General features: G+C 47.6%; 2 protein-coding genes, 2 long non-coding RNA genes and 1 other non-coding gene across 14 annotated transcripts; 2 read left to right on the plus strand and 3 right to left on the minus strand.

The window, feature by feature from the left end:
* Window positions 1-7,577: 7,577 nt before the first annotated feature.
* On the minus strand, window positions 7,578-163,700 carry ATP9B (ATPase phospholipid transporting 9B (putative)). Of its 9 annotated transcripts, XM_069569208.1 has the most exons (30): window positions 163,429-163,595; window positions 148,610-148,783; window positions 139,499-139,596; window positions 138,032-138,182; window positions 131,891-132,004; window positions 130,977-131,085; window positions 120,428-120,486; window positions 115,142-115,193; window positions 102,388-102,482; window positions 94,472-94,552; window positions 89,035-89,110; window positions 82,018-82,094; window positions 52,745-52,905; window positions 41,555-41,697; window positions 33,213-33,325; window positions 30,209-30,454; window positions 22,275-22,436; window positions 21,613-21,705; window positions 20,207-20,290; window positions 19,953-20,123; window positions 17,446-17,544; window positions 15,608-15,697; window positions 14,150-14,294; window positions 13,933-13,997; window positions 13,183-13,338; window positions 12,856-12,920; window positions 11,348-11,456; window positions 11,028-11,085; window positions 10,218-10,421; window positions 7,578-8,105 (listed from the first exon to the last, which is right to left on the minus strand). In XM_069569208.1, the coding sequence occupies exons 6-30, from the start codon at window positions 131,059-131,061 to the stop codon at window positions 7,969-7,971; spliced, it is 2,826 nt and encodes a 941-aa protein (XP_069425309.1). In that variant the 5' UTR covers window positions 131,062-131,085; window positions 131,891-132,004; window positions 138,032-138,182; window positions 139,499-139,596; window positions 148,610-148,783; window positions 163,429-163,595; the 3' UTR covers window positions 7,578-7,968. The 9 variants fall into 9 exon arrangements, 7 of the variants coding, with proteins under 7 accessions (XP_069425309.1, XP_069425304.1, XP_069425303.1 ...); XR_011252450.1 differs by lacking the exon at window positions 139,499-139,596 and having other exon boundaries at window positions 11,028-11,064; window positions 13,809-13,997; window positions 163,429-163,700; XR_011252449.1 differs by lacking the exon at window positions 139,499-139,596 and having other exon boundaries at window positions 13,809-13,997; window positions 163,429-163,700.
* LOC138428448 (uncharacterized) lies at window positions 68,805-72,671 on the minus strand. Its single transcript, XR_011252451.1, has 2 exons — window positions 69,572-72,671; window positions 68,805-69,207 (listed from the first exon to the last, which is right to left on the minus strand). It is a non-coding gene; the product is annotated as an uncharacterized lncRNA (long non-coding RNA).
* On the plus strand, window positions 139,567-139,673 carry LOC138428569 (U6 spliceosomal RNA). The gene has a single exon (XR_011252507.1). It is a non-coding gene; the product is annotated as a U6 spliceosomal RNA (small nuclear RNA).
* A 28,423-nt stretch (window positions 163,701-192,123) lies between the features above and the next one.
* On the minus strand, window positions 192,124-211,566 carry SALL3 (spalt like transcription factor 3). Of its 2 annotated transcripts, XM_069568426.1 has the most exons (4): window positions 211,464-211,566; window positions 196,656-199,562; window positions 196,099-196,439; window positions 192,124-195,038 (listed from the first exon to the last, which is right to left on the minus strand). In XM_069568426.1, exons 1-4 carry the CDS (start codon window positions 211,543-211,545, stop codon window positions 194,607-194,609), a joined length of 3,762 nt encoding a protein of 1,253 aa, XP_069424527.1. In that variant the 5' UTR covers window positions 211,546-211,566; the 3' UTR covers window positions 192,124-194,606. The 2 variants fall into 2 exon arrangements, with proteins under 2 accessions (XP_069424527.1, XP_069424526.1); XM_069568425.1 differs by having other exon boundaries at window positions 196,099-199,562.
* Window positions 211,567-211,943: 377 nt separating this feature from the next.
* On the plus strand, window positions 211,944-215,277 carry LOC138428544 (uncharacterized). The gene is made up of 2 exons (XR_011252490.1): window positions 211,944-213,567; window positions 214,091-215,277. It is a non-coding gene; the product is annotated as an uncharacterized lncRNA (long non-coding RNA).
* Window positions 215,278-288,358: the final 73,081 nt, after the last annotated feature.

Consider the following 288,358-nt stretch of genomic DNA (forward strand, 5'->3'; position numbering starts at 1 on the left):
GTGAATGTTTTCTAAAGTAGCAAAATGAATTCTTTAGTGCTTTTTACCCCTTTTAACGTTATTTCTTTAGTGGATTTACCAGCGACATATTAACATCACAGTCAGCTTCAGATGCCTAGGAGCTTAATTTCAGTGACAAACATAACCACGCATCCTATGTGGGCTAATTCCTTTCCCCTCTTTTCACGGTAACGTGGTAACAAATGGTGATGCTGCAGGCCCGGCGGGGCTCTGGTGCTCCTTCACCACCTGCCTGCGTCCCCCCCTCCCAGCTTTGTTTCACCCACTTCCTCGGTTCTGGTGAAAATATTACACTTGTCTTACATTTCCACTAATTATAGGCCTCACATTACATTATATCTGTATTATTTTATACAATTGCTTTTTAAACCAGTTATTGGGATAAAGGAGGAAAATGTACATTTGTGCTGCTTCATGAAATGACGTGCTTGCCTTTAACAGCACTGCTTTTTCACGTGGCTTCAGTGTCTGCCTGGGGTCACGCCCTTTGCACCCGAAGAACTTCCTTTATTTCTTGTAAGGTGCGTCTGCTGGCAGCAAGCTCTCAGTGTTCGTTTATCTGGGAAAGCCTTCATTCCACCCTCGCCTTTGAAAGGTGGTTTTGCTGAGTGTCGGATTCTTGGTTTGCAGTGTTTTCCTCTGAGCACGCTGGTATGTTGCCCACTGCCTTCCAGCCTGCGGAAGTCTCCTTTGGGCTCAGTCCCCTGGGGCAGGGGAAGTGACCCTGGGGTTTTTGCCGTGTCTGCGATCCTCAGCGTTTTCACAGTGATGCAGGCCGAAGTCCTCTCTGTTGAAGGGGAGGACAGAGGCAGATTCCTGGGCCCACCTGAGACCCCGCCTGTGGGCTCCTCCCCTGGGAGGAGCGGCCTTCCCTCTGCCGCTTGTCTCTTTGCTGTGGACTCAGCCTCAGCCGGGACTCCAGGCCACACCGGAACCCCAGCTGGCCCTGGGGTCTGTCCTGCTCTGTGAGGCCCACAAGGGCCTGGCGGCCTCCGAGGTGGACACAGGAGTGTTGAGGATGCCTCGGGGAGCAGAGTTCTTGCGGTTCCCCTCCATCCTCTTGAGGGATCCCACACAGGCTCCTGCTGCCCTGGGCCCCTCCTGGCAGCCTCAGGCCAGGCCTGTGTTTCTGAGAGCTGAGGGCATGCAGAGGTGGTGGGCACTCCACACCCCCCATGTCTGGCTGTCTGGGCATCTGCTCTGGCCACTGACCTGGCCGGAGGGAACTAGGGTCCTCCTCTGGTTTCTGGAGAGCTTCAGGGTTTGCACCTGTGAGCTCACTGTGCCTTCGTTTTGCAGAATGGTAACAGGAACAGTCTTCTGATGGTAACTCTTAAATTCAGCAGCAGCCCAAGGCGAGCAGTTTTCCATCCGTCTTGGGCCGAGGTTGGCAGGGTGGGGGGTGGTTTGGGTCCCTTTCTTGCTCTAATTTGCTTCGCTTTTGCACACAGTGAGTTTTCGGGAGGGGTGGGCACAGGACCCTGGGCACAGGCCAGCGCCCCCTCCCCGGCACAGGGCTCCAGCCCAGCGTGGGAGGAGATGGAATCCGCCCATGGCTTGGGTCTGCTGAGCTTCCCAAACTATTTTTAAAGTGTTTTTGGTTCAATAAAGCTCTAAACAAGTTTTGCCAGGCACTTTTTCCATTAATTTTTAAAATAGAGTGAATTTCAAGGGAAATTTAATCCATGTGCTTCTGATTCATTTACACTTAACTCAGGGAGATGCTGCGTTGAACTGTTTGATGTTGAAGCAGAAGGCGGCTTTTTACAAGCCCGCTTGGCCTTTTTTCCTTCTTGGAAACAGGAAGTGGCATCTTGCCAATGTGTAAATGGATGGGAACCCTAAGGGAAGATGCTGTTTCAAGCCCACACCCTAGAGCCTGGGGCTGCAGCAGGGCTAGGCTGTGGGATCCCAGGAGCTGGCTGCAGGGCGGTGGGGGGCGGGGGGAGGGTGTTCCAGGCAGAGGCCATGGGCCTGACGCCTCTGCACACCCCCAGGCTCCCCTGCACTTGGGCCTCTGGTGCCCAGACAGCAAGAGACCCTGTGCTGTACTTGTCTGCTTACAACTCGTGTGGACACACGCAACACACACAACACACACAACACAGTGCACTGTCAACACATGAAGCACACACAACACAGGGCACTGTCAGCACACGCAACACGCATAACACAGGGCACTGTCAACACACACAACACACATAACTCAGTTCACTGTCAACACACGCAACACGCATAACACGGCACTGTCAACACACGCAACATGCATAACACAGGGCACTGTCAACACACGCAACACACAACACACAACACAGGGCACTGTCAACACACGCAACACACAACACAGGGCACTGTCAACACACGAAGCACACACAACACAGGGCACTGTCAACACACGAAGCACACACAACACAGGGCACTGTCAACACACGCAACACACAACACAGGGCACTGTCAACACACGAAGCACACACAACACAGGGCACTGTCAACACACGCAACACACAACACAGGGCACTGTCAACACACGCAACACACACAACACAGGGCACTGTCAACACACGCAACACACACAACACAGGGCACTGTCAACACACGCAACACACACAACACAGGGCACTGTCAACACACGCAACACACACAACACAGGGCACTGTCAACACACGCAACACGCATAACACGGCACTGTCAGCACACGCAACACACAACACAGGGCACTGTCAGCACACGCAACACACACAACACGCATAACACAGGGCACTGTCAGCACACGCAACACACAACACGGCACTGTCAACACACGCAACACGCATAACACAGGGCACTGTCAGCACACGCAACACACAACACAGGGCACTGTCAACACACGCAACACACACAACACAGGGCACTGTCAACACACACAACACGCATAACACAGAGCACTGTCAACACACGCAACACACATAACTCAGTTCACTGTCAACACACGCAACACGCATAACACAGTGCACTATGGAAACATAAGTGTGCGCTTCACTGGCGTCAAGTACGTGCACACGGTTGCCATTGTCTGTAGAGTGCTCTCATCTTCCCAAGCCAGCACACGGTCCCTGAGGACCACCAGCCCCACCCCACCCCCTACCCGCCATTTGTGAACCTGCATGCTAAGCTAAGCCCAGGCACCTTGTGTGGGTGGAATCACTCAGTATCTGTCCTTTTAGAACGGCTGTTTCACTCGGCAACGTGTCCTCGAGGTCCATCTGGTTGTCCCGGGCCAGCGCTCCTCCCTGTTGAGGCTGACTCAGAGCCCATCGTGGGCAGGGCCCTGCTTCCCTCCCTGCTCGTCCATGGAAGGGCGTTTGCGTTGAGTGCACCTCCCCACCGTCAGGAAGTTGCAGGCCTGAGCACGCGTGCAGATGCCCCTCGAGACCCTCCCCCTGGCCTCTGGGTGACTGGCCCCTTTGGGGGTCTCTGGCCCACGTGCTTCGAGTCGGGCTCCTCCAGGGACCCGCAGCTCATGCTTGCTCCGTCGATGGTGCTGCAGTGGCTGCTCTGGGCAGGTGCTACCAACGTCCCGGCGGCCGTGAGACCTTCCGGCCGGCGGCCAGAACTCGGTGGAGCTGGGAGGCAGAGGGGAGGCGATGGCAAGGCAGGGGACCCCAGGCTGGAGGCACTTCAGAGAGGACAAATGCCTGCCCTGGTGCAGAGAACCAAGGCCTCTGGGGCCCAAGGACAAAGGGCACAGCTGCATACCAGGCTGTTGAGGGGGACTTGGAAGGGACTCAAATGCCCTGGGTCTGTCATCCCCACTGGGAGCGGCTCTGTAGCTGGGCCTGCCCATCTCTGTCTGCCCCTCCTCACTGCTGCTCACTGTGGCCCTCATGCAGTGTCCTCCAGATCTGGCCACACAGGGCCCCAAGCTGCCAGGTGGTCCCTCCCGGGCAGTGTGATGGGGGACCCTGGGCATCCTGTGTCCTCGGGCCACAGCGGGCCGTCTGTAGCCAAGTGGCTCAACTGCCAGCCTGGTGGCTGTGGTTACCGAAATGCCTTCAGCCCCCCCACCCCCCACCAAACTCCCCAGCTGGGTGTCCACCCAGCGTCCATCTTCCCATTTCCTCCTGAGGACCTGGGTGGGCCCCCGGCTGAGGGCAGTGTGTCCTGCTGAGCATTAGGGTCATGTGGTGGGGTGTTGGGGTCTGCATCGCTGACCACACTGGGCATCCTTCCCCCATAGAGGCTGCTCAGCCTCCGAACGCCTCATCCAGATCTGACCAGCCTGAGCCCAGCCCCGTGGTCCTGAGGTCCCGGAGCCCCCTCATGCCCTCCCCCACCTGTCCGTCACCTGCCCCTCATGCAGGCATTCAGATGGGACAGGGTGGTAGCAGTCAGGATGTCCCAGCAATTGTGGGGGCGGAGCCCGCGGCCTGGCATGTGAGCCTGTGGGGGATGCCTGTGGTGGGCAGGAGGGTCTCAGCACCCAGGAGGCCCTGCTGGAGGAGGCAGCCACCTGCAGGGTCGTGGGGGCAGCCCCTCACGTCCTGGGAGGTCCCAGTGACAGGCTACTCTCCCAGAGGTGGTTAGTGGTGGCAGGGGGTGCAGGGCCAGATGCGGATCCCACAACCCCGCACCCAGCTCGGGCTCCAGGGGTGGGGGGACCTCAGGGCTTGTTGAGAACAGGTGAAGGGAGCAGTGGGAGGCTCCCTCCCCAGAGCCCCTGACACACCCCCAGGGTCCTTGGCATTGGCACTGTGACCCCTGAACTGAGCCAAGTCCATCCAGTCCGCTGGACGTGGGCACCGTACCCCCTGGCACTCCCAAAAGTGGGGCCAGAGCCTCTTCCAGGACCAGCCTGGCCCGGCGCTCTGGAGCCATGCTGGGGGCAAGCCCCTCTGCTCTGCTATTCTGGACATGGGGAGTTGCCCAGCTGGAGCGGGGGCCTCACGGGGCTCTGGGGCCAAGAGGCTGCATCCCAGCCAGTGAGGTGTCACCCCGGTAAGGGCAGTGGGCCTGAGGGTGCAGCTGCCTTCCGCTCCTGTTTGGTGAAAGCACAGTACCCCTCCTTCCTGGGCGAGACCCCAAAGTCAGCATCATAACTGCAGTCTTCAGACACTCAGATGGAACACTCTCCTTGCAGCAACAGTTAGGGCCACTTGGGACGAGGACACTGGGGCTGAGTGGACGCCCTGCCAGCTTGCCCATGTGGACGGCACCCCTGCAGTTGTGCCCAGAAGCTCTGGGAGGCTCCTGGGAGCGACTGTCTAAACTATGAGGCTCCCCCCGCTGCTCAGAAGTCTGGCTTCTCTCAGAGCTGGCTCTCCGGGGGCAGGTGACTGGGCCAGGTGCCGGGCAGGGGATGTGAAGACGCAGTCTGGACCAGACACCCGGCCCCATCATAGAATCAGAGTCGCTTTGGCTCAGCCGGCCGGTCTCTGCACCTTCAGGTTGCGAAGAGCCTGGGAGCCCTGAAGCGATGTTAGGTCACTTTGAACAAACAGCATCCAGGGTTCAGCGCAGCCGCCTGAGACCTTGGGACTTGGGCTCAGACCTGACAAGGCCATCCTAGAGGGCTCCACCTGGTGACACCCAGACACACAGGGGCCGCGGGGAGATGGCGGGGAGGGTGGAGCGCGTGGCCCGGCCGCAGGCGGGTGGGCGGGGGGTGGGGCCCGGCCCAGAACCGGGGGTGGACTGTGTCCTCGCTGTTGGGGGGTGCACCCTGGGGCCCAGCTCCACAGGCTGCGTCTCAGGCAGTGTGGGTCATGGGCCTGCCTGGGAGGACTCCTCCAGCTCTGCTGGCCCCGGGCGTGGGCTGCGTGACTGGGACAGGGGCCTGGGGACCACTGCCTGGGGACCCGAGGCCCTGCCCCCGCACCCCCAGCCCCCTCCGTGCTTCACCCCATCCTGCCTTTGCTTCACTCACTGCTCAGAGGTTGTGTCCGCCCTTGGCTCTCCCTTGAGCCCAGACCAGCCGCCCAGCTGATGGATGGACGCAGAGCTCCGAGGGGCCTGAGCAGGGCTGGATGGACAAGCCGTGTGGGCCCAGCCTCCCCTTGGGAGCTCTGGCCTCCTTGGAAGAAGCCACCACGGCCCGTGGCCCGCGGCCCCCAGCAGAGCATCCTGTGACCGGGGCCAGAGAGTCCCACCTGACCCGTCACCCCAGCTCAGAGCCTGCCAGGCCCATGGTGGCTGCTCGCCCAGTCGGCAGAAGGGACTGGGGGGTCGGGCAGGGACTTGGGGGCCCCTCCACACGCTGGCCTCCCTGAGCCAGGCGGGCCCCCGACCCTGAAGGCAGTGGGGCTGGGCTGTGGAAGGGGCTGGGGTCGGCCTTTCTCTGTGGCAGCCACAGAGCCCAGACCTGGGAACTGGCTTGGAGAAGAGCAGGGAGGGTCTCTGGCTTTACAATCACGTGGCTGTGAGACTCGGAAAGTTCTGCTTTTAGGAAAACGGTACATGACCTCGGTCCTCCTGGGCCCCCGAGTTCTGCCCACCCAGTCTCCTGGCCACCAGGCACAAGAGCAGGGGCCGCGGGCGGGGTCATCCCGGGAGATCAGGGGGTGTCGCCCGCACTTTACCATTAAGGGGGCCCCGGTCTCCGTCCAGAGTGGATGCCGCGTGGACACAGGCCCGTGCCTGAACGCTGCGAACGCGCGGAGAATCTAGCCCAGACCGCTGACTGACCCGAGCGCCCGGAAGTTGGGCCGCCGGCCTTGGCTGCATTCCTTAGTTTCTAGCGCCACCTGCTGGAGTCGCGCGGAATTACACCTGCTCTGCGCGCTCTGTTCATCTGGAGCCCAGCCAGGCCGCCGTCTGCAGGAGCCTGAGCAGGAACCGCCGGCTGAGAGGCTCTCGGATCACAGGGGCGTGGCCGCGCCCCGTCCTAGGGACGCAAACCAGGGCCACCTGCCTGTTGTGCGGGCCCTTCCCGGCAGCTTGGGATGAGGCCCCCCCCCCTCTTCCCCCGGGACAGAGGGACACCAGGAGGCGTTCGGACCGGGGGTCAGAGCAGGGTTTAGCGGAAGTCGGAGAGCCAGCACAGTGCTTGTGTGGACGGCCGGCTTCCCCGAGTCGAAATGACTCCAGCAACAAGGGCTTCCAGAACCTGCAGGGTGGACCTGCCCAGCAGCAGTTGGGGCAGCCTCCTCAGGACCCTAGGGTCTGCCTGTTTGGGGGCCACAGGACTGTTTGCTGAGTGAGGAGCTGGGTGTGTGAAGGGCTTCTGACTGACGGCCTTTCCTGTGGGGACGCGGCTGGGGACCAGAGTGAGCAGCCAGGGGTCACTCATCCTCCCTGGGATGCGCCCTGGGAAGTGGCCACCCAGACGGGACTCAGAGCACGGCCTAGAGGAGGAAGCGCTCTCCCACGGAAGCACCGTCGAGGGGCCCACAGACTGCCTGACTGCCAGGAGCCAGAAGCAGCAGCAGATGTGGACAAACACCAGGACGGGGACAGCTGAACTAACAGCAGAGCCTTGGACACACGTGTGTGGCTGCTGTGGGCATGGAGAGGCTGTGCGGGCGCCCGGGGCCGGGGTGCACCTGCGGGAGGCATGGGGAGGGTGTGGCAGACACGGCCTGGACAGAATAGAGGCTTTATTCTGGTGAAGAAGGGCGACTCTCTGCTATGAGATCAAAGAAAGAGCCTGAATGTTAGTTGGGAAGTTGCAAGATAGTAAATAAACTTTCATTTCAGTTCCCAGAACAGCAGAGAACGATGGTGTTTTCCAGTAACAGGGCTCATATTCATGGAAACTCAAGCTGGTGCTACATGTAAATTAAACTCTGAAAAACAACAGAAAGGGGAGGAAAGGAAATCCAGCCTGATGAGGACAAGGGGGTAAGTCCATGGTGCCTAGGCGGGATGTCCATGGCGCCTGGCTGGGTCACCTGGGCCCTTCTGGCCTCACAGCCTCTCAGCAGCTGCAGTGCTCCAGACATCACAGCCACCAGCTGAAGGTGCAGGGAGGGGCTAGGAGGAGAGCTTGGAGTAGCTGGGCGGGGACAGCTTCCGCTTCAAGTACTTCAGGACATAGAGAGGGAGGCAGCTGACCACTGTGATGGCTGACACTTTCCACACGAAGGTCACAGTCGTGATAAAGGCAACATCTGTGCGAGAGAAAGCCCAAACAGGTCTCAGGGTGCTGGGGTTGTGGCCCCCCTCCGCCTGCACCCAGGTTATCACAAATGTGGGCCTGGCAGAGCCTCGGGGTCCCTGTGAAGGCACCATTCTGCCTGTACCAGGGGAAGGGTTCCCAACAGGAGGCAGGAACCCCCCATGTTCAGGGGCAGATGGGTGCAATGCAGCCTGTGATGGGTTGGACCTTCTGGGCCCATCTGTAGTCAGCAGAACCATCTCGGCTAGCCTGCCCCCCACGGGTCTTGCTGACCCAGCAGACGTGCCGGGCTGACCTCCAGCCTGGTGGAGGTTAGGCTGGAGGTCAGGCTGACCTGACGCTGACGGGGAGAGCTGTGTGGGAACCTGGCCAGGCCGGTGGTCGCCTTCAGGACGCGACAACCCTGCAGGCTGTGGGCAAAGCTGCCGGAAGAACCATGGACGGCGTGGGGCCCGGGAAGCAGAGTCCCGGTCTGCGCAGGGCTCACGGCGCCTGGGCAGTGTGGGCACATCGTGAGGACCCGGCTCAAGCACAGCAAACTGGAGGCCCAGTGCCGCATGCGAGATGGCATGCATGCTCGGGCACGCATGGCACCAGCCGTGTCCCCTCTGACGAGTGCAGGACCTGGGCCCCGGGGGGCAGGAGGCGCCTCTGCAGGTGGATCAGGACACAGCATCCTGGGGGAAGGGCCGGCGGCAAACGCCTCCCAGACGGGGGATGGGGCTCTCCTCAGTCGGGCGTCTCCAGCAACAGCGTCCAGCTGCCCGTCTATACTCTAGCTTCGCCCGCTTAATAAAGCGCGGAAAGAATCAGCCAGCACCTGTTCCCTGGGAACCACAGCTCTGCCTGGAGCTCCGTCCGCAGTTTCAGGTTCTGCCCTGAGCGTCCTCCCCTCTGCCCTGCGTCCTGTCCTGTCCTCTGACCTCTGCCCCGCGTCCTGTCCTGTCCTCTGCCCCGCGTCCTGTCTTCTGTCCTCTGCCCTCTGCGCCGCGTCCTGTCCTCTGTCCTCTGCCCCGCGTTCTGTCCTCTGCCCCGCGTCCTGTCCTGTCCTCTGCCCTCTGAGCCGCGTCCTGTCCTCTGTCCTGTCCACGTCCTGTCCTCTGTTCTCTGCCCCGCGTTCTGTCCTCTGTCCTCTGCCCCGCGTCCTGTTCTCTGTCCTCTGCCCCGCGTCCTGTCCTGTCCTCTGCCCCGCGTCCTGTCCTGTCCTCTGCCCTCTGCGCCGCGTCCTGTCCTCTGTCCTCGTCCTGTCCTCTGTCCTCTGCCCCGCGTTCTGTCCTCTGTCCTCTGCCCCGCGTTCTGTCCTCTGTCCTCTGCCCCGCGTCCTGTCCTGTCCTCTGCCCTCTGCGCCGCGTCCTGTCTTCTGTCCTCTGCCCCGCGTTCTGTCCTCTGTCCCGCGTCCTGTCCTGTCCTCTGCCCTGCATCCTGTCCTCTGCCCTCTGCGCCACGTCCTGTCCTCTGTCCTCCGCCCCGCGTTCTGTCCTCTGTCCTCTGTCCACGTCCTGTCCTCTGTTCTCTGCCCCGCGTCCTGTCCTGTCCTCTGCCCCGCGTCCTGTCCTGTTCTCTGCCCCACGTCCTGTCCTCTGCCCTCTGCGCCGCGTCCTGTCCTCTGTCCTCCGCCCCGCGTTCTGTCCTCTGTCCTCTGTCCACGTCCTGTCCTCTGTTCTCTGCCCCGCGTCCTGTCCTGTCCTCTGCCCCGCGTCCTGTCCTCTGTTCTCTGTCCGCGTCCTGTCCTCTGCCCCGCATCCTGTCCTGTCCTCTGCCCCACGTCCTGTCCTCTGTCCTCTGCGCCGCGTCCTGTCCTCTGCATCCTGTCCTTCATGCACACAGAGGGAGTAGGGGGTGGGTGCACGGGCCCCGCACTTTGAGCCTCTTCCCTGCAGCCTCAGCACTTCCAGCAGGGAGAGGACCAAGGACAGCGTGCCCGTGGGGAGCCCGGCCCAGCTCTGGGCATCACTACAAGGAACTCCATCTCCCTGCAAAGTGAGCTGTGCGCTGTGAAGCGGTCTGCAATCCGCACTGAAGATCATGTCACAGAAGCAACAAGAAAATCATGTGAAAACCAGGAAGAGACAGTTATTCAGCAAACAAATGCACGGCAACTTACCAAAATACTCATTGAGGAAAGCGAGCGAAGCCACGTAGCAGCCGAGGCTGAGTAGCTGGGCCACGACCATGAGCCAGTGCCAGGTCCTGACGGTCAGCGCCACCATCAGCAGCTCCGTGAGCACCAGTGCCGTGAAGGAGATGGCCACGACATGCACGAACTCGGACTCGAAGAGCACCAGTGCCCCGAACATGAGGATGCCGCCTGGGAGAGAGCACAGCCTTCCGCTGGGGCTGCCGGCTCCGTCACCGAGAGGCTGCTGCTAATGACTTCAACCGTGCCAACAGTCACGGGCCTGCACGGCTGGGGGGCTGAGCGGTGCCACACAGACACTCTGGACGGGCAGCGGTGCAGGATCTGGGGAGGCCTGCCGCCTAGTTGGTGATCACACCCTGGTGCCCCCTACGGGGTCCGGCCACTGCCCACACGCTCCACGGCGCCTGTTTATCTGGGATGCCACAAAGGCAGCTGGCTCCTTCTAACTACAGGGTCCAGATCTCGTCAAGTCCTGCCACCACGCCAAGAAAGCAAGCCACTGTGTGCTGCTTTCAAAAGGGCTGATTACTTTTTTCAGAATTGTCATTTATTTGAAACCAGGTCGGTTTTTAGGTGACCTGGACCAGTAAGAAACGCCAGCCCACACTGTACTGGGAAGAGGCCAGCTGCTTGGGATTGACTCGCGAGATGAACAGAAGGCGATCTTCAACCGTTGACAAAACGTGGAGCCTGAGAACTTGAACCGGCAGGCAGAGTGCCGTTGCTAACAGAAGACAGGGCAGCTTCAGCCCAGGAGGAGAGGGTCCGTCTTACCTTGGTAAATGCTGATCAGAACCCAGACGAGGAAGGTCTTGAAGGATAAGGATCGCCCCTGGGGAGACAGGGGAGCAGCTCTGTCAATGGAGCAGCATGCACGTCTCCCCGTGGCCACGAGTGGGTAGCCTGTGAAGACTCCAGGCCCCCGGCCCACCCAGGTACGAACCCCAGCAGCTCCAGAGGGCAGGGGCCGGCCCCACCTAAGGAAGACACTGACCCGGGGCCAGGGCTCCCACGGAAAGAGGATGCGCCCTCCTCACAAGCACAGTCTTAGGCGGAGCACTGCAGCTCCCCCGCCTTGGCTCTAGGGGCCGCACCTTGGTGAGGTCCTTGTACAGCTCCGGGTACAGCATGGCCATCTCCGGCTTCACGTCCTGGTCCAGCACCAGCGAGAACACGGGGAACATGGTGTAGGCGGTTGCGTACCTGGAGGAGGGCAGGGGGGTTACCCCGGGGGCACACCTCTTCTACCAGGGGCCAAAGGCAAACTCTAAACTGAACGAAAACAAGTTGGCAACAGAGCAGAACCTGTCCTAAAGCACTGGAGCAATGCCTACAAGCCACGGTGCTCACAGGCAGTGGAATCCAAAGTTTCGGTTTTAATTACAGCTTTTTAATTAAAACTTTGAGACTGCTGCAGATGTCAGAACAGTTATCACAGAGAACCCAGACAGACCCCAAGGAGCCGTCAGCCAGCTCCCCCGAGTGGCTGCATCTCCAGAACTGCAGCCAGCCTCAGGCCGGGAGGCCACAGGGGGCCCGGGAGGCCACAGGGGGCCCGGGAGCCCGCCTGGAGTCTCCCTCAGCCCGCCGACCCCTGGTGCCTGCTCTCCATGTCACAACTGCTGCTGCCTGACGGCGACAGGCTGGCACCGCACAGCGGGCGCTGGCGTCCGGCCTCTCGCTCAGCTGGTCCCGGGGCCTGGCTCTGGGCAGGGCAGTCCCACAGCCCCTTCTCCGCAGTGCGTCTGTGCCAGCCCGTTTCCGGTTATTACTAACACAAATAAAGTGGCTAAAGACTGCACAGGGCTTTTTGCTCTGTAAAGGTAAGCTTGACTTATTTCTGACGGGGGTGCTGGCTGGGGCCAGAGGTCCAGGGGTGCAAGCAGCTGTGTGCTTCGTTTTAGCAGAAGTCGCCGAGCTCGCCACAGTGCCCAACCCACTACCTCAGGTCCGCTGCCTTGCAGCCCAAGCCTTCGTCCCTGGGCTGCAGGGACACAACTCAGTGGATCTCCTGAGTCAGCTGCTGGGCGTCGGGGCTTCGCAGGACCGTGCTAAATAGAGGAGGCGTCTTCCTATGGCGATGGGCACTCGGAGGTGAGGGCTATTGGGCCATAGGTTTGCTCTGTCTCTGGGCTGCTTTCCCACTGTGTGCTCCTGTCAGGAGCTGTGGAGACCCGGGAGCCCCCTTCTCGCCAACACCTAGCGAGGTCTGTGGTCTTAACTCAGCTGTGCTCCCCCAGGAGGCCTCCCGGTGGCTGTCCCAGGATGTCAGGCCCGTCCCAGGGCTGTCTGCCCTTCGTGTCTTTGCCGCTAACTTCACGTCCTGCTAAGAAGAACCGTGTCCGGCCGGGAGGGTACGGGCCCCAGGTAGGGGCAGCCCTGCTCGGATGCAGTGTGGCTTCCCCAGGAAAACAGCTTCTAAGCAGAACAGGTGACAGCGGGATCACCGGGGGACAGACGGAGAGGGGCCGCCTCCTGCGCTCCCGGGTGTGATCTTCCTGACTCTGGCCATGCGGGAAGTGCTCCGGCTATGGCCCTCCAGGTTCCCGGGGACCCATCCTCCCGACATGCGGCCGCTGCGTGTGCTGGACGGTCCACTTACCCGACCATGAGGAAGCCCTGGTACAGAGGGACCGAAGCGAAGTAGAAAACGGAGGAGAACACGGCCTGGAGAAAAAGAGCAGTGACACAGATGAGGCACCCGAGGAGCCATGGCCCACCGCCTTCCTGGCAGGCGGGGGCGTGGTGGGGGCGGAACAGGGTGGGGCTGGAGGCGGGGATGGTGGATTGGGGCGGGGCTGGGACTGGGGGTGGGACTGGGGGTGGGGATGGTGGATTGGGGCGGGGCTGGGGCAGGATTGGGGGCGGGGCTGGGACTTGGGGCGGGGATGGTGGATTGGGGTGGGGCTAGGGGCAGGGCCAGGCGTACCTGCATCGTGGAGATGATGAGGCCCCGGTGCATGACGAACTGGCCGAGCGCCGCCGAGCGCTTGTAGCTGCTGCGCCCGTGCACCATGAGCAGGCGGCCGACGTGCTTGAACCGCGTGATGGAGAAGTCAGCTGCCAGCGAGGCCTGCCGCCCCTCCTGCAAGGGCGGGTGGGGTGCTCAGGACCGGCCGAATCCACTGGGGAGCGACACGCTGCTGGGGACGGGCCTGGGGGGCGCGTCCGACCCACAGCTCCCCGGAGTGCAGAGCGGGCGGCACGGTGCGGGCCCCCTGCCCAAGGGAGCCCACTCTCGGCCGAGGAGCGGCCGCTGCCCCCAGGACCTAGGGAGGGTTCAGCTCCAGCACTGTGGGTGTCCCAGGATCTAAGCAGGGGCCTTGGGCGTCTGCAAGCCAGTCCTTGCAACCTGTTGCCTCAGCTGGAGCCGCCGACCCACGCCCCCACCACAAGCAGCGGCAGGTTCAGCTGTGACCAGACACCCGACTGTGGGCCCAGGAAGCAGAGGGGCCGGGATCCCGTGCATGCCCCACCTCTCTGGGTGTTTTCACATGAGCTCAGAGGACAGACTGGCCAGGGAACCGGGTCGTGGCAGGTTGTGACTGTCCCCACCTGGCCTTCAGGGAGCTGCTCCCGCAGGGCGGTGGGCCCCGCCTCGCCCCCTCCCTGCCATGTGCTGGAACCGCCCAGAGCAGGTGCGGGGCGGGGGCGGGGGCGGGGACAAGCCTGGCCGCACCTTCCCCTCGATGCCGATCCCGCAGTCTGCCGCCTGGATCATGCTCACGTCGTTCCCTCCGTCACCTGAGGCGGGGAACAGGGTGTGAGGGGACGCTCGCAGGGCCCGCCTCCCTCGCTGACAGCAAACAGGGGTCTGGGCCCCGGGTGTCATGCCAGTGGAGTCCAGCCAGTGGGGAGGCGCGGCGCGCGTCCTGCTGCATGATGGGGACGCTCACCGATGGCACAGGTGCGTCGGCCTGTGTGTTGCTGCAGCAGCTTGACGATGTGGGCCTTCTGGGTGGGCGAGCAGCGGCAGCAGACCACCGCCGGGCACTGGCAGGCCAGCTCCACGAACTCATGCTCGTAGTACTTCAGGCAGACCTGGAGGAGGAGCGGGGCCCGGGTTCACCACCACAGACAGAGAGGACGCACAGCCCCAGGGCCAGGGCTCCCGGGTGGCCTCTGGCCAGCCCGCCTCCTCGGCCTCTGGCCAGCCTGCCCCCTCGGCCCCGCTGGAAAGACCCTAGCCTCTGGCCACATGGAACGCTCTGACCCCAGCTCCCCATCTCGGCTGGGAAAGTAAAGGTCCCCCAAAGCTGCGTAAAGGCTGCACGGCCCCACAGCTGAGCTGGACACCCCGAGTCATGGCTGTGGCTCTGCTGTCCAGGCCCAGTGGTCCTGTGCGGTTCTGCGGGGGCTGCTGAGCAGATTCCGGAGGTGAACAGCCCAGCACCGTGGGTGGCAGGCTCTGGGACCACGGCTGCCAGCCCCTCGGAGAGCTGGAATCGCGGCACCATCCGCAGGCACAGAGGGCGTGGCCATCTCTGCTGCTCCCCTGGGGAAGTGTGGGTACTGCCCACGCCCTGACAGGCGGCCTCAGAGTCCCACTGACAAGGGCTGGGTCACAAGAGGACCCACCAGTCTGCCCAGACTCCTAGAAAACATCTGTGAGAATCACTGGCAAACTGCAGAACGCGTGGGTGTCTGGCGCCCACTTGTCTGGGTAACTGTGGCCGCCAGGCCCACGAGCAGAGTGAGCAGAGGGGACCGGACAGAGGGAATGGCCCAGACGTCCACGAGCTGCCCACCCCATGTGGGGGGTCTCCAGGAGCACAGGGTCTCCCGGGTCCCGGGGCACTGCTGGATGTCTGTGTGTGGATGAATTTAGATCACGACGTGGGTACCAGAGCCAGGACTCCACAGCAGTCACGCTGCTAACACGGAGCAAGCTCCGGGCGCCCAGAGAGGGACTGAGGGACTGAGGGAGCCGGCAGCAGAGCGGAGGCGAGAGTCGTGCGGGCCAGGCTCTCACCGCAGCACAGCGGCCGCTCCTCAGGGCCCACCCCTCACAGGGCTGCATGCGGCCTGCCGAGAGCAGGGACCCAGAAACAGTGCTGACGAGCAAGGCAGCCTGGCAGGTACACCTGCGGAAGCCCACAGGCAGCCAGCCAGCCAGACAGGTCTAGGGGCAGGACAAGCCTCACCTCCAGGGAGGAGGGCAGACAGACAGACAGGTCTAGGGGCAGGGCGCGGCCTCACCTCCAGGGAGGAGGGCAGACAGACAGACAGGTCTAGGGGCAGGGCGCGGCCTCACCTCCAGGGAGAAGGACAGACAGACAGGCCTAGGGGCAGGGCGCGCCTCACCTCCAGGGAGGGGGACAGAGTCTACACACAGGCCTGGGCCGGCGCCTCACCTCCAGGGCGTCCCCGGGAATGACCAGCGCACAGTCATGTTTCCTTCGGAACGCGTTCAGCTCCAGGTGGGCTTCTCCGCGGCTGGTCACCTCCACGAAAAGGGGGAAAGGCCCAGTTAGCACGACGGAGCTCCAGACACGGAAACGCTGTAACAAACTGTCTTCCCAATTTCTTCTGCAGTGCTGGCAGTAAACAGCTACTTATTTAATACCCTTGTTTCCCTATTTGTGGCAACTCAGAGCAGGAGACGCACCAGGAAGTGCACAAGTACTGCAACTGCAGTGAGATGAGGAGAGCGAAGAGGGCAGTCCCGCCCCGCCAGCGCTGGACGCCGTGAGCGCTCGGGAGCACACGCGGGTGAGAGCGCGTGGCAGCCCCCGCCCCCGCGAGCGCTGGATGCCCGTGAGCGCTCAGGAGCACACGCGGGTGAAAGAGCACGGCAGCCCCCGCCCCCGTGAGCGCTCAGGAGCACACGCGGGTGAAGAGCGCTCAGCAGCACAAGCGAGTGAGCACATGGCGGCCACGAATGGACAGTCTACAGGCTCAGGGTTGGGTGGTCCGGTGGGTCTGAGGGAGGCTGAGCAGGGGGTGGGGGACGGGAGGACCATCTACAGATGCCTCATTCATTAACAAGGTGAGTGAGCAAAACGCTTGCTTTGTGTTTCGGTCATGAGTTTCAACTTCTTGTAGTTCAGGCCAACCAAGTATCTGGAGGATTAAACGATGTAAAATCGAGCCATAATCTCAAAATATCATTAATTTTAGGATGCAAACATTTCAGAAGCCAAAACACCAGTTTTTGTCATTCTTTCTGTGGAGATTTTATGGGGCATAAAATAAATGATGTATTATAGGACTAAAAGTTTCATGTGTTTCAAATTAATCCCAGACTCATCTTTAAGTAGGTAGTTTTTATTGTGGAGATTTTATTTGTGGGGCTATAACACTGAAAAGTCAACAAAAAATGATCTGAAGTTTTATCAGAATCATTAATAATTTAATTGCAAATAGTAGTCTGCAGGGCCTAATTTGCGATTCTGATGCTTCGAGATAAACGACATTTACATGTAAATTATATTCAAATCACTATTTCTGTAGGTGCAAGCGCTTCATTTGGAAGACATACACACCATGTCTGCTCAGCCACCATCAATCAAGACCCAAGAAACTTTTATTTCTTGTTTGAATCAAATTTCATCATAACTAATAGATACAGTGAACACATTAATTTAGATCATTTCTATTAATTTCCTTTTATCTAATTAAGGGAGAACATTTAATCTGAGGATGGCAGTAGATTAAAACCATGTCTACTTTGCATTTGCAGCGTGTCTCACCAAAGCGGCCTCTGGACCACATATGATGTGTGTGACTAAGAGACAGACATTATTTCTTGGCTGTGCCACACACCTTGTGGGGTCTTAGTTTCCAGGCCAGGGGTTGAACCCAAGGCTTTGGCAGAGAAAGCACCAAGTCCTAACTACTGGACCACTAGGGAACTGTAATTTTTTAAATCACTACACACTTTTATAAATCAAATGGAAAGTGATGGCAGTATGTCTGTTTTAAAATAAATATTTAGTGTTAATAATTCTAATAGTACTACAGGAAAATACTCTTGAATGTATATCTTGTTTCACTCTATCAAAAGCACTCTATCTTTTGATCACATTAACATATGTAACTAATAGAAATCTGTTTTTAACATTTATAAATTGAGCAAGGAAATTATTTCTCTTTTTAAATAGGTATCTAGTAATTAATTTACATTCTCACAAAACCAGTAAATTTTAATTCAAAACATCTAAAGTTCAAAGGGATGTGGGCGCACACTTACCGGCCTGAACACATGCGTGCCCTGCGTTCGGGACACCAGGTGAGAACTCTTGGCGATGCAGGTGGCAGTCTCCAGCTTGTCGCCTGTCAGCATCCATGTCTAGGAGACAGTTCCGGTGTGTGAGCCCCAGCTGTCGCGCGCTCACCTGTCAAGTCTCTATCCTTGGGCAGACATCCGCACCTACAGCGTCACTATTCACAACAGCCAAAACGCGGAGTGAGGCAAGAGTCCACAGACGGACGGTGGAGAAGCCCAGTGTGGTCCCTCCACACAGGGCAGGCGGTTCCGACGCCTCCTACAATGGGGGCGAACCCCGAGGACACTGTGCTAAGTGGAACAAACCAGTTGCCAAGGGAAACACTGCCTGACTGTGCCTAAATGCGGTCCCTAGAGTCGGACTCAGAGAGACCAAGCGGACCAGCAGGTGCTGGGGCTGCGGGAGGGAGAGCTGGCAGCCCAGGGGGCAGTTTCAGCTTGAGACTGGCGTGTGAAGGCAGGTGGCGGCTGCACGGCAGTGTAAGTGTGCCTAGTGTCACCGCTCTGTGCACTGGAGACTGTAAAGATGGAATGGAAACATCTCAGATGATGTGCTAACGGAAACAGCAAGAGCAGAGTAACGTTCAGATGCCTTAGCTGGAGCTGGGGCAGGCGAAGGACTGGGGCGGGAGCCTCGTGGCCGAAGGACCACAGAGCTGAGGGTCTGCAGGGCTCAGGACCCGAGATTCCTGTGTGAGCTCTCAGTTGAAAGCTGGGGTTCAAGATGGGTAGACGGGCAGTAGTTAAGCCAGAAATTGTTTATGTCAAATAAGGCATGTTGAACAAGACCATGAAAAATAAAAAGATCTAGCCCATTTATTATTGCAGTTATTTAACTTTTGCTGCACCCTGTGGCTTGTGGTATCTCAGTTCCCCAACTAGGGGCTAAACGTGGGCCATGGAAGCCCAGAATCCTAACCACTAGGCGACCAAGGAGCTCCTGAGACCACTCTCACTTATAAATATCACACACATACATGTATCAGTGTGTAAATCTCCCTAGCCTGAAAAGCAAAAGCTTTATACATAACGGAACGGTTTACACCTACTTCCTGTAACATGGGTGGTTTCTATCATCTGAATTTTTCAGGTGCTTTCTGTATCATACATAAGCATGAATTTGGGGGCATAGGACACAAACTTACATGGTATACTGGCTCTCTGCTCAGTGGCTCCTTTCAGTGTCTGAGGATTTGTGTGTTTTTATTTCCGCTACACATTTAGATTGACTTCACTGAGCCTAGCTCTAAGATCATGACACCTCATTGTGCCAGGGTTGGAAACAAGCCACAGAACAAGAAGCCCCGCTCCCGACAGTCCGGTGACATGGCCCGCGAGCACCGTGGCTCAGGCTCAGAGGACTGGCCGGAACCGCGTCCTTCCACGGGGCGGGACGAAGGAGTCTGCGTCTGCAGGTGGGAAAAGGGGAGGAACCAGGGCAGAGCCTCACTGAGCCCTTCTCCAGCGCTCAGGGAGCAGCTGCTGCAGACACCCACACCTCTACAGGGGACGCGTGCGCTGCCCTGCTCGCCGACCACCCAGGAGGACACCCGAGAGCTGGACTGGGCGGAGCTCAGGAAAAAGCGCGGTGAACAGGCAGGCTGTCCGCTCTAATCCGTCTCGCGTCTCCACCCAACTTCCTGGCCAGACAGGCTGAGGTTGGCTCAGCGCTTGGAGTCCGAGCCGCTCTCCAATTTTGACTCCCACCTGGACAGCAGCTCAGACCTGCGCCCCTCCCTCAGTGGGTGGGCAATCTCCTGTGTTCCTCTGTGCTGTCACGGCGCCCTCATCCAGGTGTGCCAAGGGCATTGTTATCCGAAGCTGGCACGGCTTTGTGTCCTGACATTTCCCCCTAGTTTGCTCTCTGGTCCAGCAAGACACAAGTGTTTCTTTCCAGTAAAATTCTCAAAAGTGGAGGGCCTGTTCTGAGGCAGCACATTTCTTGCCCCCTGATAACTGCACTTCAGCTTCAGTGAGAGCACAGAAGGCAAGAAAACAAACTAAAACTTACACCCAAAGCCCTTGTCTCCCCGGACCCGAGGACAAGCTGCTGGGAAGCCAGCCGGTCTGTGCGTCAGCAGACAGCATCATGCAGTTCATGGGAAGCCCCCAAAGTGGGCACAGGCTGCGGTGCGGGCACCTTGGGCCGGGCCAGGCCAGGGGGCAACTGGCCTGCCTGGGGAGTGCCTGCAGGCTGGGGGCGGCGTGGAACCGCCCGAACCTCTAAGGATGGACGTCCAGCTGTGGACACAGAGGTTTCCAGATGTGCTGGTTTCTTCTTCGAGGGTCATGCAGAGACCTCTGCTTACAGACACTTCCACGCTCTGTCTTATTTGAGTTCCAAGGGACCACCCCCAGGGGACGGGGTACCTGGTCTCAGGGGATTACCCTTGGGGGACGGGGTACTGAGTTCCAGGGGACCACCTCTGGGGGTGGGGTACCTGGTTGGGGGGATCACTCCCGGGCCCTACCTTGATGCCAGCATTGCGCAGCATCTCTAGGGTGGGCCTCACGTCCGCCTGCAGCTGGTCCTCCACGCCCGTCAGGCACAGCAGCTCCATCTCCCGCTCCAGGCTCTCCACCACCGCGGCCACCTTGAGCGTCCGGTCGTGGAGGCTCAACTTGGCCTGGTTGTAGCGGCTCTGGGGATGACGGTGGTGCCGGGAGTCACGCCGGATGCCCTGCCCGCCCAGCGACAGTGGCCCCAGGGGAGCTGCCCGCTCACCTCGAAGTCCTGGTACTGCTCCTCCGTGAGCGCCCTCTTGGCCACCACGAGCGTGCGCAGGCCTTCGCGGGCCATGTTCCCACACTGGGAGAGCACAGGCAGGTCACAGGCTCGCCACGGGCTCGGCACCCCCCCGCGGTCACTACCACGGCCTTCCCCGGGAGTGGGCAGCAGAGGAGCATCGCAGAAGAAGCCGCCCCCAGCGCCTCCAGCGCGGTCCTCAGAGGAGGTGCTGGGGGGTAGGCCTCACGCCATCGCCCTTGCCACCGCTCGAGGGCCAAGTATTGGTGGTTTTGTTTTTCAAGTTTGGGGAAAAAGTTTATAACCAAAATTCCACTCGGGTGCTCCCGTGACACAGAACAGCCCCTGTAAACTCAGGCTCCAAGAACCTGTGGGCTTCTGAATAAACCAGAAGGCCCTCAGACAACGACGGTACTACACAAAGACGCAGGCGGGGGTGAAAGATGCGTCCACAGAAGAAACTACAATGTTGGAAATGAACGCATAAAGGATTTTTAATAAAGTTATCTTTGTGAAAAACAATCTGACATTATCTGTCTGTTGCAAGACATTTATTGATTTGACCTCCTAAAGCTAAATAAATTAAACAAGGATTTTATAATTAATTGCACATCATTATGACCAAAAGTAATTTTTATGGCATTTTACTAGGTCTTCAGGGAGTTTAATTTATTCATGTCCCTGATTAAATCCAGTGCCTGAAGGAGCTATTGATTCATATCGCCAATACCGTCATGGACGTGGGCTGTGGTCTCTGGACTGACAGACCAACTCCAGGCGTGCAGTGGGGGCGGGTCACACTGGACCCCGGCAACAACAGGCACGGTGGGGGTTCGTGCCCATGGGTCCAGGGGGTTAGTTCTCCTCTGAATCTAACTTCTTATTAACACATAAATGTGAACAACAAGTACAAGTCATACTTGTTTAGGGAGAATTTGATGAAAATATAGGATTGGTTACATCTAGGTCTTACTTTCCATGTTTAAAGTGAATCTTATGTATAAATTAGAATTAGATTAAAATTCTAACTTAAATCTTATAATAATTTAGGTTACAAAATAAGTATCAGGTTAAAATATAACTCCGGATATAAAGACAATATTATTTCAGGCTTTTAGTGACTGATTAGTGATGCTTTCTATTTCTTCACCAACATAAAACAGTCTTCATAAGGACCCGCCTGCACATGCCCACGAAACCCCGAACGCCAGCTGTTCACACAGCAAATGCGTGCTGTGTCGCCAGCTCCCCCACCTCTTCTGCTCCACGGGCTGACTGGTGTCCAGGAGAAACCGGGACCTCGGTTCATCCAGCGGCCCCAGTGAGTGCCCGAGGCTCACGCCCTGCGCTGTGTCAGGAGCCCGCAGACGCCAGCGAGCACATACCTCCTCCTCCAGCCAGTCGTTGTACTGCACGATGGAGGCCATGGCCACGTCGGCGCCCTTCATGTAGAACGTGATCTCTGCCGTGGACTCGTCCTGCAACGAGACACGCCTGCTGAGGCCAGGCTGCCCAGAGGGAACAGCCCGAGACAGCAGCCCCCGAGAGCGCCTCTCTCCGGGCGGGCTACTCAACCCCTCCGCAGGCCCGCGTCCTCCCTGGGCGCCCAGGCCGATCGCAGCCGAGGCCACGACGGCAGCTTGCGAGGTGCTGTGCTGAGGCTTCTGAAGTAAAACCTGTACACACACATGTGCCTGGGACTGCAAGGTAAATCCTCTCAAATTTTCACAGTTTGAATGAGCTTCTAGTTTAGCCAGCATCCAAGATGTATGTGTGGTATTTGCTACAAAAATTTGACAGCAACTTCACGGTCGTAAGTCAGTCTTCAGGTAAACTCTTCAGTGGTTACTACAGTGGAAAACAAAGCCGCTCGAGCTGATTGCAAAACTCACCAGTAACACCTTATACTCTCTCCGCCTTAGTCGCCACGACCGCTGGAGCACAAGTTATCAGTCTGAATTTTGGGACAAGCATAAAGCCCTGCAGGGAGCCTCAGCAGCCCTGCAGTGAGCAGAGCCGACCCTGGCCGGGGCAGGGGTGGGCGTACCCTGACGATGACCCCCATGCGCTTGCTCTCCGACGTGAAGGGGAAGGTCTGCAGGATGCAGAAGGTGAGGATCTGGCCGCTGGGGGTCCGCAGCTGCATGGACGTGAGGTCTCTGCTGACCAGCGTGAGGCCGACGCTCTCTGTCCACTGCACCAGGGCCACCTGCAGGGGACCAGCGAGGTGTGAGGCTCCCCGCGGGGGACAGGCGAGGTGTGAGGCCACCGCTCCTTGCGGCGGGGAGGGCGTCAGGCCAGCGTCAGCGAGCTCGCTGAGACGCCACCAGGAGGCAAGGCTGGCCCTGCTTGTTCTGAGGCCTTTCTAGGGGCCCTGCTTGTTCTGAGGCCTTTCTAGGGGCCCTGCTTGTTCTGAGGCCTTCCTAGGGGCCCTGCTTGCTCTGAGGCCTTCCTAGGGGCCCTGCTTGCTCTGAGGCCTTCCTAGGGGCCCTGCTTGCTCTGAGGCCTTTCTAGGGGCCCTGCTTGTTCTGAGGCCTTTCTAGGGGCCCCTGGCCGCGCCAGGGTCCAAGGGCATGTGAACATGTCGCAGTGAGTCCCTGTGGGGCTGGAATCAGAGCCACCTTCCCCGGATTTCCAACACGTTACTAGGATACTAGAGAAGGCCGGGCCCTAGGAAGATGCTACGAGGCTACAGGACTATAATTCAGAGCACCAGTGATGTTCCCCAAATCATAGCATTCAAAAGGGACACACGGGCATCAGCAGAGGCATGTCAAGGCGGGGGCAAGTCAGCTACCCCACCGCCCCACGCAGGCGAGGACGGAAAGTGAAACTCCGTACACGTTTCTACACAACCTCTTTGTATCTGCACGTGATCCAGACCCCGAGGTTCGCCTTCAGCATATGCAGTGAAAGGTTACCATTACATCCTGACCTATAAATTGTATCTTCCTGTGAACACCCTATCATCTCGTTGGGCCCGCTGCAGTCAAGATGCAAGTTTCTATATCTGGTGACTCACATCTGTTTATTATTTAGCTTATGCTTGGTTTCACAACCCCTTGGAGGTAGCATTTATCACAAAAAATCAGTTGGGCTTCTGCTACCTAGCCTAGCATCCGTGTAGCTGTTCTTAGTGAGCATTCTGTGGTTTAACTGTCTGTTGCCAACAAAAGGAAAAGTGTTCAGAATGTCAATGGTATAGACTCTTTAGAATAAACACTTTAGTTACTGTTCTGATGTCAGTTGCTTAGCGCTGGGCAGAACTCTCTCTGATAAAATAAAACTTAACATTTCTGAGCAGGTTGTAAACAAATAGCCAGAGGATGGACAGGAACGCACAGGACTCCTTGCCATGTGCTCAGCACCCCAGCCACCACTACCTGTGGGCACACGCACGGGGCCGTGGGGCCTGTGAGGGCAGAGGGTCTCCCCGGCTCTGAGCTTCGCCACCCTGCCTTGGCGTGCCTCGGGGCTGCAGTCAGCCTCGCAGAGTCCAGGCCGCGCGCTCTGTTCATCTGAAGTAAACTAGTGCTGTTCTTTTTAGACGGATTTGAGGAGTAACTTCATATCCAGAGGTGTGACATGTAGCAGTGAAAGGAAGGAAAATTTCTAAAGTACTGACAGTTTGACTGTATTTTCTTCCTAAAGATGATTATGCAATTAAAACACACATGCTGTTTGAGAGCATAATGTTTCCCAACTCAGAATGAAGGGCATGAGCCAAGGGTGGGGGAGGCTCTTCACATGACTCCGGCAGTCAGGAGGGGAGGCTCTGCCAGCCACGCCTGCCCCCCGGGGGCACCGCACAGACTGGGTGGCCGCGGTCCACTCAGACCCCTGGGGCAGAAATGACCGCCCGGTTACGGAGCTGGACAACAGTGAAGGGGTCTATGACAGCCTCGGGGCAGATGCTTGACGCCCGCTGTGTTCAGGTCGCCACCCCCAGTGACCAGCACCACAGACACCTCTTGAGCCGAGGAGCAGCAGCCTCTCCTTCAGGGCGGCTGAACAGTGGGACGCTCAACGGGGCACTGATGACAGGAGGGAACACGCGGAGCCCTGTCTGAGCGCTGGCTTGTGTGAGGCAGGCTTCTGGGTCCTGGAAGAGACGGGGGTGAAGAGCTCATCCAGCGCAATCTGGGCTTTGAGAGTAAAAACCCAGCTTTCAGCCTAGAAGTCACTAGTTCATGGTTAGCCACTTCTTCACAAGCAAAATGTCATCGCTCGAAAGAAGCGCCCAGGCTGCTCTATGGTTCCATACAGCCAGCGTTCGCATCTGTTTGTGGTGGCACAGGTGTTCAAATTTTTTGCTTCTGTTTAAACTGGGTGGTTGTTTTCTCACGATGAGTTTTTCGGGTTCTTTATCTGTACTGGTTACTGGTCATTTATCAGATATGTATTTTGCAAACACATCCTAGAAGTCTGTGGCTTGTCTTCGTTTTCATAACAATGTTTCTCAAAGAATACAGGATTTTTACCTCAAAGTCTAATTTAACAGTTTTTTCTTTTACAATTTGCACTGTTTGTGACCCACAAAATCATTGCCTAACTCAAACCGACAAAGATCTTCTTATACGTTGTCTTTTAGAAATTTTATACTTTTGGTTTTTCATTTAGGTCTATGACCAATCTGAGTTAATTTTTATAACAGTGAGACATATTGGTTCAGGCTCTGTTTTGCAAATGGCTGTTCAAATGTTCTGCACCCCATTTATTCTGATCATCTTTTCTGTAACGGATTTCCATGGCACCTTTATAAAAAATCAGCTGACAGTAACAGAAAGTCTTCGAATCCGTGTGTACATTTCTCACATACACTGTCCTCAAGTTTTCTTCACTGTCTTACTTTCCAGCATACAAATGCTGTACGTATTGTTAGATCTATCCTTAAACATGTCATAGTTTTCTGTGTGTGTGCTAGAAATGGTACATTAAAAAATTTCAATTTCTAATTGCTCATTGCTGGTATATACAAATAGGAGTAATTCTTGTATATGGATATCATAACATACAACTTTGGTAAACTCACTTATTAAGTCTTAGGAGAAAGTTAAACTTTCCGCAGAGCTTTTGGGATTTTCTATGAAGACAATCACATTATCTACTGAAAAAAGGGAGAGAGTTTTGTTTCTTCCTTTTTTCTGGCCTACAGAGGTTTCATGTAGTTCTCACACTCCATTCTGCTAATCTGTATTCTTCCTGAACATGGATATTAGAGGTTTTAAAAAGTCTGAGCATCTGGGCTGGTCTAGTATGCTCTTCTAAACCTTATGCCTACCTGTCTGTTACACACTCGTCACAGGCATAATTTTAGGTGTGTGTGCTTAGGTTGCAGTCACTGTTTTGTATTGTTTACTATTTTTGCCAAGTTTTTCCACTTTATTTAATTTTCAAAGGATCAGCCTTTGAATTTACTGCTTATCCAGTCATTGCTTTCATGCTCTCCTCTACCTTTGCTTTCTCCTACTTTCCTTGGCTCTGCCGTCTTCTCAACCGTCTCGGCTGGACACCAGCTTCACTTGCTCCCCTCCTTGCTGTCAGCGCAGTCCTGGTTTGACGTGCAAGGCTCGACCCAGCCTGTCTGCTGGCTGAGGTGGAGTCCCCACTGCCGACTGCTCCCACGAGGGGGGCCTGGGTGGAGCTGCTCGGGGTGCACGGCCACGGCCTTGGCTCCTCCTGGGCTGTCACCCTCACGTTGGGTCACACCACTGCTGTGTGGTGTTTCTAAGGGGACACTCGCAGAAAGAGAGCTGCCGGGTCAGGCAGGGGCCAGGTGCGTGGCCTCACAGAGAAGCGGTGCAGGGGTGGCTGGAGCAGCTGCTGCCCCTTCCTGCTCCCTCCGGATGTGGTCAGTGATGGAAGAGACCACGTAAGGATGACTGCTTCTAACTTGGCTTTTAAACATTTCTAACAATGTGATTATTGAAAATAATATGAAGGTCAAAATAATTAAAATGCAAGTGTGAAAAATGCGCATTTAAATGGGAGCTTGAGCTACACCTCATGCACAGGCCAGTGAGCAGCATGCCTGGGCGATCACTGTCACAGGCAATCTGTTCATGCCCTCGCACTTCTCCACGCTAGGCAGCCAGTGTGGGGCAGACTTTGTTGTTAATTTTCGCTGTAATTCCATTATTCAGGAAAATCTGTGCTGTCGTTCTTGAAAGATTAGGAGAAGTTTCCTTTACCATATTAGCATCTGCATAGCCACCAGCTCCACTCCAGGGACACCTTTCCTACCACACGCCGTATAAATCACAGTTTGATCACTGACACATCTTCATTTCCAGTTGCGGTACTGCCACCACTGCTATAATTTGATAGAATTATGAACAAAATGTGCGCGCTGACCACCGGGAACAGCTGCCAGTCGATACTCAGGGCAGGCTGTGCGGTTCGTGTTCTGTCCTGCTCCTGAGGGCCATGGAGGGGGACTCAGGCCACAGACGGGGAGCTGCTCCCCATAAACATGCTGACCCAACACCGTAGTTAGTCCTGCTTCAATAAGCACACACAAAAAAAGGGGTGTAAAGTTACAGCATGCAGCATACACTGGAGTAAATCAGAAGCAATGCTATTAGGGACAGTCATTCTTTTGTTTGTAAATAATCCACTCATGGTTTGTCATTAATTTCAGCTGATTCCTGCACAGACACGTCCACGTGAACAACACTAGCCATACCCTGAAATAATAGTTAAGACAGAACTTACAGAGGTGAAGGGGAAAATGTTACTAACAGCAGATTTGCAGGTTTAAGTCACTGAAAATCTCAGCCTATCGATCATTTTGAGCTGAGCTGACTGGAGTCTTGGGTTTGCATCGTGTTGGCCTTGCTCACTGAGGTGATGACCTGGTGCCTGAGGTGCTGCCCCTGAGCTGACTTGGTGGCGCCCGTTGGTGACACTGGCTTGATCTCAGCTTCTGCAGCTGCACTGGACACAGAGCTTACCAGGGCTGGGTTTTAACTTTGTCCAGGAATTTCTGGGAACATTTGTCTGCTAAGCTGGAGTTTGCTATGCTGAGGCTGTACTGGCAAAGTGACAGGCAAGTGAAACTTTCTACTCTCTTGGAGAAAATGAAATATTGATCACTTATCATAAGAAACAGCAACTGGAGCCTAAGCAGGCTGCAGGTCCTGAATACGAAATTACTCCTGCTCTGACAGCCCAGCCCCCGCTACACGTGACAGCTTCAAGCACGCTCGTCACTGTAAGTGTGCAGGGACCGTGCCTCGGACAGCCTCTCACGGCTTGAAGTCAACCCCCAGACGCCATTCCTGGAACAGGAGAAATGCATCTGTGCACATGCTTAGGTAAGTCAGAAGACGCTCTCTTTTCAGGAAAATGAACACGAAGAATTGCCGCAATATGAGAGACTCAGAAACCAGTACATTCTACTCAATAAGTCACACTTTCTGATGCTAAGATGACACAGGAGCCTAAGCAAATAGGGATTATAAGAGTGAGTATGGTGTTGACGTGAGTATACAAAGCCGGTTAAGTCTCCTAAATGATAAGGTTGCTTATTAACTGCACACATGCTGACAGGTCAAGGCTGAGGGCAAGGAGAGAACATCAACTAAGCCATTTCCCTGAAAAAAGCTCCAGGGTGCAATATTCTACCACTTTATTCAATAAAAAATGCTTTTAAAACAGTACTTTGGTGATTGGGAAACAATGCTATCATCTGTCAACCTAACTGCAGCAAAGTTCAATAAGGGAAATAATGAACCGTTTTGATGATTTTCCTTGGGCTTCAGGGACCTGCAAACACTGCGTCCACAAAGTGCTTTAAAAACTATGATGAAGTCAAGTCTTTTCATTTTCAGATTTGAAATATGGGCTAGGGATTTCTTAGAGGTTATTTACTGGCCTGCCATTTTAAATCATTGTCCAATTTCTAAAGTAGGAAGAAATTTTGAAATAAAAAATTTAAATATAAGGCTAGTAGTTTTAATTTAGTTTTGGAAATCTTTGAATCATTGAAATCTCTCTCTATTGTGAATTCCTAATTTAAAATTTAAAAAATGTTAACATAAAAGTCTAAAGATAAAAATTCTAAGTATTTTAAATAAAACTTTGTATTTATTTTTGGAAGGTAATAAGGTAAACATATAAGATTTTTAAAACTTCCAATAAAATTTTCCTTGGAAAACATCTGTGGTCTAAGTTTTCCATGCTCAGGACTAGGAAAAAATACGTTTCAATAAGTAATCACATGGAGCTCGAGAGGATTTCTAGAACACTAGAAAGTGTAACTCCTTTGCAAGAAAAAGAGGGGCAGCGTTGCCCTCCAACGTGTGTCTGCTCCAGGCCAACCCGAGGCCAGGCCAGCCTCCCGGACACCTGACTACCCACCTCTGCGGCCCAGGCCCCACGTCCACTGCGACCGCGAGTGACGTGTGTTCCAGGTGATACACACGCGGTTCCAAAGGCCGTACCGAGCTCTGGTGGAAAGGAGGTTTCTACACACCTGCTGGTCAATGTGGTCTATCAAGCAGAGCACGGGGGGGATGGACGGGACTGCGCTCCTGCCCGCTGCATCACTCACCAGGGATGTGGGGCCTGGAGGCTGTGCCCCAAGGGTGGATCCCACGGCCAGGCTGTGTCCCACGGCCTGGATCCATTCTGCACGAAGGCTCAGCTGCGCTGCGGGGCGTCCCCACGGCTGACCACAGCCCGGCTCACAGCTCACAGGTTCCCCAGCACTTACTGGGAAGACAGGCACTGAGCCTCACAGAAGGGAAAGGCTGAGCCATGGGGTAGGCTCCTGCTGGCCCTGCTGGGGAAGCCACACACACCGGTGGACGTGACAGCAGAGAAGCAGACTCACAGATTCAGATAACAGATGAGTGGCGACCAGTGGGGCGGGGGAGGTGGAGGGCAGGCCGGGGGGAGGAAGAGGCACAAACCGTCATGTACAAAACAGGCTACAACACGGGAAACACGGCCAACATTTTACAGTACCTATAAACGGAGTATAGCCTTTACAAATTGTGAACCACTGAGCTACCAGGCAAGTCTACCTTGTACACCTGTAACTCATACGGTCTATCAGCTATACTTCAGTTTAAGAAAAATGGAAATACCTCTGTAACGAGAGCTTCAAAAATAAATTTTAAAAAACCACAGCTGTGGTAGGAGCTCTGTCAATGCCCCAAGCTGCTGCTCCACTGGGGGTTCGCCATCGGGAAGTCAGGACAGGCTGTGGGCCCTGCGCTGCACACCCCGGCCTGCACCCTCTCAGAGCCTGGCAGTACCAGGGGAGGGACTAACTGGGGCGCGGGGCCTCAGCTGTGGTATGACCGACTGGATCTCCAGGGTGGAGAAGAGCTGGCCCCACCTGCGGAATAAACAGCATTCCTAGGGCTGAGCTTCCCAGGTGGCACCAGTGGTGAAGAACCTGGCTGCCAGCGCAGGAGACAGGAGAGACGCCTGTTGGTCCCTGGGTGGGGAAGATGCCCCAGAAGAGGAAACGGCAACCCACTCCAGTATTCTTGCCTGGGGATTCCCATGGGCAGAGGAGCCTGGTGGGCTACAGTCCACGGGCTGCAAAGAGTTGGACATGACTGAGTGACTGAGTGTGCACACACACACACATACTGTACCTAAATTCTAGCAAAATACCTGGAGATCTGACTTGCAAGCTTGGTGATTGCCTTGGAGAGAGATCACAGGAGGATGCAGCCTGCAGACCTCACGGTGTCAGCAGGCAACAGGTCCTGCTCCCCGCCTCCCTGTACCCAATCCCAGGGGGCTCTGGGATGAGAAAGCACCTGCCCACAAGGACGGGCTGAGGGCAGGGGTTAGGCCAGGAGGGCACTGGCCTGTGGCGAAAGCCCATTCTGAAAACCACAGACAAGCCCTCCTCACCCCACGAGAAGACGGAGCAAGCACTCCTGGTGGGGCCGGGAGGAGCCAGGGGAGGCGCTGTCTGCGCCTGCGGGCCTGCCTCGGACGCGGCCCTCGGTGACTGACCTCGTCAGGGCTAGAGGCCTGGTAGGTGCGGTTGTCATCGCTGAAGTCCTGGTCTGCCTCGGCAACCTCGGTCTCGCCAGCTGCGCCGCGGGCCTCATACACAGGCGTCACGTTGTGACACAGGGCGACAGCCTTCACAGCCTCGTGGACCCGGCTGCTCACGCTCCTCCTCACCTTGGGCGCAGACGACGCGGCTTTCCTCGGAGGGGTTGAAATGGTGCTGCTTCCGCCAGCCTGACACTGTGTCTGCAAACACGGACGTCGCAGGGTTAGAGGCAAGCGGGCGCATGCTGGAGTTACCCACACGCACGCCTGTCACGGACGGCCAGGCCGGGCTGGAGAGTGGCTGGGATGACAACCGCCTGCATGTGACCCACGGGGCAATGACGCACCTGGGGATCCCGGGGCCACAAGGTGCCTGGACATTTCCCGGTTGTCCAGTAACCGAAATGTTTGCTACAGTACTCAAAATTCGACCATCTCCTTTTAGTAGGTTCACTGCAGCCTGTCATGCATGTGCCCAGTCCTTAACAATTCCTGTTTATCCACCACTTCTAAGAGCAAAGTTAAGAACAGAAGACTCCCAAGTGCTTTCCTTTCTCCTTAAAAACTGTGTGCATAACTGGTCTGAAGTTAAGAGCAGGAAAAAGCATTTAGGATGGTTCCCTTAATACTACAGACTCATTGGCTTTGCATCAGTCTCTGAAGTTAACTGTCTGGTTTGCAGACAAGGAGTGTTGGATATAGTAATTGCCTCCTGACAGCCCTGGACACACCCCACCCACAACCCTGTTCACCTCCTCCTGGGTGGGGCTGTGGGAGGACCCCGACCCCAAGGCCCATCAGATGCTTCTCCACGGAACACAAGGGTAACTCCTGACACCCCTGGAAAGCCTCTCCGCTTTTGGGTGGCTGTGCAGAGCAGCTAAGCCATGCCCATCCGCCCGTCAATCACGGATCCGGCTAAGGAGGGGGTGGCCCCCTGCTCAGCTGGCGCCCCTTCCAGCCTGCGCCCCCCACCCATACCTGCATCCTGACCGCACACCCACACAGCCACCAAGCAGCCCTGCTCCTGCTGACTCAGGCTGAGTGCTTCACTCCACGCAAGTCCACTCAGGATCCCAGGTGTAAGTACGATCAGGCTGCACCAGACTCACGTTCCGTTACAGTGGACTTAAATTATTGTCATCTCATTAACACTAACAAGCAGAAGGGAAGGAAGAAATCCATTCACATAAAAACCTGGATAACCAGCCAATGAACATAGCTTTCACTAAAAAACGTTTGTAAGATTCTTCTTAGATGGGATACTATTTGCTGTGTCTATATGACATCTTTTCTGCTTTTAATTTTTTCTAGTAAAATAACATTTGGAGCTACTGAAGTCATATTCATGGATAATACAGGTTTTGTTTTTTTTTTAAGATATCACCTGGCACTATTTAACCTAGACACAGATCGCAAGACGGGAGATAGTAGTCCTCCATTAAAATTTTTTCATCTATTAATAAATACTCTAGGTTCCAAAATACTCTATTAAAATGAATGACATCCAAGTTGACTTTCTGTGTTCGTGCACAGATGAGTACTTCTGGGGGTGTCTGATCACACATATCACCCACACACACTCAGGTAAGGCTGTTTTCACTGATAGCAGCTCAAAAGTAAAGTGCATGCCAGATGGGTGCAGTTCACAGAAAAAAGAGATGGTTTTCACAAAACTGAATATAAGGCTGACAACATACTTTGTGTTCAGAAAAAGCAAGAGAGTTCCAGAAAAACATCTATTTCTGCTTTATTGACTATGCCAAAGCCTTTGACTGTGTTCATCACAATAAACTGTGGAAAATTCTGAGAGAGATGGGAATACCAGACCACCTGACCTGCCTCTTGAGAAACCTATATGCAGGTCAGGAAGCAAGAGTTAGAACTGGACATGGAACAACAGACAGGTTCCAAACAGGAAAAGGAGTACGCGAAGGCTGTACATTGTCACCCTGCTTATTTAACTTCTATGCAGAGTACATCACGAGAAACGCTGGACTGGAAGAAGCACAAGCTGGAATCAAGATTGCCAGGAGAAATTTCAATAACCTCAGATATGCAGATGACACCACCCTTATGGCTGAAAGTGAACAGGAACTAAAAAGCCTCTTGATGAAAGTGAAAGAGGAGAGTGAAAAAGTTGGCTTAAAGCTCAACATTCAGAAAACAAAGATCATGGCATCTGGCCCCATGACTTCACGGGAAATAGATGGGGAAACAGTGGAAACAGTGTCAGACTTTATATTTTTGGGCTCCAAAATCACTGCAGATGGTAACTGCAGCCATGAAATTAAAAGGCACTTACTCCTTGGAAGAAAAGTTATGACCAACCTAGATAGCATACTGAAAAGCAGAGACATTACTTTGCCAACAAAGGTCCATCTAGTCAAAGCTATGGTTTTTCCTGTGGTCATGGATGGATGAGAGAGTTGGACTATGAAGAAAGCTGAGCGCCAAAGAACTGATGCTTTTGAACTGTGGTGTTGGAGAAGACTCTTGAGAGTCCCTTGGACTGCAAGGAGATCCAACCAGTCCATCGTAAAGGAGATCAACCCTGGGTGTTCATTGGAAGGACTGATGTTGAAGCTGAAACTCCAATACTTTGGCCACCTCATGCGAAGAGTTGACTCACTGGAAAAGACTCTGATGCTAGAAGGGATTGGGGGCAGGAGAAGAAGGGGACAACAGAGGATGAGATGGCTGGATGGCATCACCGACTCGATGGACGTGAGTCTGAGTGAACTCCAGGAGTTGGTGATGGACAGGGAGGCCTGGCGTGCTGCGATTCATGGGGTCGCAAAGAGTCGGACACAACAGAGCGACTGAACTGATGCATACAGCCACGCCGAGGCGTCTCTGGGGAAGGTGCTGCATTGCAGCTTGGCATGTGACAGGCCCTGTTACCGCAGCAGCACTGGGCACACTGGCAGGAGACACCTGCAGGGCTGGGCCCGCTCACCTGTGCGTAGGCATTCACGAGGTGGTTCTGGATCTCATCCATTGTGTCCGTCCCATAAGACACGGTGCCCAGGTGCAGCCGCTTAAACACCATCTCGTTCTGGGTGAGGGTTCCTAGGACAGAAACAGCAGGACACCGTCAATGCAGGGAGCTCGCTGGCGGTTCAAGGCTGGGCCCCAATGCATCACACGCAGGGCTGGCTGTGCCCTGTACCCTGAGCATGCGCTCTGCCACACTAAGCATCACCAAGTGCCGTCCATACCACCCTCATTTGCTCCATTTCACTATGAGGACCGGTGCTCTTCCCGCAGCGTCAGGCTCCCTTTCAGTAATTCCCAGTGATGGGCTGGGGGCGGGGGGTTCTGGTTCTGCAGAGACAGTCCGGCTCTATCTCCCGGTTCAGATCTACTGTTGGTCCAAGGCAGATTTGCCCCTTGAGAGAGAGATGGGTGGAAAACTGGAAAAGTGACCCACAGCCAAGATCAGAACGTCGGTCCCTTTCACATGAATCTGTCGTGAACCACGAACTATTTTCCACCGAACAGAAACAACCTTCTCGAGACTGGACACCACATGAGTCGCAGAGAGAGGAGGAGAGGAGGCAGAGGCGCTTTCCCAGCTGCTCTCCAACCCGTGGGCCACCCTGTGTGCCCTCCTCACCCAGCCTGGGACCAACCACCAACCCAGGAAAACCACTTTCAGGAGGGTCCATGGTTTCGGCCTCCAATCAGAAAGATACACAACAGGCGCAGTGAAGTACCAGCATGGCAGAGGGGAGGCAGAGGGGAGGCCGTGTACTTCAGAAACTCAGTGAGCTCTCATTAAAAGTGGCACAGGAGGTCCCAACGTTACTCATGAGCCTGACAGGAGACTGCAGCCACTGTACGTGGATCACTTACTATGAAAACACACACACAAGCTGGACCTCAACATAAGAAGACACACACAAGCACGGGACCTCAATATGAAAACGCTCACACGAGCACGGACCTCAACATAAGAACACACACACAAGCACGGGACCTCAATATGAAAACGCTCACACAAGCATGGACCTCAACATAAGAACACACACACAAACACGGGACCTCAATATGAAAACGCTCACACAAGCATGGACCTCAACATAAGAACACACACACAAACACGGGACCTCAATATGAAAACGCTCACACGAGCACGGACCTCAATGTGCAAACACACACACAAGCACAGGACCTCAATGTAAGAACACACACACACACACACGGGACTTCAATATGAAAACGCTCACACGAGCACGGACCTCAACATAAGAACACACACACAAACACGGGACTTCAATATCAAAACGCTCACACACACAAGCATGTGACCTCAACATAAGAACACACACACAAACACGGGACCTCAATATCAAAACGCTCACACGAGCACGAACCTCAATGTGCAAACACACACACAGCACGTGATCTCCATATGAAAACACACACAAGCATGTAACCTCAATGTGAAAACGCTCACACGAGCACGGACCTCAATGTGAAAACACACACACGAGCACGGGACCTCAATGTGAAAACGCTCGCACGAGCACGGGACCTCAATGTGAAAACGCTCGCACGAGCACGGGACCTCAATGTGAAAACGCTCGCACGAGCACGGGACCTCAATGTGAAAACGCTCGCACGAGCACGGGACCTCAATGTGAAAACGCTCGCACGAGCACGGGACCTCAATGTGAAAACGCTCGCACGAGCACGGGACCTCAATGTGAAAACGCTCGCACGAGCACGGGACCTCAATGTGAAAACGCTCGCACGAGCACGGGACCTCAATGTGAAAACGCTCGCACGAGCACGGGACCTCAATGTGAAAACGCTCGCACGAGCGTGGGGCCTCAATGTGAAAACGCTCGCACGAGCACGGGGCCTCAATGTGAAAACGCTCGCACGAGCACGGGACCTCAATGTGAAAACGCTCGCACGAGCACGGGACCTCAATGTGAAAACGCTCGCACGAGCACGGGACCTCAACGTGAAAACGCTCGCACGAGCACGGGACCTCAATGTGAAAACGCTCGCACGAGCACGGGACCTCAATGTGAAAACGCTCGCACGAGCACGGGACCTCAATGTGAAAACGCTCGCACGAGCACGGGACCTCAATGTGAAAACGCTCGCACGAGCACGGGACCTCAATGTGAAAACGCTCGCACGAGCACGGGACCTCAATGTGAAAACGCTCGCACGAGCACGGGACCTCAATGTGAAAACGCTCGCACGAGCACGGGACCTCAATACGAAAACGCTCACACAGCACGGGACCTCAATGTGAACACACACACACAGCATATGACCTCAATGTGAAAGCGCTCACACACGCGCAGGACATCAATATGAAAACACACACACAGCACGGGACCTTAACGTGAAAACACGCACACAAGCATGGGACCTTAACGTGAAAACACGCACACAAGCACGGGACCTTTGCTTTTCCCGCTCCACAGAAGGACAGCCACACGGGGCGGGGGGCCGGTAAATGCCCTGTGAGCCCATCCCTGGACTGCAGGCTGGCTCGACGTCTGGGGATCCCTGCACTTGTGCTGAAGCTCCGAGGAGGGGTGCCCTCAGGCACTGACGCAGTTCTAAGTGTGAACATGACGGAGAGCCATGTGATCACAGCACACGCCGGACCCTCCTCATGGGTTCTCGCCCCCCGCCCCTGCCCCCGATAGGAGATTTACTTAAGAGACTGTTTTGACAAACACTCTCAGAAGAATGCATTACATTATATACACGTATATATATGCTGCGACCAGGCCTTCTCGAGTTGTGGTGAGGAGGCCTCTCTAATCACGGGCGCGGCCTTCTCGCGGTGGTGGCCTCTGCTGCTGTGGAGCACCAGCTCTAGGGCACACAGGCTCCCGCAGTCGCAGCTCACAGGCTCGGCCGCCTGGAGGCACGTGGATCCCCATGGACCAAGGATCAAACCAGCATCCCCTGCACTGGCAGGCGAATTCTTAACCAGTGGGCCAGGGAAGTCCCCCATCCCTGCTTTAAATGGAAGTAACTGGCATGGAGAAGTCAAAGCAACACTTGTGGTCAGGCTGTTAGTGAAACAGCGAGCGAGACAAGAACACGGACCCTCTGATAGCAGATCGCACGTCTGCCACCGCGGGGCGCTGCTGCAACCTGAGGCTTGACTGACAACCAGGTTCTGGTGCCAGTATCTGCGGAGCCACTCAGAAACACGCCGCCTCCTCCACAAGCGTGCCACGCTATGCATAAAAGAGCTCCTAAAGTAAGCACAGCCCGACAGGTGACGAGAGCAACAGCGAGTCCTCGGCCTCCGGCGCAGGCCGGGTGCAGACTGGGCCGTCCACCAGCCTCAGAGAGTGGCTGAGGGACGGGCCACAAGGTGACAGGGAAGCGGCTAAGTGGCGGGATTAAAATATCCATTCATGGACTTCCCTGCCTGCCCACTGCCTAGGAACCTGCCTGCCAGCGCGGAAGACACAGCGTGGATCCCCGGGCCGGGAAGGCTCCACAGGCAGTGGGGCAGCTAAACCCATGAGCCCCAACTACTGAAGGTGCATTCTAGTCTGGGAGCTGAAACTTCTGAAGCGCGCGTGCTCCAGAGCCCTGCTCTGCAACAAGAAGCCACTGCAATGAGAAGCCCCCAGACAGCAATGAGGACTCACGGCACCCAAAAATAAAACAAAAAAATAAATAGAATCAAAACCAACCAACCAACCAACCAAAAAACAGCGTTATATCTTATGGTGCAATAATGGAAACAAAACTTCTAAAGTGATAAGGCTAATTTACCAAACCATGTAAGCAGACATTTGACATTATTTAACGGGGAGTCACATTCTACGTGCAGCACACCAGGCCTTCCCGTGAGCCCTGAAGCACTGGCACCCTCCCTCACACCCGGTCACCCGCGTCGGTGAACAACCACACCAGCGAAGCTGTTCAGGCTGCTTCACTGAGGCCCCACTCGGGCTCACCCAGCAGGAGACACCGCCATGGTCCTCTGGGGTCAGGCCACCAGCACACACCCCGTGCACGTGTGCACACTGCTGGGCACATCTATGCTCTGGTGCCCTTGGAAACCAGGGAGACAGTGCTTCCACGGGCCGCCACCGCTTCCTACAAAGTTCCCTGTGAGTCGAGTCTCAGCAAGGCAGTGTGCTGGGCAACGGATGCTATGATTACAATGCATCCGAGAACCTGTTGTTTCAGAGGGTGTTTCAGGAATGGCTTTGTTCTACATGAAGACAAAAACTAACAAAGGAATTAATGTATTGCTTTAACAGGCTGCACCCAAGTCCAGTTTTAAAATTTATGAATCCTCAGCAGCATTGTTCTCAAACAATGGCATCTTGGGGGCGGCGGGGAGAGGGGACGTCCTCTCAGCAGGTTCGGGGCACACAGCCTGTCCTCCGGCTTCAGCATCATCTGCGCGCTGATCACACCACGCCTAGGATTTCTGGTCAGTGTCAGCACGCTCTGCATCCTGGCAGCTAACAGATGTCTACCCTTGTCGAGTGAATTACTTTATGTTTCACGCACCGGCGGCCTCAGATGCGTCACTATGGCAACGTCATTAATTTCAGATCTTACCGGAAACGTGCACTCCAATCAAACCTAATTACAGCACACGGCTTTCTTGTCCAGGAGGAGGAAACTGTAATGCAATTATTGGAATACTTCATTTTCTGTTCTGCTGCGGCAAATGAGAGACACCCTGATGGACGCTTCTTGTCAGAAAGCTTATTGATGAAGCGCAAACCCAATTTACAGCCGCACGAAGACCTACCTCACAGCTCCGCCAGCCCCATGAGGCTCCTGATAGCAGCTCACCCCCAACCCAGCCTCCGATGGGAGGGGTGCCCACACCCGGCTCATCCTGGGAGCCGTCCTGGGGCCTGAAAGGCAGGCCAGACCCAGGAACTCAAGAACACCGCCACACAGCAACATCAGGAGCTGAAGGCTTCCAGTTTAGAAGACGAAATGAATAATATTTTCTCTATTTTATACAATTATTCTGGGTTTTTTTTTATTCCCTAAAATCTCAGGAACCAAGATCATTTATCCAAAACCTAAAGAAGCCTTTAAAAGTAGCCTTTTAAAAGTAGCAGAGTGAACTGTGGGAGAAATGAGGCTTTGTTTTTATGACTCTGGGCAAAAACCACTTATCCTTACCCTGACTGTAACTCCAACTCAATAAAGAAAAACGGAGGAGCTACAGAATGCTAACTTTGTTATTGTTTTAAAATGCAAAACAACAGTTAGGCTTTGGAGGACAAATATCGTCACAAAACCTTGGCTTAATGACATCACACCGGCAGATACAGAGACTCGAGCTGACCACGTTCTGTCAGGCATGAACTTTGTACACTTCCGTGAAAGAGCAGGTCAGTGCCCCCCAGGGCGATCACGCACGATGGCCACACGAGGATTTCTGGTCCAGACAGCACCTGCTCCCCTGGGAAGAACGAGGTAAACTTGGCACTGGGGCAGGAGGTGACCACAGAGGCCCTGAGAGGGGGCAGGAGTGGTGGCTGGGGGTGGGGGGCCGGGCCTGAGGACGTGCCGAGCCCCCAGCCCTTCCCCGCCCCGTACACCTGGAGGGGCGCGCCCTGCGCGGGCCGTTGCTGCATGGGCCCCTGTAAGGACCTCCACGGCACCACTGTCCCGGCGAGGGCGCTCGCTCTTCACACGCACCGCTGGCTCTTGTGGCCAGAACTTTGCTAGGAACACCCGGCACGTGCTGGTAAGGATAAGGACGCATTAGAACCCTTGGCTGCTGCTGGCAGGAATGTAAAATGACGCAGGGCTGCCACGTCACCCAGCGCAGATGCTCCCCCAGGGAACGGGCGCTCCCCCAGGGAACGGGCGCTCCCCCAGGGAACGGGCGCTCCCCCAGGGAATGGGCGCTCCCCCAGGGAACGGACGCTTCCGAGGCACAAACGCTGGGCTGACCAGGCCAAGACCCGCCTGACAAGGTAGTCTGCTGCGGGCCGCTCCCACCAACTGCGACCAGACTTGGCGAGTCCTGTCTGTACATACACGTCAGACGTTTCATGAAGGTGGAATGACGCCCTCCTGCATTAGGATATCCTGCTCAGGAGAACAGGGCGGCCACACATTTAATTTGGTCTCGGTAAGGTCTTTCAATGTTTAAACACACATATCCACAGAGTCCTTACCCATTTTTTGCTAGAATTTATTTTTTAATTCTTTATACTTCTTGTTGCTATTCTAATTGGCATTTTTAGAATTAAGTGTCCTCATTGTTGCTGGTATAGAGAAATGCAGTTCAACGCTGATACCAAGTTTACACGTGTAAACTCACTAAGCTCTCTCACCACTCTAGAAGCTCCAGGGGGCTCTTCGGGTTTCAAGGTACACAGTCACGAACTCGCCCTCTCTGGCAACAGCCTGCCTGTCGGCACTGGGACGCTTGTCTCCTGGGGGTGGCTTGTGGTTCCCGACTGTGTTCACCAACAGCCGTCGAGCAGGGCGGTGCTCTCTGCAGACAGCAGCCGGGTGCCTCCCTACCCGTGCCTGCCGGCCGTGGACTGACCACCTCTCCAGGACTCAGCTGGTTCTGGAGACATTTCTGACACGTCTGTAACATTTCATAGGGGTCTGGGTTTGCTGTGTGCCTGCTTCTCCATCCAACAAGTTCCACCTGTTTTCCGGAAACAGCTCAATCTCTGGATCAGCTATGGGCAGTTTGCGCGTTTTCCAGTGTTGTTTGAGGCTAACTCTCTTAAGTTTTCTCCCATCAGCGCAGTGAGGCTGGGAAGGCACTTCCACCACCTACCTTCTTGACCCCGAGCTCCTCAGGTCGCTATTTCTGAGTTTTTTTTTTGATTCACGGAGTATCACCTTCCCGGTAGATTCCTCAGCATCCCACAGAGACAAGCCCTAATGAAGACCAAACACAATCCAACAACTCTTTCTGACTGAGCTGCCAGAAACCTGTAATCCCTGTGTGAAGGCTGGCTGCCACACACCACCGAGCCCTCACCGTCGGGACATGGGCAGCTCTTTGCCAGCTCTGCTCACTGCCTTCACGTGTGCCCGCAGGTTCCTCAAGTTTGTGGTTACATGGACCTCAGCGATTCTAAACGGAATCATTCTTCAGTCTATTCCACACGTAAGGGAGTGACTTTTATCCCCGTTGCTATTTTAACCTGTAGCCTGCCACTTCACTGATTTCTGTTTTCAGCCACTGACTTCCTTGATTATTATATTTGTAGATATTTGCTGCTGCTTTTGCTTGTGGATCTTGCTTCTAGTTCCTGGCTCCCAGCAGTAGCTGGAGTAATGTCAAAGCCTGGTACATGTTAGTCTTTCTTCTTCCTGACTACAGTGAGGATTTTTCTAATATTTTATTAAAAATAAGGTTGAATTGTAACTGACATGTATTTTCTTTGTTGCTCTTTTGTTGCTAAATTGTGTCCGACTCTTTCGCAATCCCATGGACTGTAGCCCACCAGGCTCCTTTGTCCAAGGGATTTTCCAGGCAAGAATACTGGAGTGGGTTGCCATTTCCTTCTCCAGGGGATCTTCCAGATCCAGGGATCAAACCTGTGTCTCCTGCAACGGCAGGGGGATTCTTTACCACTGCCAATGGTATGGTAAAATATGGGGAACCCATATTTTCTTTACCATTTATAGATTTTATTTCTAGTTGGCTAAGAATTACAAAGGAATCTACACCGTGAATCAGTCAATCAAGAAGGGATTTTAACCCTTAGATATGGTTCTTGTTATAGTTCTGGACTCAATCTGTCATTTATTTAGTATGTTATGAATTGACAAGAATTCTTTGATGAAAAAAATGAAATAAAGACAAAGCAAATTTGGAGCAGGGAACCCAATGGGGAAGAACCATTTGTAGAGAGGCTCTTTGGAGAATGTTACTGTTAAAACAAACATCAAATTCACAGATCTTATTAATCCTCATTTTCTTCTACCAGTTTGTAACTACCATTCTATAATAAACAAACCCTTTTAGCTCTTAAGAAGCTACCAGAAAGGTGTAACACGGGCAGTTAAATAGAACAAAATCACAAGTGTAAGGATGTGGAAGTTCAAAATACAGAAGTCAGTCTTTAAAAGTCTCTAAGAATCTCACATCTTGCTAATTCTGATGATCCTCTATGTCAGAGTCGGGAGACTGGCTGGAGGCCAGTTTCGCGGTCAGTCTGGGAAACGCTGTGAACTCAGCACTCTCACACATGTGCACACACACCCTACACATGCGTGGGCACAGGTAGGCCAGGGTCCCCCCACCCCCGCCCAGACGCCTCTAGGTGCGCGTGGGCAGAGCGGCACCTGTCTTGTCGGTCAGCAGGTACACCAGGCGCCCCAGCTCCTCCGGGATGGTGCTGGTCCGGACCACGGTGCCAGGAATGTGCTCGTCTTTCATGATCATCCACCCGTAGGCAGCCTTGCCCATGTCCAGGTTCACACGCAAACTGCCAGAGAAAACCCACTGCAGTCGTTAGTGACTCAACACTGCATGTCCAGCATGCTTTCCATAAAAATTTATTTACAGAGACATGCATTCTCTGTAATTTGAGGTGGAAGAGATAGATCATAGTGGATTTCAGACTTTAAGAGAAATGAATTTGTTGACACCTAAGTCGGCAGGCCCCTTCTCAGCCAGTCGCTCATCATTCACCCATCAGCCTGGTTTGCAATGCGGCTGGATGGACCTGGGAGAGGTGGACGGCAGCGTGGGTCCAGGCTCAAAGGGGCCAGCAATACGTGGGAGGAAATCGCCCCGAATCACTGAGCATCAGTATCTGAGAGGGGTCTTGACATCCACCCCCGTGATTCACAAGAACGAAGGAGAAGCTCCCCCATGTGGAGGCCGTGAAGGGGAGCAGGTTCTGGAGGAGGCTGGGCAAAGGCCCTCCGAGCACCAGCCCCTGAGCATCACGTTCATAAAAAAAGAGCAGAGCCACTGCATATGAAGGAAAAACACCTTCAACTAAGACGATAACACCATACAGGGAGGAAACAGAGCTTATGTTCACTCTGATTCACACTGGACATCTTGATCAAATGTCAGTCCAATAATTTTCATTTTTAATGCCAAAAGTTTCTAGAAGCTCAAATTTCAAACACCAAGTTGACAGAATAGTTATCATCACTTACTTTAACTTACTTTTTAGTTAGATATTTAACTTACTTTTTAGTTATGTTCTAATTTTATGGAACTTCAAAACACAGGCCTCTGTTCAACTGGTATTGGATTGGCCAGAAAGTTTCTTCTGTTTTTTCTGTAAAATGACTCTAGTAGCACAGCAGCACTTAGTTATCTCTAACTTCACTGACACAATTTTGTTAAGATTGTGACAGCTGTCACAGCATGCATTAAAAAAAAAAGAATAAAATTGCTGAATTTTTGTGTAGCCATTTTAATATTGAAGATGAAAAAAAGCAACATTTTTGGTATATTATGCTTTATTAGTTCAAGAAAAGAAAAAACACAACTGAAACACAAAAAAGCTTCGTGCAGTTTATGGAGAAATTGCTGTGACTGATCAAACATGTCACAAGTGGTTTGTGAAGTTTCGTGCTGGAGATTTCTCGCTGGACGATGCTCCACAGTTGGGTAGACCAGTGGAAGTTGATAGCAAACAAATCGAGACATTAATTGAGAATAATCAACATTATACCACATGGGACACAGCCAACATACTCAAAATCAAGTTTTCAAATCAAGTGTTGAAAACCATGTGTACCAGCTTGGTATGTTAATCATTTTGATATTTGGGTTCCACATATGTGAAGTGAAAAAAACCTTCTTGATCATATTTCCACATGTAATTCTTTACTGAAACGTAATGAAATGTTCTGTTTTTAAAACAAATTGTGACAGGAAATGAAAAGTGGATACTGTACAATAATGTGGAATGGAAGAGATTGTGGGGCAAGGGAAATGAACCACCACCAACCACACCAAAGGCCGGTCTTCATCCAAAGAAGGTGATGCTGTGTAAATGGTGGGATTGGAAGGGAGTCCTCTATTATGAACTCATTCTGGAAAACCAAACGATTAATTCCAACAAGTACTGCTCCCAATCAGACCAACTGAAAGCAGTGCTCGATGACAAGCCTGGGGAATTAGTCAGCAGAAAACACATCAGCTTCCATCATGATAACGCAAGGCCTCAAGCTTTTTTGTTGACAAGGAAAACTTACAGCTTGGCTGGGAAGTCCCGATTCATTCGCTGTATTTACCAGACACTGCACTTGCAGATTTCCATTGATTTCAGTCTTTACAAAATTCTCCTAGTGGAAAAAATTTCCATTTCACGGAGGACTAAAAATGCACCTGGAACAGTTCTTTGCTCACAAAGACAAAATGTTTTGGAATGATGGAATTATGAAGTTACTGAAAAATGGCAGAAGGTAGTGGAACAAAATGGAGAATACATTGTTCAATAAATTCTTGGTGAAAATGAAAAACATGTCTTTTACTTTTACTTAAAAACTGAAGGAACTTTTTGCCAACCCTATACTTTACAGTTACACTTTTTCTGAACAAAAACTATATATTAAGCCTACTATTTTGAGTATTATAATAATATATACCATATACATATTTAAGCTCGTTATATTACTAATTTAGCAACTGTGAAATTTTCTAAGACCTACTCCAAATAAGTGGGAAAACGGCTGCAGTTCTAGATGGTCGGTTGAATCAGAGGCAGTTATGACCTTTACTGCTAAATAATGTTGTTTCTATTCAGTCACTAAGTCCTGTCTGACTCTTTGCAACCCATGGACTGTAACCAGGCTCCTCTGTCCATGAGATTTCCCAGGCAAGAACACTGCAGTGGGTTGCCATGCCCTCCTCCAGTTACACATATAAGAAAATGGAATAAACTATCTTCACGAACTAGTGTGTTCAGGAGTGTCCCCGAGAGGAACATGCATAAGCCTGCTTCATGCTACAGTGAGAAAACACGAGGTTAATTTTAGAACATAGAGTCCATCTTAACGGTGGCACTTTCTTTCCCCATTTCTTCCTCACAGCCACAGAAGTGTCTGAGGGGGTAGCCTGGACCCTGCATAAGTGAGGTGCGCAGCGTGGACCGTGGCATACCAACCCTCCACCCTCACCCCACCGACATGGCCTGCTGCATTTAAACTTAATTTGTTACAATTAAACCTGCACATTTATCAGAACCAGGTGAGCCAGCTGCAGGGCACACCAGGCTCCTCAGGGAGTGAAGCTACCTGAGATAATTCACACATATTTCTCCAAAGAGAGGCTTATTTTTAGATCCTCATCTGAGCAAAAGAAAATAAAAGTCATTTAAATGACACGCTTTATCTAAAGTAATCAAAACTGTTTCCTGTAAATAGTCATTTAAAGGAAAAAAGCTCAGATACAATTTTTCTGATCCCTCCCTCCCCCAAATGTTTTATTCTATGATTCTCTAAAAGTTTCATGACACACCACAGATGGCAAGCGATGGTTCAACAATGTTTTCACCAGGTGATTCGCCCATGGCTCTCAGACTCAGGGCCAACCTGGACCAATGCACCTGCAGGTGTGATGGGGTCAGGCTCGTTTCCTGAGTAAGTCTGTAACCATGAATCTTGAACTTGTCTCAAGCTGTTTTAAGACAGGTAGTAACTACAAGTACACAGTTTAGAAGTAAGAGTATTTGTCTTGGAAAAACGTACTTCCATCTCTTATCTCAATGATTCCTATAGTTAGCTTTTCAAATACAATGGCAAAGAAACAAACAAAATCCAAATAAACCAAAAACAACCACCACCACATAGCACACAAACATACTATACCACGAACAAGAGCCAGAGGGGAAAACACAAGAGAAACACTGCGCAAGGCATGAAATGCGCACGTGCAACAGGCACGGACTGCAGCCTGGACGCACAGGGGAAACTGGGAAGGTATCTGTGTGGAACAGGCAAAAATAAAAATGAATAATAAATCAAATTTTAGAACTAAAATAATGCCAATAACTGAAATTTAGAAATTAGTTTAATATCTGATTAGATATAGCCAAAGATGAAATCAGTGGCTTGGAAGGCAGGTCATCAGGAACATTACTTATTAACAGAATAAACCAAGAAACAAAAAAAGGTGGAAAGTACAAAAGTAAAACAGGAGAAACAAAGGGTATGGGTGGATCTCTGCCCACCCAGAACAGGGCAAAGGCAGTATTTAGGGACAAACTGAGACTGTTCTTGGATGAGTGGAAGAAACCTATCTACAGATTCCGGAATAGACATCTATCTAGACACTGTGTCAGAGAGCAGGACGCCACCCACAAAGAGCAGGCCTGAAAGGCACTGGGAAGGTCCCAGAGGGGAAAGGCCGAGATGAAGAGCAGCAACAGCAGCCGCAGAAGCCAGAAGAGAGCGAGCTGAATGTGGCAACTCAGAGAGCTACACAGGTGAAACTGTCTTTCAAGAGGAGAAACCTGGGGTTCCCAACAGAGACCCTCACTAAACAAAAACTAAAGAATACATTTCTGACAGAAGGAAAATTATCCTACATGGAACTTCTGAAAGGTAAGAAGAATAAAACATTGATAAACCAAAATTAAGAGGGAATGTGTAAAACAGTAATATCATGCAGTTTAAGAATACCTACAATTAGGATAAATTACAAAAATGGATTAGGTCAGAAGGGGCAAATGGAGTTAAACATTTGTAAGATGACATGCAAAGGAAACCAATACCTTTAGACTCTGAGAAATTAAGAATGTTTTTCATTTCAAGGACACATACTAAAAAGAACAGAAATTCTTATAAAACCTACAAACTACTATAGAAAAGGTGGAATTGAAAAAAAAAATGGTAAGAAAGGAGAAAAAATACAGAATAGAAATATACATTAAAAGCACAATATAAAATAATAGATTTAAACTAAAAATACAACAGTATTACAATAATTGTGTATGCACTAGTCAAAAACTATGAGTAGATTAAAATTAAACTTTATGCTATTTACAAGAGACACATATAAATATAATTACACAGAAAAGTTGAAAGTACGAAGATGGAAAAAGACATGCCAAGCAAATTAAAGCCAGCTGGCATCACTATATTAACATAAAGCAAAGTAGAATTTAATGCAAAAAGCCTTAGCAGAGATAAAGAAAGTCACTTTATATTGAGAAAATGCATAATTCAGCAGAAATATGTAATGATTTAAACCTGGATACCATCAACAGTAAAGTCACAAAATATATAATACCAAAAATAGAATTCAAAGGAAAAATAGATGAATTCACAATACTGATGGGTGATTTTGACACCATCCTCAGTAACTGTTAGAAAAGGTTGAGAAAACAAGCAAAAGGTACAGAGAAACTTATGAACAAGTTGAACAATCCTGACCTAACACACTGTGAAGCACGGAGACCAACAATTCAGACTTCATGTTCTTTTCAAGTACACAGGGAATGTCCACAAAAACCAACTAAATACTGGGCCCCATAACTAGTCTCAAAATATTTCATAGATGTGCAATAATGAATGGCATGTTTTCTGGTAACAACACAATCAAGCCAACTATGAACAGAGACATATTTAGAAAAGTAGAATATGCTCATAAACTAAGAAATAACTTTGTAATAACCACGGGTCAAAGAAGAAATCACAGTGAAGATTAAACAATCTGTAGTTGACAATAACACAAATACTACATATGAAAACTTTTAGGATGCTGCCAAAGTAGTACTTGTATAGAAATGTATAGCCTCAACTGCATATATTCAAAAGGGTAAAAATATGAAAGCTAGTGAGTTAATCATCTATCTGAAGAAGAAGAATACAAACCAAAGAAGGTAGGAGGAAAGAAAGAAAGAAAGTCAACATTACTAAAATAGGAAAATATTACAGAGCCACAGGGAATCAATAGAGTCAAGAGTAGATTTTCGTAAAGACTACTGAAGTTGACGAAACCACTGGAAGACTAATCAAGAAAAAAAGAGAGAAGGGGCAGAAATAAGTACCAAAAATAAAGGTGATCAATACCACAGATCACACTTATAAGAAGAGATTATAGGAAAACATTATTAACACACTTTAATTAAAATTTTTGAATACTTAGGTATAGGTGACGTATTTCTTGAAAACCATACTTTCCAAAACTGACTCAAGAAGTTAAAAACTTGAAATAAAGTTTTCTGACTAGTTAAAGTTAACTACTTAAACTTTAAGTATTTAAGAAATATATATAAACCAGTAGAGAAATCAACTCTGTTAAACAACTTTCCACAACAAAAAGTTCAGGCTGACATGGCCTCCTCGATGTGTAAACGTCCAAGGAATAAATAATTACAATTTCAAACAAAAAATTTTGGGAAGACTCATTGATGTATTTTAAGAGAACAGCATAATCTTGACACTAAACACCAAAAGATGTGAGAGGGAGGTATAAGTTAATCTCACTCAGATAAACCAATGCAAAAACTTCACAAAAATGACAAGCAAATGGAATCCAGTAATACATGAAGGAGTATTATGCCATGGCCAAGTTGTGCTTTTCCCCCCAAATAACACAAAGCAGGTGTGACATCAGAGAGTCAGTTGGTATAATCTGGCATATGAATATCTGAAGAAGAAAAACTTAAGATGAAAAATCATCTCAAAAGATTTAGTAGCAACGTTTAAAAAATTAAATCAGTGATTTAAAGACAAGTTTTAACAAAATAGGAATAGAAACAACTTCTATTATATATTATAAAGAAGGGGTTCTGTAAAAACTTACAGCATCCTTATGATGAAATGTTGAAACCTCTGCCTTTCACATCGGGAACAAAGAAGGATGTGCAGTATCACTACAGCCACTTAACGTTAAGCTAGAAATTGTTGCTACAATGACAAGGCAAAGAAAGAAAGGGTGCAAAAGACCGAAAGGAAGCAAGCTATCACTGTCTACTGACTAGGTGATTATCTATAGAGAAAAATATAATAGATTTCACATTAATAATTAGAATCAATAAAATTTTACCAAAATGGATGGATTCAACCATTTTTATAGAAATCCATTTTATTTCTCTATACCAGCAACAAATATATAGGAAACAGTTCTTTCAAAAAATGGCATTTATAACAGCATTTGAAAAATGTCAAGTATCTAAAAACAGTTCTAACAAAAGTTATGCAAGATTTCAATGAAAGTGTTTAAAAAGTTTGAGATGTTAGAAAAGACCTAACGCAGGTAAGAGGTACTCCACAGTCATGGTTTGGAAGATTTAGTAGTGAATGTGAATGACCAAGGAGAGCCCGCATGTGCACGTGATCGTGTCTGACTCTCTGCGACCCCGTGGACCGTAGCCCGCCAGGCTTCTCTGTCCACGGGATTCTCCAGGCAAGAATACTGCAGTGGGAAGCTATTTCCTTCTCCAGGGAATCTTCCCAACCCAGGAATCAAATCCGTGTCTCCTGCACTAGCAGGTGAACTCCTTACCACTAGAGCCACCTGGGAAGCCCGACCAAGGAGAGCAAAGGCACTCAATGAACACATGGAGGACCTGCTTTTACCAAATATCCACTTATTATAAGGGCTTCCGAGCTAAGGCACTTTGTTACTTGGTCAGGAAAAGATAAAAAGACCAGAACAGGGAACCCAAAACAGACCTGTGCATATATGAATACTTAGCATGTGACAGAGAGGACCCTAGATCGTCGGGAAGAGGTGTTTTCTACAAAGGGTGCTAAGAGAACCGGTATGGAAAAATATGTGAAAATACTACTCTACACTATTAATCCCTGCCCCCCCACCCCCCAAATAGGAAACAACAAAAGCACTTCCAGTGGTCAAAGAGAAAACTAATAAACTTCTAGAAGTTAATACAGGAGGACAGCGTCACCATTCTGGAGTAGAGGAGGAATTCTTAAACACACACAGTGAAACGCAACAACAAAACAGAATTATAAGTTTGACAATGTAAAACTAACAATTTTATTTATAATTTAACCACTGGGTGAGTAAAAATTCAAGTTAAAGACTGAGAAAGATTATCAGCAGAACGGAGAACTGAAAAAGAACTAACATCCAGACATCATAAGTAACTACAAAGCAGTTGTAGTTAACTTCCCAGCAAAGCAGATTGCATAAGGTTTCAAGAGCTGAGAATAATTCCCTGTGCCTGGAAGCTCCAGCTCTGGACTCCCGGCTCCACAGCCTCTGCAGGACATATGCCAGCTCTGGCCTCAAAACTACCCTTTCTTTCCCCGCAAATGTAGCACACGCCTGCAGCCAGGCAGTTCTATCAGCCCATTTCCAGCCATGGAGAATTCCAGCCCATTTCTCCCACGCAGAATTTTGGGAGTCTGGCAGGCTTCTTATTTTGTTCTATCTCCGTCCCTTTCCGTCCAAGATGTCAGTGTTACTGCTGATACAACATTTTCAAAAACTCTGAGGGTCTCTCATGTGCGTCCTGGGGGGACCACACCATCAGACAAGAGCCCCTCCACAGGTCTTTGCTGGACAAGCCCATCTATTCTTTACTCCTGCTGAGATGGCTAAGTGGATCTTACAGTCACACATCTCCTCTCTTCAGCAAAAGGCTGTCCAGGCACACCCTAGGACTTCCCTCCGTGCATGCTTTCTACACACTGACTCTTCTAAGGTTGGCATCTTCTGCAGTCTGGAGAGACTGCAAATGTCCCAAGCCGTCAGTAACTGAATATCATTCTGAGGTCTAAGTAAGGTGGAAAGTACTCTTTCCCCCAAGCATTCTACCTGGAAAATGAAGCTGGCAGGTTAGCACAAACTTGTGATGTTGCAGGAAGGGCATCTGCCCTGTAAATAATTTGACAAAAATCTACGTATTTTCCTTCAGTAAAACTCCAGGAAAGTTAATCTCTAAATTCTGAAGCAAATGTTGTGCCTGTGTTAGCTAACGTTTTCAACACTCCCTTCTTGATGTGCTGACTGAGCAGAACTCTGGGCAGAGCACCGGGCGTCCCACCAAGCGGTCAGCTGGTAGCATGAATACGTGGGCATTTCCCTGGCAAGCCTTCCCACAGCCGCTGATTTGGCTGCTTGACTTAAAGAGTGAAAGAGAGGAAAATGGTCTCCGAGGCCACACAAACCCTCATCAACGTCAGTGTTTCCACAAAGACGCTGTACCCACAAGAGGCACTCCAGTGTTTCTGGGAAGGAGCACCGCTGTCACCTCATCAAATACCACCTTGCTTCTGCTGCCCACGTGAGCCTCCCTGGCTTGGCAGTGCTAAGACGCTTGCTTCTGATTACCCGCTAGACTGTGACGCAGCATTTTAGAGTATATCCAGAAGACACAGTGACTAGGAGCAGCAACGCGAGCTCCTGACCTGAGGGAACTTCACATGCACTGTGAAGAATTCTGATGGTTGGCTCTGTGCTACGAGAAAAACAAACGATTTAAGGAGCACACATTTATTTCTGGATTACAAAAGTAGAGGTAAGTCTCATACTATGTTCCTTGAAAGATGAAGGAACTTGTATCAGGTGACTCAGACAAACTTAATTCTGCAGAGAATTTCCATAAAACAGCTCTCTTTTCTTAAAACGGAAAAGACTTTTAGAGTGTTAGGTCAGTAGAAGAAAAGCACTTTATTTTCCAGAACTGGCACTTTGAAAAAGAAAAAAGACAATTTTAAGACTATTTTAAAGTCGATTCTTTGTTAAGCGCAGAAACATATTTAGTAAATACTAAAATGTATTGCTATTTATATTTTAATGGAAACTTTGCAATGAGAAAACAAATTTGGTTGAATCAAATGTTAAGCCCCTAAATCAGTGTCCTCTATACGTTTTACATTTTAATTTTACTGTTTCATCCCTTCTGCTAAACCTGTGTAGTTGCATTCTCACAGTATGAAAAATGAGGAGAAGTATCACGCTGAAGTGCATGTGAGCATCTCAGAGACAGACAGAGGTGCAGCCACACTTCTGTCCAGCAAGTCTCTCCAAGCTTGACTAAGCATGTTAATCTAAATATAAAACTGCTGATGGAAAAACTAGAAGAAGCCAGACTTGCACACAGCCTTGTACCTTTCTCATTTTGTAATCAGATTTTTTTTTTTGGCCCCACCAGTGGCATGCAGGGTCTTAGTTTCCCAGCAGGGACTGAACCCAAGCCTCAAACAGTGGAAGTATGGAGTCTTAACCACTGGACTGCCAGGGCAATTTCACATAAGCAGACTTTTTAAAAGGATATACAGACTTAGAAAGAGGATATGTGTGAATGCTAATATACTTATGTATAGGTAAGTATGAACATTCTTACTTATAAGTCTTTAAGTATATCCACATCTGAAAGGTCTTACAGAATTTATCATCAGCTACTCCAATACTCTTGCCTGGAAAATCCCATGGATGGAGAAGCCTGGTAGGCTGCAGTCAATGGGGTCGCTAAGAGTTGGGCACGACTGAGCGACTTCACTTTCACTTTTCACTTTCATGCACTGGAGAAGGAAATGGCAACCCACTCCAGTGTTCTTGCCTGGAGAATCCCAGGGACATGGGAGCCTGGTGGGCTGCCGTCTATGGGGTCGCACAGAGTCGGACACGACTGAAGTGACTTAGCAGCAGCAACAGAGATTATACATAATATTTCTTTCTTTCTCTTGTTATTGGGTATGATCTAATTTTTTACTATAAATATACAAAATTGAAATGTGAGAAAATGATCATTAGTTTTTGTTTAAAAATACTTATATATTAACTTTCATGACTATAATTAGTATTTCCTATTAATAGGATAAGGGGAAACATGTCAAGTCTCTTTACATTGTTAGTTTACTACAGAAAAGAAGAAAGAAATTAAACATACTCATATTAAAAAACTGCAATAAAATCTGAATATTGTTCAATGGTTTCTATCAAAGACGGAAGTGCCCCAAAGAAGGAAGAGCACTCTTAACTCAGCCTTTCTCGTCGTACAACAGAAATAGTCATGAAGGACACCACATAAAATTTCAGAACTGATAAAAGCAAAAGAAATGAAGAAAAACGAGATTAATGAAAACAAAGGAAAAACCCCTAAGAAATCCCAAGAAAAGATGTGTTTGCTCAAGAGAGATGGGAGGAGACGGCTGTTGGCAGCTGCAGGACAGTCTGGAGGGAGTGTGCCAACAGCTGAGATAGGCCATGCAGACCTAGAGACTCCGCCCCAGGAGGCCGGCTGTCCTGGGGCAGGGACCCCACTGGGGTTTGGGCAGCGGGTGCCTCACATCAGGGGGCAGGGCTCACACTGGCAGATTCTGGGCTCAGGCCTTCCAGCACTCAGAGCGCTGGGACCAAGGGTAACAGAGTGGACACCTCCGCCTTTTTCTCAACGGGGAGTTTCAGGCACACGCTCACTTCTCAGAGTCAGTGCCCACAGTGAAAGGGAGGCAGCCATGGTTAGAGTCAGTCCCGTATCTTCCCTCTTTAGTTCTAAGTGGACCATTTCTTTCACACTGAGAACAACACATTTAATAACATCATATTCACTGAAACCAGACACTGGTGTTCCTCATCCTTAAACTCACCTTATGGGAATGATGTAGGAGAAGAGAAGAAGAAAGCGGAAGAGACTGCGGTACCAGGGGCCTGCAAATCCCTGCAAGGTCACCATGACAACCGAGAGGGCAACCAAGGCCAGAAATAGTGCTTTGGTCAGCTGGTTGAGTTCAAGATCCAACAAACCAACCTGAAAGAAAATACAGAATTAGCACAGAGTCACAGTGTCTCTAATTTTACAAATCTAAATACATGGTAGGGATGACGGTCTTAAGTTTTCTTTTGTATTAGCCTTTATTACAATAAAACGCAAAGATGTATTCACTTTACGTTTTCTTGGGAAAACTAACGACATTTGCAGTTTTTCCCAAAAAGCGCTCTAGAGCTTTAGGGAGAACTTCTGGGAATGAGTCACGGCCCCCAGAAGGCTTCCAGGAAGAGGCTACTGAGGAAGCACAAGTCCTGAGGTCCTCTCTGGGCGACGAGGCTACGGCCACCGGGGGGCAGAAGGGGACGCACAGGCGCACAGCCGGCTCCCGCGAGAACACGGGTGCCCTTTCCTCTGCACAGGCCGGGCCAGAACAGGCTGGCTGGCTGTCACCCCCTCAGCCAAGAGCCTCTCTGAAAAGAACTTCTCTTGATTAAGAAGAAAAGCAACAGATGGAATAGTTAGCTTGCAACGACAACTGGTTAATTTGCAGAAGTCCTCCACTGGAGGTTCTTGCAGGAAGGTACACGACACTCAGAGTCCGTCTGTGGATTATTTCCCAGCTAAGCAAGATATGGGAAAATTATGTCAGTAAGAATTCATTCCTTTTTTTGTGTGTGATCTGTGCGGGATCTTGGAGGCAGAAAGGGCGAGACATCCAAACACTGCCCGTCCTACGAGCTAGGAGAACACAGCTCTTCTGAAGCATGCAACTTCACTTTCCAGCCCAGTAACCTCCACCCAGTCTTCCTCCTGGCCCAGTTTCATGGCTGAAAGACCACCGCGCAACGTGGCGTGGCGGGCAGGGAGGGGCGTGGGGGGCAGGGAGGGGCGTGGGGAGGGCAGCATAGGGCTTTGCAGAAAGGCTTTAGAGCCGCAGAGAGGAGAAGGGACACCACGCCACAGCTGAGCTGCCTCAGGATGCCAGTTTGAGTGCTGGCTGCGCCTCCTCGCTGTGCAGCTCTGGGTGAGATGGGTGTGTTTCCCGTCCGTGACTGGGCGACCAGGGGGAGGAGGCACTCAGCACAGGGAGCGTGGCCTCCAGGACAGAGCAAGACTACGGGCACGCTGCCACTGTCCTCACTACCAGGACTGCTCTCTCCACTGCTGAGAACCTGCTCCTGAGTCTCTGCTTACTAGCCGTGCGGCCCTGGAGAACGTCTCACACTCTCTAAGCCTCACTCTCCTCCATGGTAAACTGGCACTGCCCATCTCCTAACGGAGGTGCCGGGAGCCCAGACAGCCTGCCCCCTCAGGCCAGGGCCCAGCAGGTGTTAACAGAGCCGCTGACTCCTAAGTTTTATGACACTAGCAGATAACTGAATCCTATCAGGTTATCTGTCATCTGAGTTTCTCCTGTACCTGGTACAGATTTTGAAAAAGAGAAATAAAAAAGGAAACATGATTACCAAAACTACCAAGACAGTGGGACTTGGGAGTCTGATGATCAACTCAGGACAAATACCTTTATAAACACCTTAAATTTAAAACTTGAAGAATTACTAAGTTGCTTAATAACAGTTTACTTTGTAGTGCCTTTTCAAATATCACTTCTTTGGCCAGTAAAAGCCTAGCCTTTTCTACACCTCACATATTTAGTGTGTATCTTGTTTTGATGAATATTTGCCACAAACTCTCATGAGAATGTTAGAACTTGCAGTTAAAAATAAAGCACAAAACTCTGTCAGAAAACCCACTGAGTGTGGCAGTGAAGGAAATTCATTCATGATACAAGTAAGTTTAAATGTCTACTACACTTTTTGCTCAACTCTTAAGGTTATGAAAAATGAAGGTGGCACAGTGGTAAAAGAATCACTTGCCAACGCAGGAGATGCAAGAGATGAGGGGTCAGTCTCTGGGCTGGGAAGCTTCCCTGGAGAAGGGAATGGCAACCCACTTCAGTATGCTTGCCTGGAAGAGTCTATGGACAGAGGAGGCTGGCGGGCTACAGTCCGTGGGGTCACAGAGAGTCAGACACGACTGAGCACACATGCGTGCCAGGGTTATGGAAAATGAGCACACTACGAGATGCCACCTGAGGAGAAGCAGTCTAGCAGGGAATGTTACGTGTATTAAAAAGCAGAGACATTACTTTGCCAAAGGTCTGTATACTCAAAGCTATGGTTTTTCCAATAGTCATGTACGGATGTGAGAGTTGGACCATAAAGAAGGCTGAATGCCAAAGAATTGATGCTTTTGAACTGTGGTGTTGGAGAAGACTAATCATTCCTAAAGGGAATCAATCCTGAATGTTCGTTGGAAGGACTGATGCTGAAGCTCCAATACTTTGGCCACCTGATGCAAAGAGCTGACTCATTTGAAAAGACCCTGATGCTGGGAAAGAGTGAGGGCAGGAGGAGAAGGGGACGACAGAGGATGAGATGGCTGGATGGCATCCGTGACCCAACGGACATGAGTCTGAGCGAGCTCCAGGAGATGGAGGAGGACAGGGAAGCCTGGCTGCTGCAGTCCATGGGGTCACAGGTCAGACATGGCTGAGCAACTGGACAACAGTGGGAAAGATACGATGAACACGAGTAACATATCCTATAAGAGAGAAACCTTCTCTAACCAGGCTTATGGACAAAGTTACCTCTTAGAACTGACAATCAGCATCGCTGTTGGTTGACACCTTATAGCCTTTAAAGAGGCTGCACAAGCAACGGGAATGACAACAGGTACCCAGAAGCAACACGGCTCAAAGGGTGTTTAGCGCATGCACCCTACTTACACACCAGACCCAGACACTGCAGGTCCCCTGGGTGGCCTGGGAGCCACTGGGCCCTGGGGTAGGGGTGAGGGGTGAGGGTGGTCTGCAGACCCTACCCCTCCGAGCCAGCCCCCAGCAGGCCCCGGCCCTTACCAAGCCCCCACCCTGCAGACTCAGCCCCTCCACTGGCCCCTTCCACAATGCCCCGCTCCTCACTATGCCCCCCAACACCCCAACAGACCCAGGCCTGGGACATGTGGCTGCCTCTGGTCAAGCTATTTGGACTCAGATCTCCGGAAACTTTCCCTGGGTCCTGGCGATGCCTCACGTCCATGTGCCTGCGGCAGATGAGGCCCTTCCTGGGCCGCATGGGCTGGCCAGGTGTGCACCGCTCCCTGGGGCGGGGGGTGCCCTGCCTTCCTGGTGGTCACTTCCAGCACAGTGCCCTGGCAAGTGGGCAGTGGGGCCAGCTGGTCTAGGACGAGCCATGTGAACGGTGTTCTGGAAGCTTCTCTGGTAGCGTGGGGCTGGGCCTCCGTGAGAGTGGGCAGTGGGGACCTGGGTGCCTGATTTATCAACTCCATTTAAAAACCAGCACAACCAGGACAAGTACCTTGCAATCTCCACTACTTCAACTACTACATAGTTTATGCTTGAATTATTGAGAAAAATAGGGTTTTGGATTAAAATGAAGAAAAATTAAGCCAGGGAAGTAGAGCGCGTTTCAAAGCCCGGTTCTCCACAGTGACAAAGGCGGCCTGAGCTCCAGGCCTTGGGAGGGTCAGATGAAGTCATTACTCATGCAGTCAGGGAGAAAAGACTCAATTACCTCAACGTAAAGATGCTATCAACGAATGCAAAGTGCATATTTTACTCCATTCATCCAAATCCCATTAAAAAGTGAAAGGAATGATTTAATCTGGCCTTCCAGAGTTGGTCTTTTTTGGTAATAAAATAAAGAATCACTGTCTTGCAAAATGCATAACCACTACCTCACACTTTCCCCTGCGCTGCGGCAGTGAAGGAAGGTCTGTCAAGAGGCAGGAGGAAGCGGTCAGCGTGGGCACCACATTCCCTCTGAAACAATGCCCCATGTGGGACTGAAATGTTACTGGCGGCCACTGCACTCTGATGCACACTACATTTCAAGTGTCCATGCGCCTCCAGCGGAGGAGGACATGTGGTCAGCCACCTGACGTGCCTGTAAGGCGGACATGCTGTCTTCTCCAAACACTTCTAGCTGAAAGGACGGAGTAACAAGTTTAGCAGAGCACACACAGCCTCTCAGCAGTGGGCTGTTCCCTGCCGTCTTTCAGGAGCCTTTTCTCAACTACGACTCTTCTTCCTGGAACACAACTGCACCCACGCTACAGTATATATCAATAGTATGGTCTTATTGGAGACGGGGGGTCAATTCTAACAAAACACAGCAAGAAGAACAGAGGTATTTCAACTGTTTTTTAAAAGGTCATTTGCAATTAATTTTATACTCATTTTTCTAGAACACCCTTGAAAGTTTCTTCAACTTGTCTAAAATGCAATCTGGATTCAAAAACTATTCACCATGAAAGCTAATTAACGCTAAAGCTACAGATTCTATAAAGGTGGTAACTTGAGTTTTGATGTGAATCTCTTCCTTCTTTAAAAACTTTTAAAACACCTAAACAGGCCAGGTACCTTTTACTCCAATTTCAAAATCTTTTCACCCCTAACATATATTACTAATCAGCTGATGTAATTAGGACTGTACAAGAAAAGGTAAATTAAGTACACTAGGAAGTAACTTTCAACATTTTTGTAATTTCCTATATTAGTAAAGCAAATTTTCTTCCACTTGTCATAATATTTATTTTACTTGAAACAACTGTGATAACAAAATTAAATACGCTACTGGAAATTTTAATCTCCAAGGGAAAATCTGTGCATAATGTCTAAGACACCACAATGGCTCTGAGAAGGGGCTGCTCTGGGGTAATGAGCACAATAATTGCCTGTATAATCTAAGACGCCACTAATGGCAGCGATCACAAATCCACTTAGCTCCTCTTTAATTTATGTACCAAGTTTTAAACAGCTAATGGTTCTCAGTAAAATAATGGTTTATACTAACAATGAAGGGTAAATACGGTACCCTGCTTAATCAACGAAAGATCAGCCAGGTTTGTTGAGGCACCGGGGACGAATGAGACCCCACCTTATCTCAGCAACGCAGCGCCTCTCCAGCCCGTCTCAAAGTCCCCCCAAGTCCCCAAGAAATCAATGCAGAAGTCTCGTGTTATAAAAACTTAGTAGCAGAGAAAACAAAAGGCACTAATAAGCATCACCAACTGCTCTTCACGGGCTATTATCCTGGATTAACGTTATGTGAACATCCAAGCTCTGTACCCTTCCTTCTAAACTCACATTTCCTTACCTGCTACATGAAGGTATTCTAGAACAACAAAACAATGATGTGCAAGATGTCAAAAAGCCAACTGAGACTCTTGAAAAAAGCTAGATATCATTTTAATTTGTCCTGTATTTTTGCTGTAAACACATCTCAATTTGAAAAACAGAAAAGCCTCCAATCTACTAGCAAATAAAGACAACTCTACACAGGCCGAAGTACAACCTTCGATGACGAAGACGGCTTAGGGGAAACAGTGACACTGCCGTTGCTGTCTCCCTTTTAGCAGCTGAACTATGCCGGGATCAGCCCAGCAGTTCCACATCATTCAGAATCTGGGGTGTGACTGCAAAAGCTGACACAGGATCACTGCGTCAACCTCCTGAAATTACTATGAAAAGCACATATTTTTAAATATCTTAATACCAAATCAGTCCCATATTTTCTACTTATAGCAGAATCTTAAAAATAAAAAAAAAATAAGTACTTTTCAGTCATGTACTTCTGAAATTCTTATACTAAATGTAAACTTCTAAAGGTTATGGCAATAACTTTTTCCAGTTTGGAGTTTTTAAAGTATTTTTTAAATTATAAAGTGATGCCATATAGTCTTTTTTTCCCTTCTTCTCTAGTTTATTTATTCATTCATGTTTGGACTTAGTCCTAAGTTAGGCCTTAGTCACGTTAGGCCTTAGTCCTAAGTGTCTGCCCTGCATGCAGGCATCGCCTGCCCACAGACAACTCGGCTATTACCATTTACTGCCCCAGTGATCTGCGAAATAAGACGCGCTTCTTTTAGCTGTTCTAGTCTATTGGCTCAATAATCTGTGCTTTAAAAGCTCCCTAAATAAGTATCAGCACAATAATTCTTAATGTTATATCACCTTAATTTTTAAAAGTTAAAATCTATATTTACACGATACACATTTAAAAGTCTGTACTGAAAGAATATTTCATATTATACATTTTTGCCTACAAATAAATTTTGCCAGACTATTCTATGTTTAGCATATTAGGATTTTTTTTCCTTGCTTACCATATATTATCACACATTTCTTAATATTTAACATTCAAAAATAAAATGGGGTTGCTATATTTTTCATGTAAACAAAAAAAGCCGTAATGCAAAGCTCAGCTACTGAACCAGGAAGTATAGCGCTTTCCATATTACTGTGAGAAACTCAAAAGGAGGGGGGACCCAGCATGCGCCCTCCGGGAGCTGACACAACCTTGGTGCCGATCAGCTCAGTTTTCAGGGCAATGCATGCCATCAGACCAGTCTGCCAGCCAGACACAATAAACATGTTGTTAGGGGCAAAATTATTCCTAAAACCTACAAACAGATTACTTGCTGAGTTTGAAGGGGGCTTCATGAATGAAGAATGAGGCTGTCTCTTCAAACATTCAACCTTCCAGATCATTTGAGAAATTTCAATACTGGCTCGGGCATTTGCTATAAAACGTATCCACTCAACATTTCATAACCGTCAAAACTGCCAGAAAATGACACGTTATCTATGAACATGTGTACATACACATATACACACGTCAGATCTTTTTTTTCCAAAATTCTTTCTTATACATTCATGTAGGATAATTTGGTCAAGCCTGTTACTATCCGACAGCATCTGTTATAGCAGAGCCTTTATAAAAGCATAACCAGTATATTAAAAAGTCATCAGATTTAAAGCAATAGAGTGACTCTAAGTGGTAAAATGTTTTTAATAATTATTAAATTATTTCAAATAAGTTCAACTTGTGACACGTCAAAGCCATATTTAAAACCAAAAATGAGTAAATATAAATATGCAGAACAGTCTGGCAACTATTTGTAAATTTAATTTGTACTCTATGTACACAACCTACATTAAAATCTATAGCACTGAATATTTGAAACCAGTTTTCTAATGGGCTTATCTGGTCTTATCTTCCAACAGCCCACACAGCTCACTGAAAAGCCAGGGATGCAAGGTGACTGCACCTTGCGAGTCGCTGTCATCCGAACGCTGCCGAGTGTGATCCGCGCGTGCGGCCGCCATGTTTCCGGCTGCCGTTCGGCTACTTGCCGCTTGTACAGTAACATTTCCTTACTGGGAAGAGAAAGCGAAAGCCAAGGAGCACCATGTTGTGGCTTCCCCAGCAGAGGGCGCTCAAGTTTGATGCCTTTTTTCCCCCTGACTGCTGAAAGCTGCCTTTTCATGAAGCAGAACTTTGATCTTCAATCAGCCAATTCAGTAAACTTAATACGTTATCCTAGTTTTATTAATGAAAAAATTACCCTAAATATCTATGTTGCCATGAAGAATCAAAGACAGAATTTATAGACTTTAACATGATAAACTACATACAGGGGGAGATTTCCTAAATAAAAACTTCTAGAAAATAAAGAATCATATTTAAAGATATGACATCCAAAATACCGTAGGTAACCAGTACAACAATATAGTGCTAAGGCTTTTAGGAAAAAAAGATCTGGATCTACAAATTAAGTCAATAAAGTTGTAACAGCTTAAATTAGTGGTTTTGAGACCCTGCATATATTTACCTTATCTTTGTCTTAACAATGTAGTAAGCTATCAGTTTTAACTGGTTTTGCCAAGACCACCCACCAATTCAAACTAATTGCGCCAACAGCCTAAGTTATCCACTGACACCAGAAACTTCAACATTCAGCATTCATGTAAGTGAAATTTGAGGTCAGGCGTTTGATTTCAATTTAGTCTAATTAAATAAGCAGTTTATTCTGGTAATTTAATATTTACTTTAACAGATATTTTACAAATAGCATTAACCTACTCTTGAATTCTTACTATCTAAAAGCACAATACCCATGAGTTTAGGGATTAGTAACTGTTTTTTAAAAAAAAAAAGTCTGGAAAAATGCCAGTAAGAGCAGGTTTTGTGTGTGGTCACTGGTATGCTAAGGAACTTTGTTTTATTTTATATTTCTTCAAAGATTTTGAAAGTCCCCACACTCTTGGTAATCCTTTTTTCCCTTGAAACATGAAAAATAGATTTTCTTTCTAATAAAAACTCTAAATGGTCCTGATATTTTTAAAGAAAGGCTTTTATTAGGAATCTTAAAATTTTAATAGGCTCAGTAAGAAAGTGCTGTAAATCTGCTGAAATATGGGCAGTCATTACCTTTTGTTTTCTGGTGGATTTTTCATACTGAAGAGACGACAGTATTTACAGTTTTCCTCTGGGAGGTACGTGCATGTGTAGTTTTTTATTTTCTCCTACATGTAGCAAGTCCCTTATTTTAAGTATCATTGTGCATATGTGTGTGTTCTAGAAACATCCTTAAGATACACTCCGAAATATAATTTATAAAGTATATTACTGAATTAGAAAGTAATCTTCTCCTTTAAGCACATTAATAATATTGCTATTAACATCTGGGCTCTGGGACTGCTCACTGAGAGATGACTGAACACATCGCCAGAGCTTCTCACGCTGCCACACCAGGGTCCCCGGCACAGGGTCCTCCTGTGAGAGTGCCCTCTGAACTCTGCAAAGAGCTGAAACAAGTACTTCCTGGCACTCAGAAGGGACACTCCTGCTACTGGCTTGGAACTGTGGGACCACAGGCGATGGAGAAGGCTGGGATTTAGAAGACACATCAGATCAGAACATGGCTCTTCCCAAGAAAAGCAAGTGCCCGGCCGACCCCTGGTGGTCCCCCTTGAGCAGGAGGCATGGGGAACAAACAGCTGAGCAGTCAGATACCAGACCAACCCACTCCCTGGAGCTTGCCTGGGACACGGCCCGAACAGTTGTTTTTTTTTTTAAAGTGAATGAATTGGGGGGTGGAGGTGCGGAACACCCCCTACCTGCATAATTTTCCTAATAAAATTTTGGGAAAGGGAATGGTTAAATTTTATCAGTAAACAAGGTCATTAATTTACAGTGAAACTTTAACTTCCAGCCCTCAAGTTTTTTCGGAAGAGGTCATGATAAAGATGAGTTCCCACAACAGAGATTTGTTCAGTGATTCCAAATGTCACCATCTAAACTCTTCCTTTGGCAAACCAACAAGTAAAACATATTTTTACAGGTTTGTGCCAGGGAATGTATTAGGCATTAGTTAACAATTTTTATATATAATAGATTCCATGAAGTCTGGTTCCATTATGGACTACTTCCGTCCCATACATGGTAGTATAAAGTTGTTAATTCTAAGTTATAGTGTGTTAGAAAGCAAAAAAGATGATTAGCAGGAAAACCCTTAATGCCTGCGTGCTGTGTGTGGTAGAGCTGAGTTCAGCGTGTTTCACATCCGGTTCTCTGCGGGCGGCTTGGCGCAGTGAGAACCTACATCGCATCACATAGCCCGTGATCAGACAGTGTCACCTGCCCCTGCATCGCTGCTGGGGTTATTGTGTAAATGTGTGGGGATTTACGGACCACTTACGGTCTCCACCCCAATCTCCAGATATCTGGCACCCATCCTGACATAAAACCACTCAGTAGTGTTTTTAAATCAAGAGTCATTAGCTGACGTGACAAGATCTGTGTCTAAGATATTTACTGGAAACAAAGCTATGATCACTGTTTCACTGAACTCCTGAAATTCTCAGTGAAATGCATATCATCTCTTTGTGATTATGTTAAACATGGGTAAAGATACAGAAACCCCGGCCCTCAGGGCTGCTCTCAACCTGTCCCTGCTCTGACCCACCACGGTTAATAATGGGTAAACGTACTCACTTCATAAGGCAGTGCGGGATGCAGGCAGAGGATGGCGGGAAGGAGAAAGGATGAGGAAAGGTACTGCCCTGAGGAGCCTGGCAGGCTGCAGTCCATGGGGTTGCTAAGAGTTGGACACGACTGAACGACTTCACTTTCACTTTTCACTTTCATGCATTGGAGAAGGAAATGGCAACCCACTCCAGTGTTCTTGCCTGGAGAATCCCAGGGACCGGGAAGCCTGATGGGCTGCTGTCTATGGGGTCGCACAGAGTCGGACACGACTGAAGCGACTTAGCAGCAGCAGCAGCAACACCTGACACCTGACTTTGAATCAATGTCAAAATCCATGGTTCTCATGATGTGCATTCTTTTGAGGAAAATGGAATTTAGCAGATTTACTGAAAATTTTAAATGACTAACATCATATGCTTAAATAAACTTTTCATCTTCCTAATTACCCTTTTATTATTAACTGTCTATTTAAGAGGTTTATTACTAGTATCTCGGCAAAATGTAACATACTTTAAACCATCTAAAATTTTTGTGATACATCTTCAAAGACATTTTATGAACAATTTCATACTTAATGGCTTGTAAGCAATCCCAAGAGTTGGGAATTGTGTGAAAAGTTGCCCAGATTGACAGATAAAGTGAAAAGGTCTGTATTAATTTCCAAATAAAGAAATGCATGGCGTGGTATCGCACGATGATTATACTCTAAAGTACCAATTAGAACGCATCAGAAACCAGAGCAAGTTGACACTCTACAATAAAGCAAATAATTTCCAGTTGGAGGGACAGAAAATGTTAATATGCAATGTTCAAGACTACAAGAATCTTTGTAAAAGGAAGTAGCTAATAAGGTTTAATGATGCATGTCAGGAAGCCTCAGTATGTAGGGAAACACAGCTGGCTTCATTTTGTAAACTATTTGATATACACATCTTTCTAGTTCACGATTATCAGCTGTGCCAGTGCCATGGGGGACAGCTTAGCCTTCAGATCGGGGCATTCTTCTCGTTCTCTAAATTACAAGTAAAATACATTAATATAATATGGTGCTATAGGCGAGTGCTCCAAGCAAAGCTTATCTGCTTGAGGAACAGGATTAAAGGAGACTTCTGCAGAATGCTGTGGAAACGATCCCACCAGCCTAATCGGCTGCTGAGCGCCAGGGCCATGAAAACAAATCATAGCGCGACAACACACTTGGACTCAGAGAAACCATAACTTTCACAAGGCAGTCACCATCCTTCCCACCGCATGTATTAAATGCAAACCAGCTGAGAACTGCTCTTCCTGAGAACGCTCAGCCCAAACTGGGCTTTCTCCCCGGGGCACGCGGGCCCGAGCCAGGAGGCCCCGAGCCAGGAGGCCCCGCACCGCCCACGGCGAGCTGTGCTCACACCACCTCTGCAAGGGCCTGCCGTAGCAGGCGACAGGAGCGCTCTGCACCAGCAAACCTTCCAGGAGGAAGCCCTGTGTCAGGCGACTTCCACACTCGAAAGCTCTCAGACCCAAGTTTATTCAGCCACTGGAAGACAACTGCTAGGTCACAACTCTGATACCAAACGTGTCTATCACTTGGACCACCCTGATTTTAAACGTGAGTACATGTATTAGCTGTTAAAAACTTGCACCTAATGACGAAAGACGTTGCCCTAAACTAAAAGAGCTAGAGTTCTAGTAATTGGTCGTGAACAGTCTTACGGCAAAATACACCCCAGGTTCTCCCTTGGGGGCAGGCCATTCACAACCAGAGCCCCCAGGCACCTGGCTGATCACTGAGGCGAGGAGAACCCCAGGAGCACGGGACAGGCGGCACCATGAAAGGGCACCAGTGAGCTAGAAAAGGCCTTGGAAATCTCCAGGTGACGTGTCAAGCCTTCTCCCTGAAAAATAAAGGCTGGGGACTTTGTGGCAGGGCTGGAGCCAGGAGCCAGGAACAGCGAGATTTCAGAAAGACTTTGGCATCTTGACAGGGAAGGCACCATCACTGCCACGTCAGCCCCGGACTCACTTCTCTGTGTTCTATGTGAAAAAACATGCTTCAGACAAGCAAACAAAAGGCATAACCAATTTACTCTAATAAGATTAACTCCACACGAGTAACATAAAGCAGCTTCATTTTGGTTTCAGTTGTTTATAACATCACTTTCTGATTCCTTATGACCTTGGCAATCTCCAAGCCAACGGCCTTCACAGTTTGCCAGGTGCTTTTGCGCAGCTTCTGTTACTTGGCCCCAGTCCCGCCTGGTCAGCTTCTCGATCAGCGCGTGGAGCTGAGGTGTGTGGCCAAACGCGCAGCTCCTGGCCCCTGGCGACAGCTGAGCTTCCCTGGCTGGCTGATGTGGGCCAGAAATGATGATGTCTCCGCTCTCATCATCAGATCTGTGGCTGGAATGGCCATTACTACACAAACTTCCATCAGGTTCATGGAATGAAGACTGCTCAGATCTTATCAAAATGCTTTCTTTCACTGTTTTTATTTAGCAGTGGTGAAACTTCCTCAACTGGCATCAGCTACTGTACTTTGGGAAAAGAACGAGAGCCTAAACAAACTGATTAAACACCGCGGCCACGGGAGCAGAGAAAGCACCGCTTGGTGAGGCCCGCGTCTTTCTCTGGTGAAGCAGCTCAAAGGCAAAGCCCCTGGCCTGCGTGCTCCCTGCGGAGCCCGCTGCCTGGGGGGCTTTCTGCCGCGTGGCACGCAGGCTTTGCTGTGGACTCCTCTGCCCAGCAGCGGCCAGCCCAGCGGGCAGAGGCCTCGTCGGTCAGATACCAGGAGGACGACGAGGTAAGGTTCAAGACTGGATCTAATGACCTCAAAGCTGCTAAACAGAAAGCACACCTGGAATTTCAGAAAACGAGTGAGCAGCTGAGGAAACAACACATACAGCGCTGACGGGAGGCCAGCTCAGGAAACCCCGCCCACAGGCTCAGCCCGAGTCTGTGACTGCAGACTCCACACGGTCAGCGGGCCACCCGGACCACAGCCAGAACCAGCTCGGCGGGCCGGGCAGGAAGCCCCTGTCCTCCATGGCACGTCGGGAAAGCGCACCACTGACTCCAGCTGGGGTGGGGGATCCTGCTCATACCTGCGGGGCCCTGCCGTGGTCTGCGGCATCGTCTCCAGCGAGCGGGGCTGCGGGAGGGCAGAGGAGAGCGGACCCCATGCTCTAGACTTGGCCTGCTTGGATGTGTTCACTCCGGACTCAGAAGCGTCCAGCCAGGCCCCGCCACCCTTGGGCCACAGTCAGCAGGACCGTCCCTGCTTGCAGCCCAGGCCACATCCCTGCCTCGCCCCCAGCGTCCTGAGTGACGAGACCACCACCCCAGACCCTCAACCCCGCGTGGCGGGAAGCGTCCTGTGCCTTCACTTCCCCGGCTGGTGGGCCACAGCTAGAAGGCCCGAGCCCGGGGCTGAGGCTCTGGGGCACTCGCCCGCCCTAGTGCTCCCGGGCACCTGGTCTGTCATCCAGGCGAGAAAGCCCTCGGCCATTTCACTCTCTGCTCCCCTCCGGCTGCCCGGCTGCTGCCCCCGCATCGGTGCCCCACGCCTGCTGAGGACACACACCCGTGGGTGCTCTGTCCTGTTGTGTGTTCCCCTTCTTCATTCTTCCTTCATTTGGCTTCTCGGCCTGGAAGTTCCTCCGATGTATCCTCCCACTCACGGGTCCCGTCTGCGGCCATGTCTCCCGTCCCGGCTCCTGTAATCTCTCGTGGGCACTCTCGCTTTTGGCTACGCTGACCTCAACTTCCCGCAGTTTCTGCCTCCCCGCTGATGCTCCCGTGCCTGTCTGGGCATGCTGTCCACTCCCCTTCTCGGGGCCCTTAGCGTGCTGACCTGACTTCCTCCACGTTCCCCGTCTGGTAGCCGGGCCTGACGCTTGCCTTCTCAGACTGCCTGCCCTCCCCTTTAGTCTACGGCTTGTAATGTGTTCTCACAGTGTGACACACAGTAGCATCTGATAAAAACCGCCAGTGTTCCTGCCTAGAGAACCCCATGGATGGAAGAGCCTGGTGGGCTACAGTCCACGGGGTCGCAGAGAGTCAGCCAGGACCGAGTGACTTAGCATGCAGGCAATAAGCGCTGAGGTGACGAGCCTCAGCGAGAGGCTCTACGTCAGCCCGGGCAGGACCAGAATGTCGGATGCTGCTGCAGCCGTGGTGACTGAGGCGGCCAGCTCCTCCAGTGCCCCGAGCGAGCCCCTGCCAACTCTGGGCTCCTGAAGGGCGGCTTCTCAGAGTCCATGTCTTAGGGCTCTCTCAGCTGGAGCCCTGCGGGTATGGAGGTGCAGGGTAGGGAAAGAGCGACTCGCCCAGGTCACCTTCACGGGTGCGTCTCGATCCTACCCTACAGGGGACTGGGCGGATGAGGAGATGGGGGACAGGCAGTCCCGTCCATGACTGTGCCTGTCGCTCAGGACCTGTTCCTCAGTCTGCTGTGCCTCCCAGAGGAGGGAGGAGCCCCTCCGGGACCTTGGGCGCCACCCGCACTGCAGCCTCAGGGTGGTCGAGCCGCACTCGCCCCCCAGCACTCCGTCCACAGGCCGTGTGGCTTTCCCACGTGTGGGTGTCTCTGGGTCTGGGGGATGGGCAGCAATTCTCTGTCCACTCGGTCTTTCCTGCTGCAGGGCCTGGAGGGACAGCCTCTGAGGGTGACCCTGGAAGAGGCGACGGTTTCCAGTGGCCAGGCCCCGCGGCTTGGCTGGACACGGAGGCAGCGCCGAGGCGCGGGGCTGGCGGGGCGGGCCCGGCACAGGGGCAGCGCTCTGCGGACAGGAGCCTTGGGCACGTGGGGCCCTCCCACTGCTGCCCCTCACCTCCTCTGCATGGCCTCCGAGGGCCCAGACAGCAAAGCGCAGCTGGGGACTCGGGCCCCTGTTTCTCCACCGGAGCAGGACAGCCCTGTTGGATAGTCACACGGAAAGCTGAAGGTCTGCGGTGACCTCGTGTCCGGCAAGTCTGTCCGTGCTGTTTCTCTAGCATCTGCTCACTTCATGTCTCTGTCGTGTTTTGGAAATCCTCGCAATATTTCAAACTTTTTTATTGTTATCAGACTTGCTAAAGTGATCTGGGATCAGTGACCTCTGATGTTACTACTAAGACTCGCTGAAGGTGCAGATGGTCGGCGTTTCTTAGCAATAAAGTATTTCTAATGAAGGCATATACTTTGTTTTTTAGATATAATGCTACTAAACACTTACTAGACTACAGTGTAGTGTAAACCTAACTTTTATATGCACTGGGAAACCCCAAATTTGTGTGACTTTGCTGCAGTGGTCTGGACCTGAGCCCACAATATCTCAGGTATAGAAACTCAAACTCTTGAGCACCAGACTACTGTATTTTTTCTTTATGTTAGTATTTTAAAATACTCAGTTCTCTTGTGCCCCAATTAGATTTTTGAGCATCTCTGAAGTGCCCGGTGTCGTGTCTCCTTCCACAGGCTACATAGGCCTCGATGTTCAACAGTATGAAGTGGGTCCCATAGACCTAACAGGCTTTCCACCTCATCTTTTATACCAGCCGTGCTTGGAGCTATCAGAGCAACTGGCCTCTGTGTCTCTGCTGGGCCCGTGGGCCTGGCTCCAGACGTGGCTCCAGCATCAGCGGCATGGGAGACCCTTGGGGGATAAACCCTCGACTGCTTCTTCAGCCCCCAGCTCCTGCCGCTTCCCCCAAAATGCACAGCCAGTCACGCTGAGCCACTCCAGTCCAGGCTGCCAACCTGGGACACGGGGGTCTCCCTCCGCACAAGGCTGGCTCCCCTCAGTCAGGCATCCCTCACGAGCCAGAGGGTCAGTTTTCAGTGCTCCCCAAACCCCTATGAACATGAAGGCTATCAAGGTCAAGTGAGTTTCACACCGTCTGTTAATGCGTCTGCCACGTGGACAGAGGGCGACGGCTCCTGGAGGGAGGTGCGCCTGCATCTGCATCCTAACTGCTCCACACAAAGCCCCACATGGGGCAGGTCTGCGGGGGAGCAAGGGCAGCGCTGCAGTGGCGGGCATTCTGGAGAGAAGTGACCCACTGAGTGGCCGTGGAGCGCTTACACTCCATTTACTAGTAAGAAACACAACCTGCACGTAAACAGTAAACAGAAAGCAACAACTTTATATCAACAGTAACAGCAGCAACTAGCTGGACCAGCACACGACAACCAGAACTAACAGAGAAGTTCAGATCAGACAACAGGCAGAAGCAGGCTGGACCAGCAAGGGGAGAAACTGGCCTTCCTGGATGTTAAAAGGATGACCAAGCAACTCACATTTTAGTCTGAAAGCTAACAGTGTAGCACTAAGAAAATAACGGGCTTCCCTGGTGGCTCAGTGGCAAACAGCCCACTGCCGACACAGGAGATGTGGGAGATGTGGGTTCCACCACTGGCTCGGGAGGATCCCCTGGAGGATCTTGCATGGCAACGCGCTCCAGTCTTCTTGCCTGGAGAATCCCATGGACAGAGGAGCCTGGCGGGCTACACACCACGGGGCTGCAAGGAGTCAGACACGACTGAGCACGCATACACAACAAAATAACAAACAACACTTTTATATTCTTGAACTAATTATAATCGTTCCAGGGGAAAATATTTAAACTACTCTTCAGCCACTTTTAAATACTACACTTGAAATCTCTCCTGACGTTACCCTTACTTTGTAGAGGATGTGGACCATGAGCGTCCTGCTTTCTGTCCTTAATGCATTAACTCAGCGTTAAGAGAACGTGCAGTCACAACCTAGCATTCCACACATCCTTACAAGGACCGAACACAGGAACTGAATGAAATTGTGCAAATCATGTGATACTTTAAAAGAATTTACTTTTGTTTTGCTTAATTAGCAACCATAAATTACCTTTAAAATTGTCATGACCGTCATCCAGAAAGCCAAAGCTGAGAGTGTCACCTCCAGAGAGGACTGAGTGCTGCTCAAGGATGCGAGGAGGCTCAGCCCGACTCCCGTCTGCGATCTACAGCACATTCCTCAGCGCTGAGCTCACTGCTCACCAGGCCAAGGCACACACCCACCCCCTGAAATGAGGCACTGCAGCGTCTCCACGCTCATCTCAAGTACGGGGCGAAGGCAGCAACTCAGACTGAAATTAAAACCTTGGAAGCAGTCATTTTTTATATCACTTGGAATTAAAAACATATTAAATTGATCTATTATGAAAATTTTGTTCTCTATATTGTGTGTTTCAGACCATGTCTGTATCTTAAGGCTATGGAACAATTTTTGTAATTGTAATAAAAAAACAAATTATTGACTTTAACTTAAGAAAATTGTTGCTCAAATGACTAAATATTCATTTAGAACAAAACAAATCCTTCTCCGAAGTGTATGGTACACCAGTTGCTCATTTCCACAGGTTAATGAACTGTAGGTAGTGATGTTACACCTGTCATTTTTCCTGTGTCTCATTTTTATGCCTTTATTCGCAGCCCTGGGAGGGTTTCCACGCGGCACATAACATGGCGTCAGCTGTCAGCACTACTGCAGGAGTGAAGGGGCCTCCTCCTTTACACCAGCACTAACAGGCAAGTGAGCAGAAGCAGAGGGGTGACTTTGAGCTAGGAGACACACATCTGAGTTCTAGTCCTAGCTTCCTAAATGTGTCCATTAACTGTGAAATCACCTCACTTGCAACATTTGAAACAATTGTCCTTAATGCCAGCACAGCAAGTGCCATCTAAAGTAGCCGTTTATTAAGTGTTTACCTACTTGCGCAGTACGTGCATTTTCAAAGTTCTAGGAACAAACATTTTTGTTGTGCCACTGCATAAAACACACAAAGACTGTGTGTTAAAGGACTGCGAGAATTTTCAATCTGAGACCCTGCTTTGTGAAAGATCCCCAGTGTTCTCCCTACTTGCTCCAAGTGATAAATCCTCCCTTCTTAAACAAACAAAAAAAAATTTAAGTTCTTTTAGAGTGTTAGGTGCCACCTCTTCATAAATTCATAACTTTTAATGTAAACGATTCCTCTGCTTTATCTGTTTTGAAAGTATAAAATTTTGTAAACTAAATCAGCTTCAAAAACAGAATAATAAAAAAGGATTGCTTAGCTGCAGTTCTGTCTATAACGGGATTTCGCTGGCTTGCTCAGAAATGTCAACATTTCAAGGGAAGCAAAAGAGCTTCAGGTGCCCCAGCGGTACCTGCTCCTCTGCGGCCCCATCAGCATCTCATTACAGCTGCCTCTCTAGCCCTTCCTGGTCAGAGCAGGTATTTCCAGCACTCTTTCCTCCTCCAGAAATGAACTGACTTCACAAACATGCACTGAGTCTTCAGCACATGGACCCTGGTCTTTCAAGGTCTTGTAGCATAAATTCTAATGAGCCCACTCTCCAGTCTACAGAACAAACTAACCCATCCTCATTAACTAACCTGAACTAAGCCAGCTCACATAGTACCCAGCACTGCTAACTAACAGGATGAAGCTGGTCAGAAGAAGTGAAGCGCCCAACAGACTGTGAGCACCCCCATCGGGCCAGGTTCCTTTTGTGTCTCCTCTCCACTTAATGCTCTCAGCACAGCAGCATCGCGATGCAGCAGCGGACCTGGGAGGTAGGGGCACGCTGGGAGGGACGGACCTGGAAGGGCACTGCCGAGGCTGCCCCATCCAGAGGCCTTCCTAGGATGTCGCCACCAGACCAAAATTTAAAGTGTTAATGAGCAAGTACTTCAACTAGTATATTTTACTGAAGCTTTCTACAGAAGGTGCTGTTCACTGGTGGAGAGGACTAATTAACCTTCACTAGTACATTTTGGGCTTGTTACCCTATTGTCTCTTGAAAATATTACTAAGAAATACACTGGCACACCAATTACAATTTACATTGTAATTAATTTATCCTACTGATAAACTAACACTTATTACCTTGTGGTCATTTATCTCATAGAAGTTTTATATTCTAATTGGGTTCAAATAATAGGGCTTAAAAAATTTTCTTCTGACTTCAATGCCTCAAAAAAAATATTTGATTTTGATGGTATTAAGCAATGTGAAGTCAAGTGGGCCTTAGAAAGCATCACTACGAACAAAGCTGGTGGAGGTGATCAAATTCCAGTTGAGCTATTTCAAATCCTAAAAGATGATGCTGTGAAAGTGCTGCACTCAATATACCAGCAAATTTGGAAAACTCAGCAGTGGCCACAGGACTGGAAAAGGTCACTTTTCATTCCAATCCCAAAGAAAGGCAATGCCAAAGAATGCTCAAACTACCGCACAATTGCACTCATCTCACACGCTAGTATAGTAATGCTCAAAATTCTCCACGCCAGGCTTCAGCAATATGTTAACTGTGGATTTCCAGATGTTCAAGCTGGTTTTAGAAAAAGCAGAGGAACCAGAGATGAAATCGCCAACATCTGCTGGATCATGGAAAAAGCAAGATAGTTCCAGAAAAACATCTATTTCTGCTTTATTGAATACACCAAAGCCTTTGATTGTGTGGATCACAATAAACTGTGGAAAATTCTGAAAGAGATGGGAATACCAGACCACCTGACCTGCCTCTTGAGAAACCTATATGCAGGTCAGGAAGCAATAGTTAGAACTGGACATGGAACAACAGACTGGTTTCAAATAGGAAAAGGAGTACGTGAAGGCTGTATATTGTCACCCTGCTTATTTAACTTCTATGCAGAGTACATCATGAGAAATGCTGGGCTGGAAGAAGAACAAGCTGGAATCAAGATTGCCGGGAGAAATATCAATAACCTCAGATATGCAGATGACACCACCCTTATGGCTGAAAGTGAACAGGAACTAAAAAGCCTCTTGATGAAAGTGAAAGAGGACAGTGAAAAAGTTGGCTTAAAGCTCAACATTCAGAAAACGAAGATCATGGCATCTGGCCCCATCACTTCATGGGAAATAGATGGGGAAACAGTGGAAACAGTGTCAGACTTTATTCTTTTGGGCTCCAAAATCACTGCAGATGGTGACTGCAGCCATGACATTAAAAGACGCTTACTCCTTGGAAGAAAAGTTATGACCAACCTAGATAGCATATTGAAAAGCAGAGACATTACTTTGCCAACCATAGTCAAGGCTATGGTTTTTCCAGTAGTCATGTATGGATGTGAGAGTTGGACTGTGAAGAAAGCTGAGTGCTGAAGAATTGATGCTTTTAAACTGTGGTGTTGGAGAAGACTCTTGAGAATCCCTTGGACTGCAAGGAGATCCAACCAGTCCATTCTAAAGGAAATCAAGCCTGGGATTTCTTTGGAAGGAATGATGCTAAAGCTGAAACTCCAGTACTTTGGCCACCTCATGCGAAGAGCTGACTCACTGGAAAAGACTCTGATGCTGGGAGGGATTGGGGGCAGGAGGAGAAGGGGACGACAGAGGATGAGATGGCTGGATGGCATCACCGACTCAAAGGACATGAGTTTGAGTGAACTTCGGGAGATGGTTATGGACAGGGAGGCCTGGTGTGCTGCGATTCATGGGGTTGCAAAGAGTTGGACACGACTGAGCGACTGAACTGAACTGAAGCAGTTTAAGAAGCAGCCACACTTAGTGAAGTCAGAGAAAGACAAATATATTATATTGCTTATATGTGGAATCTAAAAAAATGGTACAAATGAATTTATTTACATAACAGAAACAGAGTCACAGGTGTAGAAAACAAACTTATGGTTACCAAGGGGGTAGTCAGGGGAGGGATAAATTAGGAAATTGGGACTGACATATACACACTACTATATATAAAATAGATAACTAAAAAGGACCTACTGTACACAGGGAACTCTTCTCAATACTCTGTGATGCTCTACATGGGAAAAGAATCTGAAAGTGTGATGTATGTATATATACAAGTGAGTCACTTTGCTGTACAGGGGGAACTAACACAACATTGTAAATCAACTCAATTTCAATAAAATAAAAAAAAATAAACAAACATAAAAAAACCCAAGCCTTTCAGAAATGTTTGATGTGAATAACTGTCCCTCAAAAAGAAATCTTAGCCACTTAGCAGCTTATTACAGTGGGAAAAGTCAAACTCACATGATATATTTTAAAGTTTTGCAAAAGGAAATTATTAGATGAAAATGCTAATTACGTAGGAGAAAAGAAAGCTATTTAATTTCATGTTAAATGTATCATATACATGCTCAGTTAATGCAGTTGTAAAAAAGAAAGTTGGGTACAGCTGCTACTCTAATGTTAACATACTGGAGTTTCTTTTAATAATGATATCCAGAATACATTTTTAGGCATATGAAAAGACAATTAAGTTGAAACCAGATGTGTTTCTGAGGAATACACTTATTTTTAAATTACTGGTTAGAAAACAGTAACTATGGAGGGGAAAACCATGAACCACTGCTAAGTACTGTGAGCGTTCAGTAATGGGTGGGCACCGTGCAAGAGGCTGAGACGGCAGCAGTACCAGGACGAGGCATGGAGCCTGAGGCTGCCTCCGGAGTGGGCACCAGACCAGAGTCGCCAGGGGCCATGGGTGGCAGCAGGCCAGGTGCTCCCACACACGCAGCCAGCGGGCATGGGGAGGGGCTGGGCTGGAACTCAGGCCTCCACGCCCCCGCTGGGGTCCTCACCCATGATGGCCCCACAGACAGGCACCCCGCACACCCTGCTGGGGGGCAGACAAGTCTTCCCCTGGCTAGCTTCTCTCAAGAAGCAGGAAGCACGGTGGGGGCAGAAGGGTCCTGCCCATCCCCCCTGCCTTCCCATACAGCAAGCAGACCAAGTGACTTCCCTTCTCTTCCAGCTGACCCCTGGCTTCGAATCTTCCCCAACCAAGTCTGCTTCTGAACCCACGCTGCTCATGACCTGTTTCTCTTCACGGTGACCATGAAGGGACCCCCTCTGCCTAACAACCTAGGGCACTACACCCCAGGTACCCACCACGGTCCCCGGGCGCCAGCCCTCCTGGGAAGGTGAAACGTACCATGAAAATCTGAAAACAATAGGAAAACCTCGTCTTCCTCTGCTGTCTTTGTTCACGACACAGTCATCCATCCACTCTGGTTCTATCCAGAAGGTTTCCAAGTTGCTCATTTTCCATCTCACTACATCTTTCGGACCATATTTTTCACCCACACTGAAAGGCCTTCATCAGAAATGCTCCTGGGAGTGAGTTTTGTGAGCTTATATAAATTAAGATGGAAATGTCATGATAAAGCAGTCATCACAAGTCCCACTTATTTCCAACAGTCTTCATGGCCCCAGGACAAGGGATCAGGGTTTCAAAATACAAAGGCACTTATGAAAACAGTTATTTGTTTCTTGAATAAATTGTACTTCTCTGTTAAGAAACCGATTCTAGGGAATTTAGTTCAGAAATGTTGTTGTTCAGTCACTCAGTCGTGTCCGACTTTGTGACCCCACGGACTGCAACACGCTAGGCTTCTCTGTTTTTCCGTATTTCCCGGAGTTTGCTCAAACTGACATCCACTGAGTTAATAATGCCATCCAACCATCTCATCCTCTGTCGCCGTCTTTTCCTCCTGCCCTCAATCTTTCCCAGCATCAAGGTCTTGACATACTAGCAATTACTACTTACTTTATATACAACAAATGACAAGTAAGACCTCATTCAGAAATTAATGTGAAAACTTGTCTTTTTAGTGGTACAAAGTATTTACTTTAAATAACAAATATGCTGTTTCCTATTCAGAACACCTGCCTTACAATCAAATTCATATTTAAAAGGAACCAGGGCCTGAATCCAAGTTTTCCGGTTGAGATGTTCGCTGTACACTCTGATAGAGCATTATGTCTCAGAGGTTATCATTAGGACTGCTTCTTCATTCAGCGTCTTGCCTCTGTATTGCTTTCCTGAAATTATAAGTTTATTTATATTCACACTGCTGATGAAGAAACACAACTTTTAATTGTGAGCAGCTGTAATATCCGAGTGAGCGGCTGAACAAGTGCAGCGAGGCGGTGTGTGCTGTCACAGCTCTGAGGGCCACACGGGGTCTTGTCTATGTGCCACTGAATTACTTTATTGGAGGTTTGTTTCTTGAGTTAATCTTCTCCTGATGAGGCTTTGAAACACTATGATTTGTTAATATTAATAACAGTTATCCAAAAAAAGCACTCCCGAAGCCTTTCTGTCTCTGTGGATTGACTGTAATACCATATTCCACAACATGTAGCTCTTTTGTGAACCACATGATCCCATTTTTAAACAAGTATTTAAATCCAAAAATATTTTATTACTCAAGAAGGCAACTATTAGAACAATTAAGGGGTGCGGTGATTGTATACAACCACAAGAAGAGAGTAATGTCTTTCTACTGTAAAATTTTAATATAAAACACAACTTTTAAAATATTAATAAACTGCTCTTTTAAAAATAAAAGAGCTAGTCTCAAAACAGTCTTTGATATTTCAACTTGCAAAGTACACCATGGCTGATCCTATTTGGGCTCTATTATCTCAAATGCCTTTACAACTATTCAGATAAAAGAGGCTCTAATTCACATAATGGCACATATCACCTGTCTGTCTGTCAATGAGACATTTGAAAGCATCTTTTTATTAGAAACACAAATCAATATGCCCAAGGGATTATAATAACTGCTGGAAGCAAGCTGTATTATCATTTCATCCTTGCTGTTCTTGCTCTGAGCAACTTATTATTATGAATGGCGTGAAAATGGCAACCTGTCACAATTGATTTTTCTTAACCTCCTGCAAGAATTTTTCCCTCATAAATGTAATCAAGTATCATCTTATTAAATATATCTCAAGCTAGGCTTTATAAAACAGTCCATTACTCTAACTGTATTCCTTATAATTTAAAATTTCATCAAATATTACTATAAAAGTAACTGCTTTATAATATAAGCTTTTGATTTGTTCAAAGTTTTAAAACAGAATTTTTGAATTTTGTGTGGACACCAATCCCTGCTTCTCATCTGCCTCAGTGAGCACTACAAGGGGAACATTCTGATTCCAAGAAGCTCTAAGAATTTTTTTTTAGAAATTTCCTCCACTCTAATTACATTTTAGGGTTTATTCTTAATCCTCACGTCTGAATAAAACATGCTGCATTTTAAACAGTATTTTAATAAGCTCCTGCAGTAAGGATAAAACAGTATTTCTGATTATAAAATTATCAAGTTGGATTTATAGAATGAATTTCAAGGCCATTCTAGAAGGATGAATTTAAGCAGGATGTCTGCAAGTCACGGAGCTCAGTTACAGCCAATAAATCTATGCAGGATCCTCATTTATGAGACTGTGGTGTCTACTTGGGACAGTGGCGTCCACTTGGGACAGTGGCTCTCTGTCTCTGGTGTGTGTCAGAGACCCCAGAGGTTTGGACTGGGGAAGCCTGGGGGTCGGGGGGACTTCAGTCAGATCAGTGCCTGGATGGGAAGCTGATGTCACCAACCCAGGGCCACTCAACCTAGGGGTGTGGGTCAGGGGCCAGAGTAAGGCAGGAGGCTGAGCCCTGAAAGGCGCCAGGCTCCCTGCTGTATAAAAGGACACCCTTGGGATAAAACCCCACGATATCTGCCGCCACAGAGCGATGAACCCGGTGGGCACCTTGTGAAACCTAGTTCAGGTCCATGAGTGACTGCATTCCTCCTCTCCTCCTTTGCTGTCTGAAGTTGTCTTTAAAAAAGCTGCTGGAGAACAAAACGGACAAAATGAAGACAAAAAGGAGAGTGGCTCCCACAAGGCTTTGGACACTAGCTGAGTATGTAACTTTTAAAGTATATTTTATGAAATAACCAGTACTAAACGGTCAAATGATCTAACACGCATCTAGGAGGATATTTTACACAGCACACAGGCTGGTCCACAAGAAGCCCAGCCTCAAAGGGGAAGTGATCCTCACACTCCGAGGACTGCAGAGAGCGCCTGGGGGTACGGCCAGAGGGCTCAGGGCTTCCCAAAGATGGACACCTGTGCCGTGTGCAGAAGCCTGGGAGGGCCTTGTGAGTGGACGTGGGTACTGAGAGTGATGATGTACAGGGCCACGGGGCACTGACCTCGCTGCCTGCTGGGGTCGGTGGGCAGTTACTGTCTGATATGGGAAGCTGTCACCCCTCTATTCCTCAGGTGCTCCCACCTGACAGCCTGGAACTGTGGACCAGACCATTCTCCACTTCTGCTTTGGGGCTCTTGACAATAAGCTTGAGAAGACCACATACTTGCTACTGGCTCCACCAGAACTCTAAGATGCAGCTGGGTCTCAGTAATTTAGGGGCCTGAATGGTTGAGCAATAATCTCAATGCTTTTAGTCTCAAACTCGTATCCTGTTCTGCATCAATTTCACTACATCAATTATCATCACTAACTTTCCCTAACAGTGCTGTAACTGTAGTGGTTTTCATCCTAGGAACTCACAGCAGTTAAAAATTCACATGACCCTTCTGGATTCATGATAATGGAAGTAGGAAACAAATGAAATATGGAGTAATGGGGTGGGGGGAGAGTGGGGAGATACTGGCAGATTAGCTGATGACTGTGAATCTTTATTTTGATTTTCATTGTTTTCTACTGAGGCACAGCTGATTCACCGTGCTGTGTTAGGCTAGGCCCTCAGCACGGCGATTCAGCTGTACAGCTATACATGCCGTCTTCTTCGGGCTCTTCCACAGCGCTGGAGGGGCTCCCTGTGCCGCACAGTAGGCCCCTGCTGGGGACATGCAGTGCTGTGTGTATGCTGATCCCAACCTCCTCTCTTATTTCTCAACCCCCTCATTCCCCTTTTGTAACCATAACTTTGTTTTCTGTGTCTGTGAGTGTAAATATTTTTCACAAAATCAAAGAAGCCAGGCCATATTTTAGATGGTAACTGTTCTCCATATTACAGTATATAATTTCTTGTTAAGAAATTATGTTTGTATATTTAAATTACTCATCAGATGCCTACAAAACTTATTCTTCCAAAACATATTTTTTCTCTGTGTAAACTAAGACTGTCTTTTCTTTTATTGGAAGCATCAATAGTCTTGTGATATTTTCTCACCAGAAACAAAATCAACACAATCTTTTCCCCACGGAGGCACTGGTCACCTTTCACTCCCACGGCTCCTCCGGTACTTCGGGCCTGGCCTAGAAGCCAGCCTGGTCTTCCCCGCTCCCCACCGGCCGAGCACTCCCGGCCGCCCCGCACCCAGACAGGTCTCTGCAGGACGTTCACGCCCCGCTCCTTCACCTGCTGGCCCTTCAGCTTCTCATCCCCAGGGCATCCACAGCACCAACCTGCCGCAGCCTGCCCAAGCTCCAGAAACGCCTTCCTCTCACTTCTCCTCTGCCTCAGCCCTTCATGACCGGCACCTGCAGGCTCTGTGAGGTTCCTCACTTCTCGTTCCAGCTCTGTGTGAAAGGCCTAGAAGCTCGCCGTAATCACACTGCGGGTGGGCAGCAGCGCGCGGCATTACACATCCCCAATTCTCCCTCTCCAAGGCTGGGGCAGGCCGCAGGGCCCCCGTCACTCCAGTGCTCGGGCTAAGAGAACACGGCTGCACTGCTGACTGGACAGACAGGACGCAGTGTACAACCTGCCATGCCAGCTTCTTATCCCCACAGTCACTGGGGTGTGTTTCCAGACAGGTCCACGAGGGGCTGCGCCGAGCAGAGCACCTGCCCACGCGTCAGATGTGTATATAAGCAGAGAGGAAACGTCTGGTGTGTGCCCTTCCACCTGACACTCCATCCCTCAATGTCCCCACAGACACTCACAGGGCAGCTCTCAGAGTGGACGGTTAGGAACAGTGTGGCTTCCCTGAAGAAGTCCGATGAAAGTCAAAGCGTTTTAAAGGTTAGTTTTTGTTTCCACTAGGTTTCTGTGAAATCCAGAAATGAGCTGGTTTAGGAAGCTACTGAGATGTAGTTTGCAGATAATAATGTCTTACAAATACTAAACATTTCTTTCTCCCCTTCTCTGTTTAAGATTCAAACATTACACATTCTTTTCATTCGACACACATCAACTCACCCTAAATAAATCACATCAGCTACTTTTTGCTCACTGTAGCATGCTTGTAACATTTTCCTGAATTTTATTCTTATAAATCTAGCATTTAACACTTAGAAAGATTTAATGACCGATGCACATTGAGAGATTTTATTTCTCTCCTAAGATGATTCCTTGATTTGTAAGACTGCTTCCATGTCAAGCTGGTGCTTCATCACCCAGAGTGTCTTTTGGGAGAAGCAGCCCCGCACGGACAAGGCAAGTCCCGCTCTGCGGCCCGCCAGCTCCGTCTGCTTGGGGGCCACTGTGCAGGCTCCTGACACCACATGCACAGCCTGTGAGCAGCTGGGAGCACTGCGAGGGCCTCCCACCAGAAGGACTGCAGCAAATGCTGGCCAAGCCCCAGGAAGGTGCGGCCACAGAAGGGACACGTCTGCTCCCTGTGTGAGGCCGACAAGTGTCCGAGCAAGGGTCCAAGTCCAATCCTGCAGAACCAAGACGCTTTTCCTAACCCAAGGACACTGAGAAGGCTGTCTAAAACCAGGAGGAGGAGGAGAGGAGGAGCAGAGGAGGAGGGGAAGGCAGACACAGGGCCTGACAGGGCAGGAGCTGTTGGGGGTGTGTCTTGACTGGCAGTGGGGCTTGGGCACTCATTTCGACTTAATATTTCACCTCATAGAAAGGCAATAAGGAGAGGCAACATCTATCGAGTGCCCGGAGGCAAAGAGCTGGTCAGTGGCAACACCCAGAGTCTAGCCCAGGCCTCCAGGGTCAGAGTTCCTAACTGCATCATAAACCCAGGAAAGGTCACTGGCACCCAAGGGAACAGCTTACTGAGCTAACACCGAAGGTGACCTGAGAAGAGAAGTGGCCGTGGGCAGGCAGGGAGAGTGACAGAGGCGAGCTGTGCTGAGGGCTGAGGGAGAGCTACAGAGCTGTAGCAAAGAGCCTCAAGACTTTAGAGCTAATATTTGCAACTAAATTTATCCTCAAATAGCATCATAAATGTGAAAGTACGATGATTGAGGAAAAAACCCTAGAAATCATACATGCATTATTAGACATCCCAGTTTCGCCTACTGAAGAGAAGAAAAACACCATACTTGCTGGAAAACACACATAACTATGTATGTGATGCTAACTCTTGTCATTAGTATAATAATTTATTTTTAAATAATTTAACTCTATTGCAGAATTACTGACATATATCTGATTTGCTCAAATTAAAGCAAAGTTTATAAAACTTGGTTTATATAAATTGATGAGATTTATTTCTCCCCATTATCAAAATCAGAATTTCTGCTAAAACAACAGTAGCACAGCCTTTTTCTTTGACTTCTGTAAATATGCACCAGGCAGACACCTGGAGCCCTAACAGACACAGAGACATGAGCCCCATCGACCTCACTGGTGACCCCTGCTCTCGGTCATCGCCGGAAAGCGGCTCTGCAAATGGCCCAACCATTCAGAGAATCAGGGATGCTCTGCTAGCCTCTGAAGGGTTAACTATTTTTTAAAATACTATTTGGCTGAAAAAATGAGGCACATCCTGTCCTAAAAGGTATCTTCGCAAAGAATGATTTCATTTCTATCGCTTGGTTATAAAATTTCCTACCGAAGACAAGCTCTTCTGTTAATTACTCACATAGCAGGCACGGCTCCATAAGAGGACTTTTTGTTCTACTCAGATACACACAAATTATATTTCAAAGAAAAATGAGTAAAATGCAGTAAGAAAGAGCTTCTCATTCAGCAGATATTAGCATATATTACGACTTGATACAAAACATGTTACTTAAATAATAACTACTGAGAATTCAACCAACTTTTTGTTATGATTTAACTTATATACACAATGACTACATAAATAACAATTTTAGGACTATAATAGGAATAAAATTTTAGGAATATAATCTAGCAGTCTTTAAAACTAAAATCTAGTTTTCAACATGCTTCTTCTGAAATGGAAATAACTTAAAATTACTTTAACAATACACTATCAAGTTAAATACCATAAAAAGATTAATACAGATTCATTTTAAGTGAACCATCAACATAAAAATAGAGTGCAAATTATAAAATAGATTAAGGAGAAATTAAAAGACCCATAATTAACTGTTAAATTATGGGCAAATTATATATATAACAATGAAAATTTAAGAGATATATAAAACTCTGATTAAGCAAAGAAAAATTGTTCTGAAAATTCTTCCAGATAAGCTTGCTGTTACACAGAGAACCCACATCCCAGATCACCAACACAGGAAGCCCTGCTCCTGTGACATGCATGAAGCTAACACGACCGAGCTGCCCGGAGCCGCCTGTCCTCTCCCAGGGAAAGCGGAGGCCGCTCATTAAAGCAGTCAGTGCTCCATCTAACCTACCTTGTTTTTTGGATTTGATGTGTTCATGACACTTCTCGTCTCTTTTCCAGTATAGATGACCACACCTATTACAGTACCTGCAAAACACAACAGTGGCCCTTACAGAGAAACTCAAACGGTAAGCACAGGGCTAACACCTCCGAGTTAATCATTTGACGGAAAATATTAATGTACCATTTGATTCTATACATATTTATCTAACAGCATATTTAATTTTGGTAGCGCAATAAAATCTAATCTCAACTTTAAAAACAGGCTTTGAAAAACTCAACTGACTTCTCGTGCAATGAAAACGCACTCTCTGTGGTGACAGCAGGAAGCGTGACAGCAGAAGTCGGTCGTTCGCGAATGCCCGCTAACACGGGGCTTAAGCACTGAGGTTACGCTGGGAAAGCCTACGTTAAGCTGGCCAAACATGCGACCACAAACTACACACCACCAGGTGAGCCTTTTCCGTTGAACAAGAGTCTGAGAGCACCTTTCCACTGTAAAGATTCAGGACAACCAGGTACAAGAAACTTTGTGGACATTTCGGCATACAGACAGTGAAAACAGTAAGAGAACTATTATAAAGACAGTATTTGCTTTTGGAATTTGTATGTCGCTTTTACTCACATCTCCTTAAAGTTTGGCTTTCTAATCATACATGTCAGAAAGAAAATGTTAACTGTGTGCTCTATCAAGCTTAAGATAAAAGAATGATAAAATGCCCCAAGAATGACCTATAGATTACAAAGGCTCAGATCAGAGGTACTCATTTCTGAAATATCAACTTAAAAACCATGGGGATGTCCCTGGCGCTCCGGTGGTTGAGAATCCACCTTGCAGTGCAGGGGACGCAGGTTTGGTCCCTGCTTGGGGAACTAAGATCTCACATGCTGCAGGGAAATCACAGGGCATGAGTGAAAGTCACTCAGTTGTGTCCGATTCTGTGACCCCACGGGCCATGGAATTCTCCAGGCCAGAATACCGGAGTGGATAGCCTTTCCCTTCTCCAGGGGATCTTCCCCAAAATGCAAGGAAGATCCTGTGGGCTGAAATTAAGGCCCGAGGCAGCCAAACAAAAAAGTGAAAATACCTAAACACAAAAACATGGAAGTCTGTTTTGTGAACTGCTGCTATGAGTAATTTATATTCCTAACTTTCACAAAATTTGAAGGTGAGAAATATAATTGAGGTGAGAAAGACAATGTCTATACTACTGACTGAAGTCAACCACTGCACAACTAACCATGCAATTATATGAGCCTCTGCTATCTCTTTACTGTGGCTTGTGGAATCTGCAGCACTGAGGCAGGACCTGTGGGGCAGATGCGGCCGTGGTGATCTCGGGTCCATGGGAGCAGGACAGCTGCTGTCACTCTCTCACCCCTCCACAGAACCCCGGAAAGGCAAAAGATGCCAGGTACCCGCTCAGCGTGACATCCCTCCGAGGTCACGTCTGCTCCTTCTTAGAAGTATGCCTTTGTTCCCTTTTTAACTGAAAGCCCCTGGTGAAGCTGGGAGGCTTGCATTGACTGTGGTCTTGAGCCCTGTGTGACTGTGGACTCCCACTCTGCCAATGGCGGACACAAAGAGTGACCAGTAAGACCTGCACGGAGTCAGGGCTCCACCACGGGCACATCAGGGGAGGAGTAGGGCCACAGGAGGTGAGGGGGAGCAATAACGCCCCTCAAGACCAAAGTCTGAATCACGAGCTGCAGGCTAGTACCTGTTCTCTGCCCCCAGTTCCTGCCTCTCGAACTCCATCCTGTTTTTCTGTCCGTGCTCTCCGGTCCAGTCTCTAGGGACACCTGAGGGGAAGGGGTTTCCCTGCTGTCTGACATCTGATACGAAACTGTCTCCAGAGCAAGAGTGTTGCAAACTATATGGTACAAGTTCTATTTTAAAATTTCTAAGTGGTCAAGAGGACTAGTTTTGTAAAATACTACATCAATAAATTATTGAGAAACAAAAATCTTTGAGACAATATATGTCCCAATTTTCTTAACATTAAATTACTCATTAAATTCTTATATAAGTTTTCAAATATTTACTCTCACTACTGTATTTATCAGTATCAGCCTGGACCCCACCTGGGCACACATACCAAGCAGTCCTGCTCTGGGGCTCGCCTGGACCCCGTCCGGACACACGGACTGCTCTGGGGCTCAGCCTGGACCTTGTTTGGGCACACACACCCAGCAGTCCTGCTCTGGGGCTCAGCCTGGACTGTTTGGGCACACACACCTAGTAGTTCTGCTCTGGGGCTCAGCCTGGACCCCGTCTGGCACACACACCCAGTGGTCCTGCTCTGGGGCTCAGCCTGGACCCCGTCTGGCACACACACCCAGTGGTCCTGCTCTGGGGCTCAGCCTGGACCCTGTTTGGGCACACACACCTAGTAGTTCTGCTCTGGGGCTCAGCCTGGACGCCATCTGGCACACACGCCCAGCGGCCCTGCTCTGGGGCTCAGCCTGGACGCCATCTGGCACACGCACCCAGCAGTCCTGCTCTGGGGCTCAGCCTGGACCCCGTCTGGCACACACACCCAGTGGTCCTGCTCTGGGGCTCAGCCTGGACCCCATCTGGGCACACACGCCCAGCGGCCCTGCTCTGGGGCTCAGCCTGGACTCTGGGCACACACACCCTGCAGTCCTGCTCTGGGGCCCAGCCTGGACCCCATCTGGCACATACACCCAGCGGTCCTGCTCTGGGACTCCCCCGGACCCCATCTGGGCACACACGCCCAGCAGTCCTGCTCTGGGGCTCAGCCTGGACCCCGTCTGGCACACATACCCAGCAGTCCAGCTCTGAGACTCCCCCAGATCCTGTCTGGGCAGACACACACAGCAGTCCTGCTCTGGGGCTCAGCTGGACCTCATCCGGGCACACATGCCCAGAGGTCCTGCTCTGGGGCTCAGCTGGACCCTGTCTGGCACACAGGCCCAGTGGTCCTGCTCTGAGACTGCCCTGGACCCTGTCTGGCACACAGGCCCAGTGGTCCTGCTCTGAGACTGCCCTGGACCCTGTCTGGCACACAGGCCCAGTGGTCCTGCTCTGAGACTGCCCTGGACCCTGTCTGGCACACAGGCCCAGTGGTCCTGCTCTGAGACTGCCCTGGACCCTGTCTGGCACACAGGCCCAGTGGTCCTGCTCTGAGACTGCCCTGGACCCTGTCTGGCACACACGCCCAGTGGTCCTGCTCTGAGACTGCCCTGGACCCTGTCTGGCACACACGCCCAGTGGTCCTGCTCTGAGACTGCCCTGGACCCTGTCTGGCACACACGCCCAGTGGCCCTGCTCTGAGACTGCCCTGGACCCTGTCTGGCACACACGCCCAGTGGTCCTGCTCTGGGGCTCAGCCTGGACCCCGTTTGGGCACACACACCCAGTGATCCTGCTCTGGGACTTCCCCTGAACCTGTCTGGCACACATGCCCAGCGGTCCAGCTCTGGGGCTCTCCCTGGACCCCGTCTGGCACACACGCCCAGCGGTCCGGCTCTGGGGCTCACCCTGAACCCCATCTGGCACACATACCCAGCAGTCCTGATCTGGGGCTCAGCTGGACCCTGTCTGGCACACAAACCCAGTGTTCCTGCTCTGGGACTCCCCCTGAACCCGTCTGGGCACACGTGCCCAGCGGTCCGGCTCTGGGGCTCTGCCTGGACCACGTCTGGCACACACACCCAGCAGTCCTGCTCTGGGGCTCAGCTGGACCCCGTCTAGCACACACGCCCCGCGGTCCTGCTCTTGAGGACTCGTTCTTGTTTCCAGGCTCAGCCACTTGTGATCGCATGCTGACATCCACCTGTCACTGAAACATGGTGGGTTCCTGGCTCTCTGAACCAACAAGGGGGAGGAACACGGCCCCCTGGGAAGCCCATTTGTCCCTCTCTGGTGCCCTCAGTCCTTGTGTTTGTCTGTCAACTTTAGTCCTTGTTCCTAAACGTTCAGTTCCTACAAGGAAGGAAGACCTGCGTTTACCCCACCAGGAAGCAACCTGAATTCAATTGACACTTTCTCTTTTTAAATTTTTATTGGGGTATAGATGATTTATAATGTTAGGGTTAGTTTCAAATGAACAGTAAAGTGAATCTGTTATATATATTGATAAATAAAACAAAATGATAATCAATAAAACTTATCTACTCTTTTCTAGATTCTTTTCCTGTACAAGCCATTACAGACTATTGAGTAGCATTCTCTGTGCTACACAGTAGGTCTTACTAGTCACCCATTTCATGTATAGTAGTGACACGTAACCTTTGAAGAGTAAGATTTTTAAAAATTCTCGTCTTTCCTTCTCAATTTGTAATCAAGTGAAAGAAGACAAGAGTTCCTATAATATTTCTGGAAGTCCAAAGTATTTTAAGCATACTTCAGTATATGGGAGTTAAGTAATATAAAATAAAAATTATTCACATTAATAAGGCTTTTAAATAGTTAAGCATGTGTTAAAAGATTTCAAATTCATGAAAAAAGTTTGCATTTTAAAAATTCCTAAATAGAAATTAAAATGAAATGTGCTTTATTTAAACTTTTGGAATGGACAGTTTTAAACAACCTAAACAGTCTCTAAGAAGAAAAACTACTCCAGCAACTGTATTCCGTACCTTGATAAGAAGGGTTACCTATGCAGTAGCTGCAGTAGTACGCACACACACATACCTAAGCGTGTGTCTGCAATGCACGGTTCACAACCGGGAGCTACACCACCTGCCAAGGTCACGCTGGGAGTGAGGTCAGGAGAGGAACGGTGTGCACAGGGAATTATCTGGGGCCCACAAGCCTGGTTCTTTGAGAAGTACACAAGTCACTAGGACTGTGGACCAGTGGGAACAGTCTAACAAACATGCAGGAACAAAGATGAAATGGATTTATAAACAAAGAGAATCTTCAAATATCTTTATGAGTAAACCCAATCTTGATCCTTTATAAGAATACATATCAACATAATGAAAAAAAAAAAAAGTACACAACACCTAGATGCAGGAAACGTAAAATCTGTGACCAGGTACCTAATTGTGGATGCTGCAGTGTTTCCCGTAGGCTACGACATGCTAAGTGCTGAAGATGAAGGCCTGGACTCCAAGCCTGGCCCAGCTGCACACAGCCTGGGGACGTGACCCTGCTGATAGTGGTGGCATCTGAGCACAGCCCTGAACCTGGGACTCAGGAGGCATCTCTGAGGTCTCTCATGGTGTGCAATCCTTACTTCCTCTGTCTTTTCACTAAAAATTCATCATGACACCAAAAAGTAATACCTGAAGAGTTGTCTGCTATCACACTTCCTCCTCTCTGTTCTAGAGGGACAGGTGTTCTTCTGTAGGAGCAGCCTGTCACCTGTGTGCATACACATGCGTTCAGACACACAGAGAATGCCCTGCTCCGCGTGCTGGGCACACAGGCCTGGACCACTGTCTTCAGCCTGCGGTGCCCTTGGCATGAGGCCTCCGCCTGGTGGTCAGTGCTGAGCGGTCAGGCTCCAGTCTCTCACTGCATCCTCTCCTTTGGGCGCATCCGTCTGTTTTTAAATCTAGTTCACGTGTACCTTTCGGAGAGAAGCCTTTCAGACCCTGACAGGTGAGCTTTTCACTTGTTTGTTTTCAGGGCACCCTGCACTCTTCTGAGACACTCAGCAAAGCTCAGGTGATCTGTCTCATTTTCTTTTTTTTCCTTTTGTTTCAGCTGCACCGTATAGATTGCAAGATCTTAGTTCCCCAACCAGGGATCGAACCTGGGCTCCAGAAGTGAAAGCACTGAGTCCTAACCACTGGTTGCTGCTGCTGCTGCTAAGTCGCTTCAGTCATGTCCGACTCTGTGCGACCCCATAGACGGCAGCCCATCAGGCTCCCCTGTCCCTGGGATTCTCCAGGCAAGAACACTGGAGTGGGTTGCCATTTCCTTCTCTAATGCATGAACGTGAAAAGTGAAAGTGAAGTCGCTCAGTCAAGTCCAACCCTTAGCGACCACATGGACTGCAGCCTACCAGGCTACTCCATCCATGGGATTTTCTAGGCAAGAGTACTGGAGTGGCTTGCCGTTGCCTTCTCCATCTAACCACTGGACTGCCAGGGAACTGCCTTTGTCTCATTTCCTTACTGTCTTTCTTGCCATGAGCTCCTGAGGACAGGATCTGTAAGGACTCTAGCACACACACTGGTCTGGAGCAGAGACCCCACACAAAGCCCCGGGCGTAGGGGGAGGCTGCACTGGCGATGGACAACAGGACAGACAGTCCTGCATCCTCCCTGCTAGCACCCTAAAGCTCCTGGCTGCCGCCTCCTGGTACCATCCACAGGGTCAACCACCTTCTGAAAGGGGGAGGCACTTAGAGTGTCACACCTCTCAGAGAAATCCACTTGATGAAATGCATATGTAAATGCCTGTTTGACAACTAGGAAAAATATCAGAGTGGGTTGCCATTTCCTCCTCCAGGGGTCAGGTCATTTCCCTGACCCAAGGAACTGAACCCACATCTCTTGCATCTCCTGCACTGGCAGGTGGATTTTCACTGCTGGCGTCACCGGGGAAGCCCTAAAAATATACCAACATACTCCGATTTCACGTGAAAGAACCTGCACCCTGGCCCTTAAAGGGCTGATCTGATCCACCTTGTCAGGCCCCTGTCTCATCTAACACTTCCTCCCCACAGACAACCCACCACATCGACCCCTTGTGTTCTGTTAGATGGATGAGCAGTGTAAGATCCCTCTAAACTCACCAGCTGCCCCCTGACCTCAGACTGGTTCTGCTGCACCACCTTCTTGAAGGCACAGTGACAAGTCATGAAACAGGTGTCAGAACTCTCTCCCCACAAAGGAGCAGCCTCCGTGTGGCTCAGTTTCTCCTCAAAGTGTGAGGACCACACAGGGGCCTGACTCTGGGCTCATCTGAGAGCAGACTGTCCGGCCAGGCCCATGAGGTCCCCCGGTGATGAAAGCACTGTGACACACACTTGTCTGGAGCCATTTAAACACACAAAGCGTCTCCTACACGTGCAAACTCAAGCTGAAACCACAACTCTTTTCTCACCTGATGCAACCACAGTGCTTGCCCACAATGTATTTTCTATGCTGAGACTTTCATGAACAGGTGGATCACTGTCTTCCTATTCGGGAGAGAGAAGAAAGAAAAATGCAAATTAGCAACTTTTTTATTATTCATACTTCAGATATCCACAGTGTTAAAACAAGTCCATCAGCTGCATTCAATTAACAAGCAGAGAAAAAGCAGTGAAAAAATAGGCAAAAAGACAGGAAATTTACACAGGCTTCTAAGATGACGGTGAAGCAGGAAGCACCAGGAATGATCCCCCACCTGGACAACAACCTCAGGGACAAAATCCATCTGATGCAACTAATTTGGAATCTGGAGCTGGTGAAGGGTGGCGAGTTCCAGAGGCCACACGTGTTTCTGGAGCTGCCTGTGGGAGCCAGGGTGGACAAAAGGACCCTGTGCTCCAGGAACCTGTGCGCTGATGCCGCATCGGGTGGCAGAGATGCAGCCAGTGAGGCAGGTGGCCACTGCTGCTACCACTCCCCACCCAGAGAAGTGATCTCCAGGGGGCTTCAAAGACCAGTGCTCTGTTAACCCCCACCATTTTTCTCTTTTTCCCCTTTTGGGAGCCAGGTATTAAAGACCAGGACATTCAAAAGCAACTGCATATATGGGAAAAAACCAGAAAACAATGGCACATACCCAAGAAAAGGCTCAGAAAAGACACAAGAAGATATCAAGTTCACGCCTCAGGCTGAGCTGACAATCAAACAACAACCAACAAAAGCAAACACAGAACCCCAGCAAGCCCTGATTTTAACTTCCGGGTTACCACACTATTATATTCAAATGCTTGTTGAATAGCAAAATGTAACAAGGCATAAAAGAAGCAGAAAAGCATGCGCCATTCAAAGGAAAAATATAAACCAACTATCCCTGAAAAAGACCCGATGGCAGATATACTAGACAAAGACTTTAAAAGAAAACTATTAAAGATGTTTAAAGACAAAGATGTGGAGAAAGTCAAGAAGACGAAGTATGAACAGAGCAGAAATGTGAATGAAGAGACAGAAAATCTGAACAGAGACCAAAAGAAATTCAAGAGCTGAAAAGTATGATGATCAAAATGAAAAATTCACTAAAGGGATTCAAGGCAGTCTGAGCAGACAGAAGGATCACAAGAGACATTATATATTAATTAAATGTTAAATAAGGCACAACGATATGACAATTAAAAACAATTATGTTCCTAATGGGGCTTTCCAGGTGGCGCAGTGGTAAAGAACCCGCCTGCCAGCGCAGGAGACTTAAGAGACAACGGATGTAACTAATTTGAATGCAGGTCCAATCCCTGGGTCGGGAAGATCCCCTGGAGAGGGCATGGCAACCCATTCCAGTATTCTTGCCTGGAGAATCCCATGGACAGAGGAACCTGCCTGGTTACAGTCCATGGGGTCGCAGAAAACTGGAAATGAATGAAGTGACTTAGTACACATACATGTTCCTAATGAAAGACAATTATGAAGCAACTGATAAAATTGAAGGCAGGACAACCCTGATATCAAAGCCAACCAAAGAGAATACCCAGAAAAGTAAACTACACATCAATATCTTCTCTGAACAATGATACAAAACTCCTACACAAAACATCAGAAAACCAAATTAAGCAGCATATTAAAGGATTATACTCCATGACCAAGTGAGATTTATTCCTGAAATACAAGGATGGTTCAACATGCAAATCAATCAAGAAAATATATCATAATAACAGAATGAAGGAAAAAATACCCCACAGGATCACCTCAACTGATGCAGAAAATGCATTTGCCAAAATTCAACACCCTTTCTTGACAGAAAACATTCAACAAACTAGGAACAGAAGGGAACTACCTGCTTATACTAAAAGCCACTATGAAAACCCCACTATGTGCATCGTATGAAACACTAAAACCTTTCCTGAGACCAGAATGCCCGCTTTCACCACAACCAACTGACATGATGCCCGAAGTTTCAGCCAGCCCAACTGTACGGAAAACAGAAGGTGCAATTTAGAAAGGAAGATGTAAAATTATCTGTTTGTTGATGTTATGATCATATGTGCAGAAAATCCTAGAGCTCACAAAAAAACTTCTAGTATCAACTTTTGAAAGAGAGGATGTGGCCTTTACACAGTAACTATTTCGTACTTCAATTTTTGACTGAACTGAAATGATCAACTTCTGATTCATTCACAGAGATAGTCTTAGAATCTTAACACTGATAAACACACACAGTCCACACGGTGCATCCTTTAACTGTAGGCTAGTGGAGGTGCTCTAGCCGTGGCACGGCAAAGTAAGTGCAGACTAGGACATACCCTGCCGACTGCTGATTCACACAGTTACCATTTAAGGCATAAGACAAATAGATAAGAATACTCTCCAATGTGAATTCTGAATTATTTTTACTGTATCTAGCAATTTCCATATTTAGTTTCCCTTCAGACTGTGAGCAATGTAACTACGGCACTGATTTTGATGTTGTGAACTCCTAGCATGGAACAGGCAGTCACATCTGTCCAGTAAGAGAACAAATCTAAGACGAAATAGACATGAACCTCTTCCTCTGGTTTCTAATCCTTGTGATGGAACTAATAATGAGGCAGCAGGAGAAGGCGATGGCACCCCACTCCAGCACTCTTGCCTGGAAAATCCCACGGATGGAGGAGCCTGGTGGGCTGCAGTCCATGGGGTGCCAAGAGTCGAACACGACTGAGCGACTTCCCTTTCACTTTTCCCTTTCATGCATTGGAGAAGGAAATGGCAACCCCCTCCAGTGTTCTTGCCTGGAGCATCCCAGGGACGGTGGAGCCTGGTGGGCTGCCGTCTATGGGGTCGCACAGAGTCGGACACGACTGAAGCGACTTAGCAGCAGCGGCATGCTGCTAAGCCACCTCATTTCTTTTAGTGACTCCTTAAGACCACCTGCCCATAGCCGGCCATCAACTGACCAAAAAGTACAAAGGGGCACAACTGTATTAGTTTCCAGCTCTCCCTATGGTCCCCCTGCTATGCAAAGTTAAAAACCATTGCTGAATGGGTATCTTTGAGTATAGTATTCCCACTGTGTGAAACTCCAAGACAGGCAAGGGCATAATAAAATGTAACACTGTTATAAAGCTTTCTGAACTGCAATTCTATACAATTTAGCTTTAAAATTTAAGTTGGTGCTCCCATTACTTTTCCAGAACTCTTTAATCACGTGAGTGCTTTTGTCAGTTTCTAACACAATTATGTGCTGAAGAATACACAGTGCCTATGGAGTTTGCTTTCAATTCTGTAACAACAATGATGGACTTAAAACATTAAACATTTTTCTAATATTGAGAAAATTACTGTAAAGGATAGTTCTTTACCAATCTCATACAGTACAGAAGACAGACTGGGATGATGGGAAAGAAATTATCTCTAAATAACTTTCTCTCTGGGTTTCCTTCCTCTTAATGTTACATAGTTTGAAAAGATAAAATTTGCCTTGAGGGGGAGAGTGCAAAATGTTATAATTTCAAGCTGTTTTCTCAATAGTGCACCCTACTTAACAAACAATAGGGATATGCTTTTTAAAAGGAGAGTATTTTGATCGAAAAAGACATGAACAACGGTAAGTGTGCTATGGTTTACAGAGGAAATTACAGTAGAAAATGCAGCATAAGAAGACTAAGTGGGAAGGTGAGGTTAAAGGACCACAGATGCTGTTAATACTTCAAGACTGGCTACAGTTTCCAACTCCAAAGTACAGAGAGAATAGCTATGCCTTTAACAATAAGCAAAATTAATGATATCGATAAGAATAACATGAATCACTTATACAACACAAAATGCCATATAGCACATAATTTATGTAACCCTGACATTGTTTCAAGGGAATGGACAGTAATCACAGCATGCATGTCTGCCTTACACTCTGCATGGGCAGTGACATACAGAATGTCCACTGCCACAGGACACCTTAATCAATCTTTGATTCTTATCAAATTACACAGGCTGAGTCTAAAGAAACATATTTTCTCCTTTGTATTGACACATTATACTATAAAAAAGGAATATAAGCAGATACCACTTTTTAAAATGTTCAGTTGTTATTTTGGTAAACTAAGCTCCAGTTACAAAACAAGTTACACTTAACATGGTTTTTTTCTTTCCTTTTTGAAAAATGCACACAAAAGCATAGATTTTTCCATCTGAAATAATCTAAAACTCACGTTTGAAATAATTATGAGTGAATAATGAGTGAAACAATAATAATAATAATGAGTGGAAAAAAAACTTTGGTAGGAACATCAAATGAAGGCAATGAACTGTACTGTTAAGAGCCTGCAGTAATTCACACAGGTTAACAAAAAGCCCAGATGCAATCAGGGTCTGGGCTCTGACACTATCCGTGCATTTGGACCTCTTCCCCACTCACAGGAAAATGCAGTCTTCAGAAGTCTCTCCCACATTTACACTGCACATATTAGCGACAGGTGATGCTGTCTGCTCTCACCATTGGCCTGGGCACTCTGGAGAGACTGTGAGGCCATGAATAAACTGCAGCTACTTTTATGGCAGCACTTGCAGAAATAAAGTCATATAGTCATGCCTGTCTCCTCCTCGTGTCTACATTCCCACTCTGCTCATTACCCGACACACAATATGCCCTTAGTAAGAAAGAAAGAAAGTAAAAGTGAAGTTGCTCAGTTGTGTCTGACTCACTGCGACCCCATGGACACCAGTCTCCTCCACCCATGGGATTTTCTAGGCAAGATTACTGGAGTGGGTTGCCATTTCATGCTTCCTCAAATAATCACAACTGTTCACCAACCCTTCTATGTGACCAAGAGTGAGACAAAGATGGTTGTACTACCAGAAATCTTTAAAAATAATTGCAGCAACTAAAAATAAACTACAATTGTAAATATTAAAATCCCTTAAGTATTATAAATCATTTGTAGCATCAGTATAAGGTGCTAAATCCAAAAGTTACCAAATCCTAACAATAACTGAGGGAAGAAGGGACTTTAAGCTATACCAAAACACCAGTGAAAAGAATGCAGAATGACATGCATGCATGTGCATAAGAAACCGGGTGTGCACTCACACACAACCATCCAACCAGTCAGTGAGAATCAAATGATGTGGATACCATCCTGTCCAAAACAATAACGGAAACAGCTGAACTACTTCATTTTACTGACTCATAATATTTTAAGGGAGAAGGATCTTATTAACAGTAAATGTGCTAAAAACAGAAAAACTGTACTTAGTGTATTTCAAAGAAATATCTGACACAGGAAAATTTAAGAACCTGAAATATTCTCTAGGTCTTCACTTTTTAGTTCAGAGCTTGTTTGAATTGATTCTTGATTTAATTACACTTTCAAAATAAAGGTTTGCTATAATGTTTTTAACGTACACAACGAATATACTTGCATCTAACAAAAGATTTAACTTACCCTCGTAAATGTGCCTTCAAAGCTATGAATATCCAGTTGTGGCTTCTGAGCATAAACATAAGCGTTGATAGAAAAAAGGTCCTAGAATACAGAATATCTGAATTAATTACATGATAACTAAACAAAACTACTTGGAAAGTTCTCAGTTACCAGCTAATATTTTTCATATATCATTTACCAAAAGAGGTGATTTTCTTATATGTTGTGTGCCAGTACTATGAATCATGATGCAAAAGAACCCAAAGAAACCACCACTTTTAAGCTCAAGAGCAGTGCAGGGATCTCTTGACTTTAAAGGATGACTGCTACCCCTCACGGCAGGTTGTGTCGGGAGCGGTCGGGAGCACCTAGCACTAACCCCATGGACCATGAGCTTGAGTGTGAGCTGACCGACTTCCCAAGACTCCTCCTGTACACACACCTCCTGCAGCAGTCTACTTACTGAAGCCACTGTCCCCAAAGGGGATGACCTGCCCTGGACCGTGCCTGAGATAAACAGGCAGGATGGAAGGGCTGGAGCTATGGAATGCTATCTGAAAAGTCTGAACATTCAGAACGCCTCCTGACCAGTTCCTGAACACGACTTGTCTTCCTGCGAAGCCAGCCCGTGCCTGTTCTCGGTGCTAACTACTCTGGGCCCTTTCATGGCAGCAACCAAGGCAGTGAGGCGCACATGCTGAGCCCTGGGGGTCCCCTGTGAGAAGCATCAAAACGGGGGGGATCTGGAGGATCCCTCAACACAGTCTGCCATTTTTGTAAGTTTGGCTTTTGTTTTCTATTTTGTTTTGCCTCATGGCTGCTAACACTCAGAAAACCGCAGATTTCCAGGCATGAAGAACAAAGGTCAGATCACAGATGCTGAAGCTCCACAGAGGAGGTGAAGCCCCAGAGGGCAGCTCCAGGAGGTGCCGCGAGCCCCACGCTCTCGGCCTGAGTCCCAATCCCCTCATGCAGGCAGGTTCCAGCTCAGCCAGAAGGAGCACAAGAGCCCCATGGCTCTCCACTGCAGGGAAGACGAGGTGGGGGTCTGATTTCAGTCAACACCAGTTCAAACCAAACCAAATAAGAAACCCAATACTCTTCAGAACATTATAGAATCCAGAGTCTCTACAAGGTATCATTATGTTGAAGACACAATCCTAATGTCCAGACACAAGAAGAAATGAGAATACAAGATCCACATTCAAGGAGAATCTAATCAATGAAGACTAATTCTGACATGACCAGACATTAGAATGAGACCAGATGAGAATTTCAAAGCAGTTATTAGGACATTCCAAATCTTTAAAGAAAAACATTCTCTTAAAGAAAAAACAAATAAGAAACCACAGCAGAGAAAAAGAAAACATATTCACAAAAAAGGACCAATTAGAAATTCTAGAATTGAAAAAACACAATTGAAATAAATTCACTCATTAGATAGGCTTAACGGAGAACAGAGTCGGTGAACCTGACGACAGGTCAAGAGGCAGCGACTCTGAAGAACACACAGGGACGAGACTGCGACAGTGAGCGTGGGTGCAGTGTCCCTGAGCACAGCAGGTGAGGTCCTGGATGAGTGCACATGAGAATGAGCGGGAAAAGCTTTCTGAGAAACAGAGGCCAAAACCATGCCAGACTGGCTGACAGCCACATGTGTGCAGACTGAGGAGGCTCAGCAAACCCCCTAAAAGGTGGTTATGCTATCACGGTAATTTTTTAAAAGTGACATTTTCATACAACAGAATATCTTTTGATACATGGAAATAAAGAACTGCCTAGCAACATCCCCCATGTTTCTGAATGCACAAGAGCACTGAGAGGAGTGCATTTCATCTCGTATATTAGACATCAAATGACTGAATAATGGCACAATAATGAGAATGTCATTTGAAGCTTTTCATGATAATTTAAAAATCATTCTGAAGTTTTCAATAATGTAGGAATGCCTCTGCTATTAGGTCAAGGGCAACATTTGTTCACATTACTTAAAGGTCATTAAAATACATCCTTAATCATAACATGTGGTTCATTACAAATAAAATTGCCTTTCGTTCAATAAAACTAATTAAATGTAAATGGTATTGTTTACTGCTATACGGATCTTTTGAAATAAATCAGCGAGTCATGATTTATTGAAAATTGCTGTGACCGTGCTTCCCACATGCTTCCGAGCCCTGCCCGCACGGCGGTGAGAAGCCAGACCTGCCATCCTAGGGTGGGATCAGCCAGCAACACCACTCTGACTCAGTTTCAATTCTCTGATCACATTAGGTGCTCTGGACACAATGGAACTGGAAAGCCTGTTCGTGGGGGTGTGCTCAGTTGTTCAGGAAGGGCTCTAACACAGGTCACCCATTCCTGGTGTCGCCACGGACACAACGCTCCACTGTCGATGCGACAAGCAGCAAATGGCACTGCACACTCCCAGAGCCTTTATGTCACACAGAAAGGTCAGACGAGCAGTGGTTATGGGTAGTGTAAGCTATCAGATGAAACACCAAACTGCTCTGCTATGTCCAAAATGAAATTAGAGCTTTCCTTCCTATGAAAAAAAGTCTATATCTAATATGCCAAATTATATGAAGTTACAGATTTAAATTGATGGTTGAATCACAAATTCAGCTATATTTATCAAAACTTAAAATACTTTCATTTTCCAGTTACCTCACTCAAATGCTTAACACACTATCAAAGTGTATCAACCATAAAATCTTAAAAGTAGCACTGTATGAACTGTACACTCTAGCCTTCTAAGCATTTTGTAATTCATACATCTGTCACTAATAAAAATGAAGAAAATATCCTTATAATCCTGACTGTGATAGAAAGTACAGGAATGTGATCACAGCCAAGGGAATATTCAAAAATACAGGCAACACAGTGGGATTCTAAACATTTTCTTAAGACATAACTTACAAGCAATAAATTATACATGCTTACAGTGTACAATTTTCTGCATCTTAATTCAAATACACACCTTGACACCAACAGGATCAACGTATGGACATTTCTGCCAGCGCTCTGCAGGCCCCTCTGCACACAGCCTCCGTCATGGCTAACCCATGCTCCTGGAATCTACGTAACACACACTACATTCTCCGTCACGGCTGGCCCATACTCCTGGAATCTACGTAACACACACTACATTCTCCGTCACGGCTGGCCCATGCTCCTGGAATCTACGTAACACACACTACATCCTTGCTTGTTTGGCTTTTCTTTCAGAAAAATTCTGACACAGTGCCTTAACACTGCCCTTCTTTTTTAACACTTTAGCAAATTAACTCTACCACCAATGTTCTGCTGCAACTGCTTCCAGGTGTCAAGCGCCTCCCAACTCCTGGAAGGCAATGCAGAGGCAGACACTCTGGGGTCGGCCCCCACCCCAAGCGTAACAGTAAACAGACATCCTCCAGTCACTGGGGCGTGTGGCATCTCCCCTCTGCAACCCTGGGGAGACTACTTGAGGATGTGTGCTGGGAACAGAAGGCAGGACACAGAGGAGGGAAAGGGCGGCTGAGAAGCAGCAGCAAGAAGCCTCCAGGGCTCAGCGGACAGGCTGAGGCCAATAGGCTTCACGGCTGTCTCGGGCGGCCTACCCCGTTAACAAGCAGTGAGAACTGAAAGCTGGGGGTCTTCAGTGACAGCGCAACAGCAGAGCCTTCTCTCGTCAACACCGGAGAAAAGGAAAAGCAAAGCCAACAGAAACGCTGGGGGTCTAAGTGAGGGTGCAGAGCGCGGAGAGGAGTGCGCAGAGAAGACTCCGGCCCAGCTGCAGGCTGCCGTGAAAAGAACCTGCTCAACCTCACTCAGAAAACTATCGTTCAGCCACACAGATTTAGCAACAGGACTGAACCTCCTTCCCTATGGTCTATGTGTAGAGAATATTTTAATAATTATAAGACAATAAATGCTAATGACCAGCCTCTCACTTTGAGACTACCACTGACAAACACTGACAGTGGTTAAAATGATAAACACGGGTGAAGAACAGCCTTCTGGGCACAACACAAAATCCACATTTGAAAAAGAAAACGTATAAATATTTACCTACATAGAATTTAAAACATTTACACATTAATATGGCAAAAGATATAAAGTGAAAAGTCAGGAAAGTCTGGGAGAACAGATGTGCAAAGGTCTGGAGAGTCTGCACACTCAGACACCGAAGTTGAGGCTTTAAAACAGAACCTCCCAGGGCAAGCTTAAAATTGTGCTAAAATAGTGAGCAAGTCAGCAAAGGGCCAGCAGTTGTTTTTGATTTCCTACTTAGAGTTCAACTCAAAACAAATGCTAGATGGACTGGAGGGTTCATGTGTAAAGCATAACTATTTTTAAAGTAACCATTTATAACCATGGAGTGGGAACAGTCTAAGCAAGAAATAAAGGCAGTGATTATTGATTTTTAAAATATTTTTATTGAAATATATGACATGTAACGTTGTGTAAATTTAAGATGTACAAGTCAGTTTGAAAGTCATTGTAATGATAATTAGCACTTCTATCACATTATATAAGTAACCATTTTAGAGACTACTTCTATTGTTGCTGCTGCTAAGTCGCTTCAGTCGTGTCCAACTCTGTGCGACCCCATAGACGGCAGCCCACCAGGCTCCGCCGTCTCTGGGATTCTCCAGGCAAGAACACTGGAGTGGGTTGCCATTTCCTTCTCCAATGCATGAAAGTGAAAAGTGAAAGTGAAGTCACTCAGTCGTTTCCGACACTCTGCGATCCCATGGACTGCAGCCTACCAGACTCCTCCGTCAGGTCACCTTATTTAAGGAAAGTAAACTTTTATATGGACAAAAGAAACTATAAACAAAAATATTTAAAACAGATTAAAACAGTGAAGAATGAAAAATGATTAGCCAACTACATATAAAAACCTCTTTAAAAACATACAACAGGAAAATGGGTAGACAACATGAACAGAAACTTACAAAAAAATACAATAAGTCTACTTCCTTAGGTAAGAAATCTTCAACCTCACAAAAAGATTAAAAGCATATTTAAATGGGATGCCACTCTTGCAGTCATCAGACTGGAAGAGGCTGACGGGTCACCTGACTAACGTACAGGAGATGAGCAGGTCTGTCACTGTCGTCTTCTAGAGAGCATTCTGGCGAAAGGATCAAATCCCTGCACTACGCCTACTTCTGCACTCTGTTATCGTCTATAAAATACCAAAAACATTAACTTTCACATTCACCAATACCAGGCTGGTCCCAGAGGTTACAATTTGCCAAATACCATGCAGCTAAAAAACTCCTTCAGACATGTATTTTCTAACATAGAAGAATAACCCCCAAACATACTGCTGAACGCCTATCCTAACAGGAAAAATGTGCACAGCTTCACTCACGTGTTTGTGAAGGAAGCTGTGTGGTTGAGAACAAGGGTATGAAGCGCCTTCCAGGACAGAAGAGACATGGCTGGGGTGTGCCCCGTCCTCCTGGCAGGTATGTTCCTGAAGTAAGCAAAGGCCCATTGCTCTGGACTTGTTAAAACTTTATGCTTGATGGACCACCTTTTAATTTTAAATATCATGGAGCTCAGTTAGCCCACAGACACATATTTCTCACTAAGAATTAATCAAACCTCTATAAGCTGTGTCACTGCAACTGGTGTGGGACTTGCCGTCCCACTGCAAGATGAACCAATCACGTGAGTCAGCTGTTTTCAGACACAGGACACAGTGTTCCTGGTAGAGTCGCAGGACTGGGACCCTGGGGAGACGAGAACGCAGCTGCAAGCCCAGGGAGGCCAGCCTCCTGCCCAGGGGAGGTGCTGCACCCGGTGCCAGGCTGCCGAGCGGGGGGGTAGAGCCCAGGGACCGGCGGGGGCTGGCAGGCACCGGCACAGAGGGAGTGGGAGGGAAGGATGGGCCACAGCTGGCCTGGTCCTGAGTCTGCTCCCCCGTCGGACTGAGGAGGACGAGGGAAGTGATGGCTAGCAGAGTGTGACCAGGAGCCTCCTGCCTAGCCTCAGGGACGACACAAAGCTGGGGAGAGACACAGTCTGAGTGGCCAGAGTTAGAAGTACCTCAGAACAGCCTGGGATGCCCAAGGTTACCCCAGGAGGCGCAGACCCTGGGGTCGGGTTACATTAGCATCATGATAAAGGGGATGCCAGGCCTCCCCAACAAAGCTTAAGAACAAGTCTTGGAAAGGTCAAGTTTATCCACAAGTTATGGAACTAAGAAAAGGAAGATCAGTAGGTTGCGAAGTAAGAGAAAAACATAGTATTTACATTATTCAGCACCCAATTAGAAGTTATCAGCAATGCAAGGAAGCAGGAAAGTGTGACCTGTAACAAGGAGAAAAATTCTTTAAAAAGAAACATATTCAGAAATAACAGAGACAATGGAATTAATAAACAAAAACTAAGTATCACAAACTGCTGAAAGAGTTAAATGAAACTATGAACACATTAGGAGAGAAGAGGACTTAAACAATAACAAAAACTGGTGACCACATGGAACGTGGTTCCAGAGATTAAAAAAATACAGTATTTGGAATAAAATAATTTGTTGCTGCTGCTGCTAAGTCGCTTCAATCATGTCCGACTCTGCGACCCCATAGACGGCAGCCCACCAGGCTCCTCCTGTCCCTGGGATTCTCCAGGCAAGAACACTGGAGTGGGTTGCCATTTCCTTCTCCAAGGTCTTTAACAGAAAACTAGACATTGGTGAATTTAAAAACCGAGCAACATGGCAATTCCCTGGGAAGTGAGCATCAGAAGCTCGACACGGGTAGGAATGTTGAGTCTAACACACTTGTCACCCGTGTCCCAGAGAGAGGAGTCTGGGTAGAAAGGGGGACGGAAAGAGAAGAAAACCATGAGCCCACAGACCCAAGAAACCCAACAAACTCTAAGGAAGGAAGGAATTTCAATGCAGGTACTACCGAAAGTATAGCTGATGGAAAGCACCTAAGGAATCAAAATCCTGCCAAGGCTGACATGTGTCACACAGATTTAGTTTCCCCAAAGTGCGATACATACAAGAATGAGGGAGTCCCCGGTGATTCACAGAATTAACTATGAACCATAAGCCGTCCCTACTTCCATCAAAGCCAGCCCATCTCAGGACAGTGAGCAAATCCAGAAGATTCAATCCCCTTCCCTGAAACAACTGCTTGGCTTCAAGGTCACTCTTAAGACAATCTCAGTCTTTCTTTACTCTCCAATGAATATCAGCAAATCATGTTAAGATAAAGCTGCTCTCATTCAAATAAACAGCACATACAACACAAAACAACACCGAACGGCCACAGCTGTGATTTTGCTTAAAGAAAAAAAAAGATGTGTAGCAGTTTCAGAGATCCTGAGCACATGTGAGATGGACTTTCAGAGACCATGGAACACGCTGAAATCCACAAGCACGGTGCCCTCTATCCTGTCCATCCCCAGGCAGCAGAGGCCCAGCCGGAAGTCTGCAGCTGTCTTTCTCCTCCTCACGAGCTGACAGACACAGGGACATTGTACCTCCTCCTCCCCAGGGAGGACTTTCCCCTCTCAGAGGGAAAAGCTGAAGTGGATGGGCTGGGTTCAGGGCTGGGGATGCCCCCCTGAATTATCCCAAAGCAGCATCTTAACGGCCTTCTGGGAATCAGTTAGTTACCAAAAACGGACTCATCTAACCCCCACCAGGAGTCTCGATTTCAAAGATTACTCAAATGACAGGATTAAAAATAGAAACAACAAGGAAAGGGAAAGAAAAGAAGGAAAACCTGAGCCAAGCTCAGAACATTCAAAACTACACCTCAAACAGGGTATGTGCTAAGATATCACAGAAATTATGTCGGCATAATTTTCGATGAGTTTAGTAGTGAAGTTATTCGTTACATTATCAATGAATTAATCAAGTTAGCTGGTACGTAAGTGCACAGGAATGACCATACAGTAACTGATGGAGTAACGACAGCAACGCTCACCCCCAGAGCAGGTAGCCTCTGTGTGCAGCTCACTGCCACTTTCAGCTTCCAGTCAGTTTCACCATCGAGTTGATCAGTTCGAATAAAACATGAACCTTGGAATAAGAGAAGAAAAATTCCTGAGTTATGGGTACCTTAAAGCCACAATTCATCGTACAGTGGTGATACACAAATGATATATCTAGAGATTCCCATTTTTCCCATGGAAAATCCTTGGAAGTCTACTTATTTGACTCACAAAATGAGTTTGCTGAAAAGACAGAGCTCTTTAACTGTTTATGTAATTATCTCCTGTTTGGTGTTCTTGACTATTAAGGTTTAGTATTAATTAGTGCTTTATTTTAGAAAGGTATGCTGCTGCTAAGTCGCTTCAGTCGTGTCCGACTCTGTGAGACCCCATAGACGGCAGCCCACCAGGCTCCCCTGCCCCTGGGATTCTCCAGGCAAGAACACTGGAGTGGGTTGCTATTTCCTTCTCCAATGCACGAAAGTGAAAAGTGAAAGTGAAGTCGCTCAGTCGTGTCTGACTCTTTGCAGTCCCACGGACTGCAGCCCACCAGGCTCCTCCATCCATGGGGTTTTCCAGGCAGGAGTACTGGAGTGGGGTGCCAGTGCCTTCTCCGTAGGAAGGTACAGCGGTGGCAAAGAAGCACAAGGAAAGATGCTCCACATCACAAAAGGGAAATGAAAGGGAAAACAACAAGGAGACACCACTCAGCACCTATCAGAACGGCCAGACTCTAGAACACTGACAGCACCAAGTGCTGGGGGACTCAGAGCAACATGAACTCTCTTTCATGGTTGCTGGGAATGCAAAATGGTGCAGCCACTTCAGAAGACAGTTTCACGTTTTTTCACAAAGCTAAACATAATTTTACCATACAATCCAGCAACTGCACTTCCTGACATTTATCCAAAAGAGCTGAGGAACTTATGTCCCACGATATCCTGCATGCAGATTTTATACCAGCTTTATTCACAACTGCCAAAACTTGGAAACAACCAAGACGTCCTTGGGTGAGTGAATGGATCACTGTGGTAAATGTGATAATGGAGAATAATTCAGCAATACAATAAAATGAGCTATCAAGTCATGAAAAGATATGGAGGAACTTCAAACTGTTTCTCAGTGAAAGAAACGAATCTCAAAAGGCTGCATACTATGTGATTCCAATTACATGACATTCTGGAAAAGAAAAAACTATGGAAACACTGAAAAGATCAGTGGTTCCCCAGGATGGAGTAGGGGCAGAGGCAAACAGCCAGAGCACAGAAGATTTTAGTCAGTGAAAATACTCTGTATGATACTATATACAATGATGGATGGGTGTCATTATATTTGCCAAAACCCACAGAATGTACTACACCAAGAGGGAATCTTAATGCAAATGATGGAAGCTTGGTGATGGTGATGTGCCAGTTTGAGTCTGCCAATTGTAACAAATGGCCCGTCTGGTGGGGATGCTGATAATGAGGGAAGCTACCCATGTGTGGGGGCAGGGAGTATACTGGAAACCTCTGCATCTCCTTCTCACTGTTCTGTGAACCTGAGAACAAAGTACAAAGTTTTTAAAAACCTTGAAGAAACATATTCAGATTACTATAGAAAATATAAACCAAAAATGTTACACATACGTTTGTTCTCTGCAGGATAGGAAAACTGCAAATAACTGAAGCTGGACTATAGTAATCTACATCTAAATTTATATTGGAACACCTGCAAAAATGGAGGTCATTTTTCACTGTACTTTTTTCATATTCACATTCCTGAGCCCCTCCTTCCCCTGTCTAGCAGTGCTTGCTCCTGTCCATCAGCTTTATGTGGAATTACACCATTGACCAGCACAGCTCAGCACAGTGCAGCTCTGGTGAACGGCTCACTGCATACATGCTCCTTTAACAGAGCTCAAGCCACGACAACTACTGGCTGACTACACACCCTCTCCACTTCAGTAGCTAATGTCATCAGTAAGTTACCTCATGGCCTTTTCCCTTTTATCTAGAGGAAGAGACTGCCATATGCCAGGTCAGCTTTCAATAGTGATCTCTACAGCAAAACAGAAGCATTAAATAAAAGGTTTGCATGCTATCTGGAAATAAATACCTCCTAACAGTGTCAGACTTTTATTTTGGGGGGCTCCAAAATCACTGCAGATGGTGACTGCAGCCATAAAATTAAAAGACGCTTACTCCTTGGAAGAAAAGTTATGACCAACATAGACAGCATATTCAAAAGCAGAGACATTACTTTGCCGACTAAGGTCCATCTAGTCAAGGCTATGGTTTTTCCTGCGGTTTTTCCTGTGGATGTGAGAGTTGGACTGTGAAGAAAGATGAACGCCCGAGAATTGATGCTTTTAACTGTCGTGTTGGAGAAGACCCTTGAGGGTCCCTTGGACTGCAAGGAGATCCAACCAGTCCATTCTGAAGGAGATCAGCCCTGGGATTTCTTTGGAAGGAATGATGCTAAAGCTGAAACTCCAGTACTTTGGCCACCTCATGCAAAGAGTTGACTCATTGGAAAAGACTCTGATGCTGGGAGGGATTGGGGGCAGGATGAGAAGGGGACAACAGAGGATGAGATGGCTGGATGGCATCACCGACTCGATGGACGTGAGTCTGAGTGAACTCTGGGAGTTGGTGATGGACAGGGAGGCCTGGCGTGCTGTGACTCATGGGGCAGCAAAGAGTCAGACACGACTGAGTGACTGAACTGAACTGAACTGACTCAACATCTTTCAAAAAATAAATGAAGACCTAATGAAGATTTTATAGGAAATGTCTAGGACTTGTTCAGTAAGAACTTAGGAAAGAAAGGCAGCACTGTCAACTTCTGAATTAACTCATGTGGCTTGGCCTTGCTTCACATTATTATACGCTGATACACCACACTGGTCTTAGGTGTGTACCAAACATCCACTGAACACCACCATACTGAAAGCATTATTCCAGGTACTACAGTTCCTACTGATCTTAATAAGGTTATGGTTTAATAATTAGATAGACAACCAAATGAAATTAAAGAAAAAAAATGTGCTGGGAGAAGCACAGAGTATGCATGCCACTGGCCATACAAGTAGCCCAGCCATAAAGTTCTAAAATAAAACTTAGTCATTTGGAGCGGCTTTTTAGAACGTTATACCGGAAATGGGGTGGAGGACTTCTGTGAGAGGCCAGAAGGGAGAAGGATTCAGCTGGAAAATGACTATGATATACACTCAAGGAAAAGAAGACCCACAGTAGCATGTATCAAGTGTTCAAGTCTTCTGGGCATGGGGGTCCTCTGGTCACCTAGTGATTAGGATGCTGGGCTCTCATTGCCACAGGCCCCATGTTCAATCCCTGGCTGGGGAACTAAGGTCCCACAAGATATGCAGTGCAACTCCCCCAAGCCCCCAAAAGTCTCCTTAGAAAATTTTGAACCTCAAGGGCCAAAGGGCCAGAATAAAAGATACCAACAGTGGGCCAGGGCAGGAAGGATGAGGCCTGGGACAAAGTAGCGGGCAGAGCAGTAAGGGACACTGGAGGGATTCAACACAAGCACACTTCTCTGGCCCGGCTCTCTCCGAGTAGGTCTTTCAAAGATTATGATGAGAAATCTGTATGCAGGTCAGGAAACAACAGTTAGAACTGGACATGGAACAACAGACTGGTTCCAAATAGGAAAAGGAGTATGTCAAGGCTGTATATTGTCACCCTGCTTATTTAACTTATATGCAGAGTACATCATGAGAAATGCTGGACTGGAAGAAGCACAAGCTGGAATCAAGATTGCTGGGAGAAATATCAATAACCTCAGATATGCAGAGGACACCACCCTTATGGCAGAAAGCGAAGAGGAACTAGAAAGCCTCTTGATGAAAGTGCAAGAGGAGAGTGAAAAAGTTGGCTTAAAGCTCAACATTCAGAAAACGAAGATCATGGCATCTGGTCCCATCACTTCATGGGAAGTAGATGGGGTAACAGTGGAAACAGTGTCAGACTTTATTTTTTTGGGCTCCAGAATCACTGCAGATGGCGACTGCAGCCATGAAATTAACAGATGCTTACTCCTTGGAAGAAAAGTGATGACCAACATAGATAGCATATTCAAAAGCAGAGACATTACTTTGCCGACTAAGGTCCGTCTAGTCAAGGCTATGGTTTTTCCTGTGGGCATGTATGGATGTGAGAGTTGGACTGTGAAGAAGGCTGAGCGCTGAAGAATTGATGCTTTTGAACTGTGGTGTTGGAGAAGACTCTTGAGAGTCCGTTGGACTGCAAGGAGATCCAACCAGTCCATTCTGAAGGAGATCAGCCCTGGGATTTCTTTGGAAGGAATGATGCTAAAGCTGAAACTCCAGTACTTTGGCCACCTCATGCGAAGAGTTGACTCATTGGAAAAGACTTTGATGCTGGGAGGGATTGGGGGCAGTAGAAGAAGGGGACGACCGAGGACGAGATGGCTGGATGGCATCACGGACTCGATGGACATGAGTCTGAGTGAACATGGGAGTTGGTGATGGACAGGGAGGCCTGGCATGCTGCGATTCATGGGGTCGCAAAGAGTTGGACACGACTGAGCGACTGAACTGAACTGAACTGAACATAAAACTCCAAATTAAGGAAGCAGTAGTTATGGAGTCTACATTTTCAGCTAGAAACTATTTTGGATTTGGCTCCTCAAAAAATGTAGAGTTATACACGTATTCATAATAGGGTGTCACTTCTCATCAAAAATGAAGGCTATTACTATTTACTGAGCACCTACTAGATAGTGAAGGACAGGGGAGCCTGGCATGCTGCAGTCCATGGGGTCGCAAAAAGAGTCAGATATGACTTCTGAGTCTGAACAACAACTAAGTGACAGTCCTGGCCCACATATAACATCTGATGTCCCAGAGAGAGGAGGCAGTCGACTGCCCCTGTGCAGGCTCAGAGGAGACGTGCCCCACAATCTTACCAGGAAGCACAGCTCCACGCCATCATCGGGTCCATGTGATTCCAGACCCCAGTGCCGTACACCAACACAGACCTCATCACAGCTCATTTATCTAACAGCTTGAACCACATTACACAAACCAGGAATTTAGTTTGGATGCTGGTTGTTTAGTCAATGGTTTATTTTTAAAGACCTGGCTGACAACTTTGTGAAATCTTGCTCCCCCGCAGTACCCTCCTCTGATATCCTTGCTCAGAGTATTTCCTGGCTTTCTAGGCTCTGCATAAACCTCTTACTGGTTTAAAAAAAAAATAGTGCCTGAATGTGCTTAGTCGGTCAGATTTTTCACCCTTTATCAGTGAATGTGTATGGCTCATGGGGAACTCTCGCAATTCAGGACAGTCCTACTTTGGCCCCACAGTTGGTCAGGGACCAGCAGCTTGGAGGTTCTCTGCCTGAGCCTGGGACCACAGCCCTGGACAGACACACTGATGTCTAGGCTGATGGGGGTGCATGTGATTCTGTTTTGAAGGTCAGCTTCGCAGGAACTGCCCTGGGAACAGGGCGGGGAATCTAGAGACTGTGCTCAGGCCCCAGGCCAGCATGGGTGAGCCTGTCTGTTTCCCAGAAGCCTTGCCAATCTGCCTCGAGTCCCACCCCCACTGCATGGAGTAGCCCAGTGTCTGCACACACAGACGGCTGGGGGGCTGTGTGGCCCCGGCTGGCTGACTCTCCCCCGGAGTCTGGCAGGGAAGTTTCTGGCAGGGCTGCTGTGTCCCTTGCTGGGGTGCATCACAGATTTGTTCTCTGAACTACTGGCCACCAAGCTCCCCAGTGTTTTCAGCACTGCCCTCATGCATGGACTTAAGCAAGATCTGTTCCCAATAAAGTGCACAGGGAAACAAATTTTGTTACGCATTATTTGCCAACAGATTTACGATAAGGAGAGTAACTGGTTACAGCTAAAAAGGAGTTCAAGGAAATCTGCAGTACATATTATTTTACACTTAAACTTTTTTCTCAAGATTGCTTTTTTCCTCTTAAATATATGCATGTTTGTATACATCTGTGTATGTACTTCATAAAGTACAAAAACAATTTAAAAGGGAGTGGATTCTAGATTCTGACACATACTTTGAGACGTCGATGCCAATGGCTCTGCACTAAAGGTTTGCTTTCTAACATATAAAATGAGACTAGAGACTCTCTAAAGCCTCTTAAATTTCCCATATTTTGTGTTTATATACCTTACCTAGATATCTGTAAACTTAACAAACACTAGAAACAATACACATGCTCTTCTTCAAAGTAAAAGGATATGCCTCATGTTAAATAATTACACTATTCTTAAAATTGTAGAGGAAACTGACATATCATTTATCTTCCAGTACAGTTAACAGGGACAGGGAGGCATGCTACATTCCATGGGGTCACAAAGAATTGGACACAACTGGGCAGCTGAACAAGTTAACATTTCTAGTCTCACAGTAACTGATATGATTTAAAGAGAGAAAATGAACTGTAGAAAAATCATAAATATGGCCAACTTGTCTTACACGAACTATGTCTAGTAATTTTTTAACAGCAAGCACAAGCTATAAACCGATGCCACTTAAGGCTCAGTAAAAATGAATTATTAAATTGGTCTGCTTATATCCTATTACTGACTTCTTATGAATACTTGATTTTATTTGGTATAATTGACAAGAGTTGACAGCAAAGGACAGGTTTAATGATAATCAAATGAAGATTAACTCATGTATGTGTCGCCTAGGACAGCTGGTGATAAAGTAATTGATGGGACCCTCAGAGACAGGGCACACGAATCTGTCATAAGTTTTAATAAGTTACCCTGTAATATTAGCAGCCTGCCTGCAACAGCTCACACATCCAATGGCTCTGAAAGAGACAGGCTACAGTATGTGCCCAACAAAAGAAAAATAGACATTGACTTTGCATATGTAATACCGGATCGTTTGCCATTAAACTTAATTTCTAAATCATTTATATAACTTAATGACTCTGTATGAAACTTTTAAGCTGGTGGTGAGATGAATAGTACCAGACAGAGCATGCAGAGGAGTACAGTGTCGTTTGTCTACCCCTCGCCCACTAACAAGTGACAGCTGAGCTCTTGCGGTATGTCCCAAACACTTAAACAATGATGTCATCACTTAGGAGACAAGGGAAAAAGATATTGGCATTTATAAGAGATTGATGAAAATTAGTTCTAAAGCATTAATTTCTCTTAATACCACTAGAAGAATTGTGTGCATTCAGGAGATATTTGATCTGAATTAAGAAACTGATGAAGCAATTGATTAATTGGAATTTAAGCCATCAGTCACCAGATCCATCAACAGCTTCATTTACATTCTAAACAATCAACTGACAGCCCGATAGAATACCCTGTATTAATACACAGTCAATATGATGCCACCAAGAGACTCGCTGAGCTGTATTGGCAAACGCCCAGTGGCTATTGTCCAAACTTGAACATGCTGCACAGATTTAAGACTTTTATATTGCCTAGGGTTAAAGATTCTTATTATAATAGACAATGTATTATCAGGGCTTCCTGAGCTAAAACTAAAAAATAATAAAATAATATTTATAGTGTTAGCAGATACACAAAAAACTCTGAATGTGTACTTTTAAAAATTACGCTTTAATTTAAAAACTTAAATAATTATGTAGTCACAGAAATTGAATTTCTAAAAATAAATCTTTAATCAAAGTAATATTATGACACAAATTTTACATAGCTAGAAGCTATGCAGTCATTTTATAAAGAGAAGAAAAATATCATGAAACAGGAATCTGACATGTTAATATCTCCATGTAAGTATTAGTAACTGTTTTAACAATTAAAACTTGACATAAAAAAATCCTAAACCTGAGACATATAACCATAGGTTAGAACAGATGACAGCATGATCTTAAACTTGGATCATTAATAATCTTCTAGGAATATCTAAAATAATAGAAAAATCAGCATACATGTATATTATGTACATTTTTTTCAGGAACAAAGTGATAATTCTTAAGAGTCTCTAAAAGATTTATGTCCTCCAAAATATTAAATATCATTACCCTACAGAGAGAAACTGTCCCTACAACATAGAATACAACGCAAAATCTGAGAAAAAGGAGACATTTTTAGAACATAATCAATTTGGATACAATTCTATTTATCTGAAGTCAGCACAATAGACTATATCATTTGTCTAATGTTCTATTTGTCTCACTATCTTACTATGTCATGCCATAACAATTATACAGTGGCTGAATTACAATTTCTAAAACTTTGGCAAAGAATTTGTATTCTAGCCTTCAGATTCTTGCTCTGAAAAATGGACTTTTCTAATAATCTTCCAGCTTTAAAGTGATGGATATTGTTCACATTTAATCTCCTAATGTAATCTGCATAATATATTCTTTTAAGTCAATTACCTATAGCCATTTTCACATTAAGTATAATATTCTTACAGATATATCTACCATAATCACTACAAAGGCAATAAAATATAAAAGCACCTCCCAAATACACACATTTTGTTATTCATTATACTGAATACATTTACAAACAAAGATAAGCAAATCATAAATAAGGAGAGATGGCAGTGTAAAAATCTCTGTAAACCCATTCCTCCATAACTTAATGAGAACATTAGCAAAAGGTGTCAAAAGCAATTTTTTTCAAAACTCTGGAAAATAATCAGACTTGTAACAATCCCAGGTGCGTTTATTCAAGAAATGGGGCTAAATCTCGTTCTAAGAGACCTAAGTGGTCTGATGTGTCCCTTTTCCAGTATTCTGCCCTCAAATCAAACTTCACAGAGCTGAGGAAACCAGTGGTCTGGTGGATACTGAGGAGAACAAATGAGGGCTGGGACTCCCCAAACTCCAAGCCCAGAAAGCTATCATCACCTGACTAGGTAGGGTTTGTCTGGCTTTGACCCAACCCACAGTTGAGTCACGGAGAATGGTTTCTCCTGGAATCTCTGTCAGAAGAAATCAGTGGCAACTGTTCACTATCGCAGCTTCCTTGCGTGGTAGCAAAGCTGCGGTAAACAACAAGCTGACCACAAAATTTAAAAGAAAAGCTGGAAAATCAGATGACAAGGGGTAAGAGCTCTACCATGTTCCCAAGAGTCTAGAAGGCCACCTGCCAGTGCAAGGATACACACATCCCCTTGAAAACCGGAAAGGCCCAAATTTCTAAGCCTGGTGGAACTTGAAGGTCTGTACAAGCAAGACATGAAGGCAAAGGCAGAGTTTTAACTGCCTGTCACAGCTCTGCAGGTGCTAAGGGAACACTATTCTATCCGTAAAAGATAAACCTTCCAACTCTACTAGTTAACAGTCTCTGTCATACAGAGTTCACTAGGTGACGGAGGGGGACAGGACTGTTACACACAGTCATTTAGGAACTTAAGCTGAGGGAAGCTCTGCCATCTTCAACAGGCAGCTCCCAAGGTGAGAGCAGTCATGGAGACACAGCCAGTGCAGGGAGAGCCGGGGCTGAAAGCGGAGCACGCAGCTTCCAGCCATCCCTCCCCTGCCACAGCTCAGGGCACGGCTCCGTCTAACTGGACAGGAAACGGGAAGAGACTGGAAGAGTAGTTCTCCAGCCTCTGTCCCACAGGAAAAAGAAACTGCCCATTAAACAGCACACAGTAAAGTGAATTTAGGTAAAGGGAACATTTCATGAAAAGATGGGCTCGATAAAGGACAGAAATGGTCTGGACCTAACAGAAGCAGAAGATATTAAGAAGAGGTGGCAAGAATTATACAAAAAAGATCTTCATGACCCAGATAACCACGATGGTGTGATCACTCACCTACAGCCAGACATCCTAAAGTGAGAAGTCAAGTGGGCCTTAGGAAGCATCACTACGAACAAAGCTAGAGGTGATGGAATTCCAGTTGAGCTATTCCAAATCCTAAAAGATGATGCTGTGAAAGTGCTGCACTCAATATGCCAGCAAATTTGGAAAACTCAGCAGTGGCCACAGGACTGGAAAAGGTCACTTTTCATTCCAATCCCAAAGAAAGGCAAAGCCAAAGAATGTTCAAACTACCACACAATTGCACTCATCTCACATGCCAGCAAAGTAATGCTCAAAATTCTCCAAGCCAGGCTTCAACAGTATGTGAACCGTGGACTTCTAGATGTTCAAGCTGGTTTTAGAAAAGGCAGAGGAACCAGAGATCAAATTGCCAACATCCACTGGATCATCGAAAAAGTAAGAGAGTTCCAGAAAAACATCTACTTCTACTTGACTGACTGCACCAAAGCCTTTGACTGTGTGGATCAAACAAACTATGGAAAATTCTTAAAGAGATGAGAATACCAGACTACCTGACCTGCCTCCTGAGAAATCTGCATGTGGGTCAGGAAGCAATGGTTACAACTAGAAATGGAACAGACTGGTTCCAAATCTGCAGAGGAGTACGCCAAGGCTGTATACTGTCACCCTGCTTATCTATGCAGAGTACATCACGAGAAATGCTGGGCAGGAAGAAGCACAAGGTGGAATCAAGATTGCCAGGAGAAATATCAATAACCTCAGGTATGTAGATGACACCACCCTTATGACAGAAAGTGAAGAACTAAAGAGCCTCTTAATGAAAGTGAAAGAGGAGAGTGAAAAAGTTGGCTTAAAACTCAACATTTAGAAAACTAAAATCATGGCATTCAGTCCCATCAATCCATGGCAAACAGATGGAGAAACAGGGGAAACAGTGAGAGACTTGGGGCTCCAAAATCACTGCAGATGGTGACTGCAGCCACAGAATTAAGACACTTGCTCCTTGGAAGAAAAGTTATGACCAACCTAGACAGCGTATTAAAAAGCAGAGACATTACTTTGCCAACACAGGTCCATCTAGTCAAAGCTATGGCTTTTCCAGTAGTCATGTATGGATGTGAGTGTTGGACTATAAAGAAAGCTGAGTGTCAAAGAATTGATGTTTTTGAACTGTGGCATTGGAGAAGACTCTTGAGAGTCCCTTGGACTGCAAGGAGATCCAACCAGTCAATCCTAGAGGTAATCAGTCCTGAATATTCATTTTAAAGACTGATGCTGAAGGTGAAACTTCAATACTCTGGCCACGTGATGGGAAGAACTGACTCACTGGAAAAAGATCCTGATGCTGGGAAAGATTGAAGGCAGGAGGAGAAGGGGACGACAGAGGATGAGATGGTTGGATGGCATCACTGACTTGGTGGACATGAATTTGAGTAAGCTCCAGGGGTTGGTGATGGACAGGGAAGCCTGGCGTGCTCCAGTCTGTAGGGTCGCAGAGAGTCAGACACGACTGAGCGATGAACTGAACTGTGAAGTGAAAGTCGCTCAGTTGTGTCTGACTCTTTGTGACCCAATGGACTGTACAGTCCATGGGATTCTCCAGCCCAGAACACTGGAGTGGGTAGCCTTTCCCTTCTCCAGGGGATCTTCCCAACCCAGGATCGAACTCAGGTCTCCTGCACTGCAGGCGGATTCTTTACCAGCTGAGCTACAAGGGAAGAACTGAACTGAACTGAACTGAAAGTAAATTTATATCTAGCCCTAGGTGGCTCTAGTGGTAACAAACCTGCCTGCCAATGGAGGAGACTTAAGAGATAGAGGTTGGATCTCTGGGTCGGGAAGATCCCCCTGGAGGAGGGCATGGCAACCCAGTCCAGTATTCTTGCCTGAAGAATTCCACGGACAGACAAGCCTGGCAGGTTATACTCCACGGGGTCGCACAGAGTCGGACAGGACTGAAGCAACTTAGCACACATGCCTCTTAGGATGTAAATAACCGTTAACTACAATTGGTGAAAAGAGAAAACATTTTCCTTGTTTATGATGACTTAAAATGTCCTTGAAAAAAAAATACTGTTTATAAACGGAGAAAAAACTAAACCAACAACTCTAAATTTTTAACCATGTCCTTTATAGAATTCATGCTACAAACAACAACACATATACTGAGTTTCCAGAACAAAAATAACATGCTGAGCTTCCTATAAAAATAATGTTCATTTATTCAACAAAGTCAGAAACATAAGGCAGAAGGAACTTTGGATATTACCTGACAAACCTCCCATCATTTTAGAGATGATTAAAGTGTATGACCACACGGATAGGTCATACAATTAGAAACTAGTCAAAGCAGACTAGAGTTTAAGCTTCCTGATTTCCAATTAACAGTTTTTCTCTCTGACCATAAGAAGCTTCCTTTTCACTACCGCTTTAGCAACTTCTTCTTCTTGTTCAAAGCTCAGGTCATATAGATACCATTTTTATGGTGAAGCTCACTTCAACTTACCCAGACAAATTGTCTGTTCCCTCCCATCACCCCCACATGTCTTTTAACATTTATATACAATCAGAGTATTGCTGTCAACATGTATACTTCTATAAATGAACAGATCATGAACTCTTTGAAGAGAGCAACTTGGTTTCACTCCCTTTTGTGTCCTAAGCAACAAGTAGTGCCTGGCACATGGTAAGTGCTAAATGAATGTTTGCTAAATGAGGAATAAAACTGTAAATGCAGGACAGCAATCAAAATTTGAGCAACATCATTAATTATTTAGATATCAAAATGGATTTGCATGAAAATATTCACTTGACAAACAGATTCTGATAGGATTATATTTTTTAAACCAACATACTATACAGTAAAATCATTGTTTTAAACATAGTTAAATGTGATTTAGAAATTAATGAATTCAATGTATTACCATTTGAAGAAAAATTCTTATGAGAATAACTTTATCTTTGAATATGAAAACTGCCAAAAACCAATCATCAGCAATGCAAATAAAAATAAAAATACCTGCTTTTTCTGACGTCCTAAGAAATACCATGTCCGATGGAATTCTTTGATTCTGCAGAGTAACATAAAATATTATCTGTATGTAAGTTTATAAATGAATACAATGCCATTTCAAAGGAGAAACAGCTGCTAAAAACAACTAAAATAATATTATAATTCAACTCTATGCTGAGACATTTATAATTTGTATAACAAAAATGAAAATTTAATTCATATTTTAGTTAGATCTCTAAGATTTCTTTCCCCACCAATAAATCATGTAAATGGCATTTAGTGATGATCTGAAACTAGTCCATTTCTGAACAATGTTAAACATTACCATTTCTGTGGCCTCTGCTGTACTTTGACTCATACATACAATATAGTATGTTTACTGCCTTATAAAAAAAATTACGCACTCTCTATCAGACTAAATGACGTGGAAAGGGAGGACAGTTCTTCCAACATCTAACACAAAACAAAGCATATCAGAAATGAACACTTAGCAGATATTGAATGAATGAATAAATGTACAGCTGAGCAGACTAAACCCTACAAATCTGAGGAGATACTCTTTTACAGGGCAAAAAAGGAGAAAAACCCAAAGTTCACTATTCATACATTTACTTAATCACTATTACTGATGATAACTGGTATTAATTAGTACTACTAATAATACTTAGCATTAGCATTAATTAGTTGGGAAAGCTGTACAAACTAAAGAAAAATATACTAAGCATACTTCATATAATTTCATGAATTATTTATATTTATTGAGACCTAAGTAAATATTTATATACAAACAGTAAAGAAATGAATTACTTGTCAGTCAGCAAGCAACAACAACAAATATAAATTGAGCTGTTACTGGTGAAAAAAGATATGCTGCAGAACAGTGCTTCTTATTTCTAACCTGAAATGATTTCTAACATTTCTTTAGGCCATTATTGAGAGCTAAGGGACCCGTAGGAGAAAGAGGAATGGAAATTAGAAAATGTTGGTAATAAAACCTCAACATATCAAAACATGTGGAACACAGCCAAAGTTAGAAAAATGGTAAGAGGAACGTATACATGATTAAACTGCAAACAGAAGAAAAGGGAGGCTAAAAACACACAGGGAACTGAGTATCTGCTTGAAAGCAGAAAAACAAAAAGCCAATAAATCCCGAAGAACATACAAAGATGCAAGCAAATATAAGAGCAAAATTAATGACACAGAAAAGGAAAACATTATTCTAGTAACAAACAGCAAGAAAGTACATTTAAAAAAAAATGCCCACTGTGGTAATAAGAAAAAACTAGCATTAGAATAAAACAGATGAAAGATGGGCAAGTTCTTTCAATAAAAAACTGTAAAAGATTTTACAAGCTATAAAACATTACTTAAAGAAATCAACTAAAGAAACAGAGCACACCACGCTCTCACATTATGGCATACAGTATTGCGAGTGTCCACAGACTGACCTAGACATTCAATACAAGCCCAATCGAGACCTTAACATGCTTTTTTGATGGGAACTGACAAGCATTTGGAGAAGGCGATGGCACCCCACTCCAGTACTCTTGCCTGGAAAATCCCATGGACGGAGGAGCCTGGTGGGCTGCAGTCCATGGGGTCGCTGAGAGTTGGACACGACTCAGTGACTTCACTTTCACTTTTCACTTTCATGCACTGGAGAAGGAAATGGTAACCGACTCCAGTGTTCTTGCCTGGAGAATCCCAGGGACGGCAGAGCCTGGTGGGCTGCCGTCTATCGGGTCGCAAAGAGTCGGACACGACTGAAGCGACTTAGCAGCAGCAGCAGACAAAACATTCCTAATATTGAGAGGGCAATGCAAATGCCAAGAATGACTAACAACATGGAAGGTTGAATGTATAACATAACAAAACTAAATATTAAAATAGAATAATTAAGACAAGATGATATTCCACAAAGATAGATGATTTTATAATGTACAGAATGCAGAAGTCAGTCCACACAAACATGTACACCAGATTTATGAGGAAGTTGGCACTGTGGACATCTTTTAAATAAATAGCTTTCTAGAAAAAACTAGATACCTATGGGCGATAAGAAAAGGTAATACCAGGTCTCTACTTCAATAGAAACAAAAAAACCTATTCCAAATGAATTATAAACGTCAAAATCAAAACAATAAAACCTAAAAGATAATACAGAAGAATACTTTCATAACTTTTTGGTAGAAAGATCGATTTCTTAAACAAGACTCCTTCCCCCCCAATACCACAAATTAAAAAAAACTTATTATAAATGAAAATAATAATAAGGTAGATTTCATTAAAACTAGAAATTTCTATTCCACAAAGCCTACTAGGAAGGAAAAGATATTTGCAAGATAAAACTAATAAAGGACTCCTATCTAGAATATCTGAAGGCCTGCAAACAGATAAGAAAGGATAACTCAGAAGAAAAATTGTAAGAGAATTTCACTGGCTCTTTACCACTGAACCACAAGGGAAGCTTCCAAAACAGAAATATCCAAAATCATATGAAAAGTGTTCACCTTTGACAGTTTACAGAAATGCACATTAAAACTACAACTTGCTACATATACAATTTGGAAATGTTAATTTTAAAAGGTTGGCAGTGCTAAGTGATGGCAAACATGAGGGATGGGAACTCTTCCTGCTGACCTCAGTATAATTTGATCCATCACTCTGCAAAACCATTTGGAGTAGGCACTCAGGTGAAACATCCACACGCCCCTAAAGCCAACAAGCCCACTCCTGAGTACATATGCAGCAGCAAAGTCCGCATGCGTGAGCCACAACACATGGTCACGGATGTCTCGCAGCTATCAATCCTAACAAGAAAACTTGGAAACAACCCAAGTATCCACCAGTGGTAGAATACTATGCAACAACAAAACGAATGAACTATAACTGCACACAACAAAATGAAGAATCTCACAATCAGCACTGGGTCAAAAATAAGCACGCACCCAAACACAGCTCCATCCTACTGAATTTTCCAGGCACCCTTGTTGAAAGCCAATTAACCACAAAATTAAGGCTTTATTTCTGGACTCTCAACGTTTAATTTATGCCAGTTCCATAGTGTCCTGATTACTGTTAACTTTTAAAAAGTTCTGAAATGGAGAAGTGTGAATACTCGAACAATTTCATTCATACGTTTAAAAACTGCTTAGGCTACTCTGAATCTTTGGTATTTCCATATGAATTTCAGAATCAGCTCATAAATTTCTGCAAAGAAGTCAGCTAGGATGTTGAGAGGACAGCACTGAATCTGTAGATCAGTTTGGGAGTATTCCCCATTTTAACAGTATGAATACTTCTAATCTATGAACATGGGAAGTCCTTCCATTTATCTAGATCTTCTTTACTGTGTTTTGACAATGTTTTGTAGCCTTCAAAGTTTTGGACCTCTTTTGTTACATTTATTTTTAACAATGATCTTATTTGTAAGTATTTTATTTCTTTGATGCTACTGCAAATGAAATTCTGTTCTTAATTTCAATTTTAGACCATTACCCTATATTCCTCTATACTGTTTTATGTTCTATGGGCATCAATAAATATATTAGAAACTCCAAAATAATTATTGGATACTTTTTATTTTTCCCTCCTCAGGACTCTGAGCAATACAGGAGTAGGGACCTGTGTCTTCTTAATATACCATGGTCCCTTTCGCTGGCACCTACACTCTCTCTTTCCCCCTCCAACTGGCAGGTCAGTGGTGAGCTACCCGGTGGAGAGGCCCATATGCCCAGGAACAGGGGTGGCTTCAGGCCAAAAGCTGGTAGAACTGAGGCCTCGAATCCAAAAAGGCAGCAAGTCCTGCCAACCAGCCCCGGAGTGAGACCGGCGTCAGGCCCGCCCCAGTGGAGCTTGGAGGTGACGGCCAGGAGGCTGACACCCTGACACTCCTTGACTGCAGCCCTGGGACAGACCCGCAGCCAGGAGGTGCAGCTAGGCTGTGCCCAGATTCCTGACCATACAAACTGTGAGGGAATAAATGTTGATTTTTTAAAAACAATTACATCAAAATGTATATGACTAACATATGGCTCAGCCATCTCTCTTGTCAGCAGTTAGCCCACAGAATCCTGCAAGAATATATGTACCAGGATGTTCACTATAGCACTCTTCAATAGCAGAAAAGAAACCCATCCAAAATCTAACAATGGATCAAAAGTTAGTAATTTATAGTATTCATATAACTGAATACTACATAAATATGTTGCAAATTGATGTTTAATTTTCTCCCATTCTATAAAATTAGACAAACACAGCCCACAACATTATCTGTGTACACATTACTGCAACCAGATGAAGACCACTTCAGTCTTGAGGAAGAGCCCTCTCACTAAACACCCCTGTGGGCGACACAGGCTAGGGGTGCCCTGGTGGGTTCCCAGGTGGACGTCAGCTGGTACCAAGGGCTCACACTCCTCTGTAATAGGCCTTATGAAAACTTGCCATATTTTTTAAAAAGTTGTTCAAGAGCCTTAAAAATAAAGACTAAGCCCTCACTAACTGTTACTCAGCAAGACTGTGCAGACAGAGATGCTTCGCCACACAGGCACACAGCCCAGGCAGCTGAACTCCAGTAGAGTGGTGGCTTGTCCACAGCCACCTCTGACCACTGTGGCTTCCTACAACACTGACCTAAACTTTTTCTTTCTAATCCTCTATATTTCCATTTCCCTTTTTTTTAAGCCATAGAATATCCAATAATTATGTCTAATACATCTGTCTGTAAAAGGAAGCTCTAGAGACTGAAACTGCTGTGCTCAGTTGCTTCAGTCGTGTCTGGCTCTTTGTGGCCCTATGGACCAGAGCCCACCAGGCTCCTCTGTCCATGGGATTTTCCAGGCAAGAAACTGGAGTGGGTTGCCATGCCCTTCTCCTGGGGATCTTCCTGACCCAGGGATCAAAGCCACACCTCTTATGTCTCCTGCACTGGCAGACAGGTTCTTCACCACTAGTGCCGCCTGGGAAGCCCCAGAAACTGAAACATATTTCATGATAAATAGGTTCTAACTAATATAATTCTTTGGTCAAAGATATAATTCTGACAATGAAACAATAAACAGTTAACACATCTTATTTCAGACAAAATATGACTACACACTAAAATGTATGTTAGCAAAAAAAAAAAAAACTATACAAAAGTCTAGATTTTTTCCTTCAGAATATCAATCTTACACAATAATGTTAAGATTTAAAATAACTGTCTCAAATAATTTCCTTCAGATGCAATCAGTCTAAATGTTAATAACTGGTATATACATGTCTAAAATATATTAAAAATGCATCAACCTTTTCCACTATGATGAGGTCTCCAACTTGTATGTCTGAACTCTTAACTTGCACTTTACCTTAAAAAAAAGAAGAAGTATAATCAACTCAATGAAATAATAGCACATCAGAGTTAAACTTTCAGTTGATAAATAATACTTCAGAAATAACTTTGGGAGGAAAAAATCACATTCTAGATATTTATTTATACTTATACCTTCAAAATAAATTTATTTCAGATGGACAGTCACTAAAAATTAATTTCTCTCAGTCAACTCCCAAATACAGTTAACTATCCCCCAATAAGAGATGTGTTGGAACATGGACAAGGACTCCATTTGGAAAGTTCTTCCCGTATCTGCCATTATTTCAGGTCGGAGTCAAGTTACGGATGATTGAAAGTATCACTAGACAAAATAATTTGATCACAAAGCTGAATAACATGGAGATGTGAAATCCTTACATTAATGCTGTGAATGGCACTGACTGGCACACAACTGACAGGAAAACAAAGAAAGGAAAATGTGCGGAAGATCACCCTCCCCTAGTAGCTCCAAAGACGCAGGTCAGGACTGAAAACTAAGGTTTAGAGCTTTACACAAAAAATGGTGTGAACGCTTATAAACTTTTATCTCTATAGTATCCGGTGCCACGTGACCATTTACAAAATCTAACACAGAGTCTACGTCACGTCAGCACCACAGAGAGGAGACGAGAAGCTGATGTGGACAAGGTGAGACGCCGCTGGACAGCTAACGAGCCCTGGTCCAGGCCCTGCTCCCTGTGATTCCCTCTCCCCTCTGTCTCCCTCCCTCTCCGGGTCTCCCTCCCTCTGTCCATCTTCCCTTTTAGGACCAGCAATAGCCATGTAGCTCTATTTTAATATTTTTGTCAAAACTGCTGTTTTGATATGAGAAAAGATCCACTTCTTTTACAGTCAGTTTATTCTGAAAGCTAAAAGAACAAGAGGTAAGTTCTTATTACATTTGTTCATATTATAAAAACTAATGTTACCAGTCATTACTTGACTTATAGACTAAATTCAGCTCATTATAAAGCCTTATTTCCTAAATATCTCTGAATGCAGCTGAGTTTCAACCACATCAGTTCCTAATTATTTGTTTTGAGGATATCAAAAAGCTTTGTAAATATTATATTTCTGCTGTTCCATTTTTTCACATTCCTCAATTATACAATAAATACATAAGGGCTGAGTTACTTTCCTAGAGGGAGGTGAAGCTACTTTTTATTACTATTATAAAATAACAATGTACTTCAGAATTACATGTGAAGCAATCTTAAGATATCGTCATAAGAGGTAAGTATCTGTTTATTAATAGCCAAAAAACTTTCCCTTTTTTTCAGCTGGTTCCTTCAAGCTTCATGTCTGTACTCCCACTGCTGTGTTTTCTATAGCTAAGCATCAGGCAGCAAAGACATACCACTGAGCTCATTCTTCCTGTGTACTGTTGCTGTTCAATTGCCAAGTCCTGTCTACCTCTTTGTGACCCCATGGACTACAGCACGCCAGGCTTCCCTGTCCTTTAACTCAACACAATTCCCATCTTATCATTTAATTTTATGCTGTGCTACTATCCAATCCACTTTCCCTTCCTCCTGCTTTTTTACATGATAATAGAACTAGATGAAAAATTAAGCGTTACGCTCATTCTCACCCCAAGCCCTCTGTTATTTGACAGTCACTTAGAAGATGACCGAATCTGCAGCGCGTGTGCTACTTCTCCACAGCTGACCTCACAGTCGCCTTCTGCTTTCCCCCACCTCGGCTCCCTCTGCTCCTGCTCTAGTCTGGCACTTTATCCTATGACTATGTGATGCCCATGCTGGTTCTCACAGGTTCTCTGCATTCGCTGTTCCTTTCAGCTGAAACCCATCCCTCCGCAGATCTCCTGACTTACACAGTAACACTACCCCATGAAGCCTCTAGAGCAGGTATAAGCAGCAGCAGGATTCTATACAGACTGCTACACATGTGCTTAAAATGCTACATCGCTATAAATCTTCAAACACCTGACAGTCTACCAAATTTCCGATCCTGTGCACTTCAAGGACATTTAGTTTGTTCTTCACAAACGCATATCCAAACTTAACCCATTTTAAAAGAAGACAAGGACTATATAACCATTCTACCCATCATCAGTTGAAATGGGTCAAATGTCAGAATGGGTTAAAGAGAACAGAACCATAAAAGCCACATCTAACCAGATACAGATATCAACAAATAACAATGAAAATGTATTCACTGCTTATTTCCCAACAAAACACATGCAACGTGGTAAGAGTGAGAGATAATGATGTAACTTTCTAAAAAGCACTTGCTCACAGATAAGGAGCCCCTGGAAGGCCACACAGCTGAGACGAAGAGCACCACAGCTGAGCAGATGACCACCCGCAGCACCAGCAGGCTGGCTGGCTGGTCCTCATTACTGGGGGGAATGGTACTCTCCCCCACCTTTCTTCACATCTTAAGTAGGAGCCTAATTTAACACAGATTATGAAGTGGGTAGCCGTCTCTGGGGTCACACAGAGTCGGATACGACTGAAGTGACTTAGAAGCAGCAGCTGGGATTAAAAGTGGGTAGCTGGGAAACAGTATATTAATTATGTTATGTTATATTATGTTATAAGGTTGGCCCAAAAGTTCATTCCATTTTTCATAAGATCTTATGGAAAAAACCAAATGAACATTTTGGCCAACCCAATATATTAAGAGAGACTTATAATTCAGAAGAAAACCCAAAATATTGTTGGGAAGAAATTTTAAAACACCTAAATAAAAGAATAGGTATATTTCATTCATGGATCAGAACACTTTAATACTATTAAAGGGCCAATTTGCCCCAAAATTTTACCTACAGATTCAATGCAATTAAAATCCTAGCAGGCTACTTTTTAATAGAAATTGACAAAGCAATTCTAAAAGTCACATGGAAATTCAAAGGATGCAGTTCAGCCAAAACAACTCTGAGAATGAAAACACAAAGCCGGAGGGCAGACACTGCTGTGCTCCAGAATTATTAATACTATGAAACAACAGTAATCCAGAGCACTGTTTTAGCATAAAGAGAAACAAACAGATCAACAGAGTGAAGAGAGAGTCCAGAAATAAACACATACATGGAAGACAACTGCTTATTGACTAAACTATAAGGCCATGAGGTGGGAAAGAGGTCACTTTCTTGAAAAATGGTGCCAGAAACACCACCACCCACACCTGGTACTGATACAAAAATTTACTCGAAATAGATATGTGATATACACAGCAAACTCTAAAACCGAAACCTTATAAAAGAAGAAACACTGGGGAAACGGAACAGAAAGCCTTTGTGAAAGTTCCTCAGGAACCTCACAGTGTTTCGTGTTTCTCAGAGAACACAAGAGAAAAATGAGACATGACAACACCTGGTGGAGGGTAGGAAGGAGAGGGAATGGGAGAGGCCTCCTGATGCGAGAGTGTACTGCGATGAAACACCCTTTACAACTGGTATGGATGTGGCCCAGAGATTTGGATGAATCAGTGGAACAGCACAGAAACTAGAGAAAAGGGCCAAAACAAATCGAATACATTTCTCAAAGATCTGAGGAAAATTAAGAACTCGTTTTAAAGTAACTTACTGACCATTTGAGGGGGAAAAACGGTAGATCCCTTCTTCACATAATACCTTAGTAAAATTCCAAGTCCAAAAAAATAAAAACACAGGAACATTGTAAGGAAATTAAGATGGCTGCTTACAGAACACTGGGATTGAACAGATTTTCTAAGATTAAAGTAAAAACCACAAAGATCAGAAGAGCTGCCTACAAAAAACTAAAAAGGTATCTACATGTTTAAAAAATGAAAAAAAATTAATCAAACAACATAAAACTATTTGCCACATCTGATGCGGTGGAAAACAGTCCTCCTGCCAGTACAGGAGATACAAGAGACCCAGGTCTAATCTCGGGGTAGGGGGACCCCCTGGAGGAGGAGATGGCAACCCACCCCAGCACTCTTCCCCGGCGAATCCCATGGCCAGAGGAGCCTGGCGGGCCATGGGCCAGAGGGCCGCCAAGAGTCAGACATAACTGAGTGTGCACACACAGAAATTCTAATAAGGTAGAGATGAGCACGGGAGCAAAGGAAGAATAGACTTTCATAAAAGAGAAGAGACAGTTAAGTTAAAAGAGAAATAGCAAGCAAAAACAGTGAGAGTGTCTCTCATCAAACTGGAAATTTAAAAAACTGGGGACCTGGGAGTCTAGTCACTAAAGAAAGCTGCAGAGCAAGCCAGACTCCAGAGGGAGCGGAGGATACTCCCCGCATCTACACACACACGCTGATCTGCATGAGAAGGCACTCTGTAGGTGCCAGTATTCTTTAAAGTTATGTCCCATAGTTTCCAGGCCCTAATCTCCAAACAAAGTAATAAAAACTGCTAAATGTTTAACATCATGAAGAAATGAATTCATACAGGTCCTCTCAGGGTGACCTAAGGAAAAATACCAGTTATGCAGGAAACGAGTACACACATCCACTCCTGCCCGTGTACCCAGTCCTGAAGATACATGTCTACCGTGACATAGCCAGAGAGCCAAACACAGAAGGTGATAAATCTGAAGTGCCTCTTGGTACCTGACACACAGTAGCTGACTGATAAATATCAGTGCAGAGTCAAAATGAAATAATGCATGCTGAGTATTCTTGAATGAATACTGGAATAATTATTTTCAAATGCAGAACACAGACAAGAAAAATGACTTAGTGAAAGTGATATAACGCATAGACAGTATGTAAAAGGCACAAAAGAGGGATTTTCAAATCTCTTGATTTTCAAGGAAAAATTATTACTGATAAATGGAGACAATTTCACTAGAAGATGAGAAAATTTCATTGAAACATTTCATAAAAATCTTTTTAGCATAAAAAATGTAAGAATGTTAACAAGTATGGGACAACACAGTATTGATACTGAGTCAAAGATGCCCAAAAATGTAGGCATAAAGAACATCTCTTTCTGAACTCTGCATAGGTAAGGTTCCTTTTTGGCAAGGAACCTGGATCACAAGAAACAAGTAAATATGCAAATTGTCTCTCTCATATTCACACACACAAACACAAGTGATTTACACAAGCCTCCAGTCATAATCTCTCCCTCTCCTAGGTTTGAAACATGTTAAACAACAAAATGCCAGAATGAATAAAAGAAATAACTAAGATATCCTGGGAAAAACAACCACCATAAGCTGTACGAAGGACCCAGCAGCAGCACAGAATTAATTCAAGTTCATTTCTAAACATCAAGTTCCACGCTAGCTTTAGGTTTTAAATCTGGGAAATGGCTGACATGACTTAGCCCTGCTGAGTTCTGGTGGCTGCTGAGAACACAGACAAATAAACGAAGACTTCTGGGTTGATCTCATCTGCTAGAAAACAGACTGCGTGCGTTCTGTGAAAAATGTTCATGACCGATCCATGTTTGAATTTCATGAGCTTATTGTGGTAGCTGACACACAGTGGGTACTTAGTAAACAAATGTGGAAATTAATTGTGAACTAGCCAACTGGATGAAGACAAGCAAGGTATACAATCTACAAACCACTCCTTAGCAACAGGAAAAAAAACAGCATTGATTCCAAGAATCCAAAAGCAGAATGGCCACACAATTCAAACTTCTTCATCGGGAATTTTTGCAAAAGCTGCCAAGAAGCAGGAAAGTCTACATTACTCTCTTCTGTGACTCTCCTCTGTTGCTACTCCCTAGGAGATAAAGCATAACACAAGCAGTCACAAACAGGGAGACAGGAAGGAAGGGGGAAGCAACAGGTATGGAAAATTCCCACCCAAGAAAAGCAGTTTATGAGGCAATGAAATAAAGAGCAAACTAAAAATCATTCAGTATTCACTGAGATCACATGCCACAGTCAAAATACTCTCTGCTTCCAAACACAGCACCTTCAAGATGTTAGCAAGTGGAAGTGGTTTTCCTTTTCAAAAGAAAAAATACAACACACTAAGTTTTCTCAGTGTATTTCTACAAGAATGTGCTTGAGAACCCCAAATAAGAACAATGCAAATGCTGTAAAATGCTACAACAGACTACAGTGAATCACAGAGGCAAGAGCCATCAATGCCATTCAAAGAACAGGCAACTGTGAAACACTAGAAGTTACGTAGGCAGCAAATATTCTCGATAAGAAAATATGTTTTAAACTATACTCAGCAATAAGCATAAACTCCATTTTTTTACATTCTAAATTTTACTCACCAATCATCTTTAGCAGAATAACCAATCACAAAGCAACATGCCACAGATGAAAAAACACTGGACTTGAGGTCAGCAGGTCCAGGTTCAAACAAACTCCACCCAGAAGGATGGCCACTCAGGGCAGACCATTCTGCACAAGCCCCAGGCTGCTCACTGTCACTGAGACAACGCCAGCCGCCTGGGGGTTGTCGTGTGAGTGAGTACAGGGGATTTTCTCTGACACACTCGGGCGTCAAGCAGCACCAGCTGTCGTGACTGTCACCCACGTGTGAAATGTCCACTGCTCAGGTCACAGGCAACAATGACCAATTTTTTAAAAAGGTAAATTTTCATTTGTATTTGAAATGAAACTAGTAAAACTGTTTTAGAGTATTTTGAGTTCAAATAATACAGAACTGTAAAATATACATACTTCCCGGGTGGCTCAGTTGGTAAAGAATCTGCCTGAAATGAGGGAGACCCGGATTTGATCCCTGGGTCGGGAAGATGCCCTGGAGAAGGGAATGGCAACCCACTCCAGTATTCTTGCCTGGAAAATCCCATGGACGGAGGAGCCTGACGGGCTATAGTCCATGGGGTCGCAAAGAGTCGGACATGACTAAGTGACTAAACCACACAAAAGATATATACCAGTCTGTCTTCCTCAACAGTTTATACTCAGTGCAAATGACACAAAAGCAGCCACTTTAGGGTAAATAATTCAGTGGCATTTAGTACATTCAAAGTATTCTACAACCAACTCTACCAAGTTCCACAAGGCGCTCGCCACCGCCAGAGAAGCCCTTGCCCACTGAGGACGGCAGCCCACCCCCGCTTCCCCGGCCACAGCAGCCACACCTGTGCTCTATTAACTTACCTGTTCTGTGAGCTTCAAGAGCGACATCGCCCAAGACGCGACCTCCGGTACCTGACTCTCTCACACAGCACAGCGTTTTCAGGGTGCATTCACGTTCTGTCATGTATCAGTATTTCATTAACTTTCATAGCTGAATAATATCCCAGGCCACGAAGAGACCATCAATCCCTCGCCCTTCATCCACTGACGGACAACCGACGTCCCCGCCTTCTGCCAACCCTATGTAGTGCCGTGACAAGCGGGGGTGTGTGTGCTTCTGCTTGAGCTCCTATCCTTAATTCTAAACCTATCTGGGCAGGTCTCCATTTCGCCTTCACTTCTGAGTGACAGCTTTACTAGATACAGAATTTCTGTTGACAGTTTTCCCTTCTCCAACTCCTTCTGCCCTCCAGCCTCTGATGAGAAGCCTGCAGCGTGCTCATCAGCGCCGAGGACCCTGTCTGGAGGAGCCGCCTCTCGAGCTGCTCGTGGCCCCGGGGCTTAGACCATGTGATGATGCTATGTCTCGGTGTGGGTCTCCATTCTGACCCTCCTGGGCGTTAGGGAACTTCTTCAGCGTGTAGATTTGTATATTTTGTCAGAACGGGGGTCAGTGGCCATATCCCTTCACATCTCCCCTCTCCTCAGCACACACTCCTCTGGGCGCCTCAGTACCGCTGACGCTGCCCCACAGGCCTCTCAGGACCTGCTCACTGCCCTTGCTTCTCCCCCTCTCCTCAGACTGTCAGGCTGGACCATTTTCAGTGACCGGAGGCTCAGGCTCACTGAGCCGTCTTCTGCCAGCTCAAGTCTGCTACTGAAAAGTCTCTGGTGAGTTTCTCTTTCATTTACTGTATTTTTCAGTACCAGAATTTCTTGCCTTTTTTTTAAAAATACTGACATACCTTTACAGATATGCTCTATCTGCCAACACACTGTTCTGGTATCTTTCAGCATCTGTCCACTATCTCCCTTAGCTTTAGAACATAACTGAGGTGGGTGAGGTTTATGTTTGTCTAGGAAGTCCAATGTCTGGGCTTCCTCAGAGACAGTTTTTGTTAATGTCTTCTGTGAAATGCATTCTCTGTAATTTTTTGTGGAAACCCAGGCATTTTGAGTATTATCATCTGATAACTCAGGAAGTGAAATATTTCCCCCTTTTGGGTTTGCTCTGCTGCTTAGTATATGCTGTAGCCATGTATATATCTGGTGACTTTTCTAAACTATTTTTATGAAGCATGTATTCTTCGTCACATGCGGTCTCTCAAGTCTTTTTTACTTTAGCTTATATTCAACCAGTGTTTGAAAGAGATCTCCTTGCATGTGAGGAAAAAGGAGGCGGTGGAGGGAGGAAGCGAAGGGAGCAAGGACAAAGACAGGAGCAGGCACAGCTGCTCACAGCCTCCACAGACCACGGTTCCGTGCGGGGGCCCTGGTTGCAGCTCCGCCTCAGCCTTCGCTTCTGCCTGCCCTGAGCCTGCATCCAGCCTTGAGCATGGCTTTCAAACTGCTCCCCACCACACACAAACCCCCAGGCCAACAGGAGCACTTCAGATTCCCTCCCGATTCTTCCTGCCTGGCTGTGACAGCTAGTGTGTGAGCCCGGCTGTGGTATCTCTGCCCAGCTGCTGCGGCTGGGACCCAGCCTAGACTATAAGTGACGCCTGCAGCTTTCCTGCCCAGAGTTGCAGGTTAGGTGAGAGACAGCCAAGCCAACTGGGTCAGTCCTTCAGGTAGCCCCCACACAGGTTAGACAGACAAAAACGATTCACCACAATAAGCTCTGCTCCGCACTTTTCAGAGTCAGCGTCCAGAGTCCCAAATTAGGATCTGGCTACTGCCATCTTCAAGGAGGGTGCCATGACGAGGACAGGTTGGAGCAAGGGCAGGTCAAAACACCAAGGAGCTTTCCTACTATTTTCAAGTGGCCTTTTCCTGGATTCAATAATCCCCTAGATGCTGTAAGGCTCTGACGTTTTTCAGAGTCCTGACAAGTTAGCTCTGCCAGGTCCTGATTGATCTGTGGAGCTGCCTACTCTTCATTTTGCTGACATCACTGCACTGTTCATTTGTGAATGACACAATCAGTGCACAGAAACAAATCTCTGCTCAGCCCAAATTTCACAATATAAAACAACAGAAAACACAAGCCAAGATCTACACTGTATTCTAAAACAGACGAACCAAAGACATACCTAATTTACCTGGCCATTCTGGGGAGTCTTTTCCCCAGAACTAAAGCTTACCTTCTTTTTTATACAACACACCTTTCCTCTACCATGCCAATATTTAAAGCATCAAAGCTTTTTAATAATTAAATTTTCAATTCAATTGAGAAAGCATAATATTTTCAACAAGTGACACTGGGACAACTTGGCATCCACATGCAAAAGGATGTGGAGTGACACCACATACAAATGGACATGGGTCACGCACCTGAGTGCAATGCTCCAACTATAAAACTCCTGAAAGAAAGTATGGGAGGAAGTCTTTGCAACTTTGGGTTGACAAACTATTTCTTAGATACAACCCCAAAATATAAGCAACAAAAGAAAAAACAAACAGATGAACTTGGGACTTAATGAAAATAAAAACTTTTGTGCATCAGGGAACACCGTCAAGAAAGAAAAAACACAACCCACAGAACAAGACAACATAGTTCCAAATCATATACATCCAACAAGGGACTAAAACCCACTCCACTCTGAACTCTGCTTCCAGACAGGCTCCGAGGTGCTATGAGTCTTCATGGAGTTTCTCTCTGGCACCTTTTCCTGTCCTCATCCTTATCATAACAGCTTCACACATTCCCTCCCTATCACACTGCCTTTTTTCTACAGTGGACTGAAAACCAAAGAAACAACTCTTAACACATAAACCAGACAAGGGCGCAAGCCCAGAGTGAAGGGTGTGGGGGAGCCAGCGCACACCGGCTTCCATTTTGGATATCGGCATCTGTTTCGGTGCTAGAGGCCCTATTCCCCAGGTATAATTAATTTCAGGCCCTGGCACCAGACGTCTGGTCCTGATGACTGTGTTTAAAACAAACTGCAAAGACAGACTTTAAATGAGACGATGCTATGCTTTACAATGTGTACACATAAGTCGGGTTTCATGTGTGTCTAGTACACACAAGCATTCTATACAAACTGTAACACAGCATATATGTAACTATATATAAACATACACATATACACACACCTGTATATGTACCTGTACATGCATGTGTTTAACGGTGTGCGTATACATTTATATTCATACATACATACATACATTCAAGCATCGAGAGAATAATAATCTATCCTGAAATCATATGCATTCATATTATTATAGGAAAATTAGGTAGGTAACATGTAATTGCATAATACTATTTTCAGTAACAAAACTAAGACGTTTTCTTGCATTTATGCTCAGTCTAGAATGATGATCACATGAACCAGTGGTAAACTGGATTAAGTGTCTTGCTCACCTCTTACTGTAAGCTTGCTGTACAGTTGTGAGTTCACTTCCTTGTCTCGCTGGAAACGCCGAAATTCATCAACTGCTTCTCTCATGATAGTAACAGCCAAGACAAACCCCTTTAAACAAAACAAAGTATTTGAGAAAATTGGACTTTAGCAAAAAAGGGAAAATTCTTTTACTATTTAGTTTTACATTTTTCCTTCAATTTATACTAGTTGTGAAGCATACAATAAATGAAAACAAAAAATGACAGAAAGTAACAAGCACTACAAAAGGAACACAGTAACGCAGTGTACCCAAAAGAACTTCTAAAACTCACATCTAAAATAGGTACTTCAAGTTAAACACGAGAAAACCACCTCCAGTGAGGAGAAAAGAGAGAAAACAGAGGCAGAAGTCACCTGTGTTTCCTCTGCACGGCCGTGTGGCCGGTTAGGACTGCAGGGTCAGCCTGAGGGCTCCCCACTGAGTGACCCATGCACACACAGACAGCGGCCCCATCCCACTCGGGAGGAAACCTGACAGCCCACCACCCCGTGGGCGCCTCCCACCACAGCCGCACGTCCATATGCTCCAGCAGCATCGTGCAACTGCTGTGCCCTCTGCCCAACACCTACTCCGCACACGGCGCCTGCTCTCTCCCAACACAGGAGGGAGCTGGGCTGGGACATGGAGCTGCCCCCCCCGGGGCCCGAGAGAACCCCCAGCCCCACCAGCCAAAGTGCTTTGTAATGTTTCCAGCCGACCTAGCTGGAGGGCTGCAGAGGACCCTAGAAACCCTTTAACAAAGTGCAGTGACACACAGCAACAATGCCACATTTCAAAAATCTGATCAATTTATCTTTTAATCACCCGAATTCTTAAAACTGTATTTTAAATACTTAATAATTTAACTTAATTTCAAAATCTTTTTCTTTTTACCAGAGGAGCCCAGTAGGTGTAGAGATACCCTATTTTCAGTGCTGGTACAAACTGTGAGCAGGATACTATCAGAAAATAGAGATTCAAGAAAAACTTGAATTGTTCATATAAAACCTAAAAAGAAAAAGAAAAAAAAATCAATATAATATCTTCAAGAAAAATGTTTCAGACCTTAATTAAAATCAGCATAATATCTAACTATTTCCACCAACACTGAGAATATACCGAGTCACAATAAACTTAATTTTGACAATGGCTTTCTAATAACTAAATCACAAAAAAGAGCTAAGATTACCTCAAATTATATTTAAAATAAACTGAAAAAAAGACAGATTTCAACTATGTTAAACCTTTTTGTTTTCTGTTTCCTTGTATGCAGTCTTCCACAAATCTCTACATGCATATCACCCAAGACACACAGGAAAACCTTCCCAATGTTAGTAAGTCATAAATTCAGAAAATCTTTTAGGAAAGTGGTGCAACCTTATATTTATGAAGTGGTAAACAGTCAAACATGACAGCCACATTTTTTGAATGTGAACATTAGGTACCTTCACAAAGATCCAGTGAATAAGCAAATCATTTATAGGGATAAGCAAATCATTCACAGACATAAAAAAACACTAATCTCTTGCATTTACTTCCCTCAAAGTATAAGAAATGAAAACATATAAAAATACATAAATTATAGACCAATTTTTATGAAGAAAACTACCTGTATATTTTTTATAGTCTCTTGGTAGTTGATCTTAAACAGTATTTTCAAATATAAACTAAATTAAAATCATCATTCAATAGCATCTTTTAGGAATGCAAATCCTGTATTTTCATTTTTGTTTCTTAATTCAAACAGAATAATCCTTAAGGAAATCTAAGATCTAGTATATTAACAGACTTCTACTCACAAATGCCTCACTTATTAGATTTAAATTGAAAATCAAAATGGAACAAAACTCGTGTTTAAAGATGGGAATACCTTAAATAGCACACTACAATTATAATGAAACTTACAAACTTGCAAATTATAAATCAAAATCTCCTTGGATGCCATTTTAAAATACAACTTGGAATGCATGGAAATTTTAACAAGGGCAGAGCAATGGGTTAAGTCCTTACTGTTGACTTAAAGAGGCTGGAATCACAGTTTTTATATAATGAAGCTGTATACATCATCACACAATTATGTGTGTGACTGAAAAATCAGTTACATTGATAACACGTTTGTATTTATAATCACATTCAATTGCTGTCTAAAATGTTTTGAATCATTTCATAAATTAATCTCAGCAGGAAAGAAAGCTCTCTTTTTCCTCAGTGATTTCTTTAAAATCTCAGTTAGCATAAATTATATCTATTAGCAATTCAGAAACTGCCATTCGTGCTAAAAATGGCATAGAATTCCTACTGTGCAATTACCAAATGTTTCTAAAATACTACATTTTAGATGAAAAGACTAATTTAAGAGATAATCTAAGGAAAAAGTCATTCCCACGGTAACAGTGGTACAGACACATCAACAGGTCTCTTCAGGACAGCCATCCTGAAGGCTGTGTGAACTCATTCAGATCAAAAACTAAGCTGCACTGCCCCCCTTGGACACTGCAATTAAGACTCTATTTCTATTGTCTGCTGAGTGAACTCAGAGGGCGTCAGAAAAATGTACAGTATTTAGCCAGTCTGGGAGTATTTAATAATTTAAACCTAAGGAGAAAACAGCAGCTTCATTCAATAAAGATGAGAATATTTATCTGCCTGGAAGACAGTTTACATTTTATTGTCCTGACAAAAGAGCAGTCTTTTAATTATGGAGGCATTAGTTTTGCGTGTTTTAATAAAGAAGCATATTAGACATCAAGCATCTGACAACTACTGGATGGATGGGGGCGGAGAGTGATACTAATCAATGCCCAATATAAAGTCAGCATGGTTAGTTAAATAAAAACATGAAAGCTAAAGCAGCCCTCATTTCACATAATTGAGTATTTTTTACAAAACAGTATAAGACCTAATACTTAAAACGTGTTAAAAACTTTGATAATGGAAAAATAATCAGCACTAGCTTTCTTTGCCTTTAGAAAGATAAATAAATCTATTAAAATAGGGAATGAGGCAAAAATAAATCAACTACTCTAAATACATATAATCTCAGCTTTATAATTTAAGACAAAAATATCACTGGCAACAACAAAAAGTAATAAATATTTAAATTTCAGAATTTAAAGTTAGCATAATACCTAATTAAAGATAACTACGGATATAATAATAAAACAAGGCCAGAAATGTATAATGTGAAGTAGAAAACAAATCTAAAAGTGCTTGTAGATATTCTGCTGCTCAGTCATGTTTGTGTAAAAAGTTATTTTACTTAGATTGTGACAGCCTTCAGTTCAGTTGTGTCTGATTCTTTCCGACACCATGGACTACAGCACACCGGGCCTCACCTGTCCATCACCAGCTCCCGGAGTTTAGTCAAACTCATGTCCACTGAGTCAGTGATGCCATCTAACCATTTCAGCCTCTGTCACCCCCTTCTCCTCTCCCCTTCAATCTTTCCCAGCAACAGGTTCTTTTCAAAAGAGTCAGTTCTTCACATCAGGTGGCCAAAGAATTGGATTTCAGCTTCACCATCAGTCCTTCCAATGAATATTCAGGGCTGATCTCCTTTAGGATGGACTAGTTGGATCTCCTTGCAGTCCAAGGGACTCTCAAGAGTCTTTTCCAACACCACAGTTCAAAAGCATAAATTCTTTGGCGCTCAGCTTTCTTTATAATCCAACTTTCATATCCATACATGACTGCTGGAAAAACCATAGCCTTGACGAGATGGACCCTTACTGGCAAAGTAATTTCTCTGCTTCTGAATATGCTGTCTAGGTTGGTCATAACTTTTCTTCCAAGGAGCAAGCATCTTTTAATTTCATGGCTGCAGTCACCATCTGCAGGGATTTTGGAGCCCAAAAAAATAAAGTCTGACACTGTTTCCACTGTTTCTCCATCTATTTCCTATGCCATGATCTTCGTTTTCTGAATGTTGAGCTTTAAGCCAACCTTTTCACTCTCCTCTTTTACTTTCATCAAGAGGCTTTTTAGTTCCTGTTTACTTTCTGCCATAAGGGTGGTGTCATCGGCATATCTGAGGTTCTTGATATTTCTCCCGGCAATCTTGATTCCACCTTGTGTTTCTTCCAGTACAGTGTTTCTCATGATGTACTCTGCATATAAGTTAAATAAGCAGGGTGACAATATACAGCCTTGACGTACTCCTTTTCCTATTTGGAACCAGTCTGTTGTTCCATGTCCAGTTTGAACTGTTGCTTCCTGGCCTGCATACAGGTTTCTCAAGAGGCAGGTCAGGTAGTCTGGGATTCCCATCTCTTTCAGAATTTTCCACAGCTTATTGTGATTCACACAGTCAAAGGCTTTGGCATAGTCAATAAAGCAGAAATAGATGTTTTTCTGGAACTCTCTTGCTTTCTCCACGATCCAGGGGATCTCTGGTTCCTCTGCCTTTTCTAAAACCAGCTTGAACATCAGGAAGTTCACGGTTCACGTATTGCTAAAGCCTGGCTTGGAGAATTTTGAGCACTACTTTGCTAGCGTGTGAGATGAGTGCAATTGCGCGGTAGTTTGAGCATTCTTTGGCATTGCCTTTCTTTGGGATTGGAATGAAAACTGCCCTTTTCCGGTCCTATGGCCACTGCTGAGTTTTCCAAATTCGCTGGCATAGACTGCAGCACTTTCACAGCATCACCTTTCAGGATTTGAAATAGCTCTACTGGAATTCCATCACCTCCACTAGCTTTGTTCTTAGTGATGCTTTCTCAGGCCAGCTTGATTTTACATTCCAACATGTCTGGCTCTAGATGAATGATCACACCATCCTGATTATCCAGGTCATGAAGATCCTTTTTGTACAGTTCTTCTGTGTATTCTTGCCATCTCTTCTTAATATCTTCTGCTTCTGTTAGGTCCATACCATTTCTGTCCTTTATCGAGACCATTTTGCATGAAATGTTCCCTTGGTATCTCTAATTTTCTTGAAGAGATCTCTAGTCTTTCCCATTCTGTTGTTTTCCTCTATTTCTTTACACTGATCACTGAAGAAGGCTTTCTTATCTCTTCTTGCTATTCTTTGGAACTCTGCATTCAGATGCTTATATCTTTCCTTTTCTCCTTGGCTTTTCACCTCTCTTCTTTTCACAGTTATTTGTAAGGCTTCCCCAGACAGCCATTTTGCTTTTTTGCATTTCTTTCCCATGGGGATGGTCTTGATCCCTGTCTCCTGTACAATGTCACGAACCTCATTCCATAGTTCATCAGGCACTCTATCTATCAGATCTAGGCCCTTAAATCTATTTCTCACTTCCACTGTATAATCATAAGGGATTTGATTCAGGTCATACCTGAATGGTCTAGCGGTTTTCCCTGCTTTCTTCAATTTAAGTCTGAATTTGGTAACAAGGAGTTTGTGGTCTGAGCCACAGTCAGCTCCTGGTCTTGTTTTTGACAACTGTATAGAGCTTCTCCATCTTTTGCTGCAGAGAATATAATCAATCTGATTTCGGTGTTGACCAACTTGTGATGTCCATGTGTAGTCTTCTCTTGTGTTGTTGGAAGAGGGTGTTTGCTATGACCAGTGCATTATCTTGGCAAAACTCTATTAGTTTTTGCCCTGCTTCATTCCACATTCCAAGGCCAAATTTGCCTATTACTCCAGGTGTTTCTTGACTTCTTACTTTTGCATTCCAGTCCCCTATAATGAAAAGGACATCTTTTTTGGGTGTTAGTTCTAAAAGGTCTTGTAGGTCTTCATAGAACCGTTCAACTTCAGCTTCTTCAGTGTTACTGGTTGGGACATAGACTTGGATAACTGTGATATTGAATGGTTTGCCTTGGAAACGAACAAAGATCACTCTGTCGTTTTTGAGATTGCATCCAAGTACTGCATTTCAGACTCTTCTGCTGCCCATGATGGCTACTCCATTTCTTCTGAGAGATTCCTGCCCACAGTAGTAGATATAATGGTCATCTGAGTTAAATTCACCCATTCCAGTCCATTTTAGTTTGCTGATTCCTAGAATGTCGATGTTCACTCTTGTCATCTCCTGTCTGACCACTTCTAATTTGCCTTGATTCATGGACCTGACATTCCAGCTTCCTATGCAATATTGCTCTTTACAGCATCGGACCTTGCTTCTATCACCAGTCACATCCACAGCTGGGTATTGTTTTTGCTTTGGCTCCATCCCTTCATTCTTTCTGGAGTTATTTCTCCACTGACCTCCAGTAGCATACTGGGCACCTACTGACCTGGGGAGTACCTCTTTTGGTATCCAATCATTTTGCCTTTTCATACTGTTCATGGGGTTCTCAAGGAAGAACACTGAAGTGGTTTGCCATTCCCTTCTCCAGTGGACCACATTCTGTCAGACCTCTCCACCATGACCACCCATCTTGGGTTGCCCCACGGGCATGGCTTAGTTTCATTGAGTTAGACAAGGCTGTGGTCCTAGTGTGATTAGATTGACTAGATTTCTGTGAGTATGGTTTCTGGAGAATGTTGGACCTCACTAAAAAGATACGCCACGTCCAAGGGCAAAGGAGAAGCCCCAGCAAGACGGCAGTAGGGGTGAAATCGCATTTAGAATCAAACCCCTTACCCCCCAGAGATGCTCAGAGGGCTCAAACAAACCTAGTGTGCAACAGGACCCAGAGACGCCAGAGACTTGAGCCAGAAATGTGCTTGAGTGACAGCCTTAGCAGGCTTTAAACATTATATACACTCAACATTTCCCTCCAAACAAATTCCCAGTCAAAATTTATGACTTATTTTCTGGTAATTTTGTTTAGCTTTATGTGATTATTTCTATAATGATACAAATGTGATGTTTATCTGGAACTGAAGGCAATAATCAGACTATAAATTTTCTTGAGCTGAACTCTACTATGTGGCTATTAATAACATATAAGAAAACAAAAAAAGAAGAAGAAAAGTATATGAATTATTTCACAATTATCTGAAATACCCATGGTTCAAAGGTCTCTGATTTGGATATGACAGAATTAATGAGAGAAAAAAAATGAGAACAAAGTTAGTAATCTCCAATATCTAGTGCATTTTCAAGAATTTAACAATCTTACCCCAGGTATAAACGTAAATATATTATATTTCTGATTTTTTATAGAATTTCTGGGATGCTTCTCTTCACACTTTTCCGGACATCCAAGCCACACCGTACGAGCTTTCAATTCTCTCTTTCTTTGACAAATATTTATCAGCCAATCACAGCAACTGCATGAAACAAAAGATACGTGTTGTGTATGCTTTTTTAAATGTTTTACAATTAATTCTAAATATCTAGAGCCAATATTGTTTCTGACACCAGACACCAACAGCTTATCTACTGTTAAGTAGTAAGGGCTTTCTTAAAATGGGTCAGCTATACTAATTTAAATTTGACATAAAAGTACTGAAAGAGCTTATCCAAGTGTGTGATGACTCCTGGAACCTCAGGGAGACTGCCTTCCCTGTTTAAGACCCTCTCACTGGCAAAATAAAACCACTAACATTCTGAAGCAGTCAATGCTGCATATACTGAGAAAAGAGTCACCATACGTTATTGGTAATTCTCAATACACCACTGGGTGATTCTGACAAAGGCTCTTAGACATCAATTAATTAAAACGTGACCATCCAGTACTTTTGCCTGGAAAAACCCATGGACAGAGGAGCCTGGTAGGCTGCAGTCCATGGGGTCTCTAAGGGTTGGACACAACTGAGTGACTTCACTTTCACTTTTTACTTTCATGCATTGGAGAAGGAAATGGCAACCCACTCCAGTGTTCTTGCCTGGAGAATCCCAGGGACGGGGGAGCCTGGTGGGCTGCCGTCTATGGGGTCGCACAGAGTCGGACACGACTGAAGCGACTTAGCAGCAGCAGCAGCATCCTCATTTTGTCTTAGGTAGTCACTTTTTTCCTCCTCTAAAAGATGACTTTTCTAGTAGCATGAATATAAAATTAAGACTTATGACTCAATGCAATATTCTGAAAGGATACCAACACTTAATGGACTATTCAAATGGCAGTAAAAGCTTGAGTATATTTTCACATAGTTACCTTCACCTATGAGGTACAGATTTTAATGCTAAATCTACCTTTGTTGCTCCAGTAGTGCCAGGGCTCCAGGGATACAAACTCGTCCTCTTCCTGGGACGCCCCTCGTCTACTCAACCATTATATTTGAGTAGAGAGTATGAAGCTTTATACGAGAGTGGGAGAACTCTCGGATAAAACTCATGGTGGGAGAACTTTTCTTAAAATACTTCAGAAAATGATGAAAAGGTATCAAATTCATCTTTAGTAAGCATAAAATAATCACGAATTTAAACTTCAATATTAACAATTCAGTTTAATTAAAATTTCCAAAATGTAGAGAGAGAGTCACAATGGTTTATTTAGGAAGGGAAGCTGAAGCCAAGAACAACAGAACCACCGAGCAGGAGGAGGAGGCAGGCGTGCCCTACTTCACTCTGACAAAGTCAAGGGACAATGCCAGTCTCCGGAGGTATGACAACGGAAGCAGAGTCACGCGCGTAACTGACTCACGTCACATTCGCAGCAGGCCTCCCTCTGCTCCAGTCGTTCAGAGGTCATTCTTTAAGCATCACTTCACCGTGCTCGCTTCAGCAGCACACGTGCTAGAACTGGAAGGACACAGAAAAGGCCAGCGTGGCCCCTGAGCAAGGACAGCATGCAGGTGCACGAGGTGCACCACATGTGAAAAAGAAATCACCATCAATCAGAGAACACTTAGACGTGCTCTATGAGGGAATACACTAGGTGTTTATTCCTCCTGAATATCCACCAGGTTCCTGGCTGGGCTCAGAAAACCTTAGGTCTGGAAGGAGGCACAGAGCTCAATGTTTCCCTGAGGGAGGCGGGCCTTGTGCCAGGAGCTCACCGTGGACCTTGTGACCTCACAGGTGACTTCAGAGAGGTTCCCTAACCCCTACTTTGTGACTATTAGTAGCAGAGTGTCATGAATAATTTAGTTACATGCTGGAAGTCTAGGAACCTTAGTTTTTTTAATACAGAATTATAGAGAAAAAATAAACTATTGAATATGTGTTTTTAGCCTCGTGTTTTTAGCTCTCCAACATTATAGTTCAGTACAGTCGTCCAGTCGTGTCCGACTCTTCATGACCCTGTAGACTGCAGCATGTCAGGCTTCCCTGCCCATCACCAACTCCCAGAGCTAGCTCAAACTCATGTTCATCGAGTCAGTAATGCCATCCAACCATCTTATCCAACCTTACAACACTGTCACAAAAACTTGCTGTCCAATAAAGCACCCATTCTCCACGTGTGGCTATTTTAGTGTGAATTACTTACTACTTAGTAAAATAAAATGTCCAGTTCCTCAGTCACACCACCCACATTTCAAGGATTCGACAGCACCAGAGATCAAGCATACTCCCAGCATCCCCGGGAAGCCGTAGAGCACAGCTGGTGGACACGGAACACACTGCGGGCAGCATGGCAGCTGGGACAACGGTGCTCGGCAGGTGTGCATGTCCGACACAGGAGAAACCCAGCAGGAATGCATTCAGACGGGAAGTTTCTTCTCAAACAGGTGACTATCTAATCTAATGGCCTAATGTACAAAAAGTCAGACAAGTTTTAAGATGAACAAAGGACAGCCAAGCTCAGTGTTTGAAAAAATAAATATAAAACTCAAAAATTTGGATTTTCCAGAGTTTATCCTGGTATCAACATGGTCTACCAGTAAAAGGCTCTATAAATGTAATACCATGGTCTTCACCACATGACACTGTAAACATCTACTAGAATAAAAACCTCAGTATCGACACCACTATCAGCAGCACATGAAATTAACATCCCAGTAACCTCCGAACTGTCGTATTCTATAAACTCTAAATTAAATACCAAAAACACATATTCAACAGTTTATTTTTTCTCAATAATCCTATATAGAAAAAACTAAGGATCCTAGACTTCCAAAATATAACTAGATTACTCATAACACTCTGCTACGAATAGTGAAAAAGTGGTGGTTAGGGAGTCACTATAAAGTCCAAGAGATGTCAAAAAGGAGATGGCAAGAGTGAACACCAACATATTAGGAATCAGCAAACCAAAACGGACTAGAATGGGTGAATTAAACATTATATCTACTACTGTGGGCAAGAATTCCTTAGAAGAAATGGAGTAGCCATCATAGTCAACAAAAGAGTCAGAAATGCAGTCCTTGGGTGCAATCTCAAAAGCAACAGAGTGATCTCTGTTCGTTTCCAAGGCAAACCACTCAATATCACGGTAATCCAAGTCTATGCCCTGAGCAGTAATGCTGAAGAAGCTGAAGCTGAACGATTCTATGAAGACCTACAAGACCTTCTAGAACTAACACCCCAAAAAGATGTCCTTTTCATTATAGGAGACTGAAATGCAAAAGTAGGAAATCAAGAAACACCTGGAATAACAGGCAAATTTGGCCTTGGAATACAAAATGAAGCAAGGTAAAGGCTAATAAAGTTTTACCAAGAGAACACACTGGTCATAGGAAACACCCTCTTGCAACAACACAAGAGAAGACTCTACACATGGACATCACCTGATGGTCAACACCGAAAACAGACTGATTATATTGTTTGCAGCCAAAGATGGAAAAGCTCTGTACAGTCAGCAAAATCAAGAATGGGAGCTGACTGTGGCTCAGATCATGAACTCCTTACTGCCAAATTCAGACTGAATTTGACGAAAGTGGGGGAAACCATTAGACCATTCAGGTATGACCTAAATCAAATCCCTTACAATTATACAGTGGAAGTAAGAAATAAATTCAAGGGATTAGATCTGACAGACCGAGTGCCTGATGAATTATGGACGGAGGTTCGTGACATTGTACAGGAGATGGGGATCAACACCATCCCCAAGAAAAAGAAATGCAAAAAAGCAAAATGGCTGTCTGAGGAGGCCTTACAAATAGCTGTGAAAAGAAGAGAAGCAAAAAGCAAAGGAGAAAAGGAAAGATATATCCATTTGATTGCAGAGTTCCAAAGAATAGCAAGGAGATAAGAAAGCCTTCCTCAGCGATCAGTGCAAAGAAATAGAGGAAAACAACAGAATGGGAAAGACTAGAGATTTTTCAAGAAAACTAGAGATATCAAGGGAACATTTCATGCAAAGATGGGCTCAATAAAGGACAGAAATGGTATGGACCTAACAGAAGCAGAAGATATTAAGAAGAGATGGCAAGAATACACAGAAGAACTGTACAAAAAAGACCTTCACAACCCACATAATCATGATGGTATGATCACTCACCTAGAGCCAGACATCTAGGAATGTGAAATCAAGCTGGCCTTAGGAAGCATCACTAAGAACAAAGCTAGTGGAGGTGACAGAATTCCAGTTGAGCTATTTCAAATCCTGAAAGATGATGCTGTGTAAGTGCTGCACTCAATATGCCAGCACATTTGGAAAACTCAGCAGTGGCCACAGGACCGGAAAAGGTCAGATTTCATTCCAATCCCAAAGAAAGGCAATCCCAAAGAACGTTCAAACTACCGCACAATTGCACTCATCTCACACGCTAGTAAAGTAATGCTCAAAATTCTCCAAGCCAGGCTTTAGCAATACGTGAACCATGAACTTCCAGATGTTCAAGCTGGTTTTAGCAAAGGCTGAGGAACCGAGATCAAATTGCCAACACCCGTTGGATCATGGAAAAAGCAAGAGAGTTCCAGAAAAACATCTATTTCTGCTTTACTGACTATGCCAAAGCCTTTGACTGTGTGGATCACAATCAACTGTGGAAAATTCTGAAAGAGATGGAAATCCCAGACCACCTAACCTGCCTCTTGAGAAACCTATATGCAGTCCAGGAAGCAACAGTTAGAACTGGACATGGGACAACAGACTGGTTCTAAATAGGAAAAGGAGTATGTCAGGGCTGTATATTGTCATCCTGATTATTTAACTTATATGCAGAGTACATCATGAGAAATGCTGGGCTGGATGAAGCACAAGCTGAAACCAAGATTGCCAGGAGAAATATTAATAACTTCAGATATGCAGATAACACCACTCTTATGGCAGAAAGCGAAGAAGAACTAAAGAGCCTCTTGAAAACTGAAAGAGGAGAGTGAAAAGGTTGGCTTAAAGCTCAACATTCAAAAAACTAAGATCATGGCATCTGGTCCCATCACTTCATGACAAATATATTTAACAGTGGAAACAGTGAGAGACTTTATATTCTGGGCTCCAAAATCACTGCAGATGGTGATTGCAGCCATGAAATTAAAAGAGACCTACTCCTTGGAAGAAAAGTTATGACCAACCTAGACAGTATATTAAAAAGCAGAGACATTACTTTGGCAACAAAGATCCGTCTAGTCAAGACTATGGTTTTTCAAATAGTCACATATGGGTGTGAGAGTTGGACTATAACGAAAGCTGAGTGCTGAAGAATTGATGCTTTTGAACTGTGGTGTTGGAGAAGACTCTTGAGAGTCCCTTGGACAGTAAGGAGATTCAACCAGTCCATCCTAGAGGAAATCAGTCCTGAATATTCATTGGAAGGACTGATGCTAAAGCTGAAACTCCAATATTTTGGCCACCTCATGCAAAGAACTGACTCTTCTGAAAAGACCCTAATACTGAGAAAGACTGAGAGTGGGAGGAGAAGGGGATGACAGAGGCTGAGATGGTTGGATGGCATCACTGACTCAATGGACATGAGTTTGAGTAAACTGCAGGAGCTGGTGATGGACAGGGAGGCCTGGTGTGCTGCAGTCCATAGGGTCACAAAGAGTCGGACGTGACTGAACTGAACTGATGAAGTCCAGTGGCGTCGCCAAGATTAAATAAGTGGACAAAAGCCTGGGGCACTACCAGAACTGCCACTGGATTATGCAGACAGAAGACAGCGAGAGAGACAGGTGCTACCAAGTAAAGAAAATACTTGTAATCAGAAAGTACATGTAAGTCTTAGGGAGTTGTAGAGCTAAGGCAGAAAGTAAACATGAGCAATATTTGAAGGCAAAGAAACAAGAGTAAAATACACTGATAAATACTGGTGAGTGAGAAGGAGCAGCAGAGAGCTGCCCCTGGAACAAGCCAGGAGCCTGCACCCAGAACAAGGGCAGGGGTCCAGAAGGCGGTTTCAATGACTCATCACTCTGAAGGCACTTTCCTATTTATATGCAAATTGAAAGTAATTTCAGTAATGCACAAAGTATCCTTTTTACTTAAAAACATTTTAGGATTAGTAACTTTTCACAGATGCCTCTACAATCAAAGTAGTACTCCAATATTAAATAAAGCATCTACATACCAAGATCCTGTCTTCTAAAATTTTAAGTGACCATAATTAGGCAACTTCCAATATTTAGAGCTTCCTGAATAAACAAATAAATATTCCATCCATCAAGTATCTTCAGTCACCAAGCCAGAAGCAACCAGGCGCTCGCGTTCTCCTGAAAGTTCTGCATTTTCCCACGCTCTGCACTCCAAATGTGCTGCAGGTTAACTGAGAGGGTAGAGGCCACTGAGATCCAGGAATAATCCCAGCATTTGATACAGGCCCCTTCATATGGAAATGCTACTCAGGGTCTCCACTTTCATGGGACAAAGTGATGTCTTATAGGGAGTGAAATGTAAATCTCCTGAGAAAGACATTACTGCTCCACTTCCACCCCCAGAGCTACATATCTGAGTGCATCACAGTGACTCACGTGGAGGACACTCAAACATTTAGAAGACAGATCACAGAAAAATCTTTTCAGAATTAAATTTGTCAGAGTTGGAATTTTTGCCAAATAATAAAAATGAGAAGGCAGATCTTAAGCCATGAAGAAATGAAAGCCGACTTAATCCCTGAAGAAGAACAATTTTAAAGTAAGCCTTACTACTCACAGAATCTACAAGTAAAAATACACAGAAATATCCAGAGCTCACTAGTATTATTTGCTACCTTTACTACAATATTCACTAACATTTTCTTCTGCAATTAAACTACTTTTACACAACTTCTACTTTTTGACCCACCACTTAATAATTTTAATAACACAATTTTATAATGTCTTGTCATTGTGTTAGTCACTCAGTTGTGTCCAACTCTTTGCGACCCATGGACTGTAGCCTGCCAGGCTCCTCTATCCATGGAATTCCCCAGGCAAGAATATTGGAGTGGGTAGCCATTCCTTCTCCAGGGGATCTTTCCAAGCCAGGGATCAAACCGAGGTCTCCTGCATTGCAGGTAGATTCTTTACCATCTGAGCTACCAGGGAAGCCCCAAGCATACGAGTTACAATCCGTGGTATTTAGTAAAGAAAAAGGTTAATGAATATTCAAAACTGGAAATCTATAAGAAATAAAGAAAATAAGACCAATGTAAGTTGCTAACTGTAAACTTTGTCCTGTAAGGTAGTTTCAATTTCTGTAACGATTTCCTGGTGCAGCAGGTGTCAACTGAACATGAAGTGTGGCCATGTCTCAGGTCACTCTGGTCCACATGGAGAGACACTCATGAGTAAAGCTGCCACAACGGCTCAGTCAGCTGTGCCCATTTGACCATCATTTTTTAAGATAAAGACTTTAAATACATGTCAAGTGTATGTTACTCAGCTGTTTTAACTTCCCCAAAACATGGGTATTTTTGCTACTAACATCTGTATTTTCAAATATATCTTCAGTAAGAAAAGGAATACTACAAATGAAATCCAAAATTTGCCTATGTTCAATTTGGTAAAAACAAAACCCTGTAAGAGACCAAAAATAACTCAACAGTATATTCACTGTTGTTAATGCTCACAATTCCTGGCAAATATCTGCCCCGGACAGGCAAGTCGCCACTCCTGCAGCACGGGCCGCCTTCGTGGAGCCCACACTGCAGACACGAGGCCACATTCTATCCTCACAGCTTCCTGCGTCCATGCCTGCCCCCATGCCCTCGGTCTTCACCCAGGGAAACACTTTCATGCTCTGGTAGACATCATCAGTAATCAACAAAGGAAGATCAATAATCATGCATTTGTGGAAACACTGACACCCAGGGATCCTCCACACACAACAGGCACTCATTTCCCCTGTAGGATTCCCTTGGGAGGTGTTCTCTACTGGAAGATGGCAAACCAGGACCTACTACACGGAGACCACAGGCCCTGTCCTGGCACCATTCCCAGTCCAGGAGCAAAGAGGAGGAAGAGCCTTGGCTAGTCAAGCCAGACTCTTCTTCCACCCCTAGCTTTCCCCTTAGCTCTCACGACAAGGACTCTTCCAGCTCGTGGCTTCAACCACGGGGAGAACGCACACCTCAGACGGCACCAGGGGCTTGAGTCCGACTCCTTTCTCCACCCCACACTAATGAGGAACACATGCCACACCATCAGACAGTCCCACCCAAACCCATCCACCGCAGCTGTCCCCCGTAACCACCACCTCGCTTCCACAGCTGGTGGTGTAATGGCCAAGCCTCTCCCTGATGGACAAACAGTAATAAAATTATGCTAGGTCTGATACAAATGCATGATTATTGATCTTCCTTTGTTGATTACTGATGACCTCTACCAAAGCATAACCAACTTTCTCTTATTTTTAGTCCTCATCCGTATCCCAGACACCTTCTAACTTAAATGAACTAATGGTCCCAATCAAGGATAAAAGTCATCTTCTCCAACATGATTTCACTGTTCCTCCCTTATTTTTTCTGCCACCCAAAAAAAGGAGTATAAGCCTTCCCCCACTCCCTTCCCCGTCATAGGCCTATGCCACACGCCTACTGATGCTTTTCAGAAAGTCATCGTTGAGGGGCTTCCACTATCACAATAATAACAACAACGCTCAACTTCTATCTCCAGACCCTGATTCTGGGTCTGACACATCTTAGACCAATCCAGTTCAAAACAGATTTATAAAAGGTACCACAGGTACCTCACACTAGTGAGAAGGGCCATCATTAAAAAGTCTACAAATAATAAATGCTGGAGGGGGTGTGGAGAAAAAGGAACCTACACTACTGGGAGGAACGTAAACCGGTTCATCCACTAGGGAGAAGAGCAGACTGAAAGTCGCTCGGTCGTGGCTGACTCTATGACCCCATGGACTGTGGCCCACCAGGCTCCTCTGTCCAAGGAATTCTCCAGGCAAGAGTACTGGAGTGGACTGCCATTCCCTTCTTCAGGGGATCTTTCCAACCCAGGGACCATGCCCAGGTATCCTGCACCGCAGACAGATTCTTCACTGTCTGAGCCACTAGAGATGCTCAGGGAGAACAGTATGGAAGTTCCTTAAAAACTACTGTCACCGTATGATCCAGCAGTCTCATTCCTGGGCATAAATCTGGAGAAAACGCTTTAATTTGGAAAGATACATGCACACCAATGTTCACTGCAGCACTGTTTACAATAGCAAAGACACGGAAGCAACCAAAGTGTCCGCCAACAGAGGCATGGCTAAAGATGTGGGACATATATACGATGGAATATTACTCAGCCGTAAAACAGAATGAAATAATGCCATCTGTAGCAACATGAATGGACCTAGAGATCATCATACTAAGTGAAGTCAGTCAGAGAAAGACAAATGCCATGTGACAGTGCTTCTATGCAAAGCTAAACAATGATGCAAATGAACTCATTTACAAAACGGAGTCAGAGATATAGAAGACAAACTTAAGGTTGCCACAGAGGACAGCAAGGGGTGGTGAGGAAGGGGGCAAAATTAGGGGTTTGGGATAAACATATACATACTACTATATATAAAACAGATAAACAACAAGGATACAACACAGGGAACTATATTATACCTTATAGTAACCTGTAATAGAAAACATCTGAAAAAAAACATGTTTAACTGAAAAAAACAAAAATACTAACAAGGAAGTATACAGGAAGATGTGTGTAGCTGCGTGCAAATACTAGGCTATTTTATGTAGGAGACTTGCGCATCCATTGACTGGTAACTGCAGGGCTCCTAGGGAGCTTCCCTGGAGGCTCAGACCGTAAACACAACACAGGAGACCTGGGTTTGACCCCTGGGTCAGGAAGATCCCCTGAAGAAGGGTATGGCTATCCACTCCAGTAGTCTTCCCTGGAAAATCCCATGGGCGGAGGAGCCTGGTAGGCTACAGACCAGGGTTGCAAAGAGTTGGACACCTGTGAGTGATTATCACTCTCACTTTTTAGGGGTCCTAGAACTAATCCTCCACAGAGGCCAAGGGGTACATATAAAATAATAGATGGAAAAGAAAGGAACATAATGTATAAGTATCAATTTACAAATATCAGTACAGTGAAAAAATCAATTTTACCATGTATTAATTACAGGGTCACTAACTGTCTCCATCTTTTAAAGTGTTAGTCACTCAGTCATGTCCAACATTTCATGATCCCATGCACTGGGGCTTGCCAGGCTCCTCTATCCATGGAATCCTCCAGGCAAGAATACTGGAGTGGGTTGCCATTTCCTTCTCCAGGGTTTAAACATTAAATCATCTGACAAGAAAAGTGAATTTGGCTTCCTGTCCCTTTTGGATTAGCACTGTTTGGTTTTGACTAAGGTTATTTACACTCTCCAGGATATCATTTAGAGTGGCTTCTTTAGTTTGATACGGAAACAAATGTGCTGAGAAGCTAAGCTTATAAATAACAATGTAGCCTCGCTGAGGAGGAGGTTAGGCAGTGAAGGGAGACAAACCTGGTACAGAGGAACTTCCATCCCCCACAGACAAACCACTCCAGGCCTCTCTTTCTTCGCGTGATCCTAGCTCGTGGTAAAGTGTGGTAATCACTTTCGTCGTTCTCAAAGCCCTCTTCAGACATCATTAGTGGCATTTCATCCAAGTGGGCAGACTCATCCTCCAGCTGGTACCTGGAGAGAGGAAAGACCAGAGCACTGAGGTGGGGCAAGCTGTCTCTGTCTACGGTAAGGGTTTCACTCAGGGTAAGAGCTGGCCCAGTTCTACTAATCACACTTTTCTTTTCTCCTCATACTAAGCTAACTTTCTCATACTAAGCTACATGAACCAAGAACTTCCCGATGTACAAGCTGGATTTAGATAGAAAAGGCAGAGGAACCAGAGGTCAAATTGCCAACATCTGCTGGATCACAGAAAAAGCAAGGGAACTCCAAAAAAACATCTACTTTTGCTTCATTGACTACACTGAAGCCTTTGACTGTGTGAACACAAACTGTGGAAAAATTCTGAAAAGAGATGGGACTACCAGACCACCTTACCTGTCTCCTGTGAAACCTATATGCAGGACAAGAAGCAACAGTTAGAACCAGACATGAAACAATGGACTGGTTCAAAACTGGGAAAGGAGTATGTCAAGGCTATATACTGTCACCCTGCTTATTTAACTTATATGCTGAGTACATCATGCAAAATGCCAGGCTGGATGACTCACAAGCTGGAATCAAGATTTCCAAGGGAAATATCACATGACTTAGTAACTGAACAACAAAAATGGTTAAGTTGTAACTCATATTACCTGTCTCTTGTTGTTTAGTCACTAAGTTATGTCTAATTCTTTGTGACCCCATGGACTGCAGCACACCAGGCTTCCCTGCCCTTCACCATCTCCCAGAGCTTGCTCAAACTCATGTCCACTGAGTTGATGATGCCATCAAACCATCTCACTCTATGTTGTCCCCTTCTCCTGCCCTCAATCTTTTCCAGCATCAGGGTCTTTTCCAAAGAGTCAGCTCTTTGCATCAGGTGGCCAAAGTACTGGCGCTTCAATTTCAGCATCAGCCCTTCCAATGAATATTCAAGGTTGATTTCCTTCAGGATTGACTGGTTGGATCACCTTGCTGTCCAAGGACTCTCAAGAGTCACCTCCAACACCACAGTTTGAAAGCATCAATTCTTTGGCACGCAGCCTTCTTTACAGTCCAACACTTTCATCCATACATGACTACTGGAAAAACCATAGTTTTCAGTAGATGGACCTTGGTTGGCAAAGTGATGTCTCTGCTTTTTAATACGCTGTCTAGGTTTGTCACAGCTTTTCTTCCAAGGAGTGTCTTTTAATTTCATGACTGCAGTCACCATCCACAGTGATTTTGGAGCCCAAGAAAATAAAATCTATTACTGTTTCCCCAACTATTTCCCATAAAGTGATGGGACTGAATGCCATGATCTTAGTTTTTGAATGCCGACTTTTAAGCCAGCTTTTTCACTCTCCTCTTTCACCCCCATCAAGAGGCTCTTTAGTTCCTCTTTGCTTTCTGCCACTAGAGTGGTATCATCAGCCTATGTGAGGTTGTTGATACTTCTCCCAGCAATCTTGATTCCAGCTTGTGATCATTCAGCCCAGCGTTTCTCATGAAGTATTCCACATATAAGTTAAATAAGCAGGATGACAATAAATAGCCTTGACGTACTCCTTCTCCAATTTTGAACCAGTCTGTTGTTGCATGTTTGGTTCTAACTGTTGTTTCTTGTCCTGCACACAGGTTTTTCAGGAAACAGGTCAGGTGGTCTGGTATTCCCTTCTCTTTAAGAATTTTTCCAGTTTGTTGTGTCCACACAGTCAAAGGCTTCAGAACAGTCAATGAAACAATAGTATAATAAAAAAATTTTTTCTATAGTTATTGTTGATAACACCCTGCTCCCTGGCAGCCAAGAAACCACTAGCAGATGGATATTCCCTCATCACTACCCCTGGCCAGCCAAGCTAATTCCTACAATGCAGTCTTGCCTGAACTTACCATGAGGCCCTTTCCCCTCATCGTCCTGTTGGCTGCCACAGAGAGAGTCTGACCCTGACACACAGGGCAAATTCACTCAAGAGAGTGAATATGGGGAGTGGGCTGCTCAACTAGACAGCCAGAATATTGGGGAAAGAACCCCCAAAGGCCTCTTAAGACTAGAAGCTCAGGGAAACGGATGGCTGATGTTTACTGAGTCCTTACTATAGCCAGGTACAATGTAGGTCTGTAATCTGCATCATCAAAGAAGAACATCTTAAAAGAAACAAGCAACTAGGGGGAATAAATGCAGCCTATACCAGAAAAATGATGCTATATAGGCAGTTCTCTCAAATCGATAAAAAAGCAAATGCCTCGAACGACAGATGAGCAAAGACAATTAACACAGAAAAAAAAAACCAACTAAGAAAATCACGTTCCACCACATTAGGAACTCCAACTCTTTCAACACCCACTTGAGTGCCCACTACGTGCTAGCAATGTCCCCGCTCGTACATAAGCAAAGAGGCAACAAAGCTCCTGCGATACACAGCTCAGGGACTCACAGGACACTCAATGGAAAAAGTGCTAGGAAGACAATAAAGGAAGTCATAGGACTGGAAGCGACAGGAAGGGTCTTCCTGGATCATCAAGGAAGCTGAGTCTCAACAAGTGACACCTGGATGAAAAGCAGCCAACCACACGAAGGTCTAGGAAGGCAGAGAAGGGGCTGTGGAGCTTGGAGGAACTGCAAGAGGGGGACAGAGCCAGAGTGGCTGGAGTGAGCGAGCCTCACGGTCTGGGAAACCGAAATGAAGCGCTCAGTGAGCAGAGGAAGACAATGAAAGGTTTTAAGCCTGGGAATAATTTTCATTTTCAAAAAGGACTCTTAAAACATACAAATTAAAATAACTGAAAAAAATTAATTCTTAACATTTGGCATAGCCGACAGTCTTGGATAACCAGGCACTCTTAACTGCTGTAAGAAAGTGAACAACTTTTTGGGAGAATAATTTGTGAAGATGCATCGAAAGCCTTTTTTTTTTTTTGTAATGTAATTTAACTTTAACCACAGCTTCTAATTATCTCATGAAAATTAAAAATATATGTAAGATATATCTACAAAGACAATGATCACCATGTTATGCTAGTCACCCAAAAAGCATGGAAAAGCTTCATATCAACAATTAGAGTTGCTTAATTCATGACGGAATACTGTATCATTACTAAAACCGAGAAGGCAGAAGACCTCTGCTTAAAGCAAATGTCTGGAGAAGCAGCAGTCACTACTGCACCCGTCTCGAACACTTCACTCCCCTAATCAAAGGGATACTTGTCTTCATCTCTCATCGAATCTACAAACAACTCCAATTACTCTCAATTCCACCATGGAACATCCTTAAAGCAAGCCACCTATCACTTTAGATGGTTTAGACAAAAAGTACAAAATCTGAAACAATTAATATTTTTCCTCTCAAAAATTCCTTTTTCTTCTGTGTAAAAGCACCTCTTTTAAAAGTCAACCAGAAAATGGATATTTATAGAAAATGCAATTAAAATTCAAACCACCACTTACAGATATTATAACTAGTATACAAAATGAAATTTTTAGTCTTTTTCATTAAATTCTTTTAGTGATTGTGCTGCATTTTAGCAAAAGTCACAATCTTATCATGTTTAATGCTAGAAAAGCAGTACAATGAGAGTCTGAAAGATAATGAATATAAGCAACATCAGGTTTAGTAACCTCAACTTCAGAAAGGGAGCCTTTGAACTGGCAAGCAATTTATTCCATTTCCAAAGCAATTTTCCTATTGTATTGAAAATTTTACCTCAGTATTTAAAAACAATAAGATGATGAATAATGGATTTTTTCAGAGACAAGACAAGCAGAGAATCTTAAGTGTCTTTGTTGCCTGGTGTCATACACACTTAATTGGTTTGTCACTCAAGAAAAATCAACGTTTCCAGCAATTAAGTATAATTCTGGAAACATATTTTTTTTAAATGAGTAAAAACAATGTGAACAAAGACGACAGAATGGATGATACCGAACCCAAGAGTACCACCATGCTAAGAACTAACGACAGCTCTCTTCACCACTGCCCAAGGTTTAAAAAAACTAGGAACTTTCAACAAAACATTCAAGTACTGGAAGGCACATAATTTACATGTATCCAAGTAAAAGTAGGTCAGTACAATAACTATCTTAAACTCACATTTTTATCTTAAGTATCCAACAGCTTTATTGTTTCCATTTTGATGAGAAACATTTCTGAGAAGTCAACTGATACTAAAGGGAGGAAAACACTTAAAATATGCCTACTGCTTAAACCTTCTTTAAGAAAAATAGACACTCCCTTTCTGCCTACATGTTAATAAAGAAAAACAAGGCAATGAAATACTATTAAAAAATGTATATTTTCTTCATCAAATACAGCTTCCAAGTTCAACTGTGTTGCGATAAGTCATTCAGTTCAGTTCAGTTCAGTTGCTCAGTCGTGTCTTTGCGACCCCATGAAGTGCAGCACGTCAGGCCTCCCTGTCCATCACCAACTCCCAGAATTCACTCAAACTGACGTCCATTGAGGCGGTGATGCCATCCAGCCATCTCATCCTCTGTCGTCCCCTTCTCCTCCTGCCCCCAATCCCTCCCAGCATCAGTCTTTTCCAGTGAGTCAGCTCTTCGCATGAGGTGGCCAAAGTGCTGGAGCTTCAGCTTTAGCATCATTCCCTCCAAAGAACACCCAGGACTGATCTCCTTTAGAATGGACTGGTTGGATCTCCTTGCAGTCCAAGGGACTCTCAAGAGTCTTCTCCAACACCACAGTTCAAAAGCATCAATTCTTCGGGCTCAGCTTTCTTCACAGTCCAACTCTCACATCCATACATGACTACTGGAAAAACCATAGCCTTGACTAGACGGACCTTTGTTGGCAAAGTAATATCTCTGCTTTTCAATATGCTATCTAGGTTGGTCATAACTTTTCTTCCAAGGAGTAAGCGTCTATTAATTTCATGGCTGCAGTCACCATTTGCAGTGATTCTGGAGCCCCAAAAAATAAAGTCTGACACTGTTTCCACTGTTTCCCCATCTATTTCCCATGGAGTGATGGGACCAGATGCCATGATCTTAGTTTTCTGAATGTTGAGCTTTAAGCCAACTTTTTCACTCTCCTCTTTCACTTTCATCAAGAAGCTCTTTAGTTCCTGTTCACTTTCTGCCATAAGGGTGGTGTCATCTGCATATCTGAGGTTATTGATATTTCTCCCAGCAGTCTTGATTCCAGCTTGTGCTTCTTCCAGCCCAGCGTTTCTCATGATGTACTCTGCATATAAGTTAAATAAGCAGGGTGACAATATACAGCCTTGATGTACTCCTTGAGTCATTAATAAGCAGCAGAACTGTATGAACTAGTGAGAAATTAGAATTCCTTCCCTCCTACAGCAGCAGAAAACAGGGGAATAGTTTTACAAACAAAAAAAGTAAAGGACCAGTGCTGGAGCAGCATGCCTTGACATGAGGAGCGAAAACAAGCAACAAGGACAAGAGTCAGGCTTTACTGACCTACTGATTCCTCTTATAGAATGTTCTATAAAAACTGAACACCGATTTCTTGAATAAGAAATTACACCAACACTATACATATATTGAGACAAACTTCTGAATTAGTTAATGGTGCCTGCATGCTAGGTCACTTCAGTCATGTAACTCTTTGGGGCCCCCCATAGCCCATCAGGCTCCTTGGTCTATGGGAATCTCCAGACAAGAATACTGGGTTGGGTTGCCATTTCCTTCCTTCCTGACCCAGGGATCGAACCCACGTCTCTTGTCTCCTGCGTTGGCAGGCAAATTCTTTACCACTAGCCTCCAGAGTTAATGGTACAATATCTAATGTATGTAAATGCCAATCCAGATATTTACAGACAAGCAGGCCAGTTAAGCTAAGGACACATACTCCAGCTTCCCAAAAGGTGCTATTCCAATCACCAACTCTATCTTCATGCAAACTGTCAGTTTAGAAAGTTAAGCAAAACATTTCTATTCTGTTAAGTATACAGAATTTTATAAACTTGCATAAAATAGTTCTTTTAAAGGAAATGCTATGTATTATAAAAATATGTCTCTGATTTCAAGGAATCCTGGACCTGGGTACTTTGATAAACGCTATCTTAAGAATCATTCTGTACTTTAAAAAAAGATTTTAATTACAGACCATCACAGAAAAGGAAAACAGTAAAATATCTATTATCATAATAATTGTAAAATTTTTTAGATTCAGAGAAAAATGTGTGTAGACACTCAATGAGAAAACACTAAAAAGAAAAAAACCCAAAAAACCTGTTTCCTCTACCAAGAAACACACTAATATTTTAAAGATAATCAGACAATAGCCATCTGTTCTCAGCATGAGTCTCTTTTTAAAAGAGACTGATAAAACAGAAGACTTAAATAAGGTGTGTGTGTGTGTTAGTTGCTTCGTCGTGTCCGACTATTTGCAACCCCATAGACTGTAGCCCACCAGGCCCCTCCGTCCATGGGATTCTCCAGGCAAGAACACTGGAGTGGGTTGCCATTTTCTTCTCCAAAAGGAACTACAGAAAGAAAGAAAGTGAAGTCGCTCAGTTGTGTCCGACTCTTTGCGATCCCATGGACTGTAGCCTATCAGGCCCCTCCATCCGTGGAATTTTCCAGGTAAGAGTACTGGAGTGGGCTGCGATTTCCTTCTCAATTAAGTAAGATCCACAGCCTTATAGCACAAGACCAAAATGTCCAAGATACAATGAAAAATCACTCATACCAAAACCCAATAAACCTCAACCTGAATGAGAAGAGACTCAAGAGATACTAACATGAAAAAGATTCAGATGCTGAAATTATCTAACAGGAGTTGTAAAACATTCATCATTAAAGTGTTTCAGTGGGCAATACAAACATGCTTGAAACATGAGAAAAAATTAGAAAAACTAAGCAAAGAAACAGCTAATATGAATTAGAATCAACTGGAAATTTTGAAACTAGAAAAAAAAAATAAGACTTATAAACTGAATGGACAAGCTCAGCAGCAGAATGAAGGAAACAGAGAAAAAAATCAATGAGCTTGAAGATGGAACAACAGAAATCCCCCTATCTCAACAGAAAGTGAACAGAACTTATGACCAAGTGGGACTAAAAGAAAAGCTCTCACAAGATGTCACTAGAGTATCAGCAGAAGAGATGAAAGACTGTCCAAATATAAGTATTCAAATAAATAAATGCTGAAAACTTCTGACAAAAGATTCAAGAAACTAAGTGAAACAGTATAAACTCAATCTATGCTAAGGCCCATAAAAATCAAACTACTGAAAACCAAAGACAAAGCTTGAAATTAGTGAGAAATACCGTACCTACAATGGAAATCATTCCAATGACCTCAGATTCCTCATCAAAAATCATGGAACCCAGAAAGAAGTGACATAACATTTTTCAAGTGCTGAGAGAACTGTCAACCTGAAACTGCATATATGATGAAAATATCCTTACAGAATGAAGGGGAAATAAGACATCCTCAGATGAAGAAAAACTAAGAGATTTATTTTTGGCAGACCCTTCCTCAAAGTATAGCCAAGGAAATCTTAAAACAGAACAGAAACAAGAAAATAGTTTTGGTATACCAGGAAATAAGAGAAGAACAGAAGTTGCAAAAATATGAATCATTACAATAAGCTGTCCTTCTCCTCTTATGTTTTCTAAATTATGTTTGAGAGACAAAGCAAAACTTCTAACATTGATGAGCAGTTCTAACTATAAGGGAAATATGTAACTACTTTCATATATGTAAAACTTACATATGATTTTACAAGACACAAGCATACCTCAGAGATACTGTAGGTTCAGTTCCAGACCACTGGAATAAAGCAAATATGGTAACAAAGTGAGTCAAATAAGTTTTTTGGTTTTCTGGTACATATAAAAGTTATGTTCACAATGTACTGAAGTCTACCAAATATGCAATAGCATTATGTATTAAAAAAAGTACATGCCTTAACTAAAAAATACTTTATTGATTAAAAATGCTAACCATCAACTGACAATGCAGGGTTGCCACAAACCTTCAATTCGTAAAAAAAAAAACAAACACACAATTCTGCAAAGCACAATAAAACAAGGTATGCCCATAATTACATTACCAGTGGTGGGAATCAAAGGATGTAAGGTGAGAATTGCACACTTCACTCAACTTGATGAAATGTCAACAGGAGTATATATACTGTGATGAGTTATACTGTGTAATACAACATGTAGAACCACTGCTACATAGTGTTTATACAAAGAGACCCAATGTAAACACCACAAGTAAACCAAAATGGAATTCTAAAAAATGCTCAAGTGACTGTTAAAAAAGGCAGGAAAAAGAAAAGAGAGAAAGAAAAGACAGAAAACAGAAAGTAAAATGGTAGGTGCAAGTCCTAACTAATCAGTCACTACACTGAATGTAAATGTTCTAAATGCATCAGCTCAAGGACACACAATGGCAGAGTGGATAAAAAGTATAACCAACCACATTATCAACGAAGAGAAACTCACTTTACTAAAAGCAAGTTGAAAGTAAAAGGATGGAAAATTATGTGCCAGGCAAACATCAATCCAAAGAAAGCAGGAGTGGCTATAATAATGTCAGTTAAAGCAAACATCACAGCAAAAAAAATTACTAGCGACAGACAGGGAAATTTCATAATAATACAAATGTCAGTCCATCAAGAATATAAGCAATCCCAACATGAATGTACCAAAAATAGACCTGCAAAATATGTGAAGCAAAAACTGATAAAACTACAGAGAGTAACAGACAAATCCATGATTTCAGTTAAGAGACCAACTATCCACCTTCAACAACCAGGCGGTAAACCAGCAAGGAGAAAAGAACTCAACACCATTAACTGCTGCTGTTGCTGCTGCTAAGTCGCTTCAGTCGTGTCCGACTCTGTGCGACTCCATAGACAGCAGCCCGCCAGGCTCCCCGGTCCCTGGGATTCTCCAGGCAAGAACGCTGGAGTGGGTTGCCATTTCCTCCTCCAATGCATGAAAGTGAAGTCGGTCAGTAAGTGTCCGACTCTTCACGACCCCATGGACTGCAGCCTACCAGGCTCCTCCATCCATGGGATTTTCCAGGCAAGAGTACTGGAGTGGGGTGCCATTGCCTTCTCCGACACCATTAACTAACAGGATCTAATTGCATTTCAGAACATTTCACCCAACAACAGCACAAAGTACTTTCTTTTCAAGAGCCCCAGGATTTCTACTGATATAGATCATATCCTCAGTCACTGCACCAAATTTAGAATAATTGAAATCATACAAATTGTGTTCTTTGATTACAAAAAAATCATGCTAGAAGATAACAGTAAATTTTCCAAACTCACTTCTAAACAATCCACAGGTCAAAGAGCATGTCTCAGAGAAAATCAAAACACAAGAATTTGTTGGACATAGGTAAGTCAATGCCAAGAGGGAAATTTACAGCAATAAGTATTTACATTAAAAAAGAAGAAAAGTCTCTAATTAATAATCCAAGATCTCACCTTAAGAAATGAGAAGATAAAAATGAATATAATGTAAACAAATGTAGAAAAAAATAAACATCAGAAATTAATGAAGTTGGAAAAAGAAAACCAGAAAACATAAGTAGAATAAAAGATGGATCTTTGAAAAGATCAAATTTCTAGCAAGAATGAACAGCAGCAAAAAAAGTGAAGGCACAAACCACCAACATCTAAATGCAATAACAGCAAAAAGAAAATAGGGGAATACTACAAACAAGTCTATACACATATATACAGCAACTTAGCTAAAATGAACCAACTGGTCATTAGCACAAACTGTCACCATTCACCAAATATAAAGCAGATCCTTTGAATAGTTCAATAACTATTAAAGAAACTGAAAGCATGCAAAGAGTTGACTCACTGGAAAAGACACTGACACTGGGAGAGATTGGGGGCAGGGGGAGAAGGGGATGACAGAGGATGAGATGGCTGGATGGCATCACTGACTCAATGGATGTGAGTCTGAGTGAACTCCAGGAGTTGGTGATGTACAGGGAGGCCTGGCATCCTGCGATTCATGGGGTCGCAAAGAATCGGACACAACTGAGCGACTGAACTGAACTGAAAAAGAAATCTCCAGGTCCAGATGGTTTCACTGGAAAATTCTACCAAACATTTAAAGAAGTAACACCAACTTTACAAAATGTCTTCCAGAAAGGGAAAGAGAAGAAAACACTTCCCCACTCATCTCATGGGGCCAGGTATCAGGGTAAAATCTGGCCATCACTGCCACTCTACTCATGGAATTGAAAGTCTAACGAGAAGATGAGCAATTAGTCAAGTGCACTCTGTGCTGTGAGGGGAAGCAGAGTACTGTACGAGCCTGGCAGGAGCATCTTCTTCTGTTCTGGCTGGGGTTGAAACCAAGGAAGGTATTAGAAGGCCACCTGATGCAAAGAACTGACTCACTGGAAAAGACCCTAATGCTGGGAAAGATTGAAGGTGGGAGGAGAAGGGGGAGACAGAGGATGAGATGGTTGGATGGCATCACGGATGTGATGGACATGAGTTTGAGCAAACTCTGGGAGTTGGTGACGGACAGGGAAGCCTGGCATACTGCAGTCCATGGGGTTGCACCTGAGTGACTGAACTGAACTGAATTAGAAGTCAAGTCATTTCAGATGTTGACACAAGTCAGGAATACAGTCACTGTAATAATGGAGATTTGTAAATACAAGAAACAGTTAAAAGAGTACAAAGTAACTGCCGGTGGAATGAGAGGCTGGGGAGAAGGTGACTGGTAGAGAGCCACAGTGACTATCATAAGCCTTTAACTTTTTAAACTATACATAAATGTTACCATGATAAAATACAACAAAAACCAACTTCACAAAATAATACAGGAACACAACTTTTAAGTCACAATCCATTTCTGTTCCTCTTTCCTAAAAACAACTATCAATCAATACAAACCCTGAAAATAAAGCAAGAGCCAACCAGGAGAGCTCTGGAGGGTGGTGAGAATGCAGCAGTGAGAGGAAGAGAGCTGGGTGGACTGGGGATCCAGAACCAGAGGAACACAATGGGCGGACATCTTACGAGACCCCACCCAACAGAAGGACACAGGCCCAGCACGGCCTACTCCATCCTAGCAAGAAAAGGCAGCCCAGGAAGGCCATAACTCCCTTGAGAGTCCACCACCAGGAAGACAAGACTGACAAGTGGCCTTAGGAGGTAGTGTCCCACTCCACCAGCCTGAGACTCCCACATCCCACCCAGGGACACGGGAGCATCCAAGTGGCACCAGTTAGGGCCCTGCGACAACAAGCGGTTAGACACCTCGGATAGCAAGGCCTACCTTGATGTCTCCATGTCCTGTGAGCCTGAGACTCCCCTCTCTCACTGGGGATGGCAGGGGCGGGGGGCGGATGGGTGGGGTGAGGCAGGGGCAGGCAGCATCAACAAACACAGAAACAGCCAGCTCAGGAAATGGCTTCTATCCATGGCCTGAAATGCTTCTCATCTTCCTCAAGATGCCACAGCAGCCACGGGCACGAGCAAAAAGGATTCAGCCACACAGAGTCTCTTGGCCACAGTGGTGCTGAGTCTCCTCTCCCACCAAGACACACCAGGGAAGTCAGGGGGCACAGATGGAGAGGAGACAGCTACAGCCACTGTCCATCCAACACAGTCTCATCATCCATATGGGATGACACCACCACCTCTCACCAAGAGACCCTGAGCCTGGGGAAATCCCTTCTCCTCGGCAGCACAGAGAGAGACAAGTAAGAGTTCTGGTAGCACGACATAAACCAACAGACCAAAAATCAGCACAGAGGCCCTGTGAATCAAACTGTCATCGGAACTGAGGCCGACAAAGGTCGGCCAGGACCTATGTGCTAAATCTAAACAGGGTTATCATCTGCTAGAATAAAAGATATCAATATGGCCCGCATTCTCCTAATATAAAAGACAAAGAATCAAGGAAACAATCAAAAACTATCTATCATCCAAAGAACACATCATCAAAACCCTAACAATGTGAATTAGAAAAGACAACCAACTGACATCAATCCTAAGATTAACTCAGATATAGGATGGTGTAACAATTATTTCAAGCACCAAACATAAAAATGCTTCAATAATCAATTTCAAATTCTCTTCAAACAAACGGAAATTATAAAACTTAAAAATACAACATTAGAAACAAAACCTCACTGGATGGGATCTATGTGAAAGTGAAAGTCACCCAGTAGAGTGAAAATGACAGAGGACAGAATTAGGGAAATTAAGAACAAATAAATAGCATTTACACAGACTGAACATAGAGAATAGACACCGGGGGGGAAAAAGCCTAAAAGAATTATGCAAAACTAACCAAAGATCCAGCATCTGCATCACTGGAGTCCTGAAAGCGGATAAAAAAGAGGTGTGTGTGAAAGAGTACTTGAAGAAATTCTTACTAAAAACTCCCTAAATTTGGTGACACAAAACCCAACAGATTCAAGAAGCTTAGCGACTACCAAACAAGCTAAACTCAAAGAAGTCATACCAAGATACTTCATAATTAAACCTCTGAAAACTAAGGACAAACAAAAAACTTGAAAGCAGCCAAAGAAAAATGATGCATTCCCTATGGAGAACATCAATTTGAGTGACAGCGGACTTCTAATCAGAAACTATGAAAGCTGAATGGAAGTGGAACAAGAGTTTTCAGGTACTAAGATGTATCAACAAGGAATTCTCTATCCAATAAAAACTATCTTTCAGAAATAAAGGAGAAATAAAGACATCATAAGATGAAATCTTAAGACTGCCTATAGGAAGGTCCTAAAACAAAAAGAAAATTTAAAAAAAAGTGAGAAACCTGGAACAGCAGGAAGGAAGAAAAAAACGAGCAAAAATATGGGTATGTTCAATAAGCTATCCTTACCGTCACAAGTCTTAGAAACCATACTTGATAATTTAAACAAAAAGTTTAACACCATCAGATACTCAGGACATGATTTTTTGTGAAGTTAATCTGTGCTTTTATTTGCCAGTCTAATTTGACTATAGTGACCTGCAAACTTTTTTATCTAAAAAATACACTTTACATCACAATCCAACAAACACACAGGCATCCATAAGGACATGACATTTAAATTGCTGGGGGAGAAAGCGAAGTAAAGGAACCCACTCCATATAGTAAAATACTGATACCAATACACTATGGTGATACCGAGAGCAAACACTACAAAAACTATACAAAGGCCTACCCTAAAAAACACTATCACAAAAACATTTAAGCAAAAGGAAGGCAAGAGAAATATAAGAAACAGAAAAACAGTTAATAAAGTGGCACACTTAAACACTAATGTATCAATAATCACCTTGAATGGCCTAAATATACCAACCAAAAGACAGAGACTGACAGACTGAATAATGGAAAAACACGATCCAACAGCACCCCACTTCAAATTCAACAGACAGGTCGAATGCTAATACAATGCAAATATTTATCCACAAAAAGCAGAAGTGGCTACACTAGTCTACCAAAGGAGACTCCAGAGCAAAAAAAGTTACCAGAGACAACAATAAAAGAAATATCTGCCTGAAGACATAGGGATCCTAAATGTATATATACCACATTACCGAGCTTTAAAATGTATAAGGCAAAAACTGGCAGATGAGAACTTTGAGGGAAATCTATTGTGAAAGAGGTGGCACATTTTCAAAAACTATCTCCTAAAATCAACTACTTAGAAGATTACTAACACAGTTACTCTTATAGGTAACGACAGGGAAGAAAGAAGAGACCATACCTCTCCACTTCAGGGCCGAACACTAAGAATGTGCTCCTATTAACTCCTCCTGTACCCTCAACAATTCTACAAGAAAAAATATTGCCCCCATTTTACAGCAGAGGAAATTAGGGCTTACAGTTTAAGTTACCTAAGATCAAACAGCTAGTAAGTAAGTGAACCAAGATTCAATTCAGCTCTGTAACATTATAATAAGTACTCTTTTGACTATATGGCCTCTCACACAGCCCAAACCAAAAATAATTCTAAAACTTGAATCCTGAAGCAACTGGGTACTAAAATCCGTAATTTTTCTGTGTGCTAAAGGCAGATTGCTTCTACAAACCTTCAGAAATAAAAACTTAACAACTATTTCCCCTTTTTATAAGTTTCTTTTCTTAACCAGTTATCATAGGGGTAGTCTTCCCTTTGGGTAAGAAGTTAAATACGAACTAAATCCAACTAGGGTATGAGACTTCCATTTTAAATCAAAGGTCTCCACTTTTAAATTTTACCACTTTAATAACTGCTCACATGGAACAATTCAACCTTTCTGAATCTCCGTTTCCCATTGTTAAACAGCAAAAATTCTTGTCAACAAAAGGTACTTTGTAGATATACGTTTAAGTAAGAAGTGTTCTCAGGAAACAAACTGAAATGTCTTTGCGTGCTCTTCCACTTGTGAAGTGACTCCCAACAAGATCTGCACTTCTACGCCTGACTAGGAGTTGTGTCTGCCATCTTCACGATCTCCTGGAGACGCTGCAAGTTTCGGAGACTAACAACTGCGAGGCGGGCGCCGTGGGGCCCATCCTGCCTGCGCTGACAGAGGCAGCAGCCCCCGAACCCGAGACAGCCTCCTCTCTGCGCCGAGCCCGGCCGGGGCGCTCCGAAGCGGGGGACCCCTCGCAGCGCCGACGCCCTGCCCAGGTCCGGGCGCGCCTGGGCGGCCCCCGTCGGGCCGGCGAGGAAGGGCGCCGGGGCGGGAGGCTGGGGCGGCCCCGTCGTTACCTGCTGGGCCGGTCGGGCCCCGGCCCGGGCCCCGCCGCGCTGAAGTAGGCCGCGCGTTTACGGTTGGCCGCGGCCACGGCTGCCGCGCTGCGCACCGGGTACAGAGGGATCTGGTCCGCCATCGTCTGGCCGCCACCTTCCAGCCCCTCCCCGATCCCCCTCGGTTCACCGCCTTTCCCCGCCCTCTCCCCTCAGCGCCAACCCGGCTGAGGCACCGCCCGCGCGCCTGCCCCTCCACCGTGCGTCGAGGCCTGATGGCGTCACCACGCGTCGGGGCCCGATGATGACACCACCGCGAAACAGAGGCGCGGGGGCCGGAGGCTTCCGAGGCCCCGCCCCCGGCGCGGCAGGGCCCGGTGACGTCATTCTGCGGCGAGGGCGCCAAGAGGCGGGTGGCGGCGTTCAGAACCTCAACTCCGTCGGCGACCAGTGACGTCCCTGGGCGGTGAAGGCCCGAGCCGAAGCCGTGTGGTCCAAGCTAGGCGGGAAGCGGGCCTATCTTGAGCGCTCCTGGGCCGAGGCGCTGACCTGTTGGTCTGGAGTGAGGCGGATGCTGCCCGGCCGCTCTGCCCCTGCCCGAGGAGGCCTTCTTGAGAGCCAGATGGAGGGCACTGCGGGCCTTGCCGCGTGGGAACCTGGCCCACCTCCTCAGCGCCGTGCGCAACCTGCACGCCTCGCCCATGCACACCTGGTGTCGCATGAAGCTGGTGGCCAGCGCCTTTTACCATAATAGCGTGACACTCTTGAGTGTCCAGCTAGATAACCACCCTCAACAGCTGACATTGTTACACCAACCAGCTAGATAACCACTGTCAACAGCAGACATTGTTTACACCAACCCGCTAGATAATGATTTTCAACTGACATCGTTAACACCAACAAGCTGGAACCACTCTCAATAGCTGACATTGTTACTCCAGCTACATAACCACTCCCAACAACCCTAAAGGGTGTAGTTTATTGTCCTACAGGCTTTAACCACTTTTATATATAACCCAGCAATCTCACCCTAACATTCCTGTATTAAATCGCCTCTAAACACGTAGGTCCTGAGATACTCTGAGCACCTGTTAATATCTTTCACACCATATCTTCCCTCTTAATTACTTGCATAAAAATTTTGTCACAGCTTCGTTATATATCTTCATGAAAGTTGTTTTACCTCTCAAAAATTATAATTTAGCAAAAAGGCAAATTTTCAAATATTGAAGAGCTTCCTTATGTATTTTTAAAAGTGCATGACAGGTTGTTAAATGGTGGAATTTAAATGCCATTCCATGCATTTGAAAGAGTGATGTGACAGTTCTGTTTTTAAATGTAAACACTTACTTAAATGCCAAAGATGCATCATTTGTAACTATCTACACTTTACAATAAAAACTGCTGTCAACACAAAGTGTGTGAATGAATACATTTCCAAAATTATTTTAGGGAGTCAATGAGCAAAAAAGAACTTTTAAGATTGTGCCTGGCAGGCTACAGTCCACCGGGCTGCAAAAGAGTTGGACACAACTTAGCAACTCAAGAACAACAAATTGTAATAAGCAGTTAAAAAACTACCACCAAAAAATGAATCTTGTAAAAATCCATGTTTATATCTTTTATAGGACAATTTTAACATTTATGATTTCCTACTGATGCTTTCTTTGCTTTGCTCTCATGGAACTCTCCCTTGAGAGAAATGCATTCTTTCTCTCAACAGGTGAAAGGGTAAATGAAGTCGCTCAGTCGTGACCAACTCCTTGTGGCCGCATGAACTATAGCCTACCAGGCTCCTCCGTCCATGGGATATTCCAGGCAAGAGTACTGGAGTAGGTTGCCATTTCCTTCTCCAGGACTCAATGGGTAGTGAAGTTAAACAAAAAGTCTCTGTACTGCCACACCCTCTAACATACATCTGGATTCAGAAGATCCCAGCTTCACTAAAACACATCATATTTCATTCCTTGAATAGAAATATATTTTAAAGGGGAATGATTAAGTACCTTTATTATAAAGGAGAAAAATGTAACTACAACAATAAGGTTTTTTTTTTTTTTCAATTCACGACTTAAAGTGAAAATGTTGGTCACTCAGTCGTGTCCAACTCTTTGCAACCCCATGGGCTATAACCTGCCAGGCTCTTCTGCCCATGGGATTCTCCAGGCAAGAATACTGGAGTGGGTTGCTATTTCCTTCTGCAGGGGATCTTCCTGGCCCAGGGATCGAACCTGGGTTTCCTACATTACAGGCAGATTCTTTACCGTCTGAGTCACCCTCAGATGTAAGATGGTGGGGGGAGGGGGGGGCTGGAAACTAGAATAAGGTTTTTTTTTTTCAATTCACCACTTAAGGCTCTCACATTACAGAAAGTTCATAATTTAAAACTAATATATTTTTGAGGGGTAGTTTATTCTAGCTTCTCATAGTCTGAAAGAATTTAAGTCAACCACAAAAAATGTGTATGTGCATGCAAATGAGTGGGTACATGCAACTTCAGCTGTACTCAGGAAATCCTGATGACTTGAAATAGAATTTCAGGTTGTTTGGAATCCAGCTGTTTAGATCAATGTAGAGAGTTCATAGTTTTAGAGCATTCATAGTTTCCTTTAAACCACTCATTCAATTACTGCTTTGTAATGAGCCGTAGATGTTTCAACTGTTCTGTCAAAATGGGGGGGCGGGGAATACAGTTAGTAACTTCTTGTGGAGAGTTTCAAAGGGTTAGCTAGAGAATAAACTGGAATCAAACTACTCTTTGGAGTCTTGTTACAGCTGGTCGTATCAATAGCTTGTGTGGCTGACAAGGTCTTTCTACCCATAATTTTAAAGTCTGAGAATATTTCTAGTCACAATACCATCGTCTCAATAATGAGATGCCACGTCTGACACACCCTGTCCACATCTCCAGCAGCCCTTGGTGTCCAGTGTCCCTTTTCCTAGGATGGGGCCTCCTTGCCTGGCCCTGGGCTGTTGGTGGCCCTTCCCTCCACAGCCCCCTGGGCGCTGCACACATGTCCTGGCCCCGTCATTTCCTGCTTGTCACAGCCACACTTCAAGGATCTGAACAAATTGGAAGGAATGGCCCTCCCACTTCACTGGGCTTCCCTGGTGGCTCAGCTGGTAAAGAATCCACCTGCAATGCGGGAGACCTGGGTTCGATCCCTGGGTTGGTAAGACCCCCTGGATAAGGGAAAGGTTACCCACTCCAGTATTCTGGCCTGGAGAGTTCCATGGAAAGTGTAGTCCATGGGGTTGTGAAGTCTATTCCTGTGAAATTTTTATTTCAGAAATTTTGGGGGGTTTTGGTTCTAAAATTGCCATTTAGTTTTTTAAAAATCGTGCCAGTATCTCTGATGAGATGTCTTGTTTTCCATTTATTTAAAACATACTTCTTTTACTTCACAGACAATAGTTACAATATTCACTTCAAAGTCTTGCCTGTGGGTTCCATCTTGGGTTCATACTGAGATATGGCTTCATTGCTTCTCTTTCCTCTTGAGAACAAATTCCATTTTCTTGATACTTCAGATGACAGGTCATTTTGTACTGATCATGGACATTGTGAATGTTAGGTTGCAGAGATTCTGGATTCTGTTATTGTTCTTCAATGAGTGTGTTTCATATGCTCACAGGAGAATTTTATGGGAAAATTCAGTTTTTCGATGTGAATGCCAGTCTCGGTCTAGATCTTATTTCCTTGGCTGAGCTAACTTAAGCCTGTTTCACATACACATGGCTTGGGGTCTGTCAGAGACCACTGGAAGATTCCATGAACTTTCCAACCCAAGCCCTGTAGGCATTTCATAACCCAAGGTCACCTGTGTTTTCCAGCCTCGTGGGAAAGTGAGTGCCTCCTTCCCTCCCCTATGGGACTCCAGCATGCAAGACACAGTGAGGGTCTTGAAGGTGACCTGGGGGCTGTGTTTCTCACCCCACCCAGCTGATCTCTGAATCAATTCACCTGTAATATAGCTTCCATCACACATCCAACTCCAGTGATGATTAGTGGTGCTGCCTTGGATGTTTGCAAGCCTGAGGCTCACAGCACCCCTCCTTCACAATGGCCTGTTCCCCCACCGTACTCACCGAACATGCAAGAGCGGAGAAGCAGCAGTTATTGTTGATAGCCATTGTGTTAGGTCTAATTTGCATCTACATCTGCAAGGACAAGAGTGATGGTCCTAGAGCTGCACATTAAACACATTAAACACAGGTGCTTTCCCCCGACACCCTCCCCCCCGTTCTGAGCCCTTCTTCCTGGGAAGGATGGTTACAATTTGTCACCACAGAAATGACACTGCACTTGCTGTTGACATTCTTTAATCAGATAAATTACTTGTTTTTATTATGCTAAAGACAGTTTCCACGAAACTTTCATACTGTGAGCATCTTCGTTTAAGTTGAGATGGAAAGGGTTGGAAGTCTTGACAATGGACAGAAACGTGAGTCCTGAAGATGCATGTCCATGGTCGTTCGTAGAATAAAAGTCAAGGCTTTGGTGTCTGGTCACCTTTGTCCCTGTTCAGGGTGCCCCATGTCCACTTGACCATTATCCCATGGGGCACAAAGGCCCTTGTGGACCCAAACACAGTCACCCTCACTCTGCACCCCTGCAGGACAGAGCATGGACCTCGTGGGGCAGGGGCCACTTCTGGGTATTTTTAAGTTGGTGCAAACACCAATTTAGTGTTAGTTGGACCAACTTAGTATTTAGTTGGTAGCTTTAGACAATGAGTTTTAAATCATTAGAACTAGGTTCAAGCACATTTTATTAATAGGAATCATTACAATCAACACATTTTTGCCAATGAGAAATAAGTTCATTTACTCCCATAGCATAAAATGAACGAATGCTTGGAAAGCATTTTCTGCATTCTGCTGGTGGTGGGAGTGTTTTCCCTGCAAAAAGTTGTTGAGATGCTTGAGGAAGTGGCTGTCAGTTGGCGAGAGATCAGGTGAATATGGCAGATGAGCCAAAACTTCTTAGTCCAATCATTCAATTTCTGAAGCATTTGTTGCGGGATGTGTGGTTGGACATTGTCTTGGAGAAGAATTGGGCCCTTTCTGTTGACCAATGCCGGGTGCAGGCATTGTACTTTTCGGCGCATCTTATTGATGTGCTGAGCATACTTCTCAGATGTGAGCATACTTCTCAGATGTGATGGTTTTACTGGGATTCAGAAAGCTGTAGTGGATCATTCCAGCAGCCAACCACCAAACAGTAACCATGACCTTTTTTTGTGGCAAGTTTGGCTTAATGACCCAGATAACCATGATGCTGTGATCACTCACCTAGAACCAGACATCCTGGAGTCCGAAGTCAAGTGGGTCTTAGGAAGCATCACTACAAACAAAGCTGATGGAAGTGATGAAATTCCAGCTGAGCTATTTCAAATCCTAAAAGATGAGGTTGTGAAATTGCTGCACTCAATATGCCAGCAAATTTGGAAAACTCAGCAGTGCCACAGGACTGGAAAAGGTCAGTTTTCATTCCTATCCCAAAGAAAGGCAACGCCAAACAGTGTTCAAACTACTGCACAATTGCACTCATCTCACACGCTAGCAAAGTAATGCTCAAAATTCTCCAAGCCAGATTTCAACAGTATGTGAACCATGAACTTCCAGATGTTCAAGCTGGATTTAGAAAAGGCAGAGGAACCGAGATAAAATTGCCGACATCCACTGGATCATCAAAAAAGCAAAAGAATTCCAGAAAAACATATATTTCTGCTTTATTGACTATGTCAAAACCTTTGACTGTGTGGATCACAAACTGGAAAATTCTTAAAGAGATGGGAATACCAGACCACCTGACCTGCCTGTTGAGAAATCTGTATGCAGGTCAAGAAGCAACAGTTATAACTGGACATGGAACAATGAACTGGTTCCAAATTGGGAAAGGAGTACGTCAAGGCTGTATATTGTCACCTTGCCTATTTAACTTACATGCAATTTAACGTACATCAGGCAAAATGCTGGGCTAGATGAAGCACAATCTGGAATCAAGATTGCTAGGAGAAATATCAATAACCTCAGATATGCAGATGACACCACCCTTATGGCAGAAAGCAAGCAAGAACTAAAGAGCAAGAACTTGATGAAAATGAAAGAGGAGAGTGAAAGAGCTGGCTTTAAACTCAACATTCAAAAAATGAAGATCATGGCATCCGGTCCCATCACTTTATGGCAGATAGATGGGGAAACAATGGAAACAGTGACAGACTTTATTTTCTTGGGCTCCAAATTCACTGCAGGTGGTGACTGAAGCCATGAAATTAAAAGACACTTGCTCCTTGGAAGAAAAGCTGTGATCAACCTAGACGTCATATCAAAAAGCAGAAACATTACTTTGGCAAAAAAGGTCAGTCTAATCAAAGCTATTATTTTTCCAGTAGTCATGTATGGATGTGAGAGTTGGACTATAAAGAAAGCTGAGTGCTGAAGAATTGATGCTTTTGAACTGTGGTGTTGGAGAAGACTCTTGAGAGTCCTTGGACTGCAAGATCAAACCAGTCAAACTTAAAAGAAATCAGTCCTGAATATTCGTTGGAAGGACTGATGCTGAAGCTGAATCTCCAATAATTTGGCCACCTGATGTGAAGAACTGACTCACTGGAAAAGATCCTGATGGTGGGAAAGATTAAAGGCAGGAGGAGAAGGGGGTGACAGAGGATGAGATGGTTGGATGGCATCACCGACTCGATTTACATGAGTTTGAGGAAGCTCTGGGAGTTGGTGATGGTCAGGGAAGCCTGATGTGCTGCAGTCCATGGGGTCACAAGGAGTTGGACACGACTGAGTGACTGAACTGAACTGAACTTGGCCTTGGGAAGTGCTTTGAAGCTTCTTCTCAGTCCAACCACAGAGATACTCATTGCTGGTTGTTACATAAAATCCGCTTCTTGTCACACATTACAATCAAGAAATGGTTCATTGTTGCATAGAATAAAAGAAGATGACACTTCAAAATGATGATTTTAAAAAATTTTCTGTCATCCCCTGGAGAAGGAAACGACAACCCACTCCAGCATTCTTGCATGAAAAATCCCATGGATGGTCCTTGGGGTCATGAAAAGTTGGACACAACTGAGTGACTTCACTTTCACTTTCTCATGAGGCACCCACCTATTTTCACCTTTCCAATTTGCTTCAAATGCCAAATGACCATAGAATGGTCGACAATGGTCAGCAATTTCTCGCATGGTTGTAGGAGGATCAGCTTCAATGATTCTCTCAGTTGGTTGTCGTCAATTTCCAGTGGCCAGCCACTGGGATCCTCATTTTCAAGGCTCTCTTTTCCTTTGCAAAACTTCCTGAACCACAACTGCACTGTACGTTGGTTAGCAGCTCCTGGGTCAAATGTGTTGTTGATGTTGTGAGTTGTTTCTGATGCTTTATGACTCATTTTGAACTCGAATAAGAAAATCACTCAAATTTGCTTTTTGTCTAACATCATTTCCCTAGTCTAAAATAAATATAAAATAAACAGTAATAAATCATTAGAAAAATACATACAGCAATAGGTGTGCATTAAACTGATGTATAACATAATCACATTAAATAAGAATGTATTCCATTATCAAACAGCAAAGTTCAGCAATGCAAAACCAAAATTACTTTTTTACCAACCTAATATTTTCAGCAGCATTCAGAAGTTAATCATAAGAAGCTTTATGAAACATGCTACCCATATCACAAATCACCTCTGAAAGCCAGATACTCAAAAGAAACCACAAAATTTGAGGAACGACCCAAAAAAAGCACTCAGTGTTTTCCTTTAAAAAGCATCTAAAAAGAAGGAAATTCTCCTTCCTTCCCTAGAATAGTGCCCGTTCCTTGTAGAGGCAGAACGATGAAGTGGTTGTGGGCATGGGCTCGATAAAAGGTCCTCACCCCACCTTGGCCCCGTGCCCTGAGCTCACAGGCCCTCCTGAGCCTGGGCTCCTCGTCTGTTTGACAGGGAGATAGCACCAGCCCCACCCCGCCCCAGGGCTTTGTGAGACGTCCACGGGATTTGGCCTAGTCCTACTACAAAGTAAGTGATTTTAAGGAGGGGCTCTTACTCTCTTTTTGCAGTTGTTGAAAAGCAAAAAATGCCCTCTTCACCCCAAAACCATCTTTGGAAGAGGCAGCAGTGGCCCGAAGTGCAGTAGTTAGGATGTGATCAGGAGTGCAGGGGAGTGAGGGAGGTCAAGGCTGAGGCTGCCTTTACCCAGATGACCTGGAGGTTTGACCCCCTGGGTGAGACAGCCCTTGCCCTCTGACCTCCTGCAGCACTGTGGGGCTACTCTCGTTCAGGACGCAGTGGAAGCTGCCTTTTGCTGTGGGTCCAGTGGTCTTTTTCATCCTGTCCAGAAAGGACCTGCATCTTGTCTGTTTCCTCTAGTGACCACCATGGTCTCACCTATACCAAGAGGCTAACAAACATTTGTTGTATAAATTGTGAAGTTCTTTTCTCTCTTCGTTGTATTCATTGATAGTATTGATCCTCAGCATATAGCAGAAACACACATTCCATGTGTTCTGTTATATACTAATGTTCAGCTCAGTCGCTCAGTCGTGTCCCACTCTTTGCGACCCCATGAACCACAGCACACCAGGCCTCCCTGTCCATCACCAACTCCCGGAGTTTACCCAAACTCATGTCCATTGAGTCGGTGATGCCATCCAACCATCTCATTCTCTGTCGTCCCCTTCTCCTCCTGCCTTCAATCTTTCCCAACATCAGTCTTTTCAAATGAGTCAGCTCTTCGCATCAGTTGGCCAAAGTACTGGAGTTTCAGCTTCAGCATCAGTCCTTCCATCGAACACCCAGGACTGACTTCCTTTTGGATGGACTGGTTGGATCTCCTTGCAGTCCAAGGGACTCTCAAGAGTCTTCTCCAACACCACAATTCAAAAACATCAATTCTTCGGAACTCAGCTTTCTTTATCCAACTCTCACATCCATACATGACTACTGGAAAAACCATAGCCTTGTCTAGACAGACCTTTGTTGACAGTAATGTCTCTGCTTTTAATATGCTGTCTAGGTTGGTCATCGGAGAAGGCAATAGCAACCCACTCCAGTACTCTTGCCTGGAAACTCCCATGGACGGAGGAGCCTGGTAGGCTGCAGTTCATGGGGTCGCGAAGAGTCGGACACTTATTGACCGACTTCACTTTCACTTTTCACTTTCATGCATTGGAGAAGGAAATGGCAACCCACTCCAGTGTTTTTGTCTGAAGAATCTCAGGGACGGCGGAGCCTGGTAGGCTGCCATCTATGGGGTCGCACAGAGTTGGACACGACTGAAGCAACTTAGCAGCAGCAGCAGCAACGGGTTGGTCATAAGTTTTCTCCCAAGGAGTAAGCGTCTTTTAATTTCATGGTTGCAATCACCATCTGCAGTGATTTTGGAGCCCCAAAAAATAGTCAGCCACTGTTTCCACTGTTTCCCCATCTATTTGCCATGAAGTGATGGGATCGGATGCCATGATCTTAGTTTTCTGACTGTTGAACTTTAAGCCAACTTTTTCACTCTCCCTTTCACTTTCATCAAGAGGCTCTTTAGTTCTTCTTCACCTTCTGCCATAAGGGTGGTGTTATCTGCATATCTGAGGTTATTGATATTTCTCCCAGCAATCTTGATTCCAGCTTGTGTTTCATCCAGCCCAGCGTTTCTCATGATGTACTCTGCACAGAAGTTAAATAAGCAGGGTGACAATATACAGCCTTCACGTACTCCTTTTCCTATTTGGAACCAGATCATTGTTCCATGTCCAGTTCTAACTGTTGCTTCCTGACCTGCATACAGATTTCTCAAGAGATGGTATTCCCATCTCTTTAAGAATTTTCCGTAGTTTGTGGTGATCCACACAGTCAAAGGCTTTGGCATAGTCAATAAAGCAGAAATAGATGTTTTTCTGGAACTCTCTTGCTTTTTTGATGATCCAGCGAACGTTGGCAATTTGATCTCATAGTTCGAATAGGAAAAAGGAGTCCAAAATGGCAGAGGCTAAAAGCCAAAGAAAGGAAAAAGCCCGTGAAAATGGAACAAAAGAAAATCCACATGCTGAAGTGAGAACTTCATGGGAAACAAACACGCCCCCTTCTTGGCCAGGCCAATTTGCATAAGGCAGGCTCAAGGTGGGGAGGAGACAAACATATAAAAGGAGGAAGCCACGCCCGATTGAGCCCTGTCCTTTGGGGTTGGCCCACCCTCATGCAAGAGAAAGTATGTACTTTCCTTTGCTTGCCGAATAAAACTCCGGGCTGTAATCAAGCTGTAACACTGGTCCACCATTTCAAATCTTTGCTGTGGCAAGACAGAACTAAGGACATTACACACTCCCCCGACACTGTTATCGTTTACCTGAATGCTAACTTTTCTCCTGTTGTGCTCAGTCGCTTAGTCGTGTCTGACTCTTGGTGACCCCATGGACTGTAGCCCACTAGGCTCCTCCATTCATGGGATTTTCCAGGCAAAAATACTGAAGTGGGTAGTCATTTCCTTCCAGGGACTTTTCCTGATCCAAGGATTGAACCTGCATCACATGAGTCTTGCTCTGGCAGGTGGATTCTTTACCACTTGGTTTTTAATATGTTTTTCCTATATTAGATGTGGAATATATCTGCTTTTATTTTAATAGTCAAATAAAAATAAACCAAATGCTAAACCCCTTTTTCCTTTGGAGTTTTCAGACAGTCTAAGCTTACCAAGTTGTTATAAGTGAGAGATTCCAGATGTTCTTGATACATTTGTAAAATCAGAATTAACATGCAGGGCCCAGGCACTGTGAGTGGCTGGCCCAGGGACAGCTAGCCTGACAGCTGGCAGGAACACAGCCTCTCTGGGAAAAATTTTCAGATTTCTTCATAGAGGCTCTCCAGTGTTCAGCCACCCTCATTGCTGGGGACTCACTTTCGTACAGAGGCTTCACATCACTTTCCATCCAGCCACGGTCTTGGGTGGGCTTCCATTAGAATGAGGATGGCTGGACAGTGGACACCCCTCCGTGATCTACCCACATTCCCCCTGCATCCCCCTGCCATCCTCTCCTCTTTAAAAAGAAGCCCCAGGAACTTTGACTTTTCCAACAAGTTTAAGTTTGTTTTACGAAAGCACACTCTACAGATGTTTATTATTTTCACACATCATTTTTTATTAATAATTCTCCACTCTTCCTACTGAAAAGTTTTGGCAACATTTTAAAAATTAATTTTTATTGAAGTACAGTTGCTTGGCAAAAATCTTTGCTATAGAAACTTGACATGCATCAGAGACCATGACAAATTTATTTTCAGATGTATTTTAAGGTATGATGATGGTTTGATTAAAACCTAGGAGCCAACAGAGCTCATCATCTAAGAGCTGATGCTCCAGAGGAAGCTGTCACGCTTTCATCTCTCCTCTCCTCCTTACCTGCCTATGAAGAAGTGAAGTGTTAGTTCTTCAGTCGTGTCCAACCCTGAAACTCCATGGGCTGTAGCCTGCCAGGCTCCTCTGTCCATGAAATTCTCCAGACAAGAATTCTGGCGTGGGTTGCCATTTCCTCCTCCAGGGGATCTTCCCGACCCAGGGATCGAACCTCTCCAGGTCTCCCACATTGCAGGCAGTTTCTTTACTGTCTGAGGCACTAGGAAAGCCTATCAATTACAGCAAATGTTAAACTCTGAGTATCAACTCTCTTACCTGAGGGATGGGAATAATAATAGTACCGATTTCAAAAGATCTCTGCGAGAACGAAGTACAAGAATGTATTCTGAGCACTTGGAGTGCGCTGGACCCAGAAGCACATGGACGGCGACCCTGTTGAGTCCTTTCAGGCTCCGCCTGCCTCGAGTTCCTTGTCTCAGAGACTGGTAGGATAAGCAGTGACCCGGCAGGCCTCCCCTCAGGAGAGACTGCAGGGTGGGGTGTCCCCGGCAGGCCTGCCTCACAGGAGGGACTGCAGGGCGGGGTGTCCCCGGCAGGCCTCCCCTCAGGAGAGACTGCAGGGTGGGGTGTCCCCGGCAGGCCTCCCCTCAGGAGGGACTGCAGGGCGGGGTGTCCCCGGTAGGCCTCCCCTCAGGAGGGACTGCAGGGTGGGGTGTCCCCGGCAGGCCTGCCTCGCAGGAGGGACTGCAGGGCGGGGTGTCCCCGGCAGGCCTCCCCTCAGGAGGGACTGCAGGGCGGGGTGTCCCTGTCAGGCCTGCCCCTCAGGAGGGACTGCAGGACAGGGCATCAGACTGGCACCGTCACCGCTGGACACTGCACTCCAAGTGCGCAGTATGCATTCTTGTGCTTCGTTCTCACAGAGATCTTTGGAGGCTTCCCCAAGACCTGAGAATCACAGGGACACCCACTGCATTAGAGAACCTTCTTCTGTCCCCCCTTTATAGAAAGTTGCTGGAACATTCCATCAGTTAGAATTCATTAATGCTTCTCCCTCCAGAAAGGAGGGAAGCAGAGCTCCTTCCCTTAAAAAAAGGCTCAGAATTAAAAATCCTTATAAAAGAATATTAATACTCATGAACTAAGAAAAACAAAAGAAGAAATTGCCTGGAATAAATTCAGATCACCCTTTGATTCTGCCCACTGAGACGTGTAAACAACAGAGCCATTAAACAGAGGTGGCGTGGACTGGAAGAGAGGCTGTGACTCCCACCCAGGGAACCTCTGCCCCTTCGGCCCCTAGCCTTGGTGAGTGCTCACCTGGTCTCAGTCAACTAGGATAATTTTGGGATATGGATGGGCACCCAAATGAATATCGTAGATTATCAGCCTTTCCTTCCCAAGAGAAAAGAAATGACAGTGTGAAAGGATCAAGGTAAGCAAAACAAAACTACAGGCGCTGGGAAAGTCGGATTAATAGCTTGTGTTGCAAGAGGCCATACTGTGTCAAAAAGACTTCTCATATAATTAAAATGTAAGACGTGTACATTATGGAGTATGTTTGAGAGTATCGACTCAAATACCTGTGGACAGAACACCTATTATTAAATATGTTTATAAAGGTTAGGAAAAAGCTGTGGACATAGATGCAACTTCCTTTGCAATATTTGAGCTTCAGCATGTTCTCCTTGGAGAGGAGAAGCAGTGGAAGGACATTCAGAGAGACCTCTGGGAGCCCTGCCTCTTATTTTGTTCACTCTCTGGCCAGCCCCGTGGGAGCCACAAAAGCGTATTGCCAGCCTCTCTGGGAGAGTCACCTTGTCATGGGGTCATATGGGACAATGACCTTCATGGAGATCACAGAACCTCGGAGACGCCATGCCACAGAGGTCGCACGGAAAGTCAGCAACGTACAGCCAGGCAGCAGCTCGCGTGTGCGTGCCAAGTTGCTTCAATCATGTCTGACACTTGGCGACCTCACGGATTGTAGCCCACCGGGTTCCTCTGTCTGCGGGTCTCTCCAGGCAAGAACAGTGAAGTGGGTTGCCACTCTCTCCTATAGGAGATCTTCCCAACCCAGGGATCGAATCCTCGTCTCTTATGTCTCCTGCACTGGCAGGCAGGTTCTTTATCACTAGTGCCACCCGGGAAGCCCAATTACTATTACAATTATTACTCATTCAACGATTAGTCATCACTTAGCTATTTAATCTGGTGGGCTGTGCTAGGTGGGTGATTAGGACAAGGAATAACCCGGGCTTGAATGAAACCAGAAGCAAATATGCCACCTTCACCCGTGCCTGTGTGGCACCTTCTGCGGCCGGTTGACGGCTCAGGGAGGCAGGCGGTTGGCTGAGTGGGCAGGGGGGCACCTCCCTGGCCCGAGTGGAGTGGCCCTGAGGGGCAGCGTGGCCTGTGGGTGCTGTGGGCTTGGCGACACGCCGAGGGGTGTTTCCTATGATTTACACAGTCACCATAACTCACACAGAAATGCATCTTCGGGCAGAAATTCTTCTTAACAACAGGAATGAGAGCAAGAGGGAGAAAGGCTCTCTACACGGCGGCACCGTTGGCAGCACCCTGGCCTCCTCCCGCTGTCGGATTCCGTTTCTTCCTCCTACAAACCCACTGATCCAGCATAAAGAGCCACCCGTTAGAGAGGGATGCTCCATCAGTGTCACTCTGAGCAGGTGAACGAGGCGATTGTGAAAAGCACTCTTAACGCCTGTTGCAGCCAATCTAGCTGCGAGATTAAGGCGACTGCATCGTTTTCATTTTGCTTTGTTTTCTGCGTCATGTTTCACAACAGAAAATCAAAAATAGCATATGGATCTGAAGACCATGTTTGGCGTATGTGCTGGGAAGAAGCGTCATAAACTGGGCATTTATTGAGATTTTCAGCTATAATGCCAACAGCTTTCTGTTTAATGAGAGTTGGAGCCCACACACGTGTAAACCGTCTGACAGCTCTGTACAGGCTTCTGTAAACGGCCACGTCAGGCAGCGTCTCCCCATGAGACACAGGAGTCGCTGGGCCAGGCTGTGAGTGCTGGGGCAGTTCTCAGAGCATTTGTCCTGTCACCTCCGATCCCGTGGGGGTGGGGGTCGCTGGATGCCCTGCGCTCTCGGCTGGCTCACGTCTGTCTGCACGGTGACCAGCTGGGACACGAGGGCCGTCCCTGGCCCAGGCAGGGGGCAGCTGGCCGCCTCCCTGTTCTGAGACTCAGGCGTCCTGGCTCAGGGTCCCTCTCCCACGTGTGCAGCTGTCACCAGTGGGGACGGGGCTTAGAGACCTGGGGCCAAAGCCTGGCCGCTGGTGCAAGTGATGAGCAGTTCCGGCACATCTGACCCGAGAGCCTGTGTCTCCTCCTGGTGCCCTGGACCCAGTGCCTGTCCTGGGCAGTGTGTGAGCTTGTGAGCAGGAGGATGTATGCTCAGATGGTCAGAGCTGCTGACAGGACCTACTAGGTTCTGGAGCATTAAGCACTTAATCTGCAAAATACCCTGATGTTATTTCCAACACCTGCAACCACAGGGGTCTCCCCTCTTCGTCTAGACGGGGAACCCGACCCAGGAAGGCCAGCAGCCATCCAAAGGCAGAGCTGCTGCAGCCAAGGGCACAGCAGGATGGCTTTCCTCCCCCTGTGACGAGCTCCCAGGAGACACCGAGGGGGCGTGTGTGTGAAATAAATGAGGGCGTGAGGGACCCAGCTCGGGGTGGACGAGGACTGAGGGCATCTGGGTCAGGCTGAGGGGACATCACTGAGTGAACACCGGCCAGCAGGGGCGAGGCAGGGTCGTATGCGGGCTGGGTGTGTCTCTGAGCAGGTTCCAGGCCTGTCTCTACCTGGGAACCCGCAGGACACTCGTCCCTCTGACCCTCTGGCCAGGACAGGCGGCTTCCCTGCGGGGGCCTCTGGTTTCTGGGTGTGCTCGGGGGATGCCTCAGCACTGAGGGCCACTCGCCTCCCAGCCCGGAAGCCCTGCCCTTCTAAGTCCACTTGGGTCGGGCAGACTTCTCTGCTGCTGGTGACCACAGAGTCAGCATGGGAATCAAACCGGGGAATCAAACCAGAGAACCAAGGCCAAGGTGAACGTTAACGTGGTTGCTGCCTGGTGAGATGTTGGTTCATGGGGGGCCAGACCCCCACATGCAGGTGACCCTCAGTGGCGGCCTCAGACTGCAGGGCACTCCACGAGGCCTGGGCAGGTCCCAGACTCTGGCCCAGAGAACCGGACACTGGGCCACAGGGCTTCTCTAGCTGTGACTCTCCTGCCGCTCGGACTCATGCAGTAGGAAGTAGGAAGGGGAGGCACCAAGGACTGGCCGTGGTGCCCTGCAGCAGGGTACGGACACACATGTCTACACAGCGGGCTCGCTGCCAGAACCTGGGAGAGAAAAGGGCCACCTCCCCTTCCCCCAACTCTGTCCCAACTGCCTGGCCCTGCAACGCCTGTATGTTGGAGTGAGATAATGAGTTTCCTTTGTTCCCGAGGCCCTAGGAGCCGTCCGGGTGGGGGAAGTGCAGCTTGGCCTACAGACCAGGCCTGTGAATGAAGCACACACGAGGTCGGGAAAGGAGATGAGGGGCAGGCAGCCCGGGCGGACCCTGAAGAGTCCGGGGGGCTGCAGATGGTGAGCTCGGGGGATGCGCCTGCACCTTAGGACAAGGTGGCTATCGCCAGAGCCGTAGTGTGGGGCTCAGGGTTTCCCACCCTTGTTCCGTGGTCCACGCCTGCCAACCAGGCAGACCACACTCCTCTCCAGGAGATGCACGGGGCTCGTGAGCTCATTTAAGGCTCTGAGAAGTCCTGCAGCACAGAAACCCACCTCAGCTGCCCCGAGCGTGTCCCTGAAGAATCCGATTCCCAGGCCCTCATCCATGCCTGGGGCCGCCATCCCTACTCGATCAGCACATTCTTTCTAGACATGAATTATTTGAGAGCAAGAACTAAAACTGGAGGGTTTCCACCTGGAGATTGTGACTATTGGTCAAAACAAACTGAAAGTTAAGTGGTCCAACAATGAAATTCAAAGTGAGTTAAGGATTGCTTTGGGAAATGCCATTCTGCTGATTTTGCCCTCGAATTTAAGGAATATCTAATACAAAGGCCTGCAGGCCAAGAGGAGCACAGCAATTCAGCTGCAGTCTAGGCTGAAATTTGGTGAAAGGAAGTGGATTCAGTACCAAGACAGGGCTCTTCTCAAAGCATCCTTGGCTCCGAAAGTGTTTGGGAAAGCACACATTTTTAACCTTGAAACCAACAGATGATAAGATGTAGTTGTTTCTTCAAACACCGAAGATCTGATGACTTGGAATAATTCGAAAAGTAGAAGCTGGGGAATTATAATATAACCTGGAACATAACATGCTTGGTTTGGAAAGCAAGTGAAAGTATTACTTGCTCAGTCATGTCCGACTCTTCGTGACCCCATGGATGGTAGCCCACCAGGCTCCTCTGTCCATGGGGTTCTCCAGGCAAGAATACTGGAGTGGGTAGCCGCTCCCTTCTCCAGGGGATCTTCCCCACCCAGGGGTAGAACCCAGGTCCGTTGCAGTGCAGGCAGATTCTCTACCATCTGAGCCAACAGGGGTTCCAAGTCTCACCTTACCTTTCTAAAGTCATCTTTTAGCAAAATCCCCCTGGGATGGTGCCTGTCACTCATGTCCTTCCCAGGAGGGGCCTTCCTGGGTCACACAGCATTTGGCAAAGTCTGTCCTGGTGTGTCTTTGCTTTTTAATTGAAGTAGAGTTGATTTACAGTGCTGTGTTAGTGTCAGGTGTCCTGGAGCGCCTTTGAATCGTCACTTCCAGAATAAAGACCTTCTGTGTGGCCACCTTGGAAGTGTGCTCCTTTTTGTCTAAACTCTTTTCCCTGGAGCCGTTTCATATTCCTACAGTGGGTCCCCAGGCTGGACGTTTCATCTTTACTGTGGGTTTTACTTCAGAGTTTAAAACAAACTTGACCTGTATGCAGAAGGTTTTGGCTCTGCTATTATTTCTGTAATCTAGAACATATCTAAATGCTTCAGCGATGCAAGCACAATATGGTTTCCTCAACAAAACTTGCAATATCTTTTTCTCAACAACTGATTGCACCCATTCTGCTGAAGAGAAAGGTTTTAGGATTGCCTTTTAGGCTAGTTTGTCACGGTTGGGCTAGATTCATGCCATCAAAGCAAAGACAGCTTTGGGTGGAAAATTCCATTTGCACAGCAGTGAGTACACACATTCGGTCATAATTCACAAAATGTTAGTATTTCTCTCGGATTGTCAGAAAAATAAAACCCATGTATTCGTCAAGACAATTGTTTGGTTTGGGGCTGTGCTTTGTGTAGTTAAAGCCATTAATCACGTTTATATCTCTTTTTGAATTTTTTGTTTATAATTCTTTGGTCACCAAATTATTCTACCTTTCTTTTTCCATGTCTAGAAAGATGCAATTTCAGAAGTCAGAGGAATCAGCTATCAGGATGGAATGAATCTTTGCCTGTCACAAACTAAATACAGTCTTCCTGGGATCTGATTTGGGTAAAGCTACAAAATTAAAATTCTATCCCGGCATTTTGCATCTACTGAAATTTTAAACATCTTTGCAGGACAGAACCACTATAAGTAAAAATGTTCTCTTTTGTTTTAGCTTTCTCTAGGTCTGTAGTTTCTTTCTGAATCTTTTATCAGCTCTAGTTGGACAGTTATATCCTGCCTTTCTATTTCTTTGGTACAGATAGATTTGTTCTTCTTGATTTCCTGTATGAATCACAAATAATCTCCCCAAAAGTTCAAGAAAAGATCGTAGTGTTTACTAAGTGCTTTTCACCTTAAAAAAATCTGCATTTCATCATTTTGTTACCAAGTAGTTAGTGACCTTTCCCTATGAATATTCATAATCCAAAATCGTTATTAAAATCCTTCACTATAATACAAGCAATGCATGCATTCAGTTAATGATTTCCATCGATGAAAACCTCATTATGTTCATTCTTATATATTTATACTCAAATAGGAATTGCTCATTTCAATATATAATAACATTTCTATCTCAGAAAATGCAAAAAGATTAATATAAAAATTCTAATATAAAGGGATACATATTACCATCTAGAAATGCTGAAAGAATAAATATAAAGTTAATAAACGTAGCATATGGAAAAATAGTAACAGTGAAAGAGACTGCTCTCAAGAGTTGGCAATAGTTTTAGCTGATGCTTATGTGGGCCTCACCATTTACCATCACTGGTCTGACCTCCTTACAAACGAGTCTATGAAGCAGCCCACTTGACAGTTGAGGAAATGGACATAAAGGTCACGAAGCTCGCCGATGACTACACTGCCGGTAGGTGACGGAACCTGAATGCGAATGGTGACAGACTTCAGATTTTGTACCCTGCAACCCACGCCAGTACTCTTGCCTAGAGAATCCCATGGAAAGGAGCCCGGTAGGCTACAGTCCATGAGGTCACAAAGAGTCGGACACGCCCGAGTGACTTCACCTTCACTTTCAACCCTTTAAGTAAACTAATGACTCAGAGAAAGAAAGAATGAAAGAAAGAAAGAAGGAAGGAGGGGAAAAAGGCAGAGGAACAGAGAGAAAGGAAAAGACGCACCCGTGGAGCAGCGGCCTTTGTCTTGACCGTGACTACTTCACACGGAGAGCCTGTCCACACGCACACAGATACAAAGTGAGACTCACAATTTCAACTCGCCGTGCCGTGAGGTCTAACATTTTTGATTCCACTTTCTTTCATTAAAAAATGCTGGTTTAGAGCCGCTAAATTGATTTCATGACTCGCAAACGGGCTCTGACTTGGATGACTAGTGTTCAAGGAGAAACTCTTAAATCTCTCTGAACACAAACGTAACAGAATGAGTATGTAGTTTTCGTTTGAAAAGGAGAGAAATCTGTCTGTCTGTACTAACTGCTTCTTCTGAAGATGATCAGTGAAAACGTCAGAATCCACTTTTCTAGCATTTGAGTCAATAGGAAACAATAGGATGGATTAAATTGGAATTCTCAAAGACTTATGTGAATGAAATACCTCTGTTACAATTTTGATATGGGCAACAAATAAACCCCCACAACTTAGAATGTGTAATTATTTCTCAAATTATTTTCACCATAAAAGCTGTGAGCAACTTAGTTTTTGATTTATCTATATTACATTTGAGAAGACGTCTAGGCAACAGAAATGAAATATTTCACAGATAACTTCTTTTTTTCCAAAACACAAAATAATCTCAGATGATTTGCTCAGGAAAGAAACGATATTGAAGGATATTTAGCACTCACTTCACATGCAACTGCATAATGTTATATAACGGAAGTACATAAATGCAAAGTAAAATGCAGTCTCTCAACTGATGCCAGTTTCCCAGGGCGACAAATTAAGAACATTGAGGCAAATTGTATTTAAACCAATTGACAATGGTATCAGATGAAAAGAAGGCTGAGCACCAAAGAACTGATTCTTTAGAATTGTGGTGTTGGAGAAGACTCTTCAGAGTCCCTTGGATTGCAAGGAGGTTAAACCAGTTGATCTTAAAGGAAATCAGCCCTGAATATTCATTGGAAGGACTGATGCTGAAGCTGAAGCTCCAATACTTTGGCCACCTGATGTGAAGAACTGACTCACTTGAAAAGACCCTGATGCTGGGAAAGACTGAAGGCAGGAAGAGAAGAGGGCGACAGAGGATGAGATGGTTGGACGGCATCACCGACTTGGACATGAGTTTGAGCAACCTCTGGGAGATGGTGAAGGACAGGGAAGCCTGGTGTGCTGCAGTCCATGGGGTTGCAAAGAGTCGGACACGACTTAGGGACTAAACAACAACAACAATCAGAGGAGATGGCTGATAACTCAAATAAAAATAAAGCTCACTTCTGCAGTTCAACGTGTGTGAAAGGTTCATCCCTTACAGCAAGACTTTTGGATTCAAATTTATAAATGTGACTGTTTAGGTCTACAACAGTTTTCAGTGATGAATGTAAATTCAAATTTGACACTAAGACTTAAGCCCAAGAATCAAATTCAAGACTTTAACTGCTAGGCCATACACAACAATTTCAAAAATATGGTGCATTTACCTCAAAATTTAATTTTAGGCTTATATGGACATGCTCCAGAACCCTGCAGTATGCTAAAAAAATTAAATGTGAAGGCTCCTAGAATTCACCTCCTTTTGACAGCTGAGCCCAGTTATGGTTACAAAGTACCTACATTTGGGCTCAATAAAGCAAGTGCTTTGAACAGACCATCAACCTTAATAAAAATAATACACAGGTTACAGTGGATGCAAGAGACAATGTAAGTTTAATAAATGGGAAAACACCATCTACTTTGGCTGTTTATTTATTCTAGGACCAAAATAGCTATGAAATTTCTGAGTTTCTAATTTAGAAAATCTTAAATAGGGAGAGAACAGTTTGGACAAGCCTGGCTAACAGTTTTCAAAAACTCATTAGTCCTGTAAAATTTCAATTTATCCTCTCACATTTGCAAGGCGTCCAGCGCATTTACCAATAATACCCTTTTCTTTTCAAGTTACCCTCACCTCCATCTGCAGTTCCCATATCATTAAGCTGAACACAGAGATGTGGCTGCAGAAAAGCCATTCAGCATTTGTCAATAATCGTTACTGAGACTCGGGAAAGGGGAGAAGCAGAAAATATTAACGTTCTTTGGCAGATTCACTTTCCTCTGGGTTCACTCAAACTTCATCAAAGTTCTGGGGATTTCTTCTGCATTTATAACTCCAATTGCAGTACACCAACACGTATTTATTGGGCATGGACTATACGCAGAACTTAGGCTCAGTGATGAAGGTGAAACGCTTGGTCAGAATCTGGAACATGCTTCTCGAGAATAAATTCTGGGATCACTATCACCCGCTACACACAGCACCCATGCCTTCACCTTTGCTCACAACGAGGCTCTGACATGCAGCAGATGCCAGGCGGGTCACTGGGGAGGGTTCATGAGAAGGGCTCTGACATGGACGTCACATACACTGACACAGATGAGCGTGTGAGAGTGAATGCAATGCCTGGCGTGGCAGCAGCCATCCTGTGGTCATGAGTGAAAGTGAAAGTTGCTCAGTCATGTCCAACTCTTTGCAACCCCATGGATTATACAGTCCATGGAATTCTCCAAGCCAGAATACTGGAGTGGGTAGCCGTTCCCTTCTCTAGAGGATCTTCTCAACCCAGGGACTGCAGCCAGATCTCCCACATTGCAGGCGCAGATTCTTTACCAGTTGAGCCACAAGGGGAAGCCCAAGAATACTGGAGTGGGTAGACTATCCCTTCTTCAGGGGATCTTCCTGACCCAGGAATCAAACCGGTGTCTCCTGCACTGCAGAAGATTCTTCCCCTGCAGGCATAGAATTCTTTACCAGGCGGATTCTTTACCACCTGAGCTATCAGGGAAGACAGAGCTCAGCAGAACACCCACCACAAAGAGGAGGAGGTGTGAAAGGCTGAGGGTGAAGCAACAGACATCAGTGGTGGGGTGGGCTCTCCTGGCTAACCATGGTTCCCGAGGGCAGGAATCTCTCATCTTCTACTCCTGCCAATACTACAGGAAACAGCTGTCATCCGTCCACCATCTACCTACCTACCCACCTACCCGCCCATTATCTACCTCTCATCTACTGAATACAGTAAGGATTGTTACAAGACTGACTTGTATTTATCACCTCACAGTGTCCCAGGCACAGACCTTTCTGCTGGAATCCCACCCTGTGTGCTGTGGGTATGTGTATTATAATTTGCCCGTCCTTTGTAGATTAATTCTGTTTGGTGACCAGAGATAAGTGGTGTGGCTCATTAGTGTGGCCTCTGGACCAGAAAGAGGAAGGAGGCAGCCGTGTTGATTCTCACTTCATGAAGGATATCCAGGAAGCCCCCTGCCCTGGGGGCGGTGTAGGCAGAGCAGACTGCAGGAATTTGCCTGAGCAGGCGGCAGTGTGAGGTCTGTGTGACTGTGTGTGTGTGAGCGTGATATGTGCGCCTCACCTCTTCCCCGACCAAGTTCATGGCCCTGGGCCGGGGCCTTCTAAGATGTCGGTCTGGACTCAGCAAGTCCCCTGGGACCCCAGTCCTCTCCGAGCCCCCACTGCCCCCGCAGGCCTCAGCGGTGGTCTTCACGGCAGGAACTCTGGAGGTAGGAAAGTGCCGAAGAGGTGGGCTCAGGTCACCCCTGCCCTGAGCCCCCACCTGCTGAGGCGGCAGGGCCCTGGAGGTGCTCCCAGGGAGCCAGTGGGCTTTCCGGCCCACCTGGGGGGCTTCACTCGGCAGCAGCCCTGGAAGGCGCTGCCCCTCGCTCTGCAGGAGGACCACCCGGGGTGGCGGGGCTGGGGTGAGGCCTGCAGGCCCCTGCCCTTGGTTCCCAGGTCGCTTCCTGGCAGCTGGCGCTCTCGGCTTCCCGCGTGTTCAGAGCCGCCTTCCCCTGAAGCCTCTCCTGTCCGAATTCCAGCTCTCGGTACGTCCCGGAGGTGGGCATCTCCAGTCCACACGAGTGGAGTCTCTTCGCCGCACAGCCTGGGCGCTGGGACTGGGAACACGCCCCCACCCCACCCCCACCCCCCCAGCTCTTCTCGGACCTGTCCCCGGCTGCGCGTTCAGACAGGTCGCTTTGGAGGGAGAGCAGCAGGGGCCCGGGGACTCAAGGAGGAGCGGGGGAGTGAAGCTGGTCTCCATCCAGAAGGCGAACTAGGCCCCTGGAGGTGACGTGGGAGGGGGAAGCCAGGAGGCACCCTCACCCCCACCCCGCCCTCCTCACCTGCAGCGTCAGGGACCTGAGGGCATCCCTGCCATCAAGGGCCAGAGAACCTGTGCCGCACCACATTCTGCTTTTGCTTTTGGAAAGTACTTCATATTTTCAGAATGGCTGGACTGTTTTGAGATCGGAAAGGAAACGGGCTCTCCCGTAAAGGTCTGAGACCGTGGTGAGGTTGGGGACGGAGAGATGCCAGCAAGGGCTCTCAGAGAAGCGGTGGGTGGGGTCTGGTGTCGCCGCCAGGGAGAAGGTTCCCGAAAAGGCAGAAGTCTGCGTCTGCACCCAGCGCTCTGCTCTAGGAATTCGGAGGCACCCAAGAGAAGTCCCAGCCTCTTTAATTACAAGAGCAGGGAAAACACAAATTGTATCAAACGTGCAATTTTTAGAAGCACAGAAAACACAGCGTTTTCCAATACACAACCAAGCTGCCCATGCAAACCTGTGCCAACTGCTTTCTCTGCCTAACCTTAAATCCTAACCCTAGTAATCTTCTCACCTCAGGGAGTATGCAGCATTAAAACAATTATGCTTTATTTTCTGCTCAAAAAGCTGAACTTGTTATTCTGGACAAACAAGTATTTGCAGAGTTGAAGGAGGTGATTCTTAAAGAGTACACATAACTTACCAGTAAAGTAGAAACTTCCACTAGTGAAGATCAAAACAATTTAAACTCGTTCTTATCACTGACTTTAAGATACACATTGAGGTTTAAGAATGGCTTAAAAGGTGAGTTTTATGAAGAGCCAGGCAACGTCATTTTTCCTGCAAGATCCCATACCTGTGTCCCCGTGTAGTATTCACCAAAGCTCAATCTGGCAGTACTTTTCCCCTGTGATTACAAGTACTGTTTTAATGCACTTATAATTTTAAATACCTACACTTAGTCCCTTAATGCTCCCAAAGTAAACCAAGTCAGATACCATCAACCACACCGGACATCACGCAAAATGAACTACTGGGTCCCTGTTGTTCACTGTCGTCGAGATGGAATCAGTCTTGGACAGCAGGAGGCAGGACCTGCAGGCTGACTCAGACGCACCTGCCCAGCGGCAGACAGTGTCTGTCTGGCCCTCACCGCCTCCCGGCAGACACAGGAGCACCAGGTAAGGCAGCTTGTGCACGCTGGTCTCCACACCATGGAGAATGCTTTGTGCTAAAGTGAAGCCTGCAGGCAAAAGCGGGTGTTGAAATCATCTGAGTTTCCCTTTTCAGGGATTGTGAGAAACCTTTGAATTTGTCTTCAGTTAAATACCAAGTCCAGGCACAAAGACCACTGGGTCTGTATTTCTAAAACTGAGTAATTCAGCCCACTGGAAGAGAAAGATGCCTGGGCTCAGAGCTCAGCCTCAGGAACCAGGCTTGAAAATAACCAAGTTAAGATCTCTAGCTTTATGTATTGTTTTGCCTCATCTTTCAGCTTTGATGATCTCAGTTCCCTGATCAGGGACTGAGCCCAGGTCACAGGAGTGAAAGCACCACACCGTAACCACTGGACTGCAAGGGAGCTCCCTCACGTCACAATTTCTGATTTGAAAGTTGATCTCTACTATTTTCCAGCAAAACAGATTAAAAAGTGACAAAATCAAGGTTAAAACATAAAACGAAAAAAAGAGAAACACAAGCTGGGATATACATTCTGGATAAGAGATGACAACGCAAAAAAAACCAAACATAATGGGAAGGTTTCTAAGTGGACAAGGGGTTCATCGTGAACAAATGAGCTGGAGGTTCATCACCTTAAACAATATTCAGGGATTTGTTCAAGTCCTAGAAAGTGTACTGAGATTATGAAAAATGTGTAGTTGCCCTCAGGAAAAGCTAATCATTTACAAATATTTATTAAAAATTTCCCAAATTGCCTACAGCTTCTAACTGAAAATCCATGAGGTTAATGCAGCTATAGACTCTCTGAGATGCTGGTGAGTTTTCTACTTTGTCTCTGTTAGTGTTTATTTTCACTACAATTTCCAGATTGGCTTCTTTAATAAATTGGTGCTTTATCCATATGCAGCTACTCATCTTGGGGTTAAAATTATCAGCGGGTTGGGTGACTTATCCACGATGTCACAGAAGCGAATCGCTCACCTTTAGAAGAGCTCCTACCTCTTCTCGATTATCTAGTTTGTTTAACCCTCAACTAGGAGACACCTGGGTTCCAGAACTCTTCTCCGTGACCCCAAACCCCTGCCTGCACGGCCTCTGCAGTGAGGGGCAGCTCCTCGGTTACCAAACATCACAAACAGCAGAAAAAAAAGCCCCAAATGAGAAGCCAAGCAAAGAATGGAATTGCCGAAAAGACAAGATAGAAAGGAAACGCTCATGCTTCTTGCTCTCAAGCACAGTCTCTACCCCAAGAACTGTTCCTAGATCCGTCTATTTCCTAGGGAGAAACCAAACAACTCCAGGCTTACTTGTGAAGGAAAATGAATTCAAAATCTAACTTACCGTTCAATTATCTGAATGTGTGGGGAAGTTTCTACGTGCTCCTCCCACTGTGTATCCCTAAAACTTCCGCTATCGTCAGAGTGGAAAATGTTTTTTTCTGAGGCTGCCTGTTTTTCCTTGGAGGCGGTGTTTGTGGGCCGGTGTGACATATTCCTTTTTCTGGGTAAATTTAGGTCCTAACAAGACCTGTTCCCAAGCTGCCCTTGATACTGTAAATAGAAAAGGTAAATTAAAAAAAAAATGTTTTCTATCACACATATAATCCATCTTGACAAGAAATGTGGTGACTTTGGTCATTTAAATATTTACATCCTGACTTGTGAAAAGTTAGGAAAGTTCAGGTGTCCTTGAGGTTCAACTAGAAAGAAAACTGATAAATGGGATGAAGGCAGCAGCTGGAGAGGGAAGGGGCCCACACTCCTGAGACAATCCTAGTCCACAGATGATTCTGTAGTGTAAAAACACGCACAGCAGACCAACGTGGAAAGCACCCAGTGGAATGTGCACACTCCCCGTGTTCACAAGCGACCACATTTGGTCCAGGTTTGAGTCAGGCACAGTGAGTGACTCACAGGGATACACACATATCCCTTCGCTTTGGGGGCTTATGAACCGTTTTCCATTCCGTGACGTCGGGAACCCTTACCATGCGTGGCCTCTCGCATTCAGGACTCCCTCTCCTCCCCTCTCCTGTCTCACCCGCATTCTGATTATCTCCCTCTGGGTTGGTCCAGTGCGCAGTGAATACTGAACTCAGCCACGAGGAAGAGCTTGAGGCAGAGTCGCTTAAGAGTAATCTGTAAGCCTTCCTTCTGAAGACATCACACCAGAACTGCACATGCAGTTATAAATTAGGACGGGGGACCCAGCGCTAGTAGCGAGGTTCTCTAATTGCTCACCCACAAGAACGATGAGACAACCCCTGCTCCAGTGTATCCTCTGCTGAGTGTCTACACTGACACAGATATCTGTACGTCGCCTTAATGAGGCCCTGCACGTGACGGGCACACGTGACAAAACCCAATCCACCTGAAAAGGTCTTCTTTCTGACAGAAAATGCAGTCAGCATAATGTTCACAGAGATCGACTTTATTTCACCTTATAGTTGCATTTTTAAAAGCTTCAATAAACTTAATGATTTTTTAAAAAATCAAAGATACCAACACATTTTTCATGGTCCAAATATGATTCCACATATTTTCTTTAGCAAAGTCATTTGTAATAGATTTTTCATATTTATATTATTAGCTAATCATTTGCATCTTCTCTCTATACAGATGCCATCAATTAGTCTGTCTATTGAATTCTGAAGGGGGCAGGGAAGAAAGATGTATATTAGTGGTAGTTGTTTAAAGAAAAAAAAAAAACACTGGTTTTTGGAAGTGGGAATTTTATTGTCATCAAATTCTCCCCCGCTGTTGCAGATGGGGAAGCAAAGGGAGGAATTCCTGGGGCTCTCACAGGGCGCAGCCTGGCCCGTCCCCAGCCTGAGCCACTGCGGGGAAGACCAGGGCCACTCGGCGACACTGACGCACCCACGGCCGCCACCCTGGGACAAAGACGCAGACAGGAGAATGGCAGGAGAATGTTTCTATGGTGATTTCATTTTAAGGTTTTTCGTTCATAAAAAAGTGCTGAAACACAGTGTTTTCCACTTAAGTGAAAAAGAAAAGGATTTCATTATCTTCCTAGTGCTGCATGGAATATTTTGTAGATCAGATTTTCCCATAGCTCAAAATCAGCCAACAGACACGCTCACAGAAACATTTCACAGCCTCTGCTTTTCAAAGACGCACCAGATCCCTAGAAAAACTTCTTGAAGGAGCAAAGGAGTGCTTCAGCCCAGGAATGAGCAAATGAGCACAGGACTGAAAACACAAAGGCTGAACCCAAGGTCCTCAGGTCGGCTGGCATGCTCGCAAGGTGCAGAATTATTCACGTGACCTTACTATCCACCGAAAGCATGCACCAGGGGAAGAGACAGGGGCCTGGACTTCCGCGGCTTGGACAGCCAGCCAGAATAAATAAAGCGTGTTGAAGGTGGGTGGGCTGGAAACGCCGTGCAGCCGCTGGTAACAAACGGCCCTGATGTTTGCCTCGGCTTCTGCGCACCAGAGCGGGCGCTAGGCGCTGCCTGCCGGGCACAGAGGGGGAGTGGGCAGGGGACCCGGGCTGCCTGGAAGCTTGCACACAGAGTTATACAGCGAGGGCTTCACAGCAATTGCTTTTTGGCCCTTAAGCAATGCTTTTTAATTAGTTTGAAATGTTAATTGTTCCTGCAACCAACTTAGAATAGAAATATATTTAAATAAATAATTTTTAGGGATTGTTGGCATTTATGATTCTTTGATATACTGTCTGAGCAGCTAGAGTTCATGTCAGGAAGAAGTAAATATCCAGGCTTGTTAAGCCCAAACACCTCTGGTTTTACACTGGAAACATTTTTGAATTAAGAAGTAAATCTTTTTTTTTAAACATTTTAATTTATATTAATTATTTTAAACGACTGTAGAAATCTTTTGCTATTTCCTTATCATATGTTAAAAAAATGACTATCTGATTTAGTCGGTTTATCGCTCATAATTTCTACTCTAGCTCTGAAATCAACAGGGTTTTAATTCCTAAGGCTCATGACATATGATACCTGCCGGGGGACTGGGCAGTTGTTTAGTGGTTAGTACCTTTCTCAACACTTCAGAAACACCCAGAGTCTCCCAGGTGAACTTCACTGTGGCTTCTAGGTATCAGTAGTTATTTTTTTAAAAGAAGAAAAAATGGATTATATATGTTGAAATCCAGGAGCTACTGACTTATGTAAGGTTTTATGCCTTATCACATGTTTTTGGCAAGGTAAAGCTTCTTTTCAAGTGAGGGGCACCCTTCATCTGGGACTGACAGGCTCAGGGAGGGCCCTGCACCTTCCTCTCTGGCCTGCTTCCTTGAATCACGGCTGGAGGCACAGCTATTTAGTTTTTAGGGACCCAAAGAACCGAGGTTTTCCTCAAGGCCCATCACGGGAGGGTCATTCGGAGTGCAGTCATTTTTGGACACTGTCAACAGTCTCTAGTCATTAGGCATTTTATACCACATCTTCTTCCGTCAAAGATGTAAATTAAAAAAAAAAACCCACAATCAAAAGGCTGTATTTTTATTTTAGAAAAAGGTGAAACATGAAAATTTCAAGACCATTCAAGACACGCTTAGATATGGCTTAAATCTAAGCTGTCAGACCTGACTGACTGTCCTTGGAGAAACACCACAAATATACATCCACCATCAATGACCATAACCTCAAATTCCACTTTTTCCATTAGAATAATCAAGGAACGCCATTCAGAAATAATAGTACATCCTGCATTTTATTCAATTCCATATGACAAAATAGGAACCTAGACTAAGACATCCATTTCAATCAGTAGATGTGTCAAGCCACAGATTTCGTCATAAAAAATATTGGATCTGGGTAACAACTCTGCACTGGTTCAGGGAGGGCCCGGCCCTGCACGGTGCTGCAATAGAAAAATAGTGTCTCTCCACCGTGCGGAGGGACAGCCTCACCCGGACACAGGCCGGGCAGTCTCACTGCCCGCTGCGAGCCGCCTTATGTACAGCACTTTACATTTCTCTTTTCTCACGGTATATACACATCTTTCTGGGAGGACAGAGCACTACATGGTACCAAATACGACCCCCCCAAAATAATCACACCAAAAGGGACACAGATAAATAATAACAACATTCACTGCTGAAACACAGCGACACCCAGCACCTGTTTTCTCTTCCCGGCACAGGGACACCCTCACCCATCCTGGGAGAAGAGCAGGTTCCCGGGGCTCACTCCATCCCATCTCTGTGGGAAACAGCGGGAGAGTTCTGTGTTTTTTTCCGACAGAAACCACCGCTAGGCCTGCTCATCTGTGAGGCTCTGAAACTCTGCTCAGTGACACGATGTGGTCTGCGCTTGCTGGGGCTATGTTAGGAAGATTGTTCTAGAGCTCGGTCTCTGCTGAGGCGGCTGACTGCCAGCCTCCTTCCTTGAGGCTCGCCTCCCGGCACTGTCCCCGGGCGTGATGACCAGGGGGACTGCGCAGTCGGAGGAGGTCCCGCTTTCAGACTCCGGCACACGTGCAGCACACAGAATGAGGTAGAACACACCACCTGTCCACACGGCCTGGCTCAGCTGAGCCGCTTGCACCTGCCCGGGGCCCTTCCCTGACTCGGAGCAGCTGACCGTCACCAGCAAAAGCCTGCACTTCGAGTGACTGGACCACAGTGCGCTTCGTTTGCATCTGAGAAGATAATAAATAAATCAGAAACCCAGAAAATGTCCCGGTTGTGATGGATTATACTGCCCGACACCCGGCACCTCTCGGTTTATTGGACACAATGCCAGGCCTGCAGGCAGTCGGGATCTGGTCCGCGGGCGTGTGAGGCAGCAGCAGAGGGGATGGCGAGATCACACCTGCATGGCAGCTGCTCGCTCCCCCCTCCCGGCTTGTGCTGGTGTCACAGCCCTAAGACGAGTTCACCAGAGTTTTGTCGGGGGTGGTCAAGCTTTTACATGGGCTTTCTAGAAAAGTTAAATCACTCAATGTAAGAAATGGCAGGCCCTAGTTTACTGAGGAACTGACAAGTCCTGGTGGTTTTCCTGGTTAAGGAGCACAGGTTTCTTGTAACGTTTGACCTAAGACTGTAACAGCTTTTTTTTTTTCATTTTCCTTCAATCAAAGTACTATTTATAAAATGCTTTACATCTTTTAAAATTTTCAAATTATAGACAAACCTCCCTAATACAAAATACTAAAAGTGCAATAGTATAAATTAAGAGTTTGCAACCACATTATACAAACATTACTTTTTTATTGTACAGCTTTGATAATGTGAAATATTTACTCACAACTGCTATAACGTTGTGAATAATTCACGGTGACGTCTGTCTGTGACTTGTTCCCAATTGCTGGGCTACAGACCACACTAGAGACCACTGTCCACATAGCAGCTACAGACATTTAAATTAAAAAAAAAAAAAAAAAAGGCTTGTTACTGACAGGTGCTTGCACACGAAAAGCATGCTGTTTCCTAACAGAACTTCACAATTTTGCCTGCATGGAAATCACCCACTTATTTATAGTAAAGCAAATCTTGCTTAAAAAAAAAAATTCACATAGCCAGATGTATTCTGCAGTACAAAAGCTTCCGTTATGGTCAGGCTGCATTGTCTGTGACCCGCATCATCTGAACGTCATAAATACTACAGGTGAAGGTGCTGTGCGGCACCGGCGTCAGGCGCACTGGACCGCGTCATTGAGATGAGAGTTGTAAAGACAGAGTTCAAGTTTCTAACTAATTCCAACAAGACCACTGGACGAGTTTCCCTGGCACGGGGCGGGCTCTGGAGGGATGGAACGGATGTGGTCTGAGCCCCTTCGGCTTCCAAGACGGCTCTCGGAAGACGTCTCTTTCTGACTCAAATCTATCTCCAAGGTTGCCGAGTTCCCAAGCTCACCTCGAAAGGTGCAACCAGGCAGTGCAGGAGGCCACCTCAGGCGGTCACCCAGTGATGTCTTTCCCGCTCCGGGTGAATCGAGATGGACACCCGCAGGGCAGGGACGTGGCTAGTTAATCCCAATCTCCTTGTTATCCTCAATGAACCGTGTGAACGGCCGGCTGCCTCCTGTGTCCGAGTTGGCTTTGTCCAGCCCTGCGATGGGCGGGCTGCTGCCTGGACGCGCCTTGTCCAGCCCGGCGGCCAGGGAGCCCAGCGGGGGGAGGGCGCTCCCGCCGAGACTTACGGGGAGCTGGGGGAGGCCTCCGTTCTGGATGACGGAGATCTCGTTGTTCTTCAGGGCCAGCCCGTTCGTGATGGCAGCGGCGTACTGGTTCCAAAAGCTGGGGTCCACGTTCATGGCCCGTGCGGCCAGATCCTTCTGGAACATCTCTGAGAACTTGAGGGCGTCGCCGCCCAGCAGGGCCATGGGGTTCTCCACTGACAGGCGGCGGCCACGCCTGGCGGGAGCGTTGTTCCACATGTGGGTGCCCATGTGCACCTGTGGGGACAGAGCCACACCCGGGCGTGAGCACGCCCAGCCTCCGGTTACAGGGCATCCGAGGCCAGGGGGCGCCTTCCATTTCCTTTCTGCCCCCTCCTCCCCAGCCTGAGCATTCATTTGGGACAACAAACTTGTTAGGTGAGGTTTTCTGAACATCTGAGACGTGAACCTGCAACACTCTTTTCGTCCAGTACAAGGCAAGCTGACCGATGAGCTGATGGACGCCCCTATCAGTTCGCAGCTGGACAGCATGATTTCCCCACTAAGGTGTCAGACCCATAAGCCACCCGGAGGGTCCCAAAGCTCCCCCTACACCCAGATCGTCTTCTGCTTGGAACTCCTGCCTTTCCTGTGCCTTTCTCTGGTTTTCTCCCCAACACAGAGGGAACTTCTGGGCACCTGTGATCAGCAAGGACCTCAGGTGGCCTTCCGGAAGTGGAAGCCACGTCCACAGTGCCTACTGAAGGGGGTCGCTGAGACCCCACACGCAGCTAACCTGGGCTGGAAAGCAGCACGCTGGCCCGAATGGCTCCGTGGTGCTGGCCACACACCCTGCTTCCAGGGAAGATGGGCTGCCTGGCTGCATCTTTGATACCAACGTTCTATCATCGTACCGTTTGCCCCTGGCCCTTGGGCTGGGAAGCTTCTGCCAAATGCCCACTGGGCCCTCTTGGCAATCACGTGGACAAACCCACAGGTCAAAGCCCTGGCCTCTGGACAGGATCAGCGGGGCTTGTGCCACGTGAAGCATCTAAAAGCCTAGCTATTTTGGTGCCAGTGGCCCGCTGGACTCAGGGCAGCAAGTGTGCATCTCCCCAACACCCTGCAGCCACTCAGGCGGCACCAGCCTCTCAAGGGGAGGTCAGATTGGCACGGAAGGCAAGCTCCTCGCTAGGCCCTGGACGTGCGTGGGAGCGCCACATGGAACACGCGTCCCTGGGCACACATGCAAGGCAGACTCGCCCATAACACTCATAGACACGGCACACGCACGCTCTCTCGGGGGTGCCCCTCAGCCAGAGCCATAGGAGGCAAGGGGGCTCCAGGCAACCCTCACCTTGAGGTTGCCCTTGGTGGTGAAGGCTCTCCCGCAGATGGTGCAGCCAAACGGCTTCTCCCCAGTGTGGGTGCGCTCGTGGATCTGCAGGGCGCTGGCCGAGGAGAAGGTCTTCCCGCACGATTGGCAGTTGTGCTGCTTGGGGGTCCGGCGCGGTGGGGGGGCCAGCATGGGCGCGAGGCCAGGGCTCATCACCGTCGGGGGCCCGGGGGGCACCTGGACGGCAGCCGGCAGCGGCGGACCCTCGGCCAGCAGGCCGGCCTTGCTGTGCCCATTCACTTCCGTTTTGATGGTGGTGGGCGTGGAGCCAGGGCCCAGGCTCGGGGTGCCCTGGCCAGGACCTAGAGCAAAGTTGGGGTCAAGCAACTGGGGAGGCAGCTCTCGCAACCTGTGGGTCAGTAAGTGCTGCTTTAAGTTACCCAGCGTGGAGCAGCCGCGCCCGCAGGCCGCACACACGAACGGCCGCTCCTTTGTGTGGCTGCGGAGGTGGATCTCCAGGGCGCTCCTGCAAGCAAAGGGCTTGGCACAAACAAGACACACAGTGCTTGCACACTTACCCCGATCGCGGCTCAGGAACAGCAGGCTAAAGGGGGCCTCCTCCTTGATGGCTGGCCGGCCCGGGTGGGTGGCCGTCAGGTCCAGCGCCCCTCCATTCTCGGGGCCGGGGGGCGGGCTGTCCGGCTTCTCCGTCTTCAGCTGGGTCTCCTGGGGCTCCTCCTGGGCGCCAAGGCCCGGGGACTTGGAGGGCAGGCTCTCACTGTTACTGTTCCCGGGTGACAGGGCCTGCAAGGAGGAGGACGACTCAGACAGGGCCGGGCTGCCCGCACTCCGGCTCTCCAGGTCGCCCACGGCCGAGGACGAGTCGTTGCTCAGATGGTCGCTCTCCCCAGACCCATTCTCCAGGGACTTGAGGGCACTCAGCTGGGGGCAGCTCATGACCGAGTCCATCATCTTCATCTGGTTCTCCAGGGCGGCGATGCTGGAGATGACGGAAGGCGGGGAGGGCGGGCAGGAGCCCGAGAAGGCCAGCAGTGGCTTGTTCGGGTCGCCGCCAGCCACGTCCTTCAGCTCGGCGTCATCCTCCAGGGAGTTGTCGTCCATGTCGTCGTCGCAGGCGCTCAGGGTGTCGGCGGCCTTGTCGTCGTAGGGCAGCACGGCGTCCATGGCATCCTGGAAGCCCTCGGGCAGCGGTGTGTTGGGGATCTGGCCCCCCATGTGCATGCGGATGTGCTGCTGAAGCACCACGGCATTGGTGAACTTCTTCTGGCAGATGGGGCAGGAGTGCTGCACGCGCAGGGGCGGCTTGGCGCGGTGCACGCCGAAGTGCGTCTTCAGGTTGCCCTTGGTGGTGAAGGCACGCCCGCAGATCTTGCACTTGAAGGGCCGCTCGCCCGTGTGCGTCCGGTAGTGCATCTTCAGGGCGCTCTGGCAGCTCAGCACGCGGTGGCAGATGACGCACTGGTTGGGGTCTGCCATCTTCTTGTCTATGTTCTCCACCAGCTGCTGCAGCTTGGAGGTTTCGGACGTTTGCATAGAGTCGAGCAGCCCTCCGAAGGGGAACTTGGCCTTAAATGGCTCGGCCCCGGCCGGGAGGACCGGGCTGCAGAGGCCTGGGGATGCGCCGCTGTCCGCCAGGGCAGATGCGGTGGAGACCTGCCCCGCTGTGGCCGGGAGGTCCCCTACCCTGGCGTTTGTGCAGGGCAGGCTCACAGGCTCGGTCTTGGGCAGGGAAGATCCACCGGGCGCCGGCTGTGGGGATCCCGCAGCCACCGGGACGCCTGCCTCGGAGCTGGTCAGGCCTGGGGACAAAGAGGGGCACTCGCTGGACGCGGGCGAGGGCCGCTGTGGGGAGCGGCTGGCGGGGGTGAGGCTGGGGGAGTCCACGTAGCTGCCGAGGCCCACACCCGGGAGGGTGGGCGGGAGCTGCAGCCCCACCGAAGTGGGCACAGTGGGCAGCGCCGGCTTGCTGTCCAGCCAGGTGGTGACTGGTTTCTCTGGCGGCAGCGACATCCCGTAGGGAATCCCGGAGCAGGTGGGCACGTTGTCCAGATACTCAGGCACCGGGTAGGGGTTCATCTGGATGTGGGGGTACTTCTCCTTGTGCCTCTGGAAGTGCACCTTCAGGTTGCCCTTGGTGGAGAAGCGGTTCCCGCAGATGTTGCACTTGAAGGGCCGCTCGCCCGTGTGCGAGCGCAGGTGGATCTGCAGGGCACTGTCGCTCCCGAACACTTTGGCGCAGAACCTGCACTTGTGCTTGAAGAAGGGGTCCTCAGTGCTGGCCTTGGGCTCGAACACCGACACGTTGGGGGGCTTGCCCTTGCGGTGCTTCATGAGGGCCGACAGGGGGTCCAGCGCGTTGGCCGTGGCCGCGATGCTAACCAGCGGGTTGGGGAAGATGACGCTGCTGGCGGAGGTCTGAGGTAGCAGTGGGCTTGGCAGGCTGGGCGCCGAGCTGAGCAGCGGCCCGGGCCCCAGGGCGGGGGGCGTGGGGGCGTTCTGTGGCCGGGAGGCGCCCCCCGAGGCGCCGGCCGCTGGGGCGGAGGCCGTGGAGGTCGCGGGGGCGCCAGAGCACGAGGGGGCGCCGAGCTCCGGCGCCGAGGGGCCTCCGCCCGCGACGTGCGGGGTGCTGGCTGTGGACGCCGGCGTGGCCAGGTGTTGGGGGCCCTCGTAGGCCGCCGGAGGGGCGGCGGGTCCCTGCGCCGTGGCCGCGGGGCCGGCGCCGGCCGAGAGTGGCAGGGTGGGGTGCGCGGCCGGCCCGGGGTGCAGCGGCGGCCGGGAGGGCGGCAGCGGGCGGCTCATGAGCGCCACCTGGCTGCGGATCTGCTCGATGAGCTGCAGCTGCTGCACCTGCTGCTGCTGCAGGGCCACGAGCTGCTCCAGGATCAGCGGGAGCGCGGCGGCCGCCACGCCACCGCCCGGGCCCGCCGCGCCCGCGGCCCGCGAGGTCTGCGAGAACTGCGCCACGGCCACCTTGGTGCTCAGGAGGGTCTCCAGGGTCACGTTGGTGCTGGGCATGCCGTAGGCCGCCCCGGGGGCTGGCTCGGGGCCTGGCGGCGGAGGCGGCTGCCCCACATGCGCCGCGCCCGGGCCCTGGAAGCCCTTGTCCGCGGGCGCGCCCACCTCCATGGGCTCGTCCTCCCGCTCCGGCGCCCTCGCCTCCGCGGCCTCCCCGCCCTCCGGGGCCGCTGCCGCCGCCGCCGCTGTCTCTTCGGCGGCCTCGCTGTCCGCGCGCTCGCTGGCCGAGCTGGCCGGGGACGCCTCGGGGAAGTCCTCGGAGGGCGGGGCGGGCTCATCCTCGCCCACGATTAGCACCAGCGGGTTCTTGGTGCAGGCCTCCTTGTGCGCCAGCAGGTCGGCCCACTTGAAGAATTCGGCGCAGCACTTTTCGCACACGTGTGTGTCCTCGCCTCCGCTCCGGCTCTCGTTGCCGCTGTCCGCGTCCTCGGCACCCTCCCCGGGGGCCGCTGGAAAAGCAAGACATTACATCAGCCTGGCCTCAAGAGACAGCCCGCCCTCCATCTCAAAATTTGGCACATAAGTAAAATCAATATTTTTTATTCTGTACAAATTACCCCACTTCAACATTTCTGACGTCCTGGCGTGTGTATTCTATGGCTCTTTCTAGCTAGCTAATCATTTTCTTAGCACAATCCATCAAATTATGAGGTTCTATCAATTGTGGATACTGCTGCTTAATGAAATTCCATAGAAGCCATTGATTTCCAATATTTTCATACAATCTGCAGCCACCCTGTCTGTTGGGTACAAAGCCAGCCTTCGATGGGCTCATTAGGACTCCCCTACCATCCGGCTTCCTCATTTCCAGCAAAATCAGAGATGCCTTTGCCAGTTCGCTTAACATTGCTAAACTAATCTGTAACCTTTCAAACTCACGTCAGCACCTGACAGGGGAGCCGGCCGCAGCCTCTCTCCTGGGCTCGGACCACGGAGATTTATTATCTTTATGCTGTGCAGAGACATTACAGATTTAATGTAATTCTACAGAACTTTCAAATCAATGGGCATTTATTTCATGGAGGAAATTTCAGCTAAATACTTTCATTTGTAAATATAACAAAGAATATATAAGCACTTCTTACATCTCTGCTCAGAAAAACAATCTCCCCGACTTGCAGTTCGATCAACACATCAATCCTGTATCTTTCTAGCGGGTGCACTTGCCTCCAGACACAGTGCTTTTCTACATTTCAGGATTCACCAAACGAATAACATCAATATAGTCTGTGCCTAAAATTAATCATGTTTAATACAATTAATTGCCTCTGTCAGATGCAATATTTCTTGGCAAAATGAACCAAAATTATATGTTATTGTTACTAGCCAATCATGTCCCACAGATTGTTAACAAACTAGAAATTATATATTTAAAGTTCATTTATGTTGACATGTTTAACATGAGAACATTGTAGTCAGACACACTTTTTGTACCTATTTTCATCTAGTCACATAGAAAGACTTAGCAAATTATACGCTTGTGCCATGGTGGAAACCCTCTAATTGGTTACACATGTTTAATCACTGTTGTAGGCAGCGACTTGCCGACTCCCGTTACCCTCTTGTGCCGAATAACAACCCTGTTTAATGAATGATTCTCATTCACACCTGATCAAATAAATAGCTATACAGGAAGGAGAAACCAACATCCAAGGACATGCCCAGCTCCTACTTTCAGGGGGGCTGGGGTGACAGGGCCCCCTCAACGGGGTGCTCAGGCTCCCTGTGCCGGCCTGGGTAACACTGCCTTGCAACTGCTTTTTGTCAACTTGCGGATGGAGTGACAGCGACAAATCACCTGAACAGAGACAAGTGACAGCCTCAAGCCGGCCCTTTGTTGTCGTGCGCAGTGGGGTGTGAGCGCCACGCATCCTCAGGTCCACATCCCCGAAAACCGTTTACTGTTGAAACATCAACAAAAGGATTTGCTGCGAAGCCTCCATGTTTTCTCATTTAGGGTTTTAGGGAAAGAAGGATTTGGCACTGATCTCAATAAAGAAATCTGACTTGTAAAAAATATCCTGTGAAAACATTTAGTCCCCCTGCTAGAGAAGAAAATAAAACTATAATTCGAGGTTGGTCGGCTGCTCTCCACAAGACTGCTATTTCCAGGTAATTTATACGTGCCTTTAAAAAATTATTAGCAGTGTTCAATTAGCATTTTCTTAACTGGCTCAACCATTTGAAGGGGAAAAAGTTAGAGCTGCAGCCCATAAAGACCTGCTAGACTTTTAAACTAAATTCAGTGCTGAAGCTCAGACTGCAAGGAGCCTCCTTACTGCACAGAGGCAGGAGCGGAATCGGTGTCTGTAATGAGGTCGAGTGTAGCTGGAAGCAAAGACATGGCTGATTTATACTGCAGATAGCAGCGTTAACAAAATAAATACTTGGAGTACTTAACTTTGCTCTATGTATGCAAAATCTGATCTGAAACTCGCAAAGGTTATGGAACAGGGCAGGAAAAAAGCCTCAACTCTTCAGGTAAATAATTTCTTAATGATAAGAAAACACGGCCTATCTCACATTTTAGTCCACCTATTTTAAAAAGGCAAAGAATCTCTACAATTTGTTCATAACAGTGGGTTGTTTTTCTGCAGACCCACATATTAAAAAAAGCACTAGTGGATATTTTAAAAAGTTCATCTGCATTAAGCAATCAAGTTGGAATCAGTGTTATACTGTATCATAAATAGTATAATTATCAGAACACAAAATATTCTAAAAGTTAATTTTAACAATTTAAAGCTATGATATAAAAGGCCAGCCATAGTCTTCATAGTTTTAATTTTAATATTTTTAAAAAAGAAAACTACAAAAAGAGAAAAATACAGAGAAATTAAATACTGCTAATTTTTTGAAAAATTATTTTTACATCTTTATTCCTCAGAGAAGAAAAAAATGTATAACTTACATGGTATACAAAAGCATTCACATGGTATATACGTTTAAAGTTTTACACAATTAAACACAAGTGTATATTTTGTCCAAGGAATATTTTTCATTTTCTTTTCCAAAAAATTATTATTGAAGTATAGTTGATTTACAATGTTGCATTAGTTTCAGGTGTACAGCAAAGTGATTATTTTGTATATATACATATTTATATTTTAAATCTGTATTCTTTTTCAGATTCTTTTCCATTATAGATTATTAAAGAATAATAGTTGAATATATAAAAATTGAATATAGTTCCCTGTGCTATATAAGAATATATTTTTTAATATGGAGTATGTATTGGGGACAATTCACTGAGAAAATGCTTAGAAATTGGCTGATTGCTGGATCACTTAAAGTGCAACAATTGCTAGAAGAATTTACTTTACGTTAACTTACATCTTTATAAATGAGCATTTCCCAGATTTTCTTTGTAACAAATTATGGCATGTGAAATAAGGAAACAAGATTTTATTTTACACTGTACTTTTCTCTAAAGTTTTAAGAAACCCAAATAAATCTCTATTTACTTTAAAGATACATCTTTACATTTTCATTGGCTTTTTTCATGTGCTAAGTATGCGGGGTTCACCTGCAAAGTCAAGAAAGCTGGGAAGGTAATTTCCTCCTGCCCCCATTGCAGGTTAGCAAAATTATAACTGTGTCTCAATTGTAGAAACCATGCACAGAATAATATTTAAGCACTATCTACCGAATAATAAGCCATTTTGTTTAAAGGAAATTGATAATTACCTAAACACAATGAAGATATTCTTGCCAAAGTAAAATAAACTTCCACTGTATGCCTCTAAAATTGAAGAAGGAAAGCAAAATTGGAGAGAGGAAATCGGGTGAAAATGGCATTCTGAACATTAGGGCCTGTTAGTTCATTATGTTAATGAACCTAACAAAACAGTGGTTGGATTTTACAAGCGAAGTTTCATAATAAATTTGCCTTTTAACTAAAACATATTTAAGAAACTACAATCAGTGAACAAAAAAATTCCTCAATACAATTCATATTTCTTATTGAGGGCAAATAATTTAGAATCACCACCTATAGTTTTCTTACTGGGGTCTGCATGAAATATGGTAACACGATCACTTCAATTGTTAATTTCTACTTGTTTCACTATCAAATCCGAGTGGGATTAGCATTCCATGAAAGTTATAGAGAAGCCCAAATTTCACAAGACAGTCTTGAATGCAATGAATACAAATGAAAAGAGTCTAATACGTCACATGTGGAATTGAAATTTTGGGTGCAGATTTTAAGAACGTTTTTAAAGAACAACAAGTACTTCAACTGAATTGGCTGGGAGAGAAGAACCAAAGCGAGCCTGTTTCACTGGGGACAGAGCTCTTTAGAAGCAGCAAGACTGCACTTGAGTCCAGAGTGAAAGCAGCGACCTTATGTCGCGTTCGGGGTGAGACGCAAAATAAGTTGTTAAAACTTGCTTCTTGTTACAGTGGCTACACGCATCGCGTTACAGCGTAGACATGCTAATCAGGAAGTACTTATCTTTAAAAAAGTGCTTTCTATAACAAGAAAACCCTCATAGGAAAGATCTGACAGCAGCTGCAATTTTATCATATAACGTATAAAGTCCTTTAATCCTGCCGTTGTGTTAAGCCACTATTGTGTCGGATTCAACTATCTTTTAATTGAACTTACATTGGAAACTGGCTTTTGCATTCTAAAAGTAGAAGTTATTACATCCATTTGTTGATATGGCTTTAAGATTTTTGTTTCACGGTAAAGCCATGTCCATGAGCCACTGTAACGACAGTACACGTTTGAGATATTTATTTCCAATGCAATAGGAAATTCTTTCTTCCCAAAAGGGACAACTGAAAAACAAGCATTGTTAACATTATCATTAATGTCAAAATAATTTATTTTTCGCATTTTGGCAGATCAATGACTTAAGAGACTTCAAACTGCAAAGAGTCAGGGGCTTAGACTGTGCAAGGGTTAGAACTAGTGGAGAAAAATGCCAACCAGTGCACCCAGGAACAGAACTTGGGCAGGAATCTTCCCTTCTTGGTCAACAGGAGTATTTGGTCGAGGTTACCTTCTGAAAGTGCCACACAGCTTTGCTGGACCGACTGAGTGTCCACGAGAAGAAGGAGCTGTTGTGAAAATAGCCCTATTTTGCTAACATGAAGGATGCACTGGCTGTGGCTGCCAGCCCGGCGATGGGGTCTGTTCTCCTGGACACAGTCAGGAGGAGGGACACGCAGGAAGCTGAGGCTATTTCAGTTGGAGAGGAAATGTGCAATTAGTTTACAGCTAGCCCCACACTTACTACTTATACATGAGATTTTCAGGGTTTCTACCGCTCACCATTCAAGCACTCCTGAGCACGTGTGCCATCTAGGGTGCCACAGGAGGGGCAAAAGGCTTCCCTCGCCTTTCAGAGAGAGGCCTCCAACTAGGGAAGGCCTCAACGGCAGTATTAAAAGTACATATTTTCCCCCTTCTCACTAATAAAAACACGGAAGATGTTTAACAAAAATGTCCCCTTTATAACTCTCTGGATGTGAAAGGACCTCCCCTTGCATCATCTCTCTCTCAGCTCCGATTCCTGGTCTGCTATACAATATACAAGGATCATGTTATACAGGGATCAGGTTTTCACTGCCTGCAAAAGCTAAGGTGGTCTTCCAAGTAGAGATGACCTGGCAGAGTGCTTACATGCCCAGTGATCTTTTTAAGCTACAAGTAAAAAGCATCATGGTAATATTGATGAGAATATTTGCCACATGATGCTTTCCTAAAAAAATTCTAAGTGGAGTTCTCAGTAAGGCGTTTTTATTCTCTGCATCCTGGAGGTAGTACCTTGTAAATAAGTAACCACTTACACAGAGCAGTAAACAGGTGTTTGATAATTTTGTTGATCAAGCTCAAACTTTCACCTTGATTCTGCTACACTTTTTAATTCCTTTTAACAAGACGAGAAGCAAAACTTGTTCCTTATGGGAAAAGGGATGTTAATCTCATCACTTTAATTAGTAACTGGGAAACAGACACGTGGGTCTTGAGGAAAGGAAACTGTACTTTTCTCCTGTGCCTTTTCCATCCCTTAAAAATCTAAGAAGCATTTTTCAAGTTTTCCCAAATTGTTAGGAGACACTATTTTCTTGCAAATTAATTCTTTTTAACTCCTTATGATAGCTTTGAATCCCATAAAGAAAGATGAATTATCACATACTGAGCCCAAGCTGTGAAACAGGAGGAGACAAATAGAGACCCCTACTGTGTTTAACAATGTAGAAGAAATTCCAGACGCGATAGAAAAATTTTGTCCTTTCCCTAGACCTCCAAGCGTGTGCGCTCGGAGCCGGACAGCGGAGGGCGCTCGCGCCTCGCCCAAGCCGCGCTGACCCGCAGGCCGGCTTCCGCCGACTCAGTGGCCCACGCCTCAAATGTGTTAAGGACGGACCACCTGTGGCACAGGCACCAAACGCCTTCTGTTTAAAAGGTTTGCGGGTTCTCCTCTGCGGGGTGAAGCACCGGGGAGGGAGAACACTGTTTCCTTTATGGACGCACGCAGCTGGAAAGCAGCCACAACGTTCACTTGTCTTAACTATCTGCCCGACGCTGTATCAAATAATAAGATGTTTGTTGCACTTCAAGGTTGCACAATCGTTCTTTCATTCAGATATTATGCTGTAATCACCCTTCCGATGAATGCACGGATATCACTATCTGTGCCTCACGAGCAACGCACAAACCTGAGATTCGGCGGCCAGTGCAGACCATTTCGATCAAAATTCGGGGAGGGGAAAAGCACGGTGTGTGCTGGGTCACTTTTTTGGTCCAGATAAACTCACACATGAAACTAAATGAGCTACTCCACCATGCATCTGTGCAGCCAATTGCCTAGGTCCTCCCCCACCTCCTCACTTTCCATATCCACCGGCACAAAGATAAAGAAATAAGCCAAGCCTCTCGGATGCACAAACACCTGGCCTGAAGGGCCCCGCAGCTGCGGCACTGTGCGGTGTCCAGGAAGAAGGCGGCCATCCGTCGACTGTGACTGTCGACTCCTGCACTCGGCCTCAGGTTATTAAATCATTTCCAGGATTTGCCATCACCTCAGCACACTGTTCCATTTCTACAGGGGAAGTTTACACATGAGCAAAAAAAAAAAAAAAAAAATCCTCCTGGAAAAGCTCTGCCCGGGGGCTGAAGCCAGCGTCTGCCTGCGCTGAGCCTACAGTCAACGATCAAACCGCGGTCTGGAGAGGGCACTCAGCAAAGAGGACCAGGAATGCCGAAGAATTAAGACCAAGAGCCACGGCACCTGCAGGGTTAATTAAACAGTTCAAGATGTAACAGCCGCACAAAAGAAAACGGGTCTCTCTCCCTCTTGGAGAACTATAAACACTTGGGCTGAACTAGCCGGGCATCTGATAAGCCCAGCAGCACAGGGCAAACCTGTAGGTCCCCAGTCTACTCCCAGAGCCAGTGTTAACACTTAACAGAACACTGGTGAGTCCTGTTGCCAAGGTCAACAGCACAGATGCACTAATTGTATTATGAGCTTGACATCTAGTGGCCACCCCTGGCAGGGCAAAGCAGGCAAAGGTTAAACCAGCAGGTCTGCTGCAGCAGTGCTCTGAGCCACCCACCTCTGGTAGAGCACTAGGAAGCTGCAGTCCCCTGTAAGCCCACCTTCTCACAGATCCCAGGCCACCAGGCAGGACCCTGTGCGGCCCCAAGGCTTCCTGGAACGCGGAGGGGGAGGGGTCCCGGATGGTCAGCAGGACTAATCCGGGATGCCTGGAAGAGACAGGCCCACGGAGGGGCGCCTGGATGCCACCCCAGAGCCTCAGGTCTCCCTGGACCCGCTCTCTTGCCTTTAATTAACAAACAGGCCAACCCTGATCTCTCACATAAACAGAGCCCGTTACATTATTTTATTATTTCAATTAATATTTCACACTTGCTGCAATATGACTTGCCTTACTCATCAGCTTGGAAATTAACTGCTTTCGAGATCACACAAGTGTTCAAATTAGAGAGAAAAACCTAAGGATAGGGCTTAAGTTTATGTCAAGTAATAGTGAAAAACTGAATATAATCTTAGGACGGGGCTCTTTTTTAAAATATAAAAGTTTATGTAGAGTAATAGTGAAACATGCAGTGTCTACATAGCTTTTACTTACGCCTGGTCTTATCCGGAGTGTGGGCAGCATCGCACATGCTGTGAGGGCAAACCTGGCCCACCAGCGGCAGAAGCAGCTCTCGTTTTCACGAGGCTGCTCTTAGCCTGGCAGCTGGTCAAGAAACCATGAAGGAAATGAAAACTAACAAAACAACAAAACCTCTTCCTCTTGTAGGTATTATTTAACAATTCTCTTTCTTGAAACTGTTTCCAGCCTTAAAGGATGGGGCATGACCTCATTGGCAGTTAAGCAGGTTTTTATTTCATGCAAATAAAATACTTACATTTAAGGATGTTAAATTCTAACTGGGGTTCAGTACACAGAACGGAAACCTTGGTGGCACCTTTGCTGAATTCTCCCCAAAAGAAAACGTTCTCAGAGCTATCTTGGGGTGAATGGCAAAGCCTCTTAGAGACTGTAGTTGAAAATGAAATCTGACCCACTTTTGCCATCATCTTGTATACAAAAAATAATCAGCTTGCTAAGTAATTCCTGCTGTTGGTCCATACCTTCTTCCTTTTCTGGATCTAAACAGACCTAAAAATATTGGATTATGCATAGATTGTGGAAGTTTAAATGTGCCTTAAAAAAAATCCCTAACTCTTACATAATCAGCTCTTTCTCTGTACGGTGTGTATTAATTGGCAGACTTTTTATTGGTCGCCAAATTATGCATTTTTAAATAGATTAGGATTTTAACTGCCATTTTAAAAATAAATGTTTGCAAATTCTTCTTTTCCTTTCCCCGCCTGCTTAACTTACTCCTTACCTTTCATGTTTCAGAGAAAACAGTCTGCCTACGGATGTTAGAAAGTGGCTTCCGTATTGTTTCCTTTTGCAATGCTGAATTGTAAGTGTGTGAGTGAGTGCCCTGAGCGCTGAAGGCAAATCATGCACAGACAGATAAAAGAGAAAAGATCTCAGCACCCAGGGCTGGGGGCCTTCTTCCCCTTAATTTAAACACAGTCGATGAATACCACTGGTAAAGTCTTAAATCACAGGATCACCACATTTTAAAGGATTTTTAAGATAGCCATGTAACTGTGAGTTGACAGAAAATAAAAAACAAACAAGATACAGGATGGCAAACTGCTTTAAATTATAATATTCTTTTGTTCTTCCTTATATACATATTTTCCTTCTAACGACAATAAAATATATCCCTCATTTGTATTTTATCCAATGAAGGATAGCAATAATACACCTTTTAAAGCTCTTAGTAGGAGTGTAAGTGCTGTTCCGTCATTAGAAGTTTTAATTAATTTTTCTTAGAACAAAAACATTCAGCTGGCTCAGAGGACTTCAATATTGGTGGCATACATTTAATTAATTGAATCCTAAAACTGCATCCCATTTATTTCTAAATTTTCAGAAACAGGAAGGGAACACTTTGCAATTTTAAAAGATAGTATCTATTGGGAATGTAAGTCGAGTCCCAGCCATCCTGAAAACACGTCTTTAACAACAGAATAACTTTAGAACTCTATGTAAATCTTTATTGCTTTTTCCCATTCTACATACGTCATCATAGTTCACTTTTGCAATAAGGTCTGGAAAGCACTAAGGCATTTTTGGATAGCTGTCTTTTCACTGCTTGCCTAAAAACTAAAGCCTGAAAAATAAGTCACATTTCTCTTTTAAAAGAAATAAAGCCTTTTACTGTAAATTAATGTGACTGTGCACCTCTGCCCCGCCCATACCATACTAAAAATTTTGCACAGAATATTTGTTTCATGTCATTATCAAGAACTTTCAATTTTATTGCAGGCATTCACTGGTTTAATTAACATGTAACACCCAAAGTGATACAAAGGAATTATTTACTTCCTTTCTAAAACAATGTAAACTTAGTTCACTTATAACTTGATGCATAGTTTGTTTTATTTCCACTGCTTTTAACAAAATATAATTCTGAGAATATCTGAATTCATGGGGGAGTGATTTAATTTTCACAACCATTTATCTTTAAAAAAAATATTTTACTTAATTCTCCTAATGGCGATCAGTACAACAGAGTAATACATACATGAACATTCCTTAAGTGAACAGAGAACAGAGTATCTTTTATGCTCCATGAACAATCAGCTTCAGAATAATTAAATCAGAAAGAACTATTTTTTAAACAGTTTGCCGGAACAATCGGGGGAACACACTCCTTGACTGAGACTCAGCCCCAGACAGGCTATTTTTGGCCTGTTGCAAAGTATGATCAGGAACTGTGGCAATATCTTGATTACAACTCTGAATGATTGTGAAAAACATAGCCTAGACAAAAACTTTAATCCCATGGTGGGTTAAAAAAAAAAATCCTGAATATGTTTCACCCTGAAATAAATTCAGTAACAACAAGAGGAATTCAAAAGAGAACTTGTGAATAATTTACTCCATCTTAGGTTTTCAAATAAGGGCTCTGGACCCCTCCACATGCTACACTAGGAGGTTCACCATGCTCGCATTTCTGAAGTGAAATTAAAAATGAATAGCAGTGCCTCGGCTTGTTAATTGTTAAATGCAAGGGGTTTTACTCTATTAATTAAAATATGCTTTAATAAAAAGAGACATTGCACATTTTGATAACGACCCTACAAAGCTGAGAAGTATTTACATTGTTGCATTTTGGGGCGGCTGTGAAAGCCGATTTTAAGCTATTCAGGAGCCACAATAATAAAGCTTTAAAATTCCTCACTGGGATGCAATGTAGTTCTTTTGAAGGAAAGACTGTCTTTCTCATTCGGCAGAAATAAATCCATTCATTTGATCATGTAGTCATTGAGGGCAATAGAAAACAAACCAAGTGTGAGAAATTCTATGTGATGAAGTAAACAAAACAAAAAAAAATCCATTTCCATGACAAAAAGATTCTTTGTCCTTAATCTACCCACCATATGCAAGCGTTTCTTTTTAGCATATCTCCCGTTCTAATCTTGGGTGACCAGGCGACACAGATAAGAACCTCTTACCTCCGCTGTGACAAAAAAGACCCTCACGAGTTCACGAATTTTATTTAATTCCTGAATTCCCAGCCGCGTAAGAAGCCTTTGCTCCCTTCTCCATTCCGATGTGGACGAATACCTGCTTTGGCAAACTTTACGGCACCGCTCGCTAAACTCCTCAACTCCTTTTATTTTCTGCAGCCTAGCTCCCAAAGCAAAGATGCGTATCTACTCTAAACCACTTATAATAGGTTAATCCAAAAAGTTGGCCGGCCTGTTTCGTAAGGATCACACTACTCGGTGCCCGGACTCCGGGCAAGTGCAGGGTCGCCCCGCGTCCCGCGATCGCCCCGCGGCCGCCCCTCCCGCACCCTGGGGACCCGAGGGCGGCGCGAGGCCCGAGGCTTCACTTTCCCGGGCTGGGGCGCGCCAGGCCAGCCCGCTCTTCGCCCGGAGCTAACTTTCGCGGCTCCTACCTTCCCTCCTGGATGGGCAGGAAGTCCCTACCCCCAAGCCGACTGCAAAAGTGGCCGCGGTGCCTCCAAGAGCAGGAAAAGGCCCAGAAAACCGAGGCGACAGAAGCGTGCCGGGTCCTACCGCGTGCACGACCACCCCCCGCGCCGCGGGGCAGCTCACCCGGGGTTAATTCCCAAGGCGGCCATTAGGAAAGGCCAGGCCACACCGACTTCCTACTCGCCTCGGAATGGGATCGCTGGTTTGCCGGCGCGCCCGGACCTCTCGGGCTCCGCGGCCCTCGGGGCACAACCAGCGGCCGCTGGCCTGCAGGGGAGGAGGAGGCCGCGGTCAGGGCGGCGGATCCGCTCCGAGAGCGCACCGCCTGGGGCGCCGGGCGCCGAACAAAGCTGCCCCGGCCCGCATCCGGCGGTGGGAGATCCCGGGACGCGTCCTCGCCGCCGCGCTTTCCCGAGTGGGCGCCGCGATCGCAGAGGCCAGCCCCAGTGTCCAGGCGTGGGGAGCCCGGGGGGCGGCGCGGAGGCGGCAGCTCGGCCCCTCCCGCCCGCGCCCGGCTAGGCGCGCCGGCCTCCGCGGGGCAGCGCGGGCTCCCCGCGGTCCCCGAGCCCTGGCGCCTCCGCGCGCAGCTCAACTCGCGGCGGCCGAGCCAAGTTTACTTCGCCCGAAACTCCCGCGCCGCGCGCCCCGGCGGAGGACCGGATCCCCAGGCTGGCCTTGCCCGGGCCGAGCGCCACACGGCAGGCACCGGCTCGCGGAAGCCCGGGCACTTTCCGGGTCCGTGGGGCCCACGCTCCCTCCAGACGCCCGGCCGCCCCGCGATCCGCGGCCCCTCACCGTGCTCGGGAGCCCCGTCCGGCGGCGGCAGCTCCTCGTCCGACTTGAGATGCTGGGGCTTGGCCTGCTTGCGCCGAGACATGCTGCTAGCGGCGCGCGGGCCCCTCGCAGGGCAGCGGCATCAGCGGGGCGGCCGGCGGGGACGGCGCGGGGCGGCCGGGCGGGCGCGGGGCGCGGGGCGCGGGCGGCGGCGGCGGCGGCTGCGCGGGCCGCGCATGGGGCTGAGCAATTAGGCTGGTGAATAATGCATGGCCATTAGCAGAGGGCCGCGCCGATTGGCCGGCCTCCAGCGGACTCGGGCGGCCTATGCAAATGAGGCCGCGCTCGCAATTAGCGGCCGCGCGGCGAGGAGGGGCCGCCGCCTGCGGGACCCGGGCGCGCGGCCGGCGCCGCCTCACATCGCGGGCTCCGCGCGCTCCGGCGCCCGGTGGCGGCCCGGCGGGCCGGGAGCGGCTCCGGCCGCGGCGGCCGCCCGGCCCCGAGCGCAGGCAGCAAACTTTGGCGGCGTCCGCGCGGCGCCTCTCCGCCGGCGCGCCGGGCTCGCCCCTTTATAGAGTGTCTGCGCCGCCGCCCGCGCCCCGCGCCGCGCCCCCCCGCCGCCGCCCGGCGCCCCTCCCGGAGCGGGCGGCCGCGGGCAGGGCTCCGGCCGGCGCCTTTGTCTCTCCCGGCCGCTCGGGCGCCGAGCCGCCTGCTCTCCGGGCGCGGAGGGCCGGCCGGCCGCCTGCCTCCGCTGGTCCTCGGCGTTTCTCCGCACGCCGGCCCCGCTTGGGCTCAGGTGGTGTCCCCGGCTCCGGACCTTCTCTCCGGGCTCGTGTCCGCTCTTCGGGCTCCCCCGGCGGCCGGCCCGGCCCGGAGGCTCGCGGCCGGAGCGGAGTGCGCACGCCGGGGTGGCGGGACTTCGGCAAGACCAACTTTCCGGTTCGGAAGCGGCGCGGGCCGCGCGGCTCCTCCCCTCCCCTCCCCTCGACCCCCCTCCCCTCCGCTCGAACCCCCTCCCCTCCGCTCCCACCCCCGTCTCCCCGCCTCCGCCCCCCACCCCCGGCCCCTCGACTCCTGAGCGCCCGCCCCGCCCGCCGCCGCCACCGGGGCCGCCCCGGCGCTTCGCCCGCCCGCCGGGCCTCCGGGCCGCCTGTGGCTCCTTAAATCCGGGGACAGGGAGGGGAGCGCGGGGCTTCGCGTCCCACCCCCAGTTCCCTAGCCTGATGGGAGCAGTGCCGGGCGCCTGTGGCGTGGGCAGGGAGCGCAGGATGCCCGGAGGCCGCGCGACTGAAAGTTCTAAGTCCACAAAAGTCCCACGCGCGGCCCACCGCGTTCTGGACTTTTGGGGGTGATGTAGGGGGAGCAGGTGAGGGGTCGCGCACGTCCGAACCGGCCCCGCATCACCGGGCGGCGGGCGCCGCGCGCTGCCGGCACACGCACCCACCCTCCGCGGGTTATCGGGCGCGCGCCTCCGCCCCCGCGCGCGCACCCCACCCGTAGCGGCGCACGCGCGCCCTCGCCCACTCTCGCGCGTGTCCTCCGTCGCGAGCGGCCGCCGGGATGTGCTCCAGGCCCGTCGCTGCCGAGCTCGCGCCTGTGCCCGGAGCCCCAGCATGTCTTCTTTCATTTCCTAAATTTATTATTTTTGTCTTCGCAAGTGGCCCTGTCTGGTACGAAGCTTTGGCACAGATGGCCTCCCGGCGCTTCCCCCAGGGTCGTGTGCTGGAAGGGAACTGCTAGCTCGCAGACAGCCCCGGGCGTCCGCAGGGCTGCGATCTCCCCGAGTGGCTGGGAGCGGGGCTCTGACTAGTGGGGACCCCGGCCCCCGCCCCCGGGTGGACCCCGGCCCTGCGCCACTCGCCCGGCTCTCCGCGAGTTGCTTTTCCGTTCTAGAACCTTCCCTCTTCTCAGTCGGTGTTCTCCCGCGCGCCTCTAATTGTGTAAGTTTCACGAAGCAACAGCTTTGGGCTCCAGGAAAAGCGCAGAAAAATCATGCAGAGGAAGGAAGCGCACAGGTTGGAATCGTCTCCAAAGAGATCTCGCCACCGCTTTTGCCACCCCCTCCCAACCAGATTCCTGAAGATTGGTTTTGTTTTGCTACTTGGTGGCAGGAGTATTCACTTAGGTAATTTTGTTTTTGAAAATAAAAAGTGGAAAATGAAACATGTTCGAAATCTAGGGTTAACATCCTCCCCCACCCCCCACGGTAACGCTTTTATAGCTAAGCTGGGAGATGCAGGGAAGGTCTGTTTCGCCGGTGCGCCGTCAACTTTGGCAAATGCTGCTGCATTTTAGGGACGCTCTCGCATCCGGCGCAGAGGCACTCGGCAGTGAAAAGTTTCTAGCCAGGGCTTTGGGGCTAGCTGGCCAGGAACTTTCCTGGGAAAAGAGTGGCTAAGAGGAGGGGCGAGGCAGGGGCGGGCAGTGGTAGCGAGTGGAAGTTTCTTGCAGAATTTACAGGACAGCAGGAGTTTGGGGAAGTTGCAGCGCCGCAGCCGAAAGGTAGACGTCTGCTTCCCAGCAGAGAAAGACCCCAAAGCGGCCGTCAGTGGGTCGGAGTCCTGGTTAAAGGTGCACTGCCTGTTGTGACCTGGTTAATTCTCTTTTTTTCCCTTCTTTTTACAAAACTTGACACTTTGGGGGAAAAGAAGAAAATGGAAGTTCTCGCGGCGTCCGAACCCTCTCAGAGGAAGCCCGCGCCCGGCTCCCCCGCAGCCTTCGGGCCCCGTGGCGGCGACTCCTCCACTTCGGGCCACTTCGCGCGCACCGGCCCCCGCCTTTTTGTTCCTAAAGCCATTCGCCCGCCTCCCCCAGCCCCCACCCCTGTCCCCCACTCTCTGCGACCCACTGGCACGATTTCCTTAGGTCTTTCCCGGACTTCCAAACGCCACTGTCTAATTCCGTCGACTCGCTTTGCATTTTCTACGGTGTGCGGTCGTGGGGTGGATCGTAAGTCCCTCCAGCGAAGGCGAATGTCAGGCCCCGGCCCTTTAGCTGTAAGAAGCGAGCCGTCATATCGCAGACGTGTCCGCCAGCCGCGAGGCGCTTTGTGAGTGGGGAGACACGGCAGGCTGGGCTTGGCTGCGGCGGACGCCAGGGCTGCCACAAAGCGAGCGGCCGCGAAGCCGCACGCCGAGCCCGCGGTCCGACCTGCCGGGGCGCGGGGTGCGGTCCCCGCCCAGGGCGCGCGCGGGGTGGGGCCGGCGGGACGTAGGTGCGGCTCCACCTCGTCCCCCGCGCTCTCTGCGCTCGGATTTCGTTGAGAAGATCGAGCAAAGACTTGGACAGAAAGAGCCAGGGATTCAGCGGAAGGGGAACCTACAGAAATTCCCCGCCAAGGCTGGGTGGTGTGGATCTGGAAACCTTTTAAAAGATTGACTGGGGTATTCAAGATCAATAAAATTAAAAAAAATAAAATAAAATACAAAGTAGAGGCCGAAAACAAAAGGCGAGTTACCTCCTGAGCCTCCTGTTCTCCTTCGCCTCCCTCCACTGAGGTCTGAAACTTTAAGTGTTTTTATTTAGTGCAGGAAGTTTTAATGAAAGCATACCTGTCTTAAGTTCGAGTCCCAACAATAGCTACAGTGCGAGTCGACAACGTGTCAAGAATGGTGTTTTCACAGATGAGGTACCAGAATGTGTCCTCAAGTCTCGCCCAAGCGAAAGGACCCCCGGAGCTGTGCATCAGAGGTGTGGATACCGACGTGTGCAGGCAACACACAGGTCTTCACCGTCACATGACCGCTGTCTATTACAGTATTGTAATACCTAAACACTATTGCAAAAACAAAAGTTGGTTTTCTTCCCTATAATTAAATCTAATTTGTTAATTGTCTTTACTCTTGCAATGTTGTTTTCATCTTTGGAGGCGACACGTTATTATTTTGTCTGCTTAATAATATTATTTGCAAATTAATACTGTATATTTTACATTAGTGGAACATATAATTAAGTGTTTGATTAATTTGTATCATTTATTCAGATACTACAGAAAGCGTATCTGGGATACTGACTTGACAAGGGAAGGTCAAAGGCTTGGTTCTGTCTCAATGTCCCGGTTTATTGAGTCTACCTGGCTCTTCAAAAATGAAAGACAGCTTTGCATAAGGTGCATTGGGCACTTTATTTACAATGTGCTTATTTTCCCAGCTACTTTGTATAAAAAGTATTCAAAGATTAGAGCTTTATTATTATTTTTTTTGTTTCTTTTCATTTTTTCCCCTCCCAAATCAAAGTTGGATTCTTCTCTCTCCCCTGTCTCTGGTTCCTCCCCCACCCCAACTTTTGTTTTTAGGTCCTTACGGTTAAAACCAGCATGATTTTGTGTCTTTAATGTTGTGACAAGTGACCGCTAATTGGTTCTCACTTGAGCAAAGATATTACCATACTAATATTATTATTGGTAAGAAGAGGTAATTGATAACACCACCTGCCACTCTGGGGCAATCAGGATGATAAATGTTTCCATCAACAGGAAATCTGTGCTGGGTGTTCCACAGCCCAACGCAAACAGCATGTCAAGTGCCAATTATAAAGATGTTTCTTTTCTATTACATTTGGGCGGTGGGGGGGGGCGGGGTGCTAGGAAACGTGCAGCCAAAAACTATACTTATGGTTTTTTGAAAACGCATTTTCTGAGCTTCGCGCTCACCCATTTGAAATCACTTTCCCCATAAAAATAAAATGCTCTCCTTAAATAAACTAACATATAGCTAACTCCCCTGCCCACACTGCACACAACTCCTGCTGTTACCCTCTTTGCTTTCAACACTATTGAGATAAATATGTCTAAATATATTTATAGATAGGAGCCACGTGTGTAGTTATAGAAATCCGTCTAGCTCTTTGTGCTTCACAGTCATCTTGCATGTTCATTACAGGTCAGCTTACAGCTTCACATGTAGGCATCCCAGGCAAACATTCCATGGCTTTTTATGTCACACACAGAGAACAGCACAGAGTCATTCGTCTTCACACTTAGCTACACAAGCCATGTGAAAGCACTTCTTTCTTGACCACTGAGCCGCATATCTGGGCTGTGGTGGACGGGCTGGGGCACTTCAACGCGGATGATTCCTTAAACAGTGGCCAGCTAAAACCTTGACTCCCTTGCCTATGCAGGGAGGCTCAAACGATTATTAGCTTGCATTTTTAGATGCAGGCCTCAAAAGGCGAAATCAGCTATTGATAATTGCAAGAAGTATACAGCAGCTACTGTATCGATCGGCTTGTCCCTATTCCCCTGGTATGGGAGAGATAAGAAGACTCAGTCTTTAGTGCAATATAATTTCTTTTGACCTATCTGCTTGCTACAGACTTATGATGAATAGCCGGACTGGTTAAAGTCCTTTATCACGAAAGTTACCCCTTGATATAATATTGATTCTTTATAACTAGCTCCAAACACAAAAATCAAACTGTCCACTTGACCATCATCATCATCAATATCATCACAAAGCCTCCGGAATAAAGATCAGCAGCAGCCTGAAAGCGCTTCCATAATCTTCCCAGCTAATCTTTATTTGCTGATGATGAAAAGAGGGGGGAGGGGCGGGCCAGAGGGAGAGCGAGCGGAATGTCATTTGGACGAACACTATATTTATATGTGTACATACATGAGGCCGAGCGAGACCCGGCCTCTCCTCCGGAGGGTGCGTGGGCAGAGCGACCTTCCTCTGCAGGGCTCGGCCGCCCGCAACACCACCCCCCCCCCAACCCCCAGGACTCGGGAAGCCGGGAGGCCCAGGGGACTGGGGGTCTAGGGAGAGACAAAAAGGGTTCCACCCGAGCTGCCTGACGGGAGACACAGTGGGGAGACCCTGGCCTCCTGCTCCCTCCAGATCAATGTCGCGCGTCCTCGGCGCTCGGGCGGGCTGCACTCCCGGGAGCGCGGGCGGCCCGGGGCGCACGCGGTGCGGGTTCGCCGGCCTGGAAGGGCCGCGCCGCCCCGGGCGCACATCAAAGGCCGCGCGGGCAATCCTTGCGCATTTCCCCCAATTACTGGCATTTCCTGCACCCCCCAGCGCCTGTCCGCCCCGCCCCCCGCGCCAGCTCGGCTGCCCGGCGCGGGGACGAGCGTGCCCGGCGGAGCGAGTGCGCGCGTGTCCGCTCGCCGGGGTCCCCGGACCTGGGGGCGCCCCCGCGCGCCTAGGCCTCCTCGAGGCCGCGTTTCGGGCGCCTCCTGGGAGGAGAGGGGCTTTGGGTGCGGCGGGGGACACAGGGAGGACGCAGGAATAACCTCCTCGGACCCCTTGGCCGCACCTACAGGCACCGAGTCCCCGGGGAGGCCTTCTTCCGGGCCTCTGGTGCAGTGGGCGCCGAGGGAGCCCTGCCTTTGAGCCCGCCCCAGTCCCTTCCCACTCGCGTCTCTGCAGCCCTCCGAGGTCGCGGATCCAGTGGGAAGCGGGGGTGTGAAAAGCAAGCGAGGCCTCAGCGCGGGACCACGTCCTCCTCGGCTTTCTAATCCTCTGGGCGGCGGGGCGGGGTCCGGAGGGTCTTCTGTTGTCCAGACGCCACTCAGTTTGGAGAACGCGGCCGGCTGTCCCCTTCTCTCGCTGGACCCACCCCGTGGGACTTACGGGGCTCAGTGCAGTCGCCGGGCATCCCGGGGCGGAGTGGGGGGCTAGGGGCAGGCTCCACCCACCCAGCCCCAACCCGGGGCCCGGGGCACCCTGCGGATCGGAGGGAGGGGCGCGGGCTGGGGAGCGGCCGGCTCTGCACGACGTGTTCGCAGAAGTTGTAGAAAGGCAGGAGCAACTTCGATGGGGCGACCGGTAGGTCCTGGCTCCTCGTGGTCACAGGCGTCACTTGCTTCAGCTCCAGGCGCTGCAAAGCTCAGAGCTGACACTCTGTTCCGCTGGCCTTGCGGATGGCCCCCGCGGTGCCCTGCCCGCCCGCGGTCCCGGGTGGACGTCTGCACTGTGACCGGATGCACTGGGCCTTGCCCGGAACGGATGCTTTCAAGCTGTCCCGGAAGGTCAGGAATCAAGGAGGAGCAACAAAAATCGTACAGATTAGAGTCGGTACATCCTCCTGAAAAACCATCAACAAAAGAAAACCAACCCCGTAGCAGGACTGACAGCCTCCTGCTCAAGCCGGGCAATCAGGCTGATGAGCTAAATAAATGAGCAGGTCTGTCCAGACACGCGGGCCCCTCCATGCTAAGGGCTGTGCTTGGCCTGCGTGGCTGAGAGCCAAGGAGCAGGCTGTTGCTCTGGGCCTTCCTGGTCGGTGTTGGGCAAGGCCCAAGCTTCTGTTCTTACACGTGCGAGGGTGGGGTTGGGGGGAAGCCAGGACATCTCTGCTTCTCTCTTCTGAATTGCTGGCCGCTGCTGAGAAATTTCACTTAATAATGTATTCTGCATTTTGAGCCTTGTATGTCTGATTCATCCGGACTTTTCTGTTTGAAATCAGACATGAGGGAGTGATGCAGAGGCATTTCCTGCCCTTCTGTGGCGAAGACACTGGACCCCCAAAGACACTGATGTTCTTGAAATCAGAAAGTTAAGAAAAAAAGAATCCTTTATAAAAATTTTAATCAGTGAGTGGACAGTGGATTTCCCTAAAGTCTGGAGATGTTTGCACTCTGTGTGTGTGCTCTGCTTTACGAAGACCTGGTGAATCAGAATTCATCAGGTAGGAAGTTGAAGGGGCTGTGACTCGATCTGCAAAGGATTCTTCCCTTTCCTGGGAGTGTAACTGCAGGTGTCTCTGGAGTGGCCAGTGCTGCTGTTCAGGGTAGAGCAGTTGGCTTGCACAGCCATGCTGCAGGGTCCAAGGACCAGGCTCAGCCACATGCCTGCCGGAGACCAAGCAGGTCTTCCGGAACACGGACGCTCTCCCTGGAGCCGTCCAGGGAGGTCTGCAGCCTGTGGCCTGTGCACCACGGCCATCCCACCAGGCCCACCCCCGTCTGTGCAGCAGGTGGGCTGTTTCGGACAGATGGCCTCGAGTCTCCTCTGAGCAGTTGAGGTGAAGGTGTCACCAGAGGCTGGAAGAGGGGGTCCAGGCTCGTGAGGAAAGCCAACAGCAGTGAAGACGTTGGTGGCAGTTGTGCCGAAGAGGGGACGTTTGCTTACAGGAGGGAGCCGCTGCCACCGGAAGTGGAGAGGGAGAGAAGCCCCTGAGACCGAGGCCCCACCAGAGGAAGGTGGGGTGTGAGGAGGCCCGAGACCAGCGAGGGTGAGGAGGAGCGAGCGGGAGGAGGCTACGCAGGACCAACGGGAGCCGAGGCCTTGCTCCTCGTCAGCAGCCTGTGCTCCAGGGCATGATGGCGGCACCCACGTTTCCTGCAGAGTACGCACCCTGCTAGTTCACTTGTTGGTTGATTTCTTTATTTTGAACTTTTGAAAGGCAAGAGATTAGTCCTTCACACAAGGTAAGATTCTGGACAAGGCAGATAAATGAACTGTTAATTGATTTATACCCCAGCACACCTCAATCCCAGCCCTTCCTTCCGAAAGTAACACTATTCCAAGAAATCAGACCATGGCCTTGTGTGTAGTGTTCAGGTCTAAACACAAGACAACTGTGTTTATGACTGTGGCACACATCCGATGCTCACTTGAAAGTAAAAACCAGAATTTATTTATAAAGGCATTTTCTACTTTAATGACTTAATTTTTCTTTCATTTTGCTTATGCTGACTCCTCTTTGCTTCTCTTATTTTTAATCAATCAAATTTTGGCCCAAAACGAATGTCAGCATTGTAAATCACATAATATATAACCATGTTGTTTGGATGCTTTTTGCCTTTTTTGTGTTTAAGAACTGAGCTGACGGAAAAAAGTGGCTTATTGGATAATTGCTCTAAAAATAATTAGAACATGTACGGCTTGCATTTTTTTTTTTTTGATGCTGAAGCTAAAACCCCAATACTTTGGGGTCGACTTTGGAAACCCCAATACTTTGGAGTCGACTTTGGAAAAGGCCCAGATGCTGGGAAAGATTGAAGGCAGGAGGAGAAGGGGACGATAGAGGTTGAGATGGTTGGATGGCTTCACCAGCTCAATGGACATGAGTTTGATCAAACTCTGGGAGATGGTGAAGGGCAGGGAAGGCTGGTGTGCTGCAGCCCATGGGGTCGCAAAGTGTGGGACACGACTGAGCAACTGAACAACAACAACAGCAACAACAACAACAACAGCAACAACAACTGCTTGCTAGGGCAGCTGTCACTCTGCGTTGTCACCCGCTCACTGTGTGAGCTGTTTGTGTGTGAGATAGCCCAGTAGCCTAAAGACACATTGGAAGCTAGTTTCTTGCAGAGGATGGTCATTGTAATCCATGTGGGGATTGGTTGGATTGTTTTCCCTGTAGTCACGTGGTCCTTGAATTTTACAATGACTTTATAAACACAAACATTAACTGCTCATATTCCATGTTAAGTACATATTTTAGTCATATCAATTCAGAGAGAGAATTTAGCTGCTACTATTTTGTCACAATGTACAGGATTCAAAGAGAATTAAAATGATATCATATTGTGATTTCTGAGAAATTCTGCCAGACCTTACATGTGTTTGTGCTGAGAATCGACCAGTGCGTTTTTAAAATCTCTGCCATTGCTTCTGCCCTCGGGTCACTGACAGCCTTTTGCGGCTTTTTCTCTCATCTCCAGTCTCCACACGTTACTTTCGGGAAGTCGGTGTTCATCAGCTGTCTTCGTGTATCATTTCAACAAGAGTGATGAATGGTCTTCAAGATGCCTGGTTGGACGGCCTCTGGTGGAGCTGGGCTTCGGGTGAGATGACATCCTGAGGGGTCTTCTCGCTGAGCGGGGAACACGGTCCAGGCGGCGGCCTTTGTGTCTCTCCTGTCTGTGGGTGGCAGAGCTAGGGCCTGGCTGGGAAGCGTCTGTCGGAGAAGGCAATGGCACCCCACTCCAGTATGCTTGCCTGGAAAATCCCATGGGTGGAGGAGCCTGATAGGCTGCAGTCCATGGGGTCGCAGAGTCGGACACGACTGAGCGACTTCACTTTCACTTTTCACTTTCATGCATTGGAGAAGGAAATGGCAGCCCACTCCAGTGTTCTTGCCTGGAGAATCCCAGGGATGGGGGAGCCTGGTGGGCTGCCATCTATGGGGTTGCACAGAGTTGGACACGACTGAAGCGACTTAGCAGCAGCAGCAGGGAAGTGTGTGTGGTGTGTCTCACACCATGGACCCCGTCTGCAGCCTCAGGAGCTCAGGCTGGAGTTCTTCCTCTGCCCACTAGCTGACTTTCTCTGGGGGAGAAGCCTTCACAAAACCCTGAAAGAGGGGGACTGTGTGTGCGTGGAGGACTTTGCTTTCTGTTGGGTACATGCTGAGAAGTTTGGTGCCCTGAGTAATGTTTAACACAATGAGGTGTCTCAGGGAATGCCACAGGGCGCCATCCTTCCACCTTACAAGTGGCCGAGGTCCCTCGTTCCCCCTGGGAGGGGAGCACAGACTCCCTGCTGCTGGGGAGACACTGGATGAAGGAACAGAGGGTCCCCCATGGTGAAAAATGGCAGCTACATGGTTTCTACCACAAATTATTGCTTGATATGTGGATAGCTGGACGAAACTGTTTTATCCCATGCCTTTCTTTAGAGAACAAAAGCACATTTGTTCTTGGCTGTTGTGAGGTTATTGGAAGAGTAAATGTGTTACTTTCCATATTATCCGAACGGGATTAACAGATGCGTAGCCATTTGACACAAGATGTTACTTGATGAGAAGAATTACGGTCAACCTTTAAATGGGTTTCCTGGCCCCAGATTTGCTGAGTGAACACTTGAGAAGTGGCCACACAGCCACACGGGGCTCTTTTTGACCGGGACGCATGTGGGCTCTATGCCTCTGGCTCCCTGTATCCTGGCTGGAGACCCTGTTGGGGGGCCACTGGCCTCCTTGGTTTCAGGCCCTCCCTGGAGTTACTGGACGCCACACCTTCCTCTGTGGGTCTCCGCCATCTGCTCTCGGGTGGAAGGAAGGGGCGTTGTCCCTGTGACCGTGGCTTCCGAGGGCTAGACTGCCCCCTCCACGCCGCGGGTGCCCCCCGGGCCTCGCTGACGCAGGGCTCAGCACACACCTGTGTTTAGCCCTGCCGCTCTGTGGTGTGGACACCAGGTGAGAACTGGGGCACCTCCCAAAACACAGGCGCTGCAGGGGTCAGTCGTCCGACGTCACTGTCTCTGCAGTGAGGATGAACCTCAGCCACAGAAGTGTGTGGCCCGGAGGCTGCTGCCTGTGCCTGCAGGGGCCGGGCCGCTCCCGTTTCACGCTGACCATCTGAGCGGCTGGCCCTTCATGCTCTTGAGCAGAGCGAGTGGCCTCTGACCTGCGGTGCCAGGCCAGGACTCGGGTGTACGGGGAGGGGTCTAAATATGGCAGCTGAGTTGCAGCCCAAGATGTGGGCTGTGCCTCACATGCCCTCTGTGTCTCGGCTTCGGGCCCGCTCGTGGCCACCTTCCCTGTCGGCGAGGTGTCCTCACTGTCCAGAGAGCCGGTGCAGGATTTCTTCTGTTGTCATTCTGTGATGAATGAAATAATTACAGGATGCAATCAGAGCACGTTGTATGATGATCAACAGTAGGATCAATCAGCATGATGACGATCTCAGGTCATCGCAGAGTCAGCCCCCTGAACACACCAGAAACTTCCGCTTGGCTTTTAATTAAACAGTTCTCCCGCAAGGTCTGTCATTGCTGGCTGGGGCAAGTGGGCAGTGCTGGGACTGGCAGGGCCTGGTGGTCCTCAGCACCGCCCCTGCCTGTGGCCTGAAGTGAGGCTCGGGGCGCCTCCACCGTGTGGAAGAGACACCTCCTGGTTCTGCTTGTAATTACGGTGACGAATGATGTCATAATGGTGCAAACAGGGCAGCTCTTGCTAGGTGTCTATGATGAAGTTTCTTCTGTGCTTCAAGAGTCTCCATCCTTCGTACGGTCTAACCCCAGAGAATCTATGGAGACAAACAGCTAGTGGTCTGCTGTCTGCACAGTTGGTACTCATTTTAGGAGGAAATCGCCCCAAAGCATATTTTCATTTCAAACTTTTCCTTTTCTCTATAAGCTTAAAAAGACTGTGTATGTCCTGTTATCTCCCTGGGAATACTTTTGGGGTGCAAAGTGAGTGACTGGTTATGACTGTTCATTGGTTCTACAGTTTGGACATCATGTTTTTGGTCCTATCTTACCTTAGAACGGTAAAGAGTTTTTTAAAGTAGTAAACCCACAATATGCATGTTAGCAATTACTACCTGGTTACAAGCACTCGGACGTGCCTTCCTCACTAACTGAATTGCTCTGTGTTTTGAGTCCAGGATTCCATAGCTGTGTGTCCTGCCATCTGGGACAAGGTGAAGAAGTGCGGCGAGTTCTGTGGTGGAAGTTAGGGGAGCTTACGACAGGGACGCAGCCCCAACAGGGTGCCCAGTGATGACTTAGATCAGTGGGGAAGTCTGGCATGGCTCACCCCTGCCACACTCCACTGCTGCGAGCCCCGCCTCGAACGTGTGACGATTTACTGGAAACCACAGTGTAATACAGAGAGAAAGAGCGTCCGGTGGGGCTCCCATGGCCGGGCAAGAAGACACGGGAAAAGGCAGAGAGATGAGGCCGCTGCTGGGACAGGTAGCGAGAGCGCTGAGACCGCCCCCCGCCACCCCGTCCTCTCGGCAGGAGCCTGTTTGGGGTTTATGGGGCAGTGTGCCTCATGTTAGCAGTTTTTAAAGGTTTCTGTGTTGGTCATTGTGTTCGTTAGTCCCAAGGAAGCCCTCTTCTTCCAGGAGAAAGTGATCTTGGTGGCCAGGCCCCTGCTGATGGTCTTCCTTCCCCAGGTGGTTTTTCTCTAGAGGCGCGAGTCCCCCCGGGGGAACCAGAGCTGGGAGCTGGTGCCAGCGATGTCCTGGCGGCTCCCTTCTGCCGGCTGGCCTGTTGGTGCCGTCTCCCATACCCACTCGTGAGGGGCCTGGGCGACGGTGCCAGGAAGGGGCTGAGGCTGGCAGGTGGAGGTTTGTGTGGGCGCCCGTCGGGCAGCATCGCAGCCGTCTCGCCAGAGCAGAGTTTCCTTCTTTTGGGTCTAGACTCGGCTGGCCCTTTGGCGGGAGCAGTTGCAGCATCAGGTTCTGAGGAAGGTCAAGGGGCATCTCTGTGACTTCTGACTGTTAGAGATCCGGAGAACACTGTGTTCGGAGGCATGGACCTAGGCAGTGACAGTCTGCAGGGGCAGGGCCTGCTCTGTTAGGGGACCTCTTGTATGTATGCGCAGAAGCAGGTGCCACGGAGCCTGGGAGCACGTCCTCTGGCAGACACATGCCACAAACACGGAGACGGTGCACCCACCCAGCTGGAAGGCGCTGAGTCAGGGCTGTCTCGTGTCCACCCACAGCAGCTCTATGGTGTTGTATGGAGGACGTTTACCCTTAGTCGTCACATCTACGGGACATGTGGGTATCACGTGACTCAGATAGAATGGAAAGTCCATGTGCTAGCTTGCTCAGTCATGTCTGACTTTTTGGGACCCCGTGGACTGTAGCCTACTGAGCCCTCTTTCCATGGAATTTTCCAGGCAAGAATACTGGAGTGGGTAGTGTTTCCTTCTTCAGGGGATCTTCCTGACCCTGGGATCAAACCCACGTCTCCTGTATCTTTTGCATTGCAGTTGGGACCTTTATCACTAGTGCCACACGACAAAGATAAGATGGAAAGTCCATAACCATCTGAAAAATGTATGATCTTTACTTTTATTTCAGCTGGTACCTGAATTCTGCACTTTTCTGAACGTAATTAACAGGAGAGCTAGGGAGATTTCTTAGGACAAAGGCTTGGTGGTGTGGGCCTGCAGCCCCCCGGTATGCTGTGGTGTGGAGTGATGTGCTATAGATATTGACATAAACGGAGGGGACTGGCCAGATCAATCAAATGCTCCACCTCAGAGAAGCGCAGGGAAGGGGTGAACACCACATGATGGGCCTGTTCTAGTTAGTTCCATGTCCCACTGACCTTGGGCGCCCCTGAAGCCAAGAAAGCCGTGCCTCAGAACTGGGGACGTGGGCATAACTTGGTGAGGGGCAAGAAAGAAGTGCTGAGACATGAGATGCTGTCTGCACTCCAGGATCTTTGTGTCTGAGTTTAAAAACTTGCCCAGTTTCCGCAGAAAGAGTAGTTGTGAAGTTTTGCCTTATTTGGCAGCTTATTTTAAATAATGCACTCTTGGGAAACTTGGCAGAGCGTGACACTAATCTACATGAGATCCTCATCACTGCTTCTGTTGTAGCTGGGACGCCGTAGAAGGGGGTCTTGTCCACTAGGCATGGCGGGAAGGTTTCTTTCTCCTCTGAGGCTCTTCCACCTGGACCAATGGTTGGCTGCTTCTTCTTCTTCTTCTTTTTTTTTTTTTTTGCAGTTGTTATTTCCATTTTATTTTTATTTATTTATTTTACTTTACAATGCTGTATTGGTTTTGCCATACATTGACATGAATCTGCCACGGGTGTACATGAGTTCCCAATCCTGAACTCCCTTCCCACCTCTCTCCCCATATCACCTCTCTGGGTCATCCCCGTGCACCAGCCCCAAGCATCCTGTATCCTGTATCGAACCTAGACTGGCGATTCGTTTCTTACACGATAGTATACATTTTTCAATGCCATTCTCCCAAATCATCCCACCCTCTCCCTCTCCCACAGAGTCCAAAAGTCTGTTCTATACGTCTGTGTCTCTTTTGCTGTATAGCATACAGGGTTATCATTACCATCTTTCTAAATTCCATATATATGTGTTAGTATACTGTATTGGTGTTTTTCTTTCTGGCTGACTTCACTCTGTATAATCGGCTCCAGTTTCATCCATCCACCTCATTAGAACTGGGCATACACACCGAGGAAACCAGAATTGAAAGAGACACGTGTACCCCGATGTTCATCGCAGCACTGTTTATAATAGCCAGGACATGGAAGCAACCTAGATGTCCATCAGCAGACCGATGGTTGGCTTCTACTCCACCAGCCTTTCTCTAGGTTCTGACTCACTTCATTTGGACTCTCAGACCAAATTCAGAACTGGCCATTTATGGAGCAGCTTTTAAGGTCCACTGATAATGAAGACCGTCCCGTTGTTGTTCATTTGTTAAGTCGTGTCTGATTCTTTGTGACCCCATGGACTGCAGCATACCAGGCTCCTTTGTCCTCCACTATCTCCCGGAGTTTGCTCAAACTCACGTCCATTGAGTCGGTGATGCCATCCAACCATCTCATCCTCTGTCACCCCCTTCTCTTCCTGCCCTCAATCTTTCCCATCATCAGGGTCTTTTTCAATGAGTTGCCTCTTCAAATTACGTGGCCAAAGTATTGGAGCTTCAGCTTCAGCATTCGTGCTTCCAGTGAATATTCAGGGTTGACTGAATGACTTTAGGAGTGACTGACTTGATCTCCTTGCTACCCAACGGACTCTCGAGTCTTCTCCAGCACCGCAGTTCCAAAGTACCCCTCCTTTTGTGCTCGGTCTTTATGGCCCAAATCTCCCAACTGTACACAATTACTGGGAAAACCACAGCTTCGACTAGATAGACCTTTGTTGACAAAACATGTCTTTGCTTTTTAATAGACTGTCTGGGTTTGTCATAGCTTTTCTTCCAAGGAGAAACGTCTTTTAATTTCATGGCTGCAGTATTGGTCAGCACTGATTTGGGAGCCCAAGAAAATAAGAATCCCGTGGACAGTATGAAAAGGTCATCCTGGGCACCATGTAACAAAGCCTGCTTGTGTTGTAGATGAGCATGGCACTTTGGAGAGATTAAGTAGTCAAGGCCCATGTAGTCACTGACGCTCTGGCTTAGACGATGATGGCTGTGCTGGGGGCGATGGTGATGGGGACGGTGATGACTGTGATGGGGGTGATGAAGGTGGTGATGGGGGCGATGGTGCTAGTCCTTGACACTCTGCTGTGCAGCCCCCTTTTCAGCAGTGGGTGATGGTCCTTGTGGGAAGGAGGAAGGCCTCTTTCTGGGAGTGGGAGCGCTTCACCAGCCTCGGATGTAAGTCTTGCCCGGATCAGCTTCTGCAGCTGCCGCTGCATCCACACACCCGGTGGCTTCACAGAAGTCTTCTTGCCCATGGTCTGGAGGCCAGAAGCTCACCGTCCAGGTGTCAGCAGGTCCAGGCTCTGCTGAAGGCTCGCAGAGTACCTGCTTCAGGCCCCTTCCTGCCTCTGAGGGGCCGATAGTCTGGCTTGTGGACGCGTTGCTCCGTGCTCACCTCTGTCTTCATGCAGCCTTTTCCTCTTCTTGTGAGGAGCCCAGAGTGGGTTAGGGGCCCACCCTCATGACCTCATCTGTTCGATGTACAGGAGCCAGATGTGATGGGTGGAGCTGGGCTGCTTTTAGAAGCTCAGTTCTCACGAGGGGAGAGTGGGAGCCAGGTACTGAAGACAGGCGTCAGCACAGGCGGCTGAGTGTGATCAGACCTGAGGGCATTGGTGCGTCTGTGGCGTCTATCACAAGGGGGACTCCTGCCAGGCTGGGGGTCACCTCCACATTCCGGGCGCCGTGCTTTCGGTGGGACCACCTTTGGCCGCCATGAGCTCTGGGGGTGGTGCAGCAGGGAGCAGGGCAGAGCCTGTGCCCAGGACCCTCAGCAGCCCTCCTCCCAAACCAGGTGGGAAATTAAGGGCCAAACCAGGGCGGATTTTCCAAAGCGCGGCTTCAGGGACTTTGATAGCAGGCTCCTCCCAAATATGAGGACCAAGGCAAACACGCTGTGTTCTCTCTGTGAGGATGGGCTATTGTGTTTCTCTGGGAAGATGCTGTGCTTGGCCGGGGCCACATGAGGGTCAGAGGCTATTTGGGTTGTTGTTCAGCAAATGCAAAACCCAGTTAAGAGAAGGGTGAAGGTCCCCTCCTCATGCCTTCCACGCTGCGCGCCTCTCTCATCGTCCAGTGTGCGTGCGTCTTGCAAGAATGATGGGGGAACATTTGTTATTATTTTTTGTTCTATAACTCAATCTCAGGCACCAAGGTTTAGAAATAGCATCTTTATAGGGAGGACTGAGTTTAGTGTTTTTCCTATAAAATAATTTCCACAAATTTAGCTCCAGGCTCTTTACCCTGCCTGATATAGGAGACTGGATTCAGAGTTCATTTTTTTTTTGAATGTCCATAAAATGCACGCACCTCACAAGCAGCGGGAGCTCCCGGCGGCGAGGTCCCAGCTCTGTGTCTGGGTCTCCGCGCCTCCTGGGCCTCCGCTGGCCTGGCCGACCCTCGCCCCTGCCCTTCCTGCTGTGGTTCAGACGCCCTTTCGTGACAGACGTGCCAGCCCCATGGCCGTGAGGGGCCACACGGGCGTGTCCCGTGGCAGGTGTGTGTTCCTCGGGTCACCTTCAGGGCGGCCCGCGCTCGACTGTGAGGCTCAGGGTGACCCATCTGTCTCCGACCTGGGCTCAGGACGTTCCTAAGACCCGGTCTTGCTGAGCGAGTCTTGAGCGCACTCGTGTCCCCCAAATAAGCCTAACTGTGAGCGAGGTCCCCCGTCTGCCCCCCTCCTCAGGAAACCCCTCTGAGAGCAGGCCGTTAGCAAGAGAAAGGCACAAACTGTGTGCGGTGTTAGTGTGTTTATGCTTCTCCCCAGCGTGAGCTCTTCCCGATGTTGCCTTTGAGTCTATGTTTTAAATTTTGTGAAATTAGGGGAAAAGCCCTCATATTTAAAGTTGATTTCAATTTAATGATCATGAGATGGTCTGATTTCTTTTCCTTAGAAACGGTTTCTTTTTTCTTCCTAAATCTCGCTATGGCTCCTCACCCACCCTCTGTTGTTACGATCCCGTTGTGAACCACAGACAAGCCCGATGTTTGGATTTGGGGGACTTGGGGCAGCAAGTTAGGTGCTCAGCTGAGAGTCAAGGGAGGTTTCGTGGCTGAAATTCTACGTAGTTTAAAGATCTTTGACTGTAAGAGAAAAGCCACAAATGTGAAGTTAAAGTTAATACACTTATTTTCTTCTGTTTTTTCCCTGGGGTCAGAAAGAAGTGATAAGTGGGAAGAACAATGAGTGACTTTGGTTTATTGAATCAATGAATGATTCAATTAATACTGAGGAAATTTTAGTCCCTTCAGATGAACACACAAAATAAAAGAGAAGAAAATAAAATGCAAGGAATATTTCGATGCAGTAATTCAGATGACAGTGATTATGTTTCTGTGAAAGTTTGATCTGGAATCTGATGTGCAGAAATTTCCACGTGACTGAGTCTGTCTCCCCCACCTTTGTGTCTGGGGAACGGTAAACAACTGGACTCTAAGCCCTTGCTGTTTGCGTATAAATCGCGTTTACAAAGGCGGGCTCAGCCCTTCACTAGGCTGCTTCGGGTAGCCATGCATTTCTGTTCCTCCTCATGGCCGCATTCTGCTGCAGTAGCCGTAGTTTCTGCACTAAGAGAAAAGATTAATTGGCTCATGGCAACACATCGGGCCGGCCTGGACATTGTTCTGGGGCTTTGCTTTAATTCTGGCTGTTAAAGGCAAAAAAAAAAAAAAAAAATCCTCTGCGACAGTGTTATTAATGTGATAAAAAGGAATACTTGTTAATAACTAGATAATTTTGAGAACGTGGGTTCATCCATCTGTTAATCTTTGTTGTGATTAAGGAGGAAATCCTATTACCCATTATTCCTAATGACAAGACCAAGGAGGCTTAAAGCCCCAGCCGGTGCAGCCCCGGAGAAGAGCTGTGAAGGGTATCAGCGATCTTGGTGGCAATTGAGGAATTGGCCCGACCTCCACACAACAAAAGTGATACAAAAGAATTACACCCTCACTAAAGTCTATTTCCTCGTATAATCACACAAAATGATTTTTCTTAAATATGATAATAAATCACAGCAAAAAATCAATGTGGCAGAGCCCAACTGCTATGGCCTGATAACACATCAATCAATATTTAGTATTTAGATTTTAATTAATACATAGCCGTGCAGAGACTTTTTAAGGGAGAAATATTATCTCAGATAAAAAATCCAGCACTGTTAGCATGCAAAAGTTGTTGCTCATATCTGTCATTGATCAATCTGCTGGGGTTGTGATTAAAACCCCTTGGAAATATCAGACAAGAGGGCAAAACAGATTGAACCAGAGAGAATGTTGTCGGCACCTCTGCTGGGAGACGCAGCTCAGGAGGCCGTGGAGCCGGGGCCGAGCCGCCTAAGAGGCAGGCTTGGGGAGACGGAATCCAGGGTCCTGGGAACCTACAGACCCCAGAGTCCCGGGTTAACCTGCAGGGTTCCTGCCAGTGCTCCCTCTGAACTTACAAACTTCAGTTTGGGATGAAATTTTTCTCTTGGTGATCAAGTGTTTTCAGAATAATTTTGACGTTTACTGAACTTTTCTCATTAATTACAGTCGCACTTTTAAATTCCTCTCTTTCTCGTGGGGTGTGGACGACAGGGGCTGCTAAAACTCCGAGTCCTTGCAGGGGAGCAGGTGGGGGGCGTGGGTTACTAGACTAGACTAATAGACTCCAGACTGTTTACAAACTGCCCCCTGGGTCCCCACCCACGACCACCTCTGCCCTCACCTGACCTCCTACTCCCTGCAGCTGTCCTTTGAACCACACCCTCAAGGAAATGACTCTTCTCCTGTGTCATCAGAGGCCATGCGTATTACAGTCCCGAGACTGGAACCTGACGGGATCCTGGTTGCGTGGGGGCGTCTCTGGGGAACTGAGGGCTCAGGGAAGCAGTGACTTTGTCCTGCTCGAGTTCCATGAGGAATCTGTCTGCCTGGGGGGCCATGGGCGGGGGCACAGCGTCCCTGAGGAAGCAGCTTGGGAAGTCAGGCTTTGAACTCACAGAAAAACGCTGGGTCATTGAGGAATTAGGCGACTGATTCTCACTTATCAGAACCATGATGGTATCAAAGGCTAGAACATTCCTGCATTTTGACAGCACAGTTCCACCTCCAGGACTTTACCCTAAAAAGTATTCAGATAAGCCTAGATGTCTCCATATCAGGGTCTTCCTGCAGTGAAGCAGCAACAGACCCCCCATCCCCACCCCGGCAACAACTAACAGACACTTAGAGGCAAGAAGGAGCTTGTAAGTCGGTGTGTGAAAGGCATCCGGGAGGCGATGTGTTTAGGGGAATCATTAGTGACTTTGCGAAAGGTGATCCCAGTTCACCCAAATACCTTTTGGTGGATGTGCCTTAACGTTTGGCGGTAGACAGAAGGGGAACAGCTGTCTGCTGCCTCTGAGCCCATCCCCCTTTCACAGGAAGCCCCCAAACGAGTTCTCTCATTCATGTCAAATGGTCCCCATCTGATGCCCCCTCCCCCGCCATAGTGTCTTCAGGGTCTGCTCTCCTTCAGTCCTACACACCATCAGACAATTTTTTTGTAAAGTCCTGTCCTGACACGTGTCGCATGAACTGAGTGGCGTCGACAGGTCTGAGTTGGATACTAAATTTAAGAAGAACGTCCTGTGTCCTGTTTTTATGCGGTCAGAGCGGCTGGTCCTTGCCTCCAGGTGCCCTGGACATTGCTACACCAGGGAGTGGTTGGAAGTAAAGGCCGTTAGATACCAGAATGTCATGTATAGGATGGAAGGAGCTTTTATTTGCATTAGAAGTGACCTCTTGTTTTCCTGCAATGATCAGATTAAAACAATACTCAATTCTTAAAATGTACATTGATACAGGTGAAGCGATGGAAAGATGTTTATCTAAGATTTATAAAGACAGCCATCTGAGCTCAAGGTTCCCAATATCTGTGTCTTGAGGGGTTTGTGGAGTCATCGTCAGGTTAACTAGTTAACGCTGGTGGAGGCTCATCAGTACCACCCCAGACCCGGCTCCAGCTTTGCCGAGGAGCAGATGGGAGGCAGACAGCCTCCATCCAGAAGACCTTCCTTTCCCAGGAGAGAAGAATCCAGGACCTGATTGCTGACACTCAGCCTGGGGTCTCCATTACATGCACTGAATGAAATATCTGATGGACTGAACTGTTTAAATCCCGGTCCCTCTCTGTGGCCGAGCTCATGCCTACAGTCGCCGGGGGAGGGAAGGTCTCTGACCACCAAGCAGGTGATTTCTGTTCCCTTTAACCTTGCAGGCTGGATGGTGGGAGGTCTCCTGCCCCAAGCTGTCGATCTGGGGCTCGGGTGGCCCAGCCCCCGCTAGGCCTGTGATGCCAAGTCCTCCCTGTCCCCCTACCCCCGGCTGGGGCTGTGTCCCTTGGGGAGAGGAGGCTAGTAGTCCCGCTAGAGAGTCTGGGGGCAAACTGAGGGTGCTCCGTGTGGATTTGGGAAGTGTGCTTTCTCACATTCCTAGTAGATCAGGACACAGCCAGAACCTTCACACCAGCAGAGGCAGTGCTTTCCCACATTTGCTTCTTTTCCTCGACTGCTTCTAAGCAGACGCCGTGGGATGCAGTCCTGGAGGTCTGCTCGGCAGAGGAACCTTCGTAGGTGTCATGACACAGCTGGACCCACTAACGTCATGGTGACGTTGGCATGCTCCAGGCAGGCGCACTTTATTATTCTTATTATTTAGGCGCACTTTGTATCCCTGTGAAAGTATGAAGCCTCCCGGAAATTAGATGTTAGACACAAAGATTAGCGCTGTCACAGGAGTTAACTATTGATCAAGTCCTATAATTGGCTGTAAGAAACTTCCTGAGGAAAGCCTTGGATCTGGTTCCAAAGCTGGGGAGGCTGTGAGCGGGGGTCATGGAGGGCTGGGGAGACCATGAGCGGGGGTTTGTGGCCGGGTGTGGAGGCCATGACCTCCCAAGTGTGGACGCGTTGGCCCATTGTGCAAGACTCTGTTAAGAGACGCAGCTCAGCCTTGGCATGAACGCAGAGCAGGCTCCAGCTGACACAGGGTCCAGATCTAGAAGCTGCGCTCGACGGCCCTGACGTGTCTGTGGGGAGGTAACTTACCCTTACGTAGACAAGCTCGCCATGTGCACGTGAGCCAAATGGGCAGGTCAGGGGAGGCGCGCTTGTAGAGCGGGGCGTGCATGAAGGTGGGGATGAAAAGTGGTGAAGAAATTAGGGGAGCTGGACCCCAGACTTCACATGTCCAAGGAGAGGTTTTTCCTTTTTAAAAAAGAGGCGAGAAAGGCAATTACAGCGAGGAGAGACATTTAATAAGACAGATTTGTGCCAATCACGCTCTACAGACGGGTGCCAACGCGAGAGCGGGTGTCTCGTCTGACCTGCCGTCTCCACACCTGAGGGGCCGTTCCTGTTGAGGGCTGTGTGCTGCCTGGAGGGGACCCTGGGGACTCAACTCTCGGCCGAAGCTGAGGGTTTGAGATGTGAGGTGGGAACCTTCCAAGGATGGGCAACTCTTTGAGTTGCAGATGAGGCTTCAGGACTCAGCCTTGAATGCAATAGTGATGGAGTGACTGGGGCCTCCCTGCAATGATGGAGGCATTGAGTTGCAACTCAGGACAGAAACCGGGATGGAGAGAAGTCGGGACCCTGAAGGCTGGGGGGGAGGTGATGGTGAAGGGCAGGAGCTTGTGGTAAAATAGGTCAGCATGTAGCAGTGCCTGGAAATCAGAGTAAATGCTCTCTCCCAGCCCAGGTTGTGCAAAGCTTTGTGAAGATTCAGCCAAACCAGCAACAGAGAGACATTTCCAAAATAATCAGGAAGGCTTGAGAACTGACTGGTTGTTTGGTCACATGAGGAGACTGTCATTAACTACTTACAGTGTGATGATGATGACAAGGCTCCATTGGACTGGAAGGGTGCTGACAGGTGAATGGACAGGGTTGGGGCGCCCGGTGGAACAGCAGTTGGGTGGGGTGGGGCGGGGCTGGGAGAACCAGCGATGCAAGCGACCTGGACGCGGGCTCTGCCTCTGTGCGCGTCCAAACATGCCCATCACGTTTGCTTTGTGAAGGGCGGCTGTCAGCGTGGTGACAGGACCAAGGGCAAAGCCGGGCTGTGTGGCGTGGTCACGAGCTTGGACGTGTCCGAGCTCCGTGGGAAGAGGCAGACTGAGTGCCTGCCCGCCTCTAGCGGCTGCTCAGGGGGCGAGCACACGTTCCCCGGGGGACATGGATTGGTTCCGATCTTTCAAGAAGGGTGTCTGCTTCTCACGGCGCCCAGACTCCCGCCAGGCGTTGTACACGTGTTCACCTTGCTCTTCCGGCAACGCGGAGCGTGGGGTCCTTACCCAGACTTTACACGGGGAAGGCTGGGGCTGAGCAGGGTCGGTGCCCGCCGGGCAGTGGGTTAGAGCCCGGTGTGCGCGAGGCCCTGGGACGGAGGGTCATGCCCGCCACGCGGTCAGCCCGCACCTCCCTGCTGTCCGCGTGGCGCCAACCCTAATAGACGGAGCGTCCGGCCAGCGCAGGCGCCTGTGGAGACCCTGGCGCTCAGCCCTGGTCTCCCGGGCTCAGCGCGCACCCCTTGTGGGGCGGGCCAGCTCCTCCGCAGGCGCGACTTCCCAGTTAGTGGGCACCCGCCTCCCGCGCTGCCCCGGGATGTCTTCGCGGCTGCCTGGCCAGCTGGCTGCTCTCTGATTCTGCTCATTTCCCCGACGGTCGATGGAAGCTATTAGTTTGTTTCCAACGTCTGACGAGCGTCAGTGACTTAAGAAGGGTTGCGGCTCTGACGGCAGAGCCGGCTGATACAACAGTGCTGGTGGACAGCCCTCCGCCCTCCTGGAGGCGACCTGAGGCTTGGGTCCCGTTACTGCGAACTGTGCTCCAGAGTGAAGTCTAATCTTTACTCCTGTGTCGGTAGATTGTATGTGAAGGGTGCTAACAGATTTTTTTCATCATTTGATCTACTAGGAATATGCATAGTGTTTATCCATCTGGAGGGACAGTTGTCTTTTGGTGAGATGAAAAGCATACGCTATTCAGTTTTAATGGGCATACATGTGTATGTGCACCTGTGTGCATGTGTGTATAGATGCATGTATGTGTGTGTATGTGTATGCGTGTAGTATATACGCATGTGTCCATGCATGCTTGTGTATGCTCATGCGTGTGTAAGTATGTGTATAAGTGCGTGGGTGTGTGTATAGAGGCATGTGTGTGTATGTGTATATGTGTTTGTGTGTGTGTGGATATGTATGTGTGTCCATGAATGCTTGTGTATACTCGTGCGTGTGCAAGTATGTGTATAAGTGTGTGGGTGTGTGTATAGAGGCATGTGTGTATGTGTATATGTGTTTGTGTGTGTGTATATATATGTATGTGTGTCCATGCATGCTTGTGTACACTCGTGCGTGTGCAAGTATGTGTATAAGTGCATGGGTGTGTGTCTGTGTGCACACCGACCTTGTGTGAGCACCTGTGATATGGAGGTGTTTTGTGTGCATTATTCTTTGTTCCTGGGACTCTGAGGTCTGCAAGACTGTGCTTGTGATGTTACCGTTACTACCATGTTTGCTGTTATTTTGCAGGAGGACACTGGGCTTCCGTAGGTCATGTTCCTCGTATGCAGTCACACGAGGGCACAGCTGGGCCTCCAGCCTGCACTTCGGTCTGCATCTGGACAGCACCGGCCGGCACCCTGCCTTCCTGCACTCAGGAGCCTAAACACGAAGCACCCTGTTGGTGTGTTCCCTGTGGCGCCCACAGCCCATGCCCCATGGGCAACACGCATGTCTTGGTGGAAAGTGGGCGCCTGCTCCCGCATCACCTTCCTCCGGGCGTGCATCCTCACACCCCAATGCTGAGGCTTCCGACCCGGGCAGGTGTGTGTTCATTCTCCAGATAATCAGAGGCCCTGATAAAATAAAGCTTCCCATGATGGACACCCGGCCGACAGGGCTGTTAGTTTACAGAGGGTGTGGGCAGAGTTGACTGGAAAATTTTGATCACTTTAATTTACTATATCCAGTGTGCCTGCTGTACTCGGCCGGCACTTTTATCAAGCCCTGGGCGGTGGTATTGATTTTTTTATTTTCTATGTAGGATAAGAAGACAGAGAGTTAGGAGCGAGAGTGAATGAAGAACTTTCTCCGATTGCTGCTTTCTCCAGCTTATTGCATCCTGTCGTCTGTGGTTTCGGATGATGTGCGGCGTGTCAGGGCTGCTGGGAGCAACAAGCGGGGCGAATTCCAGTGGAAGAGCCAGAAAGATTGAAAACGGAGGAGGAGGGATGGGAGAAGGTCGGAAAGTGCCCGTGAGCCCTGGAGAAAAGCAGAGGTGGAGGGAGAAGCGTCCTCAGTGTGCAACCCGTCAGCACGCTTCTTTAAAGCTGCTGGGACCGAATGGACAGGTGCAGCCAGCAGCCGGCTGTAACACCCTTGAAACGGGCATCGAAGAAGCCTTTGTGTTATTATTTTCTTTCTGAAATGAAAAAAAGACCCCCCCAAACAACAAGAATAACACACACAGCCCCTCACGCAACAACCAAGGGCATTCAGCCCATCTCTAGTCTTGCAGGCGAGCCCTGGCGGGTGTGTGGGTGGCAAGCACCTTCCCTCGGCCGCCCCCCCATCCCCTGGGCAGACCCTGGCAGGCAGTTCCAGGGCACGAGGGACTGAACCCCCTGCAGTAGGTGCAGGGCCCCTCCCTGTCATGTAGAAGCCCCTTGCCACAGCCGGGCTTCTTGACAAGGCTAACGCGATTTGACAAAATCCAGAGGCCGAAGGAGGGTATTGTACTGGCCTGATGGCTCCCGTGTGGTGGTGGACGTGGAGCAAGAGGGATGAGAGACAGGCCCCCGGGACTCCAGCCATGGGTCTGGGTTCCCGTGTGTTTTGTGGCTCTGGGTCTCTCGTTTGCCCATAGGCTATGTACCCTCACCCAGCTGCTTGGCAGTTGGGACCAGGGGTCATGAGCAGCACAGGTGCCCACCTGGTGTTCCCAGGAGTGAAGGATGTGGGTTCCTGATGACCGTGAGATGTGAAATGTAAGGCGCGATAGGAGGAACCCGAGGAAACAACCTCAGTTATGGAGGAGCAGGCAGAACCCGGGCTCCAGGCAGAGACGTGGAAAGCTGGGCACAGAGTTTGGGGCAGGGTCATGGCCAGGCTTGGGTGTGCCCCAAGAACTCACCACCCAGCCCGTGAGATGCTGCCAAGACCCCACTCAGGGTGATGGCAGAGGTCAGCAGGGCACTGGGTCTTTGGAAGCCTTTTTAGGAAAGAAAACAGTAATGCGGGAAGGACTTGACTCTGCCTGGGTCTGGCTGCCCTACAAGGAGTGACGAGGGCTCAGAACTGAAGGCGGAGGCCAGGGGCAACAAGGGAGCTGCGGACACAGGTCCGCGGGGGTGCGCTTCAGCAACCTGCACACTCGCGGCTGGCTCTCACCATCAGCATCCTCAGTTTACCGCTGAGAATCTCAAATCCCAGTCACAAAGCTGAGTCGTGTGTCTGATGATAGGTCTTCCTTCTGGAAACCCCGATCCTGTCCTCAGTGGACGCTCTTCCAGAAGACACTGCTCGTGTTTGCAGGCCACCTGTGCTTGCTTTAATTCTAGGATATGAAATGCGCAGGAGGTCGGGAGGGGGCAGGGTTCGGATGGCGTGCTCGATTGCTCAGTCGTGTCTGACTCTTTGTGACCCCGTGGGCTAATTTAAACGTTAGGACTTAAAGTCTTCAGGGTCAACCTTTGACTATCAAAGATAGTTGTTTGTTTTTTTCAAAAGTATAATTAAGTGCTTTTTAATTTTTAAATATATTTTTTAATTGGAGGAAAATTGCTTTACACATATATATGAAATCTAGAAAAGTAGTATTGATGAATGTATCTGCAGGGTAGGAATGGAGATGCAAATGTGGAGAGCAGACACAGTAGGGGAAGGAGAGAGTGGGACAAATGGAGAAGGTGGCATCCACATATATATACTGTCACACACTCTCGCTATCATATATGCACTCACTATCATATATACACTATCGCTTATACACACTATCAGTATTGTAAATGCACTGTCACGTGTAGGATGGATGGCCGGCGGGAAGCTGCTCTGTAGCACAGGAGCCCAGCCGAAAACAGTTGTTAACTGCAGGCATTGCATAATAAACTCCTGAAACTAGATCTAACAATGTAGCTTGATGCTCTTAGATTAAAAAAAAAACTTTACTTTTAAAGCTCTATTTCCTCTGTTAAAGTCACTTAAAGGGATCTTTTATTATCCTGGTAAGCCCTGGTTCTGTCTCTCTCTCTCTTTATATATATGTGTATACGCATATGTAAGTATTATGTATAAAACTAATTTTAATTGGAGTAAAGTTTCAGTAAAGTTAAGTTAGCACATGCTTTTAAGAATGTGGTTTGCTAAAATTGTCCATTTTGCAGAGATTGATGCCTTATCATTAAATGAAATCAAGGCAAGTTGCCCCACCCCGGTTCCCTTGAAAGCCATCGTCACGGCTGGCAGAGGAGGTGGGGCGACCTCCATGAGTGTTTTGTCGGCTTAGGTATTTACATGTTTTCCAAATGCTTTCCTCTTAGTTTCAGGGCTCCAGGCAGCCCGGGTGGAATGCCTTCTTTAACCTCAAAACACACCCTGAGGGTGCGTGTGGACTCTGCCCCTGGAGCCGACCACTGGTCCCGGATGGTCTGGGCTGAGGCTCGTGGGGCTGAGACCCACCAGCCCCTCCAGGCCCCTCCAGCCCCGGCTTCAGTGCTCCCCCCTCTTTGCATTTGTCCAATTTGATCGGGAAGCGGGGCTCAGAGCCTGGTTCGTGTCCTGCAGAGTACAGAGAACATAGGTTGACTTCTGAAGTTGTGTTTACTTTTGTTTCTTCCCTAAGAGCACTGATTTAAAAATTAAGGGCCATGGAGGAAAAAAAGCCTGATGATGCAACAGAAAATAAAGGCAAACTAGCTTTCTATGTTGCTTGTAAGAATGGCTGTGTGCTGCCTCGCCTCATGTTCTGGTGGAATTTGTCTCAGAAGACATAAAAAAAAAAAATGTTGCTTTAAGGTCATGTGATGCACGATACAGATTTTATTTCACATGTAAATACAGATTTATATGCAGGACTTGCTGGAACGAGCTGCCAAGGTCGAGAACGTTTCTTTTGCCTTCGGAGTTGTGGTGAGCTTGCTGTATTCTTTATAACACTGTGATTTGTCCTCATTATTTTAAAAGCTATTGCTAACAGTTAAAATAAATTGCTTCATTTGTAACATATAGGTTGCTGTATAAAAGATGGCAGGTCAGGTTTGAGTGAGAAGTGCCAGCGCTCGGCAAGTAATCCTGGCGCAGCGTTCACGGCACCGGAGACTCGGAGGTGTTCTGAGCGCTGACTTAGTTTCACTTCCAAGTAGAAGAGCTTCCGTCAGTGAGTGTGTTAACTTCCCCCTTTCCCTCACGTTCCCCCCCGACCAGGTGATACCAAGCACAGAAGCAGGTCTCTGAGAGGAGATAGGACCTCCTGCAGCAACAGGAGGCAGAAAGCACCCCCCTCCCCGCCCCGGGTCCACAGATGGAGGGTGACAAGGGGCACTCAGTTCAGAGGAGCTGAACGCAGCACATACTGTTTGTTGCTCAGTTGTGTCCAACTCCCTGTGACCCCATGGACTGTAGCCCACCGGGCTCCTCTGTGCATGGGAGTCTCCAGACAAGAATACTGGAGTGGGTTGCTGTGCTCTCCTCCAGGGGATCTTCCCCACCCCGGATCAAACAGATGGCTCTTATGTCTCCTGCATTGGCAGGGGGGTTCTTTACCTCTAGCGCCACCTGGGACTCAGTTTAGATTATCCCAGTGTTGTTGGTGACATCCAAAGCGTCCCAGTCGGGAACCAGCTGAACACATACATGCCTTCCTCTCTGCAGCAGGCCTGACCAGGGCTCTGGCCTCGGCCACTTCAGCGTCAGAGGCTTCAGGGCCTGTTTCACTTGGTGCTCGCGGGCTTTGATGTCCACAGTGAGTACCAGTGAGTTGTTGTCTTCTATTTTCTTCACCGTGACTCAATTGTGAGGGGGCGCTTGAGGGGGGACTTGATGGTGGCCTAGTGGTCAGCCTTGTTTCTCCAGGGCGGGGCGCTCTTCCGAGGATATTTGGGTTGCCGGAAGGTGCGTGACATCTGGATCTCACTTTTCTGTGTCTGTGGATGCTTTTTAACACTGCTTTCTTGGCCTTCAACATGCGTTTTCCCCTTTGATTTCCTTTCCTTTTTGATTCTGTGTTGAAAATTCAGCGTTTTTGGTTATTAATTGGCCTCAGTAAGATGCACAATCACACACTTTCCCCGCTCCCCACCGCCCCAGGAAGATTAATATGTAGCTGTGGATTCCAGGATCATTTAAACCCTCCTTGAAAATTTGACCCATCATAACAGACAGATGCTGTCAGAAAACAATAGCAATGAAAATAATAACAATAATGACAATCATAAATGTTAACAATGGAAATTGGCACATGGAAGCGATAGTTCAGCATTAACTGTTCCTGAAGGAAGGAAGGCTCTTCTAAAGGTACCTCTTTCCATTCAAGATACAGACCCAAGCAATGCATGAGGACGAGAAAAGGGAAAAACAACAGAAAATGGGAAAAAATGGCTTCTGTTTACCCAGGTTATTTCTGAACAGTAATGCAAGGATGTAATAGAAATAATTTAGACATATGGATAAGAACCTTCAAAATCAATAGTGCTGGAAGAAATGAAGCATATGCTGATGCAATCAAACAGAATTGAATTTCATACAAATGTTAGCAAATCTATATCAGATTAACACAGCAAAAACTTCATTTTCATTGATTTATAACGTATTATTATTGTTTTCACCAAACTGCCATAGACAGCCATTTAGCAGCTGCCACGTGCCTCACGGGTGAATAGGAGCCTGCATTGCGGCGGGCACAGAAACACAGGGGCCCGTCAGTCACCAGGGCGCAGGTGCGGGCTCCGACGCCCTCCTCTTGCTCCTCTTCATCGCGTTGCATCATCCTGGAGACTTCTGGTGAGCGTGGGCTGTTCACTTGGAATTCACAGACTCATGAAGGAAAAGGGAAGGGGATGTTTTGTAACCTATAAGCATTTAGCAAAAATGGGGCTTGAAAGGACCGTCAAACACATGCGCATCTCTATAGCCATATCTGTCTCTGCCTAAATAACTCCAAAAAAGTGGTTCCATCAGGATTGTTCTCAGGGACCAACTGTCTGCTTCTGGAAGCCACGCCTTGGCCTCCGTGGCCCAAGCTGAGCCTTTATCTTCAATGTAAGCCTGGGTGAACTGCCTCCCTGAGTTTGCAGTTTCCAAGGTGAAAAATTGGGGATTCGCCCTAGATCCTCCGGGGTCTCTCCCATCTCAACACTTTTCATAAGAACTTCCTCTTGGATGGAGAGAACTAAGTCAAGGACTGAGGTCCATGAAAGGCCAGCCTGCAGATACCTTCCATTTGGCCCTTGGGTTCTGCCCCAGCAATGGTTTACAAGGCGAGCTGTGTTTTGATCGCAGGCTGGGCCCACTGCATGGGGCCTCAGGACAGGTGGCCACGCTCACCCTTTCTGCCTAGCTGTCCCACATCCCAGATGGTTCCTCCCAGTTTTTATGCTTGGAGTCTCATCAGTTGTGGTTTAGTTGCTGAGTTAGGTCTGACTCTTTGGCACCCCATGGACTGTAACCTGCCAGGCTCCTCTGTCCATGGGATTTCTCAGGCAAGAACACTGGAGTGGGTTGCCATTCCCTTCTCCAGGGACTCTTCCCCACCCAGGGATTGAACCGGGGTCTCCTGTCCTACAGGCAGATTCTTTACTGCTTTCGCCGCCCGGGAAGCCCCTCATCAGTTCAGTTCAGTTGCTCAGTCGTGTCCGACTCTTTGCAACGCTGTGAATTGCAGCACGCCAGGCCTCCCTGTCCATCACCAACTCCCAGAGTTCACTCAGACCCATGTCCATCAAGTCAGTGATGCCATCCAGCCATCTCATCCTCTGTCGTCCCCTTCTCCTCCTGCCCCTAATCCCTCCCAGCATCAGGGTCTTTTCCAATGAGTCACCTCATTGCAGGAGGTGGCCAAAGTACTGGAGTTTCAGCTTCAGCATCAGTCTTTCCAATGAACACCCAGGACTGATCTCCTTTAGGATGGACTGGTTGGATGTCCTTGCAGTCCAAGGGACTCTCAAGAGTCTTCTCCAACACCACAGTTCAAAAGCATCAATTCTTTGGCACTCAGCTTTCTTCACAGTCCAACTCTCACATCCATACATGACCACAGGAAAAAGCATAGTCTTGACTAAATGGACCTTTGTTGGCAAAGTAATATATCTGCTTTTGAATATACTATCTAGGTTGGTCATAACTTTTCTTCCAAGGAGTAAGTGTCTTTTAGTTTCATGGCTGCAATCACCATCTGCCATGATTTTGGAGCCCCCAAAAAATAAAGTCTGACACTGTTTCCACTGTTTCCCCATCTATTTCCCATGAAGTGATGGGACCAGATGCAATGGTCTTTGTTTTCTGAATGTTGAGATTTAAGCCAACATTTTCACTCTCCTCTTTCACTCTCATCAAGAGGCTCTTTGTTCTTCTTCACTTTCTTCCATAAGGGTGGTGTCCTCTGCATATCTAAAGTTATTGATATTTCTCCTGGCAATTTTGATTCCAGCTTGTGTTTCTTCCAGCCCAGCGTTTCTCATGATGTACTCTGCATATAAGTTAAACAAGCAGGGTGACAATATACAATGTACTCCTTTTCCTATTTGGAACCAGTCTGTTGTTCCATGTCCAGTTCTAACTGTTGCTTCCTGACCTGCATATAGGTTTCTCAAGAGGCAGGTCAGATGGTCTGATATTCCCATCTCTTGAAGAATTTTCCACAGTTTATTGTGATCCACACAGTCAAAGGCTTTATTGACTATGCCAAAGGCCCTCATCGGTTGTAGGCAATTAACAAACAGCCCTCCTTGCCTGTGGGACCGTGGTGAGGGGTAGAGGAGTCACTCCAGGTATGCTGGGCCCTGGGACGTCCTCAGCAAATCAGAGCTGCGTCACCGCTGGCTGGGGGCCGCCTGACTGTTCTGTCCGCACGCCAGCACCTCCCTTGACGGTGGGCTGTCAGTTCCTCCAGGCCTCGTTATCCGTGTTGTCTTTTCCCCTGCACCGTGTGATGTTTCCCAGCTGAGCTCCTGCCTCCGGTCTTCCTGCGGCAGTCAGAGCGGCCTCCAAATCCACACTGGGTCCTGATGCTCTGCTCTGTTAAGACCCCCGGGGGCGCCCACCACCTGGCCTCTCCAGCCCAGCCCTGGACGCTGGCCACGCCTGCCCCTCCTGTAACCCTGGGCTCGGTACACCCCAGGCTTCCCATCTCTGGCATTCTGTTCAGCATCTGCCCTGCCTGGAGACTGTCCAGGACTCACTCTGCCACCCAGCGCGCAAGGGTTCGTCTGCACGGAGCCTTCCCCCAGACTCTAAGGCCTCAGTGCAGGCCCCCGAACGCCCTTGTTCCTGAGCTAGTCATTCCCTTTCCCAGGCTCTGGCCTTCCCACCTGTAGGCTGGGTGTGTCTGCCTTTGTTCACACTCCCCAGTGCCCAGAGGGACCCCAGGCAGTCACAGAATACCTAGCTGTCAAGTTTCTTCTCCTGGGCACCCCTACAGAGCATCACACAACAACGCTCCCTTTTGCACCTTTCAAGATGACTTCTGCCTCTTTCCATCAGTTCAGATAGTTGCAAAGAAGTAGTTTCCACCATATTGATATATACTGGTCTTTAAAAATTAAAATGGATCATATGAGCCTAAGTACTATAGCAATTTGGTACATGGCACTATCCATCTAAAAATACATGATAACTATTTTTTCCTTAACAGCCAGAAGTTAAATATTATTTTTCCCCTTAAATTTCTGTCTCTATTTCTCTTCCCAATAGGAATTTAGCCTAATGTTATATAACGTGTTTTATTTTTTTGGTCCATTATCTTATCATGCTTCTTTTAAGAAAAAAAATTCTCTATGCTTAAAATAATCGGGAAAATTTTATGTTCGTAAAGCTCTGATTTCTTCTGGATTTATTGGTATAATTATTGTAAGGACATAGTCTATCAAAACAAATTATAAAATTTAATAAATATTAATCACTTAAAGAAGCAACATAGCTCAGTTGGTAAAGAGTCTGCCTGCAATACAGGAAATTCCTGGGTCGGGAAGATCCCCTGGAGAAGGAAATGGCAACCCACTCCAGTATTCTTGCCTGGAGAATCCCATGGACAGAGGAGCCTGGCAGACTGCAGTCTATGGGGTTGCAAGAGTCGGACAAAACTGAGCAACTAAGCACACAGCACACAATCACCTAAAGGAAATATTAATAATTATTCAACACAGTGGTCGGAAGTTTATAGACGTGATGGAGACAGTATTGGTTTTCTATTTAGTTACGTATTTGTAGATGACTGTTACTCACTGCTGGAATGGGATAGCATTCCTCTCAAATCGATTCTGTTTTTATGGATATATTTGCCAAGCTACTTGTTAGTGTAAACTCATCATAGAAATGGAAGCAACTTTGTTGTGGCAACAGCATGCAGTATTTCTATCTCCTTCCGGGTGCGTGCCAGTAATCACACGGTGATCAATCATTGAAACTATTTTCAGTGATCTATACCATCGAGACTCGGGTAGGGCCTCCTGCAACTTTGCTGAAGGCAGAGCTTTGGGACCATCGACTTGCAAAAGGGTTTGCCATGCAGCCGTCGTGATGTTTGCTCATGTTCTCAAAGCTGAGAGTGGCACTGTGTTGGTTCCTTCTCGGCCCAGGATGCTTTCACCCCGGGCGTGCCGAGGTCCGCTGTGAGGAGTGACCGGTGAGCCTTCGCTGTGGGAGAAGGCGGGGCTGCGACTCAGGCCCCAGGCTCAGCCTCTGGCGGAGGGACTTCGGGAAGGAGCAGGTGTGGGGGCTGAGGATCCGGTGGTCTCTCGAGACGGCGTGCAGCCCTCCAAGATTTACCATCATTGTTCCAGCATCAGAGTGCCGCTTAATCTCAGATTTGTGCTCAGGGCAGCCCTTTGTAAGGACGCCCCATTTGAGGGTCTCTAGCTGACTGCTGCTTCAATCAAGACAATGCTGTCAACTCAGTGCCAAATATGGCCCATGAGCTCTAGTGGCCAGGCACTTCCTGGGTAAAGATAATTCTGCTAATGGGTCAGCTCTGAGGGAGAAACGCACAGAATGGGGAGGGGGGTCCTGTCTCTGCTCCCACATCCGGGGGCTGCAGTGACCTCCACACTCTGCACACCAGCAACACCCATTCAAGAGGCTTCACCCAACAACTACTGGGTGTCAGGCCTGAAGCCATGAGCTAGAAACACAAAGAATCCACGCTCAAAATTCAAGGCCTAGTGAGAGAGGAAGGTAAGACCTGGAGCAAGTTCTGTACACCAAGCGCAATGCTGGTGATCCACTCGGGACCCCTGACTCCCGGACAGGGTCCCCAGCTCAGACGGGAAGGGGAGACAGAGCCCATTTCCCAGAACGTGTGCAACCTCAGATGAGGTTTACGGACCAGTGAGGGGCGTGAGGACAGAGTGAGGAGGGCGGACACCAGAAAGGGGGCTCCAAGCTCAGAAACGCAGGAGCCACGCCCAAAGGCTGCAGGGTTCCCTTGATGGGACGTGTGGTTCAAGGCTGGGGGGCAGCCTGAGGACCCGTGCTTTGGAGTTTGCCTAGAACGACCCTGAGGGCTTTAAGTCTGAGAGATGAGATTGGCTTGGTATTTGACCTTTGTGGGGATGCAGAGATTAGATTGGGACAAGACTAGTGCATAGAACTTAGCTAAGAGGCCACCTGATAAAGTCCCTGAGAGATGATAGAGGCCTCGTGCAGTGGATAGAAGGGCAGTGACGGACAGATGGGCAGAAATGGAAGCAAACTGGGGGTGGGAGTTGATATGATGTCATCATTGGATGATTTGGGGAGGGGGTCAGGGACAGGGAATTCACAAGAGTGACTCCAGGCTGATGCTTTCCAAGGAGATTTACAGGAGAGGAGAGACGTGTCTGTTAGGGATGTGTTAAAATTCGTGTCTGCCAGACATTGAAGTGGAGGTGTCTGAGGCAGCAGAAGCCGCTTAGAAAACTGTTAACCAGTGGGCAGTGGCTGAAGCCCTGGAGTAAATGAGTCACAGGAAGAGGAAGTCAGAGGAGGCTTAAGGCAGGGGTCCCGGGGTGCTGATGACGGGAGAGGAGTAGCAGGTCTTTGAGGGGCAGGAGCACTGGGAGGGGGCTGGCGGGGCCGCGGGGCCCAAGGACAATAGGGAGGCGGTGGCAAGGCCAGGAATAGGCTCTCGGGGAGCCAGGGGCATGTGGGCAGAGTGGGGCTTCTCGGGGAAGAACCAGAGAGCCTGCGGCGGGGGGGGGGACTTGGAGTGAGATGGAGACGGACGTGCAGGCTGCCTGCGCTGTGGGGAAGCAGTGTGAGGAGCGTGGGCCCTAAGGCAGGCCTCCAACACGTGTGGGTTTTGTTATTTGACGACGAGCATGCCTGGAGCATGTGTACGTGGTCCATGCAGACAAGTGGGGCACGATCTCCGGTAAGCGTGGCCCCGTGGGGTGGGGCTGGCCTGGATGCAGCTGGATTGTCGAAGGTGCAAAGGCAGGGTGGAGGAGGTGAGCCCTGAGGGCAGACCTGAAACCTGGGGCCGTGGCCGGCGATGCAGAAGCAACAGGAAGATTGTAACTGAGAGGCTGCTGGCCCGGAGCTGCTGCTGAGGGCGAAGAACGGGGCCCGGGGCGAGCGGCAGAGTCTGGGTGTTCTCCACCTTCCACCGTGTTTGACGTTGAGAGAGCGGTCCAACTTCATGATGAGATTTAAATTTTATGTGCAAAAAGTAGTTTATGGTTCAGGTTCAGCGAGGGGTTCTGACTCCGCTTAGCTGGCTTTTTGAGAAGTTTGCAGTAAAGAAGGGGACCTGGTGAAAGAGCTACAATTTAACCAGAACCATTCATTAACCAGGATCGTTCATTAACAGGGCAGACTCAGTAGTAGTTTTCAGCTCTCATAATTAAACTAAATTAACTTGAGAATTCCTTTGCCTAAATTTGATCTGACTCCTGTGGGCCTCTGACTCCTGTAAGGCAGGCAGGAACAGCAACTTAATAAGGTATTATATTGAAAACTAATTTTCGTAATAGGCGTCACAGTCACCCCTCGAAATGGTGTCTGGTTTTCCCCGACAAGGGCAGTTTAGACCGTGTGGCTTCACTGGGTGGTTTTGGGGAGCACGGATCTCTTGCGTCTGGATTGAGGATTGGTTCTGATAGAAATAATTGTGTCCCAGTTTAGAAGGTACTTCATGGAGCTCTGACCCGGGAACACTTTTATATTAATAGTTCCGTCCCCTGATGGGGATCTAACTGTGGGAGGGCATGGGGGACGGGTAGAGAAATAGAGCTCCCTGCTTATTCTCCTTTAGTCTTCGCACCGTTCTGGGGAGGGGCAGTGTCGGGCTGCAGGGACATTGAGGTGCTGTGGGATTTGATTAGGCGGTTGGCTTCAGTGGACTTGAGGTGTAATTGCTCTGAGATAAAAGAAATATAAGCAGTTCAATTACAGTTCAGCTCTCCCTCATCACCTGCAATGCAAGCCTCAAACATTATTTTGTTAGAGAAAATGTCAGCAGCTTGTCAGGGATCTGATGAAACATCCTCTTTACCTTTCATACGCTAACTCAGTTCTGACTCTGTCCACTGGAGCAGCGTCAGATCTGCAGGTCAAGGGCTTGGTCCCACAGGCTGGCCGCCCCCCGGAGCTGCCCCCGGCCCCTCCTCGGGTACCGTGCTGAGGATGGAGGTGCCTGGACACGGAGGGTTGGAGCAGCGTGAACGCTGAGCCGCCGGGTGGGTTTGCCTGGACTCCTGGGTTCCTTCCTGTGCTTCTACTTCCTCACTCTTCATTCATGTAAGAAGGAGGACCCCGTGTGTGTAGCTCTCAGATTCAGGGAAGATGGAGGAGAGTAAAAACACACGTCAGTTTGGAGAGAAAGGGCTTGGGCCCCTGATTCCTGGGCTGACGCTGGACGGAGCTGTGTCCTGCTGGCGCCTGGGGGTAGTGGATCCAGCAGGGTGTCTTCCGGACTCACCTGCAAGGCTGGGGATGAAACCAGGCCACGGAGGTCAGGGAAGGGACCGCTTCTGGCTTAAAATTCACCCGAATAGTCCCGGAGCTGGAGCTTGAGCTCCCAGGACGAAGTGCGGGCTGGAGGGCACCCCAAGCAGGAGGCCGGGAGCCCTGTGACGAGCTCCGTGTGGTCACGGCTGGTTCCTGCTGCTGTGTGGATGCCGCAAAGATGAGGGGTTGGGGGGGCCCTGCCTGAGCTGCAGCGTGACATCCAGGCCCCTGCAGTCCTCCAGGGCCAGCCCTGGGCCTGCAGCGGAGACCCAGGAGGGCAGTGCGGATCCACGTTTGGGCCGTGTGGTTCATCCTCAGCTGCTGCTGCCTCTGACACGTGTGGAAATAGTGATGCTGCGGGTGTGAGGAGGCTGCTGTCGTATCTGATAGCGACTCTCCTGACCTCCATTCTGGTTTCCATAAACACCGTCAGAGCAGGCATCGGGTCTTCACAGCGTGTTCTCAGCTGTGGGCATAGAGGCTGGGGAGCGGCTGGTTTTACCTCCTGTGGTCCTGCGCCTTCGCTCTAGACTGGAGGCCTTGGGTCTTGGCAGCTGTTTGTGGGTATGACCATGTTTGGAGATGTGTTTGGAGATTTCCATGAGTGAGGACAAGCGCTGGTTTCCAGCTGCAGAGCTGGACTCATGGGGGCCTCCTCTCTGCTGTGTGGTATCCACACTCGGGAATGATGTGTGGATCAGCTCTCAGGGATGCACGAGCCCCACGTGGATGCAGGGGTCGCCTGGAGCTGTGGTCCCAAAGTGCAGTGGCACCCCAAGGCCCTGCGGGCTCTTTGGTGAAGCAGATGCTGGGCGAGAGGTGGCTGAGTGGCCCCAGCAGAGGAGACAATGATGGGATCTGAGGGGCCGGTAGGCGTGTTGGGGCGCTTGGCATGTGTGCCTGGACCTAGAAAATGCAGGGTTTTGCTGGGAATGGCTTTCAAGGGCCCTCTGTGGGGGCACGTGCCAGAATGGGTGGTACTGGCAGGAGCCCAGGATACATTGAGAGCTGCTGGTCAGAGGCAGCAGGTGATGCCGGGGGCGCCCACCCCCAGGAGGGGAGAGCCAGGTAGGGACATGGTGGGGGCTGTCGGGGCGGGGGCTGACAGCAGGGCCCTGGGGACCAGGCAGGCTGGTGGCCACAGGGAGGCTCGGGAGGGAGCGGCTGGCGTGTGAGGGGCCCTGGAAGGCTGGGCTGCACCTGCTGGAGGCCGGGGCCAGGCGATGGCAGGGAGGCGGCAGAGCAGCTGGAGGGCCTCCAGCCCACCCCGCTCGCTCCGGCTCAGAGAATGGGCCTTGGCGGAGACTCTCTTCTGCCTTTGCTCTTGGGCTCCAACTCTAGAAGAAGCAAGGAAATAATAACCTCACTTGCTTTCCTGCAGATATCCTTCTGGGCGATCGTCTGGAGCTTCCTTAAGCCAGAAGGCGCCTTCCTCCTTGGGCGGGTGGGATGTGAACGAGGTGGCTTTAGGGCAGAGTCCTAACCCCCTCACCTGCCCCTCTGCTGCCCCCCACCCCAGTGCCTTTGCTGGAATGATGGTCATTAAAATGCACAAAATAAAATACGAGTTCCAAGGAGCAAATTTTACTAAAATACAGCTACCAGAATGCTGGAATCAGGACGACGTATACATCACGAGGTCTGAAAGCGCTGTATGTGCTATTCATCAGTACTCACACAGCAAGCCCGGCAGGCAGCCTGGCCACTGCTCTGATCTCCCATTTCCTAGTGTGCCTGTTTCGGTCGCAGGTGACCCGGCGGGTATGAGCCGGCGGCAGGAAGGGACCAGACTCAGCTCTGCCCCAGCAGCCTGCCGGGCTTCGCTCACTGTCTGCTCCCCACGCCGAGGTCCTTTGGAGTCTCCGTGGAGGTTAGTGGGCATGAAGATGGCTTCCTCCCATCTGTGTCCTCTGGGTCTTCTGGGAACCAAAAGCTCCATGGGTGTGCACCCGTGACAGTAGAGGAGACGGGTGGGTTCTGCGTGCGGACGGAGGGGCCACGTGAGGCGCCTGCATTCGGTCAGGACGTCCCAGGCCACAGCCCCACTGCCGGCTGAGAGCCACGTGGAGACTGATGCTGCAGGGTGGGGGGGCGGGGGGATGGCTGGGCTGAGCTCAGAGCTCCTGGCTCCTGGCAAGGCCAAGTCAGTCTCTTAGGCACCTGACAACCGTGACCCCAGGCCTGGAGCGCCAGGCCAGGGAGGGAAGGAGCGTGCGTGCGGGATGAAGACTTCGGGTGGGCTTTACTGGGCTCCTGCTGCCACGGGTGGGGGGCGGGTGGGCGAGAACAAGCAGCAGGAGCCCTGCTCTTCCCCGAGGGCGGCGAGCTGGACCCGTACAGGGGGTGAGGGTGGGGGCAGGTCAGAGGTCGGGCGGGGAGGTGACCTGGGCGTCCACCCCGCTTGGTTCCTGCGCGGGACCTTGCTTTTGCCCTCGGCACCTCCTCGTGGCAGCTGGGCTTGGCCTTTTTACGTCGTATTCTTCACGCAGTCGCTGGCCGTCCCTGATGGTTTCTTTGTGTTTTGTTGCTTGAGGAAGCATTTGTCCCGGCGCACACACTGCGCTGAAGGGTCCTGGGTCCCATCCTGGCTCACGCTGTTATCTGAGATCCTGGTTTGTACCCGGAAACGTCCCGTTTACAGCGCTTCACTTCTGTGCTTTTCATGTGAAACCGGTGGAAAGGACTAATGCTCCTTTAGACGGAGAGCATTTTAGCAGTTTCCATCACTGAATGAAGAAAAACCCAAACTCTGAAGATTTGGATATCTCAGAAAACATTTTTCTGGCCAATTTTTGTTGGTGTCTGTTATGGTTGCTAGGTTGTTTTGGAAGCATATTTTTACTGGCATCTGTTTTAAGAAAGTTTGGAGCAGGTATGTGTCTTGTTGCAGTAGCAAATAATTGTTAAAAATGAGGCTTGTCTTTGCCACCAATTTCAAGCCTCAGTTCGGCATCAGGGAGGCCTGGGGCAGGATAGGAGGGCCTGGGGCAGGATGAGGGGGTGTGGGCAGTTCCAGGAAGCCTGGGTAAGTACCAGGACGGCCCGGGGCAGCAGGGAGTCAGGAGGAACTGGCAACAGGCAGACATGTAAATATTTTGTGCTCTGATTTGCAGATTTCATGGGTGTTATGTCTCAGTAAGCCATGGCTTCATTTTCCAGTGTCATATTCTGGTGCCCAGAAATAATGGTATTTTAATTTGCAAATATGTAAGGTACTTTAGCCACCTGATGCGAAGAACTGACTCATTGGAAAAGACCCTGATGCTGGGAAAGATTGAAGGTGGGAGAAGAGGGTGACAGGATGAGATGGTTGGATGGCATGATGGACAAGAGTTTGAGTAAACTCCGGGAGTTGGTGATGGACAGGGAGGCCTGGTGTGCTGCAGTCCACGGGGTCACAAAGAGTTGGACACGACTGAGCAACTGAACTGAAGGACCAATCATTTTTCACAGTGTGGTACTTGGTTAGACGCTAGTTGACCCGGTTCCTTGGCAGTGCTCTTACTCAGGCATTCGGGGAGCTGAAAACATCTTACTAATGTATAAATTGTCCTCAGAAGCAGTGAAAGTTTTATGAATACCCAGTTGAACAGTTAATGATGTGAGCTGATATAATGTTTTATAGACACCTAATTCATTATTTATTAATTAGACTTTGCATATTTTGAAGATATTGCTCATCTAATAAAAAATTCAGGTGGCTTTATAATCTGGATGAAATGATCATTTAAGGTTTTAGTTAACTAATTTTGTATGTATTTATATCATGACTTCTTCCAGAAAAAGATTTGAGGTTTTAGGTAAAAGAATAAAACATTGAAAAAAAGAGAAAATGCCAGTCCATGGGGAAGTGGAGACAGAGCTGGACGATGTGGGGGTGGGGGGCGTCCCCGCGGGAGGCCAGGGAGCCCCCCACGTCCAGGGTCGGGGGCGGCTCGGCTGTGACTTCCTGGTGGTCTGTGTTCACTTTCAAGACTCACCCTATCTTGTGAATCTTCTGTATGATTAGATGATTATCGAATTTTCTTTATTATTTGTATGAGCGACACTGGGTTTCTGTGTATAAACCTATGAATGTGAATAACTTCCCCCAGTTATACGACTGGCAGAATGCCAGTCATCCCGTGAGCACACGGTCCGGCTGCTGGAGGGAGGGGTATGCCATTCCTGGCGGAGGGCTGTTGTGTTTCCCGTGGACCCTGCGGCTCTTCCCCACGGGTCTGGGGCAGCGTGCTGCAGGGCTCCTTGTCTCCTGTGGCCTGTGTCTTGGGGCCGGGAGTGCGCCTTCTGACCGCCCGAGGGGCTGCCCCGACGGCTCCGGCTGGGCATGGCCTATGTCCCGGAGGGGCTCAGGAGTGGGTGAGTCCTGCCGTCTCCGCCCTGGAGTAGTTCACAGTTGTCTTCACTGGACATTTTCTCCAAATGGTGATGGAATAAAACTGTCTGCATAACCATGCTCACGCCACAAATGCTATGATTTGTCTGTTTCTCGCTGAATGTGTGTTGTTTAGGAAGGAGAACACAGAAGTACAAATCTTGTGTATATCATTAGGAATCTGTGTCTGAACTAGATTAAACAATATATCCATTTTTACCCTCTCAGCTCAAATGTAATAATCATGGAATCAAGGTAGCAATACACGAGAAGTAGATTCAGAAGTTCTGCACATTTTCCTCTGTCCTTATAATGCTCCACATTTCATTTTCTGAGGAAGCTGAGTTTATTAAGATATGCTCTTAAAGTTTTTAATATTTGCATGTGAAAAATGCAAAATACCTTCTTTTCTGTGAAAGCAGAATCTCTGAAATATTGCGCTTTGTTGACACCCAGTCATCAGGATTTGTAAGCACATATTTCAGGAAATTCTTGCAGTTTTGAGACAATGATTTTCTCAGGTTGTATGTGTTATATTGGAATTATAAGTATGTCTAAATTAAAATATAAATCTCCAACAGAGGAACTCTCTCTTCTTTGTCTCTCATAAGAGTGTGCACATTGTTGATACTCAATTAACTAATAATGGTGATAGTAATGTAGCAATACTCAACTTCCATTCGGTCACACATTCTGCATATGCAGTGATTGTAAAAGCATATCATCTCTCAGATTATGCATCGTGCGGGATAAAATGTGTCATAATCACGAAATTAGAGTTAATGGCAGGAAGGGGACCTCTTTGATCAGCCCCTCCAAACCCCTATATACACGTCTTAAATGTACCTCATTATGAATTCATTTTAAGCTTCATTGAGCCCCAGAAATTAATTTGACATAAGTTTCATTGTAAGGCTCTGGAAACTTTAATTTCAAAGGTAATACTAAAGCACATTCTCGTTTGCCTGCATACGCGCTCCCTGGGTGGATGACGGAACCCAGGCTGATACACCATTGTGGACGCTGGTCCAGAATGGCTCTGACTCAGCACATGTTTTGTGTTGTGTAGACGTCTCCCTTTATCTCACAAACTCCCAGGGTCCCCTGGTCCCGGGGTCAGTCCTGCTGGCCGGCTGTGTGCTGGGCTGGGCTGGGCTCGGCCTCCCTGCTGGCTGTCCGGGGGTCTCCCTGTGCCCGGTCCTGGTCAGGACGGGTGTCGAGGGCAGAGTTTCCCGAGTCTTCCCTGTTGGTGCTCTCACATGCTTTAGTGTGAGGACCTGTGTCCTCCACGTGGGGATGTCCTGGGCTGGCCTCTGCCCCCTGCCCCCGGAGGCCGGTCTCCTGGGGACCTGTCTGCCTCACTGCCGGCCCACCCCTCCCAGAGCCCTCTATTTCCACTGTTTGTGGCGCCGCCCCCTCTCTCCGACCTCACGGTCTTCATCTTTACTCTTTCTCGTCCTCCTAACGTCTCCCTTGGTTCTTTGAAGTAAGCAGTTGTTCTTCTGAGTTCTTGCCTGTTCGTTCCTTCGGCGTCTCAGGGATCTCTCTTTGTTGTTATTTATCTTCTGCCTTGCTGAGTCCTGGATCAGCTTGGACGTCCTGTAAACTCATCTTCTGATCTCCTGGGAGTGGCCTGGGGATGGGAAGCAGGCACGCCTCCTCCCAGCACCTTGGGGTGGGGGGACCCCAGGTGTCCCTGGACCCTCTGTCCACATGCTCTTACTCAGGGATGGCCACTCTCTGATGTGATTGCTCAGTGTGTGTGGCAGGAGGGGGTCCTTGGGGGGGGTTCCCCTGGCCCCCACCCCCCACCAGCCATGCTCACGCAGCCTGGCATCCAGGTCACTGACGGCCACTGATGGTCTCCGATGGCCACTGAGGTCACTGACAGTCACCGATGGCCACTGAGGTCACTGACAGTCAATGACGGCCACTGAGGTCACCGTCGGTCACTGATGCCACCGACGGCCACCGACAGCCACCGACAGCCACCGATGGCCACTGATGGTCTGGGCTGTGTTGGGGAAGGGTTGACAGAGGTACCTCTGGGCCACTCCAGGGTTGCGACCTCCGCCCTGTCCTGCTTTGTCGAGATGTTCCGTCCCCTGGTATCATCACAGATTTGTGTCACCTGAGGACTTTCATCCTCCCTGGTCCCCTGTCAGGTGTCCAGGGGGATCGAGGGGCAGCTGGCAACCCATGATACTCCGCCTTTGTGTGTGTTACCAAAATATGCTTCTTGTGCCTTTTAGTAAACTCAGTGTAATATCATAAACGCCCAGGGGTAAAGAATCCACCTGCCAATGCAGGAGACGTGGGTTCGACCCCTGGGTTGTCCCCCCTATGCTATTCGCCTCCTGGTGGCAGCACCCAGGCCTTTTTATTTGGTTGGGGTTTTTGCTTTAGAGATCCATTGATATTGTGAAAATATAGCTTTTCTAGTTATTATTTACTAAGCCATTCCTGTTTCTTTAGTTTCTTAAAAACCAAATTGACATCAGTATGTCAAATGTGCTAAAGTGTTCTTTTCCTGCCTTTGATTTGTTCTCAAATGACCAGATGTTGGTGAGACAGGTCAGAACAGACAAGATGCCCCCCTCTCCCTGTGGAGGCTGATGCCGAGCGCATCTGAGCTGGACGGCCTCCCAGCGCCTGTGTGCCTGGAGCTGTGTCCACCCTGTTTTTTTCTGACACACAGAGTTTTTGTGTTTTAAATAGTTTCTACCCAGCACATTGGTTCACACTATGCTTTCCTGATTTCTGGCTAAACCTTCTGCATCTGTTTTATGTCTCACTCCGGAACACTGTCCTGAATTTCACAACTACAGCTGTTCATCCCCACTCCTGCCCTTTTCAGAAACCTAGGCTCACGGTGATGAGAGTGACCTGCCTCCAGCTGGGCTGTGGGTGGGTCGAGGGGTCAACTGTGAGTTGGCTGCATCTTTCTCACCCTTAGGAACTCTTCTCATGTCCCTTTATCTCTCCCAGGGATTAAATTGTAGAGTCTCAATAATTAAAAAAAAAACCCACCTTTTTATTTTATATTGAAGTATAGTCATTTAGGGCTTCCCAGGTGGTGCTAGTAGCCTGCTGATGCAGGAGACACAGATTTGATTACTGGGTCCAGAAGATGCCCTGGGAGAGGAAAAGCCACTCCAGTATTCTTGTCTGAGGAATCCCATGGACACAGGAGACTGGCGGGCTATGCTCTACAGGGTTGCAAAGAGTTGTGCACGACTGAAGTGACTTAACACAGTTCAGTTCAGTTCAGTTCAGTCGCTCAGTCTTGTCTGACTCTTTGCGAACCCATGAATCGCAGCATGCCAGGCTTCCCTGTCCATCACCAACTCCCGGAGTTCACTCAGACTCACGTCCATTGAGTTGGTGATGCCATTCAGCCATCTCATCCTCTGTCGTCCCCTTCTCCTCCTGCCGCCAATCCCTCCCAACATCAGAATCTTTTCCAATGAATCAACTCTTCGCATGAGGTGGCCAAAGTATTGGAGTTTCAGCTTTAGCATCAGTCCTTCCAATGAACACCCAGGACTAATCTCCTTTAGGATGGACTGGTTGGATCTCCTTGCAGTCCAAGGGACTCTCAAGAGTCTTCTCCAACACCAGTTCCAAAGCATCAATTCTTCGGCGCTCAGCTTTCTTTATAGTCCAACTCTCATATCCATATATGACCACTGGAAAAACTATAGCCTTACTAGACGGACCTTTGTTGGCAAAGTAATATCTCTGCTTTTGAATATGCTATCTAGGTTGGTCATAACTTTTCTTCCAAGGAGTAAGCGTCTTTTAATTTCATGGCTGCAATCACCATCTGCAGTGATTTTGGAGCCCCAAAATAAAGTCTGACACTGTTTCCACTGTTTCCCCATCTATTTGCCATGAAGTGATGGGACCAGATGCCATGGTCTTCGTTTTCTAAATGTTGAGCTTTAAGCCACCTTTTTCACTCTCCTCTTTCACTTTCACCAAGAGGCTTTTTAGTTCCTCTTCACTTTCTTCCATAAGGGTGGTGTCCTCTGCATATCTGAGGTTATTGATATTTCTCCCAGCATTCTTGATTCCAGCTTGTGCTTCTTCCAGCCCAGCGTTTCTCATGATGTATTCTGCATAGAAGTTAAATAAGCAGGGTGACAATATACAGCCTTGACATACTCCTTTTCCTATTTGGAACCAGTCTGTTGTTCCATGTCCAGTTCTAACTGTTGCTTCCTGACCTGCATACAGATTTCTTAAGAGGCAGGTCAGGTGGTCTGGTATTCCCATCTCTTGAAGAATTTTCCACAGTTTATTGTGATCCACACAGTCAAAGGCTTTGACATAGTCAATAAAGTAGAAGTAGATGTTTTTCTGAACTCTCTTGCTTTTTCCATGATCCAGCGGATATTGGCAATTTGATCTCTGGTTCCTCTGCCTTTTCTAAAACCAGCTTGAACATCTGGAATTTCACGGTTCACGTATTGCATATTGAGTGTGGCACTTTCACAGCATCATCATTCAGGATTTGAAATAGCTCTACTGGAATTCCATCACCTCCACTAGCTTTGTTCGTAGTGACGCTTTCTAAGGCCCACTTGACTTCACATTCCAAGATGTCTGGCTCTATGTGAGTGATCACACCATCATGATTATCTTGGTCATGAAGATCTTTTTTGTACAGTTCTTCTGTGTATTCTTGCCACTTCTTAATATCTTCTGCTTCTGTTAGGTCCATACCATTTCTGTCCTTTATCGAGCCCATCTTTGCATGAAATGTTCCCTTGGTATCTCTAATTTTCTTAAGGAGATCTCTAGTCTTTCCCGTTCTGCTGTTTTCCTCTATTTCTTTGCATTGACTGCTGAAGAAGGCTTTCTGTTCTCTTCTTGCTATTCTTTGGAACTCTGCATTCAGATGTTTATATCTTTCCTTTTCTCCTTTGCTTTTTGCTTCTCTTCTTTTCACAGCTATTTGTAAGGCCTCCCCAGACAGCCATTTTGCTTTTTTGCATTTCTTCTCCATGGGGATGGTCTTGATCCCTGTCTCCTGTACAATGTCACGAACCTCATTCCATAGTTCATCAGGCACTCTATCTATCAGATCTAGGCCCTTAAATCTATTTCTCACTTCCACTGTATAATCATAAGGGATTTGATTTAGGTCATACCTGAATGATCTAATGGTTTTCCCTACTTTCTTCAATTTAAGTCTGAATTTGGCAATAAGGAGTTCATGTTCTGAGCCATGGTCAGCTCCCAGTCTTGTTTTTGCTGACTGTATAGAGCTTTTCCATCTTTGGCTGCAAAGAATATAACCAATCTGATTTTGATGTTGACCATCTGGTGATGTCCATGTGTAGAGTCTTCTCTTGTGTTGTTGGAAGAGGGTGTTTGCTATGGCCAATGTGTTCTCTTGGCAAAACTCTATTAGCCTTTGCCCTGCTTCATTCCATATTCCAAGGCCAAATTTGCCTGTTACTCCAGGTGTTTCTTGACTTCCTACTCTTGCATTCCAGTCCCCTATAATGAAAAGGACATCTTTTTTGGGTGTTAGTTCTAAAAGGTCTTGTAGGTCTTCATAGAACCGTTCAACTTCAGCTTCTTCAGCGTTACTGGTTGGGGCATAGTCTTGGATTACTGTGATATTGAATGGTTTGCCTTGAAAATGAACAGAGATCATTCTGTCGTTTTTGAGATTGGATCCAAGCACTGCATTTCAGACTCTTTTGTTGACTATGATGGCTACTCCATTTCTTCTGAGGGATTCCTGCCCACAGTAGTAGATATAATGGTCATCTGAGTTAAATTCACCCATTCCAGTCCATTTTAGTTCGCTGATTCCTAGAATGTCGATGTTTACTCTTGCCATCTCCTGTTCGACCACTTCCAATTTGCCTTGATTTATGGACCTGACATACCAGGTTCCTATGCAATATTGCTCTTTACAGCATCTGACCTTGCTTCTATCACCAGTCACATCCACAACCGGGTATTGTTTTTGCTTTGGCTCCATCCCTTCATTCTTTATGGAGTTATTTCTCCACTGATCTCCAGTAGCATATTGGGCACCTACCTACCTGGGGAGTTCCTCTTTCAGTATCCTATCATTTTTCCTTTTCATACTGTTCATGAGGTTCTCAAGGTAAGAATACTGAAGTGGTTTACCATTCCCTTCTGCAGTGGACCACATTCTGTCAGACCTCTCCACCATGCCTGTCCATCTTGGGTGGCCCCACAGTTCAGTTCAGTTCAGTTCAGTCGCTCAGTTGTGTCCGACTCTTTGAGACCCCATGAATCGCAGCACGCCAGGCCTACCTGTCCATCACCAACTCCCGGAGTTCACTCAGACTCATGTCCATCAAATCAGTGATGCCATCCAGCCATCTCATCCTCTGTCGTCCCCTTCTCCTCCTGCCCCCAGTCCCTCCCAGCATCAGAGTCTTTTCCAATGAGTCAACTCTTCACATGAGGTGGCCAAAGTACTGGAGTTTCAGCTTTAGCATCATTCCTTCCAAAGAAATCCCAGGGCTGATCTCCTTCAGAATGGGCTGGTTGGATCTCCTTGCAGTCCAAGGGACTCTCAAGAGTCTTCTCCAACACCACAGTTCAAAAGCATCAATTCTTTGGCACTCAGCCTTCTTCACAGTCCAACTCTCACATCCATACATGACCACTGGAAAACCCATAGCCTTGACTAGACGGACCTTAGTCGGCAAAGTAATGTCTCTGTTTTTGAATATGCTATCTAGGTTGGTCATAACTTTTCTTCCAAGGAGTAAGCGTCTTTTAATTTCATGGCTGCAATCACAATCTGCAGTGATTTTGAAGCCCCCCCCCAAAGTAAAGTCTGACATTGTTTCCACTGTTTCCCCATCTATTTCCCATGAAGTGATGGGACCGGATGCCATGATCTTCATTTTCTGAATGTTGAGCTTTAAGCCACCTTTTTCACTCTCCTCTTTCACTTTCATCAAGAGGCTTTTTAGTTCCTCTTCACTTTCTGCCATAAGGGTGGTGTCATCTGCATGGCTTAGTTTCACTGAGTTAGACAAGGCTGTGTTCACATTAGGACCACAGCCTTGTCTTGACTTAGCACACACGTAGCCAATTAACAATGCTGTGATAGTTTCAGGTGGACAGCAAAGGGACTCAGCTATATATATGTATGTATCCATTCGCCCCCAAACTCCCCTCCCATCTAGGCTGACACATGACACTGAGCAGAATTCCTGATGCTGTACAGTAGGTCCTTGTTGGTCTTAAATAAGTGAGCTTCCCAAGAGTGGACACCACAGCCTGTCCCGACTCTGCCCACGTGTGTGTGCTCTGATCTTTCTGTTCCTTGATGCTCCCTCCACTAGGCACCCTCAGAGGACTCGGCACACTGGCTCTTTGTTTTAATATCACTTGTCCTCACCAGAAGGCACCTTTCCTGAGGCCAGAGACTGTCTGTTTTTCCTATTTCTTCGTTCCCAGCACAACGCACTCAGGAGGTGTTGGGTGACTGACTTGGTTGCTTTCATGGTGCAGGAACTGGAAACATAGCTCTAAGACCTGAAATCACATGCTTCCTAGAGCTGGAAAGTGATGAAATAGACCTGGCCAGGAGTGAGGATGCTGGAAGAGGTGGGTACAGCTAACGGATCATGGACACGAGGGTCAGGGGTGTATCTTGGGTTCTTTCATGGACCCAGTCCTGGGGAACGGAAACCCACACTGCAGAAAGCCAAGAACCAACTCTTTTGGGGGACTGTTGGGCAGGAAATAAAAGTGGATGACAGAAGTGATGGCTCAGCCATCAATGCCTGGCGTCCCAAGAAAGCTCAGGATTCTGCTGGAAGCAATCAGGGCTTTCGTGTAACACTTTACTGCAGGTTTAATTGTGGTTATATTTCAATGCCAAGGAGAGTAATTTGCAGCATGAATAAGGCATTAGATTTGCAATCCCCTACATTTTAAAACCCCATATAAAATGAGTGTTTGGTACTGGTGCTAGCAGAATTGTCATTTCTTGCTCAACTTTCAAAGAAATGGAAGTTGAATGTCCATATTAAAGTCTATAAAATTTTGAGTGACATTCTCATTACATCACTAGCTTTGGCTCTCTGCCGTGTGTCTGAGTCCAAAGCGGCCACACCCCAGACAGAGCTCTGGTGATGGGCTCCAGCGGGGTTGGCGGAGGGGGCGGGGGGTTGCGGCTGAGACAGACAGAAGTGCTCAGAGCAATGTCATTACGACCCAGTGTTGCTCATTTTCATAGAATCAAGTGCTTTCTGGTTAATGAAAAACTGGGGGCAAAGTCTGAATGCCTAAGGAGGTGATGGTGTTTGGCAGCTTAGAGAAAGTCACGTTTATGAAGATGGGCCAGTTTTGGAATGGCAACGAGCCTCACCTAATGTAAGAGTGAAAAAATACTCATTGAGGAGAAGCCAGGAGAGTATGTCTCCTCTCCCAGAAGAGAACCGCAGTCCCGTTGCTGCTGCTGTCAGTGATGTGAGAGGCACAGAGCTGCTCACCAGGACATCTGCTTCTAAACGGAGGCCCCAGACTGGGAGCCCAGGGTGGCCACATCCGGGGTCTCTGCCAGCCCCAAGGTGGGCGTGGCTGTCACCGTCAGCATCCTCACCACTGCTGCCACCCCAGGGCTCTGCTCTCTGCCCGTATTATCTCGTTTCATGCATTCACACTGTTTAAAAATACGTAATTTATTGGAAGTGAACTGTGTTTCTCATTAACTGTTTCCTATTTTGAGCGTGAAAATATTTACTCTGTCACTTCTGAAGTTTAGAAAGGAGAATCTGGCTGCTCGCCTCAGTTCGTGATGAACGTCATGATGGTGGCAGGGCCCTGCTCCTCTGACCTGGTCTGGGACGTGGATACAGAGCCTGAGGCTCCGAGACATCTGTCTGCAGAGGACCCGCCATCACCATGGAGACACTGGCCTTGAGAAACATCATTCAGTTGCATTTTACTTCTGCCTTATTGCCACCTCTCTCTCCTTACTTCAGGATGACAGTCTCTGTGTCTGAAAACTGTTCTGGGTTTCTCTTGCTACTGAGGAAAATGGTGGTGATGTGACTTTAATACATGTGAGAGTGACAGGTTTTAAATTCTGGGGGCTTTCTGAATCCCATACCCTCCCCCCTGCACCCACCCTGAGCCCCACCCCCTAGCCTGGCAGAAGCCGTTCATTGAAATGTAAACTGGGGACATTTGTGCACCTATGTTTTATTGAAGAAGCTTGAAAACCAAAAAATAAATGAAAACTCTACACAGAATTGGTGGCTGTGGGACACTCTTTACAGATTTTATTCTCATGTTTCTAGACCATTGTTTGAGTTCTCACATCAGTTTTCAGCAGCTCACCCCATCCCTGGGTAATGTCTTCATTGCTTAAAGGCATATCAGTCTCAGTTCGTGTGAGGAAAGCATTGTGTGTTTCTGGCTTTTAATTTCTGTGGTTGTTGTTTAGTTGCTAAGTTGTGTCTGACTCTTTGTGGCCCCATGGACTGCAGCACGCCAGGCCTCCCTGTCCTTTACCATCTCCCAGAGTATGCTCAGACTCATGTCTGTTGAGCCGGTGATGCCATCCAACTGTCTTGTCCTTTGTTGCCTCCTTCTCATTCTGCCCTCAATCTTTCCCAGCCTCGGGGTCTTTTCTAGTGAGTTGGCGCTTTGCATCAGGTGGCCAGTGTATTGGAGCTTCAGCTTCAGCATCAGTCCCTTCAGTGAATATTCAGGGTTGATTTCATTTTGGATTGACTGGTTTGATCTCCTTGTTGTCCAAGGAACTCTCAAGAGTCTTTCCCAGCACCGCAGTTCAAAGGCATCAATTCTTCAGCACTCAGCCTTCTTTATGGTCCAAGAATCACATCCATACATGACTACTGAAAAGCCATAGATTTGACTATATGGAACTTTGTTGGCAAAGTGATGTCTCTGCATTTTAATATGATGTCTAGGTTTGTTATAGCTTTCCTTGCAAGGAGCAAGCGTCTTTTAATTTCATGACTATAGTCATTGTCTGCAGTGATTTTGGAGCCCAAGAAAAGAAAATCTGTCACTGTGTTCAGTGACCATATTTTCTGACCATATTTTATTCATATTAAACAATTCTCTATGCAATGTGAGAAATTTCCGCACATTGTCTTTTAGGGAAAATCAGACTTAAAGTTCTTCATGTTGTAGGCTCTATCTGTGGTGCTCGGGTGCAGTGCAGGCAGGTGTCAGGAAAGCGGGTGGAAGGTTCTAAAGGTTCTCCTTCTCCACTCACAGCTTCTGCAAGAAAACCCTTCCTCTGGTGGAGGTGAGCTTCCTTAGAAAGTAGGTGTGGACCCCAGTCAGGCCTCTGATCGGCCCACTTTCACTGTGACTTTAATGTGTCAGTGGAATATAGGAACTGCACAAGCTGGAATTCTTTTTAAGTTCCATATTGAACTATATTCATTGAATACAATTACAAAAGAACATAATATCTCAAAATTTTGAGTCACAATCTTAGGCTTATTACTGTCAAAAAGCAATTATAAGCTATTTTTATGCAGAGCTCAAACATAAAATTAAAGACTCAGAAATGAAAGAGAAACATTTTTAACCATACTACCCAGCGCCTGCAACAACATCTATCAGCCAAATGTGGGGCGTAGAAAATATGCATATTCTGCAACCCACAGAAACTGTTCACAGAGGGGCTGGGAGAGTAATTTAGGCCAGCTGTTTGTAGTAACTTTATTTCTATGCTGGCTGATATATTAGGGTACAAAAAAGTAGAGGAAAGACTGTACTGAAATGTTTGAAATCCTGAAATAAACCAGCTTCTCTAGGATGAGGTTTTCAGAACCAGAGATGTGACCGCCTAATAACCGGTCTACCAATTGTGTAGACAGACACACAACTCTGCAGGGCTGGGTCCTCGAATGTGGGCAGAGGGGCATTTGGGCTCCAGGGAGAGAGTCTTGACTTGGGGGAGTGCTGAGATGTCTCCATACCCGCAGCGTCCCCATGCGGGTGCTGTTCCAATGGATGGTCAGCATCCCGGACGGTCAGCCAGCCCTGATGGTGGCTGATTGTGGATGGTTTGCACCACATATGACAAAGGAGAGTGGGCGGGCATGGAAGGGGCTTGCCTGCTGAGTTTAGACCCTGTAGAGCCCGCTGACCTCGGCAGCTATTGTGGTGTGGCCAGAGCCCTGATAGACACACAGCTCCAGAGGGTGCTTGTTTGTCTTACTGAAGTCTGGGGCCTGGGGTACTGGCCAGCATGCTGAGCTTGAATTTGCCACAGGTCCCTGTTGCTTTTCAAGTGTGGATTTGATTTTCAGAGCTCTGGGCTTACCTAGGGTCAGGTCAGACCCCAGGAATCCTGTGGGAGGAGGAAGAGAAAGTCTGGCCTTGGGGTGGCTTGGGGCTCCTGTCCTGGGGGGCTGGGCACCGCGCTGGCCGCTTGAGCAGACAGTGGCCAGGATCCCGAGTCCCAGATTTCCAGGAGCTCTCGGCAGGTCCTGTGTCCTGTCTCCCAGCTGCTGGTGTGTTTCCTCTGTGTGTGCCGGGAACCCTCAGACCTGAGAGGCCCCAGCTGCTGTCTGTAGGGAGGGGCTGCTCCCAGGACCGCCCCCCCCCCACCACCAGGGGCTCTTCCCAGAAAACACCCCTGCATGGAAGGTCCTGAGAGACCAAAGCCAACTTTTGCCCAAGGATGGGGCCGTGGACACGATCTCACAAACCGCCCAGACCTGCAGACCTCAAATGCGTGTGGTCTCTGGAAGGAGAGGCTGTGGGCAAAAACGGAGATGTCCCACCTCCTGGCAAGAGACACGCTTGTAGTACATGTGTGCTCACATGTCCTGCGATGTGTGCTGAGCACGTGGGGCACGTGCAGAAGCCATGGTCACACGCGTTTGCAGAGCGTGCTGTGGAGACGCGTGCAGGCCGAAGGCTCTGGGTGTCCCTGCAGAGCCCCCGCCACTGAGGAGCTTCGGGCCCTGACCACACTGTCCTGGGCTGCAAGTAGCCCGCTCACACGGGAACCCCACGCCCCCACAGGGGTTCTGGTGCCTGCAGAGGACCCATTACCCGCTTCACTGAACTGTTAATTTGCAGAGCTCTTGCCCCCGGTGAAGGAAGGACGTGCCCTCCGCCCAGGTGCCCGTGAGCACTGTTTTAAGTTACATGTATAATGCATGAGAAAAACACATTTGTCACACAGTCCAGACACATAGATCAGGTGATAACGGTCACCCCAACGAGGATGGAAAGAAAAAAAAGCTGTTATTTAGTTCAATAACAACTTTATTGAGATGTAGCTCACATGGCACACAGTTCAGCCTGAGAGTGTTCACTGCCGTGGTTTTAGCTCATTCTCAGGTTTGTGCGACTGTCACCGCTGGCATTTAGAACATTCTTGTCCCTCAAAGAGAGACCCTGCGCCCTTTCGGGGTCACGTCCCATCACCCCCAGCCTCCCAGTCTGTAGATCGGCCGGCTGTGGGCAGTTCACAGAAATGGAACCGTGTCCTCTGTGGTTCTTGTGGCTGACTTTTACTCGGTACAGTGCTTTCAGAGTTCATCTATTTGGCACTTCACTCCTTTTTATTTTTTGCTGAAGAATACTCTGTCCTGCGGATGTACCAGCGTCCACTCATGACCTAGTGGGCACTTGGGTTGCTTGTTTTCTTATTCTAGTTTTTCTTAAATATTAAAAGAGTGGATGTGGCTCAAGAAGACAGCATGAAATCTTGGAGCTGGCCTAACTGTCTTGCTTCCAGTAAGACACAGCACAGCCCCCGTCCCTGCGACTCCCTTCTGTCTCCACCATTTTCTTTCTCGTGATTTCTTAAAGTAGTAATGCCTTTTGAGAAGAGCCAGAGCCCAGGTCAAAGCTGTACCTGAGAAGTGAGGTGTAAACGGGCAGAAGCACGTGGGGAACTAGGTCCCCGCTGGACGGGCTGGGCGGAGACTGTATCTTCCCGCTGGGAGCAGTGCGTTGTGGTGGGGACTGACAACAGCCCCTTGCATTTGGAAACCACTGTCCAGGGTGGTTTTGCTGTTACTCTCCTACTCAGTCTTCACTCGAGCTTCCTGAAGTCAGCACTGTCCACCCTCACGACGAAGCAAGGCTCTAACTGCTCACTTAGCGTAGGGTTCTCCTGGTTCATCCCTGTGGGCAAAAATGGCAGGACTGCCTTCTGTGTTTCAGATAAATAGTATTCCCTTCTTCCGATCTATCTGCCTACCTACCTATCATCCATCTTTCATGGTTTCTTTATCCGTTCCTCCACTGAGGGATGCTTAGGTTGTTTCCATATCGTGGCTCTTGTGAATATGCTCAGTGAAATAAGCCAGATACAGAAGGAAAGTACTGTGTGATCTCCTTCTGTGTGGGATCTAAGAAAGTCAAACTCATAGAAACAGAACATTGGCTGCCCGGGGTGCGGGGAAGGGGATTGAGGAGATGCTGGTCAAAAGTAGAGTTTGTGTTACACGGGATGGGTAAATTCTAGAGGGTAATGTATAGCATAACAGTATAGTTCATAATACCGTCTTTGAAATTTTCTAAGAGTGTAGATTTTAAGTGCTTTCACCACACACACACACACACACACACAGTGGTAATTAGGTGAGATGATGGATGTAAATTAGCTCAACGTAGTAATCATTTCACAATGCATATGTATATTGAAACATTACGTGTTATACCTCAAATACATAAAATTTTATTAAAAAAGCATGATGTCGGCATTTGGATTAAGATGCATTTAATTATGTTGTGAAAATAACCACCCATGCATATTTCATTGAGTGTTTGCACTAAGAATGGGGGTGAATTTGTCAGAGGGCTTTTTAGCATTTTTGGAGGTGTTTATATGATGTCGCTTGTTAGATATATTAGTGTGACTAAGCAATAGAATAGGAAGAAAGCAGTTCTCTGCAGAGAGGAGTCCTAGCCTGCAGGCAACTGTCAGTCTGTCCCCTAGAGCAGCCTGGCTGGGCGCTGTCCACCAGCAGGGCTTTGTCACACGGCCGTGTTCACACGCGCCCCCCAGGTGCACGGTGTAAGGTCTCTCCTGCAGTTTTCTGACGTTCTGAGACTCGGTCATGCAGGTAGACTGAAGCTGAGTGAGCCAGGAAGTTCCTGAATAAGAGCAACACTGGTGCATAGTCTCTCACTCTTTGTATGTTTAATGCAACTAAGGCTGTTACTTAGATTTTGTAAATAACAGAGTAAGATGAATACTTGTTTTTACCAACTCATAGAGTATCAGACACTGAAGAAAGCAGAGAAAGATGATGACAGCGTCGACCGCAGGGCAGGTAATCCTGATCACACAGTCCTGTCCCACGAGGGAATTTCTGCTCCCCTGGGTGACCCGCCCCCGCAGCTGGGTCTGGAGGGGCTAGGTGGGCAGGGACCAGTGGGCAGACAGAATTGCTGCCCTTTTGGGGTTCACCGCCTTGCAGGGTTTTTGTTGTTGTTTCTATTTGCAGTAGTTTTTTCAAGTGAAGAATAACATGCATACAGAGAAGTGAGCAAAATGTAAACCGCAGTTTAGCAAATTGTCCAGAAGCTGAGATCCACTTAATTACTGCCGAGACAGAGAAGGGGACCCCAGGGTCTCACACAGCGCGGTTGTGACCTTCTTCCTCCTGAAGGGTAAGCGCTGTCCCGACTTCTAGCGGTCTGTCTGGTTTTGTGGTTTTGGACAAACATGGTGACTCTTGGAGTTTGCCTTCCTTCTGTCCAGAGTCTTCATTCTGCCTTGTGATGAGGAGGTCGCCCCATCCTGGCGGTTTGCTGTGGCCGTTCCTGCGAGGCTCCTGTGGTCCCCCACGTGGACACAGGACACCGCCTCACTCCCGGGTCTCACCTCTTAGTAACGTGAGCTTCAGGCCCCAGCAGAGCCAGAGGTGCTTCGAGGGCTCTCTGATCAGGAGCTACTCTACGGGGCTTGGCCTCTAGCCCTTGCAGAGCGGGCACCATTGTTATTCCATCCCTTTTTGGATAAAGTTCCAGGGATTCACAGCCTCTGAGAAGAAGGAAACTCTAATGATTCCTTCTCACATGTGGAATGTTCTTGGTTATGTAATTGTTAGGCTTTTAATAAAACTGTAGCCTTTAAGGGATGCAGTGCATATTGAATACAGCCAACTGAAATAGCTTCTGTGAGAGAATCCCAGAATGTTATTCCCTCATTTGGAAGGGCAGGAGGTGCTAATCAAACGAGTTTACACGAATACATTTGCTTTATCCGCCAATTTACCGAATGCCTGTGGACGCGCTGAAGGAAAAATCCATTCAAATGAATACCTGATGAGGGGCTCAGCCTGTCTGGTGGCGCGGAGCACTTCAGCCACGCGTTTCTGAGATTTCCTTTGAAATCCCAAGGACATCATTTAGCTTAGAAATGCATTATTAATGTTCCAATTAATATAAAATTCTCCATTGTATTTCTGGTGACTTGAATGAGAACCGATAAATCTTACAAACTACAATGCAAATTACAGGGAAAAGACTTTGGAACCTTTTCCACTCGAGAGGTACAAGCTCCTTTATCACTTTGCATGCGGGCCGTTAGTTTTCCTTGCTTGTCTTTGTTACTCAGTGTAGACTCGTGTTTTTTGAATTTGAGCTGAATTCTAAACCAGCCACCTTTTATGATGAAGCTCCAGGATTCCTGATACAAACAGTGGTATCGCCCCTGGAATCCTCCTGATTAGGACCTGGGGGATTAATGGAGGACCTTTTAAGAGTGTTCACAGAGGCCCAAGATTTGCACAATTCCCCAAAATTTACAAGTTGTGTACCATTTAGCAATGATGGGTGCAGCGTGGATAACTTGTGTTCTGCTGGAGGCTGGAGATAGGTTTCGTGTGCATAACATACAGAACTGAGGGTTTCACTGCAGGGAGTGAGCTCCTGGGATGGTGCCCTGGAGCCTCCACCCTTCCGCGTGGATAACCAGGAAAGCAGAGCACACCAGGGCTTCCTCGGCAGTTCTTTGAGGTGACTCCTCACACGGAAGCACATTAGTTTCGGAGTCAGTGCTTTGGGTGGGGACCTGAGGGGGGTGCTTTTGATGAGGTGAATGTCGGAACAAAATGTTATTTTCTGCACTTTTCATTCATCTGTGATTTCGGAGGCTTTTTGCCGTTCCTCCCATCAGTTGCATCTTCCTATGGGGCTGCTGCGGCTCAGAGCGTTGCGGGCATAACTCCTGTGGCCGGGGGTGCGGGGCTGGGGGCTTGGGCCCCTCCTGGACTCGGGCCATCTGCCCCTACCCAGGAAGCCTGTCCAGCTCTCAGGCCCCCTCTCAAGTGCAGAGCCCCGTCCACACTTCTGCGTTTTCCGACTGACCAGCAGCCTCTGAGTTCTCTGGGTGTTCTGTTCTGCCGCCTCCCGCGTCTGTGTTGTCTTGGCCTCCCCACCCCCACTGCTGTTCGCTAAACCGCAAACTCCCTGTGGGGAGAAAGCGTTAGCCTCCCTTATCAGCTCCTGAAACATTCATATCACTGTAGAGACAGTGCTCCATGACGTTTGTTAAATTGAACTGAAAATGCTACTTTATGCCCTGCTTATTACTGAAATTATTTCTTTAGGTATTATTTTATTTGAAACCTAAGGGCTTTTTAACCTTAAAAGCAAAAACAAGAGCCTCTGCTAATAGTGTGTGAACCTGGGGAAGAGAAACTCCAGGGGCGCCCCCAGCAGTAGCTGGGGGAGAACTGACCCTGACCGAAAGCAAGGCCGTGGGAGCGTCCTCAGACTGGAGGCCCCGGAGGACAGCAGGGGCTGGGCAGCCCTGGACCCCCCGCCACAGTGAGCGCGCGGGGCTGGGCCCACGGGGGCTTCACCCTTCACACAGTTGTTCTCATTTCACAGACAAGGGAACTGCCGCCTGCTCAGTGGGCATGCCAACGTCTGGGGCTGGCTTCAGGTGGAAGACCCAGAACCCAGTCTCCTGAATGATGGTTTCGAGCCCTTCTGCCACGTGTTACAAGTGGGAGCTTCCGTGGTGGCATTGCAGGCAGATTCTTTACCATCTGAGCCACGAGGAAGCCTGACTCAATTTTACATGTTATTTCCAGGATGGTTTATCATAGAATACGACTACTACTACTAAGTCACTTCAGTCGCGCCCGACTCTGTGCGACCCCGTAGACGGCAGCCCACCAGGCTCTGCCGTCCCTGGGATTCTCCAGGCAAGAACACTGGAGTGGGTTGCCATTTCCTTCTCCAACGCATCAAAGTGAAAAGTGAAAGTGAAATCGCTCAGTTGTGTCTGACTCTTCGAGACCCCGTGGACTGCAGCCTACCAGGCTCCTCCGTCCATGGGATTTTCCAGGCAAGAGTACTGGAGTGGGGTGCCGTTGCCTTCTCCAGTATCATAGAATATTGAATGCAATTCCCTGCACTATACAGTAGGGCCCCCCTTGTTGTTTTCCCATTCTCCACATGCCAGCTTGCATCTGCTAACCCTAGATGCCCAGTCCGCCCCTCCCCACCGCCTGACTGCAGGGGCCACGGGCTGCTCTCCCTGTGCGTCTGTCTCTGTTTTATAGGTGAGCTCATCTGTGCTATGCTTCAGATTCCACGTGTGAGTGACGGCGAGTGGCATCCGCCTCTGACTGATTTCACCTCGTGTGATGACCTCTAGGGCTCTCGGTGTGACCGCAGATATCCTTATTTCTCTCGCTCTATGGCTGAGTAGTGTTCCGCGGCGTGTGCGTAGCACCTCTTCTTTATCCGTTCCTCCGGAACAACGCTCAGGTTGTCTCCATGTCTTGGCTATTGTGAATACAGTCATATCTTCTATATAATATTCAGTGTGGTATTTTTGTGGAAGTGAGACATGCTCAGATAACAAACACTGAGGAACAGGGATCTTCTAACACTGAGAAAATTGGTTTCTATCTGTGACACTCTGGTTCCCTACTCAGTGGGTTCTGATTTAACTTTCACTATTGGGAATGCTTAGCACATCAAATGATATTAATTATTAGCTCCAGGCAGGAAAATAATATCCACAAAGAGAACATTTATCACTTTGCCAGACACAGACCTCCTTTCCATGTGACTGTCTCTGTGATGTCAGTGACCCCTGATTAAAAACAGAAATTCCAGTGTTTGGTCATTGATGATATGTTGGTAAATATTTCTGAATATTCACCATTACTTTGATGGATACATGTCCTGTTCTGTATGCTAGAGATTTTTTGTTGTTGTTCAGCTGCTAAGTCATGTTGGACTCTTTGTGACCCTGTGGACTATAGCACACCAGGCTTCCCTGTCCTTTACTGTTTCCCAGAATTTGCTAAAATTCATTGTCTATTAACGTTCTAGGATGATCTACCAACTAAGCCTTAATACCCGGGCTTTTCCTCTGTGTGTTATGTATAATGACTGTTTTAACCCAGTTGCTCTCAGCAAGTGTGAATTATTAGTTATATTAAAAAGTCTAACAGAAAACTTGTTTCTAATGCTGACTCCTTATGGCACGTGACATCTGTTCCTGCTTCTTTGCCAGTGGCTTCAGAACTTTGGTTTTTCCTAGGGAGATCTGAATGAAAAAGGAACTTTTATGGCACTACCCACACAGATGGGAGAAACATAGCCAGGCTTCCCTCAAAAGGTTCACAAACCTCGGACGAAATTCTTTCTTTACAGTTATCTAGGGAAAACATGATGGATGCCAGAAAGTTTTAAGAATACCAAGCTAGATATGCGAGGAAAGAAGTAAATGTACAAAATTTCTGAATCATTTCTAGCTGCTTCAAATATATATATATATATTTAAGTTGAAATCTTTGTCCACAATTCTTTTTTTATCCACAATTCTTGAGCTTGAAACATTTTTAGTTGCTTCAAATATATATATATATATATATTTAAGTTGAAATCTTTACCCACAATTCTTTTTTTATCCACAATTCTTGACCTTATACTAAATCACGGAATCAAAATCAATATACGCCTCATTCCCCCAGCTCCACTTGGGCAGCTGGCGACTTGCAAATTGGTGTGCTCGTCTCTCCTGCTCGCGTGGCTTCTAGAAGATCCTCAGGACATGGACACACCAAGTCACTGGAGACAGCAAAAGGAAAATGCTTGGTTCTCACGTGATGAAAATTCCTGTGAAGCCACGAAATACAGCTGTGTGCACATAGCTACTGGATGTGGGGTAATACAAAATTGTATGACATTTCTGCCAAAAGTAAGTAGTGTGATCTTCTATAGTTTTTAGATGAAATATTTCAAGACAATACTGGGTGAAGATTAGTTGTTTTTGAAGCAACAAAGCTCACTGAGGGTGTGTGTTTACAGTTTACTGAGTGAGAAGAAGGCGGGGGATTTGGAGAGGTGGATGCAACAATTTACAGGCTTTGAGGGTGGACTCGGGGAGAACCGGCCGAGGAGGCCACGGTGCCCCACCGACATCCGCCTCCGTTTGGCTGTCCGGGCAGCTGACGGCCCTGCTGCTGGACACACATGGGGCTGAGCGCGCTTCTGAGCTGCTGTGGCAACTCACCAAGTGTCGGCCTCCCAACGGCAGCAAAGGATACTTTTGTTTTCCCTTTCCGTTTGGCACATGAGAAAGCCTTCTCCTCTTTCCTGCTTAACTATACACAAAGGCCTCAGTGTACTTAGAGTGTTAACACCCTGCAAGGGAGACTGGGAACGTTAAAGGAGTTTAATCTGACAACTGATGCTCTAGTTGATTCCTAAGTGAATAAATGATTAGCCCCATATTTCCAGGAAACCACAGCATTCTGCATCATGACATAATTCAAAATTACGTATCATTTTGCTTTATCTCAGAGAGGCACACATAAAAGCCCGGCGTCTCTCCACTTGGCACTTGGTCCTTCTCTAGCATGTCCAGACTAGCAGTTTGGCTCATTAACGGGTGGCAGAAAATGTCATTGCTAAAGAGGGGCTTGTGCTTTGGTTTGTAAGAATTTTTCATGGTTTGGGTTAGGGAGATGGCAGCTGGCCACCAGGTCAGAGGAGGACGCTCAGCACATCCATTCAGAGAATGCAGGCACGGCTCCGTGCTGCCCTGTCGCTGTCTTTAAAGTGTGAGGGGATCCACTCGTTTGGACACCGCTTCCTGAGAGGCCAACACGGAGGTACGCAGGTAGCCATCACGCTGTGGCTCTGAGGAGGTGGACGCCGGCCATGAGGGCCGCCTGGTGACACGCAGCTCTGTGTGGTTTCCCAGAGCAGCGTCCGCTCTTGATGTCGCTCCGGTTAGTTGGCCCTTACGAGAGCCTGGGTGAGAGAGATTTGAGAGTGAGGCCGCTTCGTCCGAGTGGGTCTCTGCGAGCCGTGGCTCTGCTGGCGGCCCCCAGGCCGGTGGGGGCGGGAGAGCCCTGTGACGGCCCGACCTCCCTGAAGTCCAGATGGCTCTGCCCCCTCATGGGCCTGGCGTCCGGCGACAGCGAGGCAGTTAGTTCACAGCTCGCACGAGGCCAGTCTGCTCTCCCCCGATGCCCAGGTCACAGCCTCGGTCAGTTCAAGGACCCCGTTGTTTGTTTATTTGTTCTTGTGGGTCTTTGTTTTACAGACCATCTAGGTTCTTTCCTCCTGTTTCTCTCTCTCCCACCTCGGTCCTGTCCCCTGCACTGCGGTTCGCTGTTGCAACGGGAAATAAGAGAGGAAATGAAGCAAAGCAACTTGGCTCCATCTCCGTGGCTCTGGATACACTTTGGGTGGTGGGAAGAAGTTGGATCCCCTGGTGGTGGCTCAGTTTCTAAAGAATCCGCCTGCCAGTGCAGGAGACATGGGTTCGATCCCTGGGTCAGGAAGATCCCCTGGAGAAGGGAATGGCTACCCACTCCAGTATCCTTGCCTGGAGAATCCCATGGACAGAGGAGCCTGGCGGGCTACAGTCCTGGAGTCGCAGAGTCGGATAAGACTGAACGACTGAGCACACACACAGTCACCACTGGATTAGGGTTCTGCAAAAGCAGCCGAGCACAAGAAGCTGGATACATTAAAGTGAGGTCTGTACAGTGAAAAGCTGGAAACGATTATTCCGATGTTTAAATAGACTGAACTGGTGAAGCCTACTCTGCACTCAGGCTGGAGGGTATAGGCTGACGTGGGAACGGCGAGCTCTTGCAGGCATCTTGATTTCTCTGTGAGACCTTGAACCAGATATCTCTGCTCTGTGATTCTCTTTCTGTAACACGGGGACCACTGCGTCCTTGCAAAGACCACCCTTGAAGTCACAGAAAGGCTCGGAAGGCAGCCACCCCTGCTGCGCCTTGTGTGAGGCAGTGCTTAGTGGCTGCACCCATCGCTTTCTAGAGGACAGACTGCTGTATAGTCTTTAAAGTAATCTGTAGAGTTTTCAAGGACACGGGAAACTGTAACTTCGAGAAAGTTTTTTTTTTTCTTTCTTAAAGTAGAATTAAAATGATAAGAACCTTATGATGTTATAATGTAAAAATAAATGGAAGGACAACTGAGATATGACAAAGTATCACATGGCTTGCCCCTGGATGTTGGGATTATTTCTTGTTTAGTTGCTAAGTTGAGTCTGACTCTTTTGCAACCCCATGAACGGTAGCCCTCCAGGCTCCTCTGTCCGTGGGATTCTCCAGGCAAGAATATTGGAGTGGGTAACCATTTCCTTCTTCAGGGGATCTTCCCAAACAAGGGATCAAACCTGAGTCTCCTGCATTGGCAGGTGGACTTCTTACCAGTGAACAACCTGGGAATCTTGTTGGGATTATGGGTGATCTTAAAAAGAATATTGCTTTATCCTTTATCAGTTTTGGGAAATAATTGTGTTCCTTTTCTTTACCATAGGCAGAGATCCTTCCCTCTAACTCAGAAATATCAGTAAAATGAGAAAGGAAGGTTCTGCTAACACACATTTAATTTATGCCAGCTACACTGACATATACAGTGAGTTTAGAAGTTGGAAACAAGTGACGGAATAAAAACATGTAGGCCTTGCCGAGAGGCTGTGTTCTGAAACACAGTAATTTGAGAAATCACGTCTGTGAGCCTAAAGATGAGGAAGGGCAGTGCCGGCTGCTCTCCGCCGGGAGGATGGAGGTTCTCCTGTCCTGAGGTTCCCCTCAGGACGTGGGGGCGCGGGGCCTGCCGCCCTGGAGTCCCATGTCCATGGCCCTCAGACCGGTCCTGACTGGGTGCGGGCCAGGCTGTGCTCAGCGTGGATGGCTGGCCTGCAGAGCAGGGGGCCTGAGGCGCAGAGGCTGGGGCCGGCTCACTCACTGCTCAGCTCAGCGAGGGTTGTTCATTAACCAGACCTGTGACCACAGGAGAATTTAATTGGATTTTATTTGGTATCTCTCTAGCCAGAGGACTTTTCTCTATATCGATAAACATTACATTCATTTTCCATTGTTCTGGTGAGTTCTAAGATACTGTGGATCAAATCAAAGTCTCAATCATCCCACTGGAAAAAGCCCAAAATAAGCAAAACCCAGAAAAGTCCCCCGAATTCTAATCAGGAAGTGATGTCAGTCACTGGCGCTCAGCCTCCAAGTGGGTTGTTTCTGTCGCCTGTGTTCCCGCGTGTGGTCAGAGGCTCGAGTCCCGTGGGACGGCCCGCTTTGCTGCCTGCCGACCAGCAGGAAAGCTGAGGTTGCAGGCAGGGCATGAGAGTGCCCTGTGTCCTCCGCGGAGTGCTGGCCCGAGTGGGCACATGTGTGCTGTCTCCATCTGACCCAGGACCGCCGACCCGGTCCGGGGAGACGCCGGTCCCCGCCTTCACGTCCGGGGCTCCCCCGGCCCCACGTGGGCGGCCCCACATCTGGGCAATGAGGAGACAACCGCAGACCCTTCCAGGCGCGATCAGCTCTGCTTGCGCGGCTCCCAGCCTTTTGAAGCTGCAGTCTGTTTCACGATAATTGATAAGCTAATCTCAGCCTGGCCTGTATGTTTTCCCCGTTTCGCCTGTTTCTTTCCAGGCTGCTCTGCGGGGATGGAACTCTTGCAGCGGAAGCATTGATGCTCACAGAGAGGTCGGAGTGCAGGAGCTGTCCAGTGAGCGCAGGTTTGTGGAAGGTGAAATCTTGGCAAGACCTGAATAACAACCAGGGGGCCAGCGGAGCGTGGGGAGGAGCGTGTAGGAAGGATTTTGTTCTCACTACCTAAGGCGATACATGGCAATTACTATCGAGGAGGCAATAAAGAAGTTGTTAATTACAGGTTTATACCCCTGTGGCCCAAAGCGGGAACAAGGGACCAAAGGTTATAAAGTGGTTCTTAAAAAAAAAGTTGTAGGTGATTCTTTTCTCCTTTCCAGTGGAATAACTTAATTAGCAGTCAGGTTTGGGCCTGATGAAGAAAAGAACTCTGGAAGAGACATCTTATTGGAATAACTCAATTTGTCCAGACCCTCCAATTTGCCTTTCTCAACCATCCATTCTGTTTTTATTTTCCCTGATCATCTCTCGAAATCCTTCAGATGGGGAACCAAGAGAGCACGAGGTATTAAACGTGCCTGCCTGCCCCCAGCACGGGCTCTGATATTACATGCTCACGGAACAAGCTGCCATTCAGTAATCAGATTTGCTGTGAGATCCTGGGGCTCCGCGGGGGCTACAGAGATGCTCCTATGTGTCTGATCAAGGCTCACGTGCCCGAGTCTTCAGATGTAGCTGCATTCTTTGGAGACTGGGGCAGGCCCAACCCTGGGCACCCAGCTGGCAATTCCACGAGGTGGGAAAGGCTGGGCTTGGAAATGGTCTGCCTTGAAAAGTTAAATCCTCTTTGAAGCAATATGCATTTTCTGTACTTAGGTTTGACTCAAAAGGAGCCGGTGATGCCATTAGGAGCCTGGGCTCCTGTGTGGACACCAGGCCCTGGCTCGGTCTCTACACTCCCTCCTTTGAGGCACTTATGAGCCGACGTGATTCGTGTGTGTGTGTGTGTGTGTGTGTGTGTCTGTGTGTGTGTGTGTGTGTGTTTGGCCTCTGCGTGGGCTGTTGTGTCTTTTCCATCTTTTCAAGCCCAGCATAGTGATGGTACACAGTAAGTGCTCACTAGGTGCTTGACTGACCAGTGCAAATGCAGCTTTCTGCCTGTCACCCTCTGTGTGCCATTCCTGCAACAGAGAAGCACTCTTCTCTCTGGGGAGCCTTCTGTGTGTGGATCATATCTGTTCCAAACTTGGAGTGACATCAACATGAGTGGTCGTGAATATTCACTTGAGGTGAATAAAGAACACTTCAGAGGTGGTATGAAGACCCTTGGGGCCATTTTTGGGGGAGGTGGGCGCTGCGGTTTGTAGGGGACAAAGGGTGCTTCGGGGGGACCCTGGGGACGGGAGGCCTAGGAGGGCTCCTGGGGCAGGGGCATGGGGACCCTGTGGGGGGCGTGGGGGCTGCCAGGAGTTAGGATTCACCGAGTGCTCCACTGGCCAGGGTCCTTGAGGCCTTGAAGCTGCTGCCTATGCCTTGGCGCCTGGGCCTGGCACCGGCTGCCCGTCTAGCTGTTGGCGGGGCCAGTGTGGCCCCTGAGGGCACCCAGGCCTTGCTCCCCAAGGGGCTGCAAGGGGAGGGCCCGGAGTCCAGACTCACACTTGCCACGTGTGTCAGGATGGGTATCACAGTGAGCGTGGCCGGCATAGTCCTGGAGGGCTGCCCCCAGGCACGGCCTTTCTTTCCAGCCTGAGTCCCAGCCCCGCACACACTCTCCACCCTCACGTCAAAGGTGCCCTTCTTCTTTCTCCATTTATAACACGTTATTGTGTGATCATTGCATAGAAAAAAAATTCTGAGAGACAGAAGAAAATAAGAGAAACTGTTCATCTCCGAACGAACCATTTTCCTGTGTTTTCTCTCTATTATTTTTCTATTTCACGCATAGCAGAGACCATTTGTTAGTTTGGTTTCATGCCTTTTCACTTCATGTTGTAACAGGCAATCTTCCTAGAAGACTGGACTTCACAGGGATTTGAATGTCATCGTATGATTTACGTAACTTACTGGCTCCTCAAAGGGAGTGTCTGGAGTTTGGACTGCTGGTGGAAGCATCCCCAGATGGTGGATGTGTGGAAACTGAGGCGAGTCCACAGCTGGGCCAGACGCTGAGGCTGACCAGCCGGAGGAGGGTGTCTGAACCGGTCTTCAAAATGGGAGCCCCTGCACGCTCCTGCGGGACAAACACATGTGTACACACATGCACACACAGATACATGTGCACACACACGCACATGTGCACATGCACACACACACGCACACAGGCACACGAGTATACATGCACACATGCACACGAGTATACACACATGCACACGAGTATACACACATGCACACGAATATACACACATGCACACGAGTATACACACAGACACATGTACACACAGATACATGTGCATACACACGCACACAGGCACACACATGCACATGAATATACACACATGCACATGCGTATACACACAGGCACATGTGCACACACAGGCACATGTGTACACATGCACACAGGCACACGAGTATACACACAGGCACATGAGTATACACACAGGCACATGTGTATACATGCACACATGCACACGAGTATACACACATGCACACGAGTATACACACAGACACGTGTGCACACACAGGCACATGTGTACACATGCACACGAGTATACACACATGGACACGAGCATACACACAGGCACATGTGCACACACAGGCACATGTGTACACATGCACACAGGCACACGAGTATACACACAGGCACACGAGTATACACACACGCACACGTGTATACATGCACACATGCACACAAGTATACACACATGCACACGAGTATACACACAGACACGTGTGCACACAAGGCACATGTGTACACACACATGCACATGCACATACACACATGCACACGAATATACACACATGCACACGAGTATACACACATGCACACGAATATACACACATGCACACGAGTATACACACAGACACGTGTGCACACACAGGCACATGTGTACACATGCACACAGGCACACACATGCACACGAGTATACACACATGCACACGAGTATACACACAGACACGTGTGCACACACAGGCACATGTGTACACAGGCACACAGGCACACACATGCACACGAGTATACACACATGCACACGAGTATACACACAGACACGTGTGCACACACAGGCACATGTGTACACAGGCACACAGGCACACACATGCACACGAGTATACACACATGCACACGAGTATACACACAGACACGTGTGCACACACAGGCACATGTGTACACAGGCACACAGGCACACACACGCACACGAGTATACACACATGCACACGAGTATACACACAGACACGTGTGCACACACAGGCACATGTGTACACATGCACACAGGCACACACATGCACACGAATATACACACATGCACACGAGTATACACACAGGCACATGTGCACACAGGCACATGTGTATACAAACGCACACATAAAGAACCACAGCACACATGTGCAAACACAGAGACACACATGCATACACGCGTGCTTGTGTACACACAGATGTGCACACCCACACGTGCGCACAACCTTGCTAGTGGGTTTCAGAGCCCTTTGTGACACTGCTGATTCTCATCACCTTTAATCACAGCAAATGCGCTCCGGGCAGCACCGCACCACCTCTGCAATCGTGTGATGTGAGTGTCCTGCGGGGCTGGCCGGGGAGCCCGGCTGGCAGACGAGGAAGAAGTCGTGTGATGCTCAGGGTTTCCCAGGGTCTGGGCCGGGGCTGGAACCAGGTTTCCTTCCTCAAGGGCTTACTGGTCCTTAAGGGGCACCTAAGGGAGAGAAACATAAAGATATTCTCTTTTTTTCTGATGAAATAATGGAGCTATTGATAGGGCCATGCAAAAATCCACTGGCAAAATAGAGAGGGGACTGTGTCTCCTCACTCCAATCCAGGTTTTTCTGCCCTGTCCTCTGTTCTTTACAATCTTAATAGAAACAGTGACTAGAAACAGTCTTACTAGAAATAGTCCATTTCTCAAAGTCTCCACAGATTGGACATGCAGCCCACCTTCTGTGGGCTTGGGACGCCACCCAGGTTGCCCGACCTCTGGGCACCTGGGCCTGGCTGGTGTCCTCCGTTGGGGAGACGGTGGGCAGGTGAGCTGAGTTAGGCCTGGGCTCCAGGCAGGCATGTGGCCCGTCAGAGCTGCAGGGGTGGACGCCCTGGATGTGACGGACACAAGGTCCGTCACATTCTCGTGGCTGCAGGTGGGCACGCGCTGTGCTCACAGCAGATCTGGGAAGAGGCAGTGTCTCTCGGTGAGGTTTTGGGGAAGTTGCCATCAGCACGAGGTACATCAGCCCCCAGGAGAGGCTGCGCCATGTGCCTGGGAGGGGGCACAAACAGGGACTGTGGGGAACACATGCTTTCAGTTCTCAAGAGAGGAGTTCATGGTACCCGTCCAGGAAGTACAGTCTCTGGACCCGGGGAAGACACATCTCAAAAGTGTACATTTAAGTACAGTTTAATTATTACTATAGTTAATAGTTGTATATTTGTGTTGCATATTTGAATGTTGCTGAGAGAGTAAGTCTTAAAACTTGTTACTAGAAAAAAGTCTGTGACATGTTTGGTGATGAATATTACTCAAAGTCTTGAGCTTGCAACATATACAAATATGGAATCCACGTGTTGCACACCTGTGGTGCTGCGTGTCAGTTACACCTCAGCTCGGAAAAGAAGCCCTGGACACCTCATCTTCCCATGTTGCTTTGCCATCTCCCCTCTTGTTTATCTGGGACCACATTCCCTGATGGCTGCCCCAGTGGCTCAGCTGGTAAAGAATCTGCCTGCAATGCGGGAGGCCTGGGTTCCATCCCTGGATTGGGAAGATCCCCTGGAGGAGGGCATGGCAGCCCACTTCAGTATTCTTGCCTGGAGAATCCCCACAGACAGAAGAGTGTGGCGGGCCACGGTCATGGGGTCACAGGGAGTTGGACAGGACTGAGCGACTACGCACATCCCCTGAACACAACCTGCTGCATGCGTCCCCGCCTGCAGCGAGAACGCACAGTGTAGCTAGGCTCTCAGCAGATGCCCTCCAAAACCTGATGCTCTGTGACAAGCCATTTTGCAAAAGACAAACATGAAGTTTCTCTTATTGTCCAGTATTTGGGTGAAGTGCATCCATCGTGGCAGCCCCCGTCCATGGGAGTGTTGACTCTCATTCCAGTCGGCCGACAATCCCTGGACAAAGCCATGTGACAAAGCAGAGTTTCACTGAGAAGCACGTGGCACCTTTGAAATGGAGTGGAGAGAAGTCTCCTTCCTGTTGCTGAACAGGTGTGTTCTGAGTTTTTCCTCAGGAGGGTAGCTTAATAACTTAGTTTCCAAGGACCACACCAGGATTACAGATTAAAAAAAAAAAAATTAACTCTGCCACACGCCAAAGCCAGTGTCTCAACTTATATTGGCAATAAGACCAAAACTTAGAGATGGGTGTCCATGTTGGGGCAGCTTTTGTTTTTCAGATCTCTTCAAAGAAATTCTCCCACCCCGGGGTGGTTGCCAGGGATGGTGCAGGTTGTCTGCTACAAGTCTGCTAAATTTGAGTAAGCTGTTCTGAATTCTTTTAAGATTTAACTCATCACCCAGAATTCCACCTGCACCCCTTCTGACACTTTAATTTCTGTCTGTTGAAATCTACTGGCAGGTCCTAGTTGAGACTAGTATTCCTTCTTTATATTTTGAACCTGATAGTTGTGGTGTGTGATCTTCACAAACCAGTGTGTGAACCTCACAGACCAGTGCGTGAACCTCACTGACCATAATCAGGAATATTCATATGAAGTTGGATGTGAACAGCTGTTCTCACCGTTGGTAAGGCTGAGCGACTTGCGGGGCCAGAAGGTGACTCGATGGCTCACAGACATCATCTACACGATGAATAAGCAGACTGCCAACAGCAGAGCAACTCGCCTCTCTGTCAGTGACGAAGACACGCAAGCTTGCCCTTTGCAGCGTAAACAGAAAATTATGGCTGCACACAGTTCAGTTCAGTTCAGTCGCTCAGTCGTGTCCGATTCTTTGCGACCCCATGAATCGCAGCACGCCAGGCCTCCCTGTCCATCACCATCTCCTGGAGTTCACTCAGACTCACGTCCATCGAGTCCGTGATGCCATCCAGCCATCTCATCCTCGGTTGTCCCCTTCTCCTCCTGCCCCCAATCCCTCCCAGCATCAAAGTCTTTTCCAACGAGTCAACTCTTCGCACGAGGTGGCCAAAGTACTGGAGTTTCAGCTTTAGCATCATTCCTTCCAAAGAAATCCCAGAGTTGATCTCCTTCAGAATGGACTGGTTGGATCTCCTTGCACTCCAAGGCACTCTCAGGAGTCTTCTCCAACACCACAGTTCAAAAGCATCCATTCTTCGGCACTCAGCCTTTTTCACAGTCCGACTCTCATATCGATACATGACTACTGGCAAAACCATAGCCTTGACTAGACGGACACAAGCCCCCGCCACTAAAAAGGCAGCTTTCCTTCTGCTGGTCTTGGGAAGAGACGCGGCGCGCGGATGTGGGGCGCGCCTGCCCGCATCTTCCCGAGGCTCTTAATCCGCCGGGGTAGGGGTTCCGGGTGTGGTGGAGGGGGGGTGCGCTAAGCCGCTTTGGCTCCTCCGCTGCGCTCGCACTGAAGCTGGTGACACCGTGTCCCCGAGGGGAGACGAGGGCCCGTCGGCAGGGACACAGGCGCCCTGCGCGGGATGAGGCCGGGCCTCCGTGGGCCTGCGGAAGGTGCGCGCGGGGGCGCCAGGCCCGCGTGGTCCATGCGCACAGCTCTGCAGGCAGACAGCTGCCCGCTGGGCGAGTGCATCAGGGTGGGGAAGGGGCCCTGCAGGCGGGAGGCCTGCGTCTCCTCAGCCCCCTCCCCTCCTCTGTGCCCCTTCTCAGCCCCCGTGCCATCACCCCAGGTCCCTGTCTCCCTAGTCAGGACCCGCTCCAGCGTCTCCGCTCCCTGACCCTGCAAGTCCAAGCCAGACCTCCCTCTGCCAGCACGGGGGCTTTGCTTGTTGGGTTGTGGAAGGGTAACTTGGGTTTACCGTAAGAATTTAACATGCTTATCTTGAAGAAATCCGTTTACAGATGGGCATTTTTGTATTCATGCAAATAAGACCATTACAGAGACTCTGATTTCATATCAGACTATTCTGGGTCAGTGGTGGGCCAATCCAGTTGGCTGCTGGGGTCTGTATACCCTAAAAGCTGAGAAGGAGTTATTGAGAATTCTTTTAATGGACTAAAAAAAATCAAAAGAAGAAAGAATCAAATTTCTTGTGAAAATTATATGACACGTCAGTGTCCACAAATAAAGTTTTATTGGCACACAGCCACACGTTCAAGCTGCTGGTGCGCCACTAGGACAAGCGCTGAGCCGAGCTGAGTAGCTGTGACCAGGATATTCCTCCCGCGAAGCTGGGAGGATTTACAGTCTGGTGTTTGCAGAGAACTCTCTGAGCAGACCTACGTCGTATTGTTTATCTATAATCCATCATAAGTTATAACGACAGGGGTTCCATTCTGTGACATCCTAAACATGCCCATTCCATTCTGTGATATCCTAAACATGCCCACAGGCTGTAAAGTGCTGAGCTTGACTGTGCACATGGCAAAAACATTTTAATCACATATTGGAACGTTTTCAGTACAGTTAAAGGAAATTTCCTTTGACAGAGAACTTCCAAACATGTTTTGCATCTGTTTTTGCATGCATTCAAATATAAGACTTGGGAAGCATTTATGAATACTTCGAGTTTTCAACCCCTGATCCTTAATGTTCAGTGAGGCAGTGGCGTGTTTCCTTTCACTTTATGTGAGTGAAAAATATGTAAAAGTGGTCAATTATGAATGATCCCTGATTCTCATGAAAAGAATACCTCAGACTTGTGCAGCTTGGTTCTTACCAGTTTTGATGTGCATTATAAAAATAATATAAAGCAAAATACAGACATCCTTGTCTGTATAGTTTAGTGTGCTCAGCCACTCATCTTGTCTGACTCTTTGTGACCACATGGGCTGTAGCCCACCAGATTTCTCTGTCCATGGAAATTTCTAAGCAAGAATACTGGAGTGGGTTTTCATTTCCTTCTCCAGGGGTCCTTCCTGACCCAGGGATTGAACCTGAGTCTCTTGCGTCTCCTGCACTGGCAGGTGGATTCCTTACCACTGTACCACCAGGGAAGCTTTGTCTATATATACATACTGTATATATAATTTCTGATCCTATGAACAACAGGCTGTAAAGTTCCAGTTAGGGAATGTGTCCATTTCTCAGCTGAAGAAATTGAGGCTCACAGAAATTCTGGGCCTTGTCCAAGCTTCATGGGCAGTTGAGGGTCAGGGCCAGAATTCCTGATTCAAAAGCACCTGCTTCCATCAATGATCTCATGCTGCATCTCTGAGATGACTTTACTTACAGCTTTTTTAAGGCAAATGTGGGACATTATACAGGGAATCTTTTGGGTCTTTGTGATGAAAAGATTTCCTGTAGGATGCTAACAGAGGGAAGGCAGTGGCCCCCTACTCCAGTGCTCCTGCCTGGAAAATCCCATGGACGGAGGAGCCTGGTGGGCTGCAGTCCGTGGGGTCACTAAGAGTCAGACATGACTGAGCGACTTCACTTTCCCTTTTCCTTTCATGTATAGGAGAAGGAAATGGCAACCTACTCCAGTGTTCTTGCCTGGAGAATCTCAGGGACAGAGGAGCCTGGTGGGCTGCTGTCTATGGGGTCTCACAGAGTCAGACATGACTGAAGCGACTTAGCAGCAGCAGCAGCAGGATGCTAACACTATGAGATATCTGACATTATTATAAGATTTCCGACACCAGCCAATATCAGAGCTCATGCTAATTGACCAGAGATGACTGTCTTTAAGGACAGAAACTCGATGTGCTTGGGGATGGAAAGGTGCTGTTTAGCAAAACCCTGGGCCAGCCATGTGGTGCCTTGAGAGGGCTCCCAGGGGGATGGGGCCAAGGCCCAGGAGAGGCGTTGTCTCAAGTGATGGTTGTTTGGAGCCCAGGTGTTGGCCACTGTAGCAAAAAGAACTTTCAAGGCAGATGATCATTAGAGACAGGCTAAACAGGTTTGGAAGACATGGGATCTGGGTCTCTTAGGCATATTTGTCTTTATCTGCGTGTCATCAGCTCAGCTACTTTCTGAACCTATCGAAAGGCTCTGTTGAGAATGAGGATTCCCGCTCAGCCCAGAGTCTCCCCCGCCGCCTGTGGTTTTCCTCTGTTGTCTTCAGCTTTGGCCCCACTGGGGCTCAGTCCTTTTGAAGGGAAAGGATAATATATAAATAGGTATAAACTCTAAGGTTTGGAGTAGTCAAGCTGTTTAGCATTTATGTTTCTGTTATTGACACTCAACTGGAGTTTCTCAATTCACGTTTGGGGAAAGGAAACACCTTCCAAAGAACTCACTTTTTTTCTTCCAGTTTTATTGAGATGTAGTTGACACAGAGTGCTATACAAGGGTGAGACGCAGCAATATGATCTGACTCACACACATCGGGAGAAGATGACAATAAGTTTAGTGAACACCCATCACCTCGTATAGATACGACATTAAGGAAAGGAAAAAAGCTTAGGATTTACCCTCATAACAGCTTTCATCTGTAACATTCAGAAGTATTATTATATTTATCATGTCGTATTGGCCAAAAGCTTCATTCGGGTTTTTTAAATATTTTACTCACCTGCAAGACTCAGTAAAAACTTTCTCCCCAAATGGAAGGAGCTGCTTTTGCAAAGCTGTGAGTGAAAAGACGGATTTGACAAAATCACTGTGTCTCAGACGGAGCTACTTTTTTTTTTTTTAACAAATTGCCACATTTCTCTTCTTTTGCTTGTTGAAAAGTAATTTTTCTTCCTGCAAACATGAATTGTATAACATTGACTCCTTTTACACTGCTTTTTTCAGAAGAGAAGAATTAGCAAGAGCAGGTACCTTGTTAGGAGCAGATTACGCACAGCAGGAATGTACAGAGCTTGGGGATGAAAGGCCGTGCGTCACCGAGAGGCTTCAAGTTGGGTCTGGGGCAAGTGCCTCTCAGGTTGTTCAAACTGGGGCCCGTTCTTGGGACCCTTGGAGGATTAGGAAATAAAACAACACCCATTGTCCTCGGTCATTGTGGACACACTTGGGCTAACTCGGGTTAATTGACACTTGTGCTCCTGTGCGCCTGCAGACTTTGTGCAGCCGAGCTGGAGGGTCTTGCTCTAGCTTTCTGATGTGCAGACAAGGACTCAAGCTGCAGGGGCTGAGTGTCCAGAGGGTGAGAGACAGGGAGGCCGAGAGAGAGGAAGAGAGAGAGAGAGAAAGACAGAAAGAGAGAAAGGCAGATAGAGAGACAGAGAGAGAGAGACCAGGAGGTGCAGAGAGCTCACCAAGGGAAAGGCGTCGCCAGTGGTCCTGGAGTTCAACAGCTGTAACAGCAGAAGTTCCCAGAATGTTAGCGCGCAGTCTCCCAGGGAAAGAAAGTCAAGAGACGTGAGCACACGTCCACATGAAGCTCACCAGAGAGAGCTCACAATGGCGTCCCTCCCCAGAACCCAGAGTGAGGCAGCAGACGTGGGGAAGGGTGAGTGTCGGGCTCCGTCCACACAGGCAGGTGTCGTTTGTCCACAAAAAAGATGAACCTCGAAAATGTTGTGCTCCGGAAAGAGGCCAGCCAGAAAAGACTATCTATTGTGTGATAGCATTTGCATAACACATCCAGAAGGGCAGACATGGAGACAGAAGGTAGGTTACCGGCTGCCCAGGGGCGAGGGATCGGCGTGACTGCCACTGGGTATGAGCTTTCTTTCTGGGGTGCTGAGAATATTCCAAAATTAGTATGTGACGGCAGTTGTATCATTCTGAGAATATACTGAAAGCACGGAACGTGTCTGTTCAGTTCAGTTCATCCGCTCAGTCGTGTCTGACTCTTTGTGACCCCATGGACTGCAGCACGCCAGGCCTCTCTGTCCATCACCAACTCCCAAGAGCTTACTCACACGCATGTCCATCGTGTTGGTGATGCCATCCAACCATCTCATCCTCTGTCGTCCCCTTCTTCCCCCGCCCTTCAATCTTTCCCAGCATCAGGGTCTTTTCCAGTGAGTCAGTTCTTCGCATCAGGGGGCCGGACTACTGGAGTTTCAGCTTCAGCATCAGTCCTTCCAGTGAATATGCAGGACTGATTTCCTTTAGGATGGACTGGTTGGATCTCCTTGCAGTCCAAGGGACTCTCAAGAGTTTTCTCCAACACCATAGTTCAAAAGCATCAATTCTTCAGGTCTCAGCTTTCTTTAGTCCAACTCTCACACCCATACATGACCACTGGAAAAACCATAGCTTTGACTAGACGGACCTTTGTCAGCAAAGTAATGTCTCTGCTTTTTAATATGCTGTCTAGGTTAGTCATAACTTTTCTTCCAAGGAGCAAGCATCTTTTAATTTTATGGCTGTAGTCACCATCTGCAGTGATTTTGGAGCCCCAAAATATAAAGTCTGCCACTGTTTCCCCATCTATTTGCCATGAAGTGATGGGACTAGATGCCATGATTTTAGTTTTCTGAATGTTGAGCTTTAAGCCAACTTTTCACTCTCCTCTTTCATTTTCATCAAGAGACTCTTTAGTTCTTCTTCACTTTCTGCCATAAGGGTGGTGTCTTCTGCATATCTGAGGAATGCGTACATGAAGCTAAACTTTATGGGATGCGCTGTCACTCCTGGTGTCTGTGGGGCATCGATTCCAGGATTGCCTCAGGCAGCTGAATCTGAGGATGCTCAAGTCAGACGCACACGTGCTTACGTATACATTAGCTCATTTCTAGGTTACTTATGAGGGCTTCCCCTGTGGCTCAGCGGTAAAGACTCTGCCTGAAATGCAGGAGGTGCAGGCTCAACACCAGTGTCAGGAAGATCCCCTGGAGAAGCGAATGGTAACCCACTCCAGTATTCTTGCCTGGAGAATTCCACGGATGGAGGAGCCTGGTGGGCTATAGTCCAGGGGGTTGCAAAGAGTCGGATATGACTGAGGTGGCTGAACACTCACAGGTTACTCACAACACCTAACACGATGTGGATGCTGTGTAAATAATTGCTGCTACATGGAAAATTCCAGTTTTGTTTCTGGAACTTTCTGGAATCCTTTTTCTGAATAGCTTCCATCCGCGGTTGATTGAACCCATGGATACAGAGGGCCCACTGTAAACTATATCGTTATAAACTTGCTATAAGTAAGTTATAAATTTGTTAAAAACAAGAAAAGAAATCAAAATAAATCAAGAAAACCTTTCTTTGAGTTAAAAAAAATTCTCTGCTTCCTTCGTGTTCTTTTCAGGCAGTAAACACACTGCTAACGTGGGTTTCCCGAAAGTGAGGCTCTGGGTAGGACCTGGTGGCAGGGGTGCTGCAGGAGAGTCCCTGCAGTGGGCAGGACCCTCAGATGGGCTTTGCGAGGTCACGAGGAGCCCTGGGCAGCTGGAAACCCATCGAAGCAGGTCTGAGAGGCGCCATCCCCTAATTAGCAAGATGCAGCTCTAGACTCGTAACTCTGATGCCCGGGCCAGAGAATCGGAACTG

This window comes from Ovis canadensis, chromosome 23 (genome assembly GCF_042477335.2).
Source record: "Ovis canadensis isolate MfBH-ARS-UI-01 breed Bighorn chromosome 23, ARS-UI_OviCan_v2, whole genome shotgun sequence".
Lineage (NCBI taxonomy): Eukaryota > Metazoa > Chordata > Mammalia > Artiodactyla > Bovidae > Ovis > Ovis canadensis.

Excerpts from the sequence above, each read along its gene's own strand:
- ATP9B (XM_069569202.1), bottom strand. The coding sequence starts at position 163,550 with ATGGCGGACCAGATCCCTCTGTACCCGGTGCGCAGCGCGGCAGCCGTG. Across the intron at positions 132,005-138,031 it reads TATTTACGTTTATACCTGGG|GTTTTATATGAACAATTCAA; the intron begins GTAAGATTGTTA and ends TTTTCTTTTTAG. Across the intron at positions 13,998-14,149 it reads CCGACGCACCTGTGCCATCG|GTGACGGAGGGAACGACGTG; the intron begins GTGAGCGTCCCC and ends TCCCCGCCTCAG.
- SALL3 (XM_069568425.1), bottom strand. The coding sequence starts at position 211,545 with ATGTCTCGGCGCAAGCAGGCCAAGCCCCAGCATCTCAAGTCGGACGAG. Across the intron at positions 199,563-211,463 it reads GGACGGGGCTCCCGAGCACG|CGGCCCCCGGGGAGGGTGCC; the intron begins GTGAGGGGCCGC and ends TTGCTTTTCCAG. Across the intron at positions 195,039-196,098 it reads CCACCAAGGGCAACCTCAAG|GTGCACATGGGCACCCACAT; the intron begins GTGAGGGTTGCC and ends CTGTCCCCACAG.